Source organism: Marmota monax, unplaced genomic scaffold (genome assembly GCF_021218885.2).
Source record: "Marmota monax isolate L192 unplaced genomic scaffold, Marmota_monax_Labrador192_F-V1.1 WCK01_AAM20220418_F8-fsc00043, whole genome shotgun sequence".
NCBI lineage: Eukaryota > Metazoa > Chordata > Mammalia > Rodentia > Sciuridae > Marmota > Marmota monax.
Window position 1 is genome coordinate 802,888 of NW_026691982.1, and position 288,358 is coordinate 1,091,245.

The 288,358-nt window shown below is 37.2% G+C and overlaps 1 protein-coding gene and 1 pseudogene across 1 annotated transcript; one reads left to right on the forward strand and one right to left on the reverse strand.

Annotated features, from left to right (window-relative positions):
* The first annotated feature begins 177,803 nt into the window (after nt 1-177,803).
* LOC124095145 (elongin-C-like) lies at nt 177,804-178,089 on the forward strand (annotated as a pseudogene).
* A 100,644-nt stretch (nt 178,090-278,733) lies between these two features.
* Nucleotides 278,734-280,257, reverse strand: LOC124094218 (POU domain, class 4, transcription factor 1). Its single transcript, XM_046446838.2, has one exon. The coding sequence runs from the start codon at nt 280,248-280,250 to the stop codon at nt 279,039-279,041; it is 1,212 nt and encodes a 403-aa protein (XP_046302794.2). The 5' UTR covers nt 280,251-280,257; the 3' UTR covers nt 278,734-279,038.
* Between the last annotated feature and the right edge of the window lie 8,101 nt (nt 280,258-288,358).

Here is a 288,358-nt window from a genome sequence, read left to right on the forward strand (position 1 = left end):
TGCCTTCCCCTTTGCTTCTTGATCAGCTCCTCCTGCTTTGAGAGCAATAGCAGCAGCATAGCAGCAGCAGCCCTCTGAGAACTGATTTTTTAAAAATCCTTATTAAGGGGACAGAAAGTATTTGCAATATTTTAAGTAACTGCTTTTCTTAACTAATCTATACTTTCAATCTTTCTTATCACCAGTACCTACCAAAACTGCCTACAAAATGTTTCAGGGGAGTTCTATATTTACAAAATCACCAGAAAGTAATTGGATGCACATTTAATTTGCCCCTCATTTCATTCGGGCTGCCCCATCACAATCAAGTGGTAAAAGTGGGGCAATTGGCGTGATTTTCCACAAAGTGCTGCTTTTTAATAAAATTCTGGTAGAAACTTCTTCTTTCCTAGGGCAATTCTCTGCTGTGTTTGCCCTCTTAGGAAATCATACACAATGACATCGAGCGTGCCGGCTGACATGCCGTCTGTAAGGACAGGTTCAATAACATGCATATTTCTTTGTAAGCTAACTGACTACATCATATAACAAGCACTCAACTCAAATCAAAAGTTTCTAGATCTGAAAACTTAAACACTGAATTGTGAATCTGGGGATAGTTTTTGAAAGGGCTGAGACTGCTGAATTTTGTGGTCTCTGCCCTTACTTGAACCCCCTTACATCTTTTTATTTTTGTGGTCATTATGGAGAACCAAAATCAATCTCACACTCACCTTCACTGAAAATTAGCAGTATCCAAAGCACTCAAAACATCTCAGAAATTCTAAAAGCATTTTTGGGTTTTATTCGTAGTACATAGTTACATATAATATGTGGCACAGTGTATTAAGACCAGGTATATTTTGGGGGTATGCACACCTGATTTTCTTTGGTCCGTATGAATATTTTGTCTGTAGAAGAATAAATAGGTGAAAATAGTTCACCACCATGTGATTTGTTTTATCCTTAGGCATTGCCTGAGGTTACTGGAACATCCCAGTTTTCAGTATTGAAAAGCGAAATGCACAACAATGAAATTTTTATTAAAATGTATGTTAACCCATTACTGTATGTTCATTTTCAATTCTTTATAAGAAGGCATGATGTATCATTTTGTGTGTGTCATTTTTTTAAAAAAAGAGATGAGTCAAGTAAAGGAGCAAATTTAATGGGGGAATTTTATGGGAAACATTATACAAATGGCAGTGTGTGTGATTCCCATTATTAAAATAATTTGTCATTGTATGAAAAAAAGGTATAAATTTTAAGAAAGAGTCTTCTTTGGTTATCTGCCCTTTTTTAATGACAGTGGCTTCTGTGCGGTAAAGACAGACACGTTCTCAGGCAAAGCCCATTTCAGGCCAGAATTTCTGAAAGCCCTATTAATGTTTCATGCTAATCAAGGAGAGTGGGAAATAGAGCTGACAGGTGCTTTCTACTCTGCTTATTCCTGTCTTCCTGCATTAGACATTACTAGCTACAAAAGGGCCAATGGGGTTCTTTTCCAATGCATATAGTAAGAAGGGAAAAAATACAATAATTCTTGGCTGAAGTTTGCTGTTGTTTTCCATCTTGGATGAGCTGATAACATTCTTGGTCATATAAGTGCATTGATTATTAATAAATCTGTTTCTCTCTAAACTGTAACCTCAAAAGGGATCTACCATTTGGACCTAGCATTCCAGCACAGTGAGTCATGCTATTTGTGAATCTATAAAAAGTTCCATCTGGACTTCTCATGTTAAACTATGTACCTACAAGAAACTTGAGCTTTTAACCTGTCTCCATCTTATTTCATAAGTGGATCTGATAAATTCAGTATCCATTATGTTATCTAGGGGCATAATTTAGATTGGAATAAGTACACATTTTTCCTTTCTTCACTAGAACACGTACACTTAACCACACTTGTTAAAGGCCAGTGCCAGAATGAATACGTTTCATCACCTCTGGTCTAAGTAAAGATAATTGTTGATTGGGGAAAGTGTGTGTGTGTGTGTGTGTGTTTATCATTAATGTTGTTTTATTTACATAACTTTTAAGCTGATCAAGTCTAATAGTTTATGTAGAAGAAACCTTATTACATAAAACCAAAGTATTTTGTTCTTCTGGGAAATTTTTATTTATTATAAAAATTGTATGCTTAAAAATGGTATCTTAGCATGGCTGACTTTTCCACATCTTTTATTCATAGAAAACTTTTTTTTTCTGAAAGTGCATTTAGACATGCCAAGGACTATTACCTTCAACTTTAGCTACTGAGAGCCTACCATTTTCCCATTTTCTGATACCTGCTTTCTTATTTAGGAAGGTGGAAGGTGACATATGGTGCCTTTGGGATAGAATAAAGTACTACTATGCAAAGTTTTCAAGTAGCGAGGGTTAGGACACACACAAAAAATGCCTGAATAGGAGAACAAACTGCAGTTATCCATAACTGAGAGATGAAGAAATATTTGTCTTTCCTTTGCCTAAAGATGGAAACTCTTCCACGGTCGGTTCTATGCACCCTCCCCCAATCCAACTGCTCTAAGATTTAGAAAGTGATATACAGGTCTATGACAACTACACCTATAAAACCAAAGAAATTATTGGAGGTTATGGAGCCTATCAGCATGTCATAAAATAATTTTTAAAAATCTTTCTTCTCTAATATTTCAATAGGAAATGCTTACTGGCCACATTTGCATATCTGAACTAAAGCAGAATGTGGAAATAAGCATATATGTACTACAAAATAATGAATGTCAACTTTCTGGTCTCTCCAGTTTCATCAGATATTAGAGGGTCTGGACTGGATTTTGTGTATTCTTGTCTCAAAGAAAACGATATAGTATAAAAAACCATGAAATTCCAGAATAAGAGAAACACATGTTGATACACTCAAGTGCTTTTTTAAGGCAATTATTCTTAATTTTGGAGTGAAAGACCCTTTCAAAATCTAATGAAAGTTATGGATATTTTTCTCATAAATTTATTTTCACTCAAAATTTCGCATGTAGTATATTGGGACCCTCAAATTACTTAATACTTATACATATGGGTCCAAAGTCTATAGATTAAAAAACTCCTCCATTCTACTCCACCTGATAAGTTTTTTAGAGGACATAATTTGACTCTAAACTCACCTCATACAGCTGTAGGGACTCCTTCAGATCAGACTAAAGGCAGAGAGGACCTTAGCAACATGTTGCTTCCTCTTTCTCTTTGATCATACTTGTCACCTGGTCACAAATTACTATTGATGCCAGTCAAGGGTGTGGTTTCTTCCCAAAGAAAGGGACCCTCCCCTCACACAGAGGACACAGTGGTTCTCTAAGGAACCATTTGAAAAAAAGACTGAATATTTTAAAATAGAGATGGAACTTATTTGTTTCTAATGCAGAGACTTGCATCCATCAGAACTCTGGTTAATTTTTGTCCTGAACAATGTAGAATTTCATCTTCTTGGGGTTACTATAAGAAAATTTATCTTTTTTAAAAATATTTTTTTAGTTGTCAAAGGACATTTATTTTATGTATTTATATGTGGTGCTGAGACTCGAACCCAGTGCCTACCACATGCTAGGCAAGCACCCCACCACTGAGCTACAACCCCAGCCCAAGAGCATTTGTCTTTAATGAACTCTAAGGCAGTGGATGGTTCAACTGCAAAGAGTTGCTTTGGATGAAGAGCCTGCCAATATCTAAAACAATCTTATCAGAGTCCTTGTAGATAATTACCATAATGATAGTAAAATGCATATAAAGAGACATTTGGCTAATGATTTTTGCTACAGAAGTGATATTTTGCTTTGCTACTGAGTCATATCAATTCTAGCCAGAATGTTACCTTATTCACAAGTATTCATAAGACTTTGTTTTATTCCCAATTTGGTTTCTCTCTCCTTGTTCAGTCCAGTGCCTGTCACATAGCTAATACCTAACAAGAATAAGTGAATAAGCAATAAATGAGTGAGTAAATGAATTAGAACTGATTTTTCAATTCAAGTGGTGATTTGGGTGGAAAATGGAAACATTCCCTAGTGTAACAAAATCAAGATGTCTAAACTGACCTTCAAAATTAACATAAGCAAATACCCATTTTTTAAAATTTGTAAAAAAATTTCAAGACATTCAAACAGCACTTGCTGTTATTTAGATTCTCCTTCCAACCTTCAATATATTTCTTTAAGTTTTCAAATACTCGATTTCTACCTCATGAGATGTTGAGAGTCAACAAGATGCAAATAAATTAAAATATGTTAATTCTGGTTTAACATTGCTGGCAATGAACAGTATCAAAATTTGAAATCTTAACTTCAAACATCATGAATTGGAAAGACCATATGTCTCCTGTAGAAATGTACAGAAAAACTATTATTTTTTAGTATCACATACAAGTATATAATTTTTAATCAATACATTGAATCTACATTATGGCATTTTGTAATTCTAAGATTACTGTCCTTTGACCCAAATATGCAACCGAGATCAGCTTTTATAAATTGGGGTTGGGATTAATAAATAGCACTAATCAGCAGTATTTAACCTGATTTTCCTTCTCTGTTCTGAATCTTCTTCATTCCTACCTCTCCACAGAGAACAGAAACAATCTCACAATATATTGGGTCCTCCATTCAAGTCTACCATTTACGTTTTGATTTTTTTCCTGTTCTTGGAGACCTAAAAATGCCCCATTTTGCAATTAACTGCTGAATACCTAATTCTAGCAGCTAATTGCAAAATGGCTCATAATGCAGGAATACGGCCACATTTCCATCAGATAAGGCTTATCTGTATTTCTGAGAGTACTGTGGTAAGAATTAAATGTCTCTGTCTTTCCTTAGCAGAGGTGAAACAAATGTGTTACCTCCGAGAGTCTTTATATTTTAAAGTTCTTGTTTTTAAAAGGTGGTGAGAAAAGAGTTAATTGTAGTAGGTTCACCCCCACCACATGCCTGTCCTTTTTTTTCCAGAAAGAAAAGTCATATCCTGAGCATTACTGTCATTTCTATACCAACTAAATACAGTCTCCTAGCAGCCACAGACTCCCCTGATAGGGACAAATAGATACATAAAGACAAGCATGAAGATTGCAATGTCACACCCCAGAAGCTATTTCTATGCAGTTTTCCAAAATGGAAGAAAAACACCTCAATCTGGTTGTCAAACACCTATGAGAAGGTATAATTGCATTCTGTGAGACTTTAGGCAAATCCAGAAGCAATGACAATCATATTCACTCCTAACTGTGTGGGCCATCTCCAAATGAATTGCACAGCAAGGTTCAAGATCCCTCTCTCTTGCTACTAGGTTGCCTGGAAATATACAGGTTAGCTTGATCTGGATCTCAGGACACATAACCAGAAAATGGATCCTGTAGTCCCATAACTGCCACCAAGAGAGAAGTTCTCCCCAGCTTAGCAAGCCTACAGAGTATGTTAGTCTCAGGCAGAATTAGAATCAATTTAAAAGCAGTTCAGATGCCAGAAGAGGGAGCAGATTTTAAGATGGCTAGTGGCTAGTTGGTTTAATGTCCCATAGTGCCGCATTCTACTCACAGTTTAGGAACACCTATCCTGGGAAGGAAAGCAGAGTTGAACTAACACAAAAAGATCTATGCCTGTTCTCATATTCAACTCCAGTACGAAAATTCATCCAAGCAATAAATTAGCTTTTACTAACCAGGTAATCAAGATATTTGATATTCATAGTTAAAAGAAGATCAGAGTAATACAGTAACCAATACAGTAGAAAGAAGGTAAACCTGGAAAGTAATCTTCAGATGTCTATTTAAGGCACTCAGATCTGAGAAACTGTTTAAGTAACTGTAATAAATCATTAATGAGTCAGCAGTAAAACACTGTTTAATCATTAATTAACCATGTATTAACAGTAGAAAATATTAGTGATTCATCCTTAATGCACCCAGTGATAACTACAATATTAAGTGCTTGTGGATTCATGTGATTAACTATTTAGCTTATTTTCTAATTAAGTTTTAATATAGTTATAATTAAGTTATTAGAATTTTGCTTCTGTTAACCACCTAAATAATATGCTGGTTTACATGATGATTTTGCCCTAACTTTGCTGTCCTCGTGTTTTCTTTTTGTTAAAGTGCTCTTATATTCAAATTTAGGCTTACTTAAATGGTGAAATAGTCCCAAGATGCAATTGAATACGGCTTTCATGTAACCCATTTATTTTTATACTTATATAAAAGCCTTTTATTTCTGCCTGTCAATCTGAAATTAGTTTTGATTTGATTGAAGACAACTGTAGAATTTCTAGGTGATCAGTTTCCCTAAAATAATTGTTATATAATGTTATTCCCACTGGAAAATAAAAGGGCTACTTAAAAGGGATTTTACATATTTTAACTAAAGTTTTGAGATAATATTGTGCTTCAACTCTTCTAGAAAAGTGGCTAGCTTAATCATTTTATTATAAGGTAACAATATAGAAAAATAAAGATACAACATTTTAATTTTCATACATGTAACAACAGGCATTTTGATTGAAAAAAAATCTCATCCTGAGAAATGAAATCTCATTCTACCACTGTGATAAAATATTCCTTCAAAGTAGATTGAGTTCACTAAAAAATGACCCAGAGTAAACAGTATATTAATGCATGAATTAAGAAAGGAAGAGTAAATTGTGGGCTTAATATTATTTTCTTCTTCTAGTTAATATTATAACAATGATTCTTAATAATTAAATTTGTGGGAAACAAAGCATATTAAGTTGGTTATATGTCAGGGGCGTAAGATAATTGACTACTGCTGTGGAGTCATAGACCCAAGTAGACATTTTAGTGAAATATAATATTAGCATTCTTAATCAAATGTTAACAGAAAATAAATATTTTAGTTGACCATCTGAACAATAAAAAATGTTTACAATCAGTAACCCTGTGTTTGGGAGCTCTGAATTAGTTGTGTTGGGGGCATAAATAAAAATAGAAGCAAATTTGAGATGCTTAGGTTAACTATGGGATGTCTAAACATATTGAAGGTGAAGGACTATATTTACAGAGCCATCAATTCCCATCACAAAGAGATGGCCCTGTGGCCTTTGTCACACTTGTCAGTCAATCTCCACCATTATCCAATCAGATGGCAGGCAGAGGAGCCTAGACCAGAGGGTAAAACACTGAGCAAATGGATTTGTCTATCCTAACAAGGCTGCGTTTGACTTAATGACTGCCAAGCCTATAACTCCACCTTTTTTTCCCACAGGCAAAACATTTTGGAACTGTCATAATAAAAATGCCATTGCTGGGATGTCAAAAATTCCTTTTACCTTTCTTTGAAATTTAGTTCTGTATATGTCTGAGCAAGAGTTAATTGATTTTAATAAATACTATTCTGAGAAAAATGTGCATAGAGGGGGAAGAGCTGTTTGTAATAATTACAATATTTTGTTGTAGGGATAATAAAGGTCTCTGATCATGGCAGAAATAAAGGTGTTTGTTAGTAAGCTAAATTACAGTTCATGAAAATAATTACAGTTCTAGGAAATTACAGTTCCAGAAATTAAAATTAAAATTACAGTTCTAGAAAATAATTACTGCAGTCCAGAGATACCATGATACTATTGAAGCCAGGTTCTCATACAGCAAGAGCATATCATCCAATGCATCTTTTCAAAGACTGATGTATTTCCCTACTTGGGATTTGAGTCAGATCAGTAGTGGTAGAAACAGTGCAATGAGGTCAGAGTCATGACTCCAGAGGAAAACTCTAGTTCTGATAACTGAGTGTTCACCTATCCTTGAAGGACCTTGTCAGTGACCCTTAGCAAAGCAACGGTGTTGAATGCAATTGCAACCATTGCTGGGAAACCATCTCGAGGTACTTGTCCAGGTGGTTTGGTAGCAGGCTCAGCCTCTCTTGAATATGACCAGAGCTTCTTGAAGTAAAGACTCAGCATAACAGGCCAATTGGGCTTAGCAGTCAAGTTATCCAAACCTAGTGCTGAGCAACCTGAGAAAAACAGGGAGCTTTGTAGAACATTAAAAGCATTAAATGAATTTTAGTTTTGAATGTGAAGTCAGAATAATATGGTTGGAATTTTTGCTTTATATTCAACATTAAAAAGCTCCTCACAGTCTTTTTATCATAGAACCCCCAGAGCTTATCACACTGTTTACCTACTCTGTAGGTGAGCACCGTCCTATAGAAAATGATGTGCATCACATATATAATTTAAATTTTCTATTAGTCACATATAACAAGGCAGCAGGTACAAGTTTAATAAGGTTTATTTAACACAATAAATCAAAAATTATTTCAACATATAATCAATGTAAAATTGTACATTAATGGGAAATGTGGTATGTATTTTTCAGTTATAGCACTTAACCAATATCAGGCTGGTCACAATTCAAGTGCTCAAGAGACATATGTGGTTATAAGACAGTACAGCTATAGATGATCATTTCATACATGTTATAGAAGTACAAGAAAGAATGAATAAGTAAATGAATAAATTAAAGTCCATAGAAAACCAACCACATTGAGGGGGCTGGGGTTGTGGCTCAGTAGTAGAACATTTCCCCAGCACATGTGAGGCACTGGGTTCAATTCTCAGCACCACATAAATAAATAAGTAAAATAAAGGTATTGTGTCCATCTACAACTAAAAAATAAATTAAAACAAGAAAAGAAAACCACTTTAGCTTTATTGCATAGATGTAGACTAGAAGTCACCAAAGGGTTTTTTTCTCCCTTTTTTTGAAAGTGTATCTTGTATGGATGGGATGCTGGGGAGCTGCATATGTCACATTCTTAATCATCAGTTCCCATCAATTACCTTTTTTCGTTTGGATTATCAGATAATCAATTTTTTTCCATCAACTTTTCATGTATATTCCAAAATATTGACTGCAAACCTGAGAATATATTGCTATAAATGTAAATGCTTTATAGACCTGTAGGAAAACATAGGCTTCAGTTCATTATTATAATCCCCACATAGTTCTAGAGACATTTGCAATTGCAAGTTGAAAGTTCATTTCAAATCAATTAATTCTGGAGCTAGTATGTGACTTGTTGCTTTGGTCTGAATACAACTTCAGGTCTGGTAATAAAGTACTATGTTTCCATCCAAGGTGAGGACCCTGTAGATGAAGTGATTAATGCCAAACACCTGTGTCCAGGTAGCACCCTTCATGCCAAGTATTTTCCCCTAGTATCAACAAAATTGCATTCCAGGTAGAATTGTATAACCCATGTTAGAGGCATTTCATTAACACACTACAGAACTAGAGGGAAGAAAATAATTGTTTAGTGAAAGAATATTTTATTATGATTCAGAAAACACAACCTTATTTTAATTAATTTATACTTTGCTCCTCTCTGTAAAAAAGTAGATTTTAATTCTTTTATAGTTGGAAAAGTAGGAAAGAGTCTTTGGTAGACTGATGTAAAGGTACTTAGCCAGCATAGGTCAATCATTCCATTTGTAATCTAAATATATATGAATGACCTAAATAGCCCTGTTGTTTTTCTACCTTCTATTTTAGTCACTAAGCACATCATAAATATTGAAGTGTGATGCCAAGGATCTAGAAAATCAGTAGCTACACTTAAGTCATTATTTCCACATGGTTTTACTCATCTACTGTACTCCCCTGTAGCTGTCAGAACTTTAAAAGGATGCATTTTAAAATTAAGTTTTTGTAGATTAAATAACACAATGTATTATGTTATAATGAATGGATTTAGGGTCTTTCTGCATGCATCTATCAGTTCTACGGCCAGGTAGAATTTGCTGAATTAGGTACACAGCCACTGGTTTGGTTTTTAAATTAGTAAACAACTTTCCTCAAGCAGCTATTTTACTTATATTAATTTATATTTAGTCTCCTCTGCTGAGACAGAGTGCAGTTTAACTGTGTTTCCCAAAAGTACATACAGTAAGTAGTTCTCTTATTCTCAGAGTTGGAGAAATTTTTTTGATTTTTCCCCCCTTTTCCACATACACAAGCCATCTTGTGCAGTAAAGCATTCTTGTCAACAAACATGTCAGCCAACTTTAAAAAGAATAGTCTGGGAGAAAATAAAAAGTAAATTATTTAAGTGGAGTTGTAGAGGAAGCTTGAAAGAATTCTGCTTGGAAGGTTTCTTTGCTTCTTTCTGCCAATAGAAGGAGGCTCTGGATCCCTCACTAGTGAGCTTCTGTCATAACTAGGGCTGACAGTTCACATTGAAAATTCTGTTTTCTTCCTTCCCAGGAAAGCAAGTCAAAGTTAAGCCAACAAACTGTTCTTGGCATGTACCTTACTCTTGTTTCCTCTTCTTTAAATTAGCCATTTGGGTTTTGTGCAGTTTTGTGAATGGGTTTCCAGAATTTGGGGGCCACAGATTTGAACAGGTACCAAACATTTAAAAAAAAAGGTGATGGTCCTTTGTGATGAAAAGAGTGGCTACACTAGTACAGAATATGGGGTGAAGAGAGAAAGCACAGGTAGTATTGTGTGCAGGAAACACAGGAGAGGACTTGATCTAAGCAACTGGTAAAATACCATTACAATTTTCTTGAGCTACAATTGAATGTGGCAGTGAACTGTTTTAGGGTGGCATGTTCTATATGAGTTGTCTGTCAAATTTATTACAGCTAATGGAATTCTACTAACTTTGGCAAACTAAGAATTACAGGAAATAAAAAATGAGTAAAAACTATTGTATAGCATTTTGCTCTTGGGCAGAAACTGTTAACAAAACTGTTGTGTCTTTATTTTACTTTTCAAAGCTACCCTCAGTGTGCAGTTTTGATTCACTGCAATAAATATTTCCAAAGTAGTTACAGAGGGTCAATTTATGCTTCATTCCAAGAGGTGCTATAAGCATGACTTACTTTATGAAAACCCTACTTAGAAAACTTCAAACATAACAAAATAGGTGAACAAATTTGGAGAAGAGGTGATATTCTTCACAATAGCCAAAAAAAAAAAAGTGATCATTTTACAAAAAGATTTACTTTACTTTTAGGAAACTCCTTTGTATATGAAGTATACAAATTTTATTTTCTAACAGTTACCCTCTAACTTTGTGGGAATGTTTTATTTATGCTTCTATTAGGTTACAGATAATTCTGTCAAATCGTAAGTCACTACCAATTACATCATGATCAGGAGAGTAACTAGCTATAGCTATACCCTACCTGAGCTACAAACAGGCATGGGAGATGGGTAACCATGTAAAATACCTATACATAGATTTTCTGTTTGTTTATTGCCCATATTTATGTATGTTTCCACTTGTACATGTAACAGTGTTGTTCTACTAACTGACTTATCTGTAGATAATACAGTATTTGCAAGACCAGTTCATTAAGGTTAATTTGTTCAAAAATATTAGAATCATTAATTTCTGGCTTATAGCTAATGGCTGTTCTCAGCCAGTGTCTTGCTTCATCATTAGTGTCACTGAGATTATAACTCACACCCAACTGTTTTTACACTGTCTAATAGAATCAATTGGTGCAATGGGTGACAAGATGCTGCTTTGCATTTTGTCATCACACTAATGTACATGGCTTAAAGGCATTGGCATCCATAATGTGGGGCAGTTTTGTAGGAGACTGGAATAGGCTGAAGCTGCAAGGGCCATTTTCATAAAATATTAATGAAATTGAAAAATACACTGGGGTTGAAGGCTTGTCTGCTAAATGTAAGGTAAAATCTATTCTGTTCTGCTTTCTGATGACTGTAATTAGCAGCCCTAATTAAAAATTCAAACCTTGTGTATATTTGAAAGCATGAATCTTAGCTCGCATCGTGTTTATTTCCTTTACAAAGTATTTTATTTTACAACACTAATTGAACAGGATCCTTCCTCGTCCGACAGCCGCAGCTGGCTGGAGCCAGTTTATGTATCCAGTCTCTCAAGACTACTTCCTTTTGTAAGCAATAAAACATCTTTAAAAAACATGTATATGCTCTCTATGAGCCATTAACTCTGTACCACCCAGCACCGGGCTGGCCTCTCCCCACACATTGTTTTTTTTTTTTTTTTCTTCACTTAAATGTGACCTCTTTGAAGAGGCTGCTTTTTTCTGATCTTCAATATTTAATGTGGATTTACTTACATTAAATGACCACCTTCCTAAAGGAACGAAGGCCCACTTCTGACATTATTTATGAACAGCATACACTGTGAAAAAGACAGAAGGAATTGCCCGGGAATACCTATTAGTTCTGGTAGAAAAAAATCTACTGTTTATCATTGTTCTCTAAACTTAGTTTCAAATTTGTGGTCAGAATGTTGAGGCCTCACTTGGGAATGAGTGACAGCAACTGAAGTCTGAGTTGATTAGAGTCATGTTACTTAGAAGAGAGGCCAGGCAGAGAGTAGGATCAGAGCTGGGAAAGAGTCGAAACCAGCATCCGAACAAGTCAGAGATGTGAAAAAAAATACTATTTTTTTCAATAATACTGAAAATAAGTTTTATTTTAAATAGTGCCAATTGTTGACCAAAAGCGGGGGTGGGAGGAGAAAGGGGAGGAGGAAGAGGAGAAATGAAGAAAAAACATCTGAATGATGTTCAAAATATTTCGGAAATGTAACATCTACCTTTCGTTTGCTTTGCCTATCCTTTCATCTGTGAACCTCTGTTTTGTCAGCAGTGAAATGGGTATGCTAATAATTGCTGTACTTAGAAGTTCTGTCTGCCAAGAGGTTCCATGAAGCCTCTTTGGTATTCCAAAATGGCATGCAAATACCAGGCTTTCATTAGAAGTATATTCATTTTCTAAGAGCAGCTCAAACCATCAAAAGTAAATGAAAGCAAACTGATTATCAGCTCTATTATACTTACTTTTAAAGTTTGTGCAATCTATTTTACATACTCATTTATTAAATTGGGTCTAGGATTCAAAGGTAATATGCAAGAATACAAAGAAATAAATCCTTCCTTTTATACCTTAATAAAGTTTCGATCTAATTTTCCTAAAGACCATACTTCTGATATGATATTGGAATTCACATAAGCGAAAAAGTTAAATATTACATTGTACTGAAATATTATAATTACTTATCCTCCAATATATTGCTTTAAATGATGAAATGAATAAATAAGCAGCTATGTTTGATGGTAAAAGGTTAACAGTACTATTAAAAACCAATATTTTTCAATATTGGGAATTAAATAGTTTATTTTGCACAACTACAAACTGTTTAGATTATAGAATCATGTAGTCTTTGCCTCGGGCATGGAATCTATATTCCTTACACATGGAGATTTCTCACGAAAGGAAATGAAAGTTTTTCTGGAGTAAGGAGTATTGAACATGAGGCTATTAAGAGGATATGAGGTCGCTAATATTTGGATTATTGATTTCTCCAACTGACAAATGTTATATCCACCCCCTCACCCCAAATATACATTTACTTAATCTATCGAACCATGAACTGCCTCTGAGAGGGGAGGACAGAATTAATAATTTTGCTTCATGGGATGGAATAGAATCCAATGATTCTGTGGATAGCTGGGTAATATGGAGAGGCTGAGAAAAGTGGGAGGGGATGAATGGGTGATTTAGGGTCAGAGGTGGGACTGAGAGGGTGTGAATGAACCAGCTAGAGTTCTAGGCCTGGCCAAAGCCTCTGGCAGAGTAGACTCCGACTCCAAAAGGCTGGGCTGGGTGAATCCTGCTGCCATGAAAGATGTCCAATAGATCTCAAAGGCATGGTGTCACACATCCTTGCTCTACTTCTCCTCAGGGGCCTTGAGAGGGTGAGCAGTCTCCTGGCTGCTGAATAGAGTAAACCAGAGGTAGTCAGCTTTCTTTAGACATGAGGCCTGGGGAGATGCTCCATCCTCTTGGTGTCCCTACAACAAAAAACACTACCTTCCCAGGCACACAGGGTCTCATTATCATTCCCATCTCTAGCCCCAAATCATACCAGTCCTGGCCATAAAAATTTGTCCTCAGCTCTGCCCTAGCACAATTCAACTTCATCTTGGTGAATCCACATGGCTTTGTCCCAATGGGCTCTCTTTAAAAGCATCTGTCCTCAGCTGCTGGTGACTCTAGCAACCTCCTGTAGAGCAGCTCTTTGCTGCTACTACTTGGTTCACCAGCATCTTGTGCCTGAGCAGCCTGCCTGTGTACCAGACAGCCAGAATATGGTGACAGCTGGCTTGCTGCTCTAAGCACAGAAGGCTCAGTTGCCTGGAGTTTGGAAGCTGGGTCACTCTTCCCTCCTGCTGACTGCTGGCCTCCATTTTTTTTCTGCAGAACAGAAGGCTAGAGGGATGGTGCTAAGGCGTGTGGCCAGAGTTGAGTAAAAATTTAGAAAATCCCATTATGGATGAAGTAGAGCAACATTTGTTGTTTGTGTGGGATGGAGAAGTGGGGCATTTGGAGTGAATTCTCTCCTCCAGTCTCCAGGTGGCTGGGAGGGTCAACACTGATCCCAGCAAAATTTCAAACCCTGCTGACCTCACCTTTGAAGACTTCAGGCTTCCCTCCACAGCTCTAACAGTGTAAATCTTCCCTGTTGGACCCAGACCTAATTATATCAGATTGCCTTTGGATCAGACTAATTTCTGTTTTTGTAAAGAGGCAAGGATCTAATTATTTCAAAAGAAACTCAAGAGAGCTAGGTATATTCTTCATTTTCTCAAATTGCTTTTGTTCCAAAATTTACCTTGTCTTGTCCTCCTATCAAAAGCCAAGTGCCTAGTGGGGTATGCTCAAATAGAGTTAAGAAAGAAGCTAGCTAAGTAAACCAACTCCTCCAAAAATGTGAGTAGCCTTCTCTGTCTACTCTCAGTGTAACAGAGGCACTTTCACAAGGACAGTGACAATAAGTGACTTGGTTTGCACCAGTTGGTAGCCACTTAATTGCCTAACTGTTCACAGGCTTAGCCTCTGAACAATCTGGATAGAGTCAGAAAACAGATGTTCATGGAGTAGAGAGGCTTCCCAAGCCCCTAACTGAACTTAGTTGATATCTGATTGGTCTCTATGGGTGATTTATCCACTTTGTATGATTATAGGCTTCCATAGCAGGGATCTCTGCTCATAGAAGATTGAAGGCAGCAATGTATGCAACTATGTGAAAAGGAAGAGAAGAGTTATCTAGTTAGTTTTATATTGGTCTATGCAGATGTCCTTTTTGTTTATAAATCTGTATTTGGTGATTGCATATGGATGTTTATTTTAAATCCTTTGGGGGAGAAAAGAACTTACATCTTATTTTTTTTGAGAGATATTCAGCACACTACTAGTTCATATTAAAAGGTAAATTAAGGAAATTCATAATAAACAGATCCTACGATGTCCCACACAAGCCCTGTTAAGTCCTAGAAAGGTCGTCTTAGAAAATAAAGGTCAAGAATCCACTCCCTCAATTATCATGCAGTTCTGTTCATTCTTCCTGCTTCAGATCAACTCTTCTCCTATTACACATTAGACTTATTTTGTAAGTCAGGAATAATGTGTGTGTTTTACTCCAGTCATTTGGCCTGCCCCCTCATAGATGAAGAACTGGTTGGGTCCATGCCGAATTTGAGATTAGAGATGCACACTAACTACAATTCACTAGCTTGTTATTGTTGTATTATTTATTCTCTATATAAGATATTTCTTCTGAGATGCCCAAAATACTTTTTACCACGCTAAATAAATGATTAACCCTCAGAACCCTGCTATGAGGCAAAGCAGATTTGCAAAGATGATGAGACATGAAGGAGAAAACCAAATCCCACATGTGGAAAATAACAATTCATCACACAGGTGAAGGCTGTAATTTCAGGCTCTAAAAATGTAGAGAGCAAGGGATGTCAACCAGTGAATAGACTACCTTGAATTATGTCCCCTCCTCTCTCCCCATCCCCTCCCCCCCACATCCATCTTATCCAAAGCACTTTCACTTATCAATTAGGTCCCCTGCCATTGCACAGGTAGGAGAGCATGTGCTGGCATAAACATAACTGCCTTTGCTCAACCTTACCATTGACCTAATGTTAGTGAATTTCATACCATACAGGTTTTGCTTAAATTTATTGGTACTGTCTCAAGGTTGAAATGATGCCACCAGTAAGTCTAGATTACCCCAGAACTTAAGTTCTTCCTTGTTGTTCCAACTGAATTCATCTCAATTCTGAAGCAGAGTGATACACACCTCGTGTCTTGTAGGCCAAAAATGTCTGTGCTTTCTCTGAGCAGGGGGCAGTAAAAACATGTACTGGGAGACTGTCTATGGTGAAATCAGTGAAGCTAAGGTCTGCCATAGTCACTATTAATCCAACAAATCATCTTTAATTTAGGACCTTAGAGTCATAGGTCCAGCCACCATCATTGCACATCTGAATTTCTAAAATCACCTTCTCACAAATTAAGTTTAGGTTATTCAACTACTCTGATCATCCCTATCCAAAAAAAAAAAAAAAAAAAAGAAAAGAAAAGAAAAAGAAAAAGAAAAAAGTTCCCTAGAACTAAGATGCATGAGACATTTGCATTTAAGTAGATTTTATTTCTTTGGAAATTTTCTTGACTAAACCTACCTACCTTCCATTCCCACCTTCCCCCCATACTCCATCCCTTCAATTTGAATTGACCCATGGGCCTGGAGTAGCAGCCCACACCTGTAATCCTAGTGGCTTGGGAGACTGAGGAAGGAGGATCACAAGTTCAAAGCCAGCCTCAATAATTTAGAATTGACCATTGGTTTAGCTGCGTCTATTGTCTCTTAGAAGTCATCATGGACCTCCTTCTTCCTCAGAGCTTGACATTGATGGTAGTCTGCATTTTTTTTTCTTTCCCATTGACCCAATTTACTCAGTTTAATTTGCTGCATTCTTTCCTGTAACGTTAGCTGATTGTATCACTTCTGTTGGTCCCCTGCTAAAAACTCTTTGAAACTAGAAAAGATTTGGGTGGGAAGGTGGCTGGGGAACTCTGTGCTTCTTGTAGGTGGAACAGCACACTGAAGCCAGAATGGGACCACACAGCTGGGCAGTTCTGTCCACTGTGGCTTTCAGGCACCCCCTGTCTGCTGGGCTAAGGTTGGTACAGCTAGCCTGAATAATCAAGAGAAGCCTGTTTTCTGCTGCTTAGCGGAGGATCCAATTCAGCTCTCCGATTTCACCATTAGCGGCTGTTCCTCTTGGCTCAGTGTTCCTGCCATTCCCTCAGAGCCATCCAACTCTTTCTTCTGGAATGAGCCTTCCTCCATGTTTGCCAAGACAACGGCTTCATATGATCAACTTATATATTTTAAAAAGACTCATTTCCTCAAAGAGATATTTCTTGACTAGCCAATCTAAATTCTCCTCCCTGTTATTCATTAGTGGAGTATCCTGTTGTTTTCTTTCACAAACTTTTAACTTTTAATTTATACTGCTATGTTTATTATGTGTGTTTGTTTAGTGTATGTTTTCCCCAACAAACTGTAAATTCCCTTTAGGCAGAGATCTGACCGGTTTTCTAAGCATTTGTATATTGCCTGGCACATATTATAACTGAATAAATAATTTGTTTAATACATTAGTGAATAAAAACATAGACCTGGGATTAAGGTAGATCTAAATTTGATTCCTGATTTACTTTCTAGCTATGTTATCTTGATAATTTAATTTATGAGTTTATGAGTAATTTAATTTATGAGCTTTACTAACCTCACCTATAAGGCAGAACAATAGTATCTATCTCATCAGATTATTTATGACTATTAAATTTGGTTATACATGATAGAATATTATAGAATATTATACATGATAGAATATTATACTTTAGAGGGAGAGCAACCTTGTTCTAAATTTTGACTGTACCATGTCCAAGCTGATACTGGCAAAAAATATTTAATCTCTCTGAGCCTCAATTTTTTCTTATGTAAATAATGGATAAAACACTTAGCTCTAACAAGTATTCTAAGACTTACATGAGGTAATGTCTGTGAAGCGTTTCAGACATGTCACTTCTCAGTGTGAAGTTGGGGTTTGCTGAGTTTTAAAAGATAAAACTGCACTTTTAGTGACCACGTTTGTAACCATAGTTTGTTCCATTATTTTATACTTGTTCTATAGTTTACTCATACTAATTATTTAGTGCAAAGGAAGGCATTCACATAATAACAAATCTCTCTTTTGGGGGAAGTCACAGTGAGTCATTAAATACTTATGTTGGAAGGTATGTAAGTGAAGGAGGATTCTTCCAAAGGGAAGTGAGGCCTGAATTAGTTTATAAAATACTAATTTCAACATCCTCAACTCTAATTTATTAGTGAATTGGGCTACCACTGTTAATGTCCTAGAAAAGAAGTTATTGTCCAGGTCTCTGCCATGCTCTGCCATGTTGGAACAAGTTTTCTAAGTTATCTGAGCTTCAATTAGTAATTTTAAAATAAAACTGATTCACAAAGGTAAACTAAAGGTAAATAAATTGACTAATTATTGTAATAATTATGAAATGACCAAAACCACATATTTTAACCCTCCAAAGCTCTATGTTTTTTACCTCTAATATGCCATTTCTGCCCACCTCCACAATTAACTTAATCTGCATAGTTACAAATAAATTTAAAATTTTACATGTATATATTATTATATTTAAATATACACAATATATTTGTATGTATATGCATATACCAAAATATACATATCATAAGAATGTTACTTTCAAGAGTAATCAAATGTCCCTAGTTATCTTAGGTAATGCTTATTTTCCAACCATTTCCATATTGCAATTAGACAACTGAGAGTACCATACCTATAATAGAAAAAAAATATATATATATATATATATATATTAATAGAAGAGAACTCATAAAAAAATAAGGTGGTACAAGATTGGGCCAAGTATTTGCTGGATGATGCTTCTGATAACCCTGATGACACTCAAGTAATGTATGTTCTTCTTTCTCAACACAGATTAAAGAAGTAGTGGATGTCTAGGTACAATTATTTAATGCTTTGCATTAAAATCCAATTCTCCAAATTAAATTGTTGAAAGGTTTTAAAATTTGTTTCAAACTGCTTTATTACAATGTAAATACTCTAATAAATTCAACTTTCACTATTTGGTTTAAAACTATTTCTTTAAATTCATTTAATACAAATTTTATAAAGATAGCTATAGTATTAGAATAAGGTATTCTTCTACATTAAAATGTAAATATTGGATATTTGAATTTAATTTATTCTCACTAACATTCACTGAAACGTAGTATGATTTTCTTCATCAGATATAAATAGAATTGTACCACTTCATGGAAAAATTCAATCTAAATAAGCTTCTGTCTGATTTTATTTTGGAGCATTTCAAGTTCCACTATTCACTGAGACTTCAGAATAACTTACAGTAACATCTCTAAATAAATGATGTAGAACAGATACTTTAGATCCAGAGATTTTTAGGTCAGTCAACTTAAAAAAGGAAGAATATTCTCTTAGACAATATAAACGAAGAATATTAGTGAATTTGGAAGTGTATTATTCACGTGTTGACACATTTATTTATATTGACCTAGTCATTTCAAGCTCACATATCTCACTTGGATTCATTCTATTTCTCACTTTTTTCTTTGCATCTCCCAGGGATGGGCTTTGCAGCAATTCTCCCAGGCATCATGGTCTCCTTCCAACAAGCACTTGACTAGAGTGCATTCCCCAACAGTGAACACAAAGTGTCACTGTGACTACATGCTAATAGTCCAAATCTCAAAAAAAAAAAAAAAACTTTGTCCAAATTTGGAATTCATTTACTTGCAAGTGGATGTTTTATTTGAAACTTCTCTGATTATATTCTATTGAATCTGGATGGGATTCAAATATTAATAATATTATCTCCTGATCTTTCATATACTCCAAGGTGGTACACTGCTTTTTCTTGAAATGACTCAAGAAAGAAAGGAAAGGACAAAGATCTCAAACACTTCAGTTTTCATGTCTGGTGACATGTGAATTAGTGTGCACCGAAGACAGAAATTGGTGTGCGGAAATTGATCATGGCCTCACTGCACAGAGTGCACCATGTGCTTTATCATTGTACCAGAAAAAGATGTTCTGCTCAAAACAGAAAAAGAATGCTAATTCTTAACTGCACACAAAGGGAAAATGATATCTGGTCCTTGAAAGTCTATCATCTCTCTTTAAAATTTTGTTCTATATAAATTATGTTCCAACATGCTGCAGCTTCTGAATATATTTTCCCATAGTAAACAGAAAGGTTTGCTTTTGTGATTTTTTTTCTTTTTCTTACTAATTTTTCCATTTTCTGGATATATATTTCTGGATATATTGAAATTTCTGAAATGAATATCTATAAATGGTAGTAGCCCTTCAGACTCACAAGTAAGCATTCCTTTTCAAAATCTACTACAGGCATCCAACTCATTAAACACACCAACTATTTTGATCATAGGTAAGTATTTGTTCCCTTAAAGACATAAAAGTTACTTTAAGTCTTGTATTTATATAGGAAAACTGCAAATATGATATTGTGGGATTATATCTTAAGATACTTTATTTGGCACAACATGAACCATGCTCTAGGTGACATTTCTAATATGCTATATTATTTCTTCCTTTATTTTTCGGAGGAAGTTTTTCTTTAAACCTGTCCCTTTAGATAGTTTTCTCCAGTATTGTCACTACCATTTTCTAAACTTATTATTTCCTGTGATTATTTTAATACAGTTATATTATAGATTCTTATTGAGGTATTAGGTAACAGGTATGATTCATTAGGTAATAGATATGGATTTATTTACATCTGCTAGGCAGTATGTGTTTTTGTAAAAAACATACTAATAAAAATCTAATGAAAGCTTCCCCATGACTACCTTTGTACCCCTGGGAAAACCAGATAAACTTTTTGTAATGGTCACCTACAACAACAACAACAACAACAACAACAAAAAAAAACGTGTATAAGTTAGTTTTAAACAATGGATTAGTTTTAAAGATAACTATTATTCTTTATAATTATTACCAACTTTAAAATATCAATTGTAATAAACTTGAAAGCAGATAACTTTTTAGCATAGCATGTCAGAAAGGCTCTTTTTAGTCCCTATGCATGGTTTGAGTCTATACCTACAGCTTAGTATGACCTTTCGGAAACCACATGTGGTTTTCTAAAAATGTGCTTCAGTTACCAGAGGATTTATAGAGACGTGGTGGCTATTGCTTTAGCTATACTTGTGAAGGCTTTGAATATAAAGTGTCCCCAAAATTGGGCTCATGGGTTGAAGGCTTGGTCACCAGGCTGCAGGGTTCAGAGTGGGAGCTTTGGGGAAGCATGAGGACTCTGACCTCATCAGTGGATTTATCCATTAATGGATTCATATTTGATGGCATATTGGGAGGTGGGAAAACTAGGTGGTGGGACCTGGTTGGAGGAAGCGGGTCCCTATGAGCATGACCTGAGGGGGTGTGTGTTGTCCCCATGCCCCTTCCTCACTCGCTCTGCTTTCTTGCTGTCACCATGAGCAGCTTTCTTCTGCCACACCCTTCTGCCATGATTTTCTGCATCACTTCAGACTCAGAGCAACAAATTTGCAGGCTGTGGGTACTGAAGTCTTTGAAATCATAAGCCAAAATGAATTTTTCCTCCTTTAAGTTTGTTTTCTGAGTTATTTTGTCAAACACCTATGGTAAATAAGATGTTATAAAAATTTAGATATCTTATTTAGGAGTTTGGACTTTTGATGTTATGTAACCTCGTTCTTGTGTTCTATAATGCTTCATTAGCTATTTTCTCTTCAAGATGCTGTGCAAGTAAAAACATTTAAAAAGTTAAGGTATTTGCTCTCATAAGCTTGTAAATCTTTATGAAGAAGATATACATGAGAAAACACTATGTCCTGGAATAAAATCTGCAGTGGAAAGACAGGGATATCAGGTTGTGGCTGCATCAGATAGACCTTAAATCTCCCTTAGATTCTCTCACCCTCATCTGTCTCCTACACCTTGGACTTTGTTCACCTCAATTGACATCAAGGCCACAGACCCCTGTGGCCTCACAGATTCTGGTGCCTGAGGTAACTTACTATATCCCTAGGATGCAGTCTTGCCTTCTCCAACCAATTCCAGAATAGAGGAAGCACCAAACCTGGTGACTTCTAAAAGGACAAAGTGCTACAACTATCAAATAAATAGAAGTTAGCATTCATGAAGCCAATAACACAATGAGAGATTATATTGGAACAATCACTAAATAACTCCATTTTAATAGACTGTCGTGAGTCGTGACTTTTCCATACATGCCGCTGGACACATGCAGAAGCATATCCAGCCGAATCACACATTACCTTGCATTTTCTTCTTTTCCTTTTGTAACTCATTTTCTTTTCCCCCACTATTGCAGTCTTGGGATTTCATTTCTCTATAAAGAATTGGCCCTTGGGGCTGGGGTGGTGGCTCAGTAGTAGAGCATTTGCCTAGCATGTGTGAGGCACTGGGTTCAATTCTCAGCATCACATATAAATAAATAAAATAAAAGTCCATTGACAACTAAAAAATATTTTAAAAAAGAAGAAAAACTGGCCCTTAAAAACCTTGTTTTGATCTATGCTATTTAGGATAGCTAGGCTAAGACAGTGATCATTTTGATTTGAGGATGGGTGTAGGAAAGAAAGGGTTGAAGGTATTGATCAGGAAAGATTGCATTAAGATATGAGTTACTTAAAGAATGCAATGAACATTTTTATACTTACGATTTCTCAGAAGTCTTTTGCCCATTATAAATTATGATTTTGATGAAGACAGACAGAAAATCTAAAAGTGAGAAAATAGTAGATGTCCATTAGTTCATTAATCCAGAGATATCGCCACACTACATTGAGCTTAATTGCATCCAAAATTCTCACCTGGAAGGATAGTCAAGATTTGCAATCCTTTTGTCCATATTAGTTATCATCCATTGAGATACTATTGATGTTCATCTTTCATCAAATTCTGTATCTTAATTTTTATTCTGAATTTTGCTCTAGAATTGCATTTGGAGACTATTAACACCATCTAATTATTTTTGAAAACACAACACAAATTCTTGAAATATCCATATTTTTAACCTCCATATTCTTCAATTTCAATCTATCTGTCTCCCTTAATCCACTATAAATTCTAGCAGTCTTTGACCTTTGTAACCCTCTCTTTTGACTTCTTCCATTTTCTTCAAGTTTTTCCCTGAACTTCTTACTCTTCATACTAAATCCAAATCATTCCAAAGAGCTTTCAAGTTTCTTTTCCCTCTTGCTCACCTATTTTAAGTTTGATGCTTGCTTTCGTGGCTTCTGTTTCGTTGTTCACTTGGAGCCAGCCCTGTAGTCTTTGTCACAAAGCCACTTCTGTCACCTCAGTCGACAACCTATCCTTTCTTAAGAAAAACAAAAAACAATGAGAAAAAAAAATACTCCAACCCTTTAGTAAACTTCCTTACACCAAAAACCCGTGTAAATAAAACATCTAGCTCCACAAAGAGAACGTGGCAGTCACCTCAGCTCCAAAACTCTTGTGAGAAAACAGGCATTTCACACAAGAGAAAGGTATCTGCCTCCAAACCAGAACTCAAGAGTTAGAAATTTGGTGAAGTACAAAGAGTTCCCACTTGTGGAAAAAGTAAGTCCAATAGTTGAAATGGCAGTTTACTTTGTTCTTTCAAATACAATTTTGTCTCAACTTAGGGTAGCCAGATAATTTATTATGTGAGCCAGTGTATTTTTGAAAATGAAAAGGGCTTGAAATATCAAGTGTAAGCCAGGACTGTTTCAAACAAACAGGGAGGTCTCTTAACTCTGTTTTGGGAAGTCTACAAATAACACTGGAAACCCCCCATTTTAATTTAGAACTCAGGGAATCAATCACTCCTTGGGATCTTTGTAGTTTTCCGTGCTCGTGAAGGCCTACTAGCTCTAGGGATTTCAAATGAAAGAAAAATGAGGACATGCAGATGAAACCTGAATGTAGTACTTAAAAGTGATGACTATTCTTTCCTATCCTGACTCTACTTGTTGTGTGAGATTGAACAAGTCATTTAACCACTCTGTGTCTCAGTTTTCTCATCTGTTAAATTGGAATGAGTATAGTGGTACTGCATTGTGCTGCGAGGGTTAAATGAGTGAAAGCCCTTAAAAGAGTTCCTTGCATATAATACTACCTACTGCTAGAGGCTGAAGCACAAAGGGGGCCCTTCCTACAGCTGTGAATACTAAGATTTACAAGAGCATGGCTGATGAGACACAGGACAAGTCTCCTATGACTTTCTACTTCTACATATAACACCAAAGATTAATTTCTGATTCCTTGTAATATTTAATGCAAAAAAATTAAGAAAGAAAAAATGAGGAGTTTACTTGCTAAAGAGAGACTTGCTTTCTCCTGTCTTTTATGTCAAGGAAGAAGTTATACAAGTGTGTTTTTGCATTGTGTTTATATGAGAGTCCCAGAAAATAGTTTGAACATAGAATAACTATTGACCTAAGAGAAGAAATCCAGGAGAGAAAATGAGATAGAGAGCTTCACTAAGACATGTAAGTACATCTATTACAGGTACTTTTTTTTTTTTTGGTGGGGATTGAACTCAGGGGCACTCAACTGCTGAGCCACATCCCCAGACCTATTTTATATCTTATTTAGAGACAGGGCCTTCCTGAGTAGCTTAGCACTTCACTTTCGCTGAGGCTGGCTTTGAACTTGTGATCCTCCTGCCTCAGCCTCCTGAGCCACTGGGATTATACCTGTGAGCCACCATGCCAAGCTATTATGGCTACTTTCCTCATGTGAAAACCAAGCAGGCATTTCTCTTCTACTGTGAATGCTGTGATTTTTCTCCTACTGAGCAATTAAGTGAGCACAGATGTGGGTATTTCTTCTGTTCTTGGCCCTTTATGGCCACAAGGAACTCTCAGCACTTCCAGGGAAGCTCTTCCCTTCAAAACCCCCCAGGCTGACCTGGAGAGGTCACTTCTAGCTGTCCAGGGGGCAAGTGGTTCCCAGAGCTCCAGGAGGGCTTAGGCTGATAGGGAGTAGGAAAAAAAAATACAGAAGATACTTTCAAAAACCCCACACATCCCAAAGCATCTTGCCAACAGAAAGTCAGGCTGGTTTTATGATTATGTCTGACTATAATCCAAGGGAAGCAGAAGACGATGGTATGGAAAACAGAGCAATGGATAGCCACCATGTGCCTCTGATTAAAAAGTAACTTGCTAGAAAACTAGCAATCTAGAGAGAGCAGGAGCATCGACCTTCTTTTGAAAAGCCACTTGTTGTTATGCTGGGTTTACTGATTTTCACAACCAAAATTGCCACTGCATTTTTTCCTCCCATATCCTATCGGTCTCGGGAAAGGAAAATTGAAGATTATCCTGCTCCCTAAATCATTATTGATTCCCACAGTGGGTGTAGAACATTTCTTGGCATGGGCAATGGAGGAACAGTGGCCAAGGTTAGACTTCATTTGTTGGGGTGGAGTGATGTATCAGTATGTATTTATTGAACGTTATTGAAGAAATGAAGATAAAACTGCAGCAGGATTCTTTGGGAGGGCTAGACCTTTAAAACGATATCAGATTTGAATTTTAAAATATAAAAAAAGTCTTCCACTGAGTCTTGACTGATGAGTATGAGATTTTTATAACACCATAAAGCAGTGATCATAGCAGCTGGACAGCACATCTCAGTCTTTGGTCTACCTCTCTGTTTTCCATGGGAGGCAACAGAGTGCCAGAGAGCTCAGGTCTCACTTACCCAAGTGTCAGACCCAGAAGGACAACAGGAACAAAGATCACCTCACTTCCCGGTTTCCCAACAGAGCTCTTTATATGACACCAGGAGGTTGTTTTTGTAATAAAGATAGACTTATCAGTTAAAATGATGCTCTATCTCATAGAGATTGAGAGTAGAATGGTGGTTAAGCGTATGCTGGGGCGTGTATGAAGGAGGAGGAGAACGAAGTGGGTGCTAAGTTATGGTCAGGAGTAAGAATTGTGGTTTGCTATGGAACAGCAGTATGACTCGGCATTTAGGTACTGATTATATTAAAAAACTGGAAGGATTTTTAATTTTAATACTAAAAATTTTTAATTTTTAATAGGTAAAAGACAAATCTTTGAAGAGAGATATGTTGAACCCAATTTAAACATTATGCAATGTGTACATGTATTGAAACAGAACATAGTACCCATCAATATGTACAATGTTTATGTTTTATGTATTAACTAAAAAAATTTAATTTAAATTGATATAAAAGAAAACGTTTAAAAAACTAATATATGTAAAAGCAAAATCTGTTTTCTCCCCTATTTAATGAAATTGATCCATGAGCTTGTTAGAGAAAACACTTCCAAAGGCAGGAACTTCACGGAAAAGACGGGAAACATGGTTGGATGATAAGTCATGTGACCACAATGTGCCCCCTTCTCCTCTTCCTGGACCCCACTCTCTCACTGCTTCAGGGAGGCTCCATTCTGATCTGTGCTGACTGAATTTTGACACATGCTTCACAATCATTTTTCCTTCTCCCCTTGCCCATTAACCAAAGACCATCACCTGCTCAAGAAATGTATTCCAGACGTCTTAAAGAAATTCCCTCTAAAACATAGTATCAGATATTTTTTAAAGTAAATAAATAGTATAAAAATATTTCCATATTTGGAAAAAATGTTGATTTTTATTCATTTTAAATAGTTCATGCATTCAGTATTTAAAATATGTATCAGGAAACTTTACTTATTATTGTTTTATTTTCCCCAGGAATTGAACCCAGGAGTGTTTAAACACATTCCCCAGCCTTTTCTTATATTTTAGAGACAGGGTCTTGCTAAATTGCTTTGAGCCTCACTAATTTGCTGAGGCTAGCTTTGAATTCTCAATCCTCCTGCCTCAGCCTCCTGAGCAGCTGGGATTCCAGGTGTGCACTACTGTGCCCAGCTAAAACATGTATCAGGAAACTTTAATGTGTACCAGATCATCTGTGATACTTGCATTTGAGGAAGGTTTCTGCCAGAGCAGAGTATATTGCTTGACTCTAATTCATTTGGGAATAAAGAGCTGCTTATTGAAAAAAGTAATATGATAGGTATGGTGGCACACCTCAGAACACCCAGCCTCAGGGTGAGGCTGAGGCAGGAGGATCACAAGTTCAAGGTGAGGCTCTACAACTTAGTGAGACCCTATCTCAAAATTTTACAAATAAGTAAATAAAAATTAAAGGGCTGGGAATGTACCTCAGTGCTAGAGCAGGGTGGGTTCAATTCCCTATACCAAAAAAAAACGTACATTGTTAGCAAAATAAGGACTAAACTTTAAAGTGAAAGACCTTAGATGTAAGCAAGTAATTAGATCTAGACTCCACCATTATTTTCCCTGTATGTTGTTATGTAAACTGAAACTTGGATTGAAATAGGCAAATGTGCAGGATTCCATGTTACCCTGAAGGCTTTGACTACCAGGATGAATTCTTGGATATTTCCTATGACATGAAATACCATGTGCCCTATGTGTAAAGTATATTCTATGCATGTAGATGTTGGTGGGAATGGATAAGTAGGAGGATCAATGAAAGAATGGCAGGGCTTGAAGGCAGGAAGAAAGGATACAATCGAATCTTGCCACATAGAAGACAGAATTCATTGTGACACTTATCTACCTCCCACCTGATTTCTTTTTAGAAAGGTGAGAAAGGTCCTAGATCTGACTCAAGAAGTGTGGAAAGCTTGCTATAGCAATAACTGAACATCAGTCTTCAATGAGATGCTAATGTTGAAATACCTTTTAAAAGCACAATTTATACTTGAAATGTTCAAAGGCTGCCAATATCTATTCGTCTGCTAAAGCCCTCTATATTTGTATTATACAATAAGTGAAAGCAACTGTCTCTTAATACTATAAAAAATTGTTAACAACCTAGAAAATATACCTCAAAATGAACCCCTCTAGTCCTGTTCAGGAGCTGTGCTTTTTATAATGGATACCATAATGAAAAATTCCTTATTAAATTTATTGTGGTTTTTAATGAACTGGTTCTCCAAATGTGAAAAGTCTGTGTTGATATACTGGGATTGTATGACTTAGAAAATAAAGGGAGTGCATATTTAATACTGAAAGATAATAAGACAGATTAGGCCATATTTTATTTTAAAATGTGCTTTTTTCCAACATTTATAAGAGTAAGCAGATAAACCTGCCAACATCTCTTCCTTTTATACAAAGAACTGACTATAATAAAATTTTAGTCATACTCTTAGAAGATTTTAGAATAAAAGTGGAGAAATCTAGGGCAGAAAGATGATGAACTTGCCATTAAATCTTATTCACTAGTACTTGATGCCTGAAATCTCACAGAACATTTAATGTGCCTATAACACTGAACATTTGACAGCTTTTACATAATATTCTAGGCAAAGGTGACCTGATCCTCCTGTGCTGTTGACAGTGCAGCTGAAATGCCCCTCCAATAAATGAAGCAGGATTATCTAGCCAAGATGGCAAACAACAGCTTATGATATGCACCAGAAAATTTCCATTGCTCATTGGATCACTGCTGTCAATGACACATGGATCATGTCTGAATATAAAGCATATGTTTCCCTAGACACTTGATAAGTTTTAAAGGACAAGAAAACACAAAACAGACTTCAGATTTAAAGACCAGTTGTGTGTTCCACACTTAGAAGTTTACAATGCTCCATCAAAGGAAGCTTTGAAAGTCTTTAGGGTTATGTTAGTGTGTATCTCCCTTAGTCATATTCTATTGACTTGGATGCATCTCCAGCTTAAAATTCGTAGAACACAAGGAATTCACTATAAGTTGTAAGACAATAATGAAAATAAACAAGCACTCAGAAGTGGCATGTGAGGTGACAAAAATCGGGAGGATTCATGCAATATGTTCAAGATGTCTGCATCGATGTACCATATAATGACTGCTATTTTGCCTCCCAATTTGTGGAAAAAAAATAATCGAAGAAAAGCTTGGGTGCTTGTTGTCAATGCATAGGCTACAAGTCACCTGTTGTAAATTTAGTTTATAATAGTATAATTAGTTGCCACATGGCCAGATTTTCTAAATGCTCTTCCTCCTGCTGGAAGCTTGACAATTTGAATGCCACAGAATATCAATACCAATCTTTTACAGCCTTTTGCCAGAGCAGCCTCAGGATATGTTGAGCTGGCGAGGTAACTGCATTAGAGAATTGAGTTTGTTCTTTTTCAGAAGACAAATATACTATCTTTGAAACCACTTACAAGGAAAAAAAATAGTCATTAAATACCAGTGTCCAACACCAAACAAGAGTTGTTAATAATAGGAGTATTCTAGCATTGCAAAAGATACGGACCTCAAAGTCAGAAAAAAAGAATGGTGCTAAAGACAGGCAAACCCAGAATACTTTATAGAAAATCATATCTGGGGTTGGTGGGAGAGTTGCAGCTTATAACGGTCATATCTAATACAGAGTGTTGTCATATATAATAGCAGCAATGATATAAATGAAGATATGTTTATAGCTTCTTACACAAGTGAGGAAGTGAATAGAGTTTGGGGAAATATTATAGAATACAGCAGAATGCAGCTGAGCCCAGAAATAAAAGTTGAGAGAGAGAGAGAGAGAGAGAGAGAGAGAGAGAGAGAGAGAGAGAGAGAAAGCATTGACTGCTTTGTTTGAAGAACATTAAAAAACTAATAGTGAGCTTTCATCAAGAATGATTTTCTTTAATATGGAGAAGCTAATTTATTTGATTATTTTTAGTGAAACACTCTAACATTTGATGCATAGGTAGATATACAAGATGTTGCAACCTAACTATAATTACAGTGTATGTGTTAAATTAAGAAACACTATAAATTGAGAATAATCTAAGAAATTTGTGAAAAAAAAACACTTTCATTTTTTTAAAAATGCAGAAGCACATAAATTCTGGATGAATTCTGCTTTATGTCATACTGAATAGATTTATCTTTATGAAAATCTCACATACATCTTAAGCTATAGTAATGAACAAAATTTTAAGAACTGTAAGTACTTGGTGGCTATTTGAAAACTATACATCTCTGGTTCCCTTTCTATTACTTATTCCAACTTTCTCTGGCACTCACAAATTGGCAGATCTAAGGCTACATATAGGGCAGGAATCACCAGGGACCTACTGCAGATGGCAGTGAGATATTCCTGCAGCAATTGAATCCAGAGTTTGGCTGCCTTATCCATCAGCTGTGTGATAACTACAGCTTGGCTCTTAACTCTAACAACACTTATGCTATTGCAGAAGTGACCAAAAAAAAAAAAAAAAAAAAGAACTCATTTGGAAACATCCGTCTCCTCATCTCCTCACAATATGGAGGACTTTCCTTTTTTAGTTTCCTTGTTAACTTTTGAAAAAGAGTGTTGACTAGATTGATAGTTGACTAAGTAAATGTTTTTATATAAAGCAATATGGACATTTGAAAAGTAAATTTTAAGCTGTCTAGTATGGAGTTCCACAGGGAGTCATTCTTTCATTGAAATCTGTTATTGTTTGAGAAAATCATCCAGAATGATTTTCTTTAATAGGGAGAAGCTAATTTACTTGATTATTTTTAGTGAAACACTCTAACATTTGATGCATAGGTAGATATACAAGATGTTGCAACCTAAATAGAATTACAGTGTATGTGTTAAATTAAGAAACACTATAAATTGAGAATAATCTTAGAAATTTTTGAAAAACCAATTTTATTTAAAAAAAAATAAAAATCTCACATACATCTTAAGCTATAGTAATGAACAAAATTTTAAGAACTGGACGTGCTTGGTGGCTATTTGAAAACCAAACATCTCTAGTTCCCTTTCTATTACTTGCTTTCCTATTAAGAAACATAGAAAATAAGAACAATAATTAAGAACAATAATTGCAACTTTTAAAATTAAATGCTCAATGTACTTACAAAATGTACTTACAAAATAGGGCTTATGACATGGTTCATATTTATCTTCCTAATATTAGGAATAATGGTTTAATGAAGCAATCAAAAATATACCCCCCAAAAATTTTTAAACATTAAAAAAATCTGGGGCTGGGGATGTGGTTCAAGTGGTAGCACGCTCGCCTGGCTTGCGTGCGGCCCGGGTTCCATCCTCAGCACCACAAACAAACATGTTGTGTCAGCCGATAACTGAAAAAAATAAATATTAAAAAATTCTCTCTCTCTCTCTCTCTCTCTCTCTCTCTCTCTCTCTCTCTCAGTCTCTCTCTCTTTAAAAAAAACATTAAAAAATCACAAATCAATAAATCAAGATATGTAACTAGAAAATTTATGTGAACATGCGATTTTAACTTTATTTTCTCCCTTTAATCATAAATACTCTGGGATGTAAAAATTTGGAAAAAAGAAAATTTGTTAATTTAGTTACAAATGTGAAATACCAATGTGAACTTCTCATAACTTAGTATTTATCATTGCCCTATTTTAAATTCTCTTTTCTTATTTATGCAGTAATTATGGAAACCAGACCCACATCATCAGTCTTGTAATAGCTGAAACCCAGCTTTGATTCTAACATTCAGTTGACAAAATTCCAGCTCTTGCTCCTACCAAAGGTACTTTGGTAACTACTTGACTGTATATTTTTCTATTGATTATGTAGATATAAATATGCCCGTTTTCTAGATTATACTATTTTATCTAAGTAATAAAGTAACAGTGTACATCATTTTATTGATCTGATATATATACACACAGAGAGATATTTATCCAATTTTTTTCTAGGCTAAAGTATTTTAATTGAGGTCATACATGCATTAATTAAAATTTTGAGTATTTCTTTAAGATTTATAATAAATAAAATGATTTCCCCCACACCACCAAAATAAGCAGTCATTTTTAACTCCTATAGCTGTTTCTTCTGATATTTAGGTCCATATATCCACATGTCAGGAAGTCATTGCCTGAGTTTTAAATTTTAGATATTATTTTGCTCATGCTATGAAGCATGATAATTTAGCTACTGATCCTGCCTCACGTTTTTCAATCAAATTTAAGTTATTAATGGTAATTAAATCAGCATTGTTTATATTATCATACACATAGAAGTATTTTGCAAAGCTAAGTATATTTCTAGTTTTCTACATTTTTCTCTAGATGTAGTAATAACTTGATATTTTCCTTTAATTTTCTACAGACCTCTATCTTATCTTGCCCTAATTTCCCTGTAGAACTAAAAGATTCTTCTAAACGTAGCCAGACACAGCTATCACCATCTGTTGTTTCCTGGTGTTTGCCTTTCCCTATGTACCTCTCTCTTGACTACTCCATGAGAACACTGCTCTGCTATATCATCCCAGGGCCTCCCATGTGGGGCTCTTCATTCCTGGATCCCATGTCTTCCTGTTTCATGGCTTATTATCTCAGTTAGTACCTTTACTACCTATAGCTTCTAGAGAAAGAGTTTATGGGCCTATTTTTTTAAGATATATGCTTTCAGATTTTTAAGTACTTGCGCAGACTATTAGTTGAATTTTGAGTATTTTAAGATACCTTTATCTGCATAATTAATTTTTAAATTTTGGGTATAAAATCTTGGCTGGAAATCATTGCCTTCACAGTCTTGAACATATTGAACCACTTTCTTCTAATTTCCAATGTTGCTTTGATCAACTTTGTGTTTATTTGATGGATTACTAAGGCAAAGAAAGAAACATCATTTTGCATCATAGGTCACTGGTGGTCTTGATAAAAACAGTTTCAGTGAAGTTGTGGGAACTAAAGCTCAGCTGGAAAATACTGAGAGAGACTCTGAGAGGAAGAAATTCAAACACATACTGTATAAAATATTTTCAAGAAGTTTTGCTGAGAAGGAGAGCAGAGAAATTGAAGGAACATAGCTTGGGGGATATGTAGAATCAAAGATGGAGTGCATCTTGTTTGTTATTTTTTTAAGGTAAGAGATAATAGTGTAATTTTACATTTATGCAAGTCTTAGAAAAAAAGATAAGTTGAGGATCTGGGAGAAGAGATGTAAGACTAGTGAGTGAGGTTCTACAGAGAGAGACCTTGAGACTCATGTGAGAACCTACGGCTTTGTGACTTTAAACCTTCTGCTTTTTCCAACTGCCACACTGACATTTTAACATGTGATGGACCAGAGGATTTAATAATATCTAGCATTATAAGTGCAAAGGAACAATTTCAAGTTACAGTATAAAGTTCTGTAAACATTAGTACTTCCTAAAATCCCCTGTGATGTGCATAGTTATAAATGCAATAATCAAGATAGACCATCTTATAAAAAATAGACTATAAATATTTAGTCACAATGAATGCCCTCAGTTTGGTTAGTGAGACATAAAAATGGGCTGCAAGTTGAAAGGTCCAAGTATCATAATAATATACTACATTTTAAAGCACTTTGGAGTCTTCATTGAACTTTATTCTGGATTATCTAATTTTATCTTTACTGCAATGGTAAGAGATGGGCAAGGCAGAGATTATTCTATGTATTTTATCATTGAGGAAACTGAGACCAAAGGAAAGAGAAGAAAAGAAATTCACTTATACTCACAGCATGCCGAAGTTTACTCCTCTAGTTATGGTTGAGTATCTCTTATCTACAATGCTTAGTACCAGAAGTATATCAGATTTCAGAGGTTTCCAGATTTCTAAATATTTGCATAGACTACTAGTCGAGCATCCCTAATCTGAAACCCCAAATTTGCCCTGGTTGGATTCTTATTACCATTAGTTCTTGGTAAGTGTGGTGGTGGTGTTTTGGGGTTTTGTTTTGTTTCTGTTTTAATAAGAAGTTCAGGTCACTTCTTTTTCTCACTATGTTAATATATACAGAGAGAGACCCTTGAAAACCTTCCTGGAAAAGGCCACTGGAATGTGTCATTGTTCTTTCCATCCACACACAAACACACACACACACACACACAAAAAAAAGAAAAGAAAAAGAAAAAAAAAGCTTCTTATGCTTCTCTTTTTTATTTGATTAAGAAATGTAAAATATCTTCAAATTTTATATGTATTCCTTTCCGCACATAAATCTCCTTACTTCTCAATTTACACTGTTGACCACTATGTTAATCTAGATAACTAACACTGACTGCTAAAATAGAAAGAAGAAAACAAAAATCACCAAAATCTCAATGGCTGGACCCACAATTTATTTTATTATCAAACAATTGCTGAGAGTTGGATGGGGCTTTCCTCCATCTAATGTCTCAAGAATCCAGGTTTCTTCCAACTCATGACCTACGTTTAAGGTAACAAGGTAACTGAGGGAAAGTAAAGAGGTGACATATCAGCTTAAATTATTTGGCTCAGAAGTGACACATTTATTTCCTCTCTCATTCATTGGTTAGACATAGTCACTCCTCCCTGGCTAGATGAGGAGCTAGAAGAGCAGCCTCCCTGGCGGCTCCCAGCAGTCTCCTCACGATTAGGGACAGCAGGTCTGGATGTGGGGCAGTGCTAATGGCATTACCACACTCACTTTCCTGAGTTTTTTCCCAAAGCTTTTTCATTCTTCTGATTACATCAGAAAACATCATTTGGGAGCTGATATGTCTTTGAGATATTTTTAAATAAGGAGAATCTGTTCCTGAAAAAAATCAATCAGAAAGAGATAGGAGACGAGACTAAGTCATTTTTAAAAAGCAAGCAATTGAACGCCTTCTGTCCAACACCTTCCAAATGCAATCCTTTAACCTTAGGGGATTTTTGTTATGACCTCTGAATTAGGACAATTTTAGCTACTATGGAAAAAAAATTATGTACATAGTCTTCCCCCAAGCCAGTGACTTAAAACAGTGAATGTTTATTCCTAACCTCTATGGTTTGGGTAAATGTTCCCTCAAGGCTCATGTGTTAGTTAATAGCCTGATCCCCAGCCCATGACACTAGGGGGAGGTGGTGGCAAATTTAAGAGGTGGGGCCTAATTGGAGAAAGTTAGATCACTGGACATTACCCTGGAAGGGAATTTGGGAACCTAAGCCCCTTGCTCTTTTTCTCTTTTGCCTCCCAGGTGCACAAGGTAATTAACTTTGGCTGGCACATGCTTCCACCTTGATGTACTCACCTCCTTACCATAGGACCAAAAACAATAGGACCAACTGACCACAAACTAAAACCTCCAAATCTGTAAGCCAAAATAAACCTCTCCTCCTTATAAGTTGATTTCCTTGACTATTTTGTAGCTGTTATAGAAAGCCATCTAACACATGATTCTTTGTGCAGTTGTTATGGATCAAGAGGTGGCTTTCCTCCATGAATAGTTTTCAAATTCTAGGTTTCTCACTTCTTGGTCTCAATCATCCCCCTAGGATCTTGGGGGCTTTTACATGTAAAGGGTAAAAGAAAAAGAAGATACAGATATCACATTCATTATTTAGCAACCTTGCACAGAAATAACACACTTCATTTTCATTAGGTAGTTGAGAACTAGCCCCCATGGCCCCATATAGATACAAGGGAAACTTGGAAGTGTAGTCTTTAGCTGGGCAGCCACATCCCAGCAACAACTCAGTTCTGCAGAAGAGGAAATGCAAATTTGGGGTGCTCTGCTAGACATCTCAGCCATGCATCCAAAACACAAACTTATACAACTATTTCCAAATATTTCATATTAAATATCAAATTCTAAATGTATTGTCAATTCATATTTAATACTCCAAGTATACTAGGATCTGCATAAAATCTATACCTGATACAGACCCAGTGTTTAAGGAGCTTAGTCTCTGAGGGAAGCTCGCAAATAACACAGTGAGATAATTTACCAAAGTTGCGCTCAGAAGTGGGAAAACAAGATACAACATGGCGGGCTGTTTTGAGACCTCACTTTGATCTTATGTGAACAATTGCATTCCCTTAGGCTTTTGAGGCACTACACTCAGTAAAGTCCAGTGTCTTTCAACCCCCAAATTGTTTTCCTTTTTTCACATTTATAACTCTATAAATAATACACAAGAGAACAAACATATAGCTAGTAATCAATAATACCTCCATTTGATAGGGTAATCATAATTCTTTAGTGTTTTAAACTCTACTGCATCTAAATAAGTGATATACATTCTCTCACCTCTGCACTGATCAAAAGTTACAGGATGGTTTTCAGATGTTCAATGGTTTTGTGTGTGAGTCGCATGTGAACTCTTTGAAAACAGGCAATATGGGCTTTCCCAAATCTTTACTTCCAGTTCCTGCTATGTAAATATACATTGAAGTGAATTGAGTAAATTTTTATGGAAATCTTCATTGAATTGGTGAGCTGTAGTAAGTGAGGTTACCATTGGGATGCATGTGAGATTCTTTCTAACTCAGTATTTTTATTAATGTGTTGGGGGAAGATGCAAATCTCAAAACATACTCATACTCATAAAATTTTAAGATGATCCTAGCTTGGGAGGAGTACCAAACACCAGGGACAAAAAATATAATCCAAAGAAGTTAGAACTGTCTACATAAAAAGAAACTTGGCCTTCAAAAATGTAAATGACTACATGCAAGGACAAAAATGGTTTGAATTCTTCCTAAGCAAGGGAATAAAAGAAATCTGGAGTCCAAGGGTGATGATAATTTACAAATTAGATCTGTGTTTAATATGAAGAACTATAAACAGAGTCAGAGCTGTTTTGGCCTGAATTTTGAGAGCTTCATATAATAAATGGGCCAGGAAACTAATTGTCCTTCTTTGTGTGATGTTAAAGATTTTCTAAATTTCAGTTGTTCTAATTTCAACCAATATCATTAGAAATAGAGCTAAACTAAGAATTTGGAAAAGAACCAAAAACATCAGTAGGAATAAGATCAATTACCAATAATAGTTTTTCTGTAGTGTGTACTTATTATTCACTTCCTAAGATACTTTACTGATACAAATACCTTAGGTATTTATTATATCGACTATGTTACTCATTAATTCTCAGAACCTCCTTTTTGGTGTAGATTTTCCCCATTTTACCAATGATGAGGCATTCAAAGATTTCACATCGTATGTCAATCTTGCCAGCCGACTAGTCACCCTTCTTATGAATTTCATACCTAGATGAGAAAAAAGAAAATAAGAATGTATCATTTACCTAGGAATGCCAGAAAATATTTTCCTTAACCAACCTGAGCTCTGCACTTTATGAGAGGAAATATGTTGTGAGATTTTTTTTATGTCTAACATCATGATATCCATTGCCCTAGTCAGAGGAACACTTGCCTTCTGGACTGCTGAGAGCCATTGCCAAGTAGGAATGACACATGGCAATTTCTTTGTCAGCCTACCCAATGTTGCTTAGAGGAAGGACTCTCCATATTGACCCAGGTCATTTGCAGTGACATTGCATGTAAGGTGACCTTGCTCAAGGACCAGGGCAGATCCGGGTTTAGGGTGGATCAGGGTTTAGGGCTCTCCTTGGATTTAGGGCAGTTCCAGGTTTAAGGTGTACCCTGCTGGGAATAGGGCGTATCCTGCTGCCTCAGGCCTGCCTGCTCCTTGAGTTCCTCTCGCAGGATTCAGAGAGTATTTGGGATTTTGCCCAGAACGTGGATTTGCCCAGAACGTGTGTGTAAAGTGCCAGTGACAGTTTGAGAATAAAGAGTTGCTGTTTGAATCTGCAAGGTGTGTGGTGGCTCGTGATTTTGTGCCCAGCCAGACTGCGGCACTGGACCACACTGTTCAGATGAGACTTAAGAGCATTCATCTCATTCAACCTATTTTCCTATCTCAAATACAAAAGGCCTCTCTATTGCCTTGACACTGTTAGGATAAAAGGGAAAATGGAAAAAAAAAAATGGCTCCAACCTCTAACTGATATCCAGATTCCTCCATATTCCTGGTCTTGCACAGATGGCCAATCTCTTTATGTGTACTTTCCTCAATACAATGGCATTGACACTAACTCACTCTTAGAGTGGCAAGTAAGAGTGAAATAAGATAGTGCTTGAGAGGAAGAGAGTGCTCAGTAAATGGGAACTATTATTGACTGAGTGATGAGGCTCATACATATTACCTCAGGATGGAATCAATGATTCCATTTGAAAAAAAAGATTTTTATATGCAGTAAAACAATCATGTCAAGCATTCCTCCACTGCATGGTTCAAGCTATAAACTTCATCTTTGTCATTTTCCCCTTTGTCCTGTTTCGTTCCTCCATTCTGTCCTGGCCTCTGCTGCCTCATACTTTGGAATTATTTGTATATTAATCTGCCCACTTACACCTCTTATTCATGGGGATAAGGAAAATGCCGTATTTAACTTTTTATCTCATAACATTAACAACTAACTAATCAATAAATAAAATTAGGATGCTCCTTTAGACAACAACACCAAAACAAAATAAATTTTTTTAAAAAACCCTCAATTTTAGAAAAAAAATTAATGCATACATGGCACCAATTTTGTTTCTTATTTATGCTGTAGGTTTAAGAATCAAGACAGTAATTGATACATTGTACTTTTAATCCAGAATGAAATCTTCAATAATTTAATGAAAAATGAAAACAAGACAGAAACTAAAGTTTAACATCTATTGAATTTTGTTAAGCCTTGGGCAAAAATCACATTTGGATCAAAGAAGTTTCCTGTAAAGGAAGAACATGGTAGAAATAGGGATCTCTGAGAAGGGCTGGTGAAAGTCAGAAGCTATCCCTAACAGTCAACTTTCTTTTAAGATACTGTATGCATAGCATACAGAAATCAACACACACACGACTAAAATGAACAGAACACTTAGTATGTTTATTTGCTTTCTAAGTGTTTGGGGGCATTGCTGTCTTGCTATCCTTCACAATGCATTAAGTGCAATGTCTTTATTGAACTTCAAGGTCCAGAATTAAAGAGAAGAGAAATACATTTTGTGCTATTCTTGTACCACAAATGGATGGATAAGTCTGTAAGTACATACACATATCAGTACCCCCACATAAATACTTAGTTTTGGTCAAATTGTTCACTCTCTGTTTTTATATGGGTGATTAAATTGGCCTTTCCATCTTAATAATACAAGCCATTGCATGACACTAACGCTCCAGTGGAAAAACAAATTAGCCAGGATATATGAATTTAGTAATTGTCAGAATGTCCTTAGCAAAGATCAGAAAATAAGATGGTTTTGAGGGACTATCCTTAAGGTTAGAATATATGTTGAATACAGATGATGAGAAATTGGAAGAATTTGTGGTCAAGAAGACTTCGTGAGGCAAAATTATTGAATACATGTACACAGAACAAGGATACTGCAATATATTAAGACTCTGCTTTTATTATGCTATTTTTAAATTTTTTTCATAGTTCTTCCTTTTCTGGATTACTTCAAATATAAATCTTCACAGATTAATTATACAAATGATGTGTTCTTAAGGTTATGACAGAGTGACACCATTAAGAAAGTGTTTAAGAAGATTGTAAAAGGAAACACATCCTCTGAAAATAATAAATAGTAAAATTTTTAAAATTTGAATAGGTTTCAAAATTTTTTTTAAAAATTTAGGCTATGATCAATACCATATAAATTTAGTTTAAAATACACAGAGAGAAAGAAGAACGAGGAAAAACAAGAGGAGAAAGAGAAAGAGAAGGAAGGAGGAAGTGGGAGAGGAGAAAAGAGATATTATTTTCAGCTCTACTCTTCTTGTAACACTGCCAGTAATCTACATATTTAATAATTCTAAACACACTGTATTCTAGGAGCTAACTTGAAGCCTTCCTACTATAAATTTGCTATACTTTAAATGATTGGTACTGAGTTGTAAAGTGTAATATACATGAATTCTTTGAAAAGAAAACATTTGAAATAACAGTAATATTTCTTAGTCATAAAATTATGACTTTTTGATAAAATATAAGCAAAGAACACTAATACTGTAAAGAGATATGGAAAGGTGTACAATTCTAGAATCTATTTTCAGTAGGTTAAAATGTAGTATGAAATTAGCATGGCAGAGATAGGAGCCCTATCATTATCACATATATGTTGATACATCCAGAAGTTTTATATATATCTTTTGTTTATTGATGTGTGGCAAATTTGCCAGTGACTTTCAAATTTCCAACTTGAGCTAAATAGTAGTTGTAGTTAGCTCTCCCAAAGAGAGAAAGTAAGAAGCTTCAGCTTCTCTTCCCTCAGATGCTCCTTTGTGCATTCATTAATGCATTCATATATTCATGCATTCACAACAAACATCTATGGACCTTTCTTATTTGCATGGCATTCCTCAGTGCTGTGGGAGATTTTAAGGTGATTAATTAAGTCAAAGTTTACAAGAGCTCATTTCATAAATTCTTTCTGTTTACTACATTTGTCTAAGATCTTGGTTTTTACAGACATCTGATTAATTTACAAAGCTAAAGTGTTAAAATATCAACCACTAAATATGAAATCAAGTACTCTTTACTTATTAAGTTACATAAGGTAATATATTTAAGCATGTGTGTTTTCATAAATTGGTGAATGGAAAAAGGTTTAATATTGCTTTGGTCTGTGTCTTTGCTAAAACAAGGTTACTAAGAGTTAAGATTCTATCATGTGTAATTTATATACAAAGAGTATAAGAAGTTTCAGTTGGGTTTCAATTATAGTATTATAGTGTCATAAGAAACATGAAAGTCTTTCATCTTATTAAAGTGGAGTAATTTGTCTAAATCAGAAATTTTATAAGAGTTGTTTCAAAATGTGAATTTATAAAAAGGGTTAACGGTTAAAAAGAGATAGAAAAAGATTCAAGATGTGGAAATATATTTTAATATAAAAGGTTAAAGGAAAAAAATGTTTTTAGATGAGATAATCTCTGTGTGGTAAAGTAAAAAGTTGTAAAATGCCACAGTCTGGCTGGGCACAAATAATGCCACAGTCTGGCTGGGCACAAATGCCGCAGTCTGGCTGGGCACACAATCACGAGCCACCACACAGCTTGTAGATTCAAACAGCAACTCTTTATTCCCGAACTCACACCAGCCGTCTACAATCACGTTCTGGGGAAATCCACGTTCTCTGCCCAAATCCACCTCCACTGGGCTTCTATCTCCAAAATATACTGTCTGAATCCCGTGAGAACTCAAGGGGAACTCAGGCAGCAGGATACGCCCTATTCCCAGCAGGAATAATCTTAAACCTTAAACCTGGAACCTAAACTGGGAACGCCCTAAACACGATTATCTTAAAACCGGGAACACCCTAATCTGCCTTGGTCCTTGAGCAAGGTCACGTACATTCAATGTCACTGCAACATGGGGTACGCTGGCAAGGAAATTGTCATACCTACTTGGCTAATGGCTCCCAGCAAATTCTTACAGGAAGATATGCAAGACTTGATAAATTTCTTAGATAAACATTAGGAAATGTTATAACATGGAAAATGCTACTGAAGAAAGCCAGGTTTACCATGAAGAAGGTGCCTGAGAGTGATTGTGTGTCTTTTCTTTAGGCTGTATGAGCACCTACTTCTATGCCTTAAAGTCATGTTGATATTGGCCAACACCTGTATGGATTCTCTGAACTTCTTGTCCCAACCCCCTATGAACACTGTTCACTACTAAATCTCTTGATTTCCAGGCTTGTGAGTAAACTTCCTTTTCCTCACTCTCTTGGATATAACACTGGCACCATCTCTCAATCCATTTCATTTTTTTTACTTCAGTTCAGATTTCACTGATGATTCTCTCTCCTTCCCTGTTCCCCTATCTGACTTCTGTAACCCCAGCTTCATGACATCCTTATGTAGGTAATGCCCAAAGCCTCTAGGAGTGACTAAAGCAGTCATTACGATAGTGAAAATGTAAAGGAAAGAAGGGACTAGATGCTAATTGCTAAGTAACCTTGATTATAATTAAGAAACATTATAAAAATGTCAGAATTTCTTCTTACATATTTTTCTTGATAATTGATTTTTTTACATTTTAAATTCTCAGAAATGTTTTCTAGATTCAGCGGAGGGATTCATTTGCTCTCCAAATTTTATTATAAAGTATTGAACATTGATTCTGCAATATAAATGAGAATTTTCTATCTATAAATTACTATATCTTGGATAGAGTCCTGAAGAAAGCTTATCTTTGAAGACTGCATTTTTAATCAAAAAATAGAAAAATCACTGGAAATTTCCAGGTTGTCTAAAGTAAGCTAAATGATCATCATTCATATGCTCTCAATCTAAATGCCACTATTAATACTTTGTACACATTAACATATAAAACATAGCTTCTTAGATTTCTGTGCTTACCATAGATTTGGTTTTTCTTTCCTTAAGGATCTCAGAAGTTTACAAGAATAGCATCAATCAGATAAATAAATCAATGACATATTCCCAGACTTTAAGTTCTGGTAGAAGTTCAGAATCAATTAGTTAAAAATCAATGAGAATTTTGTTTATTGACATGTGGCATAAAATGCAAAATAATATGTTGAGAGCCACAGCCGAAGGGGCCCCAGCATATGGAGGTGGCCTTGTTAGTTGGACATTTATATCCTCTGGTGATAGAAAGGTGTTAGTAGCAGTCTCCTTTTGTAACTTTCCCCCTAATGGCTTTTTCTGCTCTAAGCTTTCTTCCTCTATCTTTGTCTGAACTGAAGGCTTTGGACTAATCAAACCGGACACCAACGCCCACAATGTCAAAGTGCCAGCTGGCAGAGTTCCTGGGCTTTTCTTTTCTATTCTTTTTAAATCTTGCTGATAACACCAAGGTCGCGGGTTCGTCCCCATACGGGCCACCAGTAAGTGTCCAACCAACAGCGCCACCTCTACAGGAGACTGCTACTAACACCTTTCTATCACCAGAGGACGTAAATGTCCAACTAACAAGGCCACCTCCATATGCTTTTGATTTCTAAGTGGCTGGATTACTTTGTTAACATAAATTTGACACATAGTTGGGCTGTTAGCCATCCCTTGAGGGAGTACTTTCCATTCATATCTCTGATCAGGACCTTCATGATTCAGTGCAGGGATGGTAAATGCAAAACGTGGACTATCTTCAGGATAAATTGGAATTGAAAAAAAAACAATCTTTAATATCTATAACTAAAACATACCAGGTTTTTGGCAAAGCAGACAACTGAGGAATCCCTGATTGAGCAGGTCCCATAATAACCATCTCATTATTAATGGCTCTTAAATCTTGCAATAATCTCCATTTACCAGATTTCTTTTTGATGACAAAAATGGGAGTATCATGGGGAGATACAGAAGGTTGTATATGTCCTTCCACTAATTGTTGTTTGACCAGGTCATGGGCTGCTTATATCTTTTCTTTAATCAGGGGCCACTGAGGAACCCATACTGGTCTTTCTGATTTCCAAGTAATTTTTATTGTCTCAGTGGCCCTTTCTGAAAATCCAACCTATGTCTGTCCATTCCTTGATCTATTTGTATTGGTGCTGCTATACCTTGTTCTTGTTTTTCTAATCTTTTTCCTTTCCTAAAACCTTGTCTAGTCATAATAGTGGGTGCATTTTGGTTGATGTTATTTGTTAATGTCAAACCTAATTGATCTAGGACATCTCGTCCCCATAAATTTACGGGAAGATGACCCAATATATATGGCTGTATAGTTCCTTCACATCCTTTAGGATCCTTCCAATCTAATACCATTGCACTTCTATGGGGATTAGTCGCCACTCCTAGGCCTCGAAGCGTTTGAGTGGTTTGTTGTAAAGGCCAATGTTTTGGCCATTCTTGACAAGAGATGATGCTAAGGTCTGCATCTGTATCCAGTAGCCCATTAAATTCATGTCCTTGAATATTTAGTTTTAGCATGGGGCAAGAATGTAAACTTAAAGAAAGCATAGCCCAATCTATATCTGTGGAGCCTAATCCCTTGGAACCTCTTTCTACAGTACAACTGGAAAATTTATCATGTAGGCTGGGTATTATTAGTAACTGTGCTATTCTATCTCCTGGTGAAATTACTGATATACCCTTTGGAGAACTGGCTGTAATTTTTATTTCACCTTCATAATCGGGATCAATTACCCCAGGACTTATCATAAGTCCTTTTAGAGTAGAAGAGCTGCGTCCCAATAATAAGCCTACTGTTCCTTTGGGAAGAGGTCCTTTCACCCCTGTGGGAATGATTTGAACTCCCATCTCTGGAGTTAGTACTGCTCTGGCAGAGGCGCAGATGTCCAACCCTGCGCTCCCTCTGGTTTGTCTGATGAGGGATCTGATGGACAATGTGTCCTGGGCACTACCCTGATGGGGTTGCTGGGTTCCTCCAGTGCTCCGTATATTTGTGATTTTGGGCCCCGGAGCATTGGGCCCCCCTGTCCATTTTTTGGCAATGGAGCCCGATGCCTTTCTCCACGATATCGTGGATAAACACCTGGTCCTTGTTCGTTTTTTGATAATGGAGTACCCTCTATGGTGGTTTGAGAACGGCATTCATTAGCCCAATGTCTCCCTCTACAGCATCGTGGGCAAATACCTGGTATTCTACTCTTTTGATACCTAGTTTTGTTAAACCCTCCTCCTATGGGGCAATTCCTTTTAAAATGTCCTGTTTGTTCACAATTGTAGCATGTTCTTGGCCTGGCATCTAAAGCCTGTTTTACTGCAGCTGCCACGATTTGCCCTTGTTCATTAATGTCTCTGGCATCTAAAGCCTGTTTTACTGCAGCTGCCACGACTTGCTCTTGTTCATTAAGGTCTCTACATAATTTAATATATGTGTTTAAATCTTCATGTTTCCATGGTCTAATGACTTCTCTGCACCAACGATTCGCTTGCTCATAAGCCAGTTGTTTTATTAATGGCATTGCTTGTTCTGTATTCCCAAAAACTCTGGTAGCTGTTTGAATAAGCCTATCTACAAATTCAGCGTAAGATTCATTAGCTCCTTGTATTACCTTAGATAATTGACCTTGTAAACCTCCATGTCCTTGTAAAGTCTTCCATGCCCTAACCGCATCTGCAGCAATTTGTGCGTATACGCCAGGATCATATGCAATTTGTTGCTGCTGATCCTCATAAGGTCCCTTTCCTAACAACATATCTAGATTTCTCTGAGGATAACCAGCTGCTGCATTTCGCCTAGCCGTCTCCTTGCAAAATTCCTCATTGGCAACCTTCCGTAACAGGTATTGACCTCCATTTAGCACAGCTTTACACATATTAGCCCAATCTGCTGGCGTCATGTTCAAGTTGTTAATGGATTCGACCATGCTTACAGTGAAGGGTGCTTGAGGACCATAGGTTGTTACAGCCTCTTTTAGCTGCTTCACTGTTTTGAAATTTAAAGCATGGTGAATTCGCTGCCCTCCTGCCTCAAATACAGGGCATGTTAATATTTGAGATCCTGTCTCAGGATCCCAACTATCAACTGTGGGGGTTGGGAGCCTCCCAGCATATTTTAGCTGAACGATCATGACAAGCAGAAGGGAGGAAGATACACCAAGCCAATTCACGGCTCCTTTTGGAAAAATTGTACCACCGATGACATCATCAGCAAAAATACCCCAACACTACCACAAGTCACTGTACCAGCAGATAGTTCACAATGCATACAGGTGAGTTCACAATGCATACAAGTGATACATAGTCCAGGCAAGTTCTGCAAGCAGTTCAGTGATGGGTATTGCAGAATCTGTAGATTGGTTTTATCTTTGTCTTCACCGGCACTGGGATGAAGATAGGAATTCTGGCAATAATGGCTAAAGGAAAAATTATGTAACATTCCAGAAGGCACTAAAAGAAAACAATTTTCTTAACAATTTACATTATCTTGAAGAGAATTATTAAATATAATGAAAAGGAAAGGTGAACGTAAACAAACAGATCTGTTAACCTCCTTTTTTGTTCACATATTAAAACAATCCTCAACAGTTATTTACCCAATTTAAATTAAACCATTTAAATCACGTGAATAAAAAAAAAATATTTGGATCCATTTTTTCATGAGCGCTCATCATATATGATATATGGGCATACGTTGATACAATACAAAAATGTAGCCCATGGCTTTTTAAGGAGGAGTTGTTAAATATATCACAATGGAACCATCATGGTGAAGATTTAAAAAGAATAGAAAAGAAAAGCCCAGGAACTCTGCCAGTTGGCACATTGACATTGTGGGCGTTGGTATCTGGTTTGATTAGTCCAAAGCCTTCAGTTCAGACAAAGATAGAGGAAGAAAGCTTAGAGCAGAAAAAGCCATCAGGGGGAAAGTTACAAAAGGAGACTGCTACTAACACCCTTCTATCACAAGAGGGCGTAAGTGTCCAACCAACAACGCCACCTCTACAGGAGACTGCTACTAACACCTTTCTATCACCAGAGGACATAAATGTCCAACTAACAAGGCCACCGCCATATGCTGGGGCCCCTTCGGCTGTGGCTCTCAACAATAATAGTTGTTTATTATATAAAATAAATGAATGTGTTTGTTTTCTTTCCCACATTATAAAACCCAGAGTTTCAGTGCAGGGCTAATCTGGAGGTTTCAGGTTATCAGAGATACAGACTTTTTCCATCTTGTTCCTTCATTCTCTTTGCAAAGGGCAACCATACTCAAAGTGACTTAAGGTATAAAATGTCTCCTCCAGCTCTTACAATTTTATCCCTGAATAGGAGGAAGGAAACCACAGAGTACGCAGGTCCCTCTATAGAGCTCCACATTCTTGCTTGCTTTTTGCTAGTTGCAACTTAGTCACCTTGCTGCCAAGTAAGGCTAGGAAATGTAGTTCTTTCATAGAACCATTTGAGGTCCTTTAGGAAGAAGAGGAGGAAGAGATGCAGGAGTAAGTAGGCAGAAGTCAGTACCCCAATAAATGACTCTGTTACTGCTCTTTTATTGGTGCTTCCCCCTATTGTTTAACAGTAGAGCAAGTATTATGTGATAACTTTGCAGAAATCAAGCAGATTTAACCCAAGTAGCTTAGCTTCTTATTGGCTAGAAAAGGTTAATTATGGACAATGGATCAAAGAAAAAGTTTGTGTTTATTAGAAAAAAATAATGAGGTGCTACTAACAAGCCACTTGTAAGCAAATTTAACAAAATGGTGTCCTGTTTCTGGGTAGAAGAAGCCTTGCACTAGGATACTGGTTTAGAGTCAAGTGGAATAGGATTCAGGTCCCATTTGCCTCTGTTGGCAGGACATAAAGCCTGCATAACTGTACACACCACCCTGGCAGGAGTTGCACTCTTCAACATTGGATGAGAATAAAGCTGTCACCCAGACTACTTTGTGTTCATTTAATGCTATCAAATGCTGTCTGCTTCTACATTACTAGGTAAGTTAGCAAGCTGAGGCTGGTTGTAATGTGGGCTCTGTGGGTGAGAAACATCTGGTTTTGTTTTGTTCTTCCTTTCATCTCAGTCTTCCTTTATTTTCCTTTCTCCCTCATCCTTCCCCCAGATTCTGTGAATTATAATGTTCTGTGTATTCTGCTTCTGCTTCCTCTGCATCTCTCAAATGTATGAATTTGTCTCCAACCCTATTCTACCTGTCTTGAGTAAAACCAACTGGAAGTTATTATGCCTCAGTCATGAGGAGGCTGAGGAAGTGTGATAGGCAATAATGCCTTTCTCCTCCAAAACTTGGTCCTATTCCCTGGATAAACCAGGAACCCAGTAGTTGTTCTTCATATTGTCTCTCCTTCACTGAGAATCAATCCGTCACCTAACTAATGCATTTTGCTTCATAGTTATCTATTAGATCATCCACTTTTTCCCCATCCATACCATTATCACCACTGAATCCAGCTACAATTGTTCCTCTTTTTGTTTACCACAATAGTCCTTTAAGTGGTCCACCATGAAATTACTATTCCACCTTTCTTTTACTTCCCATCTACACCTCCTTCCAATATGTTTTCCCCGTTGCCCTTCAATGGTATGTAAAACCCTCTGAGACTTGGGCTTCTTCCAATACCTCCAACTTCATCCTGCTTCACTGCATCTGCTCCTTTAGTGTTTGGGCTTTACTTTAGTCCTTTATATTGTGATTGACCTCTGCATCTGTTGTTCTCTATTCGTGTAATAGTCTTTCCTCCTCATGTTGCCTGTCAACTGTGATTTATCTTTTAGATCTTAGTTCAAACTATACTTTTCTAGAACAGGCTTCTCTGACACCCATGACTAGGTGAACTGTCCTTAATATATGTTCTCATAATTCCATGTAGTGCATTTATCTCAGGGGCAATTTTACATTTGTTTGTGTGATTGTTTCATTAATATCTGTTACATTCAAAGGGTCATAACCTCCATGAGAGAGGAGATTGTGTTAGCCACTGTGAGCCCAACCCAAAAGATGCTAAAGAAATGCATTCTGAGTAAAAGAGAAGAAAGGAAGGAAAGAAAGAAGCGAGCAGGAAGAGATGTGGTGGGGAGGAAAACATATTTTCTGTATTTTGTTTTCTCTGCAGTACCTAGCATAACACTTTGCTCACAGAAAGTTCACTGTGCTTTTTTTAATGCAACGACCATAGTATCACCAATGATTTGTGCAGATTGGAGTTGGAAAATCAGATTTATTCCATTGTTCTGGCCAGTCACTAAACATGCTGAGTTGTCCATTTTGGAATAGTTCTGATTTATTGAACTAGTTTAGAATTAGTGCCAGGCATCCCAGTGCCAGAACTGAAGTTCTTACTTTCTTGCCTTGCTCCTGACATATGGCTCATTACGTAAATTAACCGCTGAAAATTTATATCAACCTTTCAAGAAGTGGATTCATTGTCCCAGATTTGTGGCTGGGAAGACACAGAGATAGTTTAATGTCTCATTAAGATTCAGAACCACTGTCATTAAAAAAAAAAAAAAAACATACTGTAAAGAAAGGACAATGAAGTCTGTATAGGTGAAAGAAAAAAGTTGAAGAAAGTGCTATTTGGTTCCCCCAAAATGGGAGAAAATTCTAGTAGCTCTGTTTTTGATCAGTGCATGCATAGGTCTCTCACTGGCCATTGGTCACTATACAAATCTCAATCTTTTGGGCTGCTCTGTAGGCTACATACCATACTAAAAATGTTTTCTCTACAATTTGTAATATTAGATATGGATACAGTATGTCCACAATAGTTTATTCAATGCACAGACCAGGCCCTGTGGTAGCTAAATATTTATGTTTGCAGTGTTGAGAACTGAACCCAGAGCCTTGTGCATGCCAAACACATGCTGTATCACTCACTGAACCACACTCCAGCCTCATAGCTAAAATTGTTTCTTCTGACATTCAAAGTAACTGCCTGAGTAAAGGAGGGAAAGGATTTTGCCCCATTTTTGTTTTGTGGGTTGCCCAAGATCACAGACCCGTGTTGCCTTTGTTTTCCGCCTCCTGGTTGAATTGCTCTTCTGCTATTTTTTCCACACATCAGTTTTAGACAAAAACTCACTGCTTTCCACCCCTTGATCCTGCTCCTGAAAAATATTCAACTTCTTGGATTCTGCCTACTGAGATCCCAGCATATAGCTACCTTGCTTTGGGCTAAACTCTTGGGCTCTACCTGGGCCTGCTTAATTTTATAATATCTCCCTGCTTCCCACTTGTCTAGCCTGAGTATCCTCAGGCTCCTCCTTAGATTCTGGCCCAGGGAATCGTGAACTTTGAATCTGACTTGTCAAGAAATTAAAAATCTGCCTTTCTGCAGGCTGAGGTATGAAAACTACGGTCCCGCCACAGAAACCAACTGGCCATTGCCCTTGTGTTGCTAGGCCCTCTGAGAAGTTAGGGACCTTAGTCAATTTTGTCTTTGGAAATTTAAGGAGTTTGCCAAAGCAGAAGACTTCAGGTCAAAAAACAAAGGAAGACCCAGATGATAGGACTCACATAGATATCCAAAGTGAATCCTAGAACACTTACTTAGCTAAATTTAGAAAAAAAAATCTATCATCTCTTTTCTTTTAGCAGCCCCTTTTTGGCACATTGACAAAGCAAATTTTTTAAAAGCAACGAGTATACTGGGAATACTATTTCTCTAGAAGAACTTTCATTTGGACAATTTCAGGAACAAATGAAAACACAAAGAGAATAAGTAGGTTAGCTCTAATAATTGCCATGAGCGAGCTTGGGAACTCTTGACATCAGGGTATGGAGAATTCATGAGGTGTTCTCTTCTGTGTTTACTGGATACATCCTGCTCAAGTTTTCTCATAAGGGTGCATCTAAGATATCACCTAGTTATTTAAAGGCTTAGCTGGGGCTCGAGTAGCTTCTTCTCAGATGGTTCACTCTTCCCGAAGCCCTCCCTTCCTTGCCATGTGGTATCTCTATAGAATCCCAGTACATGGCAATTGGCTTTCCCATAGCAAATTATGCAAAAGAGAGCAAGTAAGAAGCCATGGTGCCTTTTATTACCCCATCTTCAAGTCAAATACTCTCACTCCTGCTTATTTTTTCTCCTATGCTTTTAAAGAAAATCATGAAGTTTGAAGCCATCTGTATCTCAAGGCTCTGTTTTCTTGAAGTAGTGTAATGAAGTTATAGATGCATTTTTAAACCACTACAATGTTTTTTTTTCAAGAACATTTTGAAAATATTTTTGAGTATGCTAATTCACCTCAAAATTAATAGGCACAAAATGACCTTGAAATGAATTTCATATCTTTAAATAAAATTTATTTGATTTCAGAATAATTACATTAATTTAAGAAGCATCTTTGTCTAATTTAGTAAAGTGAAATTTAAGTGTGAATAAATTTATTGAAAGTTCCCATTTGAAATAAAAAATAGAATTAATATGGTACTGCTTTTTAGCCCAATAGATTTCCAATATTTTTCAATACTAATTTAATCATATTTGAAGCTTTAAAATGAAAGTATTCTATATACTTCAGAAAGTTGTATTTGCGCAGTATAACTGAATCTGTCAAATATAAGATGAGGTAATGTCAGACAAGCAGTTGCAGAAGAGTAGAGTAACTGGTGTGGGACAAGAAGTTACCTCTGATAGTGGCAGAGGTAAGCTATGATATGGATGAGGGATGATCTTAAAAACCACTTGAATACTGATGTCTCCTAAATTACTGACTACTTTCTGAATTCCATATTTGTGTATATAGATTTTACAAAGCAAAGCCCTTTGGATAATAAATGTCTTTTCCAATTTTAATATGTTCTAAACTGGGATCTTGGTACCGTCTTCCTAGTCCCTGTTCCCTTCAATGTTATCCATCTCAATAAGTGAAAACTCCACTTTTCCCAATGCTCACACCAATAACATTGGAATTATATCTGGATCCGCTCTCATTCACCTGATGTATTAGTAAAAACTGTGAGTACAACCTTCAACATTTATTCAAATCTGAGAGAGAGAGAGAGAGAGAGAGAGAGAGAGAGAGAGAGAGAGAGAGAGAGAGATCATTCTATGGAATAAAATGAGCCAGAGAAGAGTGAATAAAGAAGTGTTCATTGGGGAAGGGTTGACATTTAGATAGGGGTCATTAGGAAGGCCTTCTCACCATTTTCACTGCTAGCACCTTAGTTCAGACTGTCATCATCTCTTACTTGGATCATGCTGTCATCTCCTAACTAGCTTCATCTTCTACAATCTACCCCTACACAGAAGCTAAGGGATCCTATTACAATATCAAGCCACTCTTTTATGAGAAATGTCTGATACAATTGTATCTCTCTGCAAGTAAAGGGCAACTCTTCATCATTATCTATGATCTCCTGCATGATCTCCACTACTCTCTGACTTGCTCTCCTGCAGACACCCTTCCCACCTCAGTTACATGAGACATGTTCTTATCTTAGAGACTTTACTTTCTTTCCTGTGACCTTGAATCCTTTTCCCTAAAGGACTTGTTTTCTCACTTTGGACAAGTTTGTCTCAAAGTTTATTTCCTCAATAAGGCCTTCCTAATCACCCCATCTAATTTTCAACCCTTCCCCAATGGAAACTTCTTTATTCACCCTTCTCTGGCTCATTTTATTCCATAGAACTAACCCTCTCTCTCTCTCTCTCTCTCTCTCTCTCTCTCTCTCTCTCTCTCTCTCTCACACACACACACACACACACACACACACACACACAGATTTCTTTTTCTCTTTTCCTCACTAGAATGTGAGTTTCACCAGAGCAGGGATTTTTGTCTTTAAGGTCAAATCCCTAATGGAGGGAATGACACCTGGCTCATGACAGATGTACAAATAGTACTTTCTGATGAGTAACCTTCTTTCTTTTTCACACTGTTGTCCCAGACGCTATCTTTCCCTTGAAGGCTCCTCCTCTGTGGCTTAATCCACTCTCTGCCAGTCTTACTCATAACCTTGCTGTCTCCAAAATCTCTTTTCATTTGCATTACCTCCTATCTGGTGATCCTGTGACCACTACTGTGCTCAAGTTTTCCTCATCCCAATGTAAACAAGCAAATAAATAAAGTCTCTTTCTCCTTGTTCCCTTTTAAGCAGCATTCTCTTTCCTCTCCTTTAAGTCATGGCCAAACCACCCAATAGATTTTTTTTTAAAAAAGAAAGAAATCTATATTTCATGCCCCCATTTCCTCCTCACTGATTGTTCCCTCCCAGTCTGGCTCCTGTCATCATTACACTGCTTAAATTATTCTCTAAGGGTCATCGTGATATGCCAGATCCAATAACCTTTCATAGTGTTTAATATTCTGTTTATTTCTAGAGAAGTGGATATTGTTTTCAATAATCTTGGGTGTCCTGACCATGGATGAGGGATGATCTTAAATACCACTTGAATACTGATGTTTCAACGAATTTCAAAAAAATAATTAGAGTTCACTTTCATTTTATAAACAAAAGTATGTCACAGAAATCCTTCAAGAGATCATTCTTTCTTGACTTCTGTGAATGATCTTTGTTCTCCTTCTAGCCCTCTGACTTTCCCAGCTTTGTAAACTCTGGATTCCTGTGATAGTCAATTTTTCATCATTGGGACAAAATACCTGGGGAAAACAACTTAAGGAGGGAAAAAACTGTTTTGGTCATAGTTTCAACCAATAGTTAGCTGAATCCATTACTATGGGCTTGTGATGAGGCAGAGCATCATGGCAGAGAGGGTAAGGTAGACCAGAGCTGCTCACCTCCTGGCAGCCAAGTAGGGGAAAAGGGGGAGGAGGGAGTCTGGCTGGGGGGAGAGAGAGATAGGGCCAGACACAAGATATACCATTTCAGGGAATGTCCCCAAATTGACTCCACATCCCAATAATGCCTCAAATTATGAATCCATTAATTAATTAATCCACTAACAAAGTAAGGACCCATAACGATCCAATCAGCCTTCCCAAAGACCCTACAACTGAACATTGTTGCACTGGGGACCAAGCCCTCAACCCATTAGTCTTTGGGGAATACTTCATATCCAAACCACAGAAGTCCCTTTGTTTTCTTTCTCTGCAATGCAGGTGTTGCCCAAGCATCTGTTCTTGGTCTTTGTCATTTCTTTGTACAATCTTCTTTTGTTATCCCATACTCAGACATGTCCTCTTTCCCAAACCTCTGTAATTGCCTCAATATTTCCCTCCAGACATTCCACTGACATCTTGAACAAAATATTTTCAAAACTTATTTCATTATGTCTCCACCAACCCTATTCTTATGTTTGCTATTCATGATTAATACTGCTTACCTTTCTCCCGGTCTACAAAACCAGAAAATTCAGCATTAGCTTGAGAATTCCCTTCCTGCTTGTACATCTGGGGCCAACTGTCTCCTTCTACCTGAAATATTGCTCAAAACTACCACCTCTTCTCTATCACTCTGCCCCTACTCTACTTTTGATCTTTACTTTAATGTCTTTCTGGCAAGAATATAAAGTCTTGCCCATCAGACTTTTCTTCCCAAGCCTCACCTCCTCCCAACTCATTTCACACTTTATTTAGATTATGAGTCCTTAAACAATGCCTGGCTTAAAACCCATTTTTGACAATGCTTTGCTAGCAGATTCATAAGTTTAATTTCTGGCTTTAAGATCTTTATAACTTAGTGTTTATGTACTCATTGAGAAAAAAGTTGCTTTCTTGAGATTTGAGAGCAGATCAAAAGCTTATAACCTCCAAAGAGCAAGCTACTCTTTGGGATCATTCCCATGCTATGATTCCCTGGATGGGATAGAACCCTCATTTGTTTTAGGTTGTGCGGATGCATTACATTTTTCCTCTTAAGAACTTCCACCTCAGTTAGATGCCAGGTTGTAGTTCTTTGGATCTGTTTGGAATGTCATGAGGCAGCTTTAGTGTACCCATGGGGACCAGAAGACTTCAATTTCCTCTTTATCAGAAGTGTACCTTTGTACACTTGTATCTTGTAAGGGGCAAGAAAAGTCACCCTAGTTTTATATTTACTTCTCATCATCATCTCAAAAATATGATTAAAAAAATAAGCTCTCATAAGATCAAACAGATAGGAAGTGATCTGTCGATCACAACACATATTAGCATGTTTATGGGCCTCTGATAATCTTTGATGGTTAATATTTATGACTCTGTGATTCATAAACCTAGGCCATCAGCAGGACCAGTTCATAGGATCTTACTAAAATGTTAGAGACCTAGGGGGATTAGCCTTATCTCATCTTTCCACTGATGTATCTGTTATCAAATATGTGGATTTATCATTAAAAAAAAGCAATTCAGGTTTTGCCTATGTATGTCACCTTTCAGAAAAAGTCATAGAGTGGAAGGGTAATATTGGAGCAGAAAGAGAGTGAGTAGGCAGAAAAGAAGGGAAAGAGGACAAATTCCACTATTTTAGAATTCCTAAAATATGGGGGAAATGTTCTATATCACATACTAGAATACAATGTCTCAGCCTCCCAGAAACAGCTATTCTATTTTAAAAAGCCAAAGAAAAGTATATATATAACACAGAGACTTAAATCCTTTTATAATTTTCCATGAGTAGAACAAACTGAGATTAGCAGGTGTTAACATTGGCAAGGGGACTGGAGAAAGAAAACAGAGGTGATGCACATTAGAACAATAAAAATCATGTTTTCAGATTTCATTCACTTTTATAACCAAAATAAAAAGACTGACTTGGCAGCAACCAACAAAGCCAATAACCCTCTTGCAATGGTGTCCAATATTCCAAAACATATGTTTTGAGTTATCTGGCCCCTGTAAGTTTCCTATTTCTCCAGGTGAGAATAAAGGTAATCCTGACAGATTTACCCAGGTTCCGTTGTCAAATACTTGTAGGTGGTACTCACTTCTTTTATACATCATTCCACAAGGCTTTCAATTATTTCAGATGGTTTTGAAGTTCTGGAAAATAAAATCTCTAAATGGAATTAATTATAGTTCACTTTAATTTTGGAAACAAAAAATGTCAGAAAAATTCATTATGAGAGTACCTCTAAATTACATGAATGTTTGAAGTTTAAGTGTCAGTGGTGTGTATGACAAGAATATAAAATTTTCACCATGTTGAACACATTTATCAAACTTCTGAGCAGTTCAAAGCTCTTGCTTAAATAAAAAAGAAATGTGAATATTCTGAGTAGAATTTTGCTATTGCTAGATTCGACATCTTGAGGTGACAGAGAAAGAAGGCGAGGCTAGGAAGTGGGATCAAGACTAAATTTTATCCTCAGGTCTTGCATGATTGACTTTACAGCAGGAGGAAAATGAATGGTCTCAATATAGGAGGCTCTGAAGCTCCTTTTACTTCTGATGCTAGGAAAGCTGCTGCCTCTACATTTTCTACTCTTTTTCTCTGGCATAATGTGAGGGAGAGGGTCAGGGGACACACTTGTGGCCTCTAATGGCCAGATAATGGACCACAATAAAAGTTATGTGTCCCCAGCTGGAGGTGAAGACATATAATGGTTGACAAGATCCATTATCTAACTATTAGAACCTGGAGTGAATGGAGACAATTATTAAATCAAAGAAAAAATCCATTTTCACTTATTCAAGAAAAAAAATTGCTTATGTGCTCTGTGTTTTCTTGAAAAATCCTGCCTTTGTATTCAAATAAAAATCCAATTGTAACAGTAGTCAATGTTTATTGAATACTTATAATATGCTCATTGGCTTCATAGAGAACAGGGTCTGTAGAATAGAACTCATCAATTTCAAACTTGACTTCAGCATTTACTTGGAGGAAGATAACACCCCCATGTCTCAGTTTTTCCAATGCATAAAATAATGAAAATAGCAGTGCACGTATCATACAATCATCAAGGATGGCATATATTAAGTATACAATAAACAACAGTTATAATTAATGTTATTGTTATAATATTATTATTGAGTAGATATATTGTTTAGATCTCTGGTTTACCCCATTTGATGAATTAAGACATATAGAGGATGAGGTCAATCTGTTTAATCTGGAAGTTTGTGAATAGATTTTAAAAGATTCATTGTCCCATCAGAAAAAATTGAAAAAAGATTTTGTCTATGTGCCTTTTGGTGGATAAAAGGGTTCATGGCCTTAAAACAGCCCTTGATTCTCAAAATTATAAGAATCCCCGATGAATTAAATTTAACATATAATTTCACCTGGCAAGTGATGCAGGGTGGTTATTGAGCAAAAATATTTTTAAGTGATTTCTTTTCCTTTGTATTGTTTTTTAAATGCTAGGAAAAAATCAAATATTAAAAATCAATAACAGGTACATATTCTGTCTTCTGAGTGCCAAAATAGGTACATGCATACCATCACAGAATGGTCTATTTTTTACCTTTTTTTGAGATGAATGTCTTTTCAAGAAACATTTGAAAGAAACAAAACCAATTCAGTTACAAAGGTGGGAAGCTATGGATTGAGTGCCTTGGTAATAGTTCTGTAGCAATCAATAAATACATTTTTTGCCATTTCATTGGGCCTTTAGGGACCCCTAGAATTTAAGTCAAGATTCTCATGCACATAATGGTATCATGATATCAATATTTCCTTCTTTCATAATGCACTTGAAAAAGGAATCTGCCTCAACCCCTTCCACCCCTTTGGATATAAATTTTGTGCAGGGTCACTCCCTGTTCAACTAATGCCTGGCTATTGGAGCTATTAAACACTAAAAGAGGATTTGTGGGCCCAGGAAAAATTTAAAACTGTTATCATTATAATTGAAAAAATAAATACCACTCATTTTGTAGAGAAGAATTATATCACAGTGGTTAGAAATAGATTCTCTAAAGACAGGCTGTAAAGGCTCAAATATCAATTGTCATTACTAACAGTACAACCATGGGCCAATGAATTCACCTGTCTCTATATCAGTTTTCTTATCTTTAAAATGGGAGTATATATCGCATTTATTTCACGGAATCACTGTGTGAGAACCAACTGTATTAACTCTCTCTCTCTCTCTCTCTCTCTCTCTCTCTCTCTGTATAGATAGATAGATAGATAGATAGATAGATAGATAGATATAGATATAGATATAGATGTATAATTGACAAGGATTACATAATCCTGTGCCTAGAATATAAGAGCTGTATGAATGTATCATTATTATGTAATCCATTTCTTATGAATTAAGAAAAAAATACTTATGTGCTAATTCTATCTCATCTGCTTCATGACCTTTATACTTAGACAAACCATTACCTCTGAACTCCATTTTTCTTACCAATATGAAGATATATTCCCTAAATCCATGATGATGTGCAAAAATCAATAATATGCCAGTGTTTTGTAACTTATGGGCCCTGTCTATGTTTTGAGTCTCAAAATATCTACAAACTTTATTGGGCCTTGTATGTTTTGAAAAAATTATTTTATGGTTAATTCTGAGTAATTTCAGAATCAAAATGCTTAATACAGAGAAATTGTTTTGACCTTACTTGTGCATATCTTTTATGACATGAATTTTTCTGTGGGATTTTGTAGTTAATTCTAGTTAAGATTCTCTTCCTCTTTAAGTTTTCTCAGATTTTATATTTTGGGGTTTGATGAGGTATCTGAATGAATCAGAATTCTGGTTCAAGGAAAGAGCTGACCCCATTACTGACTCCTTCACATTTAGAGAAGCTGAGGGGAGGTTATTGAATATTAATGGATTTTTGTTTCACAGCACTTTTTTTTTTCAAAATTCTAAGCTCCTTTTGCTAGTTTCTAAACATTTTAACTCAACTTTCACTTTTAATTTTTGATGCATTATAGCATTTAGAGGATTCTCACATTGGTTAGATTAGCCTTGTGTTTTACCCTTGTTTGCCAGGAATTGAATATTTACAAAATCAATATGTATAAATATGTGCTTGCCCAAATCTTTTCTATTTCTGTCAGTAGTAATAAAGAGCTGAAGTGCTTTCATCATTTCACTGAATAACCTTCCTCTATTCAGGATTTCTGGGGTCACTAAAAAGACATTCTGGTTGTTCATTCTTCTACTTTGTTAGGAAAAGAAACCCAGATGTTATCATTTGTTTTCATGCTCCTATAAGTTGTCTTTCACTGAATAACAGACCACCCTAATACTTGGTGGCTTAAAGCAACCGTGCTTTATTATTTCTCACTCTTCTTTGGCTTGGCTGGTTGATTCTTCTGCAGTCTCGCCTGGGCCTATTCATGTGCTTGACATCAGCTGACAGGGCTGGGACTGGAGCTCAGCTGGGCTTGCTGGGAGGCTGAGCCTCTCTGTCCATGTGGTCTTTCATCTTGAGATTCTACATATTTTAGTCCCTGGGCAGCATTCCAAGAGAGGAAAATGTTGAAGACATGAGGGCCTGGTTCCTGAACTCACACAATGTCATTTCCACCTTATTCCATTGGTCAAAATATGTCACAAATAAGGACAGTCCAGATGTAAGCATTGGGAAAAGAGATTCTCACATTTTGTGGGAGAAACTGCAATGATTTCTGGTCATATTTAATCTACAAAAATGCCTGTTTTGTTTTGTTTTTTTTTCTCAGCTAAGGTTTTCAGTGCTAGAATGTTGACAGAAACTGTGAACTTTTGTCAGTGGTACTAAAGAAAGCCAGTAACAAGCCCCCATGAATTTTCAACTCAGAGGCGGCACCCCACTCACTCTAGTTACTCACTCAGCAGGTATTAGTAAGGCATCTATTCTATGTACGAGCACTAAGCTAAACTATACATGGTCCCTGATCCTCATACAGAATTTAACTTAGACTGCAGCCCCCCAAAAGTCATAACCTAGAAATAGATTATAAACTTTTAATAATTTGATGCTTTTATTGGCTGTCTACTATATATACCTAAGCTCTATATTGGCATTCTGAATGTAACAATGAATCTGAGTCTCTGGTCACATGACTTGGTAATAAGCAGAGGCATACTATAAACAAAAAAATTAACATAAACAAAATGAATCAAAACCAAGAATAAATTAGTATTATAAATATTCTGATAGAACAGTCCCAGCTCCAGTCCCATCATCGTTCTGGAGACTGAAGATTAGGATATGCTTCCAAGAAGGGGTGAGTCTTGTAAAGCAGATACGTGATCTTCAGGCTGACCAGTAAGGGCTGTGAGGTCCAGGAAGGTGAAGCAGCATAAACAATAGAAGTGGAACATATAAACCTTGGAGAGAAATGAAAGCTGAGATTTGTTCAGTGTGGCTAAAACCCAGAATTCTGGGTGAGATAGAGAAGGAGAGCAAGGAAGGAAGGAAAAACAGAAGTGATAAACAATGAAAAGAAGTGGCCAGGGACTTAATTATGGAGGACCTTAAATAGCATCCTATAAAGTTTGAATTTTCTCCTATAGGTAATGGGACTCTGCTGAAGGATTTTCATCAGAGGGTGACAAGATAAAATTTGCATTGTTAAGAAGATCACTCTAACCTCTATAAGATGAATAGGCTAAGGCAAGAGTAGAGACAGAGAGAGTAGCTAGATTATTGCACTGATCCAAACAAGCTTTGATAATGACTATGGCAATGGCAGAAAGGATAAAGAGGAAGAGATGATTCATACCTTCAATAGACATGTTTTGAGTGTCTACTGAGTGCCAGGTGATACTCTATGTGCTGGGAATATTATGCCATAGAACTGACCTTGTAGTTATAGAAAGAAATCATTCTGAGGCAGATATAGAACTTCTTTGAGCAGAAAGACACATTACCTAATTGAGTATAGGAGTGACGAAAAGGAAGGATCCCAGAAGTCCCAAGTGGAATTAATGGTGGCATCTTAACAATAAGACAACTGTTTAAAACAGTAGGTGCTAGAAGATCAAGAAAGAAAGCATTATTTTATAGGTAAGCCAAAAATAACATTGAAAATATGCATATCCAGTGGAGGCTTACAGAAATGCCAGTTGTACTTATATTCATATACTGTCTTCAATTTTCAAAGATGATACATAAAAAATAATAAAGGTGTATGTATACATGGGTGACAGTGAGTCTGACAGAATTATTCCACTGCTTTCATCTTTTCTATCCTTGACAAACTCAGCCATATCTTCCTATGTGTGGTTTAATTGAACTTGACCCTAAGATTTGATAACTCCAATTCCCTGTGGCTCAATAATTGGGCCCCATGTGTGATAAAGGCAGGTTGCACTAGGAATCCCCCAGCTGCTGCTTATGTGGATGGATTAAATTAGAACTTCTCAGTATCCTGCCTGCTCCTGATTTGATCGTGGCCATAAAGATATATTTTCAGTTAAATTTCTACATAAAAAGCCAACAATAGGAAAACAGCCAATAATAATAACTCTCTCCCTTTCCGTTTAGAGGTTCATAACACTATTATGCCATGACTAGAATCCATTATTATATTCTGGGTATCTAGTTCATCCATTTTTAGCATAAATATCTAATTCCTGGCACAATGATGAACCTATTACATATGACTAACACTCAGTGTTTGACATTAATCTTGCTCCTAGCTTTTCATTAGGTCAATCAGAAAGCCTTTATGGAGTCCATATTCTATACTCAGCAGTGTAGGACTTGGGGAAACTGCTTCAAGTAGGATGAAAAATCATCCCTCACTAAGATATGTAGATGAGTAAACACACACTTGCCATAAGGCATTCATTCATTCGTTACTTGCTCTATTTTGATATATAGGAATACAAAAATAAATAATACTTCTCTCAAAACAATACTGCTGTGTGGATTTCTAAATGATTATGAGCAGTGTTTAGCACTTCATATAAGTTAGCTTATTTTTATCTTCTGGAGCTTTACAGGGCAGGTGTTATTGCTTGTACCATGGAGGAGAAACTGGAGGCTGAAGTCACTTGCACAAGGTCACACAGGAAGCTAGGACCAAGTTAGCATATAGTATACATGAGTCTAGCATATATGGGTCTAAACCCTGTGATCTTTTCTCACAACATAAGCCCTTAGCATGAAGCGCTAAATTCTAAAAATAATAATTAAAACAACAAAAAAACATAATAAACTTCACTTAATATTGCCCTTCTCTTTACTGCCTCTTGTGCACCCTTTATGCTTACGCTCCTCAAAAATGTAGTGCACATTGTGAAAATATTTACCTTATACTTGCACATCAGCCACACTTTGAAGTCCCCATCACACAGATATACCAAACACGTTGGCCCGTGACCAATAAAAATGTAATCTCTTTTACTTAAAAAAGTGACCTCTTAGTTTGCAGTGAAATATAATCTTTTCATTCTTATTTTACTCACCAGGAAGGAGGTTGTGTGGCATAATAAAAAAGATTATGTGTTTCAGAATCAGACTTTTCTGAGTTTAAATCCCAACAAAGCGAGGATCTGTGTCCATCTCTGTGACCTGTGCCAGTTTCTTAGGCTCACTAGGCTTTACTTATTTAATATACAAAGCAGGAATGATACTACTTACCATTCAGGAATGTTGCAAGATTTAATATTTTTCAAGTATAATAGAAAAAAATGTTTTCAATTTTCAGGCACTCAATAAATATAATTATTTATCACCACCACCACCACCATCAGCAGAACAATCACTTCTGCATTTGGTAAAGTCCATAATCTCTTTCTTAAATTCCTTCCTCCCTAGAGTTTATCCAGGAGATGCTTTTCTGCATTTTTTTTTCATATTGTTCCTTTTCTCCTATTAATCATACTCTGCATTCTATTGTTCCCCAGTGTTCTTATTCATGGTCCGTTTCTCTTCTTATTTTTAATATTCATCCCAGGATATGTTCATCTTCCTGTGATTCCTTCTACCTCTAATACCTTTCCTAAATTTATGTGTGAGTCCTGGATCTTTCCTTTGAATCTAATATCTGTGTATGCCAATGTCCACTAGACACTCTAGGACAGTGTGCTATGGGCAACCCAAACTCAGCAGACCCAAAATGAATTAGGAATAATTTGTCTTCTTCTTCCTCTAAGTTATTTGTCTTTTGTATTCACAATGACCAGTAAAAGATCTCATCACCTACCCATGATGGAAACCAGAAATCTGAGCGTGAGCCTAGATAAGTAGCCTCCAACCCAATTGGTAAACAAATAATATGGATTATTACTCTTTTTTTAAGAGAGAGAGAAAGAGAGATAAGAGAGAGATAGAGAATTTTTTTAATATTTATTTTTCAGTTTTCCGTGGACACAATATCTTTTATTTTATTTATATGTGGTGCTGAGGATCGAACCCAATGCCCTGTGCATGGCAGGCGAGCACACTACCGCTTGAGCCACATCCCCAGCCCTGGATTTTTACTCTTAATGTTTCTTATCTTCTGCTCTTCTCTATTTTGGTATTGCCCAGGTTAGGCCCCACATCATCATTCCCATCTCCTCATCTTTCAATGGATTTTCTTACCTCCTGGGAAACTACTCCAATACTGACTGCATCCCGCTCACTAATCTTTCTGAAATGTCCGGGTACACTTTCTGTCTATACATGGGGCTCTCCAACAAAGTTAAGAATGCATAAAGGGAAAATAAAGACATAAAATTAATCCATATAAATTCAAGCAGAAGTAGCCCACATAATGCCCAACGCAGTAAGCCCTTTGACCCCTCCCATCCTTCTGTGTTTATGCCCATCATGATCCCTGAGATTATAAATTCAATGGGTTTTATTCTTATGATTATGTGATGATATATGGTACAGTTGATGTTAAGAAGGAGTTTATCCAAGTGGACATGGCCTATTCACAGGAGCCCTTAAAAGACAGTTTTCTCTGGTGTGTGTAAAAGATGGAATCTGAGAGTCTAAGCACGGGAAGGCTTCTATGTATATTTGTTGGCTTGCAGATTTGGAGGCCAAATCAAGGAATATGTGCGATTCCTGGAAAATAAGAGTAGCTGAAAACAAAATTCAGCAAAAGACTTTGTAACCTCAGCCCAATAATTGTAAGAAATTACATTTTACCAACTACCAGAGTGACTTTGGAAGTAAATATTTCCCCAGAGTTCCCAGAATGTGATATAGTCCTCCAAAGACCTTGGTTTCAACCTTGTGACGCTGAGCAGAGGACCCATTCAGGCCATGACAGGCTTCTGACCTACAGAAAAGTTAATGAAAGGATGGATGTTTTTAAACTCATAAGTTCATGGTAATTTGTTATGTAACAATACAAAACTAACATAACAACTCATTGTTGACACTAATCAATGTCAATCAATTAGTGAATGATTTGAAAGAGTGAGCTGATGGATGGGGGATGGTTAGAGATAGACAGGTGAGTGAATGAATGATGTTCTCAACATCATGTTCTGAGAACCTCACCCAGTGCTGGGCATACAGTTGCACTTCATATGTATTAATTGACTTAGTGGTGAAGTATGATAAGAATAAATTATAACAGGAATAAAGAGGAGTGTGGTGCTCTGTGTCTTGACTGCTGATCAGTAATCCCTTTCATAAATTGAGTCAGAGAATAAAATTGTTGAGAGGCAGAAAGTAATAGGAGATAATTAGAAAAAGATGCAAAGCCCTAAACACTAAAGGTCTTCTACCTGATGCAAAGGAGTATTGACCCTTTATGTATAAAAATGCAAGAATTCTTTATCTTAACTCTTTTAATATTTAATTTAAATATTTCATCCCAGCATGTCTTACTTCTTTTTTGGTTTAATTATTAGCAACTTTTATTATTGATAACTTGGTAAGTTTTTTTAAAAGTTGGTATATATTGAAGTTTCTTATGTTCTTTTATAATTTTATGTTTCTCTTTTCATTATGAAGTAACAGATCTGGTAATTGTCTTTAGTTTTTGGTAGTCTTGTGGTATGTAGCAAATGTCTTAGCTGGCACCTTTAGTTCTAATGGTTGGTTATAAATTAGAAAAGTTGGTTAAAGTGGGAAATCATTTAAAAAATAATAAGGTAACACCTGTACTTAATTGATTCTTCTTGGGCATAAGACTACTTCCTGTCTTTGAAAGTGAATCTGCTGATGAGTACTTCACCAGTCTTGCCCAAACCACTTCCTAAGGCACCGGTACAGTTCTCTCTTAGGGTTCTTTAAAGTAGCTGGAGAATCTATAAGCCATTTGCATATAGACTCTTTCTAGTTTTATGATGTTTTCCCAGTCTTTTCATTATTGTCTCACCCACCCATGATCCAAACATTTACAAATTAAGGATTCAACTCCCTTTTCTCACTTAGATAGCACTGAACAACTAAGGTGCCAACATTGACGAGTACAGTCACTTTTACAGATTTGGGAACAAACCATCTGACTCTTGGAAGGCTTGTTCCACCACCAGTAGGTGCAGCAGGGCACAAGCAAAGAGCCTAGCTTGCCAGATTGAGCACTCAGCATGCCATGGCTCTCAGCCAAGGCATTTTACAGTTGGAAGGAAAAGTGTGGTTAACCCACTGAGATGGCCCAGTGAAGACCAGCAAAGACGGTTCTGCATTATACCCTCTGTGACTTTAGTCAGGTCATTTAACTCCCATCTCAGTTTACTCATCTGTAAAATGCAAATTAAATTAGCACCCACGTTGACGGATTTTTTTTTTTTTGGTGGTTAAATAACCAAAACGTGGGGAAATACTTAAAAACATGTATGGTGCATAATAAGTGTCTGAAAATTAAAATAATGAAAATAAATATAAGTGAAAAATAAATGTATTAAAAATGGATACGATTATTTCCTTTTGTAACTAGTCCAACATAGCCAGTTATTAAGCAGTAGCACCAAGAGAGAAATTCAGTTGCTTTTATTCCAGAATTTCTGCGACTTATTAGTTTGTTTGTGCTGTTCCTTTTCTGAAAAGTATTTTATATTTGAGTTACAAAAAACGTATTGACTACAATAAGATGATATAAATTAAAAACAATCTTATGTTACCAATAAAAATTGAACTCCTTTTTTTGAGGGGGGGGATACTGGGGACTGAACTCAGGAGCATTCGATCACTGAGCCACATCCCCAGCCTTATTTGGTATTTTATTTAGAGACAGGGTCTCACTGAGTTGCTTAGTACCTCACTATTGCTGAGGCTGGCTTTGAACTCATGATTCTCCTGCCTCAGTCTCCTGAGCCACTGGGATTACAGGAGTGTCCCTCCATGCCCAACTTGAACTCCTTTTAATACCTTGAATATATAAGTTTTACATTTATATATGAAGTTTTACACACATATACATATATGTATGTATCTACCCACAGTTTCCTGCTCAATGGCAATTCCCAAATCTCATCATCACTAAAGTAAGTTTCTGTTTTATAATTAAAAGTTATAATATATTGCATTACACAAAAGGTTTTGAAATCCATAGGTGTTCCACTTTATCAGGAGGCCAAATTCACTACTCACTTTCCCATAACATCCACTATAATAAAGGCAAAAGATTGAACAATACAAGTAGCCATAAGAATGAGATAAAACTAAAATTAAAAGTCTAGTTTATCACTATACTTATTTCTCCACTATGGGGAATAATCAGAGGATGATCTTTAGTTATGACTTTTCTCTTATCCATCTGACCTTTTATCCTGGGATGACTATGTTTAATGCCTTTTAGTAGATACCACCAGCCTGGGCACTAAATCAATATGGAAATTAAACTGGCAATCCAGAACACATTGATTTATGAGGTTGCATTTCTCCTTTACATTTCATAATATTTTGAACATTCATAAATTAAACATAAAATCAATTTAAATTAAAAGTTAAGGGGCAGTAGCCCTCAGGTAGATGCTTAATGGTTTATTAGTTTATGAAATATATAAGGTATACTAAACTTTATATTGGTGTTATTATTATTTAGTATTTTCTACGTATTCAAAGGTACTATCAATTTGTATTCATTCAGGATCCAATTGCCCAGTTTTTTAATTATATAGCCTGCCTTATTCTACAATTAAACTTTTGTTCATTCATTTTATTCTAAATGTTGGTTCTTCAAAAAATAAGTTAGGAGGAAAAAAATGACATTGTTGTACTTTAGAAGTTCCATTAAAACTTAGAAACAGTGCCCTCTTTGGGAGCATTTTTATTTGCAACTAATAATATTTTAAAAGTTATGTGTTTAGAGAACATTTAAGGATGTGACAATGTTTACAAGATAATACTATGAGAAAGACATAACATGTCCTAAATTATTTACTTGCATTATATAGGCATTCATTTTATTCAATGCATCTCTCATTGTATTTCTAATTCATGCATATCACCAAGAATAAAGCAGAGAAAAGGGAAAAAAAAAGCAGATTTAGGAATGCCTTCATGGAGCCTGCATTCTATAAAGAAACAAATATTAAACCATGAATTATATAAGTCACATTGAGCAGGAATGTTTAGTAGTAATTATCGTGTAGTAACCACTACTCCCTGTGCATTAGTCCATATCATCCTCCTAACAGCATTACAAAGGAAATGCAGCTATTATCCCTATACAGATGTGAAAACTTGTGAAAACTGAGGCACAAAAATATTAAGTAACTAGTTCATGTCCAACAGCTGGAAAGTGATGATGCTGAGTCACAGCATAGACACGGGCTGTCTAGCATTAAAGTGTAAGGGCTGAACTCGGTTCAGCCTTTCTAGTATGGTGGATCCTTACAAAGGGTTGAACTTGCTGCTATAACAAGGCACATGTGGTGGTTGGAAAATTGAGCAAAATTTTTCTCTGGGAAATAATTGTTGGAATGAGTTTTCAAGGCCGAGTAGGAGTGAACTACGTACGCATTAATATGAGCAAGAGAGGGAGGCTGACTTAAAGAGAATGTAATGTGCAAAGGGGTTGAAGTGAGAAGCATGAGAGGAGTTAGAGGAGCAGTGGGAAGTCCACAGTGGCGGTAGAGCAGTCAATGAGGATGTGGGCAGGAAAATCTGGAGTAAATTCCAGGAACACCCCTCTGAATCAGAACTGGATGCTCTGATCTCATTCTCTATATAATCAACCTCTCCTTTATCAATAGACATCATGGTAAGCTACAGTGAGAATCACCTGGGAGAGTCTTACAATTCCTCATCTCGGACCAACTATTTCAGAATCTCTGGAAAGGCACCCAGGTTTTAATAGCTCTAAAGGATGCAATCAAGATTGAGAACTAGTTAGATGATTATCACTTTATAAGATCTAGTGACATCTAAATTAGGAGAAACCTCCAGAACCAAAAATGTGAATAATATTATTATCATGATTGAGTGTAGTTTTGAATTATGAATACATGTCACTAGAGGAGGTGACATGAAGGAGTATCTGATGGGAACTGATGTGAGCTGCATGATACTCAAAAGAAGTATTGTTCTCAGCACCACCTTGGTACAACCAGATGTGGAGTGCTGACCTCAGGTGAGAAAAGAGGAAAGGAGACAAGTCAAAGGCTTAGGATGATATGAGCCTTTGGTCTAGGGACGTCCCTTCCCCACAGTGCCCAGTGTTTACCTTCTGGGCTGAGAGAGAGAGAGATCTATAGGGGTGGGGTGGGAAAAGTCAGGTTTGGGGTTTAACCTGAAAGTGCAGGCCTAAGGAGCACTACTGAAAAGAAAAGAGCATGGAGAACAAGTGACCCATCAACAGCCTGCCCTGTTGGAGAGTCCAGAGGGGGGTGGTTGTCATTCAGGACCTTGCTGATATATTGAAGATGTGTCTCCATCCCAAATCTTCAGGAAGCCTTTGCTACAGTGCCAAATGATGATGTGTAGTACCTGTATGAACAAAAAAGATTATGATGATTATAATAAACATTATTTATTTGATCCTCCTAAAATAAATAAAATGTTATTTTTCAACATAACAAAAAAACTTTTTTGAAAGCATTTGATTGCAAGAACCCAAGTGTTTTTTGAAACAGAACTCTTTCCTCCTCCTCTTCCTCCTCCTCCTCCTCCTTCTCCTCCTTCTCTTCCTCCTCTTCCTCCTTTCTCTCTCTTTCCCTCTCTCCTCTCGCCTCTCTCTTCTCTCTCCCTCCCACTTAGTAAGTCAATAGTGAAATAAAGGAAATTAAGGAGAGTGAAATTGCATATGTGTTATGGGTGTCTTTGGAGAATGAATTGAAGGACAGCATAAATAGACCAAGACATCAGAATGTAGGCTACTTCTGTGGATCAGGTGAGACATGGTAGTAGCTTGGAATGGAGCCTAATGGCAGTGGAAGAGGAAGAAGTGGCAAGAGTGAGATTTTGCCACAAGCATCAACAATAGTTAAAGCAAAGGAAATTACGACAGATGGAGTAAGACAGATGGACATGGATGTACAATTATAAGAAACATATCATTTTGCCAGTTAGAGCTATTATCTCTATTTTCTCTCTCAAATCTTTTATCATCTTTTTATATTTTTTAGTGGGTAGCTGATAATGGAATGATGGAATAAATATATAGCACACTCCTAATTTCATATAGAAAATAAACTGGAAAAATACTGACAAATGTAGATAGTGATGAACTCTGGATGGGTAGTATCACAGGGTGATTCCAAGAATAAAAATGGTGACCATTTACAGAGCATATGCAAGCCAGGCAACTCCAAGTCTCTTTGCTGCCATTATCCTCAATTTCTAAGGTGTAGAAATGTTTCTTGGAGCTGGGAAATTTAAAATAGCATTGATTACTTCAACTGTTTAAAAAAAATACCATTCAAACTCATATAACATTGAGGTGAACTAAAACCACAACCCAGGGTCTTTCAGACATGAAAGACTCAATAATGACAATAACAGTTGCTGAACATTCATTGTGTGCCAAGCATCATGCTAAACGTTTTGCAAGTATTAAAATTCTCACAAATAATTATCCCTATTTAGCCAGTGGAAAAGCATATCCTAGAGAGTTCAAGCATGTTTTCCATGGTCTTATGTCTTTGTGATTCTGTAGACTCTGAAATTCAGAGATAAAGAATTCAGGGTCCAGAGCCGGAGTCTCTCTCTCAAAGGAGACTTCCAAGGACCCCCTTAACTCTGATCTCTGGGTGTTTAAATTTAGTTATATTTATGGAAACTTCATTCATTTATTTACTTATCTATCTCAAATGCTCACTTAGGCTTTTGATATTTTTAGAGCCCGATTTTTTTCAAACATAGAAGAACATATAGTGATATATCTCTCAAATAGTTATTGTCTTACTTTTAAGAGGATGAATTCAAGTATTATAAGATCTGTATAACAGGTTCTAAACATTACCAATGGCAACCAAAGAAAGAAAAGTCAATAAATATACTGGATTATGTGGATGCCTGGAATAATTTCCTGAAAATATAATATAGCCTTTTCAAGGTAATCATTTTATTATTCCACCCCTCAATTCTACTAAGTCTTCATTCATAGTGACTGACTGTCAAAGAACTAAGACTGATTTCAAGTAGAACAATGTAGCACATGTTTAAAGGCAGGAAAATTGAGCTGATTAAAAAATGTTGGGACAGGCACAATGGCATGTGCTTGTAATTAATCCCAGTGGCTTGGGAGGCTGAAACAGGACAATCAGGAGTTCAAAGCCAGCTTCAGCAACTTAGTGAAGCCCTAAGCAACTCAGTGAAACCCTGTCTCAAAATAAAACAATAAAAAAGGGCTGACTCAGAGGTTAAGCACTGCTTGGTTCAATCCCTGGTACCATAAATAAATAAATAAATAATAAATTTTTCTTAAATATACCTAACCTTAAACACCCAGAGATCAGAGTTAAGGGGCTCAAATACTCACTTAGGCCTTTGATATTTTTAGAGCCCATCAGTAGATACATGGCTCATAGCTAATTATCATATCATGTATATAGCCTACCTTAAATACATTTTCATTGCAGTTTATTACAAAATCATCTTTACTAAAGTGATTTTGTTTATTGTTTCAGTTAGAACAAAATTTATGTTCCCATAACAAAGGCAGTATTCAGTATATGCTCTTATCTTTAACTCCTATGTATCCAAAATGTAACCTTTTTTGAGACTGGAATGGTAAGTTACAACCTCATTCTTTAATTGACATACTTACCTGAAGTAATTCATCATCAAGTAAAAAAGCACTTTTCCATCTTTTTAGTACTTCCACTTTTTATTGATTAGTCCAGAGGCTGAAAAGAAGAAAAGGGATTATGTTTTCTTTTTATTGTTGTTTATGCTTCTTAAAATCAGATATAGGCAAAGTCGTGAACAGCTATTGAGGTTCCTCCATCTCAACTCCTCTCCAACACAGAAAGGTCATGTTGAACAACACAGAAGCGATAATTTCTATCCCAAAAAAGAAAGAATGTGTTGGTGCAAAATTTAATTGTTGAAGGAAAGTGAATTCACATGTGATTTTTAAGATTAGAGTGCTTGCCTGGAGCGTTCCAGGCCCTGAGTTCGATCCTCAGCACCACATAAAAATAATAAATAAAAATAAAGGCATTGTGTACAACTAAAAGAAATAAATATTTTTTAAAAATTGGATTATATGGTAGTCAGAAGTCAGATCTGTTCCTTAGAAAGCCAGAAGTTTTAAACAGTGACTGCTTTACTTAGGGTGAAACAAGTGTAGAAAAGAAGTGCTCTTGACAATGATTTTCCTTAGAAATTTAATAAGTTTTGAAACATATAAGAAAACTCTGCAAAGAGAACTTTACCAAAAATCCATGGACACTGCCTTCCTAGAACTACATGCTACTGACAGAACAGGGTAAAAAGTAAAATGTTCAAGCAATGCTTTCTTTACCATTAGCCATAGTTTTCATCTCTAGATAAGCACATAATTCATACGTGTTCTTTGTATATAGGCTATTATTTTGTCTCTAGTGCTATTTGGTTTTTTTGGTCTATGGAAATTATAGACCATGTATGTACCATTGCTGTTTTCTTTCCGTATGTTCTCTTTTGTTTTGCATGGTATCTTAGTCCATTCGAACTGCTATATCAAAGCACCATAAACAGTGTGGCTTATAAACAACAGAAACTTAGATTTCTAACAGTTCTGCCGATTCAGAAGTCCAAGAAGAAGGCACCAGCAGATCCACTGTCTGGTGAAGGGCCCATTTTCTGGTTGACAAAAGGTGCCTTTTCTCTGTGTCCTCACATAGTAGAAGGAGCAAGTAATCTTTCTTGGGCCTCTTTTATGAGATCACTAATCCCATTCATGAAGGCCCCATCCTCATAATTTATTCACCTCCCAATGTCTCTAACTTCTAATGCCATCACTTTGGGCATGAGGATATACACATATGAATTTTGAGTAGATATGAACATCCAGAAAATAGCACCTGGTTAAAGGAGTTGTTCTGTCACCATTGGTTTACCTAAAGAACAGTGACTGTCAAAAAGAAGAAAAAAAAAGAGCCTGGTTGAACATATAGCAATTAATTAATTAGATAGTGGTCTGTGTCTGTGAGTGGTCTGGTCTGTGTCTATGAATAATTTGGTCCTGGAAATTAGAAAATATGTGAAAAAGCTAGAGATTATTGCTTTGTAAATTAGCTAAGTGAGGCCAAATGAAGCTAAGGGACTTGCTGTGGTACACAGGATTCAAATTATTTGCATCCCTGATGTAAGCATTCTGCATAATGTTCAGAACTGTGAATATGAAGGGTGTTGTGGTTTAGATGTGGTGTCTCCCAAAAGCTCATGTATGAAACAATGCAAGAAGGTTTGAAGGAGAAATGATTGGGTTATAGTCTTGACCTAATCAGTGAATTGATCCCTGATGGGATTAACTGGGTGGTAACTGGAGGCAGGTGGAAGTGGTACATTGCGGGCGTGGCTATGGGGTATATATTTTGTATCTGGCTAGTAGAGTCTCACTGCTTACTGATCACCATTTGAGCTGCTTCCCTCTGCCACACTCTTCCCCCATGATATTCTGCTTCACCTCGAACCCTAATGAACAGAACCTGCTGTCTATGGAGATAAGACCTCTGAAACTGTGAGCCTTCCAATAAACTTTTCCTTCTTCTACAATTGTTCCGGACAGATCTTTTAGTCCTAGCAGTGAAAAATCTGACTAAAACAATAGGTTTTACTCTCATGATGAGGTTTAACGTTGTATGATAAAGTTGACCTTAAAGTAGATTATATGCATGGTTATGATCTAATCACATAAGACCTTGAAAAGCAGTTTTCCTTAGCTAGCTGCAGAACAGGAACTCAGATTTTGGAGAACTAGATGGACTCAATGAGCAATTGCTGGCTTGAAGAGGGAGGAGTAATGTAGAAAGTATGAGAAGCCTCTGGGAGCTGAGAGGAGCCCCCTAGCTAATAACCAGCAAGGAATCAGAAATCTCAACCTTACAGCTAAAAAGAAATTATTTTGCCAACAACTAGTGAGCTGGGGAGAGCACCCTAAACCAAAGAGGAGACGGGTCACCCCAACACCCCAGTGAGACTTTGAGAAGAGAATACAGGGATAACATGCCCACACTGCTGACCTACAAAACCTTGGACCTTATAAATGAGTGTCATTTTAAACTTCTGAGTTATTTACATTTTATTCCCTAGTAACAGAAAATGCATCCATTTGCCTAAGAGTCTGTTGTTATTAAGTGATAGTCTAAATAAAAAAAGATAAAGTCTTTTACCTCCTATTGCAGACAGCAATGACAAGGATTTCAGTATAAATCCGATTAACCAGCTCCAAAGTGTATAATCAAAGTTTAGTAACCCATTGGGTTAGAAATAGCTAAATTACTATTTCCTAATGAATAAGAGAATGTGAAAACTTATATTTATAGTTTGTCCAACATTAATTCTGAATCAAAAAAAAAACTACCTCAGAGAAAATGGAATATTGTTCCCATCAAACCACATGGTTAGAAGCAAAAAAAAACAACAAGGAAGCTACTTCAACATTCCAGTCCTCTCAGGTCTGGTGTTGCTAGCTAGAAACCAGAGGGGTATTTGGTGTTTCGAATATGGACTCTGAACATAATTTTGTAAAAGCACCATCACCCTATTAAGACTTGGGTAAGACTTTTGCCACGTGCAAAACTTTCCATTTCATCATGTGAAATTACTCTGAAGAAAAATGTTATGATTTCCAGATTTGAAACAACCCAATGTCATTATCCATTTACCCAGTTAGAAAATCTCTCACTTTCCCATCTTCCTAAAACCAAAATCAGAAATGATCTGGTCAAAGGGAAAAAGGATTCACCAAGTACCCATATGTTTCTTGGTATATGAAACTTGGAGTCATGTAGGCAATGATTTCTAGTATCATAGTAGTGCCAGTTTTCATACATCAGACAATGGGGAAAATCATGTAATTTCTACCACACATGATCTAACTGTTGTGACTTTGCTGATGAGGGAAATAGTGGCTTCGTCTTTCCTATGGCGCGCCGTCTCTATTAGACTTTGTAAACTGCAGCAGTTGAAATCTTTAACCAGCCATTACTAATAAGCATATGTTAATTGTTGCAGAGATCATAAGCAGGTCAATTAGGAGGCAAAGACTGGAACCGAAGGCAACATTCAGCTGGAGGGAAAATCCAGGGCAGGTGTCGGCCAGCATGGTCTGCCCTGGCGGGAGCTCTACACATCTTGGGTAGAAGCTCATTTAATGTTTTGATTTGCTGAATTTGCATTTCAAATTTTCATTCCTAATAGACAATATAGTCAGTCTTTGTTAATGAGGACTCTGATTACATGTGCCATTATAATTGGGAATTAGCAGACCAGCCTTGTTTTGGAGATTAAACCCAAAGCAAATTGGATTAAATACGGTGTGACTGAAGCCTCCTCTCTCTCTTTTTGTTTTTTTATCTTGAGTCAAAGGTGAAAAAAAATCCATTGGTTCCAGGCATATGGCTCATAACTTTATTATCCTGTTTAGAGCTTTGATTATACTTTAAAAAAATAGTCTTCTTTGGCAGAGTTCATCTATAGTTTTAAAACTATAAACTGAGCAGGCTTGAGAGCAGATCGTGAAATATCTGGAATTAATTATAGAATGTACACACATATAGTGGTAGTTTTAAAAAATATTTTTATAAAACATTTTATGTCTAAAAGCAGTGAGGGAATATCACTTCAAAGTGAGATTTGTGTAAAATCATACAACCTATGTTCATAAAAATATAGTTCAAATTATTGTGCTGTGTTTTTACAAGTCTGTGAAATTTGTTTCTTAAATTTTGATATATTACCTTAAGAAATACAAAGATGGGAAATAAGTATTACATTACTTTTATCAATTCACAAGAACTCATTTTATCATGACAATTACAATACAATTTTTATATTTTAGACCATAGGTATCATAACCATTAAGTAACATATAGCTTAGGGTTATGTGGTCTTTCTTTATCCTCTGGGGTCATTTAATATTGTAATCCAGTTACACTCCAACATTTTCATTATTAAGCTTAAGACCAATTCTTCAAAAACTACCACTAATCCCAAGTCATTGGAAAATCATGCTTATTAATTCCCATGAGATTCAGTTAGATGTTTGTTTGGCTATAGGCCACCTTAATTACACAACAAAAGGAGATCTTCACAAGATGAAGAGAAATTCAAATATTTTCTGAGTGAATATTGGTCTTTGAAGACACACAAATGAGGTTGGACCTGGATACTAACAATCTTGTACACTTTTCAGCCATAAAATGTTAATGTGTGGAGAAATGAAGAAAGGCAAACCTTTTACACAGGGTTAACGTTTTGTTCAATTGCATAGTGTTGCAGAGAAAAATAATTATGGTGAAAGTAGCTATGCAAATAAAGGTTAAGATACTCATGTCCTTCCCCACCCAGCAATATCTCACCACGAGAACAAGAGAAAGCGATAAAGTTTCCAAGTATGTGCCTTCCACTATACAAGTATTAGGCATCATTTCTTCAGGAATGCTTGTTAATTCTTTAGTCACTCAATTACATATGGATCACCTAAGCCAAAGTCTGATTTGATGAGATAAAGAAAGTAATGGGAAAAAAAAGAAAGTAATGGCAGTTGCTGAGATATAGGTTTTCAGGGAGAATGGATAGATTCCTTTGTGCATAGATTTGATGAGGAAAGACTTGTCTCAGTTAAACTAACAGAGAATTACAATTTAAGCCATATATGACATGGTTTTCTACAAACTAAGCTTTCCCAAATATAATATTACTAACTTGAAATTTTATTCCTTAAGTTCCATAAGAATAACTTCGACTACATTCTTTTTTATTTTATTTTATTTTATTGGTTGTTCAAAACATTACAAAGCTCTTGACATATCATATTTCATACATTAGATTCAAGTGGGTTATGAACTCCCATTTTTATCCCAAATACGGATTGCAGAATCACATCGGTTACACATCCACATTTTTACATAATGCCATATTAGTGACTGTTGTATTCTGCTACCTTTCCTATCCTCTACTATCCCCCTCCCCTCCCCTCTCATCTTCTCTCTCTACCCCATCTACTGTAATTCATTTCTCTCCTTGTTTTTTTTTCCCATTCCCCTCACAACCTCTTATATGTAATTTTGTATAACAATGAGGGTCTCCTTCCATTTCCAAGCAATTTCCCTTTTCTCTCCCTTTCCCTCCCACCTCATGTCTCTGTTTAATGTTAATCTTTTCCTCCTGCTCTTCCTCCCTGCTCTGTTCTTAGTTGCTCTCATTATATCAAAGAAGACATTTGGCATTTGTTTCTTAGGGATTGGCTAGCTTCACTTAGCATAATCTGCCATCCATTTCCCTGCAAATTCCATGATTTTGTCATTTTTTAGTGCTGCATAATACTCCATTGTGTATAAATGCCACTTTTTTTTATCCATTCATCTATTGAAGGGCATCTGGGTTGGTTCCACAGTCTAGCTATTGTGAATTGTGCTGCTATGAACATCGATGTGGCAGTATCCCTGTAGTACACTCTTTTAAGGTCTTCAGGGAATAGTCCGAGAAGGGCAATAGCTGGGTCAAATGATGGTTCCATTCCCAGCTTTCCCAGGAATCTCCATACTGCTTTCCAAATTGGCTGCACCAATTTGCAGTCCCACCAGCAATGTACAAGTGTACCCTTTTCCCCACATCCTCGCCAGCACTTGTTGTTTGACTTCATAATGGCTGCCAATCTTACTGGAGTGAGATGGTATCTTAGGGTGGTTTTGATTTGCATTTTTCTGACTGCTAGAGATGGTGAGCATTTTTTCATGTACTTGTTGATTGATTGTATGTCCTCCTCTGAGAAGTGTCTGTTCAGGTCCTTGGCCCATTTGTTGATTGGGTTATTTGTTATCTTATTGTTTAATTTTTTGAGTTCTTTGTATACTCTGGATATTAGGGCTCTATCTGAAGTGTGAGGAGTAAACACTTCAGTCTGAAACATGAATGAGTTAAGGATCTTAGACCATCTTGTAATTATCAAACAGGAATAAATCATCACTGTCAAAGTTTATTGTTATTTACTAATTGGAAGTTCTCTTTGTCAGATAACGAATAGACAATGTTTCGTTTGCATATTTATTTTAAGTTTGCTAGTTTTATATATTTATGTAATCATAAGATAAATCGTTTTGTTTTAATTATAGATAACACTATAGTAAGAATAATAACTTATTAGCATACATTAAGTGATTTTAAAATGTTTAAAAGGTAAAATTCATCCGATATTTTATGAATTATATAAAATAGACTGGAATGGTATGGGATGAGATAGGAAACATCAGAGTGCATCCCATGTATTGAGACTTTTTTGCATGAAATTTGCTTCAATTATGTGTGTGCTTATGTGAGCACACACTATGTCACAATGTAAAAATGTGTTTCATATTGCTTATTGAAGTAAAAATTAAGTTTGACTGCACAAATCAAATACCTATACATCTGACTATGCTTCAATGACTTTTGCAAGAATTTAAGCCCACATCCTCTTCATCTTCCTTCTCTCCCCTCCCCATGAACAGTTCCCTCCACCATAATCTTTGCCAATCTCTGCCTTATCAACAATTTTTACTGATGAGATATATTGTTGGTGGTATAGTTTGCAGATCAAAAAAGAAATAGAGACTATTCAACAAAGGGTTAACTTAATAGGATTACAAGTTGCTCATTTTTAAAGTCTTCAGTACTGACCTTTGATGGGCTCCTGATACATAACCTCTGAGTCCTGAGAATATCCTAACTGATAAGAGTATGTTTGTATACCTGAGACCTTGGACTATGTCAGATAGCTTATGCCAATCTGATTTATGGTGCATACTATTTTTTTTTTTAGGTCTGAGGCTTTGGTTTATAATCTATCAGTTTGAACTTTGTGGGGATAAAGATAGTAGTTAACTTCACAGGTGTTCTACACCTATGCAATGGACTGCCAAAAAGAATCCTGGGTAACAAAACTCTGCTGAGCTTCCTGGTAGGCAACACAATTTGACTTCCCTGGGAACAAACAATTGGAAATTTGTGCCTAATTTCTCCAGGGTTCTGTTCTATGCACGTTTCTCCTTTGTGAATATTAATCTGTGCTCCTTTGCTGTAATAATATAGAACTATAGGTAGAAAAGCTTTCTGAGATCTTTGAGTTCCTTTAGTGAGTCATAGAACATCAAGGCAATCTTAGAGATCTAACCTAATAAAAAAGTAATTAGAAGGCTCTAGAAGGCTCTGTGGCCTGAATTTTTAAGGAGAGGTTAAAGGTGGCTTAGAGTTCCTTGCTCACCCCCTTCCCAGACAGGCAACTGATATACAGTAAGTGCTAGTGGATGTAGAGCATCCCAGTGCATGAAAATATTATAATTTATCTTACTGGTCCTGTATTGATGGGCATTTGTTTTCCAGTTTGGGGGTTTGGTTTGGCTTGGGTTTTTGATAATAATCCTGTATGCACAACTGTTTCAACTTATTGAAGTTATTCTTACCATGCCTTTACAAATGTGAAAGGCAGTTTTCCTTGCATTTCTCACTGAGTCTCATTTTTACTTGCATGTCTTCGATTATAATGGTACTGAATATATATAGGCATGTTTAAAAGGTCTTTGTATTCCTTCTTTTGAACTATTTTTCTGTTAGAACACACAACTTTTTTATATTCATTTGTACTTTGTTTTGTATGATTTGAGCAGAGTTGGTAAATAAGCTTCAATCATAAAATATTTTAGAACAAATGTAGCTATATTGATGCCAGTGCTTAACAAAGCATGACCTAAATACTACAAAAGTGTTGTAAATAGGACTCTTTCCAAGACAATATTAGAGAATGGAAAATTCATACACGTATATGTACATATTGGTTGTTTTAGAAGTGTCTAAAACTGCCTAATCATTTTGTTTAAATGCTTTGTTTTGCTGAGAAAAACTTTTCTTACTATTCTAAGGTATTGATAAATAAATTTCAACCCTGGTTTAGTCAAAGCAACTTTCTGGATAATGATGTTTAATAATAAAATGGTCAAGAAAAAATTGTTATGCAATTGTTATTACAATAAGAAATAAATAAAATGACAGATTAAATGTATCAGTGCCTTATACTTAGCAATTGAGCACCAGTTGTTTTTATGCCAAATTAACAAGCAAACTCACAAAAAATCTAATGTATTACTATAAGTTTCAATAAAAGAAACTTATTTAATGTTAGGCACACTTACTACATGTGCCTAACATGATATACACTCCATTTAATTTCCTATACAATATTTATCCATGGCAACTGGCTAGTCTTCTGAAATAATAAAGACAGAGAGAGAGAAAAAAAGGTTGCTGATAAAGACAGTAGTGAGTTGAGTACTTGAAGAGGCCCCCAAATCTTTAAGACTTCAAGTTACCATTAATGCCAGAGAAATAGATAATTATAAGTGAAGTATCTTTCAGCATTTTTTTATGATTTTTTTTTGTCCTTTAAATAAATGGTTTATTACCCTCTGGAACTCAATTGTGTCTCAAATTACTTCTGAAACTGGGACATTATTTTATAAGTTAGAACATATTACTAGTAATTTTTAGCAGTATTATAATTGTTATTACTATTATGAATTTTAGTAATAGACTATTTTTTGTTTGAAATATTTTTACATATACTTTCTCACTGTTAAGTGATCAGTGATAAAGCTCTGCTCTCTTAGAAGCAGATAGCGGCATTTGAGAGAATAACTTACTCAGTTAATATATCGGCATATTTTTGTAGTAATTCATAGTTTACAAACAGCCATTGCATCTGCGATTTTGCCTCTTTCCTAAGTGACCTAGAAGGCTCTGTGGCCTGAATTTTTAAAGAGAAGTTCATGGTGGCTTAGAGTCCCTTGCCTTATCCAGACAGGAAACTGATATACAGTAAGTCTAGAGTTGTTCTTCATTTATTCATTCATTAATTCACTCAGGACTCTTGATGTGCCAATCTCTCTAATAAATGGTGAGGACCATATACATTTTTTTTAAAATGTGGCTTGTTGCCTTTAAGGACATTAGTTTTAGTAGGGACATTCAGTGTGAAATCATATACTAAATATATTGTCTTCATAACAGAAGCATGAAAATGCTTCAGTAGCTCAGAGGAGGGACTGATTGTATATCTGGGGTGGGATAGGGATGACCAGCAATGTCGAGCAGGATTACAATGCTCAGAGTGTACCTGATGCTCCACAGAGGGGCCACAGGACATCCAAGAACAAGTTCAGAGAGGAAGCCTGCAACTGTTCTAAGGAAGCAAGCTGAAACCAGTTAGCAATATTCCATATCCCCATTGCCATCTTGCAATATGTGGAAAAGGATATTGTCACTCTGAGAAAAATCCACTGCCTATTGAACCTAAGGCATATTCTTACACTGTGTGGGATAAGCACACCTTAAAAAAATTTAATTGCTATTATAAGTACTTTTTTTCTGATCACATCACAATTAAGACCCATTGAACAAAGTTTAAAATTTATAGAAAAAAACAAGTAAAGGAAATTAGAAAACCACAAAATCCTACCTTAGATATAAGTGCCTTTCTTTCTATGTGTATCATTTCATACATAAAACTTCTGTATATATAACTTACACCCTGTTTTTGTATTAATGATGTAAATAGGAGGTTTTCATATAACATTTTATGGAAGTTGACATAATTTCAGTATTATCATATTGTTGAAGCTTATCTTGTTTATAGATTTTTCAAATTATAAATGATACTGCTTCTAAGATTTTGGGGGGTATTTTTCTCATTATTTTGTTTTATTTACATAGAATATTGCTAGGTCAAAGTTGTGCCATTTTTAAACATTTAATACATGTTCTCAAATCTCAAAGCTCCCACCAGCATTGACTTGTCATATTTCTAAAAAAAAAAAATATATATATATATATATATATATATATATATATATATATATATGCTATTTATTTCCATTATCAGCTTTTACACAGTAATGGAGAGTAACTGGCCTGTTGGTGACTCAGTTCCCCCCAAATGTAAATTAGCACTATATTAGCAATATATTGTTTCTATAAATAAGAAAACTCCAGTCAGAAGTTAAAATTCCAGGCTGTGCCTTCAAAGAGGGCAGGTGTTTTAAGACTTTGGAGATTTTCATACTTGACTTTCCCCATTTTTTGTAAGATACGGGAAATATTCTAGTTTTTTAAATTCCCCCAAAATAAGACTTGAGTCTTCACAATCTGCTTGTAATAATGCTGCTTTTAGATTGACTGGAATTAATACAGGAATAAAATCATTGACAGTCAATCACAGGGGTGGGCTTAACAGTCTCTTCTTTGGACTAATAATTTGGAATGCATTTATTTAAACGGTATTAAAATATCAGTTTCAGTAAAGCTAGGAATGCCATGAGCTGCATGTATAAAAATCATCCACTCATTTAGTCCCACCATTTTTGTTTGTGGAACAGAAATCATGACAAAAAATACCTTGTTGGCCTGTCAGTGTCTCCACTTTCTCTGGTGACATGTTGGCAGTTTTTCAGTGATATGTTCTAAGCTACCCACAGCAGAATGCAGCCAGACTTCAAATGACCTCTTTGATACTAGGTACTGTGAGAGACTTTTTCTTAGACAAACCGAAAATGGAGGATACTAATTCACAGAACTCCAGTAAGAAGCCTCTAAACTTCAAAATTTTAAGATTTCTCTCTTGTGTCCTGTTGAACAAAATGGAACACCCTTGACTAAACACATGGACAGTGTGTGAGTTGGGTCAGTAATAATTTGTACTTTGAAAAAGTGTTCTGCTCAATAATTGATATCATTCCAGAAAGAGCTCAAGCTTGCTCAACATTTTTGTCTGGGACTCAGAGGAAGATACAGAAGGCTTACTCAACAAATTTATAGAACACACAATGGCTCATGTGGCTGGTAACAGCTTCAGAATTTAAAAAGATCTCAACAGGCTACAGCAATGGTATGAAATATACAATAAAAAATAAATAGGAATGAATATAAGACTCTACACTGAGGGTCTATAACACCTCAATTCTAGATGCAGGATATCAGAAACATTGTAACAGTTGACAATAAAACAGGGACTGGGTAGTCCGCCCTTCTGCTTCATTTGAATGAAGCCCTCCAATGTGAGATAAGAAGCCTTCCTTGAAATTTTATGAAATTTGGTCCCTGTTGATAGGAGTCAAATATCAGAAACAAAAAAGATGACAATTTTATTCAGACTTTTAAGACAGAGTTACACTATGACTTTCATCCTTAAAGGCTTCCTTTAAGAGAAGTTTGACAAATAGTAGCTCTTTGGGAAGAGTAAACAGGAAGTGAGTGGGCTTAACCTGGAACCCTCAGTTGTTCTTCAGTCTTCAAGACTTTGAAACTTCTGAAAGAACAATGGACAGGTACTTTGTAAATGTCCCTCAGTTTGGCCTTGTCTGAAGTTTTTTGTTTTTTGTTTTTGTTTGTTTGTTTGTTTGTTTGTTTTAAGTATAGGTTTCTGAAAAAAAATTTTTTTTAAGCAAGCCCTCTATGGCAGTGATGTAGTTTTTGTCTCAGTACACCATATGCAGAGGTACAAGATTCCCATGTGCCTCAATACTGCTGAAGTTAGGCTCAACCATGTTAAGGTTTGTTTCAACAGGCTTCCCCAGTGTAAAGTCACTACTTTCCCCTTTGCAACTAATAAACATCTTGTGTAGAGGTACTTAGAGAGTAAGTATATAGTTTCTCTGCTTTTACCCACTAATTTTAGCATCTGTTAGTGCTTCCTGCTTGCAATAAATATTTTGATGTATCTGGCAAACTGTGATTTTCTATTTGCATTATTCCCTTTATGTTTATTAATTAAAATCCTACTGTAAGAAAGAGCTTTCTATTCTCTGTTAATTATTAGTTCAATCATATCAATATAGATATTTAAAAATCTGCATAGCAATATTTATTTTATTCCACAAATTATAAACTATTTTCCTCTGGATTTGATGTTAGACCCATTTCTGTGTGCTTCTACATCCTCTTAACATATTCTCATTTTTTTTTTTTTTTTTTTTTTTTTTTTTTGAGCACTTGCTAATTTCCAACACCACAAGATGTTCTGGGGTCATCTTATATTTTTTCTTTGTTCAGGTCCTAGAAAGTTGTGAAGGATTTTTTGGAATCAGCCATTTCTTCAAGAAATCTTGATTCCTTTTATCAGAGAATAGCATTGATAAACCAAGATCTGGATGTGTGTTTATTGCCCCTAAGGTATGAATTCTTCTGGGTCCTCTTAGCAAGGAGAACTGAGAATTATGTACATATATACATACACACACGTACCAATTTCTATACCTATCTATCTGTAATTGTTTTAGGAACCATGGAGTCATGCTAATACTTAAGGTTCTAGTCCAACACCACAGGACTGCTTCAAACCCTCTTTTCTTATTTGTAGGTCTTTCTCTCACATATGTAGCTTAGATCTCATTGGCCACAATATATTAACACATTTATTTAGTCCCAGATAACACATAAAGTAGTCTCAGAATCACTAGCTCATACTCTTATGAAGAACAAATTAAGTGACTAATACTCTATAATGTGTACAGTTCTTGCTCCTGACATACCCAAGGGTTCATAGTCAAAAAGATTTTTCTCAAATAGATTTAGATCAATTATTTATTTGCTACTCCCTTTAGAGTAGTTTTAGTATCTGTTTATAATGTAGTTAACAGGTTAATGTTTAGATTACATTTTGGGTTCCTCCTTTTTTCCTAATTATTTTTTATGCATGAGAAATATTAGTATGTTAGTCTGTTTCTCATTATTGTAAAAAATTACTGAGGCTGGATAACTTTATAAAGAAAAGATATTTATTTAGCTCACAGTTCTGAAGGTTTAAAGGCATGGCATGGACATAAACCTGGCTCGGGTAAGGAACTTGTGGTAGACCACAGGAGTATGCATGAGATGGGGAGATCACTTAGGAAAAGGAAGACAGCATGAGGGGAGTGGCCAGTCTTGCTCCTTCTGTAACAACCTGCTCTCAAGAATTAACCAGTGTTTTATTTTCCATTTCACTGGTCTGTTTGTCTTCTCCTGAGCCAGTATAATAATATTTTGGTTACAGAGGCTTATTATGTATGTTAAAGTCTGGCAGTTTTTCTTTCCTGGTATTTTTTCCTGAGCATTTTTCCATGTTGGCTTTCCAGTATGAACTTTAGTATTGATTTGTCTCACTTTCTTTTTTAAAGTGCCAACATGGAGTTCAATCTAAAGATGAAAGCTAATGGAAGACAAAGTTTACTTCAAATACTTTAACAATAAGTCAGATCTGTCCCAAGACATGTGTTTGGACTTTTTCACACAAGAACTACATCAATTCTTCCTGAGGATGCACCCCCAGTGACCTCAGGACCTCCAGTCAGGCCCCACTGCTAATGGTCACTTTTTAACATTGCCACACTGGGCATCAACTTTCTAACACATGAACCCTTGGAGGACAAACTTTACCCAAACCACAGTTATTAGCATTGTTCTGAAGCTCAGGATTATATCAGAAGCTATGTGTCCTCAAAAGTGTCATCTTCCTCCTATCCTTTCTATTCCATTTTCATTCTTCCATTTCCCCCCTTCTCATAACCCTTGTTAGTAACCAATTTTATTATTTCCTACTCTATCTTCACTGTAGGTTTTTTTTTTTTTTGCAAAAATAAGCAGATACGTGTATTTCTTCTTATTTTCCCTTCATGTTTACAAAAACCAAGCAATCTACTGTAGATGCTCCTTTGTACTTTTGGTTTTCCCCTTTTCAAGATATCTTGGAAAGCATTCCATGTCAATCACATAGCTCATCATTCTTGTCTGCCTGCTACCTAATATTTTATTATGCCAATGCCTCAAAGTTTATTCAACCACTCTTCCAACTTGTGGATGTTTAGGTTGCTCTTCACATTTCATGATTACAAACAGTAACATACAATCTTTGGTCTTCTCCCCATCAGTTTTTAAGAATTCTTGCTATATTAAGGATAAGAGACCTTTGTGACAAATTATCAGTGGAAAATGTTGGTACAATTTATCCACCCAAACTATCACAATTAACACTAGGAGGAAAGTAAATATAACAAGAATTCTCACAAATACAAATATGTGATATATTTATGTATATAAATACACAATATTTATATTAATATAAATATATAATAAAAGCCTTGTTTTATGCAATCAATTTTCTATTCAGCTAGGGTTACATGAATCTTTTTGCAAATAATCTTCCTTTTTATTTGAAGAACTCAAGTCTCATATAAAAAGAAAAAGATTCAAAGGACAACAATCTGAAACATAGGAACAAAGCATATGATTTTCTGAATCAAATAATTGATTTTAAAATCCAGATTTTGCCTCTTCCTCCGCAACTGTAGACAATTTTCTTAACCTGCCCAAACTTTAGTGTTTTTCATGTATAAAATTAGGATGACTATAGAATCTGCCTTCTAAAACTGCTGTTAGGTTTAAATGACAACATCTGTAAAGCTCTTGGGAGAGGATTCCATAAGCAGTTGCTAATATTACTGAAAGTTCATAATCATCTGGGCTGAGAAAAATGGCTCAGAGCCTTCCTCTTCAGGTTGCTCCTCCTGCCCATTTCACAAACTCCTGGTATCTATGAAGGACAGAGCATTATTGCCCTCCCAGGAGGTCTTGATTGGCCAGCCATGAGCTCTATCAGAAGCACAGGAGCTTGTGGTTTACCCTCATGCTCCCCAGACACAGATGGCTGATACAGCAGAGTCCCAAAAGGCAAAAGCTTTGTGTTTCATGCATTTAGATCTCTATCATTCTTAGTTTAACATATGGCATGAGGAGTATATCATTTTTTTTCATAGACAGTTATTAAGCAGGAAGAAAATCTTGTTTTCTTAGAATGCTTTCCAGTTGTTAGTTATGCTAAAATATCTGAGTTAACTAAGAACACCCATAATAATCCTTACTCTCTAAAGGGTTTTATTTATAACATCTCTATATTATGTAACTTATGCTGGTTTTCATTCTCTGTTGAATGATGATTGATACTTGATGAATATTGACATCAAAGAAAACACCCAAAATGTATGTGCCCAATGATATATCTGGTTTCTCGTGGAAGGCACACAGGGAGTTCCATGCACATGTGCACATGTGTAGGCACATCCGCCGACAAAGAAACAATTGTGTTATTTAAGATATAATCACTTAAGTTCATATCACAGCAGCAACCAAGGATATAGTAAAGATGCAGTGAATGTTTTTTTATATAGAAGAATTAATTACTTAATTGAGTAGGTAAGAATATTATAAGCTCACATATATGTTTGTACATAGCCACATATTTTCTACTAAGATTTCTTTAATCATCAGAGATATGTATTATTTTGATATCATCCAAATAAACTTTCCCCTTTTCACATAAATACCATTGCTGTTTTAAGCAAATAGGGGCTGCTAAATGATTCAACCTGATATTTCTTCTTCCTACAGGGGTAGCAGATGTACACCGGGAATCAGTTACTTAATTCCCCTAATCATCAATTTCTTTCCTTCCTCTTCATTCTCTGCTTGGAAACTTCGATGTTCCCCAGTGTACTAATAGCTGACCCTGAAAACTGGCAGAAACCAAAACCTTCTCTTGAAAGCAGCAGGCTCCATATGGTTGCTTCAAGCATGGAGGGTGACCCTGCCAAGTCTCCTGCAAAGGGATTTTACATAGCAGAGAGGCAAACGTGTCCCTTTAAATGTTAGTCATTGAGCCAGAGAGAAGAAATCGCCTTCCTGATGAAAGGCAGTTAAAGTACTTTTCAGCCTCTGATCTGCAACCTATAGGAAGTTTTGTACAATGGCGGCTCAATGCCAAGCATTAAAAATAAATGTAATCATCAGATGATTAGCTATAAAACCTTCCCTCAAAAAATGATAGAGCTGTCAGTTACAATCAAACATCCATATGCATATTTGAGAACAGGGAGACCAAGAATAACTTTGTGTGGATGAAACCAGCGCTATATGTGTGCGAGGGTAACAGAGGCTATGACATAGCATATGAAGTCAATGGTGGAGTTGTTATTATTTATACATGAGTAAAGATTACAAATGCAAGCCCCAGCTCAGATCTCTCACCCCCTGGATCTGTGAAACCTGTCACTCAGTCTCCCGCGGTGTGTCTTCCTGTCTCGGAGCCATTGGACCACCTGCTGTCAAGACTCTCATCTACTGCATTGCCCGAAGGCCTCGATGATAACAGCATTGATTCCAATGTACATCTAATTACTTCTCATAATCTATTCATTTCACAATAGTGTAGTGAAACATCTGTCACATCATAAACTCTTTAGTAGCCTTATCAAACCACCAAAACACACTCTGCTGCCAGTTGGCAGCTTCCTCGGTTTCCCGTTTATTAATATGATACAAACATTTCTAGTCCTTTTTGCAGCTTTAGACGAATTTCCCCAATGACCAGTGAAGCAGAACTGGGCAAACTGCAGTTTAAATGTCTGTATATTACCTATTGAGGGACAAATCCGATGTCATACAGAAATCAGTTAAAACAGCACTGTTTCCTTGGAGGAATTACCTAAATATAGTTCTTCCACTCGTACCAGTGAAAGACAGGCCTCCTTCCTTGGCTTCAATGTGTCTGATTAATTTCCTAAAATAAGCCTCTGGGACATGTTTGCCTTTGAATAGGATATTGCACAGAAAAGCCTTTTACCTTCTTATGCCTAAATTTATCTTTGGGGAAGTTATGTCCTTTTTCTTTTCTCTCTCTCCACCTTTTCTCTTCATCTCAAATTCCTTTCTACTCTTTTGTAGGAAACTTAGTAGAGACTCGTCATGTCATAGTAGAATAGAAAATACTGCTACTATTTTGTGATAAAGTCTATGCAATGTTATAACACAATATAGATACAACATCTTCCACAGAAGAGATCCATCACCAGGTCCTGATAGTTGGTGGACTTCTTTCAACTCCTCCTTCAAGATCCAGTTGAATGTCTCTTTCTTAGAGCAGCTCTCCCAGGGAGAGTTACTCAGACTTTTCTTTACATGCACATAACAGCTTGACGTCTCTATTCATGCACTTAACACAATAATTGAGAATCATCTTGTGCATATCTGCCTTTTTCTAGATGATAAATCCCTCCAGGGTAAAGACTATGACTTTTTCATGTTTGTATCCCAGGCAACTTGCTGGATTCCTGGCACCAGACACTGTCAAATAGCTACAGAAGACTTTCTAGTTCATAAAAAATAAAATAAAATAAACACCTGACAACAGTAGTTTCATGAGTTGCTTTACATTAATTGTGAAGTATAACTCCTTAGATTCTGCTCTAATGTGATAGCCAGTGCTTACATGTGCTAGGCACTATCCTAAGTCCTCCACATTGAATCCTTACAACCCTGTGAGGTAGATACAGTCATGACCCATGCTAGAGCTAAGGAATGGAGGTGCAGAGAGTCTAAATGCCTCACTCAAGGTCACACAGCTGGGAATTGGTGTGTGACCTCTGCAGTCTAATTACAGTCTCTACTCTTGACTCTCACTCTACACAGCCCTTCCATAACTAAACTGTCCATTAACTGCAGATGGTTCTCACACCATCTCATCAGTTTCTCTTTCTTGAGCAACTCTAGAAGATATAGACTCACAGAGCCAATTTCCAAGCTATCCAAGTGGGTTTATAGGATGAATATGTGCCTTCCTGTCTTCATTGACGTGATGTTGTGCCAAGTAAATCCAAAACTTTGAGATCTTATTTTTAATTCTTCTTTGATATCACAAGAAGAGTGGACATTTCTTACATTTATAGAGGAAATTCAAGCTTTTTTCTGTGTTTCCAGTAGAGACTGAAGGAAATCACTTCTGATACAACTATCAACTTTAAAAAAAATCCTCCCAAGAAGGCATAGATGTTAGAAGTTTCTGTAGATATATTCCTGGGATCCACTAGAACATAAACTTATTTCTTGCAAAGCATTATATATCCATGAAACAACTACTTTAGGCCATTTGTTATCCTGGATTGTATTTAGTGCTAATGACCGAGAGATGAAGACTCTGTGTCATATTATATGTCCCCTCAGACAAGAATCCCTTGAGGTCCCAAGGGTCAAGGCCAAAGGGAAATTAGATCTCAATCTCTATTATTTCTCCATATGTATAACGTATAGCTTCCTGTGTCAAAATATAATATCATTCACTTTAAAGGCTAGGTCTCCATTTGAGCACATCCCAGAACAATACAAAGCCCAGTGAACTGTAACCTGGCCTATCTCAAAGTGCTGAAATCTAGAAGGACCAGATTTTGGAATGGCAGCAGGACTTAATAAAAGCTTGCCATCATTGTGCATCAAAGGAGTTTAGATCCATGGTAAATGTCACTGACCTGGATATAACATCCACTGTATTACACAAAGGAGCTCAACTTGTTTTAACAAAAAGAGTACGAATTAACCTCGTGCCAGAGAGAGGTTTTTAACAATCAATGATTAAGAGATGGGATCTGGCATGAGACAGAAGAGATGAATGGGTGTGACCTTGTGAAAGTCACCTCCCTAAATCCCAGGATCTTTGTCTATCTAATGGGCATGGTAACAGTATTAGTCCCAAAGGCTGAGTCACAGATGTTGCTCTGAAGGGCCATGGGTCTTGGTTAAGCACAAAGAATTCCCCCTTATGAAATTTCTAGAAAGCCAATGAGATGTGGCCAAATAATCAGGGCAGTGCAGGTAGAGTAGGCTCAGAAAAGGTGGGGCTGCCCTGAGAAACACCTTCAGAGGAGGCCGCTGAGAGCGAGCTGACCTTTGGAGGGTGGGCGAGGTGGGGATAAAAAGCTAAGTAGCAGGGAGTCATTCCCAACTCAAGAGAACAACAACTTCTGACTCCTACAGCTCTGTAATCAGTATAGTTGGCTTATTTAAATTTGATAGTTCCAGGACACATGCAGCTGTCCATTTTTGCTTATTAATTCCTGCCAATTCTTAATGTACAAATTCAAGGCAGATTTGCCTAAAGAGTAGGAGAACATAATTTACAGAGGACCTTCTCAAGCAAGTACCACTCAATCCTTAGTTATCCTGTGGCCCAGGTAATAAAATATGAGTGCTCAAACCTCTGACCAAAGGCCAGAGAAAGACCTCCTCCTGAAAGCTCAGCTTAACCAGGAGACCTTTCTGACTATAGAATGGGCAGAAGTGTTTCTTTCCCTTCCAAATAGCCCCTGATTTATGGACACTAGAAGAAGTGACTGAATTATATAGTTCTTTCATCCATGCAAAATAAGCTTTTATTTGAAGATGCAAAATAATTAAGATTTTCACACTTTTCATACCTGCAAACATATCTGTATGAATTTGCAGGGTTCATTCCAAGTGGCTCCATTCCAGACCCTAGTGCTATATGTTTTGTCAGACACACTCTAGTTACAAGAAGACACTGGTTGATTCAAAAATTAAAAGAATGAAAAATGAAGGGACACTCTTCCACACTTAGATTTTTTAAAAGTAGTTCTCTGGGCTCCTCACAGCTCTGCCAGCTGAAGAAAACCTTCTTTGGTTAACTTGATTTGTGGGAAAGTTATTGAGGGGTGAAACCTCTGAATCATGGTCCTTCAAAGTGGCATCAAAAAGCCTTCTGGCTGTGTTTTAAATTCATAAAAAGGCATATGACTCAGCTTTAAGACTGTCGGTGTGTGCCTTCTCTTAGTTTCTCCTCTGAGACTGATTTCTCTTTTCCTGCCTCAGCAGCTGCCTCCTCAGCCTGTAGCTAGTTTCTGACAGGCAACCTCAGGTCATTAGCCTGCTCTGCCAGGACCATGGACAGATCACTGGGAACCGCCACTCCTGGCAGCGGTCTTCCTTGTGATGTGCTAGAAGGTAGAATCAGACCCTAGGTTCTCTGCAGCCACAGCCTTGCCCACCCCCTGATGGAAACAGAAGCACTTTACCACCTCAGACAGAGATATGACTCAGATGGGCAAAAAGTTGAGAAATTCTGGTCCTGACAGAAAAAAAAGTTCACAGTGGCCAGCATTGATGACAAAGAGAATTATACTACTGGGGAGAGAGGAGACTAGGCAGAAGAGAGTGTAAGGAACAGGGAAATATTCATACAGTGAGAAGAAAGGGAAATTGTACCTGGACACATGAGAAAACGTGAATCCTTGTGAACTTTGCCAATCTTGTCATTCCTTCTCTCCAACCTCACCACAAGGGGTTAGGGGCATCTGAGGTCTCCCCTCTCCCTGCGCTTGCTCTCCTGCCTGCCTCACCACCCCCCTGATGTTAGGACTCTCCTACCCTTTCCTCATATCACTCCTTGCTTTAGGCACTTATTGGGGATCAACTACCAATCTACTGTTCTTTCAATTCTGTGGCCTGGAGGTACTTGGGAGGCTTCTGCGGCAGACTTGGTGAGAGAAAAGGATTGTGGGGACTGCCTCAAAGAAAACATCTCCCTCAAGAAGGGACAGAAGCCAAATGGAGAGCAGTCCTTGGAGAGATTCAGCCTTCTGCATTTTTATTTTATGTCCTCATTCCCAGGCAAAATGAGTACCATCTTTGTATCTATTTATCACTTTTTCTTATGTCTTCAAAATAGTCACTATTACTGCTTTTGTAACAGGGAAAAGTTCAGAAGGGTTGTGACCCTATTAGAAAGAAAAGGACCTGAGTTCAGGCTTTTACAATTCAGTCAAAAGATGTGATGGGGGACAGAAGAGAGATATAGCACTTGTGTATGAAGGTGCTATTAAAAACAGGAAAACAAGGTGTCAATGAAGAAAAAGGGAAGAATTGAAGTCAGAAATTGCAGAATGCAAAAGGTGAATGCATAAAGAGGGGGATTCCAGCTTATTAAAATTTCCTTAGACCCTTCAATCCTTGAGGTTTTGTGGATAATGCACAGTTCAGGGAAATTTTGCTTCTGTCTTCCAGTATTCATATTCTATGGGGTAGAAATAAATGTACATATCTGAAGCTATAGTCCAGGGCAGAGTGAGGATGAACCATGGAAGCAATCAATATCCACAAGGTAGATTCAGAAAATGGGAGAGAGAGATGAATTCTCATATCTTAGAAAGTCTCCCTGGGAGTTGTAATTTGACCTATAATATGAATAGTTAGGGATATAATAGGTGAAAGAGAGATGGGGAATGATAGGAAGAGCTTTTCAGGTAGTGACTACATCATGAGGAATGTAAAGAAGGTGCCAGGGAAAGAAGGTCGAGTGACTGTCTGGCGCGTCTCATCCACCCATTCACTAACACCCATGCATCAGGCTCTCTTCTGTGCCAAAGCCTGCACTAATCACAGAAGAAATAAAGCAAATCTAGCTTAGTATCTGCACCAAGTCATTCCAGCATTGCTAAAACTAGGGTGTGTGGAGGGGGTTAGAGCTACATTGCAAAGGGTCCTGAATGCAAGAAACCTGAGCTTTGTTTTATACTTTGTGATAACTATGTCCCTTCCCTGAAGTCAGGAATGCCATTATCAGACATGTGTTTTGAGAATATAATTGGCAAAAATACTAAGTGAAAGAGATTTTGAGAAATGTTAGGAAGTGTGGTAGTTCAGGGAGCAGGAGAAAGCCTAGCTTTATTAAATTTATAGAATCCAAAGAGCCAGTAGCTAGTGTAGAAAATTAATCTTTATTGAATGGCTAGATATTCTAGCTTTAGTCTTCCTCTTTTCAGGAGAATAGGCAAATGGATTGGCTTTTCCCACTTTACGTCATCAGAATGTGCAATCTTGATGTCCACTGGTACACCTCTGGGGAGACAAGAAACAAATTCTGGGTTAATATACTATCAAGTCCATGGTAAGCCAGAACTTAAATGGCTCAGGCATGGTCAATGAGATAGAGAAACTGAGCAGGGGATGAAATTAACAGTGAATCTGCCAGGTGTGGTGATGAGAGCAGAGTGAAGGAACTTCAGGGGTTCTCTGAGCGGCAAGGCTATGTCAGTTCCCACGTTAGCCTTATACATATCCCTGGAATACACTGCCCTTCCTCTGTAGCTGTGGCCAAAATTGCTGATTTAAACATCTGTAGCTTTAACAAAAGATCTACCCTCTTAGCAAATTTCAAAGTATACAGTACATTAATGTTAATGTTGATTATAGGCACTAGAGTATACAGCAGAACTCTAGAACTTATTCATTTTTCAGTATAACTGAGACTTTCTATCCTTTGGCTAACTCTGACAACTACCCTAAAAAGGTAGATCTTATGTGAAATGTTCTTATCACAAAAATTTCTTTTCCTTTTTCTTTCATATTTTTATTGGTGCCTTATAACTATACATTATGGTGGGATTCATTATTACATATTCATGTACACAATATTGCAATATAATTTGACCAATATTGTTCCTCAGTATTTCTTACACAAAAATTAATAATAAAAAGAGTAAGAGGAAGTTTTGCAGGTGATGGATAAATTTATGGGATGGATTGTGGTAATTATTTCACAGGTGTAGACTTATCCCCAAACTCAAGTTGTGCTCATTAAATATGCACAGCTTTTAATATGTCAATCATGCCTCAATAAAGTGATTTTTAAAAAGTTTAAATTATAAGCATTAATAGTCTTAGATTCTAGATGTTTAATTCTAATTCTTTATCCAGGAAAGATGAGAACATCTTCATTTTTCCTTTTATAATGATAAAATATTAAAATATTATCCTTTAATTCACTATTCACCTTAGTCTTCTATTCTAAAGAAAGATTCCAGAAGTTATAGTTCTTCATTGGTACTATTTACATATTATAGAATTAGCTTTATAATCTTGCCCCCCAAATTTCTGATTTTTGAAGCCTATTTATCCTTACTTTGAGTGTGTGTGTGTGTGTGTATAAAATCTTTCAACAGTCCATTTGAAAGATTTGGAAAATTACAGCTTTAGCTTTAATCTTAGGTCAGCCATAAATTGGTAGAGGAAGAAGGCAAGTTATTTAAACATTCTATACTGTATTTTTGTCTAGCAATAAAATAGCTCTCATCTCACAAGGAGGCTATGAAGATTATGTATAATGTATTTGAAAGTATCTCCAAAAGTAGAATATGCTTAGAAAATGCAATGCATTTAAAAAATAATAATAGCAATCATAATCACTATGCACAAATATATTTTTGGTGCAGGAATTGAATTTCAGGTATTCTTTTGCTCTTCCCTCTTTGAATGATAACCCCAAATTTCTGTCCATCAGTCACAATCTGCCAAAGATAATTAAAAAGCTCTTCTTCCTTGTATTCCTTCAAAAAATATTTGAGTGGTACCTAATTTGTGCCAACCATTGTTCTAGACACCAGTGATCTTATAGTTCTTCAGGTTATTTGGGAAGAGATTGGATAATGACAGTTATACATTGTCATCATGACTGTTGTTTTTATCTCGGAATTAGTTATTTTTATATGTGAGAAAGTTAAAAGGTATTAACTTTGAGCTTGTTCAAATGTATTCTCTTTATTTAAAAACTCTTGCAAAGGATATCTCCATGTTGCCCATACCAATTTTAGGAGAACTGATCTTTATTTTACGTATAAAGTAGAATGCATGCTTTATGTTGAATGCCCATCTTTGCTATCCTTCATTAAATTGTGTGGATTGAAAGGAAAAGGGAAGGTGAGAGTTACTGGGGGTCAGAACTGTTCTAGGTGCTTTTACACCCAGAATCTTACCTATGCCCCTCACGTCTTCCCTTGCAATGTGCTCAACCTTGCAATGATTTCCTCTGCCATGAGGTCTATGGTAGATCAATGACAGTGTGTGGTTCTTTCTTGTACTGTAACTCAAAAAAACATGTTGACATGATTTTCCCATTGAATTTAGTGGAGGGAAGATTTTGTCCTATAAAGCTGACACCAGAAATACATTCCCCAGTGGTTGTATTTTCCCAGAGAGGCCAAGTCACAAGAAAAGCACAAGTGGCATTTTACCTCTTTCACTGCTGAGATGTTGTCATGGGCTCCAGCCCTGTGCCCTCTGACCTATTTCACCTCTGGTTGAGCAGACATCCTACTTCCTTCCACCAAAGCTTCTTTCTGTCGTTGTTATTTCTAGAATAGAATTGATTCCACATTTTTACTCTAATGAATTATACTCAGGAGATTTTCACTTAAGAAATACCTACATGAATTAATTGGAGACTATTTTCACTTGTAATGCAGACTCAAGTCATGGGATCTGGAAGTTCTGTGAATAAAATGTTTTCTTGATGATTTCCATTTATAAAAGGATACGCATATCATTGTTTTGACATACAGAAACTCCTAACCTGAAGACATCCAGGAAATGGATTTCAGCCAATCTCTTTCCCTTCATTTTCCAAGAGCCCTACATTCTGGTTTTCACTGACCAGAGTCTGTAGAGGATCAGGAGTGAGTTCTTCATTCTTCCATCAGTCAAATGTGCTGAATTAGCACTTATAACTTTGTGTTAAACATTGTTCTAGCCACTATGGATAATGCTATTAATAATTAGTATATCTTGGCTTTGTTGAATATGGCTACTAATAGATGAAGACATACAAGAAATAAGAAAACAACAAAGATAACTTCAGATACTCACAAATGTAAAAAATACACATACATATATACGTAGGTGTATTTTTATATATATGTATGTGTATTTTTTACAACATTTACATATGTATCCTGTTTTACATATATGTATACATGTCATCAGTTTATTTGAGAGTCACTTAGGCCAACGTTTTCATGGACTAATAATAGTGTTAGTATTTTACTAATAAAATAAAATTTGACTTCCATGCAGCAATGCAGACTGGGGCACAAATGCTAATGGACGCAGATTTACTACAATATTTTCAATAGAACACTCATTATACTGGATTTTAAGAGATATTATAGGAAAGCAAAATCTCTTATAAAAACATTTGGCAAATACTAGATTTAACAAAACTAAACTAAAACAGAAAAAAATGAAAGAGAGTAACTGGTAAGGGATAATTTGTTCAGACTGGTCTGTGGCACTAATATCTAAGAAGAACCAGTAGGGCAAAGAACATGGGAAAGAAAATTTTCTCAAGGCAGAAATAACTTTAAGTGCTACAGCCCTGGGACAAGAATAAGCTTGCTTGAGGCACAAAGAGAAAAAAAATGAACATACAAACAACGTCTGAGAGGCAGATAGGAAAGAGATCAAAAGGACCTGTACATCTTGATTTGTGAATTATATTTCAAGCTACAGTAAACAAATGGAAAGTTTTTAAGCAAAGATATCTAATAATATAACTTATACTTGAAAAAGCCTCTGTAGTCGCTGTAATGAGAATGGTCTGAAGGGCACAAGTGTGGGTGCAAATAGAAAAGTTGGTGGTGGTCCAGGAAAGACCTAGTGACAGCTTGGCCTAGGGCGTGGGCAGTAGAGATGGAAGGTAATAAACTGGATTGGGATCTATTTGAGGGAGGAGAATTATGAAATTTGCCAATAGTTTAGATGCTGGAAGTGAGAGGAAAGAAGGAATTGAGGAGTACTGATTAGTAGCTTCCTGTCTTATCCTTACAAAGGCTGCAGAATGTGTCTTTTTCATCTTTGTCTAATAATGGAATAAAGGAATCAATGAGTAGAGATGAATGAATGAGGAACTGTATTTCTTTCTCCCAGATAAGTGCATCTTTCTTTTCTACAGGCAAATACTAGAATAGCCAAGTTCTCTTTCATCCTCTGCTTCTCTGAGTGGTGTGTGCATCTTGGTAACCTAGGGAGTCTCACATATGGATTGTTCATATAGTTGGAGAGTAAAAAGCTGGGCCACAGAAAGTTGTGTCTTTCTCACAACTTCCCTTGTAAGAATTTCAGCTGTTTGTGTTTTCAATAGTGTGTGTGCTTTTGTTTGGGAATAAAGCTAACACAGAGCAGTCATTAAAGAGTATACACAGAAATAGTGTATGCAAAGCATTCAGCACAAGCCTGGCACATAGTAGTTGTGTAATAAATAGATATTATTCTCAAAAAAATGATCTTCACTACCTTCAAAGGATGTACATTATTGTTTTCTACTTTCAGCATTTTGAAGGAGTTGGTATTTTTCCCCTAGAAAATTCTATTGAAAAGAAACTTCTGTTGTACAACTTTACTATGATTTAAAAAGTAGAGGATGTGGAATGGCTTAGGAATATAGCACCATTGGCTTGGTCACGAAACCAGGCCCTGATTTATTGTGCCACCCTTCACTGAATACTCACCACCTGTCAGTCATTCTGCTCTCACCAAAGATGAAAGATTGGTGTGATATACTTCATGTTCTTCAGAATCTCCCAATCTAAGAGGAGAAATTGAGATGTAATTAAATAACTATTGTACAAAGTACTGCATGTGCCAGAATGCAGTCCAGAAAAGAGTGTGATCCATTATGGCTTATACTGAGGAGAAAAAATGAGGAGAGGCTGCATGAAGAGGGTGAAACTTGAGAAGGACTTTGAAATATGACCAAGAGTACAAGTATGGGTAGCACAGTTTGGCCAGAGGGAACAGCATGTGTCATCAGTTTATTTGAGAGTCACTTAGGCCAACACTTTCATGGACTAATAATAGTGTTAGTACTTTATTAATAAAATAAAATTTGACTCCCATGCAGCAATGCAGACTGGGGCACAAATGCTAAAGGATGCGGATTTACTGCAGTATTTTCAATAGAACACCCATTATACTGGATTTTAAGAGATATTATAGGAAAGCAAATTCTCTTATGAAAACATTTGGCAAATACTAGATTTAACAAAACTAAACAGCTCTCTGAAATACAGTATCACCTAGCATTCTTCACATGCTAATAGTCTGTGCAAATCACTAAGAGAGATGTAGTGTTTCCAAACATTGGATCTTGGAATTCTTTTCTCCACAACTCTTCCAGAAAGAATGGAACTCTTCCAGGACAGACTTTTACAGGACAATGGAACTAAACCAATTGTTCGTTTATGATTTAATTTTATGTGTAGCCTCTTTGAGGACCATGTGATTCTCCAAAAAAACAGATCTAGTAGCCCTTCCTTCAACTTTTCTCAAGCAGTTGCCATAGTCATCATTTGTTCTGTGACTGAGCAGAGATGTCAGAGGCCAGATAGCACTTCCCCCACAAGATGCTCAGCCTAGCTCTGTATATTAGTTTGACACAACTGCCATAAAAAAGCACTACAGACTTAGTGGCTTAAACAACTGAATTTGGTTTTTCACAGTCTGGAAGAGGCCAGAATTCTAAGACCAAGATATCAGCAGGGTTGGGTTCTTCAGAAGTCTCTCCTTCCTTGGCATGCCTTCTCCTTGTGGTTTCACATAGACATCTCCTTGCATGTCTGCATCCTCATCTTTACTAGGAAAGACACCAGTCATATTAGATTAGGAGCCACCTTGAAGATCTCATTAAGTCAATTACCTCTTTAAGGACTTATCTCCAAATTTAGTTATATTATGAGACACTAGGAATTAGAAATTCAATATATGGATGGGAGATGGGGGTGGTAAGGCACAATTCAGCCCATGACTCTGGTTTTCAAGTTTGCAGAACTCCAAACCCAAGATCTCTAATTACCCAAAGGAGAGGATGGGTGATCCACCTACCTGATGTTCTAGCAGAGACAACCTAACAACCCTCCAGTATCTGCCAGCTTACAATTCGGCTGTGAATTCAGGTAGCTATTTGGTTTCCGGTGAACATTTTCATAGATAGTCAACAGCCACCACACTAGATGGCAACTTTGTGAGGTCAAGAACTGAGTCTGCCTTGTTCATTTTTGTATCTCTGTTTTTAGTGTAGGATGTGGTACATAAGGAGCTGAATGAATATTGATTTGAATAAAATGGCTACAGTTTTGTTTTTTTCTTTAACCATCCTTCTCTTTTGTGTTTGATTAGTATTGGTCAGCTTTGAGTTACCACATATGGATAATTATGAAACTAGTAAGTGGAAAAATGTACAAAATAAAATGAAAACAAAAAACAGACTATTTTTTTTTTGCATTTGTCTGAGGCAAAGCGTAGAGACTGACATGTTCTTTGCCTTTTCCACTTATGATTGGCAGCACTAAGATTCACTTCCTTACAATGCCTGATATGAATGTTCAAGTTTATCTGGCTTTAAGTTCTGAACATTCACTAATGCTTTGATGCACTAAGACACAGGTCTCACTGGAAAGACTTTTATTAAGTGGACAGCTAGGGTGTCACAGGCAGGATATTTGCACAGTACATTAATTTAGAGAGGAAAAGGTTTCTGTGTAACTTAACCAGACTGAACAGCTATTTCCACTTTACCTGAATAAAGTATTTTCATGTTTTATCACACTAGTTTGCAACTGCAAAAGCTTCACCCAGTTTTTAAGAGTAGCTATGAACTGTCAGGATACATTATTTGAAATGAAGCCTGACAGCTCCAGGCTTGAAAGTAAAATACATTTTATTGTTTAAAAGCATTTCTCCACCACCTCAATTTTATCCCCCCTCCCAAACCCCACCCACCCACCCACACACAAGCACCCCTCACTAGCTTGGAGAGAGACTCACCACAAACACTCTGAAATGGTTTAATCCTCATCAAATAACACCACAAGAAGGACAATCCTAAAGATGGGTTTTCTTTCCTTATTCCAAAAATGAATCCTAAAAATGAGGACAGAAGGCTGGTGTTGTAGCTCAGAGACAGAGTTCTTTGCCTAGCATGCACAGGGCCCTGGATTCAATCTCTAGTATTGGGAGAAAACAAAACAAAACAAACAAAAATGAAGAAGAAGAAGAAGAAGAAAGAAATGAGGACAGAGTTAGTCCTGTGCCTATGAGAGAAGCAGGTACCAATAAATCCGTATTCATGCAGTAAAATTGGAAGGAAAAATACTTTCTAGTTAATATCCTGAGGATCATCATCTCTAAAGCTGCTTGTACCTTGCACTACATGTATTTCTGTCTTTGTGTCTGGAATTGCCTCAAAGCATCTAATACGATGGCCCATCGAACACAGCACATTAAACCCATTCCCTGTACCACACACACTCAAGGGATTCTTGGGTCTTTGAAGCCATCTCTACCTGGTCCTAAATTCTGGCATTTCTGGCTCTTGACAGAATATTGTGTGCCAGAAAAGAATTTTTCTAGAATCTCTAACCTTACCTTGAAGTTTACATGAACCATCAATTATCCATCACATGTTCTAAAGACTGATATTCTGGGAACACCAGAGGGTGGGTGTTCTCTTTATTTTGACCAATGAACATACCTCTCCTCTAGAAATTCACGGCCACTTTCTTCTTACCACGGTGTCACCATAACTGAAGAAAGACAGAATTCTGTTCAGAGCATACATTACAGAAAAGAAAGGACTGGGAAAAAATGAACTCACAAATGAGCATCTTTTGTTGTTAATGATATTCTATAATGGAAGCCTAATCTCCTATGTATATTATCATCTGGCAAACTAGTTACACATTTAATAAGGTTTTTCTGTATAAATTATAAATGAAATAAACAATTCTGTCACCATGGTGTGCAATGAATACACCACATGTTATATGTAAATATATTAGTCATTTGCCTTTTGTTTATGTGTTGCTGAAATCCATTTTCTTTATGGTGTATGTTCTATTCCCTATGGGTTCCAACCAAAGTCATTTCAACCATACACATATCGGCCTTTAAAGTGGAATTATGTTGTTATTGTCCTTTTCCTGCCCAGTTTTAATAACACCTGCTTTTGTGCCAGTTTCATTTACTGCTGAAAATTGTAATTCAACAGAGAACAACAACAAAAAAACACAAAAATCCCAACCACCCTAACAGCAAATGTGACTCCAGAAAGGAGCTGTGTGATATATTGACACAATACAGAAAACATATTGAAACAATTTTTATTCTCATTATTTTCCCCCCAAATTAAATATCCCCCATAAAGCACTTTTACATATTCTGCATGTCTCCCTCTGCTCTCAACTAAACACAAACCCTTGGCTTTTAATGAGATAATTTTTTAAAAACCAGAATCAACAACTCAGCCTTTCAAGTGGTGGCATTTTTATTTTAAGCAGAGAAGCATAAATGCATGAAGGATGCAAATGTGGACTCTCTCAATGGCTCACCACAGTGTGACAGCTGTGGACAGGATCAAGACAAAAGCGGGTGACTGCTCCAAGAAAATGATGGCTTCGGCATCTCCAACCCAATCAATAATCTGGCATGTTGAGGTCAATCACTGCGTGGCCATATTCACTTCGAGCCAGTCAAAGATTATTAGTTTGACACCCAGAGGCTATTTCTTTCTGCCGTGGATTCTGGAGAGAGTCTGTGTGTATCTCTTCTGAACCAAATGGAGAGAGCCTAACTATTTATAACAATGGAAACAGGGACAGAGAATTTCAGAGAGATTCCATGTTTGTTAGGACTGATACCACACAATTGCTCCAGGTTGAGTGATTCTTCTGAATTGGTTGCTAAGCTAATTTTGCATTTTGTCCATTCAAAATGTTAAACTGTTTTGAAGCCCCTACTATGTTTTCAGCCTTGGCCTCAGGATCTGGGGATACAAAGAGAATGCATATTCCCCCAAAGTGTTAATGCTCTCCATTTTTCCCAACCATTGCATTCCATTCTCCTAAGTCTCCCTCCCCATGAACCCTTGACAAATTTTCTGCATAAACCTGAAAAGATTGTTCCTAGGACAAAGGGAAGAGAGACAGCAGAAAATCATTATTTTAGATTATGTATGGTTAATTGTATCCTGATCTGGCCAAAGAGATGGTGATAAGTAGGTTCCGGAAAGCATCTAAAAGCTTTATGAACTGCTAAAAGGGCAATAGAATTAACCAAGGGAGCTATTTCTAACTGACATGCTGGTTCCATGTCTGTGGCCCACAGTCTGTGTGAGGAATTCAGCTGCCCGATCTCGACACTCACATAAGCGCTCATGGGAAACTGTGGTAAGGACAGATCCACAGGAGTACCTGGAATGGGGCTCTTGCTGTCTGATATTTCACCAGTCATGTTTTACTGTTTCTCCTGGATGGCAGGCCAGAGAGTATAATAAATCTCAGTTTGTTTATATTCTGAGTCTGTATTTGCACTTTGGTGATTATATTTGAATTCATGCAAGATCCTTTTTTTTTTAAGAACTCAAGCATAATCTTCTCATTAATCCTGTCCTGTTTGTCTGTTATTAATAGGCCACTGTACAATGTATTCTGCTGCAAAACTCCACCAGGCATGACTAATTCAGATAATTAATTTGCTAGAACATTAACACCATCAAATGAGCCTGCTAAACCGGTAAATTTAAAGTAAATTAAACTTAATTTGCAGGTTATTGCAATTAAGTCTGCCTTGTCTTTCTGAGGGATTTCAACATCCTCAGTATTTAAGAGGCAATCATAATGCATGCAAGTGGGCGGGCTTTTTGGCTAATTAACACAAGAGTCTAATCTGCTTTTCAATTAGGGTGGATGTTTATAATGTGCTGGTGACAGTGTTGCGATTCAGTGCAGCCTAACAGGAGTGCATGGCATAATTATAGCTGAAAAGAAAAGCTCATGCCGGGCCTTTTTAGGGGTTAATGAGACATTGGCAGCTTCCAGCTGAGGAGATCGAGCCAGTTTAGTGTAGCTTCAAGAGGAAACCACCCATAGGGGTTTCCTTTGAAGTGTCAAAAGGTCCCCTTGTTCTGGGTGGCTTATGTTTCATTTGTCTGAGTGGCATATCAAAAATTGATGAGCTGCCAGCAGCAGTCCCTATGACATTAATTCACCAATTGTGTTTCTAATAGTTTCATCCTTAAATAAATTTGGATGATGAGAACAACGGTAAGGAGAGTCAAGGTTCTGAAAACAATGAGAAGGGCCAGACATCTGCATGGCTTTTATATGGCACAGACAAATGCAGCTGCAGTGAACCATAAAGGCACGCCCACTTACTTCACTCAGGGCTATTAGCTGGAAGCTGGGGGGAGACAAAGATGCATTGTACCTGTGCCCTCTGCTGATCCACAGTGGCTCAGAACAGCGTTTGAGGTGGCCTTCACTGGTGTTCTTTTTAAAACCTGTAACTATGTGGGAAAGGAGTCTCTAGCTGAAGCCTCAGAAGATGAAGTGTCTATGGAGCTGGTACAGAATTTGTCTTTGAAACACTCTCAATTAAGCCACCTGTACACCAGGCTTGAGGGTGAAAGGAAATAGCCAGTCACATCATAAGATAGTGCCTATATTAAAAGTAAGGAAAGAAATATTATCTCCTTCATGCCTGCAAGAAAACACTAACACGGGATGGTGTGAGTTTAAGTTTGGAGCTGAGCTGAGAGGTGTACTAGTATCTATGTGGTCTAGTTCACATGATTGCCTTAATTGCACTTTCTGGTTTTAGATGCTCAGTGGTTATACAATGAGGAAAAGAGAATTTACAAACAAGTAGCTTCCTCAGGGATGATGACCATAATTTCTGATGTGCCCAAAAATTATCTGGGTACATGTATCTGGGTTAGAACAACCAATGTTATATTCTCAAAACATTTAGGAGAGCAAATGAAAAGGAAAGACATTAAAAACCTGTACAAAAATAAATACTCTCACCACTGCAGTGTTACATGTTTTCTTTTAAGAATACTAAATTATATATGATCATAAAGAGCATTACAAAGATGGCCTGGCGTTCATGTAACATGCATTAAGTTACTGCCATGTAAAAACAATATCATGTCACAGATGTGAATTAGCAGGCAATCAAATAAATTATTCTAGTTACTTTTGGAAAGATGGATCTAATTATACAAATGAACTATAAAATCTCTAAAACTTATATTGTCATATAGCTAGACATAGCCAAAGATAGTCATGATGTATTAAAACAGATGCTTCTGCATTTTAACTGGTTACTCTTTGAGTAGATCATATGGGCCCAACACAGCACAATGAGCTTAAGGCAATGAACAAAAGAGATATTATTCTCATACTCATGGAGCTTGCAAATAAACAGAAAACTCTCACTTGTTGGTAAATGTAATGTGACAATAAAATGGGACAGTATAATAGAGTGACTCAAGGGCTTCTTTAAACTAGGTGTTAAGGAAGCCTTTGCAAGGAGGTGACATTTAAGTTGAGACCCAAATGGCATGGAAACATTTCAAGGAAGACATGACCTATTTTGTAGTTTCAAAAGATCACTTTGGCTGCTGTCTAGAGAGTCACAGCGGCAGGGCGCGGCTGCATGAGGAGGGGAGAAATGAAGCTATGCTTCCCCCTTTAGCTTCTAATGTCCTCCAGCAGTTACATGCAACTAGGCTTCTGGATTCAAACTAAGAGTTAGAAGTAGGTTTGATAAATCTTTTTGTACGTGACATTGAAACTTTGAGTAAATTATTAGACATTTAAGTGGCAATGCCAAGTTGGAAGGTAGATGCTTAGCCTGGACATTAAGGGAGACCCTAGAACTACTGTTGTACGACAGGGAGGCATGATCATTCAGCTCGTGTTCAAAAACATGGACTGGCTGATTATCCCCAGTGGAGAGTACCGTAGAGCAAAGAGGGAGTCCCAAATCAAGTTACATAGTATAGGAGAAGCCAGCAAAGGTGACAGAAGCTGAATGGCCACTGAGGTAGGAAAAAAAGCAACATGAATATGAAGGAGGGTGACACTGGAAACAGAAGAAAATGTTTTGAGAAAAAGGGAGCAGCCAGCTGTGTTGAATGCTAATGAGAGATTGAACGAGATGAAAAGAGACAAATGTCCATTGGATTTAGCATCATGGAGGTCAATTGTGACCTTGACAAAAGCCATTCTCATGATGTGTGGGACCAGAAGGAAGCCTGGCTGGGGAGAGAATGGAAATGAGGAGTGGAGGTAGTGTCACTAGGAAGTTCAGCTGTAATTAACAAAAGAAATGCATGATGCCAGCAGTGGGGACGTAAGATTCAAGAAATTTTTTTTAAATATGGAAGAGCATATGGGCACACCTTAATAACAATCCAGGAAAGAGGAAAAGACTAATCACAGAAGGGAAGTGAAAAAAGCCGTTGGGACCCTGAACACAGGGAAGACTTAGCCTTTGGTGGGAGCTGAAACCCTTGAAAACCAAAGGAGAATCAGAGTGTGAGGAGAGATTCAGAAAAGGGGCCAGAAAGAGAGAAATAATTACTCAAGGGCCGAAAACAACAAATAATAAATTAGATTCAATTCATTATTTAATTGCCAATGTGTTTTTCATAAGGTTTTATATATAAACAAAAGAAAAAAAATTGACACAAAACAATTTCCCATAGCCCACAGAATAATACAGTACTCCAACAGTGAAGGGAACAGGTAAGTTTATTTCTCTATGGAAACCCCCAAATGAGATTTTAAAAGAAGGAATATATTGGCCTCTAGGGACTTAGATCCATGGTGCATTTAGAGAAAGTTCATTTGTACTGGGTCTGATCAAGTTACCTGGAGTCTCTGATTTGCATTTGGTAAACATCATTCTACTCTCTACTTTTATAACCTCAACTTTTCAGCTTTCACATATAAGTGAGATCATGTAGTATCTGTTTCTGTGTACCTGGCTTATTTCACTTAACATAATATTCTCTAGGTCCATTTATGTTGTCACAAACGACAGGCTTTTCTACTTTTTATAGTCTGATAGTATTCCATGATGTGCATAAACAATGAATGGATCTTAAAATGTATTCATCCACTGATGAATACTTAGCTTGTATCTTTTTCTTGAACATAAGAGTATAAACATCCCTTCAATGTACTAATTTCAATTCCTTTGGATGTATATCCAAGTGTGGAATTGCTTGATCATATGATAATTATACTTTTAGTTTTTAAAGGAACTTCCATACTATGTTCCAAAATGGCTCTACTAATGTACAATACCACCAACGATGTTCAAGGATTCCCTTTTTCCACATCCTAACCAACACTTATCTTTCATCTTTTTGATAGTAGCCATTCTAACAGATGTGAGTTGATATTTTATTGGGCTTTTAATTTGCATCTCTCTGATGATAAGGGGAAAATGCCAGTATCTCTTATCTGTTGACTATATGTCTTCTTTTGAGAAATGTTTATTCAGATTCTTTGTCAATTGTTTATCAGATGTACAGTTTGCAAATATTTTCTCCTAATCTCAAGGTTGTCTCTTGACTTTATTAATTGTTTAAATATGCAGAAGCTTTTCAGTTTGCTGTAATTCAATTTGTCTATTTTTGCTTTCATTGCCTGAATAGCATATTAAAATTTATATACTGCTATCATCTACAGCAGATTATTGGCTCTTCAAAACCACATAAATTACTTAATATTACTAATCTAGTTGATAAATTAATAAGTTGAATTCAGACCAGTAAAATGATTTGCCCTGAGACAGAGCTAGAGACAGCAGAGTAAAGATTGTTACTCAGGACTTAAACTTCAGATCCCAGATTGTTCTACTCTGTGCTATCAACAGTTAGATGAAAAGTCTTTCACACTTCTAAGCCTGGATGTGTAAGAAATCAGCAAAGTTCCCAGCTGCCTTTTCTTAAATCTGACAAGGTGCTACTCATTCAAAATAATGTGGAGGAGAAAGAAAGAAATGAGAACAGAGTGTAAAATCAAAAACCTGAATTTCCTGTAGAGAGTTCTCAGTACCTATGAGTTAGATTGGCCCCAATTATACCATAGTAGCTAATAACCCCATAGACTCCATGGTTTAAAACATCCAAGTCTGATGCTCACTCATGAGATGGCTTATGAGCAATACTCATTTGGGGTCCATGTTGCCTCTCAACCCAGGTATCCACAACCATAAAAGCAGGGAAAGAAGAACCTAGTGATCCACAAGCTGTCTGCATCCCTAAGTTATCATCTTCTGAGACTGTCCCTCTAACCAATAGCACCATTGCCCCACCAGGTTCCTGAACTCCAAATCTGGACTCCTTTCTGAATCCATCTTTCCAGCATCCTTCCCAGCCCCTTACTAACAAATCACTTAGTCCAGACTTTCCTTAGTCATGGCTCTGACTATAGTGTCTTCATTTGAGGAATAGCACCCTAAGGTCAGCATAGCTATTACATGAGAGTGTCTACCACAAACACCATTTGAGAAAAAAATTTTGACTTCATACGAGACATGTTTTACTTCAGAAAGACAGCAGAAAGGAAATGGTCCTTGGAATCAGAAGCTCTAGGTTTCTGTTACCTGTAATACACTGCAGTCCACTTAATTCTACAAGCATGAATTTCTGTATCTGTAAAATGGGGATGATAGAATCCTTACCCACAGGATTATAATGAGAATTAAATGTCCTAGGTGTTGAAGTGCTTTGAAAGTTATAAAATCCTATACACATGGTAGGAATTATCATTATTAATATTAATGAAAGCCAGGCAGTAATAACCTTGAAGCAATTAGCAGCTGTTAATATACTAAACTGGATTTACTTGTCCTAATGAACTATAGAATGGCTTTATTTAAAGGGTGAAGGCAATCGTTAATTTATTCAAACATCCATTAAGCACATATTATATGGCAGTTGCTATGCTAGGTGCAATAGATTCTGCAAGCCAAAAAAGATGGTTTCTGTCTTCTTGGATACTAATAGTAGTGGTGCAAAAACAAAGCTGGGTTATAAAGCAAAATCAGAAAAAAAAAAAATCAAAGTACTGTGAGATATTTAAATAGGAAAAGATTACCTGGTACAGGAAGCATCAAGAATTAGCAGAGGTGGTAGGATTTGAGCTCAACAATTAAGAAAGAGTAAGGTTTGAATGAGTGAGGAGTGTAATTGTGTGATAGAAACACGACCAATATCTCAGTATAGAGAACAGCTCCACTCCGTGATAGCTTTGTGACCCCACACAATGACTTAGCTTCTGAATTGTAGGAGTGTGGTGAGGAATTAGAAGGGAAACGTGGACCCGATGCTTCTCAAACGATAGCGTGCACACACAACATGGAGTATTTGTTGCAATGCAGATTTTGATTTTACAGAGCTGGAGTGAGGCCAGAGATTGGGATTTTCTCATGAGCTCCCAGATGTATTAATACAGTTGACTCATGGACTACATGCAGGATGGAAGTCACTTTTGACAGTGCCCAGAACACACTAGTCAACAACTATTCCCATTCATCCAGTTATCTCCCAATTGCCGGGTGGTATAAGGCAAAATCCAAGAGGTACAAATGTAGGACCTACTCACCAAATTTTGCCTGGATTTCTCATATCTGAATATATTTCCTAAACATGAACAAATCATAATTCTTAATAACTGACAGAGATAAACTCATGAAAGTAAATATTTTATACAGCAATCAACACTATTTATTACTGAAGCAAATGCTTGGTTTTTTAATTAATAGCCATATAATCATTTGAAACTCTGGTTCAACATCAGAGTGCTTTTTTCTTTTTAATTCAGAACAAAAGTGAAAAATAGCAAAGTACATTCCTTAGTCAGATTCTTGTTTGTAGCAACTTTAATTAGGCCCCATATATTTTTATTCTCATATAACATCTTTCATCATGATAATTCTCATCTAACATATAAATATGCTTCAAACATAGACTCTTTCTTCTTTCTCAGTGCTACTTCTGAACTTTGTACATGTATTCTTGTATAATCCCATATTGATATATATTTTCCAACTCTTTCCAATAGTAAGAGTCAACTGACTGATTAAGACAGCATTGCTTTCCTAGCTAGATGACATCCCACATAGACTTGGACAATTTGTCCAACTTTATTTGAGGTATCTCAAGCTGAGATTTAATCACTTGCTAAAAACTGAGATTTATATATTAAAAAAAAGAAAGCAATATAGTAAAATAGCACCTGTATGAAAGATGAAATTCTATGTCCATGACTGGAGCAATAAAATGACTTCAAGAATCCTTGAGACAGTAGTGTTTGGTCAGATCAGTGAGCAAGACGTACACATGACAGTTCCATCCACCAAAATCCAGGATTAATAGCCCTGGCCATCGCAGTGTCTGCACATAGACTTCGTCTATCAGTTTGGTCCAATGTGACAGCTGCAATAAGATCTCCAAGCCATCCTTCCCATTAGACACAGGCCAAGATCATGCACAGTTCACTAGGGTATACAATCAGTTACCTTCTTCAAGTTTCAGTTTCAAAACATACATAACACCTTTCCTTCTGCAGGCCCCTAAATTAATTTTTTAAATGTAATAATGACTTGCATAGAATGTACTGTATGTATATGATGATGAAGACAATAATAATATATTAATAATTATAATAATATATAATATGTACCTGGAAGACAGAAATTTATATAGTTCCCTCTTCTAGATAACCTAGAAAATAAATTCATAAAATATGCATGGGGAGAGGACAAATGATTATGATATTCATGATGGTAATAATAACAAATAACCTGGGGTTTGACAATATTTATTTTACTGTTTATATCTACCTTTGATTTTATGAAATAAAGATTTTAAAACAAAAAGAGCAATTTTTAAAAAAAGAGAGAGAAATCTGCAATCTTTGGTGCATGCTTTAGTAGTTTTCTTTATTTTTCTTTCTTAAAAGCACAAAGGATTCTTCTGGAATATAAATGACCATAAATTCCAGCCTACAAGTGCATGACTAATCTAATTGCAGGCAGAAGAGGTTCATTTGCTAATGCTCTCACTAGAATTCTGTACTAAACGATTTGCTCAGAGAGCAATTGATGCCCCTAGAAAACTTTGAAAAATGTTCTAGTTAGAAACAACTTTGTCCATGTCATATATTTTCTGTTTTTATCTCCATCATTTTTATTCTTCAGGACATTCGGATGAAATTTTCATCTCTTTTGCTTGAGGGTTCATGTGCTCCTGCTTATTTCTTACCTGAAATCATGAGCTCATTGTGACAGTATAAGATGCCAAATTGGGTGTCACAGAAATCACAATGCAGAATCCCTACCCCCAGCCAGAACTTAATACAAAAAAAAGAAGAAGAAGAAGAAAGAAAAATGAAAGAAAAAAAAGGCCAGTCAGTAATTTGTCTTCAGAACATGAAACTCATTACTTATAAATTATTGTTAATTAAATATTGAGATAAATATAGAATCATCATTTCTACAACCCTTGGAAATAGACAAGCTCTTAAAAATTTATTGGTGTCCTTAAGATTGGATGATATAAAACAGTAAATCACTGTGCATATGTGCAGCCTTTGGAGGTCCTCAAAAAAAAAGTACCATGGAATTACAAATACTGAACTGCTGGCCCTGGAAATGGCAGCAGCTCCATTCCACGTCTCTTGTCTTTTGAGTCGGGGGCGGGGGGGATGCCTGTATATAACATAGAACAACTGCTGACCTGTCACAGTGAACTTCCCCATTGCTGCCTTCCACTCTGACTCACCCACCAGTCTGCCCAGAAACTTAAAGTAAATCCTCTAATACTGTTAGGTCTCACAATATCCTTGTCCAACTCCAGTCCAAAAGAGTCAAAAAGAGGAAATATAATTGAGATGCAGGATAAATTTGAATATTGGGCTAAACTAGGGTGAAGCTGTAGATTGTAAATTTGAGTTGATTTCAACAGTACATTTGGAATACGTGAACATGGAAGCCATGTTAACATAATTACCATTGACCAATATACTAGCATCATAAGATACTTTAGAAAAGATCTACATAATATATATTCAAGACCCTTCCTTCCTTCACTATAAAGTTTTATTTCCTATTGACTAGATTTTCTTAGAATCTCTTTGCCAAGAAATGTAGATCTATTTCAATTGCCCTGTAACATCACTTTCTAGACATTTTATTTTATACATGGAATGGCAAAATAAAAGTAAGCTGGGTAAGGATAATTGAGGTTAACAGGACATTTGAAGGTCAAGGAGAATCTCTGTTACAACTCAGTTTCAAAAACCACCATAGGTCAACACTCTACAGGTATATATTAAAGGTTTTTCATATGCAGAATAATATGCATATATCAAAATACAGCATGGGACATGGTCCTCTCTACAAAGGTTATTAATCTACTTGGGAAAATAACAGCGGTATACTATAAATATCTGAGAAACACAAAATATTATTCAAAACATACTGAGTGAAATGGTGGATGCATAAGAATTGCTGTTAACAGTAAGAATCTAACATATGTAAAGTAAATTGGGAAAACTAGGAACTTTGGAGTCAGACAGGACTAAGCTAGAATATCAGCTCAATTACTAGCTACATAATATTGAGAAATACACCCAAGCTCTAAACTAACCCTGGTTTCCACATCTCTGAAATGGTGATAATAATTCATAACTCATCATCTCTAGCAATTAGAGAAATGCAAATCAAAACTACTCTAAGATTTCATCTCACTCCAGTCAGGATGGCAGCTATTATGAAGACAAACAGCAATAAGTGTTGGTGAGGATGTGGGGGAAAAGGTACACTCATACACTGCTGGTGGGACTGCAAATTGGTGCCACCAATATGGAAAGCAGTATGGAGATTTCTTGGAAAATTGAGAATTGAACCACCATTTCACCCAGCTATCCCTCTCTTCAGTCTATACCCAAAGGACATAAAAAGAACATACTACAGGGACACAGCCACATCAATGTTTATAGCCATACAATTCACAATAGCTAAACTGTGGAACCAACCTAGATGCCCTTCAATAGATGAATGGATACAAAAATATGGCATATATACACAATGGAATATTACTCAGCAATAAAAGAGAATAAAATCATGGCATTTGCAGGTAAATGGATGGAATTAAAGAAGATAATGCTAAGTGAAATTAGCCAATACCAAAAGACCAAATGCCAAATGTTTTCTCTGATATAAGGAGGCTAATTCATAGTGGAGTAGGGAGAAGGAGCAAGGGAGGAATGGATGAACTCTAGATAGGGCTGAGGGGTTGGAGAGGAAGAGAGGGGGCATGGGGTTAGAGACGATGGTGGAATGTGATGGTCATTATTATCCAAAGTACAAGTATGAAGACACAAATTGGTGTGAATATACTTTGTATACAACCAGAGATATGAAAAATTGTGCTCTATATGTGTAATAAGAATTGCAATGCATTCCGTTGTCATATATAAATTTTAAAAAATTAAAACACATTCTAAAAAAATTTATAACTCAGAGTTGTGAGAACTAAGTCAGATCATATATATGAAGAATCTAGCATAGTTTCTGGCACATAGCAGGAACTTAGTAAATATAGTTTCCCTTCTCTTTTACTGCGAGGAATTCTGGTACATCAAAGATGCAGGTCCTAAAGTTCACAATCTTGAAATCTAATTAAGAAGATGAGATAATGCCTCTAGAGATGAAAAAACATAACAGTGAAAAGTGGCAACTAAGTACACAATAGAGTCTATATATAGGGCTAAGATTCCAAGCATTTTTAAAAGATTTGATTAGGGGAGATTTTCCAGGAGAAAATGGTATTTGCATTGAGGAATTGTTTGAGAGAGGAAGTCCAAAATGAGTTTGGCTATTGTTGGCAAAATGATTTGGCAGGAGTAATCACTCATAGAGAGTGAGAGAGGTCTAGAGATAATGGGGCAGGGGGAGGCAAGAAGACCAGATCAAGAAGTTCCATGCTACAGGCAAGGGAAACACTGGAATTTTTTGAACAGGAGAATCACATAATAAAGAAGTGATTTTAAAAATAATCCAACAGTATGTAACAGACATATTTGTTTTCTCCCAGCTCAACGATAAATTCTTGGATCAAAGAACTGTCCCCTCAACTCTCTGGACTAGTGCAAGTAATATCTTACTATGTTTCTGGAAAATGTTTGTTTCCTGTTCCATTGAATGATTTAAAGGGTTCCATTTCTTTGGCTTTGATTATTACAAAATACATGTTATTTACTATGTATTCACCAATGAATGTTGTCTGAAATTGTACCCTGTGCGTGTTCAATGGTCGTCCATTCTTAATCTGAGAGTCTACTATTGCTTCACTTTGAATTCTACTCTGAATTACTAAGATCAAGAGTTTCTAAAGTACTCAAATTCCCAAAGCAAAACGTGCTGGCTTTTTCTGGATTCTCTTAAAGCAAATGATGTTTTGCTTAGAGATTTATGCTGCTGGGTGCATAAAAATCTTTTGGTGATATTGGGAGTGATTCATAAATACCTAGGGAAGGCAAAAAACTTTAGCTTAAAATAATTTTGAATGAAATTTATTAAGTTTCATATTATCTTCTGTCTGTATTTTTTTTATAAACAATTAAATCTGTAGTAACCAAGAAAGACCTTAGGAAATTCTCAAATGGTGTGTCACCTTTGGGGACAAATTCAGTTGTGCCTTTCTCAGTAGCTCCTGTTGGAGGCTACTTTTCTCACAGCTGTACTTTGGTCCTAACTGCATACAAACTTAATGTATTACTTTAAAATGGATATAATTATGATATCGCCTTTATAGAGTCATTTCAAGGATTAAACAAGATGAAGTGAGTAAAGAATTTAGCACAGTGCCAAGCATACAATAAGCATTCATTCAATGTAAGTAATTATTATTAGTATCCAAACAGATTATTCTTTCTTATTGTAGTGATTGGAAGGTGGGTAAGAGTTATGCATGCCTGCTAAGCTAGTCCCAAAGTGGAAGATAAAGCCACATTTTCCTTTGATAGAGAATTATATGGTAATTAAAAGTATTCCGACAAACATTTTTTTAGTTCTTTCTTTGTTGCTGCTCACCAAAGTAGGCATGGTGTATCTGAAGATAAATAAGACCTATTTTTGCCCTCTAGAATCCCATAGCTGACTGGGAAACATGCAGAGAAATCCAAAGGAATAAACACTACAAGAGAGTTATATTCAAAGTACCATCAGAGTACAGAGGAGAGAGCAATTAACTCAGTATGGAAGGTTAGGAATGAAAGTAAAGGTGATTATTTAATTGGGTCTTACTAAGAAAATAAAATTGTGTCAAACAGACAATGAAAAGAAAGGGCATTTTAAGCTGGGTAAATATCATATGCAGGGAATTAAAATGTGAGAAAAATGTGCTCTACTGGGGAAAAAGTATACCTCTGCTTTTGCTGTTATTGCTAATTTTTGTATTTTTAGCCTGATTATATCATTGGGAATGTAGGTAACAGGTGGTTAGGGAATGAGTGGATCACAAGGGGATTTAAATGGGTGACATGCTAAACAAGTTTGAGATATTTTAGAAATTGTGGAACATTTAACCTGAGCTCTACCCTTGTTAACTATAGGACTACATTGCAAAGCAGATTTCTAAATCTTATTCACTTTGCATAACTGAAACTTATGCCCTTTGATCAGAAACTCCCAATATCATCCTTTCCTCTGCCCCTGAAACTACCATTCTATTCTCTGTTTCTATAAGCTTCACATTTTAGATATCCAGTATTAGTGAGTCATGCAGTATTTGTTCCACTGTAATTAGTTTATTTCACTTAGCATAATGTCCTCAAGGTCCATTCATGCTGTCAAAGATTGCAGATTTCCTTCTTTTTAAGGTTGAATAATATTACATTTAAGAAAAAAAATACATATCAGTCTGGGACAATTGCTGTAACAAACAACTTGATAAGTTTAATAGCATAACAAAACAGAATTTTGTTCACACCAGAGCTAAGGAACCCAGGAAGGCAACCTGTCCTGGGTCGTGCCCCTCACGAGCCACATGACTCACTGAGCTAAGCTATGAAAGGCATCCTGCTTCCAGGATAGAGAGGAACAAATATCAGCCCGGGACAATTGCTATAACAGACAATCGCTGTTCTCCCTAGGAGGGACAGGAGCAAGAATTAAGCTGTCTCAGACAATTTCTCCTTATCTTCAGGTATCACATTCCCAATACATTCTGTACTTATTATTACAAACCACCAGCAAGAAAAGGAGAAGAACAATCAGTCCAAAGCCACTCAGGGAACTGTGCTACAAATAGTGTGATCAATTGTACCATAAGAAAACTATTAGAAAGATGTCTACCTCACATGAACTGGATATGAAAATTAAGTACAATTATGATTAGAAACTCTCCATCCTTGCTCTCTGGACCATGGCCTTCTGGAGAGCAGAGAAGTATGACCTCATAACGTTGTAGATGTGTGTGTGTGTTGTCCGTGGTTTTCCTGTCTATTTGACTATCTATCTCTAAACACACACACACACACACACACACACACACACACACATTTCTTTTTTAATAATTTTAATTGTTGATGAACCTTTATTTTATTTATTGATGCCAGGAATCAAACCCAGTGCCTCATACATATGAGGCAAGCACTCTAGCGCTGAGCTACAACTGCAGCCCCTCTACACTTATATATTGAATTCCTATGAAAGGCAAGACTCTGCACTAGTGACTGAGCATCGGACTGTAACATAAACCCTCGTGGAGCTTACATTCCTGAAAGGGAGACAGCACTAAAAACATGTTACTCAATTATTCATATAATTTCAACTATGATAAAAGGAATAAATCAGAAGCACAGGATGGAATGAGAGTATAGAGGAACAATAAACTAACCCTGTGGACTAGAGCCTTATAAATAAATTTCATGTGGGTCCCAAAGATACATAAAGTATGAACTCTTACCTTAAAGAAATTGCTGTGGAGGGGAAAGTATGAGACCTTCATGTAAACAATTGTATTACAAAAGAGAAAGATGAGATATGTGTGAAGTGCCTTTGAATATCCAGGCAGGAGACGTTGCTTATAGGGGAAGAAAGATGTCCATCTGGAAAACACAGGTTTTACATTGTGCCTCTGAGGGTGACTAGGAGTTGGAAATATGGTGGGGCTGACCTACCAAGGCAGAGAAGGGATGAAACCAAATACAGCTGTGGGCAATGGAACAGGGTAGAAAACATTGAAGTACAGAGACTGTAGACTGAAGAAAACCAACAGGAAGTATATTTTAATCGCCATCCAAAAAAGTAATGCATAGACTGAATTATCGTCAGTGGACCATGAAGAAAGAGAGTGAGACAGATTTAAGTCAAAGAAATTAGAAGCAACAGGACTTTCCAATTTTTCCCACAAATATTTGAGCACTTACTATGAACCTAAACCTTGAAGCCAAAGCTCTCTTCCATCCTCATTAATGCTTCAAGAAATAAAAGGATGTTCAAGTTATGCACATTTCATGTAGTTCTTTCTTCTCTACATAGTCTTCTGGATCATCATGAGTAGTATTGTTCAGTTTCTTTTACTCCATGTATCTGATGGTGATTGTTCTTTTACCAATCTGTCTGAAAATAACATGCTGCTTTTGTGAGAAGTAAAAAATGTCAAGTATTAAATATACTGCAGTCTGCACATACTATAGCTAGGCACTTCCATGTCACACTATATACATGTTATCTTGGCCTAACAGACTTTATATTTGCACAAACTGTGAACTGGCAGTTGGTATTTATATACAGCCTGGCCCCCAGGGATGACCCATGGGCATGCAAGTCTTCCAGAGCTGGCAGCCCTCTACGAATGCTGATTGTGTAATGTGTTTTTATAGAAACATATTCTAATGTGTGTTTCAAACTTGGAGCTATCGGTCTATGTATTCCTTCATTTAAAATAAAACACAAAGATGTTTAGCAGTGCAAATAGGAAAGGTGCCTCCAAATAGGTTTCAATTTGGGCCACTCTCCATAAATCTCCTCTGATTTCTTTGCTTTCTGTTTTCAAAAGAAAAAAGCTATCGGAGTGCTGGCATATTAGAGTTTTTTTTTTGGTTATTCACAGTGTGAAATCAGCATCACTAAATAAATCAACTGCCAAATAAATGCGTTCTGATTACAAAGAGAAACCACTGTACAACTAAAATCTTAAATCTAATTAAGGAATTTCCAAATGCCATATCGTTGAGACCTTCCAACAACAACAAAAAAATACATTTCAGCTGGGACTTGTGAATTGCTAGCTTTGTACATAAAAGAAACAGCTTGTTCTAAAGCTGAACTTCAGTAAATTACAGGGGCGGTTTGTCTTTCACAGCCCTGTTACGAGGGAACGTTCCTCTGCTGGAACCTGGGTAGTGAAGTCCGCAAGCAGTTCCCACTTCTTCCATAAGGGGCTAAATAAATATTATGCACATTCTGAAAATACAGTGTTGCTTTCAATACCCTTACATTAAAATGATTACTGTAAGTGGTTGATACATGGATAAATAGAAAATGTTGTTTCAAGTGTGTACGTTAGATATAGGTACTCTTTCACATCTGTATAGATAGCTGCTTGCTGGGCACACACATTATCTAAATTTAAGGCCAAAATCAGGCTGAAACTATAGTAACAAAGTGTCTCTTTACTATTCCAGTAAAGAACAATCTCATTATGCTTCTGCATACCCAAAGAATAGGTGTTTCTTTACTCTTCCTCTTTTCAAAAGATATAAAGAGAAAAGAAAACTTTGGAACCTTCTCTAATAGGACAATATGATCATTACTTGAAAAAAAATCTAGAACTCATTGTCCTAAAATTCACTTTTGCTACAGTACTTTCCCTTGTGTGAGAGGTGAAGGGATGGATTTAGATTTCCATGATATATGATATTCAGTTCTGCCTTTCACTTTGTTTGTATATGCATAAAGCTTTAATTAGCTGTTCAAGGTCATAAAGCATTGTGCTCTAAAGACTTAAATCATTTTAGAATAATCTTTCTTTTATTTAGAAAATATCACAAAATAATTTTATGACATTATGTTTTGCATTTTCATATATATGCTAATCTGGACAACTATAAAATTAGAAAGACTTTGTTAAATGCATTTAATGAATAGTTTACATGGACATACATTTGTATACATGTGTTTTATACATATTTTCACATATGTATGTATATGTACATACACATATGCACATAATTTATACATATACATATATACCTGGAAGCACACATAGGTTTACAGATAAACACAGACTCAGGAGGGCTTTCTTGAGTTCATGTGATCAGCAACCGATATGCTACCTTGGCCTTTTTTCTTTTTTTAAACAAAGAGCCAGATTTGCCTCTGGCCACACTGTGCACTCTGTAGAACATATGCCCAACTTCAAAAGGGCCATGTAAGTGATGAGCTTTTGAAGCTAGGCAAAAGGCATATGTCTACATGCCTTAAGGCACAGGGAGGTCAACCAATGCCCTTATGGTCACAAAGAAGGTGTGTCTCTGTGATCAAACTAGCAATGAAAAGACTCATACTACCAGATCCTATGTTACTCATATTCATAGAGATGAATGCTAATTGCTACAAAAATCATCATGATGGCCCTGCCAGACATACTCTCCTTCAATAGCCACTCCCAGGGTAAGCAGGTGGTTTGTGGATCTAATTTCTAATAACAGTTAATGGTATGAGTGCTTATTATAGGCCAACCCCTCTTTAACCCTTACAACTCCAATGTGCAATGTTATTATTATTTCCATTAGTTAATAAATTTTTATCTATGCAACACTTGTCATATTTCTGTGAGATATGTACTGATCTTATTCCCATGTTATAGATTAGAAAACCAATGCTTACAAATTAACTTTCTAGGGTCATAGGACCAGTGAGCAGTAAGACTGGGACTGGAGCCACAGTTATCAGTCTTCAAAGTTTATGATCACCTTTCAAAAAATTTAAATGGTTGTCATTGACTGAACACTAAATATTTCAAGCATTATGCTAGGCCCATGGCATGCATTCTGTCTCTGATACTCATCCCACACAAGGGTGGATATTTTCATTTTCCCCATTTTATAGCAGGGGAAAAAAAAGAACCATGAAGTGTTCTTGCATCCTACATATCCTTCCTCTCTCATGGAATTCTTATTTATTCTCTTCATCTGAGATAGAAACAAATGGAGAAAGCACATTACAGGGCAGAATTAGAACCACATCCACAAATTTCCCTGAATCATTGTTCTTTCAAGTCACTTTGTTTTATATGATAGCCTTTGGCCATCCACACCTGAATAATGTTAAGCAAGAGATAAATCCCTCAATAAAACATTGTTGGTGAAATCTTAGCTGCAGACCATCTTTCACAGTCAATGTATGAGTGGATTTTTGCCTTTTAAACCGTGTAGGTCATGACATTCCTCACATAAGCCAATACCTCATGATGTATGGGAAAATTGTGTATAGCCATATCTACAGAGGTACCTGAAACCACTCAGGTTCATATGCTGTCCTCCCAACTTAGCCGTTCAAGACCTCCTGCTCTGGTGCATACAAGTACCTAGCCCAGTTCAAGTACCCACCCCTTAAAAGCATTCAATAAGCCTTTTCCCCTTTCATTGTCTTCAAACCAGAGTTTCTGCCCTGAATATTATAAGAACCCTCTTAGGCGAACATAAGGGATGTGCTGCTAATGAAGAAGTCAACTCCCATGTCTATGTGATTATGCTGTCATCTCTCCAAATCCTATGGACAAGAAGCTCCCTTGCCAAAGCTCATCCTCTGTACCCCTTATGGAGTCCATAGTGTTCTCATCAGTATCTGTGATGTTGCAGTTAACTGCCGGATTTCCACTTAATAGTGGAGTTGCAGAGTCAGATTATTGGTGAGGTGGTATTCTGGCCATGACTAAGGCCTTGGGCCTTCCCAGAGCCAAGTCCTATAGTAGGAAAACCACAAGTGTGTCTTTCTGGGACTTTGTAGCAACCACCAGAATCCAACACTACATGGTATACTAACTTCCAGAGAGGGAAGAGTCTTTTAGGAAGAGAAGTGTCCATGCCAATAAAGTCTGGCATGACTTCACCCACTATCCATGAAGTCAGAATACATCATTTGGCCACATAATGTACCAAAGCTGGATTCCAGAAAAATTCCCATGGTTGGTGCTGTTACCTGCCCAGAGAAAGCAGCCTGCTAGGATTCTTAAGTTCTTGTTGATTAGCTTCTTAAATTCTCCACTGTCTTGTTGATTAGCCTCCCAGGTTTAATTAGCTATTTTAAAGAAACTGATCTTAAGTACCCAACCCCTCTCTTGCTTTCACAGAAAGGATCTCCCACCACACAAAATAAAACTAATTATGCTTGACTTTTCCCTTGACAAAATGGTAGCATGCTGACTATCCCTGAGAACATTTGTCCACTGCAAAAAAAATATAATAGAGGGCTGGGGATGTAGCTCAAGCGGTAGCGCGCTGGCCTGGCATGAGCAGGGCACTGGGTTTGATCCTCAGCACCACCTAAAAAATAAAGATGTTGCGTCCACCGAAAACTAAAAACTAAATATTAAAAAAATTCTCTCTCTCTCTCTCTCTCTCTCTCTCTCTCTCTCTCTCTCTCTCTCTCTCTCTCCCCCTCCTCTCTCTCTCTCTCAAAAAAAAAAAAAAAGAATAGATTCATTACTCAAGAACCCAAGAAAGCATTAATGTTACCTGTGCACTCACATATGTGTTCCACTTTCCCTGTGTGACCATTCATATACAGCCCCAGAGTCTAGTGACATACTAGGGCAGATTACTGCATCCTCCAGGCCAGTTTTACCCCCTGAGAATGCCAGAAGGTGATATAAAAAAGTGAAATATAATTTTCTCCCATTACATCTACTTCTAAAACCTGGAAAATGAAACTTCCTACCATCCCATTTTTTTCTTCATAAGTTTTGATACTCTAAAAACAAAACATGGCACACCTTAAATCCCCCTTCTGAAGTACACACTATACCATCATTTTAAGAGCTTATGGTACTGGTAAAACTTAATGTGCCTTCTTTCTTATTCTGTGACTCAACAGAGTACCAACAGTCCAAAAAAAAAAAAATACACATGCTATGAGTGGTTGATTCTCTTTCTGTAAAAATCTCCAAACAACAAATAAAAACAGAAACAGTCACCACAGAGTAAGCCTGAAAAACCTTGCCTCTTATGTGCTCTTAAGCCAAGCTTGGCTACAATTTCTGGGTGATTAACTTCATTTGTTGACTGAACATTTATTGGGTGCTCATTCTGCTCCTGATCTACTAGCCTCTTGGAAAGAAAAAGAAATTACATATATGGTTTCTGTATTTAAGGACCTCAAAATTGAAGAAGGGATAACAACGTTGAAAAATTTATAGCCCCCTATGATGAGCTGTTATAGTGGAACAGACATTGAAACTATAACTAATTATTACAAATACCTACAGAAAAAAAAACATCATATCTTCATTTAGAGATAAGAAAACTAATGCTCAGAAAGTTTATGGAACTCTTGTCTAGAGTCAATTGGCTAGACAACAGCAACATACCCAAGTCTGTTCGGCACCAGGCTCACAGCTGTTCTGTGCCAGGTCAAAGTGGCAGAAACAAATGTACATTTCTATGGAAATACAGCCTGATGGTTAGAATAACTTCTTACAATTGGTATGATTACTTCACTTCCCATGACTCCGAGGACACTGAGTTGACCAAGCCATCTCTCCAGCACCTCCCAAGGAAAGATTCAAGCCAAAATCCTTTGATAAATAAACTCAAGTGAATGATTAAAAGTCCAACCAACTTCTACTAACAGGGAACAGTAGGTGAGGCCTGCTAATCACAATGTAGTTAAGGGAGCCCTCTCACAAGTGTGTTCCTCTTTTCCATCTTTGGTTTGGCAGATTGGTTCCCACAAAGAAGGGCACAGAAAAAGGCCATTGTGCCAGGAACACACCATCAGCATTCACAAGCACATCCATGGAGTGGACTTCAAGAATCATGCCAAAAGACATTCGTGCCAAAGACATTCAGAAAATTGCCACAAAAAAAAGAGGACTACAGATATGTGCATTGATACCAGGGCCAACAAGGCCACCTAGACCAAAGATATAAGAGACAATTAAATTTTAAAAATCCATAGGCAATTAATATGAATGAGAACTAACCAAAGGTCATCAAAGTCATAAAACTGAAAAAAATTAATTAATTAATTAAAAACCAAGTAAGGGAACATCCATTCAGCATTGATTATCTGTCATATAGAAAGAAGGTAAACAGTAAACCATTGTTAGTACTGAAAAACAACCTGACCATTTGGGATTTGCTTTAGTGAAGGTATATCAAAACCTTGAACTATCGTTTTTTTGTTTTTTTTAAATTTCTGTGATAGGGGACAGGCTAATCCTGTATTTCAAATACCTCTGACCCCCAGAATAACACCAGTAGTTGAATTTCAAAAATATAAAAGAGGAAAAGAAACCAAAACAGATAGCAACATGGGCAACCTGATGTCTATTTGAACTCATGTGTGCACATAGGTCAATCTGACTATTTCTCATTTGGGCTAGGTAATTTCTAAATCTCTTAATAACAGATATTAAATGCATAACAGAGAAAGACCATGATTTTGTATTAAAAAACAGCAGGAAACTGTGGTCCCTTTTTATATTGAATATCCATAGAAAATATCTAGATCTTATCCAGCACAGTTATAGTTAATTCTTGTGTGAATTCCTCCTATCCCAATCACCTACAAATTAAATTAATACAACACAATAAGTTAACAGAAAGGTAGGCAGATAATCATAATCCTTATTAGGATACCAGCACATTTTCTTTATATAGGAAAAACCATGTTCATTTACTAATAAACTGGCACCCAGGGATTAAAATTGTAGCCCCATTTTTAACACCCGAATGACTATGAGGTTCAGGATTGGTCTCAGTTTTTCTACTCGTGAAATGTGGAAAAGTAATTTTGGAAAAAAACTAATATGGTCATGCTTAAAAAGAGTTTATCTAGATTTCTACTTTAAAAGCAAAGGGACAGATGGGACACGGAGTCCTAAAACTTTCTTTGATTTAAATAAAATGAAAAGCAACAAGAAATGTGCCTTAGATTCAATTTGTGGACTGGGAAAAAAAATGAATCCTTTAATAACCCAAATTATCAAGGGTTGCCATTCTGTCTCACTTTTCAGATCACTAGAAATGATCATGGGCTATATAAATAAATTATTGTTATTTTAAAGAGGTTTTTATTTTTCTGGTTCAGATAAGAATTAAAAAACTCAATGTGATTTCTGTTTCTAATGTTACTTTTCAGGAATGATCATTTGAGAAGCAGAGCATCCCCAGTGAAAACACTTTTGTATCCTCAGAATCTAATTAAATAACTAATTACCAATAGACGATAGTAAAATATGTTACAGCACCAAGAGCTATATATAGTCTTAATAAAATGAAACTCCAGTGTTCCACAAAATGCATTCCTGAAAACTGGTTCTTTCTCCCTCTTAGAGAGGTAGAAAGCAGACAACAAAAGAGAATGGTCTTAACATAGTCTTGCTCACCTCTGAGTTTGCCTTTCTTAAAAGGTAAAGTACAAACACTAGCTCTCACTAGTGCCTTGGAAAAGCCAAGCTAGGTAATTTCTAAATCTCTTAGTAACAGATATTAAATTCACATCAGGGAAAGACCATGATTTTTATGCACAGATGACCTAAAAGCATTGACAGTTTTGAACTGAGGTTCCCTTGGCAAAGCACAGTCTCAGGAGTTGGGCATACTGGGCTTATAAAACTACAGAAGCCAAAAGTCATAATTTTGAAGGCACAACTTTCTATTTTATAACAAATTACTTTGGTACATACTGTTTAAGAGAAGAGGCAGCTAAAAGCTAATTTACAGACACCTAGAAGATAGATTGTAGATGTTTTAGGAGGGGGATATTTTTTTTTTTGGGGGGGGGGTTGGCAATCAGAGGCTAAAATCAAATGTAAAAGCAATTCAGTTAGACCATGGAGCTTTACTCTGGTGAGTACTAAATACAATACATGTGGACTTACCATGAATACAAGTGATTTATATTGATTTTTTTCAATAGCTCTAAGAATAATGAACTCAGGCTAGTGTCGTGTGGACTTCCCTGTTTCTATTTATTTTACATAGGGCTTTGAATGTTCTGCTGTGTCTGGCAATATCTGTTGATGGCTTTATTTATTTATCTTGTTTTACAGTTTGTAATGACAGCTTTTAAATTAAGATACAGTTTTAAAAGATGGTAAATAAATGAGTAAGGGAGCCCCAGTAGGCAGAAATGATGTTATTCAACTTCCCAGCATGAGAAGCTCTCCCCGAGCAGTTCTGCAAAACCAATATAGGTAGGCTTTAAAAATATCCTCCTCTCTTGTTTCACCTGGGTGAAAACTTAATTTAATGGAATAATCTCATAAATATAATGATCTGAACATTCCCAACTGGCATCATGAAAAGTAAAAATCTCTATAGAGTTTCAACTAAAATGTCATCAGATAATTAGAGAGGACTCACTGGCTGAAAATGTAATCACCACTGGCTAGAGGAAAGTCATTTTTACTAATTTTTTTCTACTAGACATAAAGAGTTTTGTTTTTCTTTCTTTCGTTTTTCTCAGAATAGCTTTAAACATCACAGGCTTCTGGGAATGTGGTTATGTTAGACAGCTTTTCATCACTGTCACTAAAACATCTGATAACAACTTGGAGGAGGAAAAGTTTATTTGGGCTTACGATTTCAGAGGTGGCAGTCCATGGTCTACCACCTCCATTACTCTGGATTCAAGAAAATGAGGGAGAACATCATGGTGTAAGGACATAGCAGAAGAGGGCTGCTCAGTTTATGATAGTCGGAAAGCAGAGTAAGAGAGGGCAAGGAGTCAGGGATAAAATAGAAACCCCAAGGGCATGCCCCAGTGACCTAAACCCTCCAACCACACCACACCTGCCTGCAGGAACCACTCAACAGTCTACTTAAATTACTAATCCATCAAATAGATTAATCCACTGATTAGGTCACAGCTCTCATGATCTGATCATTCTGTATCCTGAATCATCACATGAGCTTTTGGGTGGAAGATATTTCATACCCAAACCATAACAATGGTTTAAAAAGGAAGATGGTTTGGTAAAGTTAGGGCATCAAATACAATCTGGGAATAGTCACTAAGGGTGCTCTGGTGGGGAGCGTATATTTTATTGAAATGTACAGAAGTAATTTTTAGGACAAAAATCATTGAAGGATTAAAATAATCACAAGCCAATGAATTCATAGAGCAAAAAGTACTTTTCCAAAACCCAAAACCCAGCCCTAGCTACCTTCTGGTGGTGATCTGGCTTAAGATTTTAAGGAGATAAAAACACTGTGATATTTCTGTTTTTTCTTTACTATTGCTTCTTGCTCCCTCTGTTCACCTGAATCTTTCTAGACCATTTCAGGCTGACTCAGGTGTTTTTGCCTCTTTGTCTCAGAAATCCTATCTTTCCTCCTTTTTCGCATGTACCTTCTCTATGATATGTTTTGTTTTCCTGTTTGCATTGAGAATTCTCTCATTTTAATGATATCCACCAGATTCTTCCACTTTCTTTTGCCATTTATAGTTCTTGAAGAGCTTTTCTTGCTTACCCCATAGGATAATCTACCACTCTCATTACAGTAGTTCTGGGGATTTTAAATATCTTCTTATTGTTTATCTTAGTTTTACTTATAGTTGGTCCCCACAGCCCCAGAATCAATCTCTTGTGTTTTCAGTTATGCAGATGTCTGTAATGAAAGGGAACCCTTGGGAACACCACAGAGAACACACAGCTCTTCCACCAGACCCACAGCATTTGCTGTTAAATAACTTCCAGCAAAAAGTAAGCACTAGAAAGCACACTGGAAGAAGTCAAAGAATTGCATTGTAATTCTAGAAAAATTAACATAAGGCACTTACAAGACCATAGGGTACACGAGCATAACTACTGAAGCTATCCCCATAATATGCATACTCTGTAGCCACTTAAACATAGTTCCTTTTTGTGAATGTTTCAGCATACAATCTCTTAACATAATGGGAGTAAAAGTTCTAACAGCATTTTATTGCCACTTGCTGGTAAATGTTACATCAAATAAGAATATCGCTTTATAGATAAATGGATAAGAATGATACTGTGAGACAACACACAATATCTGCACCATTCAAAGCCCAATTAAAAGGAATTGAGTCATGTAATTGTCATCACCAACCTTTTAGAAATTCATTGACTTTTTGTGTTTTGTAGGTTAAAACTGGCAGTGATCTACTGAGTCAATACCAAGACCTAGTGTTTGACTTGGCAATGTCTCCAACATAAAGGGGCCACCATCATCCTACATCTAAAAATTTCTCCTCTTTCACATGATTCCATTTATTATAGATATCACTTTCAAATGTTGAAACATATATAGTCCCATTACTTCAGAGATCAAACATTTGGACATTTTTGGTTAAGTTACTCTTCTACTTGAGTACTTTTAGACCCTAAGGTGGCCTGAGATCACAAGAGTTTGTTTTCGTGAAATGTCTGAATTGCAAACACATTCCATGTTTCTTATAGGGTTCCATAATAGCAAGGTAAATTGCTTTATAATCAAATAGTAGTTGATAGAATCATAAATGCATATGAATAAAACCAGCTACTTTACTCATTAGATACCATCTACCAAATGTAATACAAATACTGAGATCATTTATAAGGTCTAAACTGTTTTCAGATATTTTGAAACTCACAAATACCCATCTAAAAAGAATTTGGAGAAAAACAGAATTTAAAACGTATGTTTAAACATCTAAAGTTAAAAAGAAAAACAGTACTTTAAAAATTACACTGGGCTGGGGATGTGGCTCAAGCGGTAGCGCGCTCGCCTGGCATGCGTGTGGCCCGGGTTGGATCCTCAGCACCACATACAAAGATGTTGTGTCCGCCGAAAACTAAAAAATAAATAAATAAATAAATATTTTCAAATTCTCTCTCTCTCTCTCTCTCTCTCTCTCTCTTTCTCTTAAAAAAATTACACTGTATAATGGCAGTTGAAATTATTTTAACTCACCAAATATTTTCTGTTCAGAAATATTTAAGAGATAACAGTTTAAATGGTGCTTTTGCTATTAATACATTAGCAGTATTATTATATATTCAACATGTTTATCAAACTCAAATTTTAAATCCAAAAAATCAACACTAACATTGCCTTTCTGGGACATGAATATACTTCTAGGCATACTTAATATGATGTAGCCTTAGGAAGTACTTTTTTCTTCAACTAAAAACCAATTAGGCCCCTAAACCATAGACCAAATATATTAATCCTGCCTAAAAATTTAAAGTGTTTGCATCTAACTGGTAGAGAGATCAGTGGACTCTTTGATCCACATGGATGTAAGCCATTAACAAATGATGCAATGAGAAAAAGATTTTTCTCAGTTAAGTAGTTGATTTATTTTGTGAGAGGCAAAAATAACTTTTGACTAGAAGGAGATCTAATGTGAACTGTGTGTGTGTGTAATAGATATTCCCGCAGGGCTTGAGTTTAAGGGACTTCATGAGTAAATGCGTAGGTTTCCATTTGTCAGTGGTGATTCTTAAAAGGTTTTCTGATAAGTGATTTTCTCTTACAAAGAGATTTTAAATAAGTGAAACATGGAGGAAATATTCATGTCTCTACCTAAGAAATAAATTTCTAAATTGTTTTTTAAAACTCTTATCTAAACAAGTAAAACTTCTCTTTGGTGAAGATTTTTATTCTTAGAATTTCCAATTATACACACCCTAATTCTGTAAGAAATGCATAAGGTGCTTTCCATATGCTTAGTACATAGTAGATATTTAATCCACACTGTTGAATATGATAAAGGAATTTAAAATTCAATGTGGCTACATGAAATAGAGTTTGGTTAGTGTTAACAATAAATGAAAGGAAGTGAAAAACAGATGATAAAGTAAGCTTTCCAAATTAAGGAAATTCATTGCATAATTGTATTTAATCTTAAACAATGAATAGAAATTCACAACATATAAAGAATGTGTCATAGTTGTACTTTTAAAAAATTACAAAATGTGAGTATTTAGGTTTATAAAACCAATTACTTATATTAAGAAACTATTAATATAATATGTTCTGTACTGTAAACAAAATGTATTCAAAATATCTATTAAAAGTTCTTCCAGGATTTCATCAGTGTTTTTTTGTTCATGATTTATTAATTACTCTAAAGAGGGGGTGAAAATGGAGAACTATAATAAAACAATTTTAACATACTGGGTTTAAAAAATCAATAATAAAATATATTAAGCATCTCATTTGGTAATCTGTGATTAAGAAAATGTGATGTAATTTGCTAAACTTTAGGTTATGTATGTTTTTCCAGAGTGGCATGATATTTGGATAAACATCCTCTTGCTGCTTGGGATGTGGTGATGAGTTTTGTACTCACGAAAATAAAGTAATCGTGGCAGTAGCTCTGCTGATCTTTCAGGCTAATATCTGGAATCCAAATGACTTGCAAAATAGATCCTTTGTGGCTGACTGGTTGCTGGGCACTGGACAACTCCATTACCAAAGTTCTCTCCACTCTTTGTAGGTACAATGGTGAAGCCTTGACCTAATTAGCTCTACTTTTGTTAACTCTGACAATAAGGATTATCACCAACACACAAATTAAAAACCAGAGCTTTTGGTGCTGAGGTTGTGACTCAGTGGTGGAGCGCTTGCCTAGCGAGTGTGAGGCCATGGGTTCGATTCTCAGCACCACATATAAATAAATAAAAATATAAAACGGTCCATTGACAACTAAAATAAAACAAAAACAAAAAAACACATGTAGAAACTTGCCCCAGGCCACCATCAGTAGAGCAAAGATTTGAACCAGATCTGATTTCCAATATCAGATATTTTCTCTTTCTGAATTTCAAATGTCTTAATGTTTCAAAGTCTTTTGCCTCATTGGCAAATGGTGACATACCATCAAATTCAAATTGTTTTGAGAATTAAAGAATAATATATGATACATAAAGTATATAGTTCAATCCCTGGCATGTAGAAAATTTTTCAAAAAATACTTCTTACCCTAAGACTAAAAATTGTCAGGGACGCATGGCAGAATATGAGCCCTGGGATCATGTTGCAGCTTTACCCCTTATTATTTGTGATCTTGAGCAAGACTTATGGTATCCCTATGGCTTGTTTTCCTCATTAGTAAATGGGAGTTATAATTTGATCTCCCTTAATAAGCTCTTTTATGGACAAAATGAAGTAAATAACATAGGAACAGCATTCTGCGTGACATTAAAAGCATTCATAGTGATAGTTTGGAAGAATTTTGTAAAGCATTTAAATGTTCTACATATTTATCTTTGTTTACAATCCCAGACATAAAGCTAAAATAAGATTTTCTGAAAACAATCATTTTGTAATGACATGCAATTCAATATAATAATAGCCCTTTATCAAAAAGAATAATATTATAGCTCAAAGTCAACATGAGGAAACTATGGAAGTGATATGGCATTTTCATAGTGCATATACACAGGGATTATATCTTAATTTTAAAAAAAATCTTTGAATTTTTCTTTTGAGATCAAAAAAATGTTCCAAAGACTATATACGAAAAATCAATTTTCAATGTGTTCTAGTAAATACCCAGGCAATCTAAAATTGTTACGATTAATGGAAATAACTGATTGCAGCCTGCCAACTATACCTCTCTTAATTATAAAATACAATTTCAGTTTTGTGCCTTCCAACCCAAGGTTTACAAAAGCTAAGAGAACTACTCTGCTCAGCCTATGATTATATCAGCAGTGCCACTTTTTCAGGTCCTATCAGATTGGGTTTGGATGATAATTACTTGGGAAGTGTTTGATCTCAATGATGAATACATGATTAGTTTTTCATGAAATCAGTCAACCACACCGCACAGCACTACTCATGTGAGACCTTGTTGATTTAGCTGTTAGAAAGCACACATCTCCTTCGGTTCAGATGTGGGACATCGGTCCTGGGGGAAAAGAGGGTGGAAAAAGGGCAAGTTTATGGGTAATGATATTGCAGAGGCAGATATTTAAGGTTTGCTAATTTTCTTCTCAATTATACTCATCCCTTACCTCGTTGTCATGCCAACTAGATGACCACAGATTCCATCTCAGTTGTAGAATATATTTTTCCTTTTCTTAAAAAAAAAAAAAGGTTTCAAGATACCATTGTTATCTTTCAGCCCCTTAGAGGTTTTTGCCCTGATGAATAATATTTTATATGTGAAATGTTTATGTGATTTTTCACACAGTGATAACCCTGCTACTGCTTAACTTTGATGCATTGCGATCACTGGTTTTCTTCACTAAAGTGCTTTTACACACCCTTCCCATAAATTGACTTAAGAGTTAGAAATGGAACATTCAACACAACTTGGATGCTCAATAGAAAATTGCCTAGGAGCGTATTTTATGTTTGGTTTACAAATACACACACACACACACACACACACACACTTTTCTTCAAATGCCAGTGTGGGGGTGTGCATTTCTTTGTTGATTTGTGTCTGTGTGTGGTTTTCTATGATATAGGATGTTTCCCTAAGAATCACTATAACTTGCATTTTCTTAAATTTCATGTGATCATACTCAGAGATTAGATAAAAGGATTCAATTGTCAGTTTTTAAACAGCATGCATTTTTTTAAAAGAGGTGGAAGCATCACACTTCTAAAGAAAAGGAAATAAATTCTGATAAGTAGCCCAATCTTATTGACTTAGTAAAGCCCTAAAATAAGGAATTCTCTAGATTATTTTAATGAAAAGATACTTTTATAAAAGTAAGATTTCAAATATCCAGCTCCATTTTCATAATTAAAATATCACTTTGAGGGTAGAACATACATATCATATATTTCTATTTTATTTACATTATCTTCTTTCCCAAACAAAAACAAAACCTCCAATACAATGTCAATAATATTTTGGCTGAGATATCTTAAAAATCATGTCTAATTCCTTGTGGGTAAAGAAGGTAGAGATTTAGGAAGTTTGTCTGAATATTTTGAAATCTAAATCTAAATCTAGCTTATTGCAATAACTGAGACATTTTAGAACTGGATTTCACAACCAGGGAGTCACTGACCTTTTGGAACAGGTAATGATAATCCTTTCCTGTGAGCAGCTGTCTTTTACATGTTTGACAGATTCCCTGGCCTCTACCCACTAAATGTGAGTGGCACCCCTGCCCCAGTTGTGACAGTCATAAATGCCTTCAGACATTGTGAAGTGTCTTCTGGAGCCAAAATTGTCTCAGTAGAGAATTACTTTTTTTAATAAAAAGATTGGGGGGAGATGGGCTTAAGATATTCAAATGATTTCCTTTACTTCCTCTTATAGATGAAAACCTTATCTTGAGGAGAAGGCAGTGAAGAACGCTACAGACTTATACTAGTTCTGTAACAGAAAGGAATATGACACTAGTGAATGTTAATGAGCCATATTTGTTCAGGAGATTAAGAACAAGTCCAAATAATATGCAAATACCAATGGTTAGCTGCTATTGTGACCTTTCTTCATTCATAGTAACTCAGTTCTACAGCTGGAACTTAATATTCTGAATTAAAAGGAGTAGAAAGAATAAGTTCAAAAAGTGTAAGAATTAAAAGACAAGACAGTTCATTTTGATGACAGGTCCTGAATAAACCTGAAAAATCCTAAAGTTGCAATGAGGTCATTTTATTGATATAAATTGTCTACACATATTCTTACTGCACTGAGAAAGGGTATGATGTCTTTACAACATTGTGAGTACAATCAAATTGATGAATGAAAAATCCTCATCTTATCAATTTGAGGAAGGACTTATCAAGTTGAGGAAAAACTAACCCAAGGCTGTCAAATCCTCATTGCTTCTGACTTAACTCTTATCTGTCTATATTTTTCCAAAGGAAAAAAAAGGCTGATAATACAAGCAAACTAGTCTGTACGATAGTATAATTTCTGTCACTTGCTGCTACAGATTGCATTATAGTATTAACTAGCAACCACTCTGGAAACAACACAAAAGTCACTGATTTGGAGTACTGAATTTTTAGGACATGGCAGACCCATATTAGGATAATAAGCTCAAACTTCATTTCACATTAGGAAAACATAGCTGACAATAGACCATTAGAGATAGCTGAGTTTTTCTTCCAGCAAATATACATAGCTATAGAAAGAAATCTAGACTAAAATAAGGGAAAAAAGAGGGGGAAATCCTAAGAAAATAGAAAGGAGATCAGTGAAATAAAGGAAGAAGATTGAGGAGGAGGTAGGTAGGAGTAGAAAGAATAAGTTCAAAAAGTGTAAGAATTAAAAGACAAGACAGTTCTTGTCTTTTAAATAAATAAAAAAGGAATGGTGAAATAAAAAAGGAATGGTGAAATAAAAAAAGAATGGTGAAAATAAATTAGCTAAATATACTATGTACATATGTGAATCTACCACAGTGAGTTTTACATTTATGTGTATCTATAAAGCACTAATAGGAGGGCTTTTATGGGGGAGGGCAGGTGCCAGGAATCAAACTCAGGGGCACTCAACCACTGAGCCACATCCCCAGCCTGTTTTATATTTTATTTAGAGACAGGGTCTCACCAAGTTGCTCAGCACCTTTCTGTTGCTGAGGCTGGCTTTGAACTTGCTATCCTCTCACCCCAGCCTCCTGAGCTTCTAGGATTACAGGCATGTGGCACTGAGCCCAGCAATTACTAATTTAAAAAAAAATACAAATAAATACAAGAAAGACCAGCAAAGGGGGCGGGGATGGAGGAAGGAGGACAGGAGGTAAAGGAGAAGTACTGGAAATGGAGGTGAAGCAAATTATATTCCATGCTTGTATGATTATGCTAAAATGAACCCCAATATTATATATAATTGCAATGCACTCATAAAATAAATTACGTACTTAAAAATCTCCAATACTCACTGTATTTAAGTTTAAAATGAAGCTGAAATGCAATCACAACAAATAGGTTCTTGTTGCCATTGCCAAAGGTCTAGCTGATTATCAGTATAATTGCTTATTGCTGTTAAAAATGATGTTGGTATCATTGGCTTTAAAATGTTTTCCATTGGTCTACCCAAACGATTGTTCAACATCTTCAAATTGATCTGCGGCCTCCTTTAAAACCTGCTCTGAAAATAGGCAAATAACTAATACCTTGTGAACTTTTACACAAGCAGTGTTATAAACTCTTTATGTGTGTCCTCTCATTTAGTCTTTAAACAGTCCTGTAAGGTGGTAGAGGCCTCATTATTACCCTTTGAAGAACCTGCAGTGAACAGAGATTAAACAACATTTTCCTTCGTCAAATGCATTTGAGATTTGTTATATCCCTTACCAATGTATCTCTTAGTATGTGCTTTAAAAGAGTGCATATTTTTTTTCTTTACAAATTTGTAAAATGGGTAATGTAAAATAATTACTTAAGTCATGTCTTTGGTAGACTGAGGCCCAGAAAGTTAATATGCTTAGGTGAGATAATTAGAAGTCAGTCTATTTTGAATACAATTTGCAATTCTTAATTAATAATTAGAATGAGATTGGCCTACAATTTGCACAGACACATACATCTATATTGTTATTCTGAGTAAATACAATGGTTTTGCTATGATTCACACCCAATTGCACTTTCTGTGTGGGTCCTGTCTGTGACTGGACTGAGAACATACATTTGTGAGTTGGTTCCCATTAGGGGGCAAAGCTGATCAGTCAAAACAGAACAAAGTGCTATCTTGGCCTTGTTAGCCAGTCCAGCTGAACTTTATTGGCTGCCAAGAAGCTAAGGCATGATAAAATAGGGCACTGAAATCTGGGTGTAGGCACACATCTGTAATCCCAGGGGCTTGGGTGGCTGAGGCAGGAGGACAAGGAGTTCAAAGCCAGCCTCAGCAAAAGTGTGGAACCAAGCAACTCACTGAGACCCTGTCTCTAAACGAAATACAAAAAATACGGCTGGGGATATGGCTCAGTGGTTGAGTGCCCCTGAGTTCAATCCCCAGTACCCCCCACCCACCACAAAAAAAAATAAGGAAATGAAGAAACAGTGTAGAAGCACAGCACACCTTCTTTTGCCAAATGATGTCTCTTTCTTGGAAAACTAATTGTGAATTGTAATAGAATTCTAATTTCTAAACAGATTCTTAGTGAGCATATCCAAATCTTAATTGGCACTATTTCACTGACATTAAGAAAAAATATAAAATTCCACAAAATCTTATAATATCAGTAGTGTCTCAGGAATGAATATTGAGAAACTAACAGTATGACAGTCCACACCCATGTCACAAGGAGTCACTGCTAAGCTAAATGCCTCTTTGCATCACACATGTTGAAAAAAGTTGTACACAAAAATTTCTTTGGTTCAACTCACATTTAAATCAAGTGTGTTGGGATGATGGATAGATTCATTGCTTAGGGTAAGAAGTCAGAACCTTGGAGCACCATGACTGGAGGGCTGGGGTTGCAGCCACTTTTGCCATGAGATGCTTTCCCTAGGGCATTGTGGATCATTCCTGCATAAGCTGTTGCCTTGGGTGGTAGCTAATAGGACTAACATCAGGGTTCCTATGACAGTATAAATATAAATAAGTGACTGGAGATAGGTTTATTAATAGAAACAATAAGAAAGGCAACTCAACCAAATAGTGCAGGAAGAAGAAGAAAAGTTATGTGAGCAGTAATTTGGATTATTCAATCAAGGTCAAGTAAAGGAAGGCTCCTCTTCTTTGAATAAGAGTGAAAATCAGGCTTTCTGTATCTATGATGCCATGCAGAGTCACCTTTCTATGGGAATTTGAAATGCTTATAGCCTAAGGGAATGAACACAGACCTCTGAATCAAGGACAGGCATGGTATGTAAGAATTGCCTAAGTATCCAAAAAATACAAAAAATCTACATGAGGCATCCCCCCTGAGCAAGGGATGATCCAGCTAAGATGCTGCTTCTGACCGATATTAAAATAGAGCCTAAAATTACAGCCAGAAAATAATTTTCACATAATGAAAGGCTAGAGAGGACTCTTTTCAAGCTGTGTGAGGATGACAGAGATAGAATCAGTAGATCAAAGGGAAATCGGAATAAGAGAGAAGGAGTTTTTCTAGAACTATAAAAGATAACATGGTGTCTAAGAATAATGTCAGTCATTTACAGTAAAATCTCCTTAATTTGGTACACAGGGAACCAAAACAATAGATTTTCAATTAGCCAAGTTTCAAATTACACTTTTTTTCTATTGAAGAATTGCATAAAAATAACCTCAAATTACATCTTGTTTTAAATAAATCGATATGGAAATAATGGGGTCTTACATTATCTTACAAGGTAATCAAAGTTCCCTCAAAGTAGTTTGGCCTGCTCCATTTCATCATCCACTTGAGAGCTGCCTACTATGTGCCTGAAACCACATTTATGACACAACACAGAGTTAGCGGTTTTTATGAGACAGCCTCCCTTTCGGAGGGAAAGTCCTTATTTATGTGGATAGTTGAAAGGACAGTGACTCAGTGTAGGATGTGAATGATGAAACTCCTTTCTTTTGCTGGCTTAACCAGCCATTGATCACAGTCATTTAAAAAAAAAAGTTATGCACAGGAATTAGAAAGAAATTGCTCCCCAAATTTCTGTGCTGCAGACAGAAAAACAATGTCATGGAATTGGTTATTTTTCCTTCCTCTTCAAAGACTATGGGTCCACCAACCAGCGAAAAAGTCCCATTTAAGATCTGGTCCTGGGGAAAGACCTGAAGAGTTACTCTGAGGTAAACTATAACACCACCAGTGATTGCCAAGGTAGGCCAGACAGGTTGCAATGAGGAAAATAGTTACCATAATGTTGTCTATAGAACATCATATGCTTCCTGAGAGTATGCTTTAACCATCATTCTAGCTTAAGAGTAAAGTGACAGCAGACTTTTAAGTAAGTTAGTTAGAAAATATGCAATAAAAAGTTGAGATATCTCCAGGACCCGAGTCATCCAATGTGAAAGTCATTAGCCACACGTGGCTCTTGACCACACAAAACGTCACTACTCAAAATGATTAAAAAAAAAATTCATCAAATTTCAAAAAATATGTATAGGAAAAAATGTATGATATCTTCTTTTACTTGAATATTTTTTATTTGTTTTAATTAGTTACACATGACAGTACAATGATCTTGACATATCATACATTTGAATCAGATGGGGAATAATTTCTCATTTTTCTGAGTGTACAGGTTGCAGAATCACATTGGTCATGCAGTCACGTATATACATACAGCAATAAAAAAGTCTGTTTTATTCTGCTGCCCTTCCTTTCCCCCTTCCCCTCCTCTTCCCTCCCATCACTTCTCTCTACCCAATCTAATGTGACACACTTTTTTTTTCTTTTCCCTCACAACGTCATACATGTATTCTGTATAACTCTGTGGGTCTCCTTCCATCTTCCGTGCAATTCCCCTTCTCCCTCCCTTTCCCTCCCACCTCTCTTCCCTATTTAGTGATAATCTTCTTTTCATGCTCTTCCTCCCTACCCCATTTTGAGTCACCCCCTGCTTATATCAGAGAAGACATTCAGCATTTGTTTTTTAGGGATCGGCTAACTTCACTTAGCATAATCTGCTCTAATGCCATCCATTTCCCTGCAAATGCCATGATCTTGTTATTTGTTAGTGCTGAGTAATATTCCATTGTGTATATGTGCCACATTTTTTTATCCATTCATCCATTGAAGGGCATCTAGGTTGGTTCCACAGTCTAGCTATTGTGAATTGTGCTGCTATAAACATTGATGTGGCTGTGTCCCTGTAGTATGCTGTTTTTAGGTCTTTTGGGTATAGTCCAAGAAGAGGAATAACTGGGTCAAATGGTGGTTCCATTCCCAGCTTTCCAAGGAATCTCCATACTGCTTTCCAAATTGGCTGCAACAATTTGCAGTCCCACCAGCAATGTATAAGTGTACCTTTTTCCCCGCACCCTCACCAGCACTTGTTGTTTTTAATAATTTTATATTGTTTGCATCTTGATGCAACATTTTTGAAATATTGGGTTCCATATGATATTTTATTAAGATTAGTTTTACCTGTATCTTTTACTTTTTTCTTTTTTGAATGTGGATACTAGAAAATTTCAACTTACACATTTGCTTTATATTTGTAGCACTTATCATATTTCTAATAGATAACATTTATTTGGACAAATCCATGCATACTTTAGTATACTGTTTATCTATTTCAAGGGATTATCCTATTCCACAATACAACTCAATGGCTTTGCCATTACCGTGCTTCATTTTATAGGTGACAAAACAGGTTAAATCACACAACTAGTGTTTTAAATCACACAACTAGTAATTCATGAAACCAGCCCTGCCTCACATCCAAATCCATGTTTTATGTCAACTTTACTGTGCCCCCTGTCTCCACTCTTCACTTCAGATGATCTTTTAACTTAGAAATGTGTGAGATGTGTTGAGAACAACTGAAAATTCTCTGTGGAATGAAACATGTACACTTTATTAAACACATTTTTAAAAGCTGCAAACAGGACACAGGTGAAGTATCAGTGTTTTCTGCAAACTGCTTCTCATGTGTTAAGAGGAACTAGAGTAGGAAGAAAGGTGGCAGTTCAATTTTGTGTCATGCACAGTCAAGGCATTTTACCTGGGTTATTTAATTTATTCTTCAGAACAACTCTTAAAGGTGAGAAAAGTAGACTCAGAATTGTTAAGTGACTTGATTGAGATCTCAGAGTTTAACTGTTAAGCAGCAAAGTAAAGGCTGAATTGGAAGGATTCCTTTTCCTATGCATTCTGTCTTCAGTTCTCCTTTTGATATATGCCCAAATTTTCAATATCTTGTCTAGACTGTGTGTCATTGTTTTTATAACCCATTCTAGTCCACAGTCCAGACTCCTTGGGTCATTTCCTTCCACCAAGTGGAGCTCAGGGGAGGGAGGGCAAGCTGTGCTTTTCCTGGAGAAAGGGTGAGATCCAAGAATTAGATTCTTAGGCACATGCCTATAATCCCAGCACCTTGGAGGCCAAGACAGGAGGATCGCAAGTTCAAGACTAGGCTTAGCAATTTAGCGAGGTCTTATGCAACTTAGCAAGACCCTGTCTCAAAATATAAAAATGAAGAGGGCTGGGGATGTGACTCAGTGGTTAAGCATCTTTGTGTTCAATTCCTGGTACAAAAACAAAGAAAAAAAAAAGAATCAGGTTCCTCTTGCCCATGGCTATAGTATTTACAGGTGGAAGAAAATAATGAGTCTAGTGCCTAGATAGAATACAAAGGTTAGAGACAATGCAAACAGTCCACAGTGGAGTTAAAAAAAATCCAAGGACTAGATATAAAGTGAGAGCTAAGATTTAGTGTCAAAGTAAGCAGAAGAAACCTGAAGAACCAATACCAACTAAAAGCAGAGCCTTGAGGAATCACACAGGTAACTACCAAGAACCAGAGACTGCTTTAAATGTGGTTCCCAAGCTTACTTGAATCTACACTCAGGGTTGGTATTCTAACAAGTCCAAAATAAAATAGGTTCTGGTTTCCATACTTACTTGCACCATCTACAATGAGCAGTAGGAAAGAATTTTTCATCTTAGCATGTACAATATTGTTCTTTTGTGATTATTCAGTCTATTTTAGTCAGCTTTTCATTGCTGGGACAAAATATTGTGACAAAAACAACTTAGAGGAGGAAAAGTTCATCTTGAGCTCATGGTATCAGAGATTCATTTCACAGTCGGCCAACTCCATATCTCTGGGTCAGAAATGAGGCAGGCCATCATGGTGAAAGGGTATGTTGCGAACTCAGCTCTGTTCATGACAGTCAGGAAGCAGAGAACTCTGCTCTCCAAGGACAAAATATAAACCCCAAAAGCTTGCCCCAAGTGACCTGTTTCTTCCAGCCATAGCCTATTTGCCCACAGCTACTATCTAGTTAATTCATCCAAGTGGATTAATCCACTGATTTTTTTTTCTTGCATTGGCTAACACACAAGCCTTTGGAAGACACCAAATACTCAAACCAGAACACTTACTTTGGTTATTACGGGTCATTTCATATGACTTCTTAACTCTGGTTATTGCAGTTCACATCAACAACATCACAAGCTTTGGGAAATACTAGAAAATCACTCATTGCTGCCAAATTCCAGTGACAATATTCCACAGCTGTTCATCCAGATTTGTTGAAAGTGTCAAAGATGTAGCTGTGCCCTAGACCATAATCTTTCGGCAACATGATATTTCTCAGTGTAAGCTTGAACTCCCAGAAAGACTCACAATATAGCGGGCTTCCTCAGTTACTCTGTCTAGTACCTTTTCAGTCTGCAGGAAGTCTAGTTGGTACTGTCCATTGCTCTCAATCCTAAGTCTGTATTATTTATTTATTATCCTCTTATATATAAGCTTCAGAATTATGTTTAAGCTTCTGAGCTAGGGTTGGGAGAAAAACAAAGACAAATAACAGACAACGGTCTCTGCTATCCAAATCTCTGACTATGTAATTGAAAAAAACAGGAAAACTTTAAATGAAAAGAACTGGGGTTGTGGACATGTAGTTTTAATGCCAGCCCTGGGAGCATGACCTTTCTTGTTTATTCTCTAAGTCTTGGACTTTATAAAATTTAGGAGGTTGTGCTGGAAAAATGACTGTCAAAATGTTGCATAACAAAATTTTTGTTGGTGGTTTCTTACTCAGAATTCTAGTATATAACTTTCTAAGATGGGTTTTAATAATAAAAATAAATAATAATAATAATAATAATAATTATTGAATGTTTGCTTCTCTAAGTGGAAATTGGGGATGGGACTCAGAGCCCATTTTACTTTATATCCTCAAAAACCACTGTACTTCTTCCCACCAAGATGCCCCCAAGGAAGCTCCAAGGGTCACAGTTGAGGTTCCACTTGTCTGATCACCTGTTTATTTTCTTCCAGCTCCCAACCAAAATTTTTTAAACAGCCAACCCTATCTATAAACTAATTACATGGAAAGATAAACTAAGGTAGAAGACTACCAGAGATTAAGACAATGCATTTTTAACAGAAAAATGTAGAAAACCAAAATTGTGAGTTCAGAGAAAAAAACAATCACTTTGTGCTGAATTGGCCTGCCAGGGCGTCATAGAGGAGGAGCTTTGAAGGATGGAAAGATAAGAAAAGTGGCTTTTCAATGATGTTTCAAAAACAGGCACAAAGATACTGAGGCTGGAATTAAAAAGACATGCTCAAGGGGTGATAATAATCACTTATAATTATTAGGAGCTTCTAACTGCTGGGGGCCATGCTGAGCCCTGACACCACAGCCCTCTGGGCCATTTAGGGAGTCAGGTACCACTCACCCAGATGGGAGGCTGAGGCTGAGGCCGCTGGATTACAAACCTCCCCAAAGTCACACCACTGGAACTAAGTGGCTTCTCAATCTGCTCTGCCTAAGATCACAGTGCACTCTGTAATTCATTCTGTTGTCACTCTGGGTTGGTATCCGAGAGTAGCCAAAAATGAGGCTCTAAATATCTAAAGATATAAGAACATGATTTCTAAGCTAAGGAGTTTGCCATTTATCCTGGAAGCAATGAAGAGATGCTGAGATTGTGTGGACAGAGAAAGAGTCTGCTCAAAGTGTGACTTTGGATGACTTTCTTTCTGTTTTATTGTATTGGTTTAATAGGATATGAGTACTAAGAGTTGGAGTGCTGTTAATTACATTGTGTTCCTTTATTAAAATTGAAATCATGATGCCATTTTCTGTCACAGATTACCAAACACATGGTGATTGCATCAAAACAAAATGGGGGCTGGGGTTGTGGCTCAGCAGTAGAGCACTTGCCTCGCACGTGTGAGGCGCTGGGTCAATCCTCAGAACCACATAAATAAATAAATAAATAAATAAACAAAATAAAGGTATTGTGTCCATCTACAACTAAAAATATATATAATTTTTTTTTAAATCAAAAGATTCCCACATTGATTTATTTTTGTCTTTTTTAGAGGAATTTCCAAATTCGTGAACACTTTGATGTTAAGCTACTATTGGAAGATATTGAGCTATTATTCATGTGTCCTACAATTTCTGTAAATCAATAATCGTCAAAAAGTCAAAAAGATCTTGGAAATGAGCCAGTTCTAGACCTTAAAACTTGAACATATTCTAATTAGGTGAAAATTTTTATGTAAATTTGTGCTTACTATTCTTATGTGATATAATTATTGAGTAATAACTCTATATCATGTTTAAATAATAATAAATAAATAATTATTGAGTAACAACTCTATATCATGTTTAAATAATAATAGGGAGATAGATGGAACAGAGAGTCCTAAGTTATGGACTGTCAAACACATTGAGCAAGATAGCATTGAAATATGTTCATTCAAACCTTTTGGACTAGAGAGAGAAAGAGAGAGAGAGAGAGATTAAATATATATATATATATATATATATATATATATATATATATATATATGTATCAAGTCTTCCAAATTTCAGTGACATATATCTATATTTAAATACATCTACCTATCTATCTCTATATATATACATATATGTACCACTAGCATTAGTGATATATGCATATATAGAGATATATATCACTAGGTATATAATATGTATGTGTGTACATATATAATGCTTTGAGAAAGGCTTTGTCTTACGATTGTTCATCATTCTTTCATCATTTACAGCAAAGATTAATTTTAAATAGAAGTCAATTTTATGATAAAATCCAGTATTGCTTGAGACTATACTGTAATCCAGACATCATTCATTTATTCACTTAACAAATATTTGCTTAAAATATAACAGATGCCAGAACACTAATAGAAATATTGTATGTACTAGGTACATATCACTGAATAAGATAAGCAGATGTTTTGGTGTCGTGAGGTTTTTGCCTGACAAGGGGTATAGGTATTTTTCTTATTGAGGGTTTTTTAAATATGAAGTAATATTACCTATTTTATGCTGATGTGAATAATAGAAGAAATGGTGATAAAGAGAGAAGATAACTGTTAAGTGCAGACGTCTTGAGATGGAAAGGGAGGGAATTAACATATACAGACATTTATCTGGCTCTAAAACTTACAACCCTTTACACTCTGTGATAGCAACTTTTTAAAAGAAGATTTAAGTCTTTCAGACTTTAGAATGTGCATGTGTGCACCAGCATGTGTGTGTGTGCACAGAGTACAGAATTGTCTCACATCTAGTTCAAGAGGGATGCAGGCAGCATACATGAAAAGAACAACCACATGTTAAAATTTAAGATACTGTGATGAGAGCCTCAGTGGGACTATGGAAGTAAAGAGGCACAGTTAGAAGAAAGCAGGGTACTGAAAGATAAGGTGAGAGAAGTGGATAGCAAAACCTCCCTACACTGGAAAGCCATTTACACAAATGAGAAGCCCAAGGATCACAGTGGTTCAATTTTAAAAATTTAAACACTGTCCTTTCAAAACATTTTGAGCTCTTTCCACCTCAAATGATACACATTAGTTAGTAAATTAAACATAAATGTTTTAAATGCAAATAATTTTAAACACAAAGTTGTAGAATGGATGAATATGTGATGTATGCATTAGATATTTACATATATATATATATATATATATATATATATATATATAAAACATGCATTGTATATACCATACTCTGAGTTGATTCATAACCATATGAATATATTTGCTTTTTAAAAAACATTAAAATTCTATCATTATGTTTATAGTACCTAGAGGTGAAGATTTAAGGAAATTTTTCATTTTCCAGATAATAAAGGGCACTACTGATCTGGATCCCTTGATACCAGGAAAGCTTTTTGCAAGATTAAATGGGATTATCATCAATAGGCCCGTAGGGTGTTTGGGTCTGAATTAAAATATAGAAACCTTATTAACAAAATTTACATTCCTCCCTAACCTTAATCTAATTTTGGTGATATCATGGCCTCTAATACACAGCAATTCTGCAGAATGGCACATGGCTTATAACCCATCTTTGTCAGCCTAATCAGAAGCCACTGATCACTCTGGAGGAAAATAGATGCATGAATTTTAAACTGGTCATCACATTCACTTTTTTTTAAAAAATGTATTATAAACCAATATTTTATTCATGAAAACATTAAATATTATATTACTAAGAAAACATTTATGATACCTTGAAATTTATTCTAAAATGGAGAGTTTTCTTCTCCCACTCCTTGCTTAAATTCTACTCTTTAGCTGACTGTCTACGCTCAGTGTTTCCCAAGACCGATGACAGCAGCTTCATTCTCTAACAGGGACAATTTACCTGAACACTCTACAGACAAGGCCTCAACACCAAGGAGTTTTATTTACGATGATAATTTTATGCACTGACATTGGCAGTGGACTTTGTGGGGCCTTGGAGTTTCACTTCCCACAGGAAATTGCTTTCACTGTCATTTGTAGAAGCCAAGATGGAAAGGGTGGGGTCCCCCAGGTGAAGTATGGAAATCAATTATTTTGAGACATCCTCAATAATCCATGCTTAAATACTCACTAAAAATCCGTCCCTCATATTTAAATGGTCAGGCACATGGAAAAATTGAAGCTGGGGAGGATGGAGGGAGATTGTGTGATTGAGACTGACATGCTCATCATGTATTTAATTACTGCAGAACAATACATTGGCAGTTATGGTCTCCACATTGATGAAAGAATATTCAACCTGCACGCAAATGAAGTTGATGTAGCTTTCAATTCAGAATTCCAATTCAGAAAACCTGATCCTACAGAATATTTTTAAGTTTTGAAAATGTATCCATCTGGAATTTTCTACAGTGCCATCCTATTCAAGCTTTTGTAAAGCAAAAACAACTAAGAGGGAAGACAATGTCCTCAGCTTGTTTATTTCCTAGGAAAGAGAATAATTTTATGCAATGTACTTTCAATTCATGGTAGAGACAGACAATGCACCAAGGCTGTTCTTCTTAAATGTAAAGAACTGAAGACATATCTGTGCACAGAATGCACAGAGAAGCAATTCTTCCTGAAGCATGAGTGCCAGTATTCCAAATCCTTCAGTGATGATATATAATGCCTGATTGCCAAAGGACAATTTGGAAGAACAGTTTTTGTATTAATAGTTACAATTATTAAAATGAAAAGGCCTAAGAATTCCAAGGGGAAAGTAACTTCAGTTTTGTTACAAATAGGCTTTGTCTACAGCCAACACAGAGAATATAAGGTCACAGGAAAATTGGCTCTGAAAAGTTGTTAAGGCAATTCCAACCTATTGTGATGTTATGGAATACAGTAGTGTTATCCAAGAAAAATTACAATATAAGTCATAAATGTGAGTCACACATTTAATACTAAGTGTTCCAGGAACTGTGTTTTAAAAAGTAAAACAGATAAAATTAATTTAATAAAATCATTTTATTTAACCCAATATATCCATAATACTATTTCAACGTATATTCAATGTAAAAACTATCAATAAGATATTTACACTATTTTTATGCCAAGTCTCTGAAATGTGCTGCATATTTATACTCTTATATCACCTCTCAATTTGGCCTAACCACCTTTCAATGGTTCAATAGCTACATGTGTCTCATCTACAATCACAAATAGTGTAGTTTTATCTTATAAACACAGAAAGTCTTTCTCTTTATTTTGTTTTTTCAAATTTTATTTTGTTGGCTCTTTTTAGTTACACCTGCCAGTAGAATCCCTTTCGACATAACTATACAAGCATGGAATATATCTTATTCTAATTCCAACCCCTTTCTCTTCCCTTTTATCATCCCTTGTTCTTACCCCTCAATTGATCTTTCTGCTGTTTACCCAGACTTATTTTTTACTTGATTTCTTACGGATGTACATACTGGTGAAATTCACTGTGCTGTATTCATATAGGTTATTTTGCCTTTTCTTAGCCTCCGGCCTTTTCCCTCTCCCTCTCTTCTGTCTGTAAGCGCTGTGTGCTGAGGATCCAATAGTGAATGTTACAATCCTGGACCCTAAGTCATGAAAACAACATCTTTTTCCAAAAGAGATTAATGGCACCATTTAAAAGATACACGAATCATATGCAGTAGTCAAAAATCCATCCACAAATATGGATACAAGCTTTCCAGGCAACTAAGAAAAAGTAAAAAAGCATGATCAATTATACAATTCACAGAATATATGGCTCCGAGTCTCTAAGATAACTCAACCCATTTGTCCCAGAGGAAAACCATACCCCTCTGATTTTATAAATCTGAATTCTTATGATAAGTAAAAGTTTGGGTTCAAAATATGAACACAAACTGGTGAGCTACTCTATGAAGGGTGCAGGAGATGCTTTTACAAATTAACTTGGAGAATAAAGACTGCTCTGTAACATATTAGACATCAGAAGCCTGTCATTCAGCACTCCCTGCTGCCCTCAGACAATACCCAGGACAAAAACTGATCCTTTTAAAATAACTCAGCTCCTGAAAAACAAAAATAGGAAAAATTAAACTGGTAGTATTGTTTTGCTATTCTATACATCTTGTCACCTTCAGCCCCTTTAACAGTTGCCCAGCCTTCTTTATTCCACATCCCAAACAATGAGCCTCTTATACTCTAAACTAAGACTGTGGAGCAACAGTTAACCCTTGTGAGAAAAAGATTATGAAACTCCACTAAAGAACTAGTGCAAAAGAAACATACTGCCTTTAATGAAAGAAACACACTGTCTTTAATAAATCTATTAGAACAAATTATATTTAAATGTCACCAATCACACAAAATACAAAGAACTCAAAAATAAAACAATTCTATGCACCTCAGATATCTTTAAAGAAACATTCAGGGTCTTTAAGAATGGAACTTATTTTTTCTTTCTTTAAGGAGAAATTCATATATGCCTAACTATAAAATGTACTGAAAATAGTTTTACAATGCCATTTGTTTATCCTATAAAAATATCATTTTTAAATATCATATGTAAATTTCCAAATTACATTAAACATTTACTTCTTTAATCAGCTAATGGAAGTTAAATAAGCAACTGTCTCAGAATGTGGCACTACCTTAGGATCAAGACTGTACTTTCTTTTTATGTGGAAGAGTCTCAAATAGATAATCTCTCAACCACTCAAGGGGGACAATTTTAGGATTTTAACAGATCCCATCACCTTCAAAGTGTGGCTAATGATGTCAATCTTCCTGCTGCCCTCTGTCTATTCCAAACACACACAATGGATAATGGATTACTCTACAATGACTATAGTTTCATCCAAAGGTGAGAGGGACAAGAGAGAAGTGTCGAATGCATTATATTTTTTTAAAAAGGATATTGATATCATGCAGCCATTATATTCACTAGAAGACATGGTTAAAATATCAAGAGTCCCTGGAGGGTAAATGAAATAGCTAAAGATGTATTTATTGATTTCTAAAGAAATATTGCTAAGACACTGGAATAATAACTCACCACCTTTGAAAGTGAAAGGGTCTTGGCTCTTTCTAAAGCAGGAGGCCAATATCAGAATATATGATCATGTGCAAACTATTCTATGTTGTGTTGTGGAACATACTTGAATTGGGGACAAAAGGAACAATCACATAGACTGTTAAGCTGAACCAAAGTAATTCCTTATCTTTTCTCTTGTAATTGTTCACTTATTAATTTCTTTTGAAACACTGAAAATTGTCACTGATTACTTTGAAATACAGCATAGAGCCACAATTACAATACATCAACTTGAGGTAACAAAATACATTTATGCATTGCAAGATTTCTACAGATACATGCAGGATAGGTATGTAGAAACACACATACATAAGAATATTGCTAATTACTCTGGAAAATTAGAATTTTTTCCTCAAATAATAGGAATACATGAAATGACTTTTTTTTTCTTTTTGGTTGACAATTGTCTCCCTTTTCTGCAGATCCTAATGGTCAAATAATGGATCTTGCCAACCATTATGAGCTTCACCCCAGCTGGGGACTCATAACTTTTATTGTGGTCCATTATCTGGCCATTAGAGGCCACAAGTGTCCTCAGCACAATTGTGTAACATTTTGCTGAGGAAAAGGTGTGGAAACTGTGGAGGCAGCAGGTTTTCTAGTATCTGAAGCCATGGAAACTCCAAAACCTACTATATTGAGACCATTTATTTTCCTTATGCTGAAAATTTTATAGTATAAGCCTCTTGGATAAAGTTTCCTTATCCAGCCCTGCCAGGAAGCCAAATTCAACTCAGTACTGGTATGAAAAATTCCTGTTTTCTTTTTTTCTTTTTCTAGGAGCAGTCCTAATGCTAAGAGGGTTTGTTGTAACTATTTAGCTTATGAGTATTAATTAGCTTAGAAAACATTTTTTTTTGTTTTTTAAGGTTTTTTGAAAAAACAGATATATGAAAATGCACATATTTAATGTATATAGATAGAGGAATTGGGACATATGAATAAACCCATGATAACATCACTAAAATAAAGATACTAAACACATCCAACACCTCCAAAAATTACCATGGAGTAATCTTTTGTGAGTTTGTTGTTGTTTTTGTAAGTACATTTAATTTAAGTTCTATCATCTTAATATATTTTAAAGTGCACAATGCTATTTTGTTAACTGTAAGTACCATGTTGTAAGAAGATCTCTAGAATGCATTCATTTTGCACAACAGATAATTTATACTCACTGAGAAACATTTACCCTTTCTCTAGCCTCTGGCATCATTAGAATAGTTTTTCTCTCTCCTGTGCTGAGTTTGACTATTTTAGATTCCTCATACTAGTGAAATCACAAAGCATTTTCCCTCTCTGTGTCTGGCTGATTTCACTTAGTATAATGAATAACACATTCATCTGTGCTATTTTAAATACCAGGATTTCTTTCTTTTAAATATTCTGTTGTACACATACACCATGTTTTCTTTTTCCATTAATATCTTGATGGATATTTGAGTTGTTTCCATATCTTGGCTATTGCAAAGGATGCTTCAATGACCAAAAGAATGCTGGTAATTCTTTGAAATCCTGGTTTTAGGTCTTTTGGATATATTCATACAAGTCAAATTGCTGGATCATAATGGTATTTTTAATTTTTAGAGGAACCACCATACTGTTTCCTACAGTGAATGCATCTTCCCTATTCCTACCAACAGCATATAAAGGTTCAGGTTTCTTCACATCCTCACTGACAGGTTTTTGTTTGTTTGTTTGTTTGCTTGCTTGCTTTTTAAAGTAGCCATCCTAAATAACATAATTTTAATTTGCATTTCCTTAGAGATTGGTAGTGGTGAAGACCTTTTTAGATACCTGTTGGCCCTTGATATATCTTTTTTGAACAAGATTGTGAATAAATAGCATCTTCTGATATAGAGAACATTTACTCTGTTTATGTAAATAAGAAGGAAGAGTTATAAAGAGGATTAATTGGTGTGGTCAAGAACAGTACATTTGGGGGACCATGCACTGGTTTTGCCCTAAGATTTTTATAACTGCTGCAAAAATAAGGGAAATTCAAATAATGTTAAGAGAAGCCTTTTGTCTGTGTGAGTTTCCTTACTGAAATAAGACAAATACACCATTTTAACTACTGTTCCCTTTGTTAGCCATTGGTAAACCCTTTACTGAACCTGCTAATCACCAATATCATAAATATTTTCTATTTATCTTATCCCCTTGATCATTATTACAAAGTTTGATCGACTCTAAAAGGAGCATAATTTAAGGTGCTGCATTTTTTTTTATGACAACAGTGGCCCATCTTTTATCTAGAGGGTGGGAATGGCAGATGCTGTATTTCTTGAGCATAATGTAGAATATTCCAACCTTGGAATAGTCCACGCCTTCATAAGTAATCAAATAACTGCTTCCCACTTCTCCGTCATCTATCTTCCAACCCTCTAATAATTTTAAGAAGCCCGTGGCTGGCAAAAAAAGTTGTGGTTATCCGCAGCCTAATTCTTACATCAAATCTTACATCTTCCATTAGCAGGAGCATAGGCGGGAAATCTTTAGGTTAAGCCAATTCTCTACAGCACCCTGACCCAAGGGCAAAGAGACCATTACTAAGACTATACTAATGGTTTCTCCCTGCTGTCTGTGAGACTGAAAGTCTTGAATCTTAATTAGGTAAAGGCCAATGGATCACTTCATGGTATTCCCCAAGCAGAGTAAGTTGTATTTTTACTGTCAAATACCATCCATATGCAGTGCTCTTTCAATAATATTTACTAAGTACATACTGTGTACCAGACTCTGTTCTCAATGTCAAGGATACGGTGTGTAATAAGACTGATGAAAATTCTTACTCTCATAGTGTTTTATTCTAGTGAAGAAAAGAAGGAAAAATAAGTAATCAGACAAGAAGAGATCAGACAATTGCTGTGAAGTGAACAGGAATAATTCGTTGGTGGATGGCCACTCTATGTTTGGTGGATAGAAAAGATCTACCACTGAGATGGTCACATTTACTTTGAGCAGCAAAGTAAAAATTTACTTGGAGACTGTGATGGACAGTCTAAACATGGACACACCCATTCAGAGAAAGCTGTAGAAAAGAATCACAACTTCAATTTAATACCCTCAAGGAAAAGACATTGGCAAGAGCAGAGAGAACAGACATGGTGGCGAAAGAAGACAACCAAGAAAGAGGGAAGAAAATCAGGCGCCATGGTGCCAGTCAAGGTTAGCCAAGCAGGCAGGAGCCAAAAATAGGTTGCATATTATGGTAGATAAGTTTAACTGGAAGCCTTAGATGTTATTAATCAGTGTTGTGATTTTTCATGATCATTTTCTTTCTAAAAAGCATATTATGTTCAGCTTGTGGAAGATTAGTTATGTGAAGGGAGCATGGTAAAGAATGGGTACAGAGATCAGTTAGAAGGTCTCCCCTTCTTATTGCAATAATGAGGGTACTACTAAACTCATCCTGGCTTGAACTAGATTAGCAGTGATTAAGATGGAAAGAAGTATAAGAATTCAAGATTTACTTTAGCTGTAAAGTTGTGTGGACTTGTTCGAGTCTTAAAAGTGAATATGGTAAAATAAATAAGATATCAGTTATAATCTGTATTTAACAACATGGTAAATAATTCATTAAAACAAGCAGAAGAGTATTATGTAGGTATGAATCATGTGCTCAAATGCTCCATTTCATGTGTACACACACCCATTACATATTCTCACACAGATAATATACTCCTATATGGCATAGATACCATACATAATGTGGTCCATATGCAGGTGTGCAGATAGGTAGGTAGATAGATAGGTAGGTAAGTAGATATCTACACTTTCATAGAAACCAAGGTTTCAAGGAATATATTTTCTTAAGAATGCTCTTATCAAATTAAATTGGTATGCTATTGTTGGTTTTATTAGTTATAAAGAGGAAGGCAATTAAAATTATTATCCAATGAGAATGAGAAACTATTTTTTAAAAAGACTTGACAAATACCTTCAGTGCCTATGGAATAACACTGAATATATATATATATATATATATATATATATATATATATATATATATGCTTTCTAATCACTTTGACTTAGCATGAGAATGCCTAAATAAATTATTCACATACCTGTATATATATAAACACATACATATATTAAATACATAACCATATTCATATAAATCTTGTTATATACATATGGTTATATGTGTATATCTATAATGTACCCTTTATTAAAATATATTTCTACACTTTATTATAAGATAAAATATTTTACTTACTTTCTGAGCCCTTTTTATGGTTTTGTGCAATTCCTACCTATGTTTTTTAATGCATAATTATTACAGCTACTAAAGAAGATGTTCCTGCCTTTCTTTAAGATAATACCCCAAAATGGGTATTTTAAGAGTACCCCAAAAGCGTTTCACCCTGGATAGATCATGGAAGGCTCAACAAAGGTAGCCTCTGAGATCAACCTGGAAAAGGCATTAGGAATTTTGAAGACAACCAAAATATTCAGAAAGCATTTCAGGAGGGGGAAAACAGTCCTAGTAATGGAAAAGAAGCTGGTAATTGGAACTTGAAAAGGAGAATTGTCACCAACAGCTTTGGTATGATTTTAGATGAGGAATTAAGAGTATAAGCACATACCCAAACTCCATACATGGGTAATTTAGATCAAGATGAATCCAATACTCTATCTCCTTAAAAAGTTTCCCTGGAGATTCTATTCTGGTTCCAATCTTCTGTAGAAGGTGTGAAAGGCAAGAAGGGACTACAATGTCGGAGATGTAGTTAATGACCAGTATGGGGAGGCACTAATTCTTTTTAATTTTATTGACAAATTAAGATGGCATAGGGCTGGGGATATAGCTTAGTTGGTAGAGTGCTTGCCTTGCATGCACAAAGCCTTAGGTTCAATCCCCAGCACCACACACAAACACACACACACACACACACAAATTGCATATATTTATGGTGTACAAAATGATGTTTTGAAATATGTATACATTATAGAATGACTAAATGAAACTAACATATGCATTATTTCAATACTTAATTTTTGTGTGAGAATACCTAAAATCTACTCTTTTATCAATCTTCAAGTATATGATACATTATTATAACCATATTTACAACAATGTACAATAGCTCTCTTGAACTTATTCCTCCTATCTGGCTAAAATTTTATATCCTTTAACCTTTATCTCCCAATTGCCCCTTCTCCCAGCTCCTAGTAATCACTATTCTATTCTCTGCTTCCCTAAATTTAACTTTTTGAGATTCCACATATAAGTAAGTCATGCAGCATTTGTCTTTCTATGCCTGGTTTCATTCTCTTTTTTTTATTGGTTGTTCAAAACATTACAAAGCTCTTGACATATCATATTTCATACATTAGATTCAAGTGGGTTATGAACTCCCATTTTTACCCCAAATACAGATTGCAGAATCACATCGGTTACACATCCACATTTTTACATAATGCCCTATTAGTAACTGTTGTATTCTGCTACCTTTCCTATCCTCTACTATCCCCCTCCCCTCCCCTCCCATCTTCTCTCTCTACTGTAATTCATTTCTCTCCTTGTTTTTTTTTCCCATTCCCCTCACAACCTCTTATATGTAATTTTGTATAACAATGAGGGTCTCCTTCCGTTTCCATGCAATTTCCCTTTTCTCTCCCTTTCCCTCCCACCTCATGTCTCTGTTTAATGTTAATCTTTTCCTCCTGCTCTTCCTCCCTGCTCTGTTCTTAGTTGCTCTCATTATATCAAAGAAGACATTTGGCATTTGTTTTTTAGGGATTGGCTAGCTTCACTTAGCATAATCTGCTCTAATGCCATCCATTTCCCTGCAAATTCTATGATTTTGTCATTTTTTAGTGCTGTGTAATACTCCACTGTGTATAAATACCACATTTTTTAATCCATTCATCTATTGAAGGGCATCTGGGTTGGTTCCACAGTCTAGCTATTGTGAATTGTGCTGCTATGAACATTGATGTGGCAGTATCCCTGTAGTACACTCTTTTAAGGTCTTCAGGGAATAGTCCGAGATGGTTTTATTCTCTTAACATTGCATACTCCTCTTTTTTTAAGGCTGAATAGCAACCCACTGTGTATAGGTACCAAATTTTGTTTATCCATTCATGGCAGGCATCAACTCTAAAGCAAAGGATTTGAGATTTTTAAATTGGGAGCTATCATTCCTCCAGAAACACAAATCTACTTAGAGAAATTGAACACTACAAAGAGAAAATTATAGAACTGAATTTTGCATTGTGTGTCCAATGAGAGACATATACCATATACACTAAGAAAACTTAGAGGAGAACTGATTTAATTAGGGAAGACTTCAAGAAAAGATAGTAGCTGAAATCTGAAATCAAGCCTGGGATGGCAAATACTTGGCCATGATTGAGCCCCAACATATTCTCAGCTCATGCTAGACATTGTTAAGCATGGTAGGGTCTTTTATATGAACACAGACTGAGCCTCAGAATCCTCAACATACCACTAACCCAAACAATTAGCTAGATTTTGTTTGCAAGGTAAAATTCTTTGTTGTCCCTGACAAAATAAGAAAAATGGAAAGTTGAATGCATTTCAGGAAGAAGTAAGAAATATAAACCAGAGTGGAAGAAATAAAATTCACAGCATATTTTCAAGCAGGAAGGTAGAAATCACACAGAAGATATATAGGAGAAAAAAAATAGAATATAGATATAGGGCAAATTGTTAAGGGTTATAATACTGTCTCAAAAATTTTTATACTGATTCCTGATTACTAGAGTGCAATTACCCAAGGCATATTTGTATAATGTTCTTATTTGCAATTTCATCTCTATTCCTAAACTATAATCCAAGTTGTGTATAAAACAAAATGCACTGTCCTCTTTTGCCTCTTATTTTTGCATTTCTCATCCTACAATTGTGCCAGATCCCCATGCCATTTCTCCAGAAATCTTCCCTCTCCCCTGAGGCTTCACATATATCAGAAACTTCTCTGGCCAAAAGTAAAGGTAAATAAGCTAATAGGTAAGTATCTCATTCTTTAAAGCATTGGCATTCCCTCGCGTTGTTAGTAGAGAGCCAAACTCTTAAGTTGACCAGAGTTTCTCAATCATGACACTATTACCTTTTGAACAGGTGAATCTTTGGGGGCAGGAGACCATCCTCTAAATTTTAGAATGTATAGCAACATCCCTGGCACTCCAGTCATTAGATTCCAGGAGAATTCCCCAGTCATAACTACCAAAAATGTTGCCAGGCATTGTTAGATATTCCCTGGGCAATTTAATTACCTCCAGTTGAGAAACACTAAGCTAAAGTAATAGATCTCATAATATAAAATGTATTATATTTGAATACTCCTGAAATCTCTTTACTAGGCAACTAGCAGAGTTGATCCAGACTATAGAGACCAACAAGTCATATTGGGTGTCAAACTGGCAACAGACACGGAAGCTTTAAAAACTCAGTAATTTCCTTTTGAAAGGGCTTCTTGGTATCAATTCAAATAGAAACAAACGTAAATTGACATTTGTACTGACATTCCATGCATTATCATTGGGTTAACGTCTGAGAAGACAAGTTTTGCAAAACACTGTGGTAAAAGATGCTTTGTGTAAATAAAGACAAATAGAGGGTTTCAGGCAAAACCTGAGAACTTTACTGGTATCTCCCATGACCATAAATGATCTGACATTCTACTTTGACAAAGGAGAGCCTAAAATCGAATATATTTCAACATGTGTTTGGGAAGTTTTTCCTATGCTTTTAAACTTCAGGCTATATATCCACCACTTTTCAAGAAGTGCTAATATATATACTAAGGAAACTACTTTTTACCTCCTGCCATTCTCTTTTTATATTTTTAAGAGCTTGACACATATTCCCCATGGTTAATTAGTAGAATGAGACACATGTCAGAAGGAAATAACAATTTATTTTATAGTGCAAGAACTTCATGATGGTGAAGATTAAACTTTATTGCATCAGAAATCTCTAAGAAATAATAACCCAGATATGTCTAAAATAGTTTCAGCCCCTTAACTATACTTAATACCTTAATTCAGTATTATATTCTCTGGGTATCATAACAGAAATATTTAACTGCTCCACATGAACCATACAAGCATTTTTATGAGTTAGTTTATATTGCAAGTGTAACATAATATCTCTTGAGTAATGCTTCAAGTCCTAAACTAAGGATTTGAGATAAAAAATTGGCATCCATTGTTCTTTTAGAAGTTTAAAATCTAGTTAGAGAGACTGCACCCTAAATATGACCATATTTGGGGGTAACTATCCATTGAGAGACATACCATAATTCCAAATTTTGTGTGTTAAATATTAGGGGCTAACATAAAACTGACTATTACCCAAACTTTATCTAGATATAGTATTTTACTCCAAAGTGGTTAAAAGCATTAACTGTGGGGTCAAAGAGCCTGGGATTGGCATCCTTGTTCCACCCTCACTGGCTGTATGGTTTGAGGCATATCACTTAAACTCTATTGGGTCACCATTGTCTTACCAGCACAGTGAAGGTAATACTAGAAACTCCATCATAGTCTGGTTGATGTGAATAAATTAAGATTAATTACTCTGAGCAACATCCTTAGAACAAAAACTAGCACATAATAAGTACAGCATAAGTGTTTGCTACAATCACTCAAAAGACAACAGTGCAATGCACCCGAGAAGCAAACTAATAAAGAAGTTTAGTATGCTCACCCTGGAATCTGACCTAGGTCAGAACACAGGCTCTATCACTTATCAGCTTTGGGTGAATCATATGACCTTACTGAACTACAGTTTCTTCATCTATCCAATGAAGATCATAACTTTACCTACTTCTTAGGGTTATGTGAGAAAAAAAAAAGTATTAACTCACATTGAGTACCTAGCAACAAACATGTGTGTTGCAGAACTCAATAAATGTTGCTTATTTATGTTTTCATGCCTGTAACAAATAGAAGAGGAGAAGGAGTAGAAAGAATTTGTCTTCTGAAATCATTTCAGCAAATGCTCATTTAGTGCCTCCTTTTTGCCAGGGAGTTGAGGACACAAAGGTAAATAAGACATGGTTACTGTCAGAAGGATGCTTCGGCTCTAATGAGAGTTTCCCAAATGCCAATGAACTTCTCTAAAACTTGATGAAGACAGTAGTCATCATAGGGCATATTCTGTGAATTTATAACACTCTATCAATAGTTTCTAATCTGCTTATGGTTCTCTACTTGGCTTCTCGAACTTCTAGTCCCTCATTGTCTGTATACTCCTGTGGCTGATATTTACTGAACATCTGCTCTAGGGTCTGGACTTTGATAGTTAGATTAGGTTATACAATAGTAACTAAGATATACATAGCCCTGCAACATCAGAAAATTAAAATCCAGGGGAATATGTGATTGAGTGACATGTATGGGCATATTAGGGGACTAGAGAAAAACAAGGAGAACATTACCAGTAGGAGTAAGAGTTTGGTTAGTCACCAATTAACAATCGTGTATTAAGTGAAGAGAGGATGATAAAACAGTAATTGCTGAAATGACATATTAAATTTGAAAATTCAACAAATTTCTAGAAAAAGGTCAATTCTAGAACAAGTCATGATTCTGCTTTTTGATAAGAAAACCAGAGTAGGAGATGGGATGCTTGAGTTGGAATCCTAAATCTAACATTAACTACCTTTAATCTGGGAAAAGCTCAGTCCTTGTCGGTGTTTTTGTTTCCATGTCCCTCACGTGGAAATTATGACACTTGGACTTTCTTCAGATAAAGGCCCAGGGGAGATAGCACATAGAACTACTTGAAAAAAAGTACAAATGAAAGGCACTAAGATATTTTTAATTAAAAAGATCATAATAGATGATTCACAACAAAAAATGCATAGGTGTTACTTGAAAAGAAATAACTTTTCAAAATTCAATCAAAAGTCATGCATTGGTTGCCCATGATCCAAATAATACTTTAATTGGTGAGTGTCCTGCATGCTGCACTGTCAAAAAGCCAGCCTTGTAAAAAGGACACCTTCCACACCAGGTAGGGTGTGTGTTTTCTCTAACATAAAGGAGGCCGTGGTATCTTCCTCGGGTATGTGCCAGACTGACTTCTATGGTGCCCAGCAACATCAGCAATCTTTTTCTCTCTTCTCTTCTCTGAGAGCTGAGTGATCTGGGATGAAAAACTAACAAGCGCCTGTCAAATCTGAAGCTGAGGTTTTTCTGACAGAAGGTCCACTGGACTTTCTTATCAAGAGATCCTTTATAAGGAAACTGGAACTCTCTCTCTCAGAAAGGAAACAGAACTCATCAGAATCTCTGGACCCTTGACTTCGAGGGCATGCTGTCTCCGATGAAGGTCTTTTGATCACGGACCTTTTTTATTCAGATTTGACTTCACATTATGGCTAATCAATACCTCGAAACTGTCCAAGCCCCCAGTCAGTCACGCATCTCTCCATCAGGCAGGGAGGCAGCCTAATTGAGGCAAAGTCAGAGACCTGGGTACCAAGCCCTCAGGCCATAGTCCAGCGCCCACTTTCTCTTTTCATAGCATTCTAGAGATGGTGGAAATAAAATTTAGAGACATGACAGGCACAGCCAAGGAGGATCAATTCCTGTCACTTGCCACCAGTGTTTACTGCCTCCCCAGGTCTTCAGAGGGTGTTTTTCTTTCATAGCTTAGGGGAACTTAACCTTTTAAAAATAGGAAGATGGTTTCTTCATGAATTTTAAATCATTTTTATCTCCTATGTCTGGTATTGTTGATTAGATTTAAATGATTATTTGCTTTCTCCCCCCACCCCCAAATACCAGATTCTGTTCAGTCATAGCTAGGGGAAAATGTAAATTGTAGGAGTACTGGTAATTGTGGCTGCAGATGGAGGGAGACACATTTGTAACCACTTGTATAATGTACCTAAAGAAAATAGCATGTTTTCATGATCCCAGTGAGGAAGAAGGAAGAGTCATAATTCTTTTCTCAAAGTTGTCACTGACTTTAACCAAGCTATTTTCCAACCAAGAGATGATTAAAGGAGGTCCAATGTCTTGGTAAAAAATCTAAAATATGTGACTACTATTTCTAGTTATCTCTTCCTATCCAAATACTATACCTATAAAATTTCTGTAGAAATAAGGATTTCTTTTTTCATTTTCATGTAATTATTTGAGTATCTTTTGAACATGGTTTAATTTCTCTATAATTAAATCACAAGAGTGAATATAATTTTGAAATCATTTGAGACACATAAAAATTCCTAGTTCATCATGACTTATTGCATTTTTATGATCAGTCAACAAAGTTTTAAAATACTAATGTTCTTCTTGGTTAACGGACAGTTTCACAAATACACAAAGGTTTTGTCTTCTCTACCCACACACTACTAGTCCCAAAGAATGAAAATTTTATCATTCAGCAGATCACCAGGTGGTATAAAATATATTTTAGTTGTAGACAGATACAATACCTATGGTGCTGAGGATCAAACCCAGTGCCTCACACTTGCTAGGCAAGCACTCTACCACTGAGCTGCAACCTCAGCCCTACCATGTGGTATGAATTAAACTGATTTAGCTACTTACCATACCCACTATGATATAGTTACATACATGTAAAATTGACTAAATTTAGGGTGTTAGTAGGAACAGGTGTCAACATTTTCTGACAAAAAGTGTTCCCAAGCAACTTTCCAGCAATAATAAAAGAGAACAAAATTTATATGAGGTCTCCATTCTTCATCACTACCTAAGAAGAAATTTTTACTCACAAGAACGAAATTGCATTTTAAAGACAGAATTGGGCAATTAATGAAATTACTCAGAATTCTTAAGAAAATAATATCTAGACTGTTGGTAGTGATCAAGCAGAGTTATCCTTCTCCCCCAAGACTTTTAGACATGAAATCTTTCTAAACTGAACTACACATTCCTGCTTTGTTAGCACAGTAAGCTGAATGGAACCTATTGTTCTTTGATGAATCATGAAAGACTTCAAATTTCTTTGGGCCCGGGGATTATTCTTTTTAACATCAGCTCTCCCTAAACATAAATGAAGATATAAAGTTCTGAAAAACTTAATATCATGGATATCAATCCTCAGACCATATCCTATAAGCTATTTTTTTTAAATTAAACTATTGTCCACTGAATTTTTTTCCATTCATCTCTTTCCCCTAGATTGGGTGCAAAAAAAACCAAACAACAACAATAACAAAAAAGCATTAAATGAGTGAGTAAACTTTCTGGCTTACTAGATACTCATCAGCCTAGACTTTTCTCTATATGTCTCTGAGCTGGCATGAGCTGAGCAATTTTTATAAGTTGAAAAAATATATAGAACCAAACTAACTTCAAAGAAGCCTGACTGTTGAACAAAACACCTTCTGGGGAATGGAGTGTTCACTGGTGTAAGACAGCTGACCTCGTGTGCCTTGTTCCAATGATTCGTAGACCATATCTATACTTAATAGAACTCTTCTTGAAGTCCTGGAATAGGTCATCTACCTCCTCTGGGTTTAGAAAAAGGTCTGTCTATTCTACCACAAGTACCTATCCTCACTTTTTTTTTATAGAAACTTCTATGTGTTCTTTAATTTTTGAAACTGTTGCATTGCTGAAAAAAAAAAAACAATACAAAAAGCCCTTTGATAATGAAGCATTACCTCAATATGGTAACCCACCCTCCTCCATAATGATTTTGATACTTGATATTCTTAGAATTTGGAAGATTGCATTGTATTCTGAGGCTCTCATTATATCTATCTTTTCAATAAGATTCCATTAATTACATTCCATTCTTTCCACTTTGATATCTCATTAAAATCTTATAAATGATCATGCAGTGACCTTGAAGTCTATGCATAATACATGAAAGTAAACCTGCAGTAAAATGTATTCTTTCACTCCTGACTGGCTACATCCCACGCTTCTTTTCCTCTCCCAAGTGACTCCAATCGGGAAAGCTTTGCTAACAGCCAAGGCATGCAGGGTTGTGCACATCTCTCAGCTCTAGTATCTTTCTTAGTCATGACAGCTGCAATATGTTAATGGCTTCTTTTTGGATGTGATGGCCTGGTTACTACTTAGGGCACTATGCTAATTAACATAGGATGGTGACAACAGGTGCAAATGTCATTTTACATCAGCATCATGCACATGCAAAGATAGTTAGCAGCCCAGAAGCAAGCCAAGAAAATGTTAACTTGAGTCAGCAGCCTCGCAGTCTCTGAACAGATCATCTTTAATGCTTATGATGAAAGAATTCACAGGCTGCTGTTGCTTTTTTTTCCTTCTTCTCCCACAAGAATGGTATTTCTGAATATATGGGGATGTTTTCATAAGCTTTTTAAAGTTATGTTTCAACAAAATGCACTTCTATGGCAGATCAAGTAAAATGCACAAGGGCTGTATTTATGAAGGTTTCCTTATTGAATAAAAGTTCTGCTGAGCCACATTTATTGCACTGAGCATCTTCTGAAATGGACATGGTTTTGCACGGAGTGAAATCATATCGGTTGGCATGAGATGATCCTCCTGGCAGATTTATTACATTTTATTTTATTTGTTTGTATGTTTACTTGGAGGTTATTTCTTTTTGAGTCATAGTTTTCTTGCCTTTTTAATGAAATTGAATAAAAGGGAAAACATAGAACTCCCTCTTATTTAAGCATTACTGCATATATTCAATTCAACTGTGAATTGGGCTCTTTAATTACCTCAGTAAAGGGGAAATTCACCTACTGACATCTTAGAGTAACACATAATCATTCCTTCTCTAAAACATAATTTATACCAAATGATTTAGTGTACCCTTAATAAGAATCACTCACTTATTGTGCAAATCATACTCAAAGAGGACATTTGTTAGACTACTTTTTTTTAACAATTCTAGTTCTTAGACTCACATTTATTTTACAATCCAAGAAGATGGCAGATTACAAAAGAGAAGTGAGGAAACCCTGATGATAACATACAGATAACTTGTGGATTGAACTGGCTGCATTGGTTCATATACCTGCTGTGAACTTTGACCACATTACTTTCTCTCTGAGCCTCAGTTTTCTTATCTGTACAATGGGATGTTAGAAATACTTCAGGTGCTATGGGGTTCTTCCTGCACATTCACTTATAGTCCTTCATAATACTTACAAGTCTGTGAAGCCATCCCATTCCTAAAGAAGTTCAACACAAATATACAAGGAAAATATAAACACCAAGGAACATCATTTTTCACTGTGTCTTTTTTTTTTTTTTGTAGTTGGACACAATACCTTTATTTTATTTATTTTTATATGGTGCTGAGGATCGAACCCAGGGCCTCGCATATGCTAGGCGAGCACTCTACTGCTGAGCCACAATACCTTTATTTTATTTATTTTTATATGGTGCTGAGGATCGAACCCAGGGCCTCGCATATGCTAGGCGAGCACTCTACTGCTGAGCCACAATCTCAGCCCTCACTATGTCTTTTATGAAGCATTAAAGAGAATGCCATTCATAATCACACAGCTAAACTCATTTCTTATTTTTCCTAGCTAGTTTCTTGCACTTCATATGCTTGTAAGCCTGCCAACCACCACTCACTTCCTGATTCTAATGTCTACCAGCCTCTGACTCCCTCTCCCCACTGCTTCAAAGCCACAGACTTTTCTTTTCTTCTAGGACTTTTCCCTTAACCTCTAAATTCTTAAATGTGTTCTCTCCCTGCCTGTGTTGTTTTGGTGTTCCAAACTCTAGGAACTACTCTGACCAAGTTCCTTGAAAGTAAGAGTAAGGCAGCAGAGAGGTAGGAGGGGTGGTGAGCAGAGGAGTGGAATTGGATCAAATGGGGAAGAAATAACCAGTGTTCCATGTCCCAACTCCAACAAGTATTGATTACATACCTCCTATATGTCCTCTGCCCTCTTGATGCTGGGACAAAACAGTTTGTTACTTAAGGAACTAAGTATAGTAGGAGATTAACTGAACACCTGAGAATGAATGCCATGAGCCCTCTCTGAAATTCTTGTAAATGCTTTTTTGATTTTTATTTTGCATGTTAAACATGGGAATATCAGAGGATACCAACTGATAGAACGTATAGATAGCACACAGATAAATGCCGATCAAGCACACTTAGTAAAGGATGCAAACCCATTTAGCCCCAAACACAGAGCAAACTATCTGTGTACATTGCTCTTTTTAATGAGGCAGGGTAATATTTTTGGAAATAGTTTGTAATGTATTTTTCATACACTGTCAATCCTGTCCCCTTGTGAGTGCTCATTCACTGCAATGATGGCATTTCCCACTTTAGAGATCAATGGCAGTCCAAAATAAAACAGTTCATGCTCATGAGTTCATGAGTTTTCAATTAGACATTTTTTTCCCTAAGTCTGTAGACTTAAAAGTCAGATTTGTTGGGAGCATGGAAGTAGGAAAGATGGTGGAATGAGATGGACATCATTACCCTAGGTACATGTGTGACTGCACATATGGCGCAATGCTACATCATGTACGACCAGAGAAATGAAAAGTTGTGCTGCAAATGTGTACAATGAATCAAAATGCATTATGCTGTCATATAGACCTAATTTAAATAAATAAATAAAAGCAAAAAAAGTCAGATTTCTTGAAAAAAAATATAGATTTTCTAAATTCCAATAGCCTTAGCACATTACAAATCCAAACAAGCCCAGGCAACTGCAGCACAGCCTAGTGAGGAGAAGTGACAAGGTAAAACTTCAGCCCATCTCTCCCACAGTAGCAAAAGGAAGTAAAAGTTTGGCCAAAGAGCAAAGTAAAGAAGAGGAATGGAGGGAGTGAAACATTCTTAGATGTTGCCTGGCTTCTCAAGAAGAGAGCCAGTCCCAGTGCCACACATCACCCGGCTTTCCATCCCTCTGCCAACATCCCTTCACTTCCCAGAGAGGTCCCAAAAGGCTATACTTCTCTGAGTTTCTGTTCCCTCATTTATGAAGTGAAAGAAAGAAAAGAGAGATGTTATGGTTTAGATGTGGTGCCCCCCAAGAGCTCACATGTGAGATTATGCAAGAAGGTTTGGAGGAGAAATGATTGGTTTATAGCCTTAGCTTAATCAGTGAGTTAATCCCATAAGGGATTAACTAAAGTGGTAGGGTGTGGTTAGAGGAGGTGGGCATTGGGGGCGTGGCTTTGGTGTATAGATTTTTATCTGGCAAGTGGAGACCTCTGTTTCTGCTTCCTGATCACCATGATGTGAGCTGTCTCCCTCTGCCATACTGCTCCGCCATGATGTTCTGTCTCACCTCCAGCCCTGAGGAATGGAGCCAACCTTCTGTGGACTAATACCTCTGAAACTGTGAGCCCTTAAATAAACTTTTCATCCCTAAAGTCATTCTGGTCAGATCTTTTAGTTACAGCAGCAAAAACACGGACTAAAATAAGAGAGAAAGAGAAAAAAAAAGAGCATGACCTAATTCATAGTGTTGTTATGAGGAATGGGTTTAGGTAATGCATGTAATATACTTAATCAGGGCCTGGCATGTGGTCATCACTTAACTGATGTTGGTTTTCTTTATAAACAGTGTTATTTTTGTTGCTGTTATTATTTTCATTCACATTCTGTGGTGGTGTGTAACCAGGTCCACTGGCTTACTGAGACAGATGTAGGAACATAAATCATACGATGTTGGGAAGGGCAACTAGCAGTTCAGAGGACAATTCATTTACTAACTAAATATTGAGGATCTATTAGTACATTCCTGAAATGGGGTGCAAAATTAATGACCACAAAGAATCAGATAGATCCCGACAACATCCTTCTACCTCTAACAGGAAAAAAATGATCTGCAGAAGGCAGGTAGCAGATGCCACCTTCTCCTTCCTGGCAGCAGCAGCAGCAGCACCCACAACTGTCTTCTCAGCACTGAGGACCAATACAGACCATCTGATTGGCTCATTCTTCTCTTCCCTCCACCCTACTACTAACTCACCCCACTTTCCCATTGTCCCCTCTCACCAACTTATATGTAGAAATAAAATCCATCCATTGAGAGTTCTGTTGCTGTGCAGGTGTGGGCACAGATGACCATGAGCCACACAATGTAGTGCCAGGTATTTGAAGAAAGAAACGAGATAAATTTTGAACCAATTTATAAAAGTTGGAGTTTTCTTTTTAAGTGAGAAGAGTTTAACATAGAAGTCATCCTAAACTGGTTCTTAAAGCTTCACTATTTTGAGGCAGAATTTCTAAAATAGGCAGCTCGTTCAGGACCTTGTCAAACCCTTTCCTGATTCTGTACCTGCACAGTTCTTAAGTCTATGTGCTCTAGTATTTTCGGTAAATCTTATTGCCATTCCAGTCTTGACCTGCTCACATAATCCCACTGAATCCATTCCTCCATTGACTATCACATAAATAATGTACCTAGGATTGCAGAATCCTCCACATCTCCCTGTGGACACAGGATAATTATCAGAATAAATGAATTATTGTTCAGAATTGTTTCCTTACTGTAATTTATTTATTTATCTCACACTTCTGTTTTCCATTCTGTTGTTGTTTAGATGTGAGGACCCCTCCCCACCAAAGAAAAAAAAAAAAAAGCTTATGTATGAGACAATGCAAGAAGGTTTAGAGAAGAAATGCTTGGGTTGTGAGAGCCTTAACCCAATCAGTGGATTAATTACCTAATGGGATTAATTGAGTGGTAATTGAAGACAGGTGGGGTGTGGCTGGAGGAGGTGGAGCATTGGGTTGTATATTTGTATTTGGCAAGCGGAGATCTCTCTCTCTCCTATGAGCCACTTCCCTCCACCATTCTCTTCCATCATGTTTTTTCTGCCTCACCTTGAACCCCAAGGAATGGAGCCTGCTGTCTATGGATTAAGACCTCTGAAACCATGTGCCCCCAAATAAACTCTTCCTCCTCTACAGTTGTTCTGGTTGGGTTTCTTAGTCACAGCAGTGAAAAAACTAACACACACTCCAACCTATTTATTCCTTTTAGAATTTTTTATTTCCATTAAATATGTATATAATACACGAAAAACTTATTACTACCTTTTTCTGTTGGGCTTCTCCAGCCATGGATGTCTTTCATTATTATAATTGGAAAGTGTCATTTCCAACATATTAGGTAGGGGAATTTATTAGCCATTTCTTATCATAATTTACAGGGTAAAATGTTTATTTCCAAAATAACTTTTCCTATGATCAGATATATGCTTGATGAAGGGCTGTACATAAATCACATTTGCTTTATCATCCACCCCTGTACCTCCCAACACCACCTAAGCACATCAGCCCATTTTGTAAGGGGGGATTGACTAGGAGGAGAGAAAAAGGCAACATAAATGAAAAGAAGAGTGAAAACACATGGGAACAATCCACCCTTACCCACATGTGCTAATAAAACATCTTTTAGCCAAGCTCAAAATATCTGTGTTTCAAGGCCACTCTGTAATTAATCTCCAGTCCTATGAGTTTACTAATATAGTCTTTTAAATATAGACTTTAAAGATGTAACTTATTTTTTAAATTGAGAATACTGACTTTATAATTAACCAGTGAATTTCTCTCTGAAAAATTATTAACTAACTAGATTATTAGATACCTAGATTTTAGAAATAAGTATTTTATCTTACATGGACTATGCAATCAATATCTGAGATACTTCCTGCCATTTGGATTTGAATATTTTTTATCTTAAGTCACTTGTTGATATTTCTGGTCACTATCATTGATGTTATTGTTTGGGTCTGAAATGATGAGTATTGAAGGCTTGGTATTCAATGCAGCAATATTCAGAGGTGGAGATTTGGGGAAGTGATTGGGTCATGAAGGTTCTGACCTCATCAAGGGGTTAATCTATTAAAGGATTTGTAGCAGAATGGACTGTTGGGAGGTAGTTTCCACAACAGGAGATGGGACTAGTTGGAAGGGGGTTCTTGGGGACATGCCGCTAGGGACTATATATTGGCCCCAACCCTTCCTAGTACTGTGTTTCCTGGCTGTCAGGAGGTGATTAGCAACCCTGTGCCACATCAATTTGCCATAATGTTCTGCCTCACCTCAAGCCCAAAGCAATGGATCCAGCCAACCATGGACTAAAACCTCTGTAACTATGAACCAAGGTAAATCTTTCATCCTTTAAGTTGTTTCCATCAGATATTTTGGTCACGGTGATGAAGAGCTGACTAACACAGTTGCATAGCAAATTAACTTAAAGTTTAGCAGCAAAGGATGGCATTTTATTATGCTAAATTCTATGTGACAGTGATTTGAACAAAGCTCACTGGAAATAGCTTATCTCTGCTCTGTGATGTCTGGGTTCCCAACCAGATGACTCCAAGCCTGGGAGTACTCAGTAGCTGTGGGCTGATGTCATCTGGAGGCATCCTCTCATGTCATTGCTGGCTGTTGCCTGGAATCTCAGCTGAGGCTGTTAGCAGGAGAACCTGCACCTGGCTTGCCCTGTGCACAGGCTTCTTTATAGCATAGAAACCAAAGGTGATCAAACTTTGGCATGGTGGGTCAGGGTTCCAAATGTGAGTTGTACCAACCCATGAGACAGAGGTTCACTATCTTCTAAGACTAAACTTCAGAAAGCCAATGTCACTTGCACCACATTCTACTCTTTTTTTTTAGTCATATATGACAGTAGAATCCATTTTTACATGATTATAAAAGCATGGAATATATCTTGCTCTAATTCAGTTCCCAATACCTTTCCTTCTCTTCCCCTCCCCTCCCTCCACTCCCTACTCTCTTCCCTCTACTGATCTTTCTGCCATGTACCCATGGTTATTTTTTTTAATAATTTCTTGTGAATGTACATGATGATGAGATTCACTGTGATATATTTATATATGTACACAGGAATGTTATGCCATGTTTATCCCCCCTCCCTTCCTTTCCTTCACCTTTGTCTACTCCATTGAACTTCTATTCTTTTTTGTATTCCCCTCTCCCCTTATTGTGGGTTAGTTTCCACCTATCAGAGAAAAATTTGACCTTTGGCTTTTGGGAATTGACTTATTTCACTTAGTGCCACATTTCACTCGTTAAAAGCAACTCATAAGTCTGCCCACACTCAAGGAGAAGAGAATTTTATTCTATTTCATGAGAGGGCAATGGCAAGGTTCTAGAAGTTATATATAGGACAAGAAGTCATCTTACAGCCACCTTTAGAAAATGCAATCTGTCCCTCAATTCCAAAACAACTGATAAAAAATAACAGAAGAAAGTCACTTGACCCATTACTCAGTGTGATATGTAACAATTCCAGTTGTTTGAGTTGGTTTTCGTTGTTCAATGTTGTTCAGCATTCAGAAGGTCCTGTAAGACATTCCTTTTCCTTTTTTGTAAGTGTTCTTTTTCATTTACTAAAAAGAGAGCAACAAGTTCAATACTGAAAAGAAACAATGAAATAAGGAAGTAGAAATTCCTAAAGGATGCTTCAGAATATAGCTTGACAAAGGAAGCTATTTTGCAGAAACAGAAACTGAAAAACTTTAAAAAAAAAAAAAAAGATTTTGTGTTTATCAGGAAAGGTGAGATTCAGGCTTCAGAGTATGTGTTCACGGTAGCTTTAAGAGATTTTTAAGTTCCTGAAAGGCATTCAAAGTTACTTCTCAAGCCAAGGCTAAAAGGTTTCTCACTAGAAGAAACCACTAGGTTTCTGAAGGTGTGATATGTTAAAGTTTAGCTATAAGATATATGTATTAGAATGCTGAACTAGTAAAATACCAAAGAAAGTCTCTAAAACATTAAAATATTACATGTTCTCTCAGAAAAAGCTTGTTGGTATGTAACTAGTAATCATTGCTAATTCTTTTGTTTTGTTTTGCTTTGCTTTTGGGGTATTATTTGGCAATATAATCTTGCATAGTTAAGCGCTTACTCTTATTTATCATAAATATATGACCTTGAAAGCAATAGTTAAGGAGAAATTTAAAAGCATTACACTTCAAATCCATAACATATTAGTAAATACTTCAGAACCAAAAGTTAACTTATACCATATCCTAGTAAAACATTTCCCTTTAAAACATTCACCAATTTCAATTCTTAAAAAAAAAAATTCAAATTCTTCATGAAGAGAAATTTAGTTAATGGAATTATAACTCCTTGCCTTGGCACATGAATTGTGCTTGCTAAGTGAAGCTTTCTCAGAAATCCATGCTGCATTTACAGGGCTTTTAACTCTAAAAAGCCATACCCTGGGTGGGCCCACTAATACCAAGCACATTTTATTTTCATGTGCTTCCATTTGTGTGTGCAAATACCCATATTTGCTCATGGAAATTGCACAGGCAAGCAGATGTTAATTTAGAAAAAGGACAACCCTATTCAGCAAGCACCAATGCATGAAGAAACACATGCTTTCAGTGCACAGAGATTACCCAATCTGTGGGCAGTTCAGGAAGAGAAAAATTAATGTTCGTGTACAACATGGCATGTAAATTGACAAATAATGAAGATGCACTTAGAGGAGCCTGCTAAAAGTTAGCATTATTTCATGGTAATGCTATTCCAGCTTTGCTTACATAATTCACTATAATTTTTCAGCTTGGCTGAAAAAAAAAACTGGGCTGAGGACAAAAATTAATTACTCTATTTCCTTCTCTTTAATATCCAGTGTCAGTTTTCGTGGTTATTTTTGCTGTTTCTGCCTCCTGTGAATACATGTATGTGAATAACTCTCTGTTTTGCTCAGTTAAAATATACTTGGCAACGTGAAAACCAGCTTCTCCTGCTTCAGCTACCTTAATTACTTTTGTTAATTCTACTTTTTTTTTTCTTTATGCTTCACAACCCATCCTCTTCCTTATCAATTTGGCTACCTACTTTTTCTCTTTGAGACTCATTACTGTGTCTTCTTAAAGAGTCGACTGAGTGGAAATGGGATTGGGGGCTAAAATATCAGTGCATGGAGGTAGTATCATATGCTGCTTTTGTGAGGCTGACTTTCTTCAGGAGTCAGTCTATAGCAACAATACACATGTTAGGGCTTTCTCCCTCCTGTGATTCAGAGCGCTACAAAGTCCCTCACATCCACACATCCCAGAGTCTCCAGTTGACTCACTTCAGTGCATACCCCCCCATGCCATGCCTACTGTCTTCACCATCACACAGCTTCATTCTTGCCACACGTCAGTGCCTTATAGTATATACATCATCTGCCAGGCTCTGCCTGCCAAACACTGCCATTTTCTCCGGGTCCTTCCTACATTTGCCAACACGCTTGATGCTGTAAAGATACAATATCATTGTTGCTTCTATAAAGTGGATAAAAACATCTCTCTCTGTCCTCATGTTAGGAGACTCCAACCAAAGGGTAGCCTTGTGTCTCCAGTCTTATCTTTGCCAAAGAGGTCTTTCATTTCATGAGCAGATCCTGCTCTTGATTCCCTGTAAGACTCAGATATAAGATCAGTTGGTGAAGGAGAAGAATTTGCCAATGTACACTGCCACCTTAGAAGTACCCACAGTCTTCCTCCCCTTCCAGGGTCCTAAGTGTTCTTACTGAAACAAGCTTGTCGGGCATGGCAACCTCTCCACATAGGGTAAGTTGTCTACTAGTAAAATTCTCAGACCCTCCCACAGAGGCTTTGAGGAGTGGGGCACCACCACTAATCCAGCTGTCAGGCTCACACATCAACACAGCTTGGCCTACAGTGAAGACCCCTGCCACACTTAGCGTTCATCTCTGTTGTTCTTCTGTCACAGCTAGTCATTTAGCTCATTAGTCCTCAGAGGGATGGAAACAATAATATCCTCAACATTTGTGGGGGAGTTCTGTCTTTTATGAGTCATAAAGAATCACCTTTTTTAGCTAAAAGAAAAAAATAAAATAAAAAAAGGAAAGAGAAAGAAAAGCAGAAAGAGAGAGAGTAAAACTAGAGACAGAATAATTGACTATTCAACCAACTGGCAGAATCAGTATTCAAAGCAAATACTTATGTACCCCTCTGTGTGGGGTCACCCTGGACCAGAGTCACAGGTTACTTCAGAAAGGGGCAAAAATATAACCCATCTAAATGTCCACCCCTTATGTTGGAATGGACTTAGGTGATCCTGTTGTTGAAAGGGTTATTTTATGTGCCGAATAATTTTCTAAAAACCTAATTAGATAAAATTAAATGGACATGTGCTTATTTAAAAGAAAATGAATGTGAGAGAAAGGAAAACATTCTAAAAGAAAAAAAGGAGAAAGGGGGAAGGTAATGTAAGAAGAGAGGTATTAATACTTTTTAAATAAGCTTTCCGCCTGAATAAATTTTATAGGTATATCAAAAATACTAGGAGGAAAAATGGTCATAATTTTGATTTGTCACGGAAGTACAAAAACTTGCCTTAAATATGGCAATCATTAGATTGGCCAAATTACTGCAGATTACAAGGAAAAATGAAAACAGAAGGTGAAGGATATATATCTGAAAACCTAACCTGGCATGTTGCAAATATTTACTTTCTTTATGGAAGTAGCCCGTTTCTGTTATAAGAACATCTATAAATCCTGTGCTGCTTTGGTGAGGCTGACTTTCTTCAGGAGTTCTTTAAATTGATGACAAGTTCTCTTTATCTTTTCAAATTGAAGGTTTATTTTAAAGCAAAGAGGAAATTTAAAATTACCTCTAAAATATGTTCCATTTGCTATTATTTTTTTGGTGTGGGGGTACTGGGGATTGAACTCAGGGGCACTCAACCACTGAGTCACTTCCCCAGCCCTACTTCGTATTTTATTACTCGCGATCCTTCTACCTCAGCCTCCCAAGCCACTAGGATTACAGTCTGTGCCACTGCGCCTGGCTGTTCTATTTGCAATTCTTAACTAATAATTTCAAATGATAAAAGCAACTATCCATTTAAAAACTATTGTATGGATATAGATAAATATCTAGAGATCAATAAATTTCAGACATATGCTAAGAGAAGCCATAGTCATTTTTGACTAAGCTTGATTTGTTGTAACATTGATGAAATACATATATATATATATATATATATATATATATATATATATATATATATATATAGTGTGGGGGGGGGGCGCACACACACATGTTGGGGGGCAGTAGATTTTGCTGAAGTATGGAGCTAAGAGGTAGTGCCCATGCTTTGCAGGCACAAGGCCCTGAGATCTATCCCCAGCAACAAAGGAAAAAGGAAAAAGATTTTCTCTAAAGCAAGAAACATATGATTAATAAATATCCAGGAGCATTGGAAAGCTAATTTCATGTATAAGAATGTTTTCCAACAAGATATTCTTTTAAAAGATGCTAATAGAAAAACTATATCATTCCCCATTTTTGAAACATTAAATCCATTACATGATACAGCATTTTAAATATTTATTATAAAATTTCCACCTTACCATACAGCATTATTTTGAGTAATCACTTAAATATGACTGTTTCACTCCTAATAAAAAAATATAAGAAGTGAAACATATTTAACTATGTTTCAATGCATACATTGGAAAAAAACAGTGAATTACTATTTCCAAATTGCTCATGATTTAAAACTCAGTGTGTCTTCATTTTTCAGATTTATCTTGTTCGTTCTTTGTTAATTAAAAAAAAAAATGTTTAAAACAATCAACCTCTGGTCGGATTCATTTTGTAGTTAATAGACTACCATATAGCAGCTTAATGTCTAATTACTTCATATGTATGTTAGCTGGCCTATGTCCTATTAGTAAACATTTAAATTTTTAACAGGGTAATTTGTTCATATTACAATATAATTTTTACTGCTTTTTACCTGAAGCAAGTTCAGCATGGGTCATAGGTTAATGAGAGTCTAGATGAACATCAATAGTGAGGTTAACTTAGCTGAGCTGTAGAATCTGAGGTCTAGGAACATGGAGTTGCAGAGAATCATAATATCTAATTAATTATAAAATTGATTATGGTAAGGACCTGAGCCATTTTTAGTTTCCCTTTTGAGAGCCTGCAACACTCCAAATTAGCTGTACTTCAATCAGACAGTTTCTCTTACATTCACCATAGCTGTCAAGAGACTATCTTCCTTAATATCTAACACTACAATAAGTAAATGCTAAATTAGCATTGAATGAATAAATGAATGGAAATATTCTGTTTCAAGGACAATTATTTCCTGATAATAATATTCATTCAACTAAATCCTTTCTCCTACATGATTATTGCTACATGAAATCATGTGTTTATATTGATTCTGAAAATAACATGTTATTGCTACCTGTATTATTATTATTATTATTATTATTATTATTTGGAAGGGGGTATCGAGGATTAAACTCAGGGGCACTTGACCACTGAGCCACTCCTGAGACCTGTTTTGTATTTTATTTAAAGACAGGGTCTCTCTGAGTTAGTTAGCACCTCACTTTTGCTGAGGCTGGCTGTGAATTCAAGATCTTTCTGCCTCAGTCTCCTGAACTTCTGGGATAATAGGCATGCACCACCTCACCCAGACTATTTTTTTGATAACTTTCTCAAGCATTTGTGCAAACATTTTATTCTCCTCATTATCATTTATCAAACAGCCCCCTTTCTTGAGGCTTGAGCTGACTATGTTCTCAGCACCAGCCTTAACCAGGAGACAAATCACCATCCTATTTCCTCTCTCATGTAAAAAAATCTCTGCTCAAAAACCCACTTTCTACATTTCCATTTATCCCCCTAGTTTCATGTGTGTGACAATGTCATATCAGAAATATCAGTTAATACAGATTCTCTGTGAAGGGGGAAATATTAAAAATATGATTAAATCACTTTATTAATCTACTTAAGTACATTCTGATCCTTCTTTTTTAAATCAGAAAGATTACATGACAAAAATTCAAATTATAAAATATTACATTTCATCCTCTTTATTCATCTAGAAGTGGCACCAATCAAAATAGTTAATATACACTATTTTTTAACACTTTGTAATGTAGGCTTGATTGTCTTTCTTTTAAAAGCAAATGTGAAAATGTCACACTTTCTCTTTTCAAGAAAATTCCAATAATCCTTACAAACCACAAAGAAGATCATGGTTCTGAGTAGTGTGGATTTCCTTGATGCCCATATCATCGCTTATCTTCTAGTTACCCCAAACTCCCATTTAATCAGCTTAATATTTATTTAGAGTCAAGGCATCACACCTAGTTTGCTAGTCACATACAGTGAATCATTCTAACACATCAGTTCTAGCATGATTTATGCTGAATTATAGCAGGGAGTTAGAAGAAAAAGATACAAACATTTAGTTTCCATAAGCATTAAGAACCTTCTTCTCCCCACCTCCCCTGAAATGCACATTCACACATGTATGCCAGACCTGCAGGCTCTGGGGTTTCACACTCTGAAGTTCATCTTGCACCATAGAGAGAAAAATCCCTGCTTGAATCATAAAATAAAAAAACACAAGACAACTGTGCAAAATTTGTGACAGGAGAACTAAATGGGGGAATAAGATGATTTCTAGACATTTGTGTTGTTTGAATGAATTCATTCTCTCAACAAAAACTTACTGAGCAGGTCTGGGGTTGTGGCTCAGTGGCAGAGCGCTTGCCTAGCATGTGTGAAGCATTGGGTTCAATTCTCAGCACCACATATAAATAAATAAATAAAGATCCATTGACATTAAAAAAATATTTTTAAAAAACTTACTGAGCCAATACTGTGGATAGGTGCAGGGATACAGTATTGACCTAAATAATCCATTGCTCTGATAGAATTTACAATCTATATAGAAGAGATTAGGAATAAAGTACCTAAGAGTGAGAAGCATTTAAGGAATAAGAAAAACACAGCAGGCATGGTAGTGCAAGCCTATAATCCCAGCAAATTGGGAGGCTGAGGCAGGATTGCAAGTTCAAAGCCAGCCTCAGCAACTTAATGAGGCCCTGGGTAACTTAGTGAGACACTGTCTCAAAATAATATATATATATATATATATATATTTATATATAATATAAATAAATAAATAATATATATATATTTATAAATAATATATATAATTATAATTTATATATTTTTACTTTATTAAATAAAACACATAAGTAATATATATTAAATAAAATATATAAACAATGAATAATATGTATATTTATATATAATATATAATATAAATAATATATGTATAATTATAACTTTTTTCTGTCTTTTTTAAAATTTAATTGCTTTTTTTAAACACATGACAGTGGAATGCATCACAATTCTTATTATACATATAGAATACAATTTTTCATAACATATATATTTATATATATTTCTTTGAGATAGTATCTTGCTAAGTTACCCAGGACCTCACTAAATAGGTGAGGCTGGCTTTGAACTTGCAATCCTCCTGCTTCAGTCTCCCAAATCGCTGGGATTACAGGCATGCACCACAATCCCTGGCATGTTTTTCTTATTCTTTAAGTAAATATGAAAATGTCACATTTTCTTTTTTCTTATTTATATATAGAGATGGCTGAGGATGTGGCTCAGTTGCTCAGTGGTTAAGCACCCCTAGGTTCAATCTTCAATCCCTGGCACAAAAAATTAATAAATAAATAAGACGTGCAGGTGCTATGGTGGACAAAAAACAGACCACAAGATTTGAAAGAGATTTCCTTTTTCCTGCTTTCTGGTGCCCTTTCATGAAGGAGCTAAGGTCAATACATCTCTGGGGAGCACAGTCACAAACAGCACAGCGCTGACATGTAGATGAGGGCTCAGGAGTTGCCTTCATCAGCAGTGGAACAGGAAGATACTAAGGAGCTTCTGCCTTTACCCATCTTTCTCTCCAGAGGTTGGAAAAATGCCAAATTTACAGTCAGACTTAAATATTGCCTCAAAAAATTTCTTGTTTAGGAAAGGAGGAAGAGGGCTGGGATTGTGGCTCAGTGGTCAAGTGCTCACCTCGAATGACTAGGCCCTGGGATAGGTCCTCAGCACCACATAAAAATAAATAAATAAAATAAAGGTATTGTGTCCAATTACAACTAAAAAATAAATATTTTTTTAAAAAGGAGGAAAAACAGGAGGGGCATGTTTTTTACCATGCCAATATTAATGTTTTCCTCAAGGAAGAACAGTTTGATAATATGTATCAAAAGCTTTAAAATCCTAAATTCTAAGAATTCCTCAACACTCATTTAGTACAAAAGCCATTTGTGCTGCTTTTGCTGTGTTTGTCTCAGTGAAGGAAAGAAAATATCCTAGTTCCATCTAACCAATTATATCAAATTTTACGCATACATACTGTGCTTATGACCATGAAAAACGTCTGTTGGATCTATGTGTTCTCAATTGGAAGAAGCTCCAAGATGCAGATTTTTAATTTTACAAAGTAAAGATTTAGAATAGTGTATATACATTCACTTGTATAAAAAGGAAAGGCCATTTTATGTACATAGGGACTATTTCCAGAGAGTAACAAGAGAGACATACAACAGTGACTGTCTACAGTGAGAACTGGGAGTCTCAGATGGAAGAGGAATGCATTTTCATTATATATTATTAGAGATTTTATAATGGACAAACGTTCCTTTTGATGCATATCTTTATCTTAGAGATTCTAGCTCTAAGAAGTTTTCTAAGAAAATTATTGATGAAAAACAGATATGTACTTTGATTCCCTATTAATTTAATAGAGAAAAATGAGCAACCATGCACATACCCAATAGTAAGAGACTATGTAAATAAATGATTGTTTATTTATAAAGTGGTATACTTTCCAGGCACAAATAAAAATGTTATGGGAATATATTTACTGACATGAAGAACTTTAATTAATATTATTTAAGTGAAAAATGCAAGAAATAAACATGCAGTACAGATGTGTATGTTTGTGAGAAAGAATGGTAGAGAATATGTTTGAATGTGTGCGTGCCCGTGCATGTGTAGGTTAATAGTGGTTTTTAGGTCAAGAGATTATAAATACCTTCCATTGTCTTATTCATGATTATCTGTTTTTCTGTGCCGTATAACAAGATATTATTATGTACATTTTATTAACAAAAGAGAAAAGAGGCAGTGTAGTATAATAGATAGCACATCACATTATTAAAATTACGTCAATAAACACCTTTGCACAGTTTAGTTCTGAGATCAACAAATGAGCACTGGATGATGAGGTTCAATCCCAAGGAAAAGGACTAAAGATAAACATTTGTGACTGAGCATTACTTAGGGACATGGGGACCTGTAGTGAGGGTCTTGCATCATAGGAGGCAGTGCAGTGTCAATGGTAGTGCTGGTGGGAGGAGAAAGAATTAGGTATTATGGTCACCAAGAGAAAGAAGAAACCCAGAAGGGTTTTGATAATTCTTAGTGAGTTTTGCCTTGGCTATCAAATATTACTACATATTAGTAACTTGCGAAGAATCCGGGCTTAGTTTTTACAGAGGTTTGGCTGCTGACCTGGGAGTTGCTTTTTCTGAGTTTAGATCTGTCGACGAGTTGGCCACATTCAAGAAATGAGTGGCATTTTTTCCTTTTTTCATCTGATATTTTCTAAGAGGAAAAAGCTAAGCTGCAAACTCAATTTTTTGACCTGAGAAAATGCAAAGGACTCTTTTCTTTAAAAGTTATCTTGCTTGGCAGGCACGTATATCTAAGCTCCAGCAAATCTACTTAAACCTGCTATTTGGAGATTCATAAAACTTGAATAAGTCAAATTTGTTCTGTGGGTGTTTTATCTCTCAATCAACCTTCAAGATTGTTTTATTTCTTCTCTTTTAATCTGTTTAAGAGATAGGGAAGAAATAAGATCCCTTAAGTGAACTATTTAGGTTCTTCTCCTCTCTGTTCTAAGAAACTCATAATTCAAAATAGAACTAAGCTTTTTTTGGATTTTTCCATACTCATGCCCTCTTAGCAATATTTACAGAGGACTCAGATTGTGTATCCAGTGCAATCTTCCAGATACTATAAAGAGATATAGTAGAATTATCCTCTTCCACAAGGCACTTAGAAACAAAAACACGCTCCACAGGTTTTATGCAAAATAAGCCTCTAAAATTTAAAACTAATTGCATTCTGTGTGTGGATTCAGATATTCATAGTTGAAGGCAGTAGATATTTCCTTTCAGAGGACAAAATATGAGCCTAAGACAAAATCAAGGTATTAAGTGGCATTTATAATCTGGTTTCTAAAACAATTTCCATACAGGAAATGAACAAATAAAAAAACAAAACAGAAACATCACATATATGTTGCCAAGAGCTAAACTCTACCATACAATAAATCTCATAGCCCTGACATGGGTGAGATCTGCTTGGGCTGGAAGACTTCTTCCTTTTTTCTTGCTTCATTGAGGTCTGGCATGCATATAGTAAAATGTAGAAAGTGCACTAATGAACATACAGCTGAATAGAGTTTTACCCATCTGCATCTTGTAACCAACACCCATGTCGACATTTAGAAGATCCCAACACTCCAGAAGGCTCTCACTTGCTTCTTCCCTGTCTCTGCAAACTCCTCACCCAAAGTTCATCACTGTTCCACCTTATTTTAGACAAAGAAGATTGAAGCAAAATCTTCATGCCCAGAAAGAACCAAAAGAACAGAATGCCAGGAATGCTTGAAGATACAAAGAAGGGCTGGTAAAACCATGGCACACAGGCAGGATGGGGCACATTCTCTTCTCCAAGCCTAAACATCATCCCCACCAGCAACACTGGGCAATTCCCACTCTCTCCAGTACCAGCTCCTTAGAAAGCTTTTTCTCCTCTTCCTCTGCAAGGAACTGCATCTACCACCTATTCCAAAGTTCTCTGCATTTAGCAATGTCAAAATCATGATCCTACCATCATGTTCATAATTATTTTGTCTGCTTTGCATCAAAACTGTTATTTAAAGGATGGAATTCTTTTTGAATTTTTTTTTTATCTTCCAACACCTAGCAGTCACATGTAAACTGATATGTACATGTGTGTCATATATTACAATTTATAACTGAGTTTGTTGGGGGGAAGAGTCAGAAAACTAGTGATTAAATGACTTGGTCCTTCCTGGTTCTTCTTCTTTACCACCTCCTGGAACACATTCTTTTTCTGTTTCCTATTTTACTATTCTCATTGCTACAAATTAAATTTGATGATATGGGTGAGTGTTCTTCCAGGACCTGGACCACTTCCTGGCATTTAACTAGCTCTTAATAGATATTTTCTGAATGACTGAAGAGAATGAATGAATGAAAACTTCCTCTTACATAGATATCAAAAGATTGTGACTCCTGGTTTGTTCAAGGTTTGCTTAAATTAAAAGGAGGTGTAACTATCCAGCTACTTGTTAAACAATACATTAAGTTTGAAGTCAGACATGATGGAAGAGTCCTACATGTTACTTATTTTTGAAGAGAGGGTACAAGTGTCACCATACATTGCTGTCATTGCTGCCATTGTTGTACTTCTCCATTTTGGGATTTCCAAGCCTTGTGGGTGAGTGAAACTCTGGATAACTCTCATGGGGCCATGCCATGCATCCATACCTCCTTTCAGCTTCTGGAAGAATGCGGACTAAGAGAAACATTCTCTTTTTTTCTTTTGACTCTAGATTTAGCACATTTTCTTTCTCACTAGCCTCATCTTGCCACTTTTTTTCTTAGGGTTCATTGCCATTTTGTTTCTGTAAACCATCTCATGACACAATGCTAGGCCTTTCTTCATGAGAGTGGTCAATTGTGTTGTAACCAGACCCAGTGTTTCCCTTCCATCCTGTCACCACACAGCTAAATAATGCTAATTGTGAAGGTTCCAATCCAGGCCTCTTGGAACCTCTACTTCTTTGGGGAAAAGACCTTAATCCCACACAGTAGCTTCCAGTAACATCTTTAGTTTGATGGAAACTTCCCCTCCTGATTCTCATGCAGCTTTTTCTAACACACTCTACTCTGGTTCCCAAAATTCTGAGTCTGGAAGCGGACTATAGCTTAGCTTGCTGACTTGGAAGGTTGTACTTCCCTTTTCTAGTTCCACAGTGCCAGCCTGGGTCTCAGGGTCCATGTGCAACTGCCTTGTCTCCATTCTTGCTCACCTCCCATCTGCCCTCTACTTTGCTGCTATAGTGACCACAGTCTAACTTCTGGTATGGATGACACAGTGCTCACACACTGATGTGTTAATTCCATTCCAAATACAGGGAAGTAATATAGGAGGATATATGTATATGCACGCATGTGCGCACACACACACACACACACACAGCAATAAACAGAGTAGGACTATGGCAGAGCACAGGGACCCAGTGGCAGTGAATGTTAAGAAACCATTGAAGTTCCTGGAGGCAGTGATGTGGAATTTCATAAGAACATACTAGATGAAGAGAAAAAAATCCTATGGAGGTTGTGAAGGCTGTGATGCCATGTACATCAAGTTGATATCTTCTGACAGTCATAAATTTATTATAAAAAGAGAATATGCCCTAACATCAGGAACAATAACAGCCATGTTGAGTGAACCAGTTCAGTTGTGGAAAATGAAGCCATCAGAATCAATTTTAGAACAATCGCTTCACATGTGATATTAAATGTACTTATTTCATCCACAAGGTTTGCTAAACTAACAGCTCCACTGAGAATGCCAAATTCCCAATTGCACCTGAAATTACTGTGGAATTGCTGATGACTGTGAACTTCTCAGAATCTTAAATAAAATAAAATCTAACAAAATGCCATGTTTAAGCATTTAATTCTCACAGTTAGAAATTCTTTTGCATTTTCCATTGTCCGCATGCAGTTGAAAAATCTAAAGTTCATTGAAGAGCAGATTGTCATCAGAGTTGAAATTTGTTCCCCACATAAACAAGCTAAAGACATTTTCACAAATTGAAAAATAAACCAATATACAAATTTTAGGTAGTTATGGTTTATCCTTTGAATGAGACTTTTAAATAAGAGCAGTACTCATAACATAAATAGTGAGAAATAAGTTTAAATGCCAAGTACCATAGGTGAGCACTATAACTACCTATTGACATTTTTTAGTGGTTTTTTAAAAATATTTTTTAGAATTTATTATAGCTCTGACTTGCATTGCTCAAGTTATATCAATATTTTCTATAAACATATTTTGGCTTAGTTAAGACATTGATTTTTATGATATTCATAAGGATTGGCCTTCCTTAGAGTCATTCTAAAAGGTTTGGTCAAGCTTACACATATATATGGTAAGAATGCTGTTATTATTTCTTTTCAACATTTCTTTGAATATCCCAAGTAACATGGAGAGTACATGAGTAAATAAACCACTTTTAAAAATAAAAAACAAAACTTTCATCATTTATAATGACAGATAATGTGATAGTATATATGAAAAATTCAAAAAAAATTATTAGGATTAAATGTGAATTTAGAAAATTCAAAAAAAGTATTACCATTGTTGAATCTTGGTAATAGGCACATGAAGGTTTATTATAAAATTCTACTTCCACATGTTTGATATTTTCCATAATAAAATTTTTGGGAAAATGAACTTACCAAAATTCTTAGGTAAAGGGTAATATACGATGGTCAATTAAATTTATAGATATTAGAGATACAAGGAATAAAATTTTTATAGTAGTATTTACAATAATACCAAAATATATCAAATACCTAGAAATAAATCTCTAAGGAGAAAACTATAAAATAACATTGAAATAAATCTAAAAATTTAAATGCTTGTAGCATAATCCATGCTAGAGTTTGAAGAATCAATATTATACACATGTCAATTGTTCTCCAAAGTACCTATAGATGCAATTCAATTTCAATCTCCCAACAGTTTGTGTGTGTTATTGTGGTTTAGATATGAGGTGTTCCAAAAAAGCTCACATGTGAGACAATGCAAGCATTTTCAGAGGTGAAACGACAAGATTATGAGAGCTATAACCTCATCAGTGGATTAATCCACTGATCTGAATTAACTGTGTGTTAGCTGTATTCAGGTAGGGTGTGATTGGAGGAAGTAGGTCATTGAAGACATGCCTTTGGGATTTATATTTTGTCCCTAAGTGAATAGAGCTCAATACCCACCTCCCTTCCTTATTGTCATGCCCTAAGCAGCATTCTTCCATCATATCGTTCCACCACGATGTTCTGCCTCACCTCAAGCCCAGAGCTGTAGAGTCAGCCAACCATGGACTGACCCCTTGAAAACATGAGCCCAAATAAACTTTTTCTCCTGTAAGTTGTTCTTGTCAGGTTTTCTAGTCACAAGTGACAAAAAGCTGACTAAAACAGTGTGTATAACTTGAGAAGTTGATTCTAACAGTAAAAAAATAGGTACACATTTGGATATGCAACACACCAAGAATAACCAACCTAACCCCAAGGAGGAAAAAGATGAGGCATCTTGCTCTCTCAGACATTGGTGATTATTATAAAGCTATGATAATTGAGACAATATAATGATGGTGTATTATAGACCAATGGAATAAAATAGAGAACACAGAAGTTTGAAAAACAATGGCTCAGGTGCCAAACCTAACCCACAGCATGTTTCATTATTCCTGAGCAGAGTCTGTAAAATTAAAGCATTTCACTGCAGGTCTGGATTTCTGGTTTCTGAAACATTGGAAACTCAAGCAACAGCAAGCTGACATTTGAGTCTGGCAGAGGTTGGCCCAGGCTGAGTGCAGTTGCCCCTGTAGATAAAGCACATACTCACTGGTCCCGTGACTCCACTTTGCTTTACACCCACCAGCTCCACTCACTGACATGACTTGGCTGACTCCTGCAGACATTGCTGGCTTGAACTCTGTACACTCCCCCAAGCAAAGTATGTCATCTCTCTGAGTCTTATTGCCACACACTTATGAAATGGAAAGATCAAGACCTACCATGCAATGTTTTATAAGGAATAAATTCAACAATGTACATAAAGTGATGAAGAAATGTTAGACATTTAATACATAGTGGCAGTTATTATTTTATTAATAAAAGCATGAAAACTAAATTTTCCTACCAAGGAATCAACTTTAGATACCTTGCAGAGACTATTATTTATACTACTGCTACCAATTAATTTTGTTGAGAATTTGCTGAACTTCAAAATAAGCATTTAAATTTTTTACTATGACAAAACTAAAAAAAAATGAAAATATCTGCACTTCTCTTATGTTCTATGCAGTTTGTGATACAGTCAATATTCCCAAAGAAGGTGTTGGGTCGTGTGCTGTTTCTGGGGATCAAACCCAGGGCCTTGGCTAGAGACAGTGGTGCATCCCTATAATCCCAGCAGCTCAGAGGCTGAGGCAGCAGGATTGCATGGTCAGAGCCAGCCTCAGCAATTTAGAAAGGGCCTTGTCTCAAAAAAATTAAAAAAAAAAAAGTTCTAGGAATATGGCTCAGTGATTAAGCACCCCTAAGTTCAATTCCTGGTACAAAAAAAAAATCCAGGTTTTTTGCACATGTTAAATATACACATTACCACTGAGCTTCACCCCCAGCCCTCCCAAGGAGGTTTTACACTAGGACTTAGAAGCAGTCAAATAAGCAGCTAATTCTAGAAAATCAACTACAGAATTGCAGAAAGTACATGCTACTGAAGTATTTATTTATACATAACATTTTCCCAAAAAGTATGTACTTCAAGGTCATAATACTAAAATTATTAATTAGAAAATCAGAGTGTAGAGAATTAAAGAATAAGAAAAACTGAAACTAAAATTGGATAAAGATTGGTTCTACCTGTTATGAGGAGCCATTTCAGAAAACACTCTAAGTCCAAATTCAAATCAAAGAGAGCTTTGTTTACCTGGCCAGGGACTGTCACCCACCAGAAGAGACTGAAGCTCTGTGGGAGAACAGCCATTTCCTGGCCTGTGTGTTGGGAATTTAAGGATGAAAGCTGCAAGCCTTGGGAAGTCCCTAGCATGCAAGCTAGCCAATCACAGATGCTAAAACAGCAGTTAGTGGAACTTAAGAGCCCCTAAGCAGAACTAAAGACCCCCTAAGGTGGGTGTACAGCTTGGGTTTTAGTCAGCCATTACCTGGGTACAAAGTACAGAAAACACCTCTTTGAGGGAAGACAGCTCAGACATTGATTTCCCAGAAATGGCTCTTGCCTACAGGAACAGCAATGGACTCACTGTAGCCATGCTTATTTATGTTGGCCTACAACAATTTTTCTGTTAATATGATTGTGTCTTAATTATTTCTATCATATAACTTAACCTATATCATCTCAACATTTGCCTATGACTATAGTTAACCTATGGGCCCATACACACACACATACTTATAACTGTTATTATCTATACCTTATAATTAACATCTTTAAGTCTTATATCTAAGTATTATAAAGGCTATATATTTATTCTACTGTATTGTTATTTCTATCTTAAAGCTTAAAACATATTTAAGTATCTTAACATTAACTTTTATTTTTATTATTTTCTATTTATTGATTTATGTCTATTAGTCCATAGCCTATGACTCATCAATATGACTTATTAGTAATCTATGACTTATCTCTGATAAAACTATATTGCTTATTTTACACCATAACCTCCCTACAGAGTGCTGGCTCGGGCTATCCTGGTATTCATACCAAAGGGGAAGCACAAGCGATTTTAAGATTCACAGTGCCCACAGGATGACAAATTCACCAGTGGCTCAGGAGGGAGAAGAATTTTCCTGGTACTAAGATCTGAGAGAAATACATTCTCAAAATCAGACTTTTGAAAAGAAGTAAATAAATACTGATGCATTTGCATTTATGGTTTCTGGCAGAACTCTGGATTGCTGTCAAGAGTTGGCACACTCCTGGGAAGGACCAGAAAGTGAATATTTTAGTTGTGGTGGGCCACAGGGTTGCTCTTACAAGTACTCAACTCTGCTGTTATAAACTGAAAGCAGTCACGGATGAGATGTAAACCATTGACATGGTTGTATTCCAATAAACTTCATTTAGAAAAACAAGCAGAAGGATGGATTTGGCCTATAGTCTATGGTTTCCAGTAAAAGGAGAGTTGTCAGTTTCAAAAGATACTTTTTTGACAGCTGTATTAGTGAAAACCAAAAGCTATTTTGCAGATTAATGATTATTTTATAGAGCTGACCACCTACTACTCATCATTGCTTGGAGCAGAGTGTAAGAAGTGGATCAAAATTCCTATAGCATTGAATAGTGGTTCATCTTGTGTTTCATAGTTGTGCTGGCTCTTACCTTCTACTTTAAAAAAAGGAGTGACTGCCACTGAGAAGGCCACGCAGAATGAAAGCAGGTAGCATCTGTACCCTGCTGACCCCAGAGGACTCTAGAGCTCACAACACCTGTAATCAAATGATATACCTTTCAAAGAGACCTTCGAGATGGACTATGTGTCCAGAGTGGCAGAGGATCAGTGGATCCTTTCCTAAAAGTTCTAAGGAATCAGAGACTTTAAACAACAAGTATATTTTTTTTCATAAGCAGCAATTTAAAAATGCCCCTTGTTTTAGTCAGCTTTTTTATTGCTGTCACCAAAAGACCTGACAAGAACAATTAGAGGATGAAAAGTTTATTTGGGAGCTTACAGTTTTAGAGGTGTCAATCCATAGATGACATGACTAACTCTGTTGCTCTGGGCCCAAGGTGAGGCAGAACATCATGGCAGAAAAGTGTGGTGTAGGGAAGCAGCTCAGGACATGAAACCAGGAAGCAGAGAGAGGGAGCTTCACTCACCAAGAACAAAATATATACCCCAAAGGCACAATTCCCAATGACCCATCTCCTCCAGCCACACCACACCAGTTGCCACCCAGTTAATCCTTGTTAGTGGATTAATGCACTGATTTGGTTTAACCTCTCATAACCCACTCATTTTGCCTGTAAACTTCCTTATGTTGTCTCATATATGAGCTGTTGGTAACACCTCATATCTAAACGATAAGAACCCTTATCTCTATGGTCATCCTCTCTTCTCAAGGATCACTAGCTCAGTAATTTCAGAATGCAGTAATAGTCCAATTCAATCCAAAGGAATCATCTCCTCTAGTTTTTTTGTCAAATAAAAATTAAATAATGCTTTACATAAAAATGATCATTCCAATGTTAGACACTTGGTAATTGCTCAGAAAAAAAAATTGTTGAATTTGAATCTCTATCTTCAGAATTAAATTCAGCTCATAACATTACAAAGGCATTGAGTTTGATGGGTTCTGGGAAGGCTCCACAGAGGCAGTTTCATCTGAACTGGGTCTTTAATGGATTTAGATATTTGCTACACAGGCAAAGAATAAGGAAACCATGAGGGACAAGAGCACGGTATCAGCGGGGCCAAAGGCATGTGGCAGGAAGGACCATAGAAGTTACAGAATGGAAAGCACTTTGTTTTGTCAAATGCATGACCTGAGTCAGGCATGGGAGTGAAGCTGGAGAGGGAAGTGGGATACCACCATGTTGAGAGATAATAAGACCAACAGGGGAAGCCTCCATCAATGAGCTAAGAATCCTGTGGTAGACTCATCCTGGGGAAATAAGTCAGAAACTGACCTGTGAGCCCTTAACCAGAGAAACAAAGAGAATGGATCGGCAGCTGGGGTCTACACATCACCTTGTAGCACCCATCACACCAGTGGCCCTGCTCTGAGAATGATAAAGTTGCCTAATCACATAAATAAGCCCTGCAAAGTAAAGAGGAAAACATGTCAATGCTCTCCTGGCATTAAAGATCTTAGACACAGTAGCTTTCAAGAAGCCACTCAGGTGTAGGTCCTCAGGCTCCCTGTCCTCTTGAACCCTCACCAGGTTGTGGAGTGAATTGTAGAAAATTGAACTTTTTTTCTTTGCCCAGAATGAAAGAGGAGAAGGATGAAAAAAAAAAAATAAGTCTCTTTGTTTCTTTTACTTCCCTACCAGGTTCTCGATTCATTAGGAATCAGTTACAGATGCTGGGGCCTCCCTGGAGCTGGCTGCCATGGCTTTTGCTGCTGGCTTCCATTGTAACACAAGCAGCCTGCAGCCCCACTCTGCACTTGGCTTTTATGCATGCTAGGAAGAAGCCCTTCCAGCCTTTGGAAAATTCACACCACTGCCTGATCCAAATGAGAAGAGCTGCCTTTTAAATAATGCCGACTTTCAGACAGTAATCAGTCTAGCACTTGAAAACATAACACTCGTGTTTCATTGTGATCTCTTCATTGGGCCCTAGACCTCACTCACCCCAGAGAATGTAAAACTTCACATGCTATCCCTGAAAAATAGATACAGCCCTGGAAGCTCTGATTTAAACTTTAAAAAAAGGGGAGGGGGGGTGTTAGGAAAAAAGAAAAGACATATTCATGTGCTAGGCAGCTCCCTTTCAGTGACACAAATGAAAAAGCTTAATCTATAAGTTAGTCTGAAAAAAAGGGAGAACATTTTACATTATCTACTTGCCTTCTTCCCAGTTTTTCTCAAGGAGATTTAGAATGATTTTTGCCTTTTCTGGTTTTCACTATATAACTTATCAACAGGCAGAGTAGTCATAAAATAGTGGAGAGTACAATAAAAGCATCCCAGGCTGTGTGGTGCAATGGGAAGAGTCAGTAGGTGATGAGAGTAGATAGAGAGGAGCTTGAAACCTGCCACTAGTTAGCTGCGTGACCCAAGTGAGTACTCTAAACTACCAGAGACTCCATTTCCTATCATCACAAATAGATCATGAGATTGGCAAGGCTAAATTAGATTAACATGTTGATTTAGCACCTCCAGAAGCCGGCATCCAGAGAGTTCTCTAGGGGAAACACCTGGGAGATAGAATATGAGGAGCAGAAGGTGGATGGAAGAGCCGTCAGGTGGCAATGACTCCTGGCCCCTGTGAAGGACAAAGGGAAAAAAGATGGGTTGAGTAGAAGTGTCTTGATTGTAGGTCTAAGAAAACCAGACAAGGACAATGAGGACTATTCAAGTTTAAGTCGCTTGTCAGAGAATTCTCAACTCCCACAAACAGAACTGCGTTAGCATCCCTGCCATGCTCTGAACTTCATTAGAAGCATGCCCTCTACACAAACCTGATGATGGACTTCAGAGCACAACAGTAGTGGCCAGACAATTGTGCCCTCTGCTGAGGTGGAGCTGAGAGATGTGTTGTCATGTCACCACCAATAACATACAAAAAGCACTTGGCACAGTAATTGGCATATAAAAATCATGCAATAGATGTACTATTTTCCCTCCTTCAATGTCAGGTATATGTTGAATGACAAACATGCAATTAATGGCTTAAGTGAACTTTGACATGTAAGTCAACCTGTGTCGAAATAAATAATAGAGTTTTCAAAAGATTAAGTTTATGGGGGAATAGCATAGCAATGGGAGTCTGTGTGCCACAGTAAATTGTACCTATTCAAAGAAATTGAAGCTATGGGAAGGTCGTGTGTGTGTGTGTGTGTGTGTCTGTGTGTGTATGTGTGTGTGTGGCAAAACATGAGAAATTCATGTAAACAGCTTAGATACAAAGTTCATTGATCTTGGAGACCTACAGTAGGAGTTAGCATCAGCTCATTGGTGACCACCACTCTGTGGAGAGCATCTTATCTGAATTGCTGCAGTCTTAAAGAATGTTAAAATAAATTTTGTTACAGAAATACATGCATATGTACAAGGCCTGCAGATGTAAGGTGAATGTAGAACATGAAGGAATTTATTGTGTGATTTATTGATACAGTACTTAGACTGGCAGGCAGGAGCTCTCCTTCATTATTTCCTGGCTCTAATTTTGTCTGCATCTAACAAAAATGATTTCATCTTGGAATCATCAAATTTCATACCTTCAATTTATGGAATGCAGTATACAGATTGATAACATATTGTTCAAATGTTGAAGAAATTGATGTTTTTCATCATAAATGTCAATGGAAAGAGGATGAAAAGTTAGCCTTCTTTGAGCAAGCCAAGTTGTCAGTACCTGCTCACCCTCAAGAGTGAGTTCTCACAGCAGTGCTGTCCAGGATTTATAGGCCTGAGGGAAAATTTTCCCATTCAGTTTACACACAGGCTTATATAATGCTTTATAGGCTTAAATTCCTATTCTTACAGGTTCACCGTGTTGCTCAGACATTTCATTCCTTGGAAATCGCCTGCTGCTTTAGGTCTTCATCCTCTGAGCTACTATAGCTTCCAGCTCAGGAGACCTTCAACTTCTACCTACTATTCTCATTGATCAAGATTCTTCTATGACAACAGAAGTCTACATGTTTTCCTCTACATGCCTTTCTAATCTTCAAACATCTATCTATAGTCACGTTCAGGCGGTGTTTATGTGTATAGATTTAGTTCCAGGTATCCAGGAGTCCAGTGCTAGGTTCTTACTAGCCTTTTATCCTTGAGACATGACTTTGCCTCTGTGAATCTCAGGTTGTTTACACACAAATTTGGAATAATAATATGTTACCTCGAAAAGCCATCATGAGGTTCTGAGGTAACACAAAACACCTAATATAGACCCTAAAACATAATATGTGCTTAATCAAATGTAACAAATAACATCTTTCCTAGTCTCTTAAGTATAGAAAACTACACAGGAAATGTGTCTTTATAGAACTGTAAAATGTCTAACAACGTACCAAAAAAAAAAAAAAAGAAACAATAAACTCCTGTAATAGTGCCATTATGGATGTTTAGTAAGTATATGATTGATTGTGGGTTGAGATCTAGCTGAAAACAGTAAATATAAAATATAAAAATAATATTAAATAAATCCCATAAAGCTAGATGTAGGGTTTTGCTCTGTCATAGATTATGACCCATGAGGCACACTGACTGAATTGTATATATAAAATGAAAAGGTAAATTTTACCAAATATTTGCTACCAGTTGCTTCACAACATCTTCCAGATCAAAACACTGCTAATCTTTACAAACCAGGAGTAGATAATCAGCATAGATATTTTCCTATATCTTCTTTAATATTTTCTTCGTTTATTGCATACTTTGATTTTGCATGCCTGAGTCCAAGTATATACTCCTTTTCAACCAATTGACTTACTCTTTCCCCCTAGGAATTAGGGCCTTCTCTGAAATGTATGGATCCTCTCCTGCTAAGAAGAGAAAAGTCATCCTATCTTAATCGGGTCAAGGCCCCTCCTTGCTAGGCCCAGAGGTTGCTCAGCAGTAGCCAGTACAGAGAATGATTCCTGCTCTGCAACTGTCTGTTACCATGGAGACATGCTAATTAGTGGATGATGAGAAAGCAGAGGAGTTCGGGGTCTATAAAACCACGAGAAAGAAAGGGAAATGAATGGAAAAATATGGACAAAGAGAAATGAGAGGATTTTGTGGGGCAAATTGTAGGGAAGGATGTCCTGGAATGGATAGGATCACAATGAAGAAGTGGAAGAGGGTTACCAGCAGACAATGTCAGCCGCAATGATACATACATCATGAGTTTGATGAAGTGAAGGGTGGAGACTGTAGCCTGAGACAAGAAATGGAAAACTCCAGTTATTCCTAGTGCAAATTCAGAGAGTCATAGAACGTTAAATCTTTACAAACCAAGAGTTTGAATTTTCAAGGCATTGAATGGTTATTTTTTTTTTTCTAAAGGGAAATGTAATATTCAGAATCATCAAACAAGACTGCAGATCTCTGCAGACATTTCTCTGCTATAACTTGAATTCATATTTGCCAGCCTATCATAATTTGCTGAGTGGAGTGTCATGGGCCATTGTGTGGAATTCCAATCTAATTTTCTGAGCCAAATGTACCCTTGGATTTCTATATTCAAATCTCCAATGAATAACAACATGGAAAAAGGGATACGGCTAACAATTTCAGGAGCAATGCTTTAAAATATAAAATAGAGATTAAAGTACCATACTCAAGGGCAAACGTACCTAAGGCATTTCAAAAGCTTGACTCTATGGTAACATCTTTCTTTAGAGGAGATGGTTTCATATTATATCAATATAAATGTTTTCTGTTTAGTTTATTTTATAATACAATACATATTTATTTTAATTTTGCTGTGTTATATTGAGCTGTTAACACATTTTATAAGAAATATTTTATGAAAATGTAAAGAGATATTGTGGATATACTAATAAGCAAAATAAGCAAGCTATTGGTGAAGGCCTGAGTTGTCCTAGGTATAAAGGAAGAGAACTGGACTACTGTGGTTATTTGAGGAGAATTATGGCATTAGATAAGACTCATGTGCAAAGTTTTCACCTGCCAATGCAGATGAATGAATTCACAGCATTTCACAACTTGGAAAAATTCCCCCACCCTTGGATTTCCCTCTTTCTGTCTACCCAGACTATTTTCTACCTTACAAATTCTTCCTCATCCTTCAAATCTAACCCAGGTGTCATCTCCTGAACCTCCTCAGGTAGTACTTCTTAGTGCTTCTGAAGCCTCTCATATCTGTCTTTCATACTTATGTGTGTATTGTAAATTAAGCCTTCCAAGTCAATGAATTTTCCCGTGAGCTGATGTATGCCAGAAGTGAATGTTCTAGAAGTACAGGATATTCCCACCAAAATGTAGGATACAGTCAATTGGTTGGGCTATTCGTCTAGATCCAAGTCCAGGTTCTAATATTGGGGAAAACAGCTTCAGGGGCCAGCCAAGTGGAGCCCACTGGACTGGCTGATGAGGAAACAAGAACATTGACCCTCTCCAGTCTGTTGCCTTCATTTTCTATTTCTAGGCTTTCTCTGAATTCTTTTTATCATGGTATTAAAGATCACCATGTCAATGAATGTTACCTTGAAAATGTTTTTTTTTTGAAAACCTCCATTTTGAGGAAAGAAGTGCCATATGCAATGGATACAGCTTTTCTGACTTTACTGCCCATCATACTTCTCAGCTAGCCAAACATGTAAAAGCAAGTACTTGGATGTACAGACTCAACATACATAAGTGCAAATCACTTTCTTACCCTATAAGCTCTCTCCCACCAACCCAGCAAGAGTATCTGAAACTCAAAATATTAATCATTGCAGGTGAAAAATATGATGGCTCACATTTTTATAAAACTTATTAGCTCCCACCATCTAATAACACTGAGCATGGGAATCAGAGCAGCCTCATTTGGATGGAGAAGGGGGAAAGATCTAGAGTACACAACCCTGGGAATGAGGAAAGGTCCAAGTGGTGAGGTTTTAGTGGAAGACTCTAAGTAACCAGAACACATCTGGAGAACACTAAGTAACTGAGGAACTCTAGGGCTGGGTAGATGAAAGGAAGGGATTCAAGAAAGAAACCAGAGCTAAATATAAATTCACTTTTCACACAGCTTTGACTCAAGACAACTATGGTGAAAATCAAAACTAGGTCATCGTGCTCTAGCCTGTTACACACAAAACATGGCATGGTCCTTTGAATAAGTATTATTGCAATAAAATACATTTCCTGCTAACAGTATAGATGGCAATAATATAATTATAAGTGTGATGTATGTATATACTTTTAATGGACCTTCTCAGGTAGTAAAGTTGGGAATCTTCATAATTTCAAAGAAAATGCAAATCACAAAGTCTTCTAATAAAAATTTTAATTAAAAATTATAAAAATTTCTAAATTTCATTATAATACGTTTAGTTTGTTCCACATCTACACCTGTTCCAGTAACTTTGGCCAGACATTTTGGAGGTTTATTTGGTCCAAATGCACTCTCTCAAGAAACAGAACATAAGCGCTCAGGGTAAATTTATTACCTCCACCATAAAACTTTGCATACTCAAGATCACAATGGTATCTATTTCTATAAATATCAGGCAGCACATTTAGTATTGAGCAATGAAGCAATATATTTATGAAAACACCAATGCATGACTAGTAACTATAATATCACAAATTTTCCAGACTCCTCAGACTGATAAAGCATTTCTATTTAAAAGGTAACATCTCTTTCCAGACAAATTAGAGAAATGTCACTAATATCACTGCATCCTAATATTGCAAGTAGATCCAATTAGTGGAAATATTCTACACAGGCCTATGTCTGGGACATAAGTTATAATTTACTTAGTAATCACAGAAATCATAATGTGGGAAGTATCAAAAAGTACAGAGAAATGATTGGAACAGTCAATAACGCATGGCACCCAGTAAGTTTATCTCCCTTACAGCTATCAAAGGCATTCACAATCCCAGATCTCTTCATCACAATTAGACCCTGCTTCTCCATACACGTGCACTGCCCATTCAGTCTACAACTCTGATCTGATGTTGCTATCTGTGGGGCTGGTTTCATCCCACCATTCTAAGTGCCTCTCACTGGTGTCTGGAACTCCAGACTTTTTGCTATTGTTGTTCCTGTATTGTGTTTTTGGACTACAGAAAGATTACATGGAAAGAAGAAAGGGAGGGAGGGAGAAAAGGAGGGAGGGAAAGTAAAAGAAACAAAGGAAGAAAATTCTGCCTACCTACCAAGTCTGTCCATCACATTAATAGCATCCCCCCTTTTCATGACCTTATTAAGAAGGGGTGATTCAGACCTAAGGAAACATCTTCTGTCTTAGAGTACTATTGAATAATTGATTCCAACAATGAATTAGACTAAGGATTAACTTTTGAAGGTCTTTAAAATAGTTTATCATGTCTGTAGGAAAGGAATGGGAAAGATGGTTTCTCTAAATTTCTCTAGTTTGGTCAGTTCTTTATTATCTGTGATTCGGTATTGATCTGTTAACTATTCAAACAATTTGGAAGGAAACCAAATTCTTTTCCTGTAGAGCTGATATTGAAACATCAGATACCTCATACCATGTCTTTGTCTTGTTTCAGAGGCTCTTCAATTGAAAAACAACACAATATCAAAATGATAGTCTTAGTAATTTTTAGATGAACTTTTAATTTGTTAGATCTGGTAAGAACTTAAAGTTTGTACTAAACTAGGAAAATGCATACTTGTCTAAGAAAACCAGGCAAAGCCAAGGCGTTCCGGTTCCAATGATTTGTCTCACTCTACCCATCCCACCTGAGCTACTATAACCAGTGAAGTGGAGCAATTTCATAAATAGCACCAACAAAACATAACTGAAAAAAAAAGTAAAATAATTTTAAGTCATGACAGAGCCTTTCCTTTAGAATTTTTAAACCTTTTGTTTTTCCCATCGCCAAGGTCAAAGGACCTCAAAGAGATGTTCTCCTTTTCTCTTGCAATTCCCTCCCCAACATCTAACAAACATTTCTACAAGGAGATTATTTTTTCCTCATAAGAGGTAAAAAACAGGATTTATATAGTTCATCAAAATTTTTCCAAAAGAGGCTATATTTTTTCCCTTTCCTTTTCAAAGTGAAAGCAAATTAATTTTTGATGTTCTGGAATTCTTTAAACTTAACATTTTTTAACAAGATTAGAATGTGAAAATAGGCTTCTTTAGAAAAAAAAAAACAAAATATCTGATTCTACAAAGATAAACTTTTGTTCCTGGAAGATGGAAACCAGATTACATTTAGAACTACAGTAAAATCATATGCAAGGGCAGGAGATATAACTCAGTGATAGAGCACTTGCCTAGCATGCATAAGGTCCTGGGTTCAATGCCCACCATCAAAAAACAAAACAAAAAAAGAAACAAAAAAAAAACATATTTTTAAGAGCTCCAAATATAAACACCATAAGATGAGAGCAAAATAAAATTTTAAACACTATTACAAACAATGGGCTTGGTAATCTTTTTCCATTTGCTTAACTAATCAGGAAATATACTTAATATCTTTTGCAATTTTTTATGTTTTTTAATGTTTTTATTAGTGCATTATAGTTATACATAATATACATAATATTGACATACTAATACCTGCATATAATTTACATGAAAATATGAGAACTTGGATAAAGATTGAGGTTTTGTAGTGATTCCTTATTAAATGTGTGTTAATTTTCATCATTGTGACCAAAATATACAACAAGAAAAACTTAGAGGAGAAAAATTTATAATGGCTCACTGTTCCAGAGGTTTAGGCCATGGTGAGCCCACTCTGTTGCTCTGCGTCTAAGGTGAGACAGATCATCCTGGCCAGGCAAAGGAAAATTGCTCCGTTGACGCCAGCAAGGAAACAGAGAGAGGGAAAAGAGGTAGCAGGAAGGGGCTTCAGGCAAGATATACCCTTCTAGGGCATGCCCCTGGTGACCCACCTCCTTCAGCAGTGTCCTACATGACTACAGTCAGCCCATTCAAACTAGGATAGACTGATTAGATAACAGGTCTTGTAATCCAATCATGTCACCTATGAATATTTCTGCATTAACCCAGCAGCTTTGCGGGGACACCTCATATTCAAACCATAACAAAAAGTTACTCTTGAAAAATGTTTCCCAAAACGCAAATGTGCTGGGAGGGCTCAATGAAGCACACCTGGAATCCTAGTGACTTGGGAGGTGGAGGCAGGAGGATTACAATATTGAGGGCAGCCTCAGCAATTTAGTGAGAACCTCAGCAACTTAATGAGATCCTGTCTTAAGAAATAAAAATGACTGGGGATATAGCTCAGTGGTAAAGCACCCCTAGGTTCAATTCCCAATGCCTCCCTCAAAATATCTGGCTGTTAAACATTCTCTATGTTAAGTATCTTACATTCCTCTTAATATTTAAGATTTATTCTCATAATGTCAAGTAAAAGTTTACTTTTTTTCAATGCTAATATAGTAAACACACCAAGTAACTGATATGTTTTCTGCTTATGTATCTCAATAATATGAAGCTTATAAATACTAAAATTCAAGTAAATTTATAACATCAATGAGAAACTATTTTCACAATCAAAATGAGTAATTAACCATTTTCCTAGGTAAAAAATATTTATTCATTGCTGTGTCTATCGAGACAAAACAACACAGTATAGGATGTCATTTAATTAAATTATACTAGCTACTGAATTACTATTGCTTCTATTTTTTCTTAAGTGGGTTATTGTATGCTTTTATAAGTTTAGCCTAGCATTTTGTATGTGGTTTACTATTCAATAAATATCAGCAGTTCTTTGGAAAGAAGGATGTGTTCTTAATTTATATGATTCTTCCATTTTCCATTGCTTACTAAATTCATATGGGATTTAAAAAGTAAAAATTATTGGCCATGCACCATGGCACATGTCTTTAATCCCAGTGGCTCAGGAGGCTGAAGCAGGAGGATTTCAAGTTCAAAGCAGGACTCAGCAAAAGTGAGATATTAGGCAACTCAGTGAGATCCTATCCTAAATAAAATACAAAATAGGGCTGGGAATGTGGCTCAGTGGTTGAGTGCCCCAGAATGCTTACAAAATGGTAATATAAACCCCAAACTAGGAAAAATCTTTTAAAAAATGTGTATCTGACAAAAGTCTTCCATCCAAAATAAAAAATCCTTACAACTCAATAAGAAGAAATTATACTTCCCATGTTTTTTGAGGGGGGAAAAAAAGACTTTAGCAACTTACAAAACAAGATTTACGAATGGTAAATAAATACATGAAAATATGCTCACCATCACTAGTCAAATTAAAGACACAGGGAAAGTCAGGGGTGGTGGTGCATGCCTATAATATCAGCAGCTCTGAAGGTGGAGGCAGGAAGACCATGAGTTCAAAGCCAGCTTCAGCAAAAGTGAGGCACTAAGCAGCTCATTGAGACTATAAATAAAATACAAAATAGGGCTGGGAGCATGGCTCAGTGGTTGAGCCCCTGAGCTCAATCCCTGGTACCCTCCTCCCCAAAAAAAGAGCCACAGTAAAATACCACTGTATCCTGACCAAAATTACGGACATTTTTAACTGACAACACCAAGTATTGACAAAGATACAGAGAAACTAGAACTCCCAATCACTGCTGCTGAAATGTGAAATGTTTCAGTCTCTTCCAAAAGTAGTTTGGTAGTCTTATAAAGTTAAACGTACATTTTCCACTTGACTAATCATTTCCATTTCCAGGTATTTTGCCCACAAGAAATGAAAAAAAAAATGTCCAAAGACCTTTAGGCAGATTTTTATAGGAGACTTATTTATAATTGTTAAAAACTGGAAATAATCCAAATGTTCATGCATTAGTGACTGGACAGACAGACTGTGATAAAACCAAACAATGGAATATTACTCAGGAAATGAAAACAAACAATTAATATATGCAACCATATGGATGGATTTTTAAGTCAACATGCCAAATGAAAGAAGTCAGGCACAGAAAAGTCACATAGGATTCTTTCATGTGACATAGCATTTTGCAAAAGGCAAAATAATAGGGACAGAAAACAGGTGTTTATGAGAGACTGAGAAAGAGGAGGAATGGACTACTTGGAGGCATGAAAAAAACCTTTATGGGTAAATGAAATATTCTGTGTCTAAATTGTGATGAAAGCTACATGACTATAAATTTTTTGAACTTAATTATTAATCAAAAGTAGGTAATTTTTACTTTGTGTGAAATATATCTCAATAGAGCCGACTCTTACTGGTAGGGTATGTGTGTGTGATTAGGCGTACACCCTACATGCATGCACACACACACACACACACACACACACAATGGTGGAGGTGAGCAGCTTGACTTCTGAGTGAAGGGAACTGGAAGGAAGGATTAGGTCATGTGCCACAGGGTCACTCCCTTTTGCTCCTTGACTCTAAGCCATTAGGGCATTTTAAAAAGAACCACCACCACCCACAGTCATCATGAATCAGCACTGCCCCACCACCAACCAGAGAACCCAGACTTTCATATATTATTTTGTCTGTCTTTTGCTTAATTTTTTTCTTTTAAGTGTCACATTAACTACTTGGAGGTCCAACTACCCACCTGTCCTAACACATTTCACATGCCCTTTACAGGATCTTAAACTTAACCAGAATCATTTTCTAAAGGGCAATAATGGAAATGTTCTGGGCTGATTGCAGTGCCCGGTGCATGGTAAAGCTTTTACTTAAATGGATCCTACCCACAAGAGTAGGAACCCTCACGTCACTGAAGCCGACCCACGGCAGTGATGGCTGCGAAAAAAAAAATCATTATCATGAGGATTCATTTCCACCTTGCTTTAGATCTTTTGCTGTAATTCCTTATATAAAAATCTCTTTTTTTCCCTTGACCATTAATACTGATAATTATATCTGTATTTCTTAAGAATATTATGAGTTGCCATTTCTGCATAGTAGCAGATTGAATTTATTCACCTTACGGATATATTATTATCACAGATAATAACTGCAGCATGATAATTATCATTAATTATTCATTTGGATTAAGAGGCAAATAGGCTTGTGTTCAAGGGTCTTCCAGAGCACCGTTCATTGTTCCTGAGCCCTGTGTGCCAGTGTGACTAATTCGTACTCTTTTCTGAGCCACTGTTGACATCTGACGGGTCCCATATGTATTTATTTGAAAATATAATAAAAGAAATGAGTGCACCATCTCAGAATGGAGTCACTAAAATAGACATATGGTTTCTTCTTTGCCCTTTAAGTGAGGGTATGCAACTGTCTGTTAAAGCGAGGCTGCTGTGGGGGAGACTTTGGTAGATGCGTGTAAATTCCCTTTCTTTACTTTCTTCACTCACACTGTTTAAGCTCAGATAAACCTGTCTATTTACATAATAGCTTTTTGCAAAAATAATAATGCAGTAAATGATATACTTTATCCCTCATCGAACAAAGTGGTTTTTGTGCTTCCATTTGAAAATGATTTCAATTTAATATGCAAAAAAGAGCCTCTGCAAAGTTTAGAAAATCTGTAGAGAAATTGAGAAAAGAAGGGAAATGGAAAAAGAAAAGATTATGTCTCTTATAAACGTGAGTGGGTTTGTGATGGTTTTTTAGCTAACATACACCAAAATGAATATGTATACATTCATAGAGTCTCTTTTGTTTTTTTCTCGTTTCCATTTATTTTATAATTTATTATGCATATTTATAATGTAAATATAAAGTGGCAGTTTGAAATTTATGCTGTTGAAGCCAATATTGAAGATAACGTTCTATTCTTCAGTGTCTTTAACATAGTTAGAACTGCATTTTTAAATAACTACTGGTCTTTTTTTTTCCCTCTCTTTTTCCCCCCTATTGGTGTTGGGAGGAAAAAAAAAAAAAACAATACCCTGTGAGAAATGCGGTAAATGTGACTTTTAAAGAGTTTTGTGCTTACATTTGTCCATATATTTTCATGTCATCATATTTTTACCTCATAACATTCCGTGGAAGTCCTATAGGGAATTATAGATGGGAAATTGAGTTAACAGAAAACTATGCCATATTTAACAAGGAGCACAAAGTGCTGGAACTAAATCAGGTCCCAGATCTCCTGACTCTCAGCTCCTCTTTCTTCGCTTCTCTGAGCAAAGCTGTGAATAATCTGACATGGATGATGATGAAACATAGGGCAGAACTTTGAAAACCCTGTCATATGGAACTGCACAAATTTCAGAGCAAGAATCCTTAAGAGTGGTGGCTCTGAGGTTCTGCTGGTATCACTTCATGCAGCTTTTTAAAAACATCTTTACAGTGGTAAGAATATTTGACATGAGATCTACCTTCTTAACAGATTTTTAAGTGCACTGTTCAGTATTATCATCTATAGGTACCATGTGTCTCCACATTTCATCTTGCATAACTGAAATCCTATATTCAATGGTTAGCAACAGGCTCCAGCTATTCAGCCTCCACCTGTTTTTCACACTATTAACAACTGGAGCATGCTCATTCAAATCTGATAAGAGATGATAAGCAGAGACATCTTTGAGAGCAGTATACTTCTACTGTTATAATGCAGACTTCATTTTTTAATAGAGTTTTATTTTTAAGCTATCAAACCTACAGTAATAATAATTACTACTTAACAAACACTTACTGCATGCCAATAACTGCACTAAGCAAATTACATTATCTGCAGGAAAAAAAAATGGGCACCCATTTGCTGACTATATTTAATTTGTTCCCTTACCAAGGAATTTTTAAAGAAATCTTAATCTATGAGAAAACAGTTTATTTGACAATCAACAAAGGTGGAGATTGTCTTTAAAAGATTTCTTCTTGGGGTTTTGGACTTTAAATTTATTATCCATTTACTCACTTACTGAATATTTGCTAGAGTCTCAGACTCTATTCTAGGAACCAGACATGTAACTGAGTCACACAGAAGCTCTGCATTTAGGGGAGAAGATGAATGATGATCAAATATGTCATAGTAGTCGAAAATGCTATGTAGGAAAATAAAGCAGAGTGCACCAGTAAGGAGAGGTGTTAATTGGAGGTTACTCCTTAGGATGAGTGGTCAGGAAGTCCCTGTGAGCAGATGTGAAGAGAGAAAAGATGTAAAGAAAGGGAAAAAGCAGAATGGGAGGAGGCTGAGGTGCATCCCAGGCAGCAGGCCAGAAAAGGCGAGATATTCATATGAGCACATGTTTAAAAAAAAGAAGAAGAAGAATCAGAACCCACAAAGCATCTCACACCAATAAAAATGTTCTTGCTGACTATATTTAATTTGTTGTCAGCCTCTTTAATTTTCCTCTGAACATTTTTTTCTCTCTTGCTCTGAATATGATTCTCTTCTGGCTGAGTCTCTTTGATCTGATTGTTTATGTATTTCTTTTTTGGCCATGTTATGTTGACATTTCTGTCAACCCCCTAAAATCAGATTCTAAAAATGGAATATTCTTCTAATAGTCATGATCACCTGAATATAAAATAACCTGGCACCATGAAAAAAAAAACAGAGCATTGAATTACAGTTGCTTTACAATTGAATTACAATAAGTTTTGATGGATGGAAGGAAGAGTCCAAATTACAGGAATTGTCTCTCGTGATGGTTTTCCTTTTTCTGAAAGGAAAACTGACTTTAAAGCAATCATACCTATTTTTAAAAACAGCTAATAGTTAGCATGTCTTGAAAGCCCGTGTTGTACAAAGGACTCTCTGGAGCATGTCACATGTCATATCCAACCCTCATGGCAGAAGTATGATTACACTGACCATCACAGAGGAAACCAAGGCTCAGACAGAGTATCCTATGTGGAGTGCGTCCCTCTTCTCCATAGCTTGTGCTCTTAATCCTCATCACCTATTTATAGCCAGGAGATAGCGAAGGCTTTTAAACACGGAGGTGATATAGTCCAACTTCTGTTTAAAATAGAGAATTCTGGTAGCAGTGTAAAAGATGTATTGAGCAGGGATGAGACTGGAGTTAAGAGAAGTGAAAGATAATTTCAGCTCAAGGAAAAAGGAGGGTTAAGACCTTAAACTCACAGTGTCATCAATAGTGGTGACAGTAACAAGCAGCCACCCTCTGGAGGATGCCTGTGGAATCTTCTGTCTAAAGTCAGGTGCCTATAGGTAGCAATGCCTATTCAAATGAGCCATAATTTAATAACTTTGCCGTGTTTTATGCAATCTTCCTATAGCAGAAGAATACTGCCCTCTATTGCTTTTTGTCTCATGGATCCTTATGGTCCAAATAATCAAAGGAAAGGAGGTGCTATCTGTGAATGGGCACAGCTATTGAGAGACTGAAATGTGCCAGTGGATGACGAATAAGGGGTCCCAACTAAAACATCGGTTTACCACCAGCACTCAGAAATCTCAGCCATTCTCCTCAAGTGAACACAGGCTTCAGATTCCTGCACTAACAGAAGCCATCGAGAGTCCCTGAAATATTTGTACAACTGTGCAGTTTTCAAGCATCACTGGAAATATTAGTAACTGTAATTTAGTTCCCTAATCTAAATCTCCACACAAAACACATGAGTACTTATTTTGCCTTGCTTTTGAAAAGATGGAATAATTATGAATATGTATGTCTTCTGTTTCCTGCATGTAAAAAAAAGGCATTATATACCTATAAGTCAAATAGAGTATGAGAGAGAAATAGATGCAGTGTAATAATGATAAGAAACTGTAATATCGATGTGGAAACAGATACAAAATTGCCACTCATTATTCCAATGTGAAGGAAGTTAGTAGGCAATTAGCAACAGCAAATGCCAAGTGGAAGGATAATTTGCAAGACAACAATAAACGTGGTCTCTGCCCAATGAAACAGAAAGAAAGAGCAAGGAGAAATGTCAATAAAACAAGCAGAGCAGCCACAGGAAAGACTGCATTTACACAATGAGGAAATAAAGTGAATCTCTCCCATTCTTCATCCCAACTCCAGCATTCTCCATTTTCGGCTTGTTCTAGACTAGCCGTTGCAATAGCCACGTTTAGAAAATTACAGTGGCACTAAGGCTGGGGAAGTGAAAAGGCTGGCTTCCAGCAAACTGAACGTTACCAGTACCTGCACGCTAGGCATGGCGACCCTTCTGAAAACAGGAGCTTTAAAATAGAAAGCAATGGTTCAGTCCTTGAAAATCAAAGAGCAAATAATTACGCAGTCGCGAGGAAGGACCTAAGGGAGGTAAATCAATCTGCTCAGCTACATTCATAAACACAAGAAGTAATTACAGAGGAGGGTTTTTAAAATAAAGACACACAACGGTTGGAAGAACATCTAATATATCAAACAATGTTCAGTATTTATCTGATTCAAAGCATCCTAGATCAACTAAAAAGTCTTAATTTCAATAAGTTTAACAGAGATTTTATTATTTCCCTCAATAATCGATCTATTCAAAATGCAGGGAAGATTTTTATACAAGCATAGCTATAACTGTTTTTTGTTTTGTTTTTGTTGTATTTTGTTTGAGGAGGTTTTGTTTTTGTTTTTGTTTTTTATTTTGTTTTGTTTTTTGGTACCATGGATGGGAGCCAGGGGTACTTCACTATTGAGCTACACGCCCAACCCCCTTTTTTATTTTTATTTTTTTTTTTATTTTGAGACAGGACCTCCCTAAATTGCTGAGGCTGGCTTTGAATTTGTGATCCTCCTGCCTCAGACTCCCAAGTCACTGGGATTATAGCCACCACACCCTGTGCTATCACTGTTTATCTGTGTCATATACATGATGCATTTAGACTGCAAATAATATTTATTCAGTAATTTAAGAAACTCTTAAATATGTTCATATCTCATACACATTTCTCATTTAATCCTCATAGTTCCCTAAGATGAATATTGTTATTATTGTTATTTTATATCTTATAGATATGAGAAGCTGGGTGCTACAACTTTGCCTTGCTCAAAGCAAAGCTGGAATTTAAATCCAGACCCATCAGATTGCTAAGCCTGAGTTTTTAACAATGGAGAAGAATGACATAAATTATAATTTAGAAGAGTATTCCCAGAAAATAATGGGGAGTCAGTGTCAGGCAAGCTAAGTTTGAATCCTGTTTATGTTCATGCCACTCTCCTAGTTAAAATCATTCAACATCTTAATTCATATATCTTCACAACAGCCCTAAGAGGGAAAGACGGTGACGTGGTGGTAGATGATGGTGAAGGTGAGAAGAGGAGGAAGAGAATGATGATGGTGGTGATGATGAACACGTTTGTTTCACAGATCAGGGAAAAGGAAGCTCAGAGTCATGGACTAAAGCAGAAGCCAAGTTACTCTGCCTACAAGTCCTGTGATTTTAGCTACTCTACCTGGCACACTCCTTCCCCTCCCTATCTAAATGCTGTTGTTTACAGCTGAGCTCTGTCCGCTGCCTATTGCTGTATATGAATGCCCACAAGCGTAGTTGTCTGAAATGTACACTTATGCTCACAGCTTTCTTTCTTTTATATTGGTTCTTCTCATTTAAACACGACAATAGAATTCTTTTTGATAAAATACAAGCATGGAACATATTGTATTCTAATTAGGACCCCATTCTTGTGGGTGGGCATGATAGTGGGTTCACTTAGGTATTTTCACAGGTGTACACAGGAAAATTATGTTTATTCTACTGTCTTTCCTATTCCTATCCCCTCTTCCTTTCATTCACCTTCATCTAATTTACTGAGCTTCTCTTCAAACCCTCCCCCGCTTTATTGTGCTTTAACTTCCACATATCAGCGAAAATATTGGACCTTTTGAATGCCCACAGTGTTCTTAGGTCAGCAGTCTGAGTACAGCCCAGCTGGGTCCTCTGGTCAGTGTCTCTCAAGGTTGCAATCTGGATATTGACTGGTGTCAAATTTTTTTCCAGGGCTCAAGTTCACTTGGTTAGCAAAACTTAATTTCCTGTGGATTTAGGACTGAGGTTTCTACTTTCTTGCTGGATATCAGCCAAGAAAGTCTGTTTTTGAGAGTTATCCCAATCCATTGCCATGTGGCCTCTTCACAGACCATTTCACAACATGGCCACTTACTTCATTGAAGCCAGGAGTCAAATCTCTCTGATTTCTAGTGTGTTTCAAAAATCTCACCTGATTAGGTCAGACCCACCCAAGACAATCTGTCATTTGGTTAACCAAAGTAAACCATTAAGAAGCCTTAATTATACGTGTAAAAATTCCACGGCTTTGCTATATAATGTAATACAACCACAGAAGTGATATCACACTCCCTTTTCAATATGTTATAGATAGAAACAAGTTACAGGTCCTACCCACACTCAAGGGAGGGCACTCTACACCATTATTCATTGGAGATCATTTTAGAATTATGTATAGCACAATCTAGGAGTTGTTTCCTAAACCCTGTGAATGAATGCTCTCTACTGCCATGTACTCTCCTGTACTTACCCATTATGGATTTATCCCACAGCATTGTGATGTCTTATTCCCCACTAGATGTGAAGCTCTTCCAGCCAGAGATTTTTCTTATTTACTAGAGTATCCCCAGATCTCTTTCACTCCCTGGCATGAGATAAATTGGAGCAATTGTTATCCAAATAATTTTTCCTCAGAAATATTAGTGCCTATCAATAAGAAGTAGGTTTAGATGTCATATTATCTTCTTGGATTTGTACCCAGTTCTCACATTCCAATAATATTTCTTGGGGCATAGTTATTATGTCTCCTAAGAGCTCCTGTATTGATGCAGAAATATTCAAAGGTGAAATGATTAGATTATAAGAACTAGGACCTAATCCATCCATCTTAGTTTGAAAGGACTGACTGAATGGTAATTATAGGCAGGTGGGGCATGGCTGGAGGAGGCAGGTCTCTAGGGCCATGCCTTTGGGGATTGTGTCTTGTCCCCCTGGCTCCTTCCTCACCACTCCCCTCCGACCTCTCTGCTTCCTGACTGCCATGAGTGGAGGATCAGTGCTCCTCTGCCATACACTTCTGCCATGGTATTCTGTCCCACTCATACCCAGAGCAATGGAGTCAGCTGCCATTGACTGAACCCAAACCATGAGCCAAAATAAACTTTATCTCCATTAAGTTGCTCTTGTTGGGTATTTTTGTCACAGCTATGAAAAGCTGACTAACACAAACCCATATGTCTACATTACATTAACAAATAATATTTCTCATCAAATGCATTCTCATAAATGCAAAATTTATGACTCATATGTTTTAATTTTCTTTCTTTCTTGTTTTTTTGTTTGTTTGTTTGTTTGTTTTGGTGCTGGAGATTGAACCCAGAGGCATTTTACCTCTAAGTTATAACCAAAGCCTTTATCCTTCTTACTTTGAGTCAGGATCTCGGTAAGTTGCTTAGGGCCTCACTTAGGTGGTGAGGCTGGCCTTGAACCTGTGATCCTCCTGCCTCAGCATCCCAAGTCACTGGGATTACAGGCTTGAACCACCACATCCAGCTTATATTTTATTTTCTGATAGAGATACTCTCACTCCATGTGAATTCATCTTGTAGTTTCACAATGCATTATTAAGAAATAAGAACTTCAAGTTAAATCCTTTGGCATTACATAAATGGATAAAAAATAGATTTACTTAATTAAAGACTGAAAAACTGGTCCTAAAATTCAGAGTTGAAATGAAAAAAGTGCAAACCACAGAAAGATTATATTAGCACAATGTTTTAAAATATCCACAGGCAAAAGAGTCTATGAGGAAAACAAAATAGAATATTTTGTAACAAAGCGGAGGGCAATATTGAGGCAACAGAAAATAGATCCATAGGGGATAAAATGTTTTGAAGTCCCAAGCCATAATTTCACAATGGCTTTCTCTTTTTAGACAAGCAATTCAGCACTACACTAGAGATTGTATATTGACATGGATTGTACCCTTAAAACCCCACAATGCTGTGTCTCTGCATTCCCAGGTAATTCAAATTCAGTCATATTCCCCTTGAAAACATATATCTGAAATATATTTTAACTTTTTTGCAAATGGAGGCACAGGATCACTCGGGTATTTTTTCAGGTTACAGCTGAAATTTTTGATAGTTTGAACTATTTTATCATGTATGCATATAAAGAACCAAAATGTGGATAGCATTTTAAGAATCTTTTGCTCTGCTTCTGGGTGAGTCTATCACTATAATATTCACCAAAAAAAGAAAAAAGAAAAAGAAAGAAAGAAAATGTGCCAGTTCTGTAATTATTAAAGACTAAAAAAGACATGATTGGAATTTGGATGACATTCAAACAATTGCCTACAGCAGTCTTTTTTAAAAGTCCTGAGGTCCCATAACTGGTTTATTGCACCATTAAATGAAGGTATACCTCTTCCTGACATGACTTCAAGATTCTCTATTAGTGAACGACCTAGCTTCAAAATTCCCAAAGAAAAGGCTTGTAAATCATGCATGAAAATAAATGTAAGTCCAAATGATCTGGGATGCTCAGATTAGGAGGGAACAAGGGATGGATAAGAAATGTTTGGTCTTTGAAAAAGTCAGAAAATAAAGAAATGAATACAAGAAACTGGGCCTAAAATGACAGAGTTGATTTCTTACTTTATGCTCTATCACCTGTGTTTGAAGACAGACCCAGGCTCTGCTCTAGTTCAGCCAACTGATCTGTTGTCTCAGGGAGAAGACCAAGAAAAAGGAGAAGAAGTAAGGGCCAACAAAGCTTTTGTGGGCTGAAGAGAAACTGGAAGCATAATGATATCTCAAATCTATATTTGTCAGGCTCTTACGGTAAACTCTGCTTTCTACTGTCTATGAATAGTTGGCACTTCTGCAAATCTGTAGTTCAAATATAGCCAATGGCCATAATGAGGACCCGAGGGCAGCAGGAGCTTCCTGCCACCTCATGAGAGGTCCCAAGCCCTTTGCACCCTGAGCCCACGCTGTTCCACACAGGCTTGTGCTATCATGCAACACATACTAGGAGGAAGCCCCATGCCTTTCTTAGAATCTGTTCTAGCAGCTTGGAATCCCTGACCATGCTGGCACGGTACTATACCCAGAGCGGGGGGAGCTCCATAAATACCGTTGAATTAATGACAGGAAGTCAATGCTACAGCAATTTCTCCCCCTTAAGCTTTTATTAACTCCTCAGGCAATACTGAAAAATGCTGCTTTCTCATGCATATTGGTGATTTTCCTCAAAATGCTTATAAACCTTAACTTTTCCTGTATACCTTAGATTAGTCTCTGCCCTCTGTTCAAAGGCCTCTCATTATTTCTTTCACCAAATCCTTCCCTTACACTCTCAGTGCCTACAACAGTGGCTGGCTTTGAAGATGTCAATTCGTTTCCTTTCTTACAGTGTCTTCTGGGGGTTGCCTTGGGAGGTCCTCATTGAATTTCTTAAATACTTGTGCTTTACATGGCTTTGGTCATTGTTTCTCAGACCTGCTCAGATTCTCTCCTGTTGGTTCTAGCTTCCTGAATGTCCTCTACACTTGAGTCCATCCATGGACATTCTTTTATTCTCAAAGGCCCACCTAGTCCAAACTCCCTCCAAGAAGCCTTCCTAGAGACGCTTGTTGTCTATGGCCTCGCTTCCTCCAAACTCCAATATCACTGAGACCAATCCTCTATTTCACTCATAATCTTCACAAAAAAGCCTTAAAATTAACTCTACTCAATACAAATTTTGTTCTAGTAATTCTAGTGTTTTATCTTCAATATAAACATTACTTTAGATTTCATCGTTCAAATTTGGGATATTTGGAGCAAGACTGCTTACCTCTAATACAAGCAGGCAGATGAAAAAGTGGGGATATTAACTTTAAGCAAAGATCTGTTATTTACCTTAATAGCAGACAATGACCAAAAATCATTGTAATTTGGAAAGAAGAAAGAAGAAAAGAAGGGAGGAGAGAGAAAAGAAGGAAGGAAGGGGAGGAGAGGAGGTACTAACAGTTGTAAAAATTTGAGGAAATTTGTGAATTGACTGATTTTAATTTGAAATAGTTTTTCCAATGTTAAACAAACTAAGACCTGAGCTTTGGGTTTCTGCACCACACTCCTTATTTTTAAAATCATCCAATTGATTTGATTAGTGAAGGTTTCTTACAAGGTTTTGTAAAAGGCATGTGCAACAAGGGTTGTTTTTTTTCCCCCAAGATAACCCAGTTAGACTTGACAGCTTGTTTACAATAGGACCCCAAAGACACATTCTACAGTGCTCAACTATATAAATATACATTTGAGATACAAACTCTGGCTTATAACATTTGTTAAACAACTAAAATGTGAAGTCAATCCGGTCTGAGTGTCTTTGTACCTCTTTAGAGACTGTGAAGGGAGTGAGTCTATATACCTTAAAAGTGTGTCTATAAAATCCTACTTCAACTGGTGTGTACCACTGTACAAGTCAAAAAATAATTCAGAGACCTCAATATGGGGGCTCCAAAGAGAGATTATGAAAGTATATAGCAAGCAGAGATGGAACCCCAGTTCAAGAGAAGTGTAAGGAGCACAAGAAAATGATACTCTAGCTAAGGCACCCCTTGCTGGGTCTAAATTTCTACCATTAAAAATTCATCCCTTTGGAGCAAAACATTTCATAGGAATTACCTGGAATATCAATGCAGATCAGCTAGCAGACTCACAGGCTCAGAAGGGTCAAGCCCATGAAGAATGGATATGACTGAAGAATTATAACAGAGACAAAATAGAATATATGTGGCTCTCATCACACTAATTCCTTAAAAGCTCCCAGTCTCTTCAAATTCCTTTGAAAAATCTCTGGAAATTCCCAAAGGAGGCTTTTATTTGCATTCCAAGAAATCCTCCTCCTGATTGCCAACGTGTCCCTGCAATTTATAGTTGCAGATCACCATGGTATTTATAGCCCTGGTTCTACGAGGTCACCAGGGGTCCCATGATGAAGAGTTCTGTCACCCAAAGGTGCCTATACTGCCGCCAGTGACTTCAAGGCTGTGGTTGTTGAGGCTGGATTCTGAAAGAATTCATGTCTTTCCTAGGGGGCCATGTTCTCTTTCAGCCAAAGTTCCAGTCAGACAATGCTTCCTATGACTTGGGTCTCATGTGTCACCATTTTACAAGTTTTCACACTACTGATTACAACCCCTGTGTCCCAGGACTCAGGCTTGAGTTATTTGAGGTGCATTGTGTGGACAAGCTTAGTGAGAACCATGTGGAAACCCACACCATCCCCTTCCTCTGACACTGGTCCCTTTCTTCAGGGAAGCACCTCTTTCCCCCATATGAAAAGACAAAGAGAGGATTTCAGGTAAAAATAGTGCATTAAATATATAGCTTTAATCTTCATCGCTCCTAAACACAAACTCAAACTACAGAAAATCAAGTCCTTGTCTCCTGGCTTCCAGTGTTGCCATTGAGAAACCAGAAACTCTTTTATTCTTGATCCTTTGTATGTGACCAGGTGTTCTTGTTTTGTTTTGTTTTCTCTCCAAAAGAAAATTGTTTTCCATCTTGTAAGATACAGCCATGCCATCACGAAGAAAAGCAGTTTTAAACATGGACTGTCTCTAAAAATTCATCTCTCAGATGTTTTCTCAGGCAACTGTTAGAACATTGGCTACACTGAATCAAAGCAGTCATTGGAAAGATAAAAATGAGAATCAGGAGGAGGCTATCTAACTCAGAGAGGTGTAGGAAACCCTGAGGTTGAAGAAATGTTTGCAAGGGTCAAGGGGAGCCAGTCCTAGCTGATGTTGTGCCAGAGGTTCTGGGAAAGAATTCTCCAGGGAAACAGAATTGTTGGCTCAGTGATGTGAATGAAAATATCAATAAGTCAGGAGTGAATCTGTGAGAAAAACAGAAAACTAAGGAAACAAACACGTAATTCTATTTGCCAGAAATAATTTTTTTAAGTTGTATGGGAAAAGTAAGGTAACCACTGTTTATCCCATGGCTTTGCACTGAACGTCACAGAATCAAAATGATACCCTTGCTGAATATAGATGTGATAAAAATTTAAAATAACTTTATTTAAAAGAGGGGCATAAAAAGTGGGCATGTGTGTATATGGAGACAGGAAAGGAAAGAGTGCTAGGTGCTAATCTTCCACAAGGCAAATGCCTTTAAAACTAGAAAAATCAAGAAACAGTCATATGAGCATGTTATTTAGAAATATGGTAAATACCAACAGAATTGGTTTCAAATGTTAAAAGTGGGTACCCCTGAAGGAAGGAAAGTTGGGGGTGGTAGGGAAAATGCTTAATGAAAGCTGATTATCAACAAAACTTATCAACCTGAGTGACATTTTATAGTACATGCATAGATAAAATAAATTTCAAATTTTTTTAGAGAGCCAACCATCAAGACAGTCAGCCCTACAAAAGCACCTAAATCTCAGGTGTCCCCAGAACTGGTGCAAGGATGCTGTCATGAGGAGTGTTCCCACATGTATTCCAGCTCATTGACTTCTGACAACTGTCCTGTGGGGGTAGATATTTGTGTTACTGTTTCACAGATAAGAAAACTGAGGCTCAGTGAGATTAAGTGACTCACTTGCGGCCACAATTCACGCACTCAGTTATTTATGAAACAGATATTTATGGATCCTCTCATTTATACCGACAAGACTAGAATTTGGCCACAGAGTTTTCAGGCCTAGGGTTTATGGTCTTTTCATTCTCCATGTTCTTTTCCCATTTCCCTCTTTTCCCCATGAAAACAAATTCCCCAAACTAAAGAGGTCTCAAGATAGATTCTTAAAAAGAATATGATTCTAAAGGGAATGGAAGCCTTTAAAAATATATAATTCTGACTACGCAAGTGAGGCTAATTTAAGTGAGAAGGAAATGAGATTGAAGGTCAAAGTGTCCAAAATAGATATGAAATTATCTCCCTCATGATCTCAGATTTTTTAATGTACCAAGTAAGCCAGAAAGAGTTTATAATCAAGAAAAAGTACAGAAACTAGGCACAGATCTGTAATGTTCAATTCAGAAAGTTTGTTAATGAAAGCAAGATAGTTTTATAAATATTCAAGATCACCAAAAAAAAAAAGGCTAAGAAGAATGTGAAAAGGAAAGCTATATGTCTATTACTCAAAGATGTTATGATGTTAGCAGACATCAAAGAAAGAGCCAAGCTATTCCTTGTTTCAATTGTTTCTTTTTTCCCCATCAAGAAAAATGAATTCTAAACTGAAAAGAGTAGAATAAATATTGTTAAGAGTCAGTTAAAGACCAAAGCATGAAAAGAGATAATGAGTTAATGATTGAAGAACATATATGATTTAAATAAGTTTCCTTCCCCAAAACCCAAAAGAATTGTATGTGAGTTTGTTGAAAGTTTTTGTATCTTTAATCATGGTTTCATCTATAAAACACATGAGACTTCTGAAGAAACAAATATTATCAAAATGGAAGAAAAAGATGGATTTTAGAAAATAAAGATGTCACAAGGCAGAATAGGTTCTAGATCAAATTATTTATCTTTTTAAGTTTGTAGAAAGGTAAAGTCAATCAAAGGGAAGGGGGAGCTTTGGCTGTGGATTAAAGTCATGTGCATATTCTTTAACTACAATGACCACACTTCTCAAACCCTGGACCTTCCCCAGCTATTAAAAACCACCCTTTCTCCTCCTTTTCCCTCACCCCCCACATCTGATCATTAAGCAGGATATACTTCCAAACTCTATTTTAAATAAGTCTTAGCATCTGTACTTCCAACAGCTGATCCAAGCCTTTTATTGTCTCATGTAGATTTTGCCAAAGTTCTATAACTGGTCTTCCCTCTTCTGCTTTCTTCCATCTCCAATCCATTCCTAATACAGCAAAGAGTTCTAAAAAAAAAAAAAAAAAAAAAAAACACACACACACACACACATACAAACTAAACCATGTTGCTTTGCTATTCAATGGCTTCCAGTGTACTTCATGGAAAGGCCATATTTTTAACTTGTGTTCATAGAAAGCCTTGCTCAGTTGGACTTATCATGTGTTGTGACTTTTAAAATTTTGGACATATAAGTTGTCTCATCTCTCAAAACCTTCCAGGCTGACAACATATTTCCCAACATATTACGTCCAGATGTGAGCACCCTGATTGACAGGAAGGTCATGGGACCACATTCTTCATTCTTCAAGCTTCCACTATGACTTTGTTGGCCTTAGCACATTCTGCTCCAGCCCCACTGGTCTTTTGTTAGTATGTATCACACCAATCCCATTCTGACTGCAGGGCCTTAACTCTTCTTTCTGCTTGGAAGGCTCTTCCTGGATTGTCTTCATGGCTGTGACTCTCATCTCCCAGACTTCATCATTCAGTGGTTCCTCAAGGACCCCTTCCTTGGCTGCTCTGCATTGACTAGTTTCCTTCCATCTGGAGATAACCTGTCTCACCACCCTGATGTTTTTTCCTTCTGTTATAGTTTGGATACAAGGTGTCCCCCCCCCCAAGCTCCTGATAATGCAGGAATGAAAGGGCACATCTTCCTTGCTGCCCCTTCACACTCCCTCATTCTGATTCCTGACCACACCATAAAGGGAGCAGCCTGTCTCCTCTGGGCTCTTCCCCCGTAATATACTTCCTCACCTGGGGCCCAGAGCAATGGAGTTCACCATCTATGAACTGAGAACTCCAAAACTGTGAGCTCCAAATAAACATTTCCTCCTCTGTACTGTTATTATTAGGTATTTTGGTCACAGACACCAAAAGCTAACTAAAACCCCTACATAGCACCAGTCTCAAATGTAATTAGTTTACTTGTTTATTTTGTTCTTCACAATGTCAATTTCCATGAGAACACAGGGCTTCTCCATTTTGGTCTTTTGTTTTCTCAGCACTTAATATAGTGCATGATGGTTGAAAGAGGTTTTCAACTGGCGTCTTTAAAAAAAAGAAATACAATTAAACATATTTATTTAAGAAGGACATAACAAACTGCATGTGGTTTCCATGTAGATATGATGGCTGTGGTGATACAAATGGTCAAATCAAAATCAGAGTGAAAAGAAGGTAGACTACAGGATTGATACGGATGCTGTAAGAATCCACCCTATTCAATGCCTTTGACAGTAAATTTCATGAGGAGTAGAAACCATGGTTTTTAAGTCCACCTGTGGCATAGAACCAGGAGAGTCAGCTGGAGTTCTGGAGGACAAAAAGAACTTAAATAACCTCAGGAGGATGGAGTGACATCATAGTAGAAGCTGGAAAGACACTGTTTAAAATGAGAAGGGCAGATAGAAATCTAGTAAGGTTCAGGGAATCATCTCACTACAAACAGCAGGAAAAGTGCTGACTTACCATGCTTATAGAGTGTGGTTGTGGTTAGGGAGAGCCCCTACAAACTCATTTACCACTCTGCTTTAATAGACCAATTGCTGTCAATAAGGAATTCATAGCCTTAGTTTTCAACACTAATAGTTGGAGTATAGGTCCCAAAGTACCCTGTGTTCCCATGACCTTCATGTCAATCAGGGTACTCACATCTGGCCGTAGTATGTTGGGAAATATATTGTCAGTATTGAGAGATGAGACAATTTAGATGTCCAAAATTTTAAAAGTCACAACACATGATAAGGAATAGGTAAGGGACCTGCGGCTGGTTTTCCCAGGAAGATGGACTATTTGAGAGAGTCAAGAAACATTCTTCAAACATTTTGAAAGTGCTACGTAATAATTGTCATAGTTACTTCAGAACTCTTTTTGAGCAACAGGACTGGGATGCATAAGGAGGTGAGGGAGGGAGATTCCCACTCAAGGTAAGACATGATCTAACAAGTATCTACTGCTTCTCTGTGGTCCAATTTGAAAAAAAAAAGTGGGTTCCCTAAGTAAAGAGGTGAGCTGCTATTACTGGGATACACAAACATATCTAGTACAATCTTTTGCAGTACAGAGCAAGAACACATGTGCAATGGGAGTTTGGTGCCTCCAAAGTCCCTTCCAACTGTAAGTGCAGTGATGTTAAGCCAGGGGAGAACCCCCAGAGAGTATATGGCTGTATTTAAAGTCAGTTAGAGCATGAGTTAAGCTGCCTTCACGTTTACACTAAGATTTACTTCTGTGCCCTTATTCTCTATGGGAACTGTGGAGTCGGTGAGTGAAACGTTTCTCATAAAGCTTTCCTATTATCATTGATCAGGCTACCTGGCTGGTGATCATAAATGAATAAACAGATATAAATTCCCAAATGAGCAGACACTCTGTTCTGTTTTTATATACACTAAATGCAATTTCTCTCTGCTATATCCTGTGATAGCAGAGGAGGCTTTAGATGATTAAATAATATAAATGATTAAATTGGGAAACTTTTTCTCAATGAAAGGCAATTAGGATTATGTGTTTTCCTAGCAGCATTTAGTCCTTCTCACAGCCAACCCCTCTCCCTCCAACCTACACACACACACACACATACACACATGAGTTCTCTTGTAGAAGTCAATTGAAAATATATATATAAACTGATATCTTAATCCCAGCACTCACTCTAAACTTGCTCTGGTAAAAATGTTTTTATTAATAATCTAAAAATTTAATGAAAGCCCTATCTTTAAATATATATATATATATATATATATATATATATATATATATATATCTCCTCTGCTCCTTTACACTAAATTTATAATGAGCCTTTGGGAAATTTCTGAAGTTCTTACACACGTATTAATTCCCATTAATTAACATAAAGGCTAAAATGCAAATAAAAGTAGTTTTGGTCTTTAGAAAGGGCAGGACTCGGAGTAGGAGTGGAATCCCTGACTCAGGACATTTCCATGCTTCATTGAGCTGCTGTGTGACTATTGATTCTAGCACCTTCTAAGACCAACACTGGACTACAGCAAGGCAGAGGAAGTGTCCCAAGAGGTGGGGGCTGCATCTTCATAGTAACATATCTAAGCTGCATGAAGTGAAAGAAAGGTCACATATAGGTTAAGTTCAAATCCTGCCGTGCCTCATATGACCTCATATAGCTTACTTATTTCAATGTGAAAATCAAAAGCTGCACCACAAAGCAATGTAAATCAGCAGTTCACAAGGACTGATGGTATTCTTTCCTGATTCTGCTTCCTGCTACCTTCAGGAAAATCGAGGGGATCCCCCAGCTTCATTTAGGAATTGGCAAAACTGACATTTTCTTCCTTTTTAAACTGAAGAAAATTCAGGGAGAAATTCAAAGGATTTCTCCCCAAACATGAAGTTCTGGAAAGCATGGAACATTGTTTCAGGAAAAATCAAAACAAAATGAAACCAGCTATCATGTCCTTGGTGCAAGAGGAATGAAGATGTTTCCCTGAGGCCCCAGATCGTTTGAAACAGGGCTACAGCAATGTTCCTGCTCAGCAACATGTCCCTCCCTAAATGCACAGTCACACAGGCGTTACTCAGACATTACGTGAGGACAAATGGCCAAGACAGAATTTGAACCTGGCATTTTAAAGCGGTTGCTCAGCTGTTCAGCCTCTCCTCCAGGATAATAGCCTCATAGAAAGAGGGTGCTGGCAGGCATTCTTTATCATCTGGCTTCTAAACACGGCTGCAGCCTGATTGTCCTACAGGAAGCTCTGCCACACAAGGGGAAGTAATTATGTGCCCAAGGAAGGCAGAGAATGTCCCCGATATGCTTGCAGACTGTGAAGGGATTACAAGGAATATCGCTGTGTTAGAACAAGTCCCTGGCAATCTGCTCTGTCATGATGTGGTGTCCCAGCATAGCCCAGCAGGGTGCAGCAAGGAGGCAAAGGGCTTTCCCTGCTTTGGGCCCAGAAAGAAAACAGAAGAGAAAAAGTAGGAAGAGGAAACCAAAGTTTTGGGGGCTTTTTGTTTTTTTTAATTTTGGGGGGTTTTTTTGTGTGTTTTGTTTTTAATGGAATGTAGCTACAAGTTAAAAGAGTGCTTCAGAAACACAAGGGAAAAGGAAGACATATACAAGCGTAATTAATAGAATTCAGATGAAAGAAGGGTGAGCAATTAAATATTCATTATAGATCCCATAAAACTATGATGGAAAACAAACTCTCAATTGGAAAATTCATTAGAGAAACAAAAACTTTAAAAATTAAGAATACGGAGGAAACAAGAAAAATGATGAGCAGATTGTTCAACTTACAAGGTCAGTGTATATATGTGACAAATTGCTCCATGGACCTCATGTTTATTTGAATGATTTCTGAGTGGTAAGGCAGAAATTTAGGGAAGGAGACAACATGAGTCACAGCAGATACTGCAGATTAAAAACTGGACAAGAGGATATGTGTGTGTGTGTGTGTGTGTGTGTGTGTTCAACTCAATTCAATTTACTCCTTGATGAACCAAATTCAGAAAATTCTGGAATGAAAGAAAAAATAAAACAGATCTGGAAAATAAAAATAAAGATGATAATAATGATTACTAAAATAGCCAGTATTGAGCTGGGGCTGTAGCTCAGCGGCAGAGCACTTGCCTAGCATGTGTGAGGCAGTGGGTCGAGCACCACATAAAAAATAAATAAATAAAGGCATTCTGTCCATATACAACTACAAAAAAAAATATTTTTTAAATAACCAATATTTGTTTAAATGTTCTCAGATGCCTAATAGCATGCCAGATATTTTAGAATTCTCATCTTATTTATTCCTAATAATACTATGATAAATGGTTCCCTTATTGCACAATTTTACAGGTAAGGGAGATTCAGAGATAAACTTATTTAAGGGCACAAAATCATTATATGAGTTAGAGACAATATTTTCATCCAATATCTGCTTAACTTTAGTATTTGAGCTAATAAAATTTCAAAAGTTGTATATCTTATATTGAAAGCTTCTCCTGAAAAGCTCTCTTGATACATGTAAATTTAAAATTATAGGTGTTTTTTATCAAGAGCTATCCTCCTAAAATAATAGGTAGACTGAAAATTAAAAACTTACCATCACACTTATAAGGGGAAGTGGAGGTGGGGGCACCTAAAAGATGGGCTGGGAAACTGAGTTATGAATTTATATTTTAAAAGATTAAGAAAGTTTTTCTTTGATTTGCATTTTTATCTAAGCTAATTGATGCTTTGGAAAACTCGGAGTATTTCAAAGAACCAGGCTTTTTAAGTCCAGGCAAAGCCTCTCATGTTTCTTCCCTGATCATTCAATCATATCTCTCTAGCTCTCGCAAGACATTAATATGTAATCTCCACCAGGCAGAGGATCCGGCCATACAGTGAGTCACAGCACCATAGTAACACAACGGATTATTGGGAAAAAGGATTGATCACCCTCCTCCCACCTTCCCCATAGTTGCACTTTGGGACTTGCTATTTCTACAAATCAAAGTATATGTGAGTCATGTGGTGTTCTCTGTGTGCATTTGATTCTAAGAAGAAACACTCTCCCCTCCCATGATAATAATCGATAATCTCAGACCACAGAGAGCAGGATCCACAGCAGACTGACATCCACAAGGAAAAGAAGAATGCTTCAGCCCCAGGGATCCAGACCAGGCTGGCAAAGAAGCTTAATAGGAAGCTAGAGTAACAACTTCACTGTGATCCCAGAGACACTCCATCCTGCCTCATCATCTATCTAGCCCTTATGGTTGGGAGGATGGAACAGAATCACCCCATCTTGTCTAGAAAAGAAAGATGTCACCAAATCAGCAAAGTAACTATGGGCAGATCAGCCCTGCAAGCTTTAATATGGTAATCCAGTCATGGAAATCTCGTGAGATTATAAATGAGAGAAGAGTTTGAAATCCAGTTTGTAGATTTAAAATAACATAGTAACCATCACATGTTATAAACTCCATGCTAAGTATCTTGCTCACACTCCTCTCCCCAACTCCTAATCCAAGACCTAAACTGCCATCAGCCATTGATCCAACACCTCTATCCCAACGTGTGTTTCTTCTGCAAAGACTCCTGCTTATTCAGCAAAATTCCCCAAGTCCAAGTAGATGAACTAAACACTGGACTTCGTGCATCAATAGCCTGAATTAAACTTACTATCGGGTGATGACAGTGTGTTCATCAGCTCAATGAACCAAGGATATCGTCTTTTAATTTGTACATTTCTCACCCCTTGGCTCTTGGCATGCTTTCCCCAGGAATTCATTCCACCATACTTCCCTGGTGAGGCCCCTGTTCACTGGAATGCCACTCTCTCCACCACCACCTTCTTTACAAAGATGTATTTTTCCATAAATAGCCACAGAAAAAGGAGCCATACAATTTAACAATCAGTTGCTCCCTCAAAGATTCTTTTACCTGTCTTCATGTTCTCCAGGAACCAAAAAATAAACGAGTACATTAACATTTTTTTAATTAAGTTAAGCATAAAATGTATTGACGCCACCCTACTTCTGGCCAGCTCATGTGTTTTCCAGAAGCATTTGCTTATAGTTTACTTTTGGATCTTCAGAAGCACATATAAAACAATTTAAAAAGAAAAACTATGAAAAGAAACAGCTATAAGAGAATATTTTTCCTGAGATTCAGAAATTCTAAGTTTGACCTCTTTGATGTTCCACCCACAATGTTGAGTCATTCATCACAACCCCTTCTTTTCCTTATTATATATAGTTTTAATACCCTGAGAAATAAAAGTGCTGAACTCTATCTGATATTTTACTGAACTCCTGAACTATTCTGAGTTAAGTATGACAGATGCCCTAATGCTTGAGCTAGGGAAGTTGTTCTTTTAGCTCAGGCATGGAACATTTCCATTAAAAACCAGAGACCTCAGAACTAACCTCAGCAAAGCCTTCGCCTCAAGATTAATTATTTTATGTGCAGTGTAGTCCATTAGGGAAGTGTCAGGGTGCCTTAAGACACAGATGCCTTTACATGGACCATTCTGCCTACTTTGTTCTCCCCTCTCTCTTTATCCAGCAAATAAAGAATGGCATTCCCTGTACTTTAATTTCAGATATTTTTTAAAAGTTTAAAATACTTTTAAAAGTGTGGATAGTGACCAAAATAAAAATTGGGATTGTCTTTGGTACCACACTCTTAGAATTCTGTTGATGTCACTGAATTTGTTTAAAAATAAAAAGTTAAAATAGAAAAACACAATAGTGGAATTCTGGGAGAATCATTTGGAAATATTTGAGAAAGGAGCTAAGTCACATCTAGTCTTTTCTCATCTGAGAATCATCATGACTTCTTCACTTACATAGACAGCTTGATCTGCTTATATTCTCCTGGTTCATTATACTATACTCTGCAGACCTTTTGCCTATTTGGTTCCAAAGGTTTTATTAACCCTGAAGAAGTATATCATTGAGATAAACTTCAGGGGAAGAGACATTTGGTAATCTCTTTGCATATAACTACATGAAAGCAAAAAAAAAAAGTTGTCTGTTAGCTTGGTAGGATATTTTAAAAAGAGGATATTAATTAAAGATACTTAAGTAAGGTAATTAATATTAAGATATTTTATTATTAACTTAATATACAAAATCAATGCATTTCCTAATCGAGTTCTCCTTCTGGAAGACAAAAAACTACATCTCTAGCAAGCAGGAAAACATATAAAAATACTTTACACTTTTTTGATTTTTATCTTGCTTCTTGAAATTCCAGGTGATAACTCTCAATTTGCTCTTCTAGCCACAACTGTGTACAAGGTAAAAAATCTATAGGCAGTTGTACCATCCTCCTTGAATTTTTGTCAATATCTGTCATTGCAAAGGTATTTTAAATGCTTATTTTTTTAATTAAGTTTTTGAGTTGTTAGATTAATTGTGGCTCCTACTTACTGTGAAAGGAAAAAAGGGGGAAAGAAGGAAATAGAAGAGCAAGCAACACATCATCATTTTTTGAAAGTGACTGTGTTGTTCACTGTGCTGAGTGCTTTCCATAGTTGATCTCTAATGCTCCCAGCAACCTTGTCATTTATCTCATTTTGCATTAAAGGAAACAATGACACAGGCAAGTTAACGAATATGTCAAAAGCCACACGGTTGCCAGGTGGCGGAATTGAAATGATCTCTCTAAATGTTCCAGGTCAATCCTGCCTAGAGGATTTTAGCAGCTCTTGCTACAGCAGCTGACAGAGGTCACTTCAGAACTTCACAGGAGCCTCCCAATCCTACATTCAGAAAAAGGCATCAGCCACTCATTGTTTAAGCAATTAATATTAGAACATAATTAATCTGGCTTAAGGCTTTGACAGGAATCCAAACTCATGTATCCTGAGATTCTACGAAGAGTGGGCATGAACACTTCTGTGCAGTCCCGTGGTAAGCCAGGTACAAGACAACAGCTCTCATTTCACTTTCACACAGCCAACCCAGAGCAGTTGAGCCTTCTACCACGTCCTACTCTCATGGTGTGTGTGTGAACATTCTGAGACAGACTTTGATATGAAAAGGGTGGAAAATATTGAATAACAATGAAAACTGATATTTACATAATAGTTGCTGATAATTTGTATAAGAGCACTTGGAGGAAAGAATTAAAACTTTAAAAACAAACTTGCACAGGTTAAACACTACCCAAGTTGTTAAAAAGTTAAGCTCTTTATTCTCTGTATTCCCTCTCAAATGCTTTCTATGAACATTTATATAAACATGTATTACAAGATATGTAAAAAGCATAATGAAAATATAATGTTGTATCCCTCATTCATTTAACCACCCCCAAGGACAGACATTTAAAGGTTTCAATTCAAAGTACTCTATGTGTCTCAACAGATCAAGCTTGATGTGAAAAGTTTTGTAGAACAGGTAAAAATGTATAAGACACATTGGTAATATATGAATGCAAGTGATAGACTACACTGACTGAAAAGGTGGTAATGGAGAAGAAATAAGATAGCAAAATCTAGGTTGAGATTAAAATAAGTGCAAAATAAAGCAGGTCTCACTTTGAACTGTTTGTGATGTTTATAAACCTCTCTTCAAAGTTTCTCATTATTTAATTCATTTGATCCATATCATATGTATCAAAAGCCAGACTGCAGCTTCTAAAAAATAATGTGAATTATGATCTGTAATTTAGAAAAAATGAGAAAAATCAATGGAACCGAAGAGATTCATTTGCAAACCACTTTATGCCTCAACTTAAACCTCAAAACTACACTAGTTGTTGTTACATATATTACACAAATGAGAAAACTAAGGTTAAGAAAAAAATAACCTCACCAAATTAGACAGGAGAATGGAGGGAAGGGAGGGGAATGGAAATGGGAAAGACAGTAGAATGACTTGGACATAACTTTCCTATATTCATATGTGAATACATCACCACCAGTGTAGCTCCACATCTTGTACAACCACAAGAATGAAAAGTTATACTCCATGCATATATGATGTGTCAAAATAAATCCTCCTGTAATGTATAACTAAAAAGAACAAATGAAAAATTTAAAAAATAAAATAATATTTTCTAAATTAAAAAATAAAAGAGCAACCTGTCCCACATTATAAGTAAAGAGAGAGGACATCTAATTAAGACTCTGACTCAAAATCTCATTTACATATCCCAGGCCTTTAAAAAATGTTGTCCTGCTATTATAAGGGCATCAAGGGAAAAGAAAAATAATATAAATAGTTTTTTTTTATTTGAATTTCCAACTCACCCTATAACATTATTTTACTACTTATACCATATTCAGAAAATTGTAATCAAGTTAAAGTGATCAGAAATCATGAGCACTTTCATTTCAAAAGACCCAAAACTTAAGCTATTTATCATAGATAAGTACCATTGCAAAGTTAAAATTTCTCTAGATCTGATTCTGATGGTTTGGAGGCATCATTTCTGAAAGGCCATGTTATGTTAAGAACAAAAAGAACAGTTCAAAATTACTGGAGTTTCACAGGCAATGGAAGTAAATAAACAAGAGGGACTACATCAAACTCAAAAGCTTCTGTTCAGCAATTAACGAATTGACAAGATGGAAGGGTGATCTAAGGAGTGGGATAAAATATTTGGAAATCATATATCTAGGAGGGGGCTAGTATCCAGAATTTTTAAGAAAATTCTACAACTCAAAAACAAAAACAAATAACTCTATTCAAAAATGGGCCAAGGACCTAAAAAGAGACTTTTCAAAGAAGACATGCATATGATATGCATACATGTGGTCAACGGGGATGTGAAAAGGGTTCATCATTGCTAGTGATCTGGGAAATGCAGACAACATTGAGCTGTCATCTCACACTTGTTAGGATGGTTGGTCAAAAGAACAAAAGATAACAAACACTGTAAATATTGCACACTATAACTGAAAACAATCCAGCCACTATGGAAAACCACATGGAGGGCTTTAAAGAAACCAAAACTAGAACTACTATGTGATCCAGGAATTCACCTTTTGCATATATATGCAAAGGAGTTGAAATCAGTATCCAAAAGAGATATCTGCACTCCCATGATCATTGAAACATTATTCACAATAATTAAGATATGGAAACAACCTAAGTATTTGTTGAACAGTTGAACAAATAAAATGTAGTTTGTATGCACATGTGTGCATGTGTGTGAGAACATATATACACAGAGGTTTGGATGGAATATTATTCAGCACTTAAAACAGAATGAAATCCTGTCATTTGTGACATGAATGAACCTGAAGGACATTTTGACTGAAATAAGCCAGACACAGAATGAAATTCTGCAAGATCTCACTTACAGGTAGAATCTGAAGAAGTTCATTGCAAAAACAACGAGTGGGAAGGTGGTTGCCAAAGACTTGGGGGTAGGATGAACAATGGAGGAATTTGGGTCAAAGGGTACAAAACATCACTTTCATCTCACTCTAGTCAGAATGGCAGTTATCAAGAATACAAGTAACAATAAATGCTGGCGAGGATGTGGAGAAAAAGGTACACTCATACATTGCAGGTGGGACTGAAATTGGTGCAACAACTATGGAAATTCCTCAGAAAACTTAGGATAGAACTACCATATGACCAATTATCCCACTCCTCAGTATATACCCAACGGACTTAAAATCAGTATGCTACAGTGACATAGCCACATTAATGTTTATAGCAGCTCAATTCACAGTAGCTAAACTATGAAACCAACCTAGGTGCCCTTCAACAGATGATGGATAAAGAAAATATGGCATATATACACAATGGAATATTAGTCAGATATAAAATAGAATGAAATTGTGGCATTTGCAGGTAAAAGGATGAAACTGGAGAATATCATGCTAAGTGGAATAAGCCAATCCCAAAAACCCAAGAGCCAAATGTTTTCTCTGATATGCAGATGCTAACCCACAATAAGGAGCAGGAGGGGGAGGGAAGAATAGAATTAGCTTGGACTAGACAAAGGGTAATGAAGGGGAGGGAGGGGGAAAAGGAAAGATAGTAGAATGAATTACTATCCTATGTGCTGTGCATATATGATTTCACAACCAATGTAATTCTACATCATGTGCAACCAGAAGAATGAGAAGTTATATTCCATATATGCATAACATGTCAAAATACATTCTACTATCATGTTTAACTAATAAGAACAAATTTTTAAAATTTTAAAAATCAATTATAAGAATTAAGTTCTAGAGATTTAATGCACAATGTGGTAACTATAGTTAATAATAATGTATAATATACTTGAAACTTCTAAGAGAGTAGATCTTAAATATTCTCACTACACATCCAAAAAGTAACTGTAGGAGGTGATGGATATGTTAAAGGTAGTAATATCTTCACATTGTATGCATATATTAAAGCATAGTATTATACCGACATAGATTTATGCAATTTTGATGTGTCGAAAATAAGGGGCTAGGAAGTTAGTTCAGGGGTAAAGCATTTGCCTAGCATGTGTAAGGCTCTAGTCAATCCCCAGCACCACAGAAATTACCAAAATTAACATAAAATGTTTTATTAAGTAGGGGGAGGGATATGATCACTTTTCATCCTCTGGTGGTAATAGAGGATGAACTGGTGTGGGAGTCACTAGCAGAAAGACCACCTGGGAAGCTGCGGTAAAAATCCTGGCTCACGTTGGTTCAAATCTCAGCCACAGCAGCCTGGAAGGGGACAACAACTAAGGAGAGAGTCAGGAGGATTTTTAAAAATAGATTAGAGATTAACTGAGACAGTGAAAGGAATAGAGATTGGGAACTCAGAAGGACAAGGTTTGAGAAGACAGACAATGAATTCCATGTGTGTTTGATTTGGCTCAAGGATGTGCAGATGTTCGCGAGGTGATCCAGTAGGCAATCAGGACTACAAATCTGTAGCTCAAAAAATTTTGTTTTGAATAACTAACTTGGCCCACCTTGCTCTGAAAAAGAATCACAGCTATTCATAGACCTTGTGAAAAAGGAAGCTGATTCTTCCCCTCTTCAATTATCCTCTGTTCACATCTTTTCCAAAGTGGTTTACTCCACAAGTTAGCACATAACTGATGTAGTTAGAACCTTTTCAAGAACATTATGCTGTAGCTATAGACTAAGGATTATAACCACCTCTGTAATTTACATATTTCACCTGTAAGATGAGTATTTTTGAAATGACTATATTGAATTATGATTATACTTCAATACTCTATGTGTAAATAGCTCAATTTATTTAAAAGATATGTTTCTGAATGCCTTTTATGTGCAAGGCATTGTCTTAGCCACTAAGAATATAATAGTCAAAAATAAGTATAACCAGATCCAGGATATTTTCAGTCAGTGGAAAGAGACCGTTTGCATTCAAATCACCATATGGGAGACTGGGTGCCTTCAGAAGAACACAGAGAGCTGTTCTACAAGCATATAGAAGGAAAGACACTGTCCCAGAGAAGGCTTTCCCAAGAAAATAATGTTATAACCTGTTAGAGTCTGTAAACAAGTCAAAATAACACCTGGCATTTTGCCAGGGGAATGTTAGAGTTCGTAAACAAGTCTGGATGGTGTCTGGCAAAATGCCAGAGGGAGTGGTTTGAGAAGTAACAAAAGCAAGCCATTAAGTGTGGAGATTCCTGATTGGTTGACTGATGTATCTAGTTTATGCTAATTAGATAAGCTGTGTGGAATGTATAAACACTGCTCCTGTCCTACAATAAACGGCTCCCACTCCTGCTGTATCAACTACACAAGTTATTCGTCACACCCCCCACCCCCGGTTATTTTGCTGCAGCCGGACTGCGACAATAACCAATTCTAGGGTACAAATAGGGGATGGTCGAAAGCAGAGCATCAAAAGATCCTGTTCTAAGAGAAAACATATCATTTGAAGAGCTGAAATAAGGCCTGCCTGGCTATGCACAAAGACGTGGCAGAGTGGGGTGGGGGATGCACTGTGAGATAATGTTAGACTGAAAGTAATGGGAAGCTACTGAAGGGTTTGAGCAATGAGAAATCTTAACAATGCAAAGTGCAAATTGGCTCCCTATTTATTGTGGCTAAAATATTACCCTATGCTACTCTTCTTCCAGATTTATTTTCTCTTGTTTTCATCATTGCAGAAGGCTTAGGACCAGGGTTGGATCAATTTAGGGCAGACTTTGTGTCAGGGCTTGGATGTGAGGTGTCCCCAAAAAGCTTACATGTGAGACAAGGCAAGAATGTTTAGAGGAAAAATGAGTCTCAACCCAATCAGTGAATTAATCCCCTGATGGGATTAACTGAGTGGTACCTGAAGGCAGATGGGGTGTAACTGGAGGAGGTTGGCCTGGGGGGCATGCCTTTGGGGTATATATTTGCATTTGGAAAGTGGCAATCTCTGTCTGCTTCCTAATCATCCTGTGAACTGCCTCCTTCTGCCACACAATTCCACCATGATGTTCCAGCCCCGAGGAATGAAGCCAGCTGTTTATGGTTTGAGACCTCTGAAACCAAGAACCCCCAAATAAATTTTTCCTCCTCTACAATTGTTCTGGTCTGGTCTTTTAGTAATGGCAGTGAAAAAAAAAAAGCTGTCTAAAACACTTTGGAATGACTTTTGCATGTCCATGTAAGATTCATTTTGCCATTCCCCTGGTATTTATGACAGCTTTTGTGAAAGTTGTCCAAGTGACAATGGTGGAAGTATTGACCATTTGGAAATATTTATCTGTTACAGAATGCACAATGAGAAAAGTGAGGTCATCTAGACCGAGTTCCTGTGCAGCCACTTTCTAGGTATAAAACCATGGGAAATATCATTTAAAATCTTCCCTCTGCTGATGCCTCCTCTTTAGTATGAAGACAGAACAATGGCCAGCCTGCTTTCTGCCCTTCTGATTCTGTTTAACAAATAATGAAGGCAGGCAATTCTTATTTCATACCACTATATGTTTCCACAGGCAAAGAAATATATGTTGACACAATAATGTTCATGCCTCTAGATTCTACATTAGAGCAAACAGACATAAACTCTAAAACCTAATGCATCTGACTTTTATTATTAACCTAATATTTAAAATTGAACTTTATAAGCGGAACTAAACATGAACACATATTTCCTTCCCTTATTTATTAGCTAGTATAAATACTTTTAAATTTGAGGATGGAGGCACTTAAGTATACTGTTTCCTTTCCATGTAAACCAGGTATACAAATGATTAACAGACAGAATTTTTGGTAATTTTTTTTATTTTTCCCATCTCAAATCTGTAAGGAATATGTAGCTAATTTAAGCTACATTGTATTAAACTATGGAATAGGCCATAAAATACTGATACTACAACTTGCATCAAACAAGTAAACATTTGTTATGGGGACAGTAAAATTTACTTTTCACAAAAGGAGCCTACAGTAATAATGCATTCAATTCTATTTCCCAGAATGCTTCTTAAGTATGTTAATAAAGTCTTTATTGTGTCTGCTTATAAAAGTCGCCACCATTTCCCATTAGAAAGTCTCTGTTTATTCATCAAACATTTACTGACAGTGACTGCTGGGAGCAGCCTCAGATTTCCACTCCATTACACGTTTGTGGCATAAAGCACATTAATTATAGATATATTACAATATTCAACTCATTGAGGAAAAATTAGATGATCAAGGCTCATTTTCCTTGACAATAAGCAAGTTAATGAAAATACTAATTACCTGATGATGAAGTGGAGCCTTCAGGATTGAATGCTTAGCATCTGTAAAAGAGTTCTGTGAATCTAGCACAGAATATTAAAGCCAGAAGCATCGGGAGCCTATGAAGTGGCCCTTGCAATTGTCCAGTGCCCTTCAATCAGAGGAAAAAGGATAGTTGGCGGGGAGGCAGAGTTCTATCAATCACCTGGGGGAATTCATTGAAAAGTCATACTCTTTACCTGAATTCTTTTTAGTGCATAATAGTTACACATATAGTGAGAATCATTTTGATATATTCATAACCCACTTAACATAGTTATCCATTTCCATCCTCACTACTTCTACTTTTCCTCCTGTGTTTCCTCCCACTCACCCCCCCCTGCTTCCTCTACTCTATTGGTTTTCCTTCTATTTATTTATTATTGATTGGTGCATTATAGTCATACATAAAATTGAAAAGTACTGTGATATATCCTTATATGCACATGGCATAATTTGGAAGTATCATTCTTTAGTTCTTCCCCTTTTTTAATTAAAAAAAAATTTTGGTTGTAGAGGGACACAATACCTTTATTTTGTTTACTTATTTTTTATGTGGAGCTGAGGATAGAACCCAGTGTCTCACACATGCTAGGCAAGCGCTCTACCACCGAGCCACAACTGCAGCCCCTTACCTAAATTTTTAAAATCAATATTATCTGGAACATAAAACAACTTCATTGAAAATATTTATACAAAGAATAGACTCTTTGTCAGTAAGCACATTGGCATCTCCTCATTATGCGCTTTGTAATAATGTCAGAACAATTTCAGTTATTTTAAAATTACAAGGGAGAAAGCATCCATTAAAAATTCCATTCTCTCAGGGCTGGGACTATAGCTCAGTGATCAAGTGCTTGCCTCGTGTGAAGCACTGGGTTCGATCCTCAGCATCACATAAAAATAAATAAAAATACTGTGTGATCATCTAAAGCTAAATAAATATTTTTTTAAAAATTTCATTCTCTCAATTTCTACAGGTTTGGACTGAATAGTAATAAACTCTTGTCACAAGAAACCCAGTTTACATCAGATGCGGTTATGTGTACCCTTAAAAATATGCTCTTTCTAAATAAAAATATGAAAAGATGATCAACATTATTCATTATTGGGAAAATGTGAATTAAAATTACAATGAGATACCACTACATACCTTTTGGAATTACTAAAACAAAAATTGACAATACCAATTGCTAACTAGGATGTGATACAACAGGAATTCTCATTCGTTGTTGGTGGGAGTACAAAGTCTACAGCCACTCTGGAAGAAAACCTAACAGATATGTTACAAAATTAAACATAGTCTTAATAAACAATCCACCGATCAAACTTGGTGTTTCCTTAACTGATCATTCTACTGTCATATATAACTAATTAGAACAAATTTTAAAAATACAAATTACTTAAGGATAAACCAGAAAAGAAAACATGTTTACATAAAAACCTACACACAGACAGGCACAGTGGTGCATGCCTGTAATCCCAGTAGCTCTGGAGACTGAGACAGGAGGATCATGAGTTCAAAGCTAGCCTCAGCAAGAGAGAGGCACTAAGCAACTCAGTGAGACCCTTTCTGTAAATAAAATACAAAATAAGGCTGGGGATATGACTCAGTGGTTGAGTGCCCCTAAGTTCAATAGTTCAATCCCCAGTACAAAAAAGAAAAAAAAAACATACACAAATACTTACATCGACTTTTTCACAATCACCCACCCAAAACTGGAAGCAACCAAGGTGTGTGTGTGTGTGTGTTTTCTTTTATTTGGGGGTGGGGACAGCTCAAACCCATGGCCTCATGCATGCTAGGAAAGCACTCTACCACTGAGCCACATTTCTAGCCCCAAGATGTCTTTCAATAGATGAACAAGTAAACAAGCTGTGGTATATCTATTCATTAGTAATAAACATAATATGCTATCAAGCCACAGAAAGATCTGACCAAAGTTAAATGATATTGCTAACTAAAACAAGCCAGACTGAAAAGGCTACATGCTACATGATCACAGTTATATGACAGTCTGGAAAAGACGAAAGTGTAGAGATGGTGAAGTGGCCACTGGGTGCCAGGAGTTGGGGACAAATGAGGATTGACTAGGTGAAGCTGTTCAATTATTAGGGCTGTAAAACTATTCTGTATGATACTGTAATTATGAATCAATGACACTGTGCACTTCTCAAAACCCAAACAACTTTACAGCACTAAGAATGGACTTTAATTATGCAACACTTTTAAAAGTCATATAGGAGGTTGTGGGATGCCAGGATGAAGTGCAGAATGTGACGAAAGAATCATAGAGTAAACATGTGAATCAACCTAACTGAAGGGATTGACAAGCAAAAGAGCTGCTAATCTAAGTCATTTTGGAAATGACTAGAGTCTGTAAGACTAAAGTCAAAACACACTATGTGTTAGCACCATGCCTTAACTGATCGAGTTGCTTCCCAGGAGAATATGGACTTAAAACCCTGAAATCACAATGGAATTTAAAATGTAAATGATAAGTGATGAAAGACAAATTCTCATCTTTGAAATAAAAGTTTACAGATAGGCCAGAAGAGGAGTTTGGAATGACCTATATGGCAAGATAGTTAGATTCATCATTAGATTCATCCTATATCTTTTGCTTAAATAAATAATCAGAGAGTCCATGCATAAATAAATATATATAACATACAAAATTGTGTTATGTGCATGATATTATGCTTATAAAAACAGAAACACAATGATGAGGGTATATTATAGGGGCACAGGAGCCAATGAAGAACTCCCAAGGGCCAAGATAGGAATAATTTGAGTAAAAAAAAATACAGCAGTATCAGATCATAGCCTAATATATAAAATAATTTTGTATAAGTCCATAGTGAAATAATTAGTAAGTGAATAAATAAGGGAGAAAAGGCAAATCTCCCATGCAGAAGAATTCCACTTTTTTACAGGAGATGGAATTTCACTCCCTTCTACTTAACTGGGGGTACATGTAAAAATATCCTTCCGAAGAGCATAGTATGGAAAGAGGGAGAAAAGAATGACTACCGTAAAGAGAAACCTGACAACATCCCCTCAGCCAGATGATTAAGGTCAACATCAACAGTTAAGTCATATGGACCATATTATCTTTGATATATGATGAGAGAACTCTGCTTCTACAGTCTTTCTTTCAAAAACATGTTATTCCAATCTAGTCATTAAAAATCCCAATCAAAGGACATTCCACAAAATACATGACAGCAATCCTCAAAACTGTCAAGGTTATAGAAAAAAAAAAGAAACAATAGGAACTTGAGACACTGTCCCATCCAAGAGGAAGCCAAGAAGACATGACAACTAAATGTAATGTGGTGTCCTGGAGGGGAAAAAGAAAATGACATTAGGCAAAAACTAAAAAAAAAAAAAAAAGTATGCATTAGTTAATAATAATGGGTTTTTGCTATTATCTCACTAATTGTGACAAATGACATACCATATCAATGTAGGATAATAATGGGGATGTCAGTGAGAGGTAAAGAGGTAAAGGAGAACTCTACATAGCATCTTTGTAATATTTCTGTGGATCAAAAAGGTTTTTTTTTTTTTATATGTAGACCCTTTCCACACTTGAAATATTTCTCCTATTTCTCAAACTGGTAGTCTAAATCAGAGTAAGCAAACTGCTGAATATATTTTTCTGGTTTAGTTCCAGCATCAATATATATTTTCCATGTTCTTTTGATTCAACTAACAGCTCTGCACAGCCTCTCCCTTTTCCTGTGCATTATCCATTGAAAGAGTTCCAAGTCACTCTGCTGTGGAGTGGCCAAAGATCCCATTTGATGGATGGCCACTTCACACACCTGTTTGGGGGTCTTTGATTGATGTGCTAGCATACATCCATATAACTTCTTCTAATAAGGAAGTGAGGAAAACATACATTTGTGCAAGCTGCCGTCCCGTTTGCTGCTCATCCAAAAGACTCAATTTAGAAATAGTTTCTTAATAATTCAACATGGACAATTCCTTGATTCCCATTGACTTTCAATTTAATCAGCAAAGCTGCCTCTTGGATTTTCCATTATTATGAAGACTGATGTATTTTATAAGAGCAAACAGCTGTTCTGGAAGATTAATGTTCCTTCTCATCACCCTGCAGTGGAAACTTATGTGGAATTCTTCTCTTATGAAAAGCAGTTTGGATCCAAAGAATTCAATCAGACAACCATCCATGAATTTAACATGCTCCTCTGCCCCTGGACCAGTTCTTATGGCCTTTGCTTAACAAAGTTCATAGAGATCTGTGGATGGATGGCTTCTCCTGAGTTAAACATCACATGTAAGAAATATGCAAGCATTTGGAGTCAAGAGAACTGGGCTCTCTTTTTTCAGACTTTCGTTTGCTCTGGACAAGTTACCTAAGTTCTAAAGGTTTTACTCTCCTTCCCAAATAACACTTGCCTTGCCTGATTAATAGACATATAGGAAGATCATACATTTATTCAACAAATATGTCTTGAGGATCTACTATGTTGTGGGCAATGTGGAAGACACTGGGGATATAATGGTGGAAAAAAATTACTGATCTTAAGGAACTTGCATCCTAATACAAAGAAACAGAATAAAATATGTGGTACTTTGATGGTTATGAGTAGAAGTTTTAAAAAATAAGCACAAGGATAGGGACTCTCAGGGAGGAGGAAAGAAATTTTAGGTATGATCAAAATAGACCTCACTGAGGAGTGACATTTGAGCAAAGGAGCTAAGGAGCCAGTTATGAGGAGAGTTGAAGAAAGAGCCCTTCAGGAAAGGGAAACAGAGAGTTTTAAGGCTGATGCTGAAGTAGACTGGAATATCCAAGAACAACTGGAAGGTTAGTGTGGCTGGAACAGAGGAGGGGGTCATGTTGAACATAGGAAGAAAAGAGGTTAGATAAGTAATGGAGAGGACAGTCTGACCATGTAAACTTTTTGTGCCATTGCCTGGACTTTCATTTATACTCTGTGTGAGATGGGGAACTATTCTGAACAGGGTGCTAACATATTTGTTTTGTGCTTTAGCAGGATCACCATAGGTAGAGAATAGATGAGGAGCAAGATCAGTGAGATGACTCTAATCTAAAGAAGACATCATGGTGACTTGAACTAGAGCCTTGGCAGAGATTTTAATGAAAAGCAACCACATTCTAGATATATTTTTAAGGCATCAGCAATAGAATATTTCTGAGAGATTGGATATGAGACATGAGAGAGAGAGAGAGAGAGAGAGAGAGAGAGAGAGAGAGAACTCTTTCCAAAGAGTTCTTTGTTCTTCTTGAACAAAGTTGCCATTAATTGACACAGGGAATACAGTGTGAATAATCTGGGGGGCTAGGAGAGAGCAGAAGCTCAGTTACAGAAATGTTATGCTTAACTTGCCTGTTAAATATCCAAATAAAGACTTAGAGTAGACAACTGAGCATTTGAGTCCACGGTTTGCAGGACAAATCAAAACTAGAGTTAGAAAATATGTAAATCAGCTAGGCATAGTGGTGCACACCTGTAATCTCAACTAGTCCAGAGGCTGAGGCAGGATCACCAGTTTGAAGTCAGCCTGAGCAACTTAGTGAGACCCTGTCTCAAACCAAAAAATTTAAAAGAGATGGGAATTTAGCTCAATGGCAGAGCTGCATTACCCAGCTTGCACAAAGCCCTGGGTTCAATCCTCGGTGCTATAACAATAACAACAAAGGTGGAAGTCATCGGTGTATAGATGGTATTTAAAGTAATGAAAGTTTATTGGTCACCCAGTCAAATCAGGTAGGGAAAAAAGAGGTCCTCCTAGGATTCATCTCTGGGGGACTCCAATGTTAAGAGGTCAGAAGGTTAAAAAAGAAGCAGCAGAGGGCATTGGGAAGATGCATTGACTACAAATGAAGCAAAGGCAGGGTGTGGTATTGAGGACTCAGAATCCAAGGGAAGAAATTGTGCTAAGGGTAAGGGAATTGTCAGCCAGGTAAAATGCTGTTGATAGGTCAAAGAAGGTCAGAAAATTGACCTTTCAATTTAGTGATGTGGAGACCATTGTGACCTTATTTGGAAGCAAGAAAGAGAATAACCGCTGCAGTTCAAGAGTAAATGGGAGTTCTCGGTTTTGATCATTGCACCATGGTTGCATAAAATGTTAACATTAGAAGCAGATAAGTGAAGGACGTACAGGAATTCTCCACACAATCTTAGCAATTTTTCTGTAAATCTAAAATTGTTTCACAATAAAAAGTTAGAAAAAGTACATGGGAAGAAGTTTTCTTGAAAAGGTAAGAAAAAAATGGACAGAAGCAGGAGGAAATGAGGTCAGGAAAGGTTTTTGCTTGTTTGGCTTGGTTTTATGTTTGTTTCAAGCTAGGAAAAGCAGCACCGGGTCTACATGCCAAAGGGAATCATCAGGTAGAAAGATAAAAACTGGTGATGCAGGAAAGAGACTGAAACAATGTCCTTGAGAAGGAAAGAAGGGTGTAACCTACTGCCCCGTGGAAGGCACAGGCCACAGCCAAGGAGGGTAGGTGTTGGATATAGGTAGATGTGCAAATCCTGTCTGACTCTTCATGTTTCCCACCAAAAGGGGAAGAAGTGGAGGGTGAATGTAGCTAAAGTTCAAGAATGTTGAAATTTTAAAGAAGGAAAAGGAGCAAAACTGTCTCCTCCAGAGAGTGAGAATGAGCTTCAGTGACAGCATTTGAGATGCTTGAAAGTGATTAGCATTGGGACTGGGGATGTGGCTCAAGTGGTAAGGCGCTCGCTTGGCATGCGTGAGGTGCTGGGTTTGATCCTCAGCACCCCATAAAAATAAAGATGTTGTGTCCACCGAAAACTGAAAAATAAATATTAAAAAATTCTCTCTCTCTGTCTCTCTTAAAAAAAAAAAGAAAGTGATTAGAATGCATGTAAACAAGAAAGACTAGAACTTGGGAATGCAAAGGTGAACTGGATGAGGATCCCCTCTTCTCCTGATGATTGACAACAGTGGGAACTTGAATTGAGACAAGGCATGCCAAGGACAGTTCCTGAGGCAATGACAAAACCCACCTCCACAGTCTCACTGACACTTTCCTTTTACCTGCTATGAGACAAATGTCAGATTATACTGCACATTCCCCTACTGGAACTGACCAAGGTACCTCACAGATATACACATTTAATTCTGTACCTTTAATAGATACAAATTTTTGAAGTAGTGGCTTTTCTCATGGATAGAAAATCTAAGAGGAGAGCCTAAAATAAGTGAAAAAGTTCCACTGTTGGCAGATAAAGTGCTGCCCTGTGACATTAAGGGCCCCTGCTAATTTCAGAGGAAGGGCATATTTCCCCCAGTTACCAGGTCTCACCTCACAAGTAGGGTTGGGAAAGAGAGGTGTCCCAGGAGGATTATGTCTGCACTGAGAAGTCCAGGGGAGGATCCTAATTGAGTGACATTTCAACCAAGAGTCAGAGAGATTGTTACCACCTACCGAATAAAGAAATCTCCTCATGCTTCAAGCTGGTTCCTGATCCTGGGTGGGGTCCTGGAGGGGGGGTAGTATTTGTCTCAAGTTCCTTGTGCTAGTGGTTAAATTTGTCTCCTATGGAAGTGAACAGAGGCTAAAACCTAACAGACAGGATGAGATGGAGAAGGTAAACAATTTTTCTTTTCTTAATAATTTGGACTAAATGCACATTTAATGAAGAAAAGAGAAGTAGGAGTTCTATGGAGCTCCGGAAGGAAAATCAGATTTCCAGATAATTAAAAATTGCCCATCCCACTGCCATTGAAATAACTCTGAATAGATCCCTCTCTCCTCAGAAATCCAAATTAAATTGGGAGTCATTTTACCCTAGAGATTCCTCACACATCTCCCACCTGCTCTGGCAGCAAACAGTCTACAGGAGCCTGGCTTCTTTCTGTCCACAGTACAAAGTAAGTGTGTTTCTCACAAATGTAATCACAAGAAAGACACTGTTTTTCTCAGTTGTTTAATTTCTAACTCCTATCAAACCCTATCAGGTCCAATGCCTGGCCCTAGATCTTTGTTAGTATCTTGCTTTTGACCTGAGCACTTTTCTATAATTTTAACCCTCCAGCCTGGCATGTTGCAGTTAAGTTAAAAAAAGACCATGGGACTATTAGAAGGAAATTATGAAGCTGGAATCTCAAGTACAATTCCTACAGTTATCAAGAACGAGCTGGTCAGGAAGCCCTAATGCCTCCATTAATAAAGCTATTAATTTTGAAAAGCTTTGACAGCTATAACATCTTTTTTTAAAAAAAAAAAAAAAAAAAGCAAAAACACTTTTCCTTTATCTCCAAAATGTCTTCTTCTTTGTATGTAGCAGCTGCCTCAAGCTCCCTTCCACTGCCTGTTTTAATTTGTCTTTAATATCAGATGTGCCTTATCGATTTCTTCTGTGTATATTTTCATTCTGAATAATTCAGAGGCACGAATTTTTTTCCCCATTATGGTCAATAGCAGGAGCAAATTTTGAGGATAATCAATTGAGCCCTGACTGACGATTCCTGCTGTTGATATCCCCAGAAGTGAAGGAGGGGGAACAGCAGGGGATAATACGACCCAACAGTCAATCACAGCTATCAGCAAACGAGCCAACACGGGTTTGTGTGAGGGATGGAGATCCATAAGGCAGGCCCAAAAGGCCGGCTAATAGTTTGCTCTTTTTACTTTTCATCATGCAGCATTCCAGCTGTGCCGGGGAGAGTTATGGTCGGTTTTCATATACATTTTCCTCTCCACTAATGTTTTTTAAAAATCATGTTTTAAAGGCGTCATATTTTATAAGAATATGTACACCATCCATGCATCAATTCTTAATGATTTGTTCATATTTTAGCCAACCTTTTTCCAAAAATAGGATAGGAAAATTGGAACGCTTCCAGGGAACCAGTCCAGGGAATAAATAATTGTCACATTTTAATTCAGATAATATGGCAGAAATTAATTATCATAGAGATGACAGAAACAATACAAGTTTGTCTAGTCTCCTCTCACCTGCAGTAAGAACACGTTTTCTGTGCCTGTTTTGACGCTGGCACTCATCCAAGTCTTTGACACACTCAATTTACTACAAAATTGGCAGCCCTCTGTCTCATAAAGGACTCCAAGTGTAACGATAAATATTGGTCCCTACGCTCAATAAGACTAATGTAAGTCAGAGTAGACCTAATAAGTATCAGATCATTGGGTTCAATGATTACGGTACTTTATATTTTCCTTCTCTCTAAAATATTTTTATAAGATCCTGAATTAACGGGATGTGCTAGAGGCAGGCAGACTTTTGCACTCTCTTAGTCATGTTGAGATCAGAACTAAGCGAGGAAAAGAGGCTGAGGTTAACACAAGCAGTTCAATTTCAATTATGTGGAGTAAATGGTGTTTTTCAGGTCTGATGATTTCTGAAAACTATTTGAAGGTCTTGTGTCATTTACATACAGTTTGCCTTTATCTGTAAAAATAAGGGCTTTCACACTACTCGATTCAAGAATTTGAATGTAATTATTATATGTCTGCTTGTCATAAACAAAAATTCCTAAAGTAATATTTAGCAACAAACCAAGAAATTCCTCACAAATTATTGGTTATAAAATAAAGGCTACAGAATTAGTATCTTCTGCAACAGATATCTGGATTTGTGTATCTCCAGAGGAGACTCATAAAATTTAGAAAACATCTGTAGTTAATTGCTAAATAGCTTATAGTTAAATAAAAGTCCAATGTATGCAAAGTGAAAGAGGAAATTAGAAGTCTTGGTTTAGTTTACCATAGATAACTTATTTATAAATCCCTGTAATTTATTATTAATATCCTTATACAATAATCGCTCATGCATATAAACACGGTTAACCTTAAAATTTCATTCTGATTCCTGTTTCTTTACAAAAGAGGCATTTTGGCTTTAGAGCTCATTAGTTTTAAAGGTTTTTGAAAATATTACAGAAGTATGTTACCATTATGTTTTAACGGGGAAAATAATGGTACTTTTCATGATCTTATTTTAATTTCATCAAGAAAATATTACTCTCAGTAAAAACTTGATTTTCTTGGAATTAATTTTAGGATTAAATCTTGTACCTCAAAAAAAATAAAATAATAACTTATTTGTAATTTAGGATTTATTTTGTAAACACCAATGGTGCTTTTCAAATGCAAATTACAACAGTTCTCATATGCTCCAAAGGTTTCTTCAGAACAGGTGATTTTCTGTCTTTTTCTTATCCTCAAAGCGAAAAATACAATTTGAGGTTGACAACTCTTAATGAGTCAAGTGTTATATCAAGCTAACATGTTGCATGAAAATGGAGATGGTAATATATCTGGCAACAGACATTTGCTAAAGTTGATTGAACATTGATGTAAATTTGAGATGTGTAATTGATGGCAAATGGCAATCACAGACTATTATAAAGCAAAACAGGAAAAAATTAACAAAACAAAAATAATGCTTTCAGCTTGTTTTTCCTGGTCAGTTCTTAATATTATACAGACTAATATTGAAAGTCTATATATCCATTGGTTGATTGTATATCCTCCTCTGAGAAGTGTCTGTTCAGATCCTTGGCCCGTTTGTTGATTGAGTTATTTGTTTTCTTGTTGTTTAATTTTTTTAGTTCTTTGTATACTCTGGAGATTAGAGCTCTATCTGAAGTGTAAGGGGTAAAAATTTGTTCCCAGGATGTAGGCTCCCTATTTACCTCTCTTATTGTTTCTCTTGCTGAGAAAAAACTTTTTAGTTTGAATACGTCCCATTTGTTGATTCTTGATTTTAACTCTTGTGCTATAAGTGTCTTATTAAGGAATTTGGAGCTCGACCCCACGAGATAAAGATTAGGGCCAACTTTTTCTTCTATTAGATGCAGAGTTTCTGGTTTGATTCCTAGCAAATGTATGATATGTCAAGATCATTGTAATGTTTTGAGCAACTAATAAAAAAATTTTTTTAAAAAGTCTATATATCCATTTTAAAACTGAGACATCAAAAGTCTTTAATTCTTTTTTTAATTTTTTATTCCAATTTGTTATATATGACAGCAGATGCATTACAATTTCATATTACACATATAGAGCCCAATTTTTCATATCTCTGGTTGTATACAAAGTGTATTCATATCATTCGTGTCTTCATACATGTACTTACGGTAATGATGTCCATCTCATTCCACCATCTTTTTTACCCCCTTGCTCCCTCCTTCCCCTTTGCCCTATCTAGAGTTCATCTAATCTTCCCGTGCTTCCCCTCCCAAACCCACTATGAATCAGCCTCCTTATATCAGAGAATACATTCAGTATTTTGTTTGTTCTTTTGTTTTGTCTGAGATTGTCTAACTTCAGTTAGCATTGTATTCTCCAACTCCATCCATTTACCTCCAAATGCCATAATTTTATTCTCTTTTATGGCAGAGTAATATTCCACTGTGTATATATACCACATTTTCTTTATCCATTCATCTACTGAAGGACATCTAGGTTGGTTCCACAGTTTAGCTATTGTGAACTGTGCTGCAAAACACTGATGTGGCTGTGTCCCTGTAGTATGCCGTTTTCAAGTCCTTTGGGTATAGACCAAGGAGTGGGATAGCTGGGTTAAAAAGAACTATAAAAAGCTAAATACCAAAAAAAAAAACCCCAAATAACTCAATCAGTAAATTGGCCAAGGAACTGAACAGACACTTCTCAAAAGATCAATCAACAAATGTATGAGAAGATGTTCAACATCTCTGGCAATTAGAGAAATGCAAATTAAAACTACTCTAGATTTCATCTCACTCCAGTCAGAATGGCAGCTATTAAGAATACAAACAACAATAAGAGTTGGCAAGGATGTGGGGGAAAAGGCACACTCATACATTGCTGGTAGGACTGCAAATGGTACAGCCAAAATGGAAAGCAGTATGGAGATTCCTTGGAAAAGTCTTTATATTCTAATATGATCTTGTCAGCAAAACCATAAACTAAAAAATATTTCTCATATAATTCTAAACTAGAAAGACACAATTTGTAATTGAAAAAAAAGAAGTCAATATCAAAAATATGGATGTTTGGGGATGAAATAAGCAGGAAAGAAAGAGAAGTGGACTGAGTCAGAAGACCTTATTTCTAACACCAGTCTTAGAAATGCTGTGAACTCACTGTTAGGTATTAGTTGGACCAGTAAATAATAACAATAAGAGCCATAATTAGTCAGAAATTTTCTTTGAGCCATAGATAATTTCAGCTAATCCTCATAAGAACTATGTGAGATAGGTACCATTATAATTATTCCTATTTTGCAAATGAGGAATTAGGGCACATGGAGGTAAATAATTTGTCTGAAATTGCACATTTAAGTAGTAAAGTCCAGAGGACTAAGTCTCAGGTACAAATATTGAGAGTGAAGCAAATGGTTGACTTCTACTACTAGAATCTTCATTGTTCATTTCTACATGCATTCCCAAGCAGAGAATTTCCTGACTTCCTTTTTTTTCTTCTCCTTCTTTTTTTTTTTTTAATTTTAAAGTAGGAGCTGCTTTTTTTGTTTCTAGATTCTTCCAATCACTATGGGAAGGGTGTGGATGAGCCCTCATAAGAAAGTCATTGAAAGAAATGTGGAATGGTCACCATGGCCAGCTCAAAGCAGGAATGTTTGAAAGACACAGAAAAGCTGTGGTAGCAGTTGATGGTAATGACCCTGCTACAGCTAGAATATCCTACCCACTACAAATGATCTTGAAAAGGAGAGGCAGCACTATGGCAAGGGATGATAGTATGTGGTGAATGAATAGATGGAGGACCTGCTTCCTTTCTGGCAATGTCCTCAGGTCATGCTTTCTAACTCAAAGCCAGGTGGTACCCTGGCATTATAAGACAAAGCTAATATATTGCCCCACTTTGTATTAGACAAAGAACACCCAAAGCTTTAGAGGGTGAATTGGGAGAACTCAAGAGACCTCAATCTCAGGTATAATAGGGGCAAGAGATAATATAATAATATGGTAGAATAAACATATGTTTCTGTCAAACCCCTTCTGCCATGTCCTATGTGGTTTGGGCCAATTTATATGATTTCTTTGAGCTCTGGTTTCCTTATCTAGAAAAAATATTATAGCAAAATCTCCCTCATAGGTACATCATCAAAATGTATACAAAATATTTTGATACGTAGGGTGTTGTGAAGAATTAGCAAAATAATGGGTACACAGCACCTGTCATAGAGCAAGAGCTCAATAACTATCAGTTCTCTTGCCTCAAATTCCCATAACAAAGCTGTGTCTATCAATGCTACCTTGCAAATTTACTCAAAAATTGAATATCCCTTACAGAGGAGGAAGTTACTACTCCAGGTCCTGGATTAAAAGATGCTAAGAAAGGGGAAAACAAGAAGATCAAAGTACCATTAAGGCCTCTTAGTTTTCTATCCACTTGTCCAAACCAATTCTGAAAAACCAAGCTCATTATAAACTGTGTTCTAAGAAAAATATGGTGCCATGATCACGTACTGAGGTCCAGACAAGGTAACTTCTTACAGGCACCAAGGATCCCCATATAACCAATAAGACACATCTGTGTATATATGTTTCAGTTTATAGTCATTGAGTTGCACAGAAATATATTGAAACATTATGGATAAAATTTCAGCAAAGTAAACGACAGATTTTTATATGTGCATTCAAGAAAGAAAAATGTGTCTCTTATGCAGGCCATAATTGTGGAACTTATGCTAATGGAAATCATTGTAACACTTTATTCATAAGGGTCATTTATAAATGATGTATGAATGTCCATAAATGTCTCTCTTATTTGCTATTAATAGTTAGGAATGCTATTATTTTTACATAAGCCAAGTGTGAGGCCTTTCAAATGGAAGCAACAATAGGTATAATGTGTTGGAACAAGTCTACAGATAGAATAAGCATATTTTTGCTTGGTTATTAACTACAATAAAGTATTTCCACATGGGTTATTTAAGGTTTTATTTAGATTTCATCTTTAATTTGGAAAAACCTCAGGGTGCTATTTTCAATGAAATGTATCAATCATAACACTTGGAACCCAATTATTACACTTCAGCTAAATTACTTACTGTGATCTTACCATTTAAAGCACGCTTCAAAACCACAAGTGAGTTGTCATAAAAAGATTTTCTTTTCTCTGACTCCTTTTTTATACTGATAAAATTTTTTAGTCAAATTTGTTTGAGGAAAAGGCATCCTCATACACTGACATCACCTGGCACAGTGAGGGGAATATAAAACCCACAGTTATTGGTCTGTTAGTTTGCCCTTTCCATCAGAAGGAAAGAGTCAAATAGCATCTTGTCTTTCTTCCCAACATAGAGGAAGGATTGTGTGAGTGTAGAAGTAGAAGTTCTTGAATGATCTTTTGGGATTTGGCATATCTTGGTAATTGTTAAGTTGACAGTCTTTCATGAAGTGGTTTGTTCCAGATATAGAGGAAAAGGTAAATGCTCTCCAGGGTCAGTTATCTAAAGATTATTCAGTCGGTATTTTGCTTGGTGAGCCATTCAGAGGTAGCGTGAACAACATTCATTCTGCTCTTCTAATTCACTACATCCCACAATGTGAAAGCTCTGGCTTTGGAGGTTCAGGGATTGCACCCACCCCTATTTGGAAATTGGTATGTGAGGCCCAAAGGGAGGAACAACCATCTATATCCTAGCTCAGAATTAAACTGTGCCATGCCAGATGAGATGGGAGAGGGGAGGGAAGGGGAGAGTATGGCTTCCTCATTTGTCAACTGATCCCGATCTCTATGACACTTTATCCTTTCCCTCTGTATCCAAAGTCAGACCTAAGGTAGGTCCAGAATAGAGGCTGCCCTGAGCTGAAAACCATTTCCAAAACTATGGAGAGAATGAAAAAAATCATGGATACTAGGGTTTAAAGGTGTGGGGGGAGGGTGAAATAAGAAAAACACAGAGGACTTTCAGGGCAGTAAAATGATCTTGTATGAAACTATAATGTTAGATGCCTATGGGAGATACAACACCAAAGTGAACCCAGGGTGAACTATGGACTTCAGAGGATTGTTATGGTCCATACATAAGTCCATCAATAGAAACAAATATGTCAGTCTGGTGGATGACATTGATAATGGGCAAGGCTATGCATGTTGGAAGAAGAGTGTATTGAAGGTTTCTGTACCTTCTTAGCTGCTGTTGAACCTAAAATTGATCTGAAAATGTAGTTTATTTTAAATCATATGGTACCTGAAAGAGCACTTTTAGTTTCTTATGGGCAACACAAAGGATGGTGAGCAGCATATTGTGAGAGTAGGGAGTAGGAGTGGATACTACAGAAGGAAGGATCCTGGATGCCAGGCTGCTGTGTAGAAGATGATCTTAGTCAAATTCACATTTTGCCCTGGGCCAGATGTGCCTAAAAGCTTCACACTTTTGCACAGCTCCTCCCCCAGGAGTATCAGCTCACCAAGGATCATGTGCTTACTTCCCCAGTTTCACCCCTGGGAAAATGGCAGAAGATCTGCTGATGGACCATTCAATTTCACTTGCATCCTTTGCTTCATACGGATGATGGCTACAGTGGGGGTGACAGAGTTTTAATAACACATAAACGTTTCAATTCCTGTGAAGACTTGTCAACACTTCCCAGGGTTGTCAAAGACAGTGGGACAGGCAGACAAGCAAAGACTCTCGATGGAACTTTGTTTCTTCTTTTAGGGACAGAAGCTTTATTTCTCTGGCTAAACTTCATTTCTTTGACATTTAATCACAGAAATGCAATACCAGGCAAAAGGAAACGGTACTGACCACCTGTCATTCTCTACATTAGGATGCCCTACCCAGTGCCTGACACATAGTAGATTCACACAAATATTGATTGCATAAGTAAAAAGGTGAATGGATGAATGATTGGACTCAGCGCACCTGTATATTCTCTTATTTAACACAATCCTATGAGGAAAGTGCTATTGCATCAATGTTTCTTCCCTATCCCAAATCATCATTCACAAGAGGAGAAGGATGGAAGAAAAAAGATGAGGAAATGGAAATCAATTACAAAGGAGTTAATACCAGTACACAGGCGTTAATATGCAGCCCCAGTCTTTCATATTCCAACATCCATTTTTGTTGATGTTATGCTTACTCTACTGGCATCTCTCGTACACATCAGTATGTCACCTCAGAAAACTGGAGTAAGTCAAACCCTAATGGGCCAGACTCTGATCCTGATAGTGTTGCAGGTGTGAGGATAGGAGGTAAAAGAAGGCTCTTTCTCTCTGATCACCCAGGAGGCACAGTACTTCCAGTAATAGAGAGAGCAGAGCATCTTGGCCCATTCCCTTCTCCGTCCAGCTTTGGTGTACATGATGCAACTAAAAACAGACTAAGGAAACATGGTACGTGTGTTGTGTTGTACCTTTAACATCTTTGATTTTTTTTCCTTGCTCATGAAGAAATCCACTTTAGACTTGACCTCATTTAAAGCACTGTGGTTAGGATCCTTCCTTACCTTGGGAGTTACTCAAATATCTAGAATTCTAGTGTCTTCAGCTGGAGAAGAAGCTCGTGAGAGGGGAAAAGCAGCAAAATGGGAGAGAATAACAGGATTGCTGAGAAATTGGACCAAAAAAATATAATATGGAGGGAAAGACTGAAAAAAACAACCTATAGAGAATTAATGATAAGGAAGACATTATCAAACAGTTTCTTCACTTTTCTATCTGAATAAGAGCATGAGATTAAGCTGTCATGAGAGGAATGCAAATAACTCTATGCTTTTATCCCGTGGCTACCTGGAAAATTCCTACCTAGGTGTCAAGTTTCTGAGCTACTAGAACGATCTAAATCAAGCAGTTGTCTCCAGATGACTCTCCTTTTCTAGAGGAAGTATTAGTAGAAGGTGTTCATCAATTCACCCAAGTCAGACCCAGGAAAGGGAAGCACTGGTCAGCTGGCAGCCCTTGACAAGATATTAGCATCCAGTGAAAAAGGAAACAGGACAAGGACATACTAAATCTACCAAATTCTACCACAATCATTGAGAAGAACGAGAGTAATGGCTACTACTTATTGACAAAACCCAGCCACAGCCTCAAGGAATTTAATCTTTTAAGGGTAGCCAACATTTTTATCCCCATTTCAACAATAAGAGAACTTTCAGTCATTATTGTATACTTCAAATATATACAATAAAAATAAACTTTTTAAAAATAGAAAGCTCAGAGAGGTTAAGTAACTTATTCAAGCTTATACCGAATGTGGCAAATCTATAATTCAAATGAGGTCATTATGACTTCACTAGTGTCTGGATTTGAGCCCAAGTCAGTCTAATTTGACGTTCTTTGCTGTTTGTTTGATGGTATTAAGGTCTTTTCTTGTCCTGTTCTTCCCTTTCAGATATTTTGGCTCTAATCTTAGGTTATTTACTTCTAAGTCCAAATAACCAACTACCCAATGAACTTAATTTTGATCATCTCTTACATTGGAAAAAGAAAATCAAATAATGAGATAGTCAGGATTTAACCTTAAAAAACAAATGCAAACATATTTAAGATGTGTTCTCAGAGTCAGCCATGTTATTACTTCTGTTTTTTACTCAGTAAGTCACTAAATAGGACTTTATTAGGAATTTATGTTTAGTATAATGTGTCAAAATACACCCTACTGACATGTATATCTAAAAACAACAAATAAAAAAAATATGTTTAGAACAAAGATCTGAATATATGTTATATTATTAAGAACAAAGATCCTGAATAGACAATCTATTATATTTATTATACTATAATATATGCAATGTATGCAGATATAGATCTATATGTAGATCTACTATAAATTTACTATATTCATCACTAATGGGAAAGTTATACAAAATATTTTAAACAATGTTAAGTCACCAAACATAAGCATATTCTAAAGTGAGGGTTTCTGCTTTTTTACACAGGTGAAATCAATTAACCAGTCCCTGAAAATTATAGCTTACTGAGGTTGTAACGTAGTGGTTCTGTATACTTATATAATTTGCTAGTAACAATTAAGAAAATGTCCAACAAGTTACTAGGGAAGTTCAACTATCTCTAAGCTTCTAATTAGTAAAATCCTGTAATATGTCAATCAATACCAAGATAGAGAGGAAGGAAAGGAAAAAAGTCCCACATGAACAGAAAAGACAGCTTCTCTTATGATGACAGACAACTAGTTTCAACTTACTTTGTAGCTAATTGGAAAAATGCTTTTGAGCTGAAGGAAGTTGAGGAGATATGACTGGCCACTATCCAACTACAGTACTGTTTCCCAAAAGGGCCCACCCATCAAACTAGAATACTGAACCCCTTCTGAGGAACCTAGGGAGGAATTGCTGGAAATGGCAAAGCATATTAGATTTCACATTATCCAACAACATAAAATGATGTATTAACATTCTCCCTGAATTCAAAATGTTTATTGATTTTTTTAAAATCTTAGATAATTTAACTAGGTTACATTTGCATTACGTAGTATGAAATAAATGCTTTAAGTTATTTCTGCTCACATCTCAGATTGAGTATTTAGTCCAAAATATTTCTTCCTTGCCTAAATTGATAGAATGAATTAAGGCAATACAAGTAAACCAAAGTTAATCATCAAATATTTATGTGTATTAAACACTGCATTAATTCATAGTCAGAATCCAAAATAATTTTAATAGAGTAGCATGTCTGATAGTAATATGAAATTGATGGACAGCAATTTGTGAATTGTGTGGCATCTAATAATTAGATGAAATCCAATGTTATGTAAAAGAAACAATTCTTTTTAAAGTGAGATTGACAATGTAAGTATACCAATATCCAGTAGCATAACACATACCCAAAGGTCATGTAATCTGGAGCCCAAATATCTGAAAGGGAAGAACCGGGCAAGAAAAAGATCTCAGTACCATCAAACAAACATCAGTTAGACTGACCTGGGCCCAAATCCAGACATTGCTACATAGGTATGCTTTGTATGCCAGTCACTCCCTCACCTTGAGCACATCTTCAACGTATCAGGCTGATGTTTGGATTAATGGAAGTGTCTTAAAAGTGCAAGCAGGCCTTCCGTGGAAACTCGTCAGTACAGTGTTACTGGCTAAATTATTTTCCCTCAGATTCACACATCAAAGCCTTAACCACCAGTAACTTTGAAAGTGACTCTATTTGAAGATAGGGCCTTGAAAGAAGTAATTAAGGTCATATGAGTTCATATGGGTGGGATCTATCCAACATGACTGATATCATTAATAGAAGAGAAAATTTGGACATAAAGAGACACAAGGAGTACACAGAGGGATGTCCTTGTGTAGAAATAGCAAGAAGGTAGCCATCTGCAAGCTAAATAGAGCAGCCTCAACAAGAACCAAGTCTGTAACACCTTGATCTTCAGAAGTCCAGTCTCTAGAACTATGAGAAAATAAATTCTGTTGCTTTAGCCCAATATGGAAGTGTTTTTTGATGGCAGTCCAAGTAAACTAATAGGTATAGTCTTTGCCATCTTTGAAATATGCTTGAGGGAAAAAGAAAAGGCTAGCAACTTGAGTGACCGTTTGATGTAAGTTCCTAGACTTTTCTATGTGTTCAGCATGTACCAAATCTGGTACAATGGTATACATTCTCAAGAAGTATTTATGGAATGTATCAATGACGGAATGTGTGAATGAGTGAGTGAATATTAATTAATAAGAGGGTAAGTTCTAGTGCCAGGTATGCTACAATAGTCACTGACAGTTCCCAGGAACAATAGCTAAGTGCATATTATATGGCAGGTGCTTTGCAGTAAGTACTATAAAAAGCAAATTCAAAAATCCTTAGGAGTCTCAGGGCTTTCAGAGTAAGAAAAAATGCTCCATATTACCCCTTCTTAATGTTTTAAAGCACACTGAGTAATCACCAATCTAGGGAGGCAGTATTGTTTATTGGGAAGAAACACCAGTCTGGAAGCCAGAAAACGGGCTTATTTTCTTGAATTGTAATAGTATCAATGAGCATGTTCCAGTGAAAAATAGAGCATATTCTATTGAGCAATAGTGATGTAGGGGGGAAAAAAAGACATTTGTGCAAATAGCCGTGTATTTTAGATTTGTCTGTCATTTATTTTTAATGTGTTTATATTTTACTTACCACTTCTAAAAATCTAACACAGAAACATAAATTATTCCATAGGCATATCTACAATACATTTTTACTTAATTATACACAGCTAATAGGAAAACAAAAAAATAAAAGAGAAGGAAGAAGCAAGACAGAGCAAACTATAAGAGAAAAAAACTCAATGTTTAGCAAAACCCAAAGGTGTAATAACCTCATTCATTTTTAAAGTATTGGTAATCCTTTAACCTTTTAATAAACAGTAGCAAAAACTTTAACAAATGTTTGGATTTCTACTTTAATATGTGCAACATAATCTTGACTTCTTTATTTTCAATAGAAATAATATCTGCTTCATTCTGAAGCAGTGATATCATAATCACATGGCCTATTATGAAATCATAGCTGATAACTAAATTCAGGCTGCCTTTCACAATTATGGGCATAAACAATTTAAAATATCTAACAATAACATAGAAGGTTGGATTACTTTATCCAGGGTTTTTGTTGTTGTTGTTGTTTGGAAATCAGGGGCACTTAACCACTGAGCCACACATCTTCATCCCCTTTTTATTTTGAGACAGGGTCTCACTAAGTTTCTGAGTCCAGGGTATTTTTGTCAAGAAATTTTCTCCCATCCTGGAAAGGTTGATCGACAGGTACTAAGTTACAATTGGGCAGGAAAAATAAATTATGGTATTCTATGGCACAGCAGGATGACTATAGATAGTCATAATGTACAGTCTATTTCCAAAAAGCTGCAAGAAGAGATTTTGAATGTTTTCACCCCCCAAAAAGGATAAATGTTTGAGTAGACAGATATGTTTACCCTTATACGAACATTACAAAATATCGACGTATATTGAGATATCACATTGGTACTCCATAAAGATACAGTTTAGTGTACCAAATAAATAAATAAAGTTCCCCCAATTCACTTAATTAGGCTTGGAGTGATTGTTGGTTTTAGTTCCACATTTGTAAACTATGTACCATCAAGGTTGTAAATCAATGAAATTTCTCCATTGATAAATGGAGAGAGAAACTCTTGACTTTTTTGCCTTTCATAAATAATACGTCCATAGAGTTAAATGATTGGACATATTGGCAGGTAGACCTATTTAACTAGGGGTGCATTCAAATTAAGAAAACAAAGAATGTTTTGCAAATACAATGTGCTATTAATATAATATTCCTGAGATCTCTCAAAGCATCATTCTGTAGACTTGTCTTCAAACCAGGAGGATGACAGTCTATTTTGGAAATCTAATAAAATTTGATTTATTTAGTAAAATTTGATTAAGGAATATCAAGAAAAAGTCTTAACTTTCCTATGTTCTGACAATCTTTGAACTGCTCCTTTTATTATGTTAATTTCATTTCCTTTTGAGATAAATTTGTTCCTGTCCTTCCCAATGTCAACAAATCAGTCAAAAATTTTATGCTACTATTGATATAGTATAGGTAATTTTTCTACATTATCAGTAGCTTATACCTTTCATAAATATAGAATTTGAGTATCCTGTATACATTTCCTTTATTAAATGTTTTTAACTAATGAAAAGTTTCAAACACAATTACTTGAAAAAAAACAATGAATACTCTGATACTTTCCATTTTGATGGTCAAATGAGGTTAGTTTTTTCATATTTACTTTATGTTTTCCTGCATATATATGTGCATAAGGACATCATCAAATATAACACAACGTTATTATACCTAAGAAGTTTTTATAACTATTACAGAATTTTTGTGGGAAAAGTTATTCCATAAATATCACCTAATGTCCAGTCAATATTCATGTTTTCCCCATAGTCTTTGATCTCCCCAAAATGTTTTATAGCTCATTTGCCTTTGCTCTTGCTGTTGCTATTTTATATATTTCTTGGGCTTTTTATGGTTCTCTATTCTCTTTTAACCCACAATAGTTTTCCATACCTCTTTGTTTTTTAAAAAATAATATTGGACTTTTTAAAGAATTCAATCCAATTGTCTTTTATGGTGTTTGCTACATTATAAAATAAAACCTGCTATTTTATCATGGTGCATGTCAACTCCAACCTCTACCTCCTGTATTTCCTTAAATGCTGGGAGCCATTAGCCAAGTAGGTATGACAATTTCCTTGCCAGCGTACCCCATGTTGCAGTGACATTGCATGTAGGTGACCTTGCTCAAGGACCAGGGCGGATTAGGGTGTTCCCGGTTTAGGATAATCGGGTTTAGGGCGCTCCAGGTTTAAGATTACTCCTGCTGGGAATAGGGCGTATCCTGCTGCCTGAGTTCCCCTTGAGTTCTCACGGGATTCAGACAGTATTTTTTGGGAGACAGAAGCCCAGTGGAGGTGGATTTGGGCAGAGAACGTGGATTTCCCCAGAACGTGATTGTAGACAGCTGGTGTGAGTTCGGGAATAAAGAGTTGCTGTTTGAATCTACAAGCTGTGTGGTGGCTCGTGATTGTGTGCCCAGCCAGACTGCGGCATTTGTGCCCAGCCAGACTGCGGCACTTAAACTAGAAGTTAAGTTGGAGACTTGGATTTAGATTAAACATTTTCTTCAGGTACAGCTCACAGGTGATGTTAGATAGTTCACATTTTATTATATAGCAGTATATAATGTCAGGTTACCCATCTAAGAATTGTGCTACATATGACCACTTGGTAAGGGAGAAACCATTTGACCTCTTTATTGCAAACTCACATTTTTTCAGTTAGAACATGAATATACTATTCCTCGGCACCTTTTCATCCAGTGGCTGATCATACTCACCTGAATCAATTATTACATTCAGGACTCTAAAATGGTGATTTTTTAAAATATATTTTATATTTGTTCTAATTAGTTAGACATAACAGTAGAATGCATTTTGACACATCTTTCATAAATGGAGTATAACTTCTCATTCGTCTGACTATATGTGATGTAGAGTTACACAGGTCGTGTAATCATATGTGAACATAAGATAATAATGTCCAATTCATTCTACTATCATTCTTACTCCCATGCACCCTCCTCTTCCTTCACTTCCCTCTGTCTAGTCCAAAATACTTCTGTTCTCCACCCTGCCTGGCTTTTTGTGAATTAGCATTCACATATCAAAGAAAATATTTGGCCTCTGGTTCTTTGGGTTTGGCTTATTTCACTTAGCATAATATTCTCCAGTTGCATCTGTTTACCAGCAAATGCCACAATTTAATTCTTCTTTAAGGCTGAGTAATATTCCATTATGTATGTACACCACAGCTTCTTTATCTAAAATGGTGATTTTTTGATGTTATAATTCCTTCTATATCTATTAGTTGGTATTTTTCTCTAAATAGTTTTCCATATTTCAATGGTTATTTTTTAGATTTTATTTTGTAATCCTCATAATTTCTCTAATGTAAATAATCTCATAACTATTTTTAAAATGAAGTAACAGAGCCACAAAGAAATTCAATAACTTGTGCAGCATAGCTAGTAAGTAGCAGATGCAAACCTGGAATTCAGATCTCTGACTTTCATAGTGGCAAACATTACAATTACCTCAGATGACATGAGGCATCTGCTTAACCCCTCAGTACCCAAAGTTTCTCTCCAAAAGTACCTCAGCTACACAACTGTAATTTAAGCTGCCCTTAGAGAGTTCCAAGAAAAGATGTCTAAATGTTCCCATTGTAGGCTTGTAGCATTATAGGATATTATAAATGAAAAATAGAAAATAGGAGATGTGCTAGTCAAAAACTGGAATGACATTATTCACCTCATACTCTAGTACCTAAAAATCATACTGAGTCTCTGGAAAACTCTTATAGCATGGGAAATGAGCTATTAACTCATCCCATTTTGGGGCCAAACCTTGAAAACAACAGTTACATCATTTCCAGATAATTAATTTTCTTATTGGTATCCTCAGTGTGTAACTAGGAAGAGGTGATTTTTTTTTCAACATGGGCTTGTTTTGTTCTATTATAATTAAACCTAGAAATGGCAGACATATTCCTACCTGGGCAACCAGTAGATTTCCTTCCCCTCTTTTTCTCTGACTCTCCTTATTTCTTTATCTACAATACTTATTATTATAAGTGTATGAGGTTATGAAAGATAATAATACAATGTCTTACAGATGGCATGCTGACTCTACTCCTCTTTAATTCTTTTTTCCTTTTCTCTTTTCCTCCTTCTCACTCTGCTTCTATTATTCTCTCCTGAGAAGAAGGAAAAAGTTTGATCATTTGTTTAAAAAAAAGTAACAAATTTATTCCTTTATTAACGAAGCATTCAATACTAAATGCTTATGACTAGACAGATATGATACAAGATCTTAAAGACACCAAGTAGTGGAATTTTTCTTAAGACAGTATCCATTATAATGCTGCAAAGTCAGAAATAAAGGTATACCCAATGGCTTGGGCAGCTCAGCAGAAGAAATATCCTTAGCAACATGACTCAAAGAGATTTTGAAGACCTATTTCTCCTATAAGCACTTATGGGGGATGAACAATTGCTTCATTTCCTTGTAACAAGTTAAAAAAAAACTTTTTTGGTAGTCTGTTTATTTTAATTAAATAAGAACCTAAAGCGAGGATTATTATAAACAAGCTGAGCTCAAAGAGTAGGCCTGTAGGAGAAGAGATATCCTGGCAGATTTGTTCAACAGTGAGAGCAAAGACCTTGGGACCCTATAAATAATCTTTCTGAGGATAATTTGCAAAATCACAGCCCAGCACAGGCTATAGTACTGAGTTTCCAAAATAATTCTTCCAGTCATAAGTGCTCCATTTACCTGACTTCCTTCAGCAGCAGGAATATTTGAGCTTATTTCATTGAAAGATCTCAGACCTACATCAAGCCACATTTAGACAACAGAGCACCAGGATGGAACACTCCTTAGAAAATACCCCTAGTCCCCTGATCCCCACCACAGAAAGCCATCTTCAAAAGTTCAACTAAAACCACCTCCTCCTTCGTGAACTTGCTATGCAACCTTGAGTGAATCACTTAACATCCCTTGTCTCAATTTCTTCATTTGTACAATGAGGACCACTGAGGCTGATCTTCCTCCTAGGTCCACTTGGAAAAATAGCTCCTTAGCTATTAAAAAGTACTTTGAACCAGGTGCAGTTCCTGTAATTGCAGTGGCTCAGAAGACTGAGGCAGGAGGATGAGAGCTCAAACCCAGCTTCAGCAATTTAGTGAGGTCCTAAGCAACTCAGTGAGACCAGTCTCTAAATAAAATACAAAAAAAAAAAAAAAGGCTGAGGATGTGACTCAATGGTTAAGTACCCTGAGTTCAATCCCCAGTACCAAAAAAGTACTTTGAAAATGTAAATGCTAAATTATAATTTTTACCAAGAAATCAACCTTGGGGCTTCCCACTCACTCCTTCCTGAACCTCTGGCAGACTCAAGCACTTCTGAGCTCAGATTTTACCCCTTGCTCAGAAAGGGACTCCTCCAGTTATCCATGGGATCCCTTTTAGACCCCTGTCCCCAACATTTCAGTTAATTCTCAACTATTGATCAGAAAACAGAAACCCCAAATGGGAAGAGTATTCAATCCCATGCTTAATAGGCCCAAGGAATTTTCCCCAAGGAAATTCTCATAAAGAAAATAGCAGGTATGTCCCTAGTGGTCTAAGAACCACATTTTCTCTAGGTTTGTGAAGGTTTTGAGTTATGAAAGTATATATTCATTAATCGCTCTAACAAATATTTGCCAAACACCTAAAACATGCATATTAGAATGAAATTCTTGGAATCCTGCAGGAATAGCACCTATGTCCACTGGGCCAGGCATCCTTGCTAGAGGACTGAATCACACTCTCAAAACCAGGAAGTCGTTTACAGACATATCCAATTCCTAACAAGAACTGAGTGACAGCCAGGATGAGGCTGCACAAATACACAAACATCTAAAACCTCAAAGTACCCGACTTTGCCTGCCATCAGATCTCTCAGAGCAGCTAGTGTCAAGCATGTCTTTGTGAAAATGACTCTTCAATGTAAGTAAGGTAATCAATTGGGTCCTGGATTGTATTTTAACTAGACACTCCCCAGTTTAGGATAGTATATTTGCCAGTGCCTCCAAAATCAAATATACTTTGAGCTGAAACCAGAGATACTTCATTTATCATCTGTTGAATAAGTTGAACCATAAATCTAAGTTGAAATATGTGCCAATAAAGTATCCTATTAATAGGACATGTGTTTTACTAGGCTTTATAAATAGCTTCAGATGGAGCAAAATTTAGACTCAAAATAGTTGTATTTTCTTTCAAAATTTATCGGAGCCAGTTTAAAATTAATCCACTTACCTGAGTCACTCAGTGCTTCAACACCTATTATTAGTATATAAAAAAAGTATGATTGCATCTTTCAGGAATTTTGTAAAATAAAAACAATATATAGACTGGGCTAGGAGTTAGTTGATGAATTAGGGCCTCAAGCATAACACTTTCTAACCTTGTGATTTGGGGAGTCATTTAAATTCTCAGAACCTGCCTCCTATGTAAGTGAGAATAGTAACAAATGCCCTTCCTACATGGGGGCATGGTGAAGCACTAATGGATGAGCTACGTGAAAACATTTTGTAAACCGTAAAGCACTCCACAAGTTTAATAGATGATGATGATAATCACTTCTTCTCTCTTCATGGAATAGGTGAATTTGGAAACCTCTCAGTGAATGAATAAAAAAGGTACACAGATATTAGCACAGTGCCTGTGGGTAGTAATAAAAATGCATTGATTATCATGAGGAGGAAGATATGAAAAAGTATTTTCTTCAGATTCTGTCTTTGATTAAAAAGATATAACTGGCTTCAGTGTGCTTTGCTCAGCTATCACAGTTATGATCTTTGCAATTAACTTCTAAAATATTCATATTTAAATGGCATGCTATAAAAATAACGGATTCAGAAAAATCACCATATGTAGCAAGAATAAAGATAAAAACAAAACATTTCTCTCTATCCCAAGAATTTTCAGAAGTTTCAGAGTTATAGTTAATAAAATTGAATATGCTCTCAAACAGAATATACTTACAAATAGAATATCATTTTGAAGATAATTTAGCTCCCTACTATTACCAAAGCCCACAGAATATTGCTACTTGCTATGATTAGACACCTGACAAAAATAAATGAATGAATGAACTGGCAGGTAAATGAAATGTGGATTTCCAAAGAGTCAGGAAACAAATTCATATATGTTGGCAAATATCTACAACTGTTAGTATAAATAAATTAAGAGATTAAAATTATATTTTAGATGAAATCATATAATACATTTTATAACAATGTAAACTTAGCCTTTTACTTTCTTTTTAAAAATATTTTTCACAGTTTACTAAATAATCATGAAAATATTCATGTGCCATCTATTATTGATTTAGAATACTAAATTTTTGTTTTATAAGCCTAACAGAATATTCTCCCATTCTGTACACAGAGAAGATGTAGATTAAGTTTAATAATTTTCTCTAAAAACAGCCTTTATATATTTAAAGACATGTTTGGAAGCAAATATGAAGTAAAGTTAGCTCTAAGACTGTGATTTTAGAAGGCAAGGAAGATACAAAATTAGAGTTGTTGGTAGAGTAGAAGAAAAAAGACTCAATCTCTGTGTCTCTCTCCCCTTCCTCTCTTTCTCTCCTCTCTCCCCTCTCTTTCTCTCTCCCTCTTCTTTCCCCACCCTTGCTCCTGCTCCCTTCTTTCTGTTTGTCTTTAACAACAGCAACAAAAAAAGTTAGGGAAAAAAGTTCTAGTTTTCAAACATTTTACCTGAGTGTTTTTTTCCTCTCTCTCTTTTAACTTAACAGTATATTCGTTATCTATTGTTACATAACAAATCACCCCCAAACTTAGCCACTTAGGACAAAACAATTATTATCCCATAGTTTTTATGGATCAGGGATTTAAGATATGGTTTAGCTAGGGTCCTCTGACTCAAGATCTTTCATGATGTTGCTATCAAGCTGCTGGTTGGGGTCATGATCATCTCAAGGCAACTAGAGCTAAGAATCAGCTTATAAATTTGCTCCTATTATTGTTCACTGCCAGGCTGAAAATCTTCATAGGCTGTTGAACAAAGGGCTTCCTCACCATGCCACATGGGTCTCTCCCTAAGATGGCTCACAACATGGAAGCCTGCCTCCCTTGGGGCAAATGATTCAGGAGAGTGTTCAAAAGAGCACCACTAAGCAAGTCTGTCTTTTTATAACCTAGTGGCATAAATAATGTGCCATACTCTTGCTGTATTCTATTATTAGAAACAAGTCTCTAGGTTCAGAATCCCTTCTCTTCTCAAGGGGATAAGACTACATAAGGCATGAATACCAGGAGGTGGAAATCATCTGTGACCCTCTTATAGCCTGCCTAACATACATAACATTACATATCATTTAGATCACCCAAGAAATGCAAAACAATGATGAGTTGATTTATTTGTAGTGAGAATGAAACAGAATTAATAGAATTGGCATGACTGTTTTAATCAGCTTTTTCACCTTTGTGACCAAAAGACTTGAAAAGAAAAACAGAGGAGGACAAGTTTATTTGATATTCATAGTTTCAGAGATCTCAGTCCTTGAATGGCCAACTCCATTGCTCTGGGCTCACAGTGAGGCAGAACATCATGGCAGAAGGGTGAGGAGGAGGAAAGCAGCTCAGGGCAGGAAGCAGAGAAAGCCCTGCACATCAGGGACAAAATATATAACCCCAAGACATGCCCCCCGCCCCGTGACCCACCTCCTCCAGCCACACCCTACCTTCCTACAGTTACCACCTAGTTCATCCATTCAACTGGATTAATGCACTGATTAGGTTAAGGCTGTCATAGCCCAATTATTATACCTCTAAACTTTCTTGCATTGTCTCACACACAACTTTTAGGGGGACACCTTATATCTAAACCATAACAACGACTTACTACACTCATAAAATGCATTTGATGAATCCATTTTTCCAAAAATAACCTAATTTAGTCATGCTCAAAATTGTTTTATATTAAGCACTACACACTAGAGAGTGTCTAAGAGGTACCAGGCTCTGGGCTGAGAGCTGATGGCACAAAAAGCAAGTGAGACTTCCTTTAAGGGGCATTTAGTTTTGAACTTCACAAATTCTTTTTAATTTTTCAGTTATTTGATCTTTATTTTATTGAGATAAGGAACAATGACTCTACTAAATGGATATGGACTTTAGTGTGACTTTTCAAAGAACTTAAGTATGCAACTATACTTCCCCAAACCTCAAACTCCCTTAATAAACTAATGGGGACTGAGTTTGTAGTTATACAGACTGATATATAAAGAAATTATATTCCTGACCTATGCCCTGGTAAGAAACAAGATGGAATAAAGAACACAATATGTCTATTTATTTAGTTTCCTATTCTCTGGGTAGTATTGCATTTTTCTGAATTCAATGTGTGTAGAATCATCACTAAAAAAAAAAAAACCTACTGGTGTAGTAGTTCATTCTATCTTTTTAACCTCTTTTATCCCCTCATTTACTATAAGCAGCACTCCTCAACTCTCTGAGTTAGCATTAACACAGTCAGCTTTTCCCAGCCTTTGTCCTTGCCCTAAATGTTTAACCATGGCACCCATAATTGTCCATACTTCTTCTCTCTTCAAAATAGACCATGCTTTACCATAAGTATTTGAGCCCATTTTCAAAAAGCCTCCTCAGATATACTTTTGTTCCTTGGAATTCTTATTTTTAAGGGACTTGTAATTGGTTCAGCTTTGATTAAGTCTCTCTTAGATGACAACAGCCTACAGAACTGAATTTCCATTGAAAAGGACCTTGATCTTCCTCTTCATACAGTTAACCAAGTCATGCCTATTCCAGTAGTTTATATTATAAATTCCAGTATTTCCAGAATTTTTTTCCCTTCTGAAATCAAATAAAGGGATGGTCTACAGATGAAGTATGACCAGTCAGTAAGGCTAAATACCTGTTTCTTAATTCAATGTTGGCACTTTGTCTACAATAATTTAAGGAGAAGCATAATATGGTATGCTGGCAGTCCAGTTACATGAAAGTAAATTCAATTATGTTTCTTATGTTTAGTTTAACAAGGTAAGGGTTACAACAAATAGTTAAAGAGTTCTGGTCTGTTCACGTTGCTTTTGAGTCAACATTTCTATGGCAATATAAAATGTTATGCAGGATACATTTATGGTTTTTGACACCACATTTGCCTAAACTTGTGGCCTTGAAGTCTACTGCATATGAATAAGCAGGTATGATGAGCAATATGATTTCCAGGGACCTGGAACTCTTAAAAACTCAGAGGAGAATACTTCTTTAATAAAAACGCTATAAAGCAAAGACAATTACTCATATAAATGAACTATAACCAACATCACGGGATCCATGAGTTGATACCATAAAATCTGAAGGCATACAGTAGTGAGTAAGTCATGAGAGCATAAGTTGCTGTCACTGACAATTAGGAAATCTGGGACCTGTAGGGAAACTAGGTGTGTTGGTGGTTTCTACTGAGGTTAGTAATAAAAAATAAAGAGCAAAATTGAGTCTCTGGAGGAATTCTGCAAAAGGTTGTAGACAGATGTTCTGAATCTTAGAATCCAACTGGAGTGTATTTAGGTCAAAGAAGAAGGTTGAACAAGGAAAAAAGAGCAGAAACATAATTTGTGTGTTACTTCTAGAAGAGGTTTTGGTAGAAAATTGTCTTGATAAAAAGAAAATTGTCTCTCTATAAAGAAATGAGATTAGCTCTGAACTACAGTTAAACTAACATTAGAAACTGGGATTTAACTGGAGCTACATTTTTAAAATGTTATATTTTTGAGTGTTTTATACATGGTCTATAGAACATGGACTATTTTAATAAACAGGATTCAAGGCCCCAAACAGCAATGTGATTTTCTTAAACGAGGTTTGTTTTCTATCAGTTATTTAAACTTAAGTTAAAACTTTCTTTGAAAAATGATTTTAATTCTTCTACATAGCCTTCATCTTAATAGTATCCATTAAAGATACAGGAACTGATATAGTAAATAAAAACAAAAGTCACCTAGCAGTGATTGGGGTTTTCAAAGTTATCTTTGATTATTCCATGATAATAAGAGAGAGGAGTAAACTCATGTGAACTCAGTCTGTATCTTAGATGTAATGTTACTACCTCTATACAAAAGGAAAGCATTTGGCTTCTAAAATTCCACCAAGAACTACAAGATGATTATATTTGGAGTCTACATGACCCTACTCTCAAATTTCTCCATTTCTGTCACAGAGAACATGTCATCAGTTGTCCCCACGTGGGAAAGGATCCATGAAACTTCTTAGCATTATATAAGGAAGATCAGTTCATATTTTCAATCACGTTCTCCTCCACTTAGAAGGATGAACATAGCAAAGAGTTTTTTTTTTTTTTTGCTATTAGTCAGGTATGAACTCCACAGGATTGGATTTCTTTCACAAAGAAACCCATGTACTAGCTGCAGCCTTGATTGTTTTTTTCTCTTTCTGGAAAAAAAAACCCAGAGTATCATCAGAATGTCAAAACTATTGCCACAATGTGGTCTGTTATGAAAATAATAAAAATAAATAAATTTGTGCATGTTTCTACTCCCACCTTTGGAGCTGTAAAATTTAGGAATACAAAGAATCATTTAATAAAACATAAAAGTGACAAAATAAAATTAGTAACCAAGAAAGATAGCTTGTACTTTGTTGGAATGGAGATTTCAATTTAGTTTTGATTCAAAATTTTTTAAAAGAGTAGCAATCAAGAATACAACATATCATTGCCAACGGGTTTTAAGTGTGGAATTTTTATAAATGAGACAAAGCTAAGAACCACAAACTCCTCAAACATGTAAGGAAAATTGAAAGAAATGGCTCCTATCAGACACCAAAACTGAGTTTTTTCTACTTTTACTTAAACTCCTTTTTGCAGTTCTAGTTTACTCCTTCTGTTGACTTAATGTGAAAGTTACTTTTTTTTCTTTAATAGTAAGAAGGAAACCCAAAGATAAAATCAGAGTTAATTGCATGCTGATCATGTACCTGGTGGTAGCAGACAAAAGATAAAAGCCCACAAAATTCTTCCACCACCTAATGATGCCGAGTATATCATTATCTCCACATCACTGGCGTGAAAAGTGATGCATAGAGAATTTACATAATTTACTTAGTTACACAGCAAGTAAATATGGAGTCAGGATTCAAACTCAGGCATTCTGGTTCTCCTGTCTATGCCATTACCTAGCATATTATATTGATGTCCAAAATAGTTGAAAGTTATATGAATTTACAGAAAAAGAAAAAAATGTAGGGCTGGCCAAATTACAATACGCTTCATGAAGAAAGTCAACTGAACTTGGAACTTGACAAGACAAGTTCCATAGTCAGACAAGGAGCAGGGAATCCTGGAAAGAAAAACAATGAACATCACTATCCCCAGGGGAGTGAAGAATCCAATCTTGCCAGAATAGATAAGAATGAGGAAAAATTAAATGAAATAATTAGAATGGAGACAATTATGAAAATTCAGAAAATTTGTAGAAACAATTGAATTATTAAGAGGATAAAATCAAAATTGGATTAAAAGATGTTATCTCGTTGGGGGTGGTGACACATGCCTGGAATCCCAGTGGCTTGGGAGACTGAGGCAGGAGGATCTCAAGTTCAAAGCCAGCACCAGCATCTTACCAAGGCCCTATGCAACTTAGCAAGACCCTGTCTCAAAATTTAAAAAATAAAATAAAAAAGAGCTCAGTGGTTAAGTGCCCCTTGGTACAAAAAAAAAAAAAAAAAAAGACATCTCAAAAATGTATTTTGCTACATTCCAGCAGAAACAAAGCTTCTTTTGAGGTGTAGAGATTGCTAAATGGTTGTTTCATTATTAGCAAAATTGCACAGGAGAAAATACAGCAGGGTAAGGATCAAAAGGTTTATTTTTGAGGAAATGTGAGAGAATAGCACCCAAAGAACCAGAATTTCAGTTTTGAATATCAGTCCACTTTGATTTGTACTCCGTCTTTGTGATCACCACTCACTAGAGATATAGCAAATTTGCTTTTAAGCTGAAATGTTTTTAAAACCATGAAGCCTGCTTGGAGGAAAAGCAGACTGAGGGAATTTTTCTCAATGCTAAATTCTTTTTGGAAGATCATTATTAAAGGAAAATCAACTGTGAGGCATTATAAAATGTGTCCTATCCACAAAAAGTGGGAAGGAAAGTGAGGAGAAAGAGAAACACATCTAAATAACATCTAGAGAATAGGTGACTCTAAGTACAACCTGGCCAAAAACATAGCTGAAGAAGGCAAGAGTGTCTAAATGCATCCTCAGAAAAGTTTAAAAAGAAGGTGAAATAGGCTAGCTCAGGAACATTGCCAGAATACTGGCAGGAGAACAGGGAGCAATTTCACCACCTCTCAGTTGTTTCCAACTTCTTACAGTGTTCTAGAAAAGAAAAAGTGTGCTGGATTAGAATGATTTATTGAGCAATTATCTCTTTCCGCCCTCAGCTCTGTGGAGCTGAACAGCAGACAAGTCTGTGAATTATATTTGTGGAGTTCTCTGGAAGAGCTTCTTCTCAAGGTTACAGGCGCAGACTTCCAGTTAGTCATGAGGCAGCGTCACAGGCAGAACAGGACTCCCTCTTTGTGCAATAGGGTCTACTTTCTACACACAGTTTCTGAAATTTCCATTTCCTTTATCTTTTTCCTACTGCATGACCCACTGACTTCGGATTGTTCACTGCCACACATACACTACAACCTGCTTGCTCCCTTCCCACATCTCCCATCCTTCCTTCATACGCTCCAGTGTAATGGACTGTTTGCTCCCAAGCAAATTTGATCTCTCCACGTGCAGTTATGTCTCCCTTCTCTCCTCCTCCACCCATGCTCTCTTGGTTTCCCCATCCACCTGCTGGCAAACACCTTACGGAGGTGGGATTTTCTGGGCTCTTCTCCTCTACTATATCACTTCATAGCCCAGCTTCCTGAATCTCACCTTCTCTTGGCCTCTGGTTTGGGTGATTGCTGTGGTTACCGCTGATGAGCACAGGAGGCAGTATATGGAAGAAATGGTGCTTTTTGGTTGGGAAATTACTTACATTTGATTTTGGTCACCTGAGTGCTAAAAAGTATGTTTCATCTGAACAGACTAAAGCCTTAAATGTGGTAAGCTAGTCTCAATTTTCATCTGCTTGTCATGGTTAGCTGGCAACTCCTGGGCTCAGATGATGGTCTGATATGTCAGGCACACAGGTGAAGAGGACTTTGAGAAGAAAGCCAACAGATTGCAGATCACCAGGTTGTGTATAAGCTGAGTCCACATAGCAGGGAGTACAGACCAGCATCATAGATCAGTTCTGGAACATTGTTTATTTTAGAAGTTTTGTTCCTGAGCTGCCTGGCATCTGTCATTCTGTCATTTTCTGCATTACAAAACTGTTAGGAAAACAGGTTTGGGGATGAGTATTTTCAATCACCAGTGACTCGGTAACAGGAACCAGTCATTTCACTTAGGATTGCAGGTTGAACTCATATTGGGGTCCCTGAAGAGAAAGACCAATCCTTTCTCTAGTAGGTTAAAGAAAGCATTTCTTATTTCTATTAAACAACTAAGGAAGGAAAGATCATGCAACTGCTGGAAGAGCACTGCAAATACCAGGGTTACCAGGAGTCACCCAGAAACCTTTAAAATAATTTAAAGTGGTGATAGAACAAGTGACACACTGTGCTTCTATTGATGCAGTAATCCTTAACCCTTGAACCTAACTTAGACTTGCACTAAGAAGTCAGAAAGACCATTCCTCGTTGATCCACCAAGACAATTTCCCAGAGTTTGATTGAGAACAGTGTGATTATTTTCTCATTTCAATTATCTACCAAGTGCTAAAAGGCGTAACTCTTTTTAGAATTTTCCTCCAAATAAGAAAAAAAAATAAGAAAAACTTTTTTAGAACTAGAATTTTAGAACTAGAATTTTACAATAAATGAGTCGAGATGACATTGCACTGTGAGATCGACATTCATCAAAGATATGTGAAGGTACCAGATTTACTTCATTCTTCACAAGATAACCAAAATGATTCCAAAAAGTCTTACTTCACTAGAAATGAGATTTCTTCAGTATTATCTCTCCAAGATCATAGTGAGCAGACAATTACCTTGGAAGTGGGGTTAAGAGAAGGTTTGAAAGTAAAGGAGAAGCAAGATGCTTTGAATCATTAACTGCACTACATATGCATCCAGAGATACAAAAACAACTAAAAAGGCAAGGACAAAATTAAACAGTAATGATGATTTATAGAAAGATACTCTGAGACATGACAGAAGTCTCAATACACCAAAAGGAAAATCTTGTTTGCTCAAATTATTTGTTTCTTCTGTCTAATGAATGTAATTCTAATATACAAGTGATAACACTGGCATTTCTTTGAAATGTTGATTCAGTTTAATTATGAAAATCACCAAGGTATTTTCTAGCTGCTGCATCACTCCCTGTACTAAGATTAATCACATCAACATCATTCATTTAATCTTCAAAGAGGAAGCAGTTGTCCACAAAAGCCTTCAAATAGCTTCATTAGTGCAATTTTTCAGTCTCAAATACTTAGCTGGCAGCACATGATTGAGAGTAAGGTCATTATATTCATCTATTTCCTAATCTAATTTTTTAATGTTTCTACATTTAAAGTAGAAATGTGTAAGTGTAGAGTTTTGGCCTTCTCTTTGTTTGGCAAACAGCTCAAAACATGAAGAAAATATGGATTTTGATTAACAAGATGTTTGGTCACTATAGCTGCAAGTCATGAAATTTAATGTACCGGCCCATAACTGTTCATTTCCCCTTTTGGGGTTTATTTAATGCAAAAAGAATTGGACCCAGAAACATTGTGTTTTCCTGTCTCTTGTAGACAAAGAAAAATTTGGAGCATGAAGAAACATCCCCTCAGTGCTGGAACTAGAATTTTAGCAGGCATTACAAATAACATTTCTCTGATGTTTAAAAATGCAAGATGAATTTTATATTTAGAAACAGAAATGATCAACATCATTTATGTTTCTCTACAAAGACCCACTTAAAGCATCCTTTGTTAAGAGCTTTAATAGTCCTTTCCCTTATTGGAAACCAATAGGTATCACAGTTCCATAAAATAACATTGTAATATTTGATGCACTGGTTAAATCATAGTATCAATCATTAAAAATTATTCAGTTGCAATCCAAAACATTCTCATAGAGACTTGGAGCAGAACCTGGAACCTGTGAAGTGTAATGGTAGAGTCATTTGTAATTACTGTACCTACTCAGAAGGGCTATAAAATGTGTCATAAAGTAAAATTTGCTGAGTCCCATTACCAAGAAGCAAAACTTGTTAACTGGCGCTTTAAACTTTGTATCTTATAAAGGAATGATTTATCTGGCATTTGACTGGTCCACTTGCAGAAATCATTACATTGCAATATTCAGTGACTGTGCAAAGGGGAAAGAAAGAATAAATCATGCAGAGACATTCTCGAGTTAATATCTGGTGACCACATAATGCCAAATTTTAAGGCAATATATGCTCATAGTGGCATAAATAATGGGGTAAGTTTTCAGTTCAAAGGGTCAGGGCTTTTGCTCATAAAAATAGTCTACAACTAATTGCAATAACATGATTGCAATTACACGAATTTAATTTCAACAAATTATATAAATAAAATTAGAACATTTATAATATTAACTTCACTAAAATTGCCTTAAAATAAAACTGTGGGTTTTGTTGGAACTGAATTCTAATTGGCAGAATATAATTTTAAAAGAAAATAAAAATATGAGAAAAACTACAGCTTGAAAAGATCAGTGCTGCCATTTTTCCAACTACATGTGAAACCACCAGGATAAAATGGAACTATTTGAAAGAGGAGCAAGAAACTGCATTATTTACATGTGTTCAATATGATAATAAGAAAAAACTGTGTGTCCCTTCACATATTCATGAAATTGTATTATCTACTTCATGTAACATATTCATATTCCAGCATGTTAGTCATGTTAGTCATGCTGTAATATATAAACAAGAAAAAATAAGAATCTCTTCTCCTGAGAAGAAAGCAGTTATGGGGTAGGTGAGGAAAGACAGGAAGTTCATGCCCAAGAGTTCAATCATACATTCTTCCTTGCTGGAAGACTAGGGAAGCCTCATGGAAATGCAACATCTGAACATGGAAGGATGGATGATATGTTGAAAGGTCAAGATTAGGGGAGATAAGGTTAACTTGTACAGTGCAAAATATTTTATCTGTTCTTTCCACCACTTAATGCATTTGTGTCTTCTGCAGAGACAATGAACATTCTTTTATGTTAGAAATATTGAGGATTTTTTATAAAAATAAATTCAAACAGACTCGATGCTCATTGTAGTTGGCATTTTTGAAGCTGAACCTAAAACATTTATTTTAATCATTCATGCCAGACAGCCCACATAATTCAAAGATGAAATAATAACATTATAATAAATAATAATGATAAACTTGAGTAAGTACCATCAAATGGTCCTTAATCATATCCTGAAAAGAAGATGTGACTACTTTCCAAATAACAAAATAAGTATACTCCTAGTCATGTTAAATCTGACAAAAAATTGTTATAATTTAGAGAAAATGTTTAAAACTATGAATCATGTGGTTTTGTCGACTGTTTATTGTTTCTTTCTCTGAGATATATATATATTTTTTTCCAATACCTGCCTGGATTTGAAAATAGAAATTTAGTGGTGGATAAAGGTGAATCCATCAAAACCTGTAGTAATATAGGAATTCAAATTTTATTTAATATAAGATAAAAAAATAAATAGTATAACTTACTGAGTTTATCTCATTCGCAATTACTTCTAATATGCTTCCTGTGATTTCAATAATCATCTTAAAAGTAAATAATCTATTTTGCCATACCAGAATATATTGGGAAATGAACAAACTAAAATAGTTCCAGGCATTACAAATGTTTACTACTGTTTGCAAGCATATAAAGGATAAATACTTCATATTGATAAAATATGTAGAGTTTGGGAAACAAAAATGATCTTATACAAACTAATGCCTAACCAGGGTCCCATTCTGAACCTCTCAAATGTGTCTTGTTAATATAAGAATATGCAGGTGTCTCTTTTAACTCCGTGAGTAACAGAGAAGCCTCCTTCGCAGAACTCTGAGGAGCTTAGAGTCACCTTTCTGACCATCTTTCCTGTCTTCTATATATCCTCATAAAATATTTACTGTTCTTCTGAATGACCACTCTGATTATCCTTAGACTCCTTTCAGATTCCCTGATGATGTCATGGAAATGTTAAACCCATTATGCTAAGTTAGGCCCTCCATCTGCAGTGACCTCTTGGCACAAGCACCGAGGACAGCATGATATTTTTACATAAAAGTTAGTCTTCATTCAAATCCTCGAGGTCTGATCCTGAAAAAAACACTGACAGCTCAATCAACCCTAATAAATACTTAACTAGGTCCATGGAAAAAATAATAATACAATTTGCCCAAAAAAAATCCATTACACATTTACAATTGAGTCATAAAAATGTCTATTAAATGTACAATTATTTCACCACATTTTTATTGGAAAATAAGCATTTATCCTAATTTACAGGTTTAACCCAAAGGTGATACATGACATTCCTTTTCATTAAGCTATTAGGGGAGTGACGAGTGATGGCGCCCCTCTCTAATTATCTTTAATGTGGTGTTTCAAATTGATCATGCATAATGCAATTACAAATCATAATTAAATTAATTTATATTGATTTAAGATTTTATAAGTTGTTAATAACTACAGTACAGTACATCTATTTCCACAAGCTAACATAAATGTTTTTTAAACTGCCAAAGCACCTCCTCCTTTTTACTCGTTTTGCTCCTATTAAAAAGTTTACAAACTTTCATCTACTTTTTGCAGATAAAGGCTAACTTCTAAACCCTGTAGGTAGGGGTTGTGGATGTAGTTGAGAAGCACAGAATGTGCTTTGAGAAGGAGAGGCCCTAGATTCAATCCATCCCTGGTACCCTCCACAAAATGAAACACTATAGATAAAAGTTTTTAGTACTTAAATAAGGTCCCCCCAAGAAATGCCATCTAATGAATTTGTACATTTAGGAGGTCTGAATTTTAAAATATGTGTATCTTGTAAATACCTTATCCCGCTCTATCTCTCCTCCTCTATTTCCCAATGATCATTCTTTCTGCCGCAACTTCAGGAGGCATAGTCCCTGTTCATGATAAGGACAGCAGCTTTTTTGTACTGTTCTGATTGAATCCATAACTAGGAAAACAGTGTTGAGTGAAAAAGTCCTTTCCTCCTGTTTACTGAGGTTGGAGAAGAATCTAGAAAACAACTGGAGGCCCAGGCAAACTCTGCACCACACAACAAAGCCTGGGGGAGTAGGGGCTTCCCAGCTATTTCCCTGATCTCCTCATCAACCATAGTCAGAATAAAATTCCTTCGGAAATCTCCACATCTGAAGGCAGAGTGGACAACAAGCAGTTCAGGAAATCTAAGAACCCCTGGATCCCCTTGTTTCTCTCTAGAACTAAAGGGGAGGTTGGGGTAAAAATGAGTTAATGATTCTGAAAACCTCATCATGATGTTTTTGTAAAAGAAACAAATATTAGACAAAATTGTCGCTTTATTTTGACCGGTTTTGTTACATGCTAAAGAATTAGTCCCTCACCTCCTCCTGCTTCCATGCTCTGCAAGCCTTCCAACTGGGAGTGGGTCCTACTGGTTGTTGCTCTTACACACAAGGGTGGGCCTAGACTGGATTATATTTTCTTCAGGATTTTTCTCTGAATCTATTAAATACCTCAAGGTCCTACGAGAGGGAAATTAAAATCAAGTTAATCAGATTCAGGAGGGCCAGTCTGGAGACGTAAGTGACATATTTTAAGAAAGGTTCAGAAACGAATATAATAGGAATTGTATGGGATCTTAGTAGACTCTCCATGAGACTTGTTGTTAACAAGCACCTACTAAGCTTGGGGCATGCATGCTCAACGCAAATTGAGGTAGAAAGTCCAGGAACACCGGAGACTGTTGGGCTGCGTGCAGCTTGCTGCTCACTAGCGACCCCTCTAGGCCTTAGGAGGAAGCGAGCGGACATAGGAGCGCACCTGGGGCTCTCGCCCCGGGCCGGAGCTGAGCTCCCTTGGAAGAAACCCCTAGGGCAGGCGGCTTCATCTGGGGGCGTCAGTAAGCCTCGGAAGCGAAAGCTTCTCCGCCTCCATCCAGCCCTGTCCTGCGTAGACGCGGCGCCAGAACCTGGAGCAGGGATGGAGCTTCCGGGGGCCCTAACCCGGGAGCGCGGAGACGCGCGGGAAGAGTACCCACCCAAAACCCAGGTCTCACTCAGAGCTTCAGAGCGCGCACTGAACAAGAGAAAATTCCAAGGAAAATGTACGAACGCCGAACTCAGCCAGAGCTCGCGCAGGGGCTGCGAAGAGCAGGAAATTCAGTGCAGAGATGGGGCCAGAGATGGGGCGGAGGCATGGGGTCAGGGTCCCTCCCCCTTTATTGACCACGTTTGGCCTAAAATCTCTTCTATATGGGGTCGAACCATCGCGATGATTTCAGATACACACACACACACACACACACACACACACACACACGCTAAAGCAACACTTTCTCTACAATCTCCCCCTAGTTTTTGAATAGTACACAACACAAACACGCACTCAGGTACACGGCCTGAGCAAGAAAGCCAAGGGTGTGCAAAACTCGATCGGGTCACCAGGCCTGGACCTCTCTGCTGGGGTGATCGGTCTGCACCCCCCACCCTACCCGGAGGCGCGGGCCCGACTGCGTCCCTAAGAACACTAGCCGGAACCGCAGCACCCATTGAGTTGCCTCAGGTTTCCGAGACCCCTGTTCTCCCAGCCTTATCACCAACTGGCAAAGTCAGTTTTCCAGTCTGATTTTGGAAGACATCTCTTTTTAAGCAAGCTCATCGCCACAACAGATGTGGTGGTATCTCATTTCCCCCAACACTGCACAAGAAAACTCTTGAAAGATTAAGTTGTAAAGAGGTCTTTGTACTAAAAGGTTCTGCAAAGAAGAGTGATAGGAAAGGGTCAATTGAATATTTTCAAGCACTTTCTAAGCACGTTGCGGACTAGAGAAGAAAACTACTAATTCAATCCACTATAACACTTTATTTTCCTTAACTAATACTACCCAGAGATGGTGCTGTGGGTTTCCTTGGACTTGAGTTACAGTTTGGCAATAGACTCAAGACTGCAGTCCTGAGATTGGAAATGCCAGTCATGGATTCTGTGTGTGCTCTCTCTGGGGTTGGGGTAATGAAGCCTTGCATTTTTCAGGCATGTGTGGGATCGGGCAATTAATAAGTATTTTAGATTTTTAAAACATAACTTTATTATAGAGTATCCCAATTGAAACTCAATTTGAGCAATTGCTGAAGAAAAAAAAGGTTTGGTTCATTGTAGAGGATGGTTGGCTTGCTTTTTTTTTTTTTTTTTTTTTTTTTTTGGCATCGGTATGTGTGAGTAGTAGTCCAGGTTGTTAAGTTTCCAAGCAGGAATCAGCTTAAAATGCATGGATTTTATTAGATGTACAATTTAATCACAAGGTATTTAAAATAGACATTTCCATCTAAAATCCAATCAGAAATCAACACAGTTCCTCTAGGCATTAGATGATCATCTCGATTTTGCATTTGTAAACTGGGAGAAATAAATGTGACTTGTGGATACCAAGAGGTCAAGTACGGCTGCTCAAATATTTTTCTTACAAAATGACGGATTTATTAGACAAATAAGTAGCCCGGCTGATGCAAAACCCCCAGTGATTGAATTTTGACGTTAAGTCAACAACAACTCGAACTACATCAGTGCTTCAAGATTTAGTTATGATGGTAGAGATTACTGAACAAATAAGAGCCAGAAATGAATACAGATTTCTGAGGATCTGCCCCTGGCACCCTCTTCTTGACATTCTCCTCCATATGCTCCCCCTATTCATACTGTATTATAATTAAAGGACTTGCCTATGCCTTGCGATTGGAAAGGAACTTTAAAATAATTAGGCATATTTTTTTTTCTGTTTAAAAAAAAAAGAAAGAAAGAAAGGACAGGCTCAGGGAGAAAGCCATTTGAGTTTCATAATAAATTCCTCCGCGGCCTGAAAGCCACCCACAATTAGAATGAAGGGAGAATGCATTGAGTTTTTTCTTTTCTCTTTTTTAAGATCTTATGTTCATTAGTAGTTTTGTTAACCTATTTGCCCCTGCATCCCACTATCCTATAAAACACAGCTTTCTGAAAGGTTTGAGGACTTGGGCCACGTTGATATCACACTTTCAGACCAGAATCGACCGCTAAATAATCAAATTGCCCATAGAACTTCTGAAGTATTCAGAGTTCACCTCTCTGGGGTCAAGGACCCTTGCTCCTCCTGGATCTGGCCATGGTACTGAAATCTTACTTGAATTTTGTGGGAAGGAACCACTCGCTGAGACTTTGGAGGAATTACTTACCTTTGCTCCTCATGAAAGGAGTCTTAAATCATTAAGACTACATTTAAACATAAAACAGTTCATGGAGAAAGGGACTAACCTGCTCCTAGTGTGAAAATCTGTCTTTCATTTATTCGATGTGTGGTTTCTTTATTGTAGTAGAAGATTGACTCAATTTCCATTTGAGTCCTGTTGAGTCAGGCAAAAATTCATTCCTCTACTTTCTCCTTCCTTTCCTCCTTCTCATTCCTCTTATTCCACTATTTTAAGCTACAGTGTGACTTCCCCCTAGTTTATAGAACTGCTTATTTTGCAGAGGCAAATCTATATTTGATTTTAAGGTTTTGTCTGATCAAGGGCTTGAGATAATTTCGCTTTAATGCTTAGAATTTGCTTTCTGGGTACTCGGGCACAGACCACTAGAGGCAATAACTGCTACCAGATCTTTATTTAAACACAATAATTCCACTCTGTAAAATAAGTTGCCCATCCAGTCTTCTCTCCAAGTTTGTCATATTGACTTTTCAAATTAGTTTGTTACCCTAATTTGAATGGATGTTTTCATTATGCTGGATTTTAAATCTTGTATTAAGTATTTTCTGGAAATTCAAAATGTTAACCCTAAAATAGCAATAGAATTCACTAAGTAGAAATTCTTTATAATTATTTTGCTCCTCCATTAAATAATAAGTTATGCAAATAAAATCCTTCTATTAGAGAGGGGATTGTGGTTCTCTCTCTCTCTCTCTCTCTCTCTCTCTCTCTCTCTCTCTCTCTCCCTCCCTCCCTCCCTCCCTCCCTCCCTCCACCTTCTTTAAAATATTGAATAGTACTTTCAGTCCAACAATAGTTCTGTTTACAGTATCCCAGAACTTCTTTCTGGATTTATGTTTCAATATGCTCTTTAGGATGCAAAATTCCTGTCAAATTAAAGAGTGCTCTTGTCCTGCCCGCTTCCAGCAAATCACTTGCAGCACCTAATAAATCCAGCTGGGGTTCCTTCCATGGCTGATGCTGCTGAAATCATTATTGTCCTGCCTTGTTTCATGTCAGAGGCCTCTTCGCCTCATCTGTCATGAAACCAATTTCACTTTATTTACATCCATTTGCTAGTTTAATTACTGTGCTGATGAATAGCCTGAAGGAATTAAGTTACGAGTCTTTGGAAACCCAAAGCGACAGATATATGGGCTACCTTTCAACTACAAGGGAAGAAATGAAGGCTAGTGGCATGCTCCAAAATTTAAAGATAATAAGTGTTTCTCCCTTCCCTGATACTCTTGAAATTCAGGATGATTCTTTCTTTATGTATTCATCATCTCCTGGATGAAATACAGTGCTTTGGAATCTTTCATATTTAAGATTTACTGCAGTTTTCTATAATACAATTCTCTATTTTCTAAATGCCTTCTTTTAAGTGAGCCTCGAATGATTTTCCAGTCAAACCAAATAATGTGAAGTGGTGGTGTTTTTTAATTAAAGGCAGCTACCAATGTTAGGTATTCCCTGTAACTGAGAACTCACTTCTACATAAATATAGATAGGTACCTTTATGAAAAAAAAAATTAAACCATTTAATACCTTGAATCCAATATATAGTGAAAGACTATACTTTAATACTATAAATAATAGCACTCACTGTATAATTTTTGTTTCTTATCATTGAGCACAATTTTACAATCATCTTTAATGTATTTTTAAATCATAAGTAACAACATTCTGCTGCCTCTCTCCTTTATAGTTCCAATATAATGGAGTACTGTGAGTGTATGTTAATGATGTGGGTTTGTGATATAGGCAAACAATCTGTGCTTTCCAATATATATAAATAGTCAATCATTTGCATATATATTTTTTAAAACCTAAGATCAATAAACTTTTCAGTTATTCCATTATCTTCTAAATTAACTTCTGCAGTATAAGCCTTCTAATCAGGATAATATTTAAAAAACATTTTCAGGGATATTTCTTCTTAAGTTCTGTCACTAATTATAGATTTTAAAGCTTAAAATTGATCCAGAAATTAAGCCTTCATGTGTCTATCATTATTGACTGTAAATTAAAACAATTAGTAAATATCCCCAAATTGACTTTTGATTTTTATATTTTCTCTATTGCCAGATAGCATCACACATGAAAAGAATGCAAATTTTAGATTTAAGTACTACAGTGTTCTCCTTTCATTGTTTTGTTTCTGATACAGTTTGTTGATAACTTAAAATCTGCACATTAATTTGATTTGCCTAAGAATGATGTTTTAGTCACATGATAAATATATTAAGCATTTCAAAAGGAATTTAAATATTTTTCTTTTGGACTTAGCATTCTTATTCATTTATAATTACTTCATCCTGAGTACATAGTTACTTCTAAGGTTGTACAAACTTTCTAAACTAGATATCTAACCAAAAATTATTTTTGACATTCAAAAGCAAGAGATACTTCTAAACAAAGCAAAAACAAGAAAGATGAGTGTTTTAGGTGCTTTATCACTTAACAATTTTTGCTACCCTGTATATTCTGCAGTTCTATTTATCATAAGTCTACTTAAAGGAAGGAACAAAATGTATATGTGTTACATTTACTATCAGAAGAACTAAAGGTGATGAAAACTCTACTGATCATGCAGATAACGTATTAATAAATTACATATTCATTACAAATCCCCCAGGCACCTGCTTCCATGCCCCCCTTACATCTCCTAAACACACATTTTCCCTATTTCCCACCACCACTTTAAATAAAGCTTATCTGCCAAACATGAATAACAAAAACAACTCTTTTTTTGGTACTCAGAGTCCTGCCTATAAAAGTTTTGCAATAAAGGAACACTAAACAGGACCCTCCAGGTAAATTTTTTTTTTCAGTAGAACCAGATACTATGTTAATTATCTGATAGACATTTGTGAATAGTTCGTAACTTGACAAAAAAATTATATTGGTTTATTTTTTATACACTTTTACTCATTTTTTTTTCAAAGAAAAAATAAAGGAAATGGACTGTCAGGAGTTTTAAATGTTCTCTTCCCTCTCCCCTCCCCCATGTCTCTCATTCTCCCCCTTTCCAAGACCTTCTCCTCCCTCTCCAGCTCCTTTTGATTAATAGATCCATGTGGCTAACGGCCTGACATATGGTGTGCGAAGCAGCTTGAGATAGTACCTTAGGCATCCCCTACGGCCATTAACATATTAGGGGCTTATGTGCAGTCAGACAGTCAGACCTCATCCAGAGCCAGCATTTGCAGAAAGGCTACACCCCAGAGCTGTTTGATAGAGAGTTTCAATAATGCACCGCTCTTCCATTTTAAGGGAGTTGCTTCTGGTGCTGAAACACTGAGACAGAATTGAATAAAGTTTAGAAATAAGACTCAGTTACATTCAAACAACAGAAAAAAAATGTGCTTACATCTGTTTGTATATGGATATGCACGTGGAGGCACAGCTTCAAGCTCACAAACACTCACCAGCTCCGGAGTATTATCTGTAAACAGGCAACATCGGCTGCCTGGATTTATTTTGTTTAAAGACTTATTTTATAGAAAGTCTTCTTTATACCCAGAACACTAACAATACAGTTACTGACAGAAATGAATCAAAAGCAAAAACAAAACACAGCATGTTTAAGAAAGCTACTGCTCTGAATCATGTAGCTTAATTTTTCCCTAGTAGAAGAAATCAAGTGCACTTTTACATCTGCGGCCTTAAAAAAAGAAGAAGAAGACCTAAGAAGAAAATAATTAAAGTTTAAAGGATGTGATCATATTTTTAAAACATTTGCAGTTACCCTGGAGGGGTAACCAATCTGACTCTACAAAATGTAAAAGTTAACTAAAAAGGTCTTGACAACTCTGAAAGGTGGGGAAAGCTTCTAGGATGTGTGTGTGTGTGTGTGTGTGTGTGTGTGTGGTGTATTACATATAAATTTTGGACATGGGAGATGATGTTCAAAATCAAAGCGTACATCTCACTTGAAGCTTATTTAATTCACTTTAACCTGGCAACTGAAGCTTAAAATTCACTTTGCCCCACATTCTTCTTTTTCCAGCCTCCTGCTGATAAGCCACTGTACCCCTTTTGAACTGTACTCTGGCTGTTTGCTTGGCAAATAAATGCTGTTCCGCCCTATTAAACCTTTTAGGTAGTTTCATCTTCAGATTTCTCAAATACAGAGCTAATAAGGAGTTGCTTTGATGCTGTTTTACTTTCAAACTATAGCCCTGAGGCGTTAAAAGGCGCAAAAGGTAACTGGAAAAGTAAATTGCCACAAGCAAGGCACACCCTCCCTTTCAAAACCATCCTAACCCTCCTCAGTGCACTGGGTGGCAGAGAAAATCGTTCTGTTCCTGTGTGGATCTAGGTTTCCTTTGGCAGCCCCTGGGGTCCTGAAGTGGTGCCACTTTACCAAGAGTGTGAGGAAAGCAGAACCACTTTTAAGTTTTAAAACATTGGAATCCCATGGAGTGCAGGGAAGACAGAGGTAGAGACCGAAAATCTTTCCAAAAGTTGTTTCTAGGCAAAACATAAAAATAAATAAAAAATAAATAAAATAAAATAAAATCAGGTGGAAAGTAAAGATTAGGAATCTAGAAACCCCGACTTGTTTAACCAACCAATGATAACCAAAACTTTTGCATTAGACGTGTCAGCAGTGCTTCAGAGTCCGTTCACAGGAAAAACTATTTTCAAATCTCGGATTCAGATTACATTTTGGAGAAAAGAATCCGGGAGCACTCACGCTTGGATTATACTTGTTCCCCGACGCCCCAAATAGGCGTGTGTACACACACACACACACATACACACACGCGCGCGACCTTAGTTTAATGTAAGCAAATAAAACAATTGAAACATATCTGTTTTATTTAAAATTGGGACGAAATCGCCTGTCGCTCAAAGACTGCCTGTCACACAGTCCTCATTTAGGTATGTTTTGGGAAGAAATGCAAGCCTCCGGGACATACCTCAGCACAGCGTCAAAAGCACACTACCTGCTCTTTTAAATGCTTGCATTTCCATTGCTAACCCATAAAACGCGTTTTTAATGTTGCGCAAAGCACAGGACACTTGAGCTCTGATGCCAGCCTCAGAGCCCCTGGTCGAATCCAGCTTCTCTTTCTTTCTCTTTCTTTCATCACGATTTGGTAAAGTCTCATAAGTGATCAAAATTAACATAAATCATTATTAGTTATTAGGATTTGCTCTAAATTACACTGTGAATCTCGCACCAGCCCCATCTGCCGCCCCTGCTCTTGCAGCAATAGATTGCAGATAAAATAAATGTCCTTACCCCATTAGAAGGTTCCTGTCTCTGTAGCCAAAAGCCAAACAAAAGCAATAAATACCGGGCTTTTCCTCTCCACTATTCAGCTGTGACTCTTTTCATCAGCTCTTCCTCTAGAAAAGCTCAATAGCTGCCTGAAAATATTGCATTTTATATCACCAAAGGGCGATTAATATTGCATTAACTGTATTTAACATTTTTTAAGCGCGAGTAATCTACAATGAGTTAGTTTCTGTTAGTAAGTACAGGGGTTATCAAAACTGCTCCAAACCACTTAAGATATCTAATGAACGTATTATTTGTCTCACACGTTGTATTTTTTTTTTAATAATGTTAGAGTGTACCGCGCGATGTTTGAATTGAAAGAAGTGGAAGAAGCCGAGCTAATGGTCTGCTTAAAGTATTCTGACACTGTCTGGAGACAGCCAGGTCTCTGCCTTCATTAAATGTTTATTGTCAACACTTGGCGGGGGCGGAGAGTGGGAGAAAGAGACTGGCGTAAGTGAATTTTCCACGGCTGGAAATTGTCAACACTTTGTTTTATTCTGATCCACGTCTACAAAAGTTTGTATACATTATGCTGCACTGAGGCCAGGCGTTAGAGTTATCAAACAAACTTTTGTTTGTAATTCGTTTTACTTACTCTGTGCAAGAAGTCTCTTTCCCCTACATCCCTCTTTTTGCCAAGTCTCCTTCCAGGCTCTCGGTTAACCCCTCCCGTTTCCCTTCACCTGTTCCTATCCGCTTCCTCTTCTAAAATCTGATAGAAGTGACCTGCAGCGAGTGCGGGTGGAAAAGCGAGCGATTTTCCGCCCCACCCTAGTGTTTGCGGAAGACACGGGTCTCCACACTTTTGCTGGCAGTCTTCTCTCAGACCCGAGATTTTCAACCTTCGCTTTGAGATTTAAAATTCCACTAAATTCCCTGGACGAAAACCTAGCAGCCAGCCAGCCAGCCCTCCCTTCGCCCCGATCTAAATCCTTGCCTGATAAATTCAAATCTGTAGCAGGGCTTTGGTGTTGTTGAATCTTAGCAACAAAACAAAACCAAGATTGTAATTCCTCTCAAATCTAAAAGGTGTAAACCAGTTTTGAAAGTTTTACTGCGTTTAAGGTGACTGTTGATTTAGGAAACCTGGGGATGTGGGAACTATTTTTAAACTCTGTGATATTTCGATCTGTTCCCTTTTCTCTCAGAACGTCCTCAGAGGCACTTAGGAGTGGGAGGAGACCTCCGGCAGCGCCTAATTTTGAGCTGGGGAACTGCAACGCTCTCTCCTAAGGGACTTGGATCGCTCAACGCGCATGTGCAGACTGGGCGCGCTCCCCGCGCGCTGGGTGCGCGCCAAGCCCGTAGCCGCTCTCGGTGGTTGGCACCCGCGGACTACCCCTGCGCACGCGCGCGGGACGGGTCGGGCCATTAACCCACTTGGGTACTTCTGGACCTGGCCCAATCCTGATCAGGGCCAACAGGCCTGTGGCTATCCAGCCCTCTGAGCTAAGAAGCGACCTAAGAAGCCACTGGGTTGCGAATTTCCCGACAGGCGGCAGAGGGGTGCAAACAAGGCACGCCACAGTGGCTTAGCCGCAGACCCAAGAGCCGCGCACACGGTGGCGCTGGGACCCACGGGTGGGTAGGTTTTTCGGTGGGAGAGCGAGAACCTTGCATGGGTGGTCCCCTCCTGGCTGCAAATTCGACCCAATCAGCTCTGCCTGTGGTTTAAAACGGTACAGGCCAACCCAACCACCCCGAAGTCCAAAAGTTATGTGGGGGAGACCACTTAGTTGCAGACAGCAGCTGCTGAGGACTAAGCAGCCTAGCGAAGTCGCCTGCTAAATAACTCCGGAGGAGCTCTTGGCAGTTAACGTCCGGACCAGTGCCCCGCCCTACGGATCCACCAGTTTTCAGCGAGGGAATCTGGGAGGGCTGTCTGTCTCCCATCAAGCTGACTTGACAACAATTACGAAAGTTTTTAATTAGCTTCTTGTTATCATTCATTTTATTAATTTCCAGAACTCTCAGGCCATGAATTATTCAAAGGGCAAGCCAATCCTAGTGAGGCGGCCGCGCGTCCCCACCGCACGTGCCCGGCTGGACTCTGGTCGTGCGGCTCGCTAGCTGCCCTGTGAGTCAGCCCCGCACTTGAAGCAGTAGTGGCGTGAAGGTTTGATCAAATATTAAATAACGTAATTATTGCGACAAGGCTTATCTCGCAGGTGGAAAAGAGGTCCCCGTGAGAATTAGATTTCGGCTGCTATTTAAAAAAAAAAAAATCAATTAAGCTTGTGGTCTCCTTTGAAACAGCCGGCAAGGATTGTGTGGTTCTCACGGTGGGGCTGAGACTGCGGCTGCAATAACACCAATGACAGAACCATGTCAATAACAATCGTAATCATCATCTTTATTATCCCTCTGGCCACCAAAGTCCTTAGAATGGGATGAAGAGCGCTGGTTTTAGGCAGAATCAGAAAGTCCAATTGCAACTTTAGGGACACTGAAAGCCCCTCAAATCTGAAAGATGTTTCATGCAGGTGAGACCAAGAGAGGCCCTGTCTGTGCAGCAAGGGCCAGGGCTGAAGGACTGACAAGTGAGTCTTCCCAGCTTAGAGTGCTCTGTCCTCTCCCGGTGAGTCCCCATGTAGGACCTGGACCCAAGTAGTCTTAATATCACAAGAAAGCAAAAATCAATACAATCACGGCAGTAGGTGCCTACGGTTTATTTATGAGTATAATCGAAATTGAGAGCAATTTCAGAACACGCATTAAACAACTATCTATTCAGAAGTTAGTTGATGGATCTTGAGGACATCATTTGTTAGACCGACAGAAGAAGCGGGACCCCGTGCTTGGACAGAGGAAAAGACACAATTTAAGATGCATGGATTGCATTAATGAGACAGATGGACTTAATGCTCCTGTTTCATGTTTCTTTTGCCTTTCCTACTCTGCCGCCTGGATTTCCGGAGAAATTGAAACAAACGGAGCTCAATTCTCCTACTCTCTTAAACTTATTTTGAAATTATTCTTTAAAAGAACTCAGCATCACACGTTTTATTTCCACCCACTGACAGGTGTGGAAACTACTTAAGGAGAAGTTCCTTTCTACCAGAACCAGAGAACTTTGAAAGGCAAACTATCTCTGAATGGCAAGCCTTTGCATTCTCATTAGGAGGATTTTTTGTTTGTTTGCTTCTTCATTGGTTAACTGTAAAAGAATAGTCTTAGTATTTCTTCCAGTGGTACACAGGTTCATTCAACAGAAAACAAAACATGTTTTTGTTTTTTTTTTTGCACAGTTTCCTACTGAATAAAATAGGAAACTCTGCAAAGCATGTGTTTTCATGATGTTTTATTAACATAATAGTCTTCTTCTTACTTTGTAAGGATTTTACTTTATACAAAACAAATGCTTAAATTCTTATTGCATACATTACCAATTATCATTTAATACAAATGTATTTACCTGCAACATTTTCATTTGGGCAGATTTTAAAAAAAAAACTTGTAAATCTTTTGTTTGTTCATTCCTGGCTCTCCAACAATGAAATCTGGTCATACTTTTCTATAAAATAATGTGATTTTCTTTACAAATGCATTTTATTAGAAACTTTGATGATATTCACGTCAATAACAACAGAAACAAATGAATCTTGATGGAAGAGATCTATTTTAAAAAATATCTCTAGTGCTTTTTTTTAAACATTAACAATTGTTTAAAATTACAGTTTTTAAAATGTACTATTCTTTTTTTGAACATCACGTATTTCGTTTCACAGATTTGCCGGTGAAATTAAAAGATTTAGCTAAAATAGAATGACTTCAGAAGATATAATCCCAGATATTAAGAAGCTTTGTACATTTGGCATCTGATCTTGTCCCAGATCACCAAGAAATAGATATATTTCTGGTCACTCTGGAGCAGTAGGTGGCACACTAAATTTTCCCAATGAACAGAAGCATTAAAAGGGTATTTGGACAGATCAGTGAATGGTTTTTAAATTTATTAACCTCCAAAGAAAAGTCACTCAGTTACAACAATTTTAGAAGTGTTTTTTAGGCAAGAACAACAAATACAAACTCCAAATGCGGCTGTTCCTGAGCCTCAATTTAAATGTTTTTGAGTGCCTGGTCATTTATTACCTTCCACCACTCTGATAGAGTAATGTAGTTTAAGAGTTTCTTCAGTTCAAAGAAAAACTTTGATAAACACAGGCAATTAATATAGAATTCATTTTATTCAGAGCACCACTTTTCACATGAATTATCTGAAAGTGAATTCTCATTCCGGGGCGGGGTGGGAGGGAGAGAAAAAAGGGGGGAAAAAAAGAAAGAAAAATGCAAACATCATTCTCACCCTTTCTCTTCTTTTGACCCCCCTTTTGATATCCTCCCCTTCACCCCACTTTTATTTCTTTATTTGTTGTTGGTTGAATTTTTTGGTTGAATTATTTGTTGAACGACTGCCAGGACTTGGCTCAATATAAACACAAAAATGCACCCAAATCATAAAACTGCTCTTCTTTCAGTTATGTTTTATTTGTAAGTGTACTAGGACACATCCCCCTGTTGTATTTTGGCGCACAAAAATGGTTCTGATAGAAGTGGGGGAAGAGGCAGGTAGGAGAGCAATGACATAACCAAGGAGAAAGCTCAGCAGACATACATGGACAGTTAGCTCAATCCGTGAGACATTTCAGGATTAACACTGGCAGTTTGTAACCACTGTGTGTGTGTGTGTGTGTGTGTGTGCATTAAATAAAATATTTACAATAATCTTCCTTTTTTCCTTTTCCTCTAAATACAAGAATATGACAAGAATGTTGTGTTTTCAGTGGAAACAGGCAGTAGACTGTGAAATCACACTATCCACAAAACGGTCTACCAGAAAGCTAGCCCAGTTTAGTGCTCAGTTTCAAATGCATAGAATGTTTGCGCTGCAAACAATGATATACAACGTAATTAAATAAATAATGCCTAACCAGAGTGAGACCTAATTGTGTTTCTTTCTGCACCTTTCAGATCATGCATGATTTCAGTATTGTTAAATGGCAGGGGCTTTTTCTTCCTTTTCTCATTTGTTCTGTAATATTTAGTTATGGTTTAAGGATGGTAATAAACCATCTCCACATGAGATCCAAAGAGTATTTTGTACACAAAGGCATTTTACCTAACCACCTTTAACTGTCTCATTTTCCCCCCAATCCATCAGCAGCTTGGAAGGTACCTTGATTATTACTATGAAATACTATACACGATTTTCTATTTGAGCAACTGATAGTGCAAATTAAAGTTCTTGCTATCCAACATTTATCCCCAGTAATAAATGACTCTTGGTTAATAGTAACAAAAAGGAAACAGTTGTTCTGCTTTCCCCCAGGGGAACATGCAGACTTTTTGGAAACAAATGAGTTGGGGGAAGACCTTTAAATCTGTTTTCCTCTCTTCTGGGATTTAGGTGATTTTCTCACAGCCAAGTCCTGCCCCAACTGAAAGCAGAAACTTCTCAACATTTCAACGACTTCAGGTTCTCCAAGAGAGGAAGAAAGGGGACCTAGAAGAGCAAGATGAGCCTTATTCAGTGATGAAAATGGAAAATGAAAGTATCTTTCCTAATATTTTCTACCCCCGAAGTCTATTTAAATAAATAGGAGGGGGACCTCCCCCCCCCAAAAAAAAGCAGATAGTTTGAAATAAAGCACACTCTGAAAAATAAAAGGGCAAGCTAAAGTATCCTAAGTGTGTGTGTTGGGGGAGCTTATTTTGAAATAGTCTGTTTTCTAGATCTTAGGAACAAAAATTAAAAGAGAAAAATCTTGCTATAATTGTTTTACTTTACTAGAATAAAATATTTACTTCAGAGACCCTAAATTCTGCCTTTTAGACAGCTCAAAGACAGTAATTCTCACTTTCTAAGACTTTCACCAATCTGGGATAGATAAATCTACTTTTGTGTAGCCACTGTGTGGAAACTTGGATTCCACCTAAACAGCCTTTGGACCTCAACCCTCTTTGAGCTGTGCTCCCACTCTCTTCCCTGGAGTGCAGCCTTTGGAGTCTCCTTGGAACAGGGAAAATAAAGAGGATATGGACAGGCTGGAGGTGAGACTTAAAGGGAAAAATTAAACACACAGACAGAATAACTAGCTTCCCTACCCCAAATTTCACCTTTGCTTTCGTTTGGTTTTCTTTTTTGACTCAGTTCACGTGTGTAGGGTTGGGGCAGTGGTAATATTGGTAGTGCTCTTTTTCTCTTCCTTGGGGGTAAATGAAGCTGCAGATTATGGCTCTCCGAGTTAAATTTTTAAAGCATTTTCTTTGCTTTTGTTTTCTTTTATTTGTCTAATTTTTGGTGGTTGGTAGGGGTTTTTTTTGTTTGTTTGTTTTTAGTTTTTTTTTTTTTTTTCTTTTTTGTACATAGTTCCTTGGTCCCCAGGAGATTTTGATAAGTGTCTCTGGTCAAAAACAGTCCATTTCCCAACCCTTCCCGTGTGGCCCCCCCATCCCCCTGAACCATCCTGCTTCTTAAAACTCCCCTGCTCCAGCCTAACTTTTTTTAACCCCCATTCCCTTGCTCATCTAAATGCTCCCTCCTCCCCTGCTGTCTTCTTTCTCTACACCCAGCACTCTTGTTTTCTAGGCTGGGGGAAGGTAAGGGCAGAGAGATAGAGTGGGGCCCAGGAAAGAGCAGGGAAGGACTCCCCAATTGCAAGCAGGATAACGGACACTTCAAAAGTGATGGGAAGCAGGTCAGAGGAAAGCCCCCTGAAATGCTCCCTCAGCTTCTCCTTCTGCCCCACCCGGCACCACCCAACCCCCTCAGTAAGTGGCGGAGAATTTCATCCGCTTCTGCTTCTGTCTCTGGTTGCAAAACCACACCCGCACCACGTTCTTTTTGAGGTCCAGTTTCTCAGCGATGGCTGCAATCTTCTCAGAAGAGGGCCGGGGTTGTACAGCGAAGTAGGCCTCGAGGGAGCGCTTCTCTGGCGCGGCGATGGAAGTCCGCTTGCGCTTCTTCTCCCCGCCGTTGAAGAGCTCAGGCTTGTTCATTTTCTCGCGCTGGGCACCCTCGGCTTCCTCTAGCCAAGCCTGAAGGATGGGCTTGAGCGCAATCATGTTGTTGTGCGAGAGCGTGAGCGACTCGAACCTGCAGATGGTGCTCTGGCTGAGCGATCCCACGCCCGGGATCTTGAGGTTGGCCAGCGCGGAGCCCACGTCCGCCTGCGTCACGCCCAGCTTGATGCGCCTCTGCTTGAAGCGTTCAGCAAAGGCTTCGAGCTCGCGCGGGTCCGTGTCCGAGTCGCAGATCGACGCCAGGCCCGCCGCGCCCACCACTGCCGCCGCCGCGGACGCTGCAGCCACCTGCCCAGCCGCTGCCGCTGCCGCTGCCGCTGCCGCGCCATGGTGCGCGGCCGCTGCCACCAGCCCGGGGTGCGGCAGCCCGGACGGCATGTTCATGGCAGCCGCCGCTGCCGGGTGCGACAGGTGGCCCAGGCCGTGCATGTGCGGATGAGGGTGTGCTGAGCCGCCTAGGAGCCCGCCACCCGGGCCGCCGCCACCGCCCCCTGGGCCACCACCGCCGCCGCCGCCCCCGGGGCCGCCGCCACCTGGGCCACCGCCGCCCCCGGGGCCGCCACCGCCCCCGGGGCCGTCGTGGGCGCCTCCACCACCACCCGCAGCGCCCGCGCCGCCAGCTCCAGCCATGAGCGCGAGCGAAGGGGACGAGATGTGGTCCAGCAGATCTCCTGGCTCTAATGCCTGGTGGTGGTGGTGATGGTGGTGGTGGTGCGCCAGCGGCACGGTGGATGTGGACGTGCATGGCACGCTGTTCATCGTGTGGTAGGTGGCGTCCGGCTTGAAAGGGTGGCTCTTGCCCTGGGACACCGCGATGTCCACGGCCGCCAGCGCCTCGGCCCGCGCCAGCAGTGTCTCGTCCAGGCTGGCGAAGAGGTTGCTCTGCAGCTGCAGGCGACACAAACCAAACCAAAAAAACCACAAAACCAAAAAAGCAAAAACAAAACACACACACATACACACACACACAAGCCGGAAAGCACAACAAGCAAAAGGCAAACACAAAGCAACCAAAATAACGACGGGGGTGGGAAGAGTGGAGAACGGGAAAGACGGAATGGGGGACACAAGCAGGGGAACAGACGAGAAGGGAAAGGAGCGTAAAGAAGGGTACGGAAGCAGGGAGAAAGGGTGACACAGGAGCACATTCCGGGAACGGGCGTGGGAGACGAAAAAAGGAAGGGGGAAAGAAGAAGAAGAAATGGAAATGTAACTCGCAGCTGGGGACCAGTGTCACACACCCGGGCACGCATAGAGACCGCCTTTCTGAGGCGTGAAATTAGCAGAGAAAGTGGAGGGAAGTCGAGAGTCACGGCCCCAGAACTCCCCACTGGTCGCAGGCGGTCGATACAGAGGCAGAGGCAGACCGGAACACAACCTTAAGCACCGCTGAACAAAACGTGCCTCACAGCGGGATTTCTCTAAAAACCCCTGCCCGCGATCGCCCGCACCCGGACCTGCACACACCAGCACCCGACATGCAGAGTCTCCGAGAGGGGGAGGGGGCGGGCGCGCGGGCCGGGGCCACGGGCGCGGGGCGCTTACCGGCGGCGTGGGCAGGCAGGCCCGCCGGATGGCCTCCGAGCTGGAGTGCAGCGACGGATACTTGTGCTCAGGGAGGGTGGGATGCATGGCAAAGTGTGGCTGCTTGCTGTTCATGGACATCATCTTGACGGCTGGGCATGTAATCCACAAACACTCCGAAAGTCCGCGGGAAAGTGTGCTCGCCGGCTCCCCCGGCCTCTCCTCAGAGGCTGCAGCCGCGGCGGTAGCTGCGGCTGGCGGCGGCCGCGCCGCAGGCTGCTGCTGCTCCTGCTGCCGCCCGGCTCTCCCCTGACCGCGCAGAGCGCCGCGCGCCGGCCTCGCGGTGCCGCTTCTCCGAGAGCTCTAGCCTGGCGCGCCGACGGGATGCACTCTTCTTACACCTGAGCCCCACTTCTCGCGACCGGCCCGGGGAGCTCTCGCGAGAGCTTGCGGCCCCGCCGCGTTGACAGGCATCAGCTGTCTGTCTAGCGCGCGCTCTCCCTTTCGGCGGCGCCGTGCGTCTGCACGAGCGCGCGCTCGTCGAACCGCTATCGACGCGTGGGAGCCGCTCTTATAGTGACCACCAGCAAGGACAGCGCAGGTGATGCACCTGTAGCTACCGGGGCATGCGCACTGCACGCCTCACCTTTCCATCGAGGGTCTGGAAAGATCAGAAAGGCCAGCTATTGTCTAAGGATAGCCACCTTTTAGGAGGAAGAGGAGATGCACGCACGCCCCTCTGTGGGTTTTTCCTCTCCCCTTGCAAGTCCTGAATATATGCGCATTACTTAGGTACACCTCTCCAGGATGCCTAACAAGCTGTTATATAATGTATACAGCTGGGCATTTGTATGTTAAATTATGCCCGCGCATTCTTCTGTACACAGGGAAAAATAACAGCACAGAAATGTGGAAGGTGCTGTCTTTTGCTGCAAGAAACTGTTTCTTTCAAGGTTTATAAATAGGTACCTAGAGAACAGTCGCGGTGACAGACATTTGTTTGAAGCAGTCAGACGCTATTGATTTTCACATAATTTAATTTCTTCCGCATACTTTGTTGTTGTTGTTGTTGTTGTGAATATAACTGTGTCAGGCACCACCAGTGACAGCCACTTAGCCACTAGGAGCATGTGCTTTCTCCTCCGAAAGGCTGTTGAAATTGTGCGTTTCTCTTATTGTTTGTCTCCTTTAACCGTGTACAAACCTACGTTTCAAAGGAGCTCCTAGTGATCTGAGGCTCCTAGTAATCAAAAGGAGAAAGTAGTTAACAGGGTGTACTTGGGATCTTTTCCTCTTCTCTCTTCTCCCTTCTCTCTCTCTCTCTCTCTCTCTCTCTCTCTCTCTCTCTCTCTCACACACACACACACACACACACTCGCACACACTCATTCACTCACATTTTATGCTGGAAACTCCTGGAAAAGAAAAGTGCTTCAGAGAAAAGGGATTACATGTGAAAAAAAAGAACTTTCTTTTTCATCCTTTTGTTTCTTTGCCTCTTATATATTTTTCTTCAATAGGAGACAGAAGAAAGCTAACTTATAGGAAAGCATGATTCAAACTATTAATTCAAATCAATCTGAAAGAAAAGATGCAATCTCTGGTGCAGCTTTTCTTCTTCTTACTGCAAAATCAAGACCTATGAAGAATAAATCAATTAGCCAACCTGTTATATGGCCCTCATGTGGCAGGCAGATCAAGAGGAGCTGCAGTTCAGGTGTCCAAGTCCCTGGGGACACAGCACTTGCCCGAGGTGATAATAACTGCCCAGATGTTATCATATATGCCACAAGAGAACTGGAAGCAGCAAGGGGCTACTTATGGGAAACTAGATAAATAATCTTTCAACTCTCTCACACACCAAGGAGGTCTGTATTTCCACCAAAGAGCAGATCTCATTTCTGTAGACCTAAATTAGCATTTCTGTGGATTTTCTTTCCTTGCATTAGCATACCCACTCACCTATTCAGAGTCCAAGAAGAGCCCATAGAAGTCACCATGGCTTTTTCTTTCTTTTATTTTCAGTCCTCCCACCCCCTACCTTCCTTCTAGCCCACAAGGGAAGTAAGAAGAATGTTCACTTGCTGGTGTGAGAAGAGCCACTGCTCCATCCATTATGCAGTCCCCTAGGAGCGCTAAATGCAACTTTATCTTAACAGGGCATGGACAATGAGCAGACATAGCTGGAGGGAAAAAGTGAGTCCAATGGTCATAGTCACTCCAGGTGTCCAGACTTTAACCTAATCTTTCCTGACATCCGTCCTGATAGATCCCAGTACTTTCCTGTGGTGGGTAAGAAAGGGCCCCTCCCTACCCCTGACTGGGGGCTGGTTCCTGCAGCACGCTTTCCACCCCACCCCACCCCACATTCATCCCCCCCTGCCCCAACCCCCACCCCTCACCCCACCCCAGAAAAGTTGGCCTTTAGGGACCCTGAAGGGTACAGGGCAGACAGAAAAGCAAACAAGCATGGGTTTGTGGCCAGGTGGGTCCACAGATAGGGAGTCCCTAAATACCCCCAGGTGAACCTTGATTTACCCCTCTGACCCTGGGAGGCCTTTGGAGTTCACCATCCCACTACCACTCCTTTCCTAACTCACTTCGCTCAGGACAACTGGAGTACCTTCCCACCTTTGGGTGAGGCCAGACCTATCCCCTCTTTTTGAGGGGAAATATGAGGACTGGGTACAATCCTTTCTTTTCCTTCTCCCATGGATCGGAAGCCCACCTGGTCACATGTGTTTTTCCACCAAGGCAGCTGTAAAAGAGTTCTATCAAGCAATAAACGTGTTTAGGAAGGAAGAGAGGTCAGTTGGGGAAAACGAGGAAGAAAAGGCAGGGAGAGTTCAACAAGCACGGGCTGATTGGGGTTTGTGAGAAGCTCCTTGATTGGGTCTCTTTCAAAAGGAGTTGGAGCAGTGACTCAGTGTCCTTGAGTTCAATCCCCAGTATGCCCCACCAAAATAAAGGAGCTGGAGACTGGGCAGGAGAGGTGTGCCCCAGAGATGTAAATTTTTTATTCCAGCCTGTTGTTTTTCTGAGACCAATTGTTTCACCTTCCCTCATTTACCTGCCACCTTACCTTCCTCAAATTCTTGCTGAACCTTAGTCTAGGCAAGACATTAGAGATAAGAGGTATAAAATTAAGGGTACCTGTCCTCCAGGAGGTGACAGTCCATGAGCATGAGGAAGCTACAGAAGAAAGGCATTTAAAGTACAAGTTAATAGATGTGATGAGAGGGAGTTGAACAGAAATGCAAAGTGATGCTTGAAAAGTTATCTGGCATATTCCTGGACCTCAACTCCAGTCTAAAGAGTGAGGCACACTGGTGGATTTTTACTTATGATGGGTTAAAGGAAAGGGTTTCCAGCCTGGACTCAGCTCACCCATATGTCACTGCTTTGTTTTCCTGGCTTGGCAACTGCTGTAACTAGTTGGCCCTTGCCTGTGCTAATGATGCCCACATGGGGTCTAAGCCTTGGCATAGATTCCTGGGCAATTTCCCCCCACCTTCTTGTTTAATGACCCACACAGATCTCCCTCCTCCCCCACACACCATCTCATAGCTTTACATTTTATCAAGAGAGGGATAATGAATGCACAGCTATTGATTTCCAAGGAATTTCCGCCCCCAGGGACAGGGAGTCTATCATCTGGATCACAGACACATTTCTTTCCCTCATTAATTAATTTTCTCCTCCTCTTTTGGCAGGCCTCACTTCACATTTCCTCTAGTAGCTCCCCTGTCCCAAGCTCAGGAAGTGAACTCATTGGCTGGAGTGAGGAAAAGTGGGAGAGGCTCTATGAAAGAGCCCGCACTGTACCTGTCCCGGGTGTACCAGTCCCAGGCAAGGACGAGCCTGACAGCAGCTGCCCATTTGGTCTGCCTTTCTCCTTCCAGTGGGGCGCAGGGAAAAGTTAGTGTTTGACACGACAGTGGGCTACCTCCCGCCTCTCGTGTTGAACCCTACTTTCCGAGGTTTAGGGAATGGGGTTTTGTCCCGGAAAATGTCGACCTAAGTGCACGGTGGTTGTATACATACAGGTGGAGGGAGTCGGACCCCACACTTGTCAGAACCTGAGGGTCTGATCCCACCTGTAGGCCCTGCTACCTGGGTCCTGGAGGCTGAAGCCTGGTCTCTGCTCTTCGCAGACTCAAAGAGTGTCACGTATTTCTTAGATATTGGCAATTTTGAAACAAGGCACTTTTCACCACTCAAGCGAGCGCCCACCGTTCAGAGGAAGCCCCAGAGCCCAGATACTGCGGACTTCAGAAGCCGCCTAGCACTGTTGGGGCAAAGGGAGGAGCAGCCCGATGGGAGGGGTTTCGGATCAAAACACTGGCCGCACTGGGGCTGTCCCGGCTACCTCCTGCAGGGACACTCTCTCGGAAGTGTGAAACAGAGGAGGAACTGGTGCGGTGCTTTCCCTTCGCTTCTGCACCGCCTTCCCAGGGTCAAGCCTGGGCTGCTTTCATCGTTCGTCTCCCTCATTGCAACTCTTTGCGCATCCTGGCCCGGTAGCTCCCCCGGTGATTGCCACTGAGTTCCTCACGGATCTCTATAGTGGCCCTCTGACCACCTCTGGCAGCCCCCAAGGCCGCTGGCGCCAACCCCACCGGGTGCCCAGCAGGGGTCTTGCCCTTCGTGGCCAACGTAGCCCCTAGCTATAGACTGGAGTCGCGCTCTCGCTCTCGATTGCTACCGGCTCTGAGATTTCCTGGAGGCCACTGTCCTACTTCTTTACCCCGCTCTGCCTAGCACCCGCAGCCTCTTGCCTCCCTGGTTCCCCAGTCCCGGGTGGGTGAGGTATTGGGCCTCTCCGGACCTTCTCTCCTAAAGACTCCCAACTCAGCTGGCAGACTAGGCTCCAGCTGGGACCAGCAGGCGACATTCTCTGGTTTTTTTTTTTTTTTTTTTTGTCTTTTTTTGGAACTGGGGGGTCGAACTCAGGGCTTTGCGAATGCAAGGCAGACGCTTTGCCACTGAGCTACATCCCAGCCCTCCTCTGGCTCTTAAACTCAAATGTAATTTCCGTTTGGGACATTTTCCTGGATGTGGAACACTCCACCCGGAGATGTCGCTGATGACCTTGCGACCCTGAGGATACCTCTCAGTCAAGTTCATTGCCATTCATTCTCTCTGCATTACTATATAGAGATCTATATTTATAAATCTCCACCCTGGTCTGTCTGTGCATATAAAACCCACCTACCTTGTGAAAGCCCTACCAGTGATGCCTGACATCTATGTCTCTGTCCTATCAGGGATCGGCCTCCCCTGCCTGCCAGTTGCCGGAAACACTTTCGCAGCTCAAGTGAACAACATTGTATCACTTAACAAGGCCACAGGCCCCTACGATTTAGGTCCCGCGAGGAGCAAGGGCTCCCCTGCCCCATCCGCGCCGGCCCTTTCAAAACTAGCCCACCCCGGGTTAAAACAACAAGCAAATCTCTAGAACAGCCAGCCAGCCCGTGACCCCAAGCGATCAGATGTTGTCTTCCTTCTCCCAGACAGCCGCCTGTGGGTCGCTCGGACCTGGACACTTGCACGCCTTGACTGTAGGGAGCTCTATTGGAGGAAATAGAAAGCAGAGGACCCCCCACCCAGTCCCGCAGGAGTGAGGTTCCGAGGACCGAGAGGCGGGCGTCGGTCGCCCTCCGCAGGCTCTCTTCTGCCTGCAGAAAGATCCTCAAGAGGGTCTGGAAGCCGCGGAGGAAACCGCGAGGCAGCGAGTCCAAGCCCGAGAGTGCGGAGCTGAGTCCTGTCGCCCGGCTCTAACGCTGGCCGGTGCCGCCGCTTGCCGCCCCTCCTCCCCGCCGCCCGCACAAATCAAAGCCCCTTGCGAGGGACTGGGAAATAGTTGCCTTGTCATGTAACACATTGCCCTGATTTATTATAAAATTTTAACGAAATCATGCATATTTTAACAGCCTTTAATCACTGCATGAAAATTTAATTCATGGACTGTAGCGCGTTTAAATAAATGAAGTGTTAATTCATTAGGATTAATTAATTTGTTAAAGGATTGTGTGCAAGGTTAAGGTGGAAAGAAAACTCTTTGTTGGCTTCGCGTCTTAATCGTCAGGTTTCCAGAGTGATAATAAAATGAAAGGAAACCGCAGAACACGCGGTAGGAGTAGGGCTGGAGAGGGACCAGCTGAGAGCACCCTCAAAAGCGCGGGAAACTCCGACTGGAGAAGCAAGGAACGGTTTGGGCTCAGAAGTGACTGGGGAGGAGGGGGCGGAGGTTGGGGTTGGGGGAGACCGTAATGGTGGCGGGAATCGGGGAAAGCTGAGTTCTTTAGGGTCCGAGGGAGAAAGGGAAGCTCAGAGATAAGCTGGCGGGACAGATCCCACCTTTTCACCAAGTTGACCCCATGGGTAAGGCAAGGTTGCCCCTTCCAGCCCTCAGAGGGCCAAGCCTCGACTTAATGGACAGTTGATGGACCAGCCCCGCCACCTGCTAAGATTTTTCAGCGCCAGGGGAGTCACTGTCTCGCCATCAGGCCGCCGGTCCTGGCGACTAGGGCAAGACCCAGAGCCTCGGGGGATTATGACTGGAGGAGGAGCAAAGCCCAATTTGCAAAGCTCAGGCAGTAGCAATACGGGAAACCTCATTCAGTCAGGAACCCAGACTTTAGGATGGGGTTCCTTCAGCGCTTCTGAAACCGCTGATAAAAAGGTGCCCCCGCCAGCATAAGACAAAAGTCTTATGTGCCCAATTCTTTCCTCAACCTTCAGAGTCCTAGTAAGAACAGCACCTCCATGAAGCCACCAGATTTCCTCACAGTTCAAGCTCTCTGCAACGTGAACACTCTTCTATTCACCAATGTCAAGAATCAAAATGGACTAGACTTACAGGATCCCTTCTCTAAGTCAGATCCTTACCCTTTGTGTAAAGCCCTTACACCCACAGATTATAAACACAAAAAGCCCACCTACACACTTGGCTTAACCCAACTAATATTATTAGAGAGGGTCTCCTCCCTATTAACACAGCAAACCTAAGAATCTACCTTGTTTCAAAAAGTGGACTTGGCAACTCAAAGTATTCTAGACTGTTTCAGCCACATTAAACTGAAGATCACCCTAGCCTGTGCTCTAGATGGATTCTTAAATATGCATCTTAATAAATGCTTCCTCGCTATGAGTGGGGTTCCGAGAATTAGGCAATAAATGTTCACTATGCACTCTGAGATCATTGCTTAAAAGGTTTTCTCTCTGCCAAGTATTATTAAAGGGATCAGGTTACATTGTGATAGGCAAAGGCTGTATTGCAGGACTCCCACAAATAGGAAAGACAGACCTTCTTATGAGGTTTTGGAAACTCTTCTAACAGGCCACACACCATAAACTGTTAATTTGATGCTCTCTACAAATACCATCCACAGGCACAAAAGTGGAAAAAAAATCTCTTGTGCAGATTATTACTTTGAATAATTGCAAACCATTCAAGTATATGGAGACAAGTTCCTGAAACATATAGTTCAAGATCAGGTGCTCTTGTTTAGTGGTACCTTTGTTTCAAACTAATGTAG

What these genes read in the sequence shown, in the direction of transcription:
- LOC124094218 (XM_046446838.2), bottom strand. Translation starts at nt 280,250, where the DNA reads ATGTGTGTGTGTTTTGTTTTTGCTTTTTTGGTTTTGTGGTTTTTTTGG.